Source organism: Copadichromis virginalis, linkage group LG3 (assembly GCF_057382275.1).
Source record: "Copadichromis virginalis isolate Kocher_CV1m ecotype Utaka linkage group LG3, C_Virginalis_male_GT1.1, whole genome shotgun sequence".
Taxonomy (NCBI): domain Eukaryota; kingdom Metazoa; phylum Chordata; class Actinopteri; order Cichliformes; family Cichlidae; genus Copadichromis; species Copadichromis virginalis.
The window spans coordinates 32,064,588-32,293,982 of NC_140620.1; the positions used below are offsets into that span (position 1 = coordinate 32,064,588).

Here is a 229,395-nt window from a genome sequence, read left to right on the forward strand (position 1 = left end):
TCTGCGCCAGCTTCAGATTGCTGGTCCTCAGGTGAGAGAAAACAATCTCAAGACGTCTTAGGGCCTCCTCTTCTGAAGGCGCAAACACCAGCAGGTCATCAAGATAACACAGGAGGCTGGAAAAGTTCAAATCACCAAAGATGCTGAGCATCATCCGCATGAAAGATGCTGGGCTGTTGCATAGACCCTGGGGAAGTCTGTTGTACTCATACAGGCCAAGAGGTGTAGTGAAAGCAGTGTACCGTCTGTCAGACTCATGGAGGGGAACGTTGTAGAACCCAGATGTGAGGTCCATGGTGCTGAAGAAAGCATTCCCACCAAGGGCAGCAAGACAGTCAGCCTGATGGGGCAGTGGGTGAGCATCCTTAATGGTTTTGGCATTGAGCCAGCGGAAGTCAGTGCATATCCTCAAGTCACCTGACTTCTTCCAAACCATTACCAGTGGCGAGGCGTATTCGCTGGTGGACTTACTGATGATGCCTTTCATCTCCATGTCTGACAGCACCTCTCGCAACTTGTGATAGTGAGCCGGGGGTACTCTGCGATAGGGAAGCCTGAAAGGGCGGTCGTCAGTGAGGTGGATACGATGGACAAAGTCTTTCACCTCACCACAGTCCAGTTTGTCTCTAGAGAACACATCTTGGTAAGTCAACACAAGCTCCACCAATTTCCTCTTCCACCCATCTGACACTTCACAGCCCTCAATATCAATGTCAGCCAACCCAGCATCTTTGAGTAGCTGTGCAGAGTCAGGCACAGAGTCTGATGAGGGGGGAAAACTGGTATGCTGGTCAGTCAGAGTCTCGCAGAGACCTTGAGTGATGGGCAGGTCCTCCACAGCAATACAAGGAAAGACATCCGCAATCTTAGCATTGCGACGAAGTGTCACAGGGCTCTCTGTTGGGTTAAGGACTTTCATAGGGACCCAACGATCTCCCCACATGGGTGTTATAATGCGCCCCACCATTATGTTCTTTGGAGTGGAACGGGCTGACGTGGGTTCCACAACGACAGTACTTCCTGGAGACACGAGGGCAGAAGGTGGCAGCTTTCCCCAAACTACATATTCTTTTTGTGGCAGGAGAGTGACATTCTTCCGCAACCTGACTGTACCTACTTTATCTGGCAACACAGGAGCAGACCACCGTGAGATACAGCTCAGCAACTGCAGGAAGTCTTCACAATCAGTGCCAGTGTAATTGGAGTTAATAAGCTCCCAGTACTTTGTATCAGCCTTCATCTTCTGAATGATGGTCCGGATCACATTGCTCCCCACGATGAGCTCATCTTTTTGCCCAGGAACCACAAATGTTGGTACAAGAAACCTAGTCCCATATACTTCAATGTCCAAATCATAGATGCATTTCGGTTGTGTGAGAAGGCCACCGCAACCAACCAGCACCACATTTTCAGGGATATGCTGCGGAATCAGAGCAACACCAGCGGCTCTTAGCTTGCTATCAGCCTCTTCACTTAGTGTGCATGACATACTTCCTGAATCAAGCATGCTTGTCAGGGAACACCGGCCACTGACCGACACTGGAGTGTAAAACAACTCACTAGCCCTGCCAACTCTTTGTGAACCCATAATAACAGTCTTCTCATCAGAGAGGCTACTACAGCAGTTAACATATATGGCTTCTGGGTCTGTTGCATTTCTGAGGGTTTCATCAACACTGCCCATGCTACCCCTCTCGTTACATGGGCTGGCTAGTTTAAAGCAGCATCGGTGGGAGGAGGGACTGAAACGCTTGGTTTCTGGTGCAACTGTGGGCATTCACGCCTCATGTGTCCAGGGTCAAAGCAGCTGTGGCATAGCTTGTACAGCCTACAATGCACATGGGTTGTGTGTTCATGTGAGCCACACACTCTGCACGAAGCACGATGAGCATTGCGGTGCCCATGGGAATGACCTGTGGGTTGTGGGCACCTAGGACCAGTGGCTAGTGATGCAGTGCACATGGACAGAACCTTGTCAAACAGTGCTACCATCTGTTGAACACCTGGCTCAGCTGGAGGAGGGCCAGAAACTGGCAAAGATGGGGGCATGACATGTAGAGTCAAAGGAGGACAAGCAGAGGGCTGCTGCACACTTACCATGCCATCAGAAGAGAGAGGCTGACATGTGGCTGCAGAGGGAACAGAGGGCATAGGATACGAGGCTGGCTCATGTGTTACTGGGACTGCTTGAGCACCGCTGGAGTGGGGCTGGCTGTTAACAGCGACAGGGCTCTGATGCGGGATGGACAGACTTGCTGTATTATGAGACAAAACACTAGACTGTCTCATTTTCCTCACATAGTTGTCCAGACGGCTCTGAACCTCAGCTGCAGTCCACTCCTCAGGGGCCTTCAGTTGAAAAGACAACGTAAGACTGTGGTCAGGACAGTGATTAATGAACATCGAAACAACCTCACTACTGGGGTCCTCTACCATCTTGCCGCGCCTGCGGAGACACTCATCAGCAGCATCAATAGACTTGTTCAACCGGATCCAGTAATCCATGGCGTTCTCACCTGGACGTGGCACAGTACTGTAGAAATCTTTCATGGGCAGGCTGGAATATGTCAAGTCGCTGAAGTCAGACCTCAGTATGTCAAACACAGCAGTAATAGGATCATTCCGATTCAACTCAGGGCGGCAACGAAGTGACACCTTGACCACATCTCTGGCTTTGCCAGTTAATCTAGACATTAATATGGCAAACATTTCTTCATCTGTGTCACAGCTGATTCTGTGCAGATAACATCTCATCATGTCCTCCCATTCACCGATGGGAAATAGATCTGTGTTGTCACCCTTGAAGTATGGTGGAGCTTTGGTGTCTGACTGAACAACAACCTTCAGCTGGGACTGGTCATTGCAGCTCGAGGGCACATTCTGGGGAGACTGTGGCTGGGTGGGGGCTGGCTGGTGCATAGAGTCAAGAGAGGATGTGATATTTTCCCCAATTTGCTTTGCTAAGTCAGTGATCAAGCTGCTCAACATGTCACTAGTGACAGCCTGGGTGTGTGTTTGGCGTTCGCAAGCAGCTGGTGTGGAGCTAGCTGCTGGCATTAATGGTGAGTGCATCACTGGCTGGTCTACAGTGTGGGCACCAATACCCGGGACTACTGGCCTACCCCTCCCAAAAAACTTTGGAGCAATCTGATGACCCCTCCCCAAACCAAAGGTCATATTACTCCCCGCAGAGAACAGATCAGGCAAAGCGCTATCCACAGTTTCCTCACTTAACATGTTGGCCCAAGTGAGATATCACTGTTCAACAGCAAAAAAAAAACGAGCCTAACCCCCACACACAATTATGCAAAACTTCACAAAACAATGAAATGTGGGGAGAAGAAAAAAAACATCAAAGAATCAAAACACCATAGAAAATAAAATGTTGTTTTCTCCTCTCAATTAAAACAGGCTGTAAAAGCCAATATCAATAGAGAAAAAAAAATTACAATCCGTGCCTGTATAATTTGAGGCAACAATATGAAACAGTGACAGAAATGATCACCTACGTATTTGCCCTTTAAGTTCACACGTGACAGAGATGCCTGCAAGCCAAATTACGGGGCATCGATCACACACGCTATATAAAAACCTGTGAGTCAAAGCGCAGGGCACAGGATTCTGGCACACAGCTGCAGAGAGGAGGCGGGAAAACAGCGGCAGCAGAAGGAGGAGGGGTGGATCGCGGATTGGCGATGTGACGGGTCAGCGGCACCAAGTGTAACCGGTGTGATTCTGCGTTGTGTCTGATAAAAAAGGTAAAAGAAAGAAAGACCTCCAAGTAAATAATTTGCCCACTCCAGCTCCTCTCCCACAGGGGAATTGTAGAAAAAGGGGAGAGGCAAAAGGGGTACACTGTATTTATAGTATTGCACCAAAGAAGAAGAAAAGAATGAGGAGGGGCTCTAACTGATAATGAACACAACTACAGGCTTGGAGGTCCTAAAAGTCAGGTATAAAAGGAGAAGTTTGGGGGTTTAGAACACATTTTGTGTAATTATAACAATGTTATTTATGACTCTGTTACATGTGTAAGGTCGGGTTCATTCCACTGCAGGGCAACCTGCCACTGCATATGGTGAATAAAATTTGAACTTGCAGGGCTGTGTGCTATATTCACACTCAAACTAAAACCAGAATGTCAAAACAAAACTACTTCCCTTTAAATCATTTTTACCAAACATGTAGCCTACACTTTACCACATTATGTAACGGAAAAAAGCGGTGACACATTTATGTACTGATATTAGTTGAAGTCAAACACATCACAGCCTGGTTTTAACAGTCTTAGCCTTAATTTGACAGGATATTCTCTTTTCTAACAGGGCACATCCAGGGGAGGGTCTATATGTCACTAAAAAACAGGACAATAAACAGCCATGGGTGAGAGTGTGACATTGTCCATCTTTCTTCCTCAGTGAAACTGTTATTGTTCTGTGTGTCTCAAAGCTCTTCAACAACAGTGGGTACAGGGTAACTGAACATTTGCAAATGAGTGTGAGCAAAAAGGTGGGTACAAATGACTGTACACTCAATGTGTACAATCACTGAATGAAAGTACGGCTTATACCTGAAAAAGCTTCCAGTAAGGCTTGATTTGCGGTCTTCCAACAATTTACGGTACAAACAAGAATCTCAAGTGTTTGATTTTCTTTGTAACATCTTTCTTACCGTCACCCAGATCATTAAAATGCTGAATCATCAAAGATCAGTAACAGCTGAAGGTTTTCCCCCCATTGGTGAGAGCAAGTTCTGTATGTATATTCATTTACAGCGAGTACTAATCCTGCCTGTTTCTACAGATTTGCAGTCTTTCCTGTTTTCTTTGCGCTTTGTAAAAAGCTCAGGTTAGCTGCTGTGTGCCAATAAAGTTTTGAGTTGGTAACAAAGTGACGCTTTAACCTGATGCAGATTACAGTCACGATTTTATTCATTTTGCACATTAAATGACTTCAAATGTTTGATGGAATAAACACTGAAAACCTTTAACAAAAGCACATTAAGATAAAATGAATATACAACAAAGTAAGAAGCATTAATCTGCTGCCATAATCCCAGTTAAACCTGAAGCTTCATCTAAACTCAGTCCAGGTGTTTCTCTGCAGTCGGCTCTGTTATCCTGACAAAACTGTTTCCCGTCAGAAAGGCTGCAGGTATTTGTGTGAAAGAAAGACAGCGAGGGAAAAATTCACACCAAAGACATTTGAATAAATAACAAGTGAGAGAAAACAATGAAAAGATACAAAACATCAGCAATATACAGCTTGTAACAGAGCAAACAGGGATGACATGACAAGTGTGAGGAAGAGGAAATGAGTCTATCAATGAGTCGAGGTGTTAGGCCACACATGAAGTCTCTGAGTCACCGCCCTCTCTCGTTAATCACCTAAAAATATTTATAATATTTTTTAAATTGCGTCGCTTTACTAACAGGATCATATGATGTTGTTAAGACCACAATAAAAAAGGATCAAATGTGGGCAACAAAGAAACAAAACTCTGGGTTTTTGTTCTATACACAAAGCTGAACGCAGACCTTCATTCATTTATTTTACTGCCTCTTCTGCACCCTTCTTCCCAGCCTTTACTCAGTGCACCAGCTCCAGCTGGCTGGTGGAGAAAGGCAGGACCCCACTGACGTAGTAGGCAATGCCCAGGGAGAGGAGGGCGATGACCACCAGCAGCAGCAGGACCCTCCAAAAGCCCAGGTCCTCCACAAACTCCTGCCAGGTGGTCCTGAAGCTGGACAGGACGCCCTCGGTGCTCTGCAGGTTCGGGTTCAGTAAGGAGTGGCTCTCCATCGCACTGAGACACACACACACACAGAAGTTTGTTATCGCTCACATGTAACTCTGTTCTTGTTCCTTTCTTCTGTGGTAAAGCTAAGAAAACCCACAATCAGTGTAGGAGCTAAAATGAAGATAGACCCTTCCAGAATCTCATTTTAAGTCTAATTTAAAGCAGGCACAGAACAGTTCTCTGGGTCAGTATTATTGCTCTTAAAGCTGTGTGAAGTCTTGCTTGAAACTCTACCTGCTTTGCAGGAGAGAGCCAATCAGGACAGATCATGCTTTGGCTGCATGATCTGTCCCGATTGGCTCTCCACCCTCTCTCCTTCCAGCTCTGCTCACCTCTCACTGTCAGCCATCTGCATGGTCTCCAGTTTGGAGTGGGCTCCTCTGTTGAAGCCTTTCACCTCCTGCTCCTCCAGCCCCTCCAGCAGACGAATAGCATCCTTGTTGACTCCGCGTCTCTTCGCCAGCACCAGAGGAGTCGATCCGTTGTGGTTACTGCAGTAAGAACAAAAGAAATCTATTATTTCTTTTATCCAACACACGAGTTTTGTATTAACTTGAACCAGGAAACCTCCATGATGTGAATATGCTGTTCCACAACTGTGCATACATAACTACAGTCACACATGTAGCCTGCAGATAAAAACCAATATGATTAGTCTGCACAGTAGAATTAAAAGCTAATGTTTTAGTTAAGTTCAGCTGAAAACTGAAAGCACTGAATCCTTTTTAGTAATCCCAGCAAACAATGAGTCAGGTGGCCTTGGTACTGGCTTTGTCGCGGGTATGGGTGATTTATGTAACATCAACTCATAGCAGTAAGTGATGACCTCATTTAGTGAATTAAAACAATTTCACAACTCCCAAATATTCCCTGAAAAACCAGAACGTATCTAAGTGTTTGTGTCATATTTCAGCAGCTTCATCAGGGGCATCTTTCAGACAAGTCTAACAGTCTAAAAAGAGGGTAATCAGTACAGCAGCAGCATGAGGTCATCTCTTGTGTTTGCCATGGGGTGACTGAGATCTGTTAGCTTATCCGTATCCATTCATCTTGTAAGCATTTGAACACACACAGCAAAATGTGTACTATGTCTGACACTTTCAGACACTGGTTTAGATTTACATGCATGAAGAGTTCAGAGACTTCCTGTTGTGTTCATGCTCACGTGATCATTTTTGTGTCTGCTGGGGAGCGATATCACAGTACCAGCAAAAACACAAAGTCTGGTTTATTGCACTCTTCAGTTACAGGATTATTTATCAGAGCTTTAAAGTCTCCCAGAGAAACATCAGATATTCAGCTTTAGTTTGTTCACAACTTACTTGATAACCCAAAAGTTGGTAAAGGTGAAATGCTACTCATGGTGCCCAAGATGATAGTAAATGGTTGTGAAGGTTGAAGACGATCCATACAAAAGAAAAATGTGCGTGATCTAAAGGTTTTAACAATTTTCACATCTGGTGCAACCTTGACCCGATTTTCCCTCAAAATGAAATCAGCTCGAACTCTTATTGGTGTTTACCATCACACACGATTTGAACACAATAGTTTGAAAACTGCAAACAAACAGAACCAAATACTCCTCTCGTCTCCTCTGAGGGGAGCAACAGTGCACTCCCCCCGAGGGGACAGGAAGTCATTCGATTTGCTCTGCTGAGAGGTGAAAGGTGAATTCCACCAGTGGGATTTTAGCAGCAGTTACATAGAAAAGACTTATCTTTTAGTTATATTTCTTTCATTCATGAAATTTACGATACTTTGATTCAAATTCCCCAACTAACTTTATATATTTAAGATGCTCAATAAGCAGTTACAAAGAAAAAACAACCCAAATAACATTAAATGAATACTCTGACAGAATTAACACCAACCTCCGACTGAAGATTCAGAGTACTGCTGTCTGCTCAATTTTAAATTTGTTTCTTTTTGCTTCTTTTCTGTTGTCAGTTCTTTGTGGATTCAGATCATCTCTAGAGCAGCTTTGCTCATTGCAGTTTAATTTGAGTTTAGTGCTTTTTTCATTCATTCAGAAATCTCTAAAGGGCAGATTTAAGTTGTTTAGAGAGGGTATTACAACCCAAACAGTCTCAGTACACCACATGGCTTTTAGCTTCTACCATATCAACATGAATCATGCATGACTACATGATTCTGAATAGTTGATATACATGAAATTAAAAGTGGAGTTAAAATGAGAGAACATTAAGTTGCTCAGGGTGGAAACAGCTCACTGTCATCACCTGAACTCTGAATTCTTACCAGATGTCGATCTTCAGCCCGTTGGACACCAGGAACTGTATCGTATCCACGTGGCCGCACAGGTGCAGCGCCGTATTCCCCTGATAATCCGTCGCCAGCAGATCGGCCCCAAACTTGTGCAAGAGGCGGCATATTTCCACGTTCCCTCTGGCGGCGGCTAGGTGGAGGCCGGTGCGGCCCCGGTTGTCACGGATGTTGGGGTCGCATCCGGTCTCTAGCAGCCTCTTGGCGAAGGGTAGGTCTCCATCGATGCACGACTGCAGCAGAGGCACGCTGGTCTGCGACGAGTCGTTGATGAAGACATAGGACATGTTCGAGTGGGTGTCCGAAAATTCCAGCGTACCTGAGACGGTGAACAAAGTGGCAAAATGTGGAGATGTTTTCTAAATGCTGAACTAAGATGCATACTGAGCTCCCTCTGGAAGCACTCCCACCCCACTCCACTCCACCTACCTGCATCTGTCTCCCCTGTTAGAAAGAAGGGTGGTGTAAATTGAGCAGCAAGTGTTGAAAGAGGCTCAGTTCTTAAACTTGTTTCCTCACTTTCTCTGATTTCTCTGCTTTTTTAAAGAAAAGAAGTCAAGTTTCAGACTGGAAATACTGCTCCCTCTCCTCGGATTTCCATCACAATCCAAATCATCCTTTTTTTTCTTGCCTCATCTGAGAGTTAAAGTCACTGCACCTCATCTTTCTCTCGTCTAACTGGCATGACAGTTATTTAAAGTGAACCTGATTACTCGGCTGGCCTTTTGAAATTAAGCGTCAGGGATCAATGAGGTTGAGTCCATCTGCCAACTCTTAGGCACATTTATCAAACACATTTAAACTCCCTGTTTTCTGTGTTTGCATCTTTAACCACACTTTTTGATGAATCCTCCTCTCCTGCTTTCTCTTCACCATCTCTGAAACCTGCACTCGAGACTTGCTGAGTGATTTCTCATTTCTCCTTTCTTACATTAGCTCTTTCCCCTCTCTCACTTTCAGACAGCGAGTACTGCCACCTAGTGGCAAAGAATCACATAGCTCATAAGTTTTTTCTTTTTTTTCTTTAATTATGAAAGGTTTTATTCTGCATAGTTTTTACTGGAAGTTTAAAAAAAAAAAGAAAACAGCAACAACAGTGTCGTCCAAAATTACAAATTTGTGTATTTTCCTCTTTTTAAAAAAAAAAAAATTATTCAAATAAATTAAGATATATTGAAGTCAAGGAGTATAACACCAGCAGTATTTATGGGGTACTTATTTAAATTTCAAGTCAAAGTCTGTGTCTAACAACTATTTACACTCACTGGCCACTTCGTTAGGTACACCTTGCTGCGAGTGCCAGATTAGTTATTTTGAATGTGGTTTTTGTAATGAATTTCTGTGTGTTTTCATTTGTACAGTCAGCCAGTAAGATCACTCTGACTTGGCGCAGTAGGAGTGCAGATTAAAGCCTTTCTCATGGGGTCTACCAGGCACTGTGTGTTTTCTGGGGGGCTGGAAAAAGTAGCAGCAAGAAGTGGTGATTTTGGGACCTCAGGTCATACTAAGTCCACATGTAGTGAATCTCACGTTGGACCGATCAACACTGCTCCAGCACCGTAAGTACACTAGCTAGATGATCTAGTTGACTTGGCTTTGCATCGTTTCTGTTGTTGAACTTCTGACTAGGGCTGGGCTGTATCATACCATTCACGGTAATACTGGTGTAATTTTGGGCAACGATAAGAAAATGAAATATCGCCATAGAATATGGGTAAAATGCGCAGTGAGTTTGTTTACATACGCACATGGCGGCGACGCAGAATGAGAAGAGCGAAAGCGGATCGTTGAATGAAACAGATGAACCAGAATTGGTTTGTAAAAATGCAACTTCACTGGTGTGGAACTGGTTTAGCTTTCGTCCGTCAGACACACAACAAAGCACTATTTTTGGTAGAGCATGCTAGCGGGCCGTCGTTATTACCGTGTTTTTTGGAAAATACGGCACACTTAAACTCAATCCTTTGATTTTTCTGAAAATCGACAGTGCCCCTTATAATCCTGTGTGCCTTATGTATGAACTCTGGTTGTGTTTACTGACCTCGAAACGATTTTATGTTGTACACGGCGCTCGAAAATCTGTCAAATGTTTTAGTGCGACTTTGCTAAGCTACGAACCCCCACAGCTTGATGGATTGTCGGAGCATTACGGCTATCGTAGGCAGGAGCCTCGCGGAGTGATACGTACTGTGCTTCAACATAATATTACCGTATTGTGTGTGTATAACCTTTTTTAAGTTTTGTGGATATTATACATTGTTATGCTCAGGATATGTCGGCCAATTTCCACTGGAAATGCCTTTTGGTTAAACTGTCAGCAAGGAATTTGCATTTGCACTGTAAAATTTTTATATAACTTTAATGCACATAAAAAACAGCTGCTTGTTTAAGTGAAAATACATTATTAGTGCAAAAAACCCATCAAAGTTGTGGAGTTGTAAAGTATTTTGTCTAGTGTCAATTATATCGTCAGTTATATCGTTATCGCAAATTTTCAAATGTATATCGTGATAAATATTTTTGGTCATATCGCCCTGCTCTACTTCTGACTTCTTTGCTTGTTCACCCTTCATGGATTAACTGAAAACCCGAAGCTGAGTATTATTCGTCCAATTAACTAGACTGGAATGGACAAGTTATTCCCAAAACATGGAGTGGACTACCTTCTTTTTTTTCCTTTTTGAATGAGCAGAGTCGACTAATTCTTGACAGGCAGACAAAAGAGCATCATCCTTTGAAGCAGATGGGCTACAGCAGCAGAAGACCAGATTGGATGCAACTCCTGAGGGTACAACTCACACTGGCTCACCAACTGAACATTTTTAACACCTTGCTGACTCTATGTTAAGTAGAGTTAAAGTAGTTCTGATGGCAGCCAGAGTAAAAATCGGTGAGAAATCAAACAGTGGATCTTGTTGCTGTTCACTTCCAACTTTTTAATTTACCTTTTATACTTTTAAGCATTACAGCTACAGACACATGCTTTAACCAGGTATTAACAGATCAAATCATGGTCCCCACCACTGTGGGTGTTTGCTTTTCTTTTTTAAATCCATCCTCCTGAATGAGTCACACTGGCTCTACTCTGCCTGTATGCTGACCTCACACACACTATTTCAACTTCACACACACCTATGGTCACTTATTGTTACTCAGCACTGTTTATTTATACCTAATGTTTGCCTTTATCACTCTGCCATCAAAGCATAAATTCCTTTGTGCTCTTATGCAAGATTATCTCCACTTGGCCTCTGTCAACAGTAATAACAGTTGATTCAAACATCGACTTTTAGCCCAGGTCAAACACAATTGTTTGGACAACGGACTCGACCTCAGTCAGAGCAGTAAGTTAAAGAATAGAAAAATACAAATGCTGCTTAGAAAAGGCACAGATTTAACAAGATGCTGGAACCATTCTGGTCCACATTTGCATGATCAGCACCCCTAACCCCATCACACTGTATGGGGTGGCTGTTGCTCAGGCGGTAGACTAGATCATCTACTGACTGGAAGGTTGGCCAGTCTGCGTGTATCCTTGGGCAAGATACCAAGCTGTTCTTCGATGCATCCATTTGAGTATGAATGTGTATGAATGTTAGATAGAAAGCATTTCAAAGCATAGAGCAAGTGCTTGTATGAATGAGGCGTGTTGTATAATGGCTTTGAGTGTCAGTCCAGATTTGTCAGCTGCACATTCATAATGAGAATCTGTCGCTCGACCACATCCCAAAGATGCTTGTTGAACTGGGATCTGTTGACTGTGGAGCTCACCAACCATTTGAAGGTTGAACCCTTAATAACGAGACAAGTCAGTATGCAATAAACCTCCTCAGATCTTAAAAAAAGACAACTGGTGTAACCGTGGTAAATCTTGCGTGTATCTCTAGGCCTCTGTGGTTCAAGAAATATGAGTTTTAGTAAAGAAACCTGACACACAAAACATCTTGACGTCTAACCTTCTGAGTATCTGGACCCATCCGTGCACACCGCTCGTTACCACAAGTATCAATGACGCCTGTATCCGAGTATACGTTGTAATTAACAGGATACAACGAGCAGAATACAAAAAGCTCTCGAGAAATCAGCTTTCATGAATGTGTAGTCATTTTTTCTGGCTGTCGACTAACTATTTCACCAAGGAGGACAAATCCAACAGCACTGCATCCTCATCATCACACCTTAATCTTCATCCTGTACGAGAACTCTTTGCATGCAGTGACTTCTGCACACAACCACTAAATAAAACGTTAGGAGCTAGCGTTAGCCTGAGAGCTAACGTTGTGCACATAGCTGAAACGGCTCACAAATGTGCGATTCTCCGACCGTACAAGCACACAGGGCAACAGACTGCACATTCACACTCTCTGACGGCCCTCGGTTATTACACTCACCTGTTAATGGGACCCAAATAAGAAGAAAAAAGTCTCCTCGCTTTTTTGCGAGCTAATGCTGCTAACAATGTTGTTGTTGTGCTACGAGTTCCGCTTCTTCTTCTTCTTTTGAAAAGGTGAACTACCGCCACCTACTGGACTGGAGCGAAGGTTCTATCTATCTATCTATCTATCTATCTATCTATCTATCTATCTATCTATCTATCTATCTATCTATCTATCTATCTATCTATCTATCTATCTATCTATCTATCTATCTATCTATCTGTGTTTTATTATTCCAATTTTAAATAGAAACATATAAAAATTATTAATGTGAATAAAAACTAAGAGGCAGAAACAGAATTTGTGATCTATCTCTTCTGCAATTTTCATTTCTGATATTGTTTTGGCCTTTTCCTTTTTGTAATAGTTGTTCTTAATTATTTTTATTTAATCACTTTCGCGCATCTTACATCATCATGGTCACATGGCATGGTAACTTTGGCCTTTTAATAAATTCTTTGAACTGTTTTCTTTCCAGGGTGTAGTGATTGATTAAAGCACACATCTGTAATGACTAAAAAAAAGGTATTCAGATGCACAAGTTTAATTTTAATTTGGATTTTCTCTAATCCACACATGGTCAAAAGTAGATTCCTCCACTAAGCTTTGGGTTAATGTCCTTTGCTAAGATGCTTTTGGTAGCAATAAACAAGCGCATACTTCCAGCTGGACTGACCACTATTCTTGGCAGCATGGCAGAGTTAATTAAAGGTTGTTGGTTTTCTGAGATGGACCATGGAGCCATTGGAAAGGCCTATCCCTTCTGTAAATGTCAGCCTGCTTTATCTATTCTAAAAACAGTTTTGATGTGTGTTTGGAGTCGTTGTCCTATCAGAACACCCAAATGTGCTCATGTTTCAACCGTCTGGCTGTATCTTCTATTTCTCTATTACATCCACTTTGTGAAATGAACCAGTACCACTGGCAGCAACATTTGGTTTTACAGATTTTATATTTAAATTCACTTCACTTCCTCATGTTGAGCTAAAAACAAAAAACATGCATTTGTTAAGTAGTTTTGAGACTTTATTTCAAAGTGTGTGAGCACAGAAACACACGTTACAGGAACAGACATGTTACGTTGCCACTTTTGATTTGTTATGGATCCTCTTTGAGGAAAACTGCATTTCTTTTCTGTCACTCAGGGATCTTAAAGCATGTTTCTCCATTTGGCTCTGAACGAGCGGTGAAGTCCAAACTGGCAATAAAGTGTGCTGTTAGCATCCTAAATCATCAGCGGTGAACATAGCTCCCATATAAAAACACAGGCATGTTTTCCTTTCCATAAAATTTAATGTACACATCATTACCTTCCCATTCCCTCACTTCTCAGTAAATAAAACCAGGGGCTAGTGTCACGACTCAATAATTACAAATCTAGATTACAAAAAAAACAATACAGACACAAATGTACTATGTGGCACAGCGTTAAAGTCAGGGCTACCAGCAGAGAGAGACGTGCTAGAGGTCGTAGTGGTTACAAGTCATGCTGTAGCTTCCACTGTCCAAGCACAGATGAACCTGTTTGACTCAGAGGAAAACCAAATTTAATGCAAAAACAGATACAATTTCAAATTTTTTGTGTGTTTTTGTATTTGTTTTTGAAAAATCTATATTTAAAGGCACAGAATTGTCCTTTTGCCATCTTCTTACCTGTCCGAGGACACAAAAAGAAAAGAAAATAACCGAGTAACAACATCATAGACCTTTGCGCTAACATGATTTGCTGAAAAATACAGTAAGCACTATGTACAGCAATAATTCATCTATCAGAGAGCGTGTGTTTTGTGTCTTTTTGCAAAATGCAAGCGAATGGCAGCCTTAAAAAGTGTGATATAATCAAAAGAAATACTTGTTTGTTCGCAGCATAGAGAAAACCTGTGAGAGTGGAGGTGGAGATATGTATGCCCCTTTGATGTTCTGAACCATCTGTGTCCACATCAGTGCAATAACAACAGCTCTCTATTGTCATTTCAGCTGTTGCACAGAAAAATCTGACTTGACCTTTAAAGTCATACTAACGGTAACGTAGCAGCAACCTGAGAGTCCCACTGTGAAATGTACACAGGCTTACGTGAAGCTTACGCTGGGACTTTGACATGTTTAGGAATACTTTAGATTGTTTCTAAGTTCCTTCTGTTCCCCAAACAGATGATGCTTCTCACCTTCTATATGAAAACCAGCACTTAAAGAAATGAAACTTGCTTTGTTTATGTTTTTTTGTTGGAGTCCAATAAAAAAAATACTTCTAGTCTTTTTTTGTTTATGCAAAAAATAATTTGCTAATGAGTTATAGTTTTCCACAGATTTTTTTAATCTTTACATGAAGCTAAAACTCCTTTAATTCACACGTCCGATTGTAAGGCACCAAAAAATAATCCAAATATCACAAAAACTTAAAAACAAAGGATAGCTTCAACGCCATTTTTACCTCAAGCAAGTCACATGTCTTGGCAAGTTGATTTTCAAACCAATAATGAAGTGGCCGACATCAAATATACTGCAGGTATTGATGCAACACATGAAAAAAATCCCCAGTGTGTTTACAGTGGGCACCTTCGTGATGCTAAACTGCCGTAGAATAAAAAGTTTATGAAGAAAACAGGTTTCATCTTCCCAAAGATGGGATTTCAGTGAAGCTTTATATCTGCTTTGCTCAGATCAGCCCAATAAGATAATGCAAACTCGCTTTAAAACCTTAAAATCAACCAGCAATCTGTAATTTTACTCTCATCTCACATTAAGCTCTTATGTACCCACTTCGAACGTGATCAGCCCATTGAAAAGCATTTGTAGGCTTGTCTGTCCCATAGATATGACAGTCAGACGTCAGAGTTGGTGTAGAGACTTTCTGCCTGCTGTCAGTATCTATGGGAGCGACAAGAACCAATAACGACCAACTTCCTGAGCTGATAACCTTTAAATTGGGTGCTTAACGTGTGTGCGGGGCAGTTGTTTGCTAAACGGGGGTGGGGGCACTCTCCGAGGTAGCCGAGAATGATTCTCGCTGACATCTGTCACAAGAAAGCTGACACGTAATAAACACATACATAAACAATAGCACCATTATCAGTGATAATCTCGAGAAGATCGCTCACACTGGGACTCTTCTCTTTCCTCCTCCTACCTCCAGCTTCTTCTTCTTTTTTTAAAAGCCGTTCATTCCTACAGGGGATTAAAAAACTCTCAAAATGGGGCCGATGTTGCTCGACTCGATTCTGAAACCATCACAGCACAGGAGAAAGGTCCATTCAGTCAGTCACGTGTTCTTTTTTAAATCCATCTCATCCTCCATCATAAATTCTTGAAATGTTAGTGAATCCCCTCCTGATGTTTCCCCGCCTCACTCCTCCATCTTTCACCTTTGCCTACTACAAGATCTTGCTGCACACTTGGCAGCGGCTGACTCTGGAGCGCTCCTGGCCTCCCTTCAGCGTCTCCTTGGCTGGCGAGAAGGTAAACTCATTTTCTGGATCCACGGTTGTCAGCCAGAAGCTGTATTTATTGGCAAAGTAGTGGCAGGTGCCCCTGGCGCCGTTGCACTCGATGAACGGAGTCGCCCGGAAGTCCTCCAGACAGGAACCAGGAGACACCAAGGACTGACCGCCGCCCTCTGCACCAGCTGCTGTGTGCTGTGTCAGAAATGAAAGGACATTTTTTTTAAATATGACATCTCTGAAGACAATTTGGCAGTATGCAGAACCATGGGGAGAAATAACCTCTTCATCTAATTGCTGGTCTAAATCTGTTTGGTAGAAGCTGCCATTAACTACGTACCATTAGGAAGGAGTATCCTATCCAGAGACTCCTCCAGCCGATAGGACAGTTGGGGATTGTCATATCCTGACTGTGGACCGCCACTGCCTGAGATGGAGCCTCACATACTGAACACCTGTGTTATTCATATAATCAGATGAAAGCTTCATTAATTGTATGCACATGTATATGACAGGCAGCTTGACTAAAGTAACACAGTGTACAATACCTGCTGATGTAAGGTCTTATCTCCTCCTTTTCCACGGGCATCATGGGTATGGATGCGGTCGTGGAGAGCCAGTAGGATTTATCATTGCGGCTAGCGTAGTAGCAAATCTCGCTGGGCGAGCAGTAGAGGAAGGGGATCGTGTTGAACCTGGGGAGACACGACCCCGGCTGACCTGAAGAGACAAAGGGAGGTTTTAAACCTTTAATTTTGCCCCACAAAGACTGCTATAACTAGTATTTATGGTTCATAAGAGCCTGACAGTGTTTTCATACCGAGGTCTTGGTTGTGTGCCTTCTCCTGTCCCTCTACATACAGCAGACTGTAGCCCTCCCACAGTTTGGCCATGCCTTGAGGACACATGGGAACCTGGGAGCTCTGGCTGTGCTTAACCAGAGTGTAGCCGATGCTGTGGCTGCGGCCGACGCTGCCGGGAATGCCGCGAGGGCCAATTGTACCAGGAAACCCTGAAGAAGACGGGGGAATGAATAAGAACATGCTAGAAGTGATAAGCTATTAAAAAGTCGAAGATAAACAAAAATCCTGACCTTGTGCTCCTGGGGATCCAGGAAAACCAGGAGGTCCGGGATCCCCAAGAGGTCCTTGAAAACCAGGAACTCCAGTCCTGCCCAGTCTACCCGATGGACCAGGGTTCCCCACAGTACCTGCAGCAGGAGAATATTTTACACTGCTTATCATTCATTTTTCATCTTCTCACTTTATTATTGTTTTTTCTCTCTCTGTACATTAAAACATGCCAGATTAGCTGCATATTATTTATACTGATGTTGGGGGAAAGTAGATTTTAAAACTCTATGTTAAAAACATTTGCCTTCTTTCACTTTGTTTGCATTTGAATGGAAGCAAACTAGCTTACCCTAAGCTGAACAAACAGCTCCTGTTTCCTGCAGGATATGAAGGATAACGCTCCTCCAATGCTATCTTATTGTGATGGAGGGATTTGTGTGTCGTAGAAGCTATGTTGTTGGTGGCAATTAACCTCTGGTATGTTCTCCCAAAGCAACTTATTCTGGGTGAAAAGGGTAAACTAAGTTTGAATCACGCAAACCATTTGGATCATTGTTCCTTGGCTGGGCTGGAACTAAAAAGGCCCCATACTTGAGCCAAGCCTAGAGGAGAACATTGTCAGCAAGTGAATGGTGGTCAGGGTTTAGCCCATGAGGCCACCCTTCCTGTGGACACATTACTTGCAGGAGGAGTCTGATGCAGAGTGGATTAGGCAGTGGTTGAAAGTCTGTGGTTGGTGGTCTGATCCCGAGTTGCTAAAACTGACTTTGGGTACATGAAATGTCACTAGCCTGAGCTAGTGCTTAAGGCCAAGAGATACCGGCTTGATATAGTGGAACTTGCCTCAATGCACAGGTTGGGTTCATAAACAGTTTCATGCAGAGTTGTTGTACTTTGCTCCACTCTGCAGCTGCCCTTGGTGAGAGCTGTTGAGTATACTTGCAATCCCTTGGCTGGGTACATGCACATTGGGAGTTTTCTCTAAAGGACGACAGGCTCGGGGACCTGACTGTCGTTTGTGCTTATGTGTCAAATAATAGTTCAGAGTACACAGCCTTCTTGGGTTCCCTGAGTGGGGTGTGGAAAAATACCCCACTTTGTGACTTCATTGTCCTTCTGGGGGACAATGACAGTGTGACCTTGGGTATAGTGTGACTGGGAGAAACAGTCTGTCTGAACCCGAAAGGTGTTCTGTCATTGGACATCTGCTCTAACGACAGCTTACCCTTACTGAGCGCCATCTTCGAATATATGGGAGTCCATTAGTGGACCTGGCACTGGGACTTCCTGGGCCGAAGGTCAATGATCAACTTTGTAATTGCATAATCAGATATGTCAGATATGCCGCTGTATGTTCTGGAGACTCGGGTGAAGAGAGGAGTAGAGCTGTCGTTAGAACGAGCTGGACCAGGTGGCAGGTTGGAATTTTAGACAGGACAGGCACACACAAACAGACAGCGAGGGTGTGCTGGAAACATTCGGCAGAGCCCCGGGTCCCCTTCAAATCCCACCTGGGGCAGTTTATGGCAAAAGGAGACATGGAGAGATGAGAATTAACACCTCAAAGTTCAAGGCCATGGTCCTCAGTTGGAAAAGCGTAGAGTGCCTCTTTGGGGTAGGGGACAAGTAACTTCCCTCTTATATCTCTGGGTCTTGTTCACAAGTGAGGGGAGAGAGGAGCAGGTGGCTGACAGATGGATTCAGGCTGCATCTGCAGTGATGTGAATGCTGCATTGGTCCATCATGATAAAGAGAGAGCTGATTTACTGGTCAATCTACATTCCTACTCTTACTCATGAATAAGGCCTGGTCAAGAGCTCTGGGTAGTGACTGAAAGAATCAGATCGCAGATACGAGAGGTGGAAATGAGCTTTCTCTCAAGAGTTGTTGGGTTCAGCTTTAGAGACAGGATGAGGAGCTCAGCCACTTGGAAGACACTTGGAGAAGTCCCTTATTACTCCTTGACATTGAAAGAAGCCAGTTGAGGTAGTTCAGGCATCTGACTAAGGTCCGTCCCAGGTGCTTCGTAGGTGAGGTGTTCTCAGTGAGGGCCCTGAGGCAGATTGAGGACATGCTGGAGAGATTACGTATGTTGGCTGGCTTGGGAAAACCTTGATGGACTCACCCAAAAGAGCTGGAAGAAATGACTGAGGAGAAGGAAGTCTGGATGTCTCTGTTATAATGGTGCCCCCGTAACTCTGTTCAGGTTAAGTGGATGCAGATACACACTTTGTTTGTGCCTTCAACTCACCTTTACGCCCAGGAAAACCAGACTGACCAGGCTCTCCAGGGTTACCAGGGCTTCCTCTTTCACCAGGGAAACCTGGATCACCTTGTGGATATGGCCCATTTGGCAGTGAAGCTGGAAATATGACTCCAGGCAAACCTTTTGGACCTGGAAACCCTGGAAGGGAAAGGGTGGAGAAAAAGAGGGATGGAGGAAAGATAAAGGGTAGAAGAAAATTAAGAAGAAATTGTGGGGAAAAGAGTGGGGGAAACTAAAGACTTATGCTGTCCTACCTCTAATTCCTGCCATTCCTTTGCTTCCAGGAAAACCAGAGTCACCTCTAAAACCCTGGACACCAGGAATTCCAGCAAAACCACCATCACCCTTTTGTCCTGAATGGCAAATACGTAATGTTTCAGTTTATCTTTTTTTAAATATGAATTCCTTCATGTAGACAGGATCAACAAGAAAGGAGGTGGGGTGGCACTTTACATTGATAAAAACCTAAAGTACAAAAGAATGGGAAGAATGACAACTGTTATTGATGGAGTGATGGAATGTTTATCAGTGGAAATAATTATAGAAAAAAGGAAAAACCTAATTGTCAGTTGTATATATAGAACACCAGGATCTAAGATTGAGATATTTAAGGATAATATGGAGGACTTATTTACAAATATAAATCAGAAAAGAATGTTTATTTGTGGGGACTTTAATATTGACTTATTGAATCCAAATCATAATAAGAGTACAGAAGAATTTATTGATTCCATGTACAGCATAGGTTTATTTCCACTGATAACAAGACCGACCAGAATAACATCTCATTGTGCAACTCTATTAGATAATATATTTACAAATATAATAGAAGGAAAGATAAAAAGTGGGCTGTTAATCAATGATATAAGTGACCATTTACCAGTCTTTGCATCGTATAATTGCCATTATAAAGTGAACAACGATGGACATAAGATTATTTACAAAAGAATAAGAACAGAGAAGACCTTAAATTGTCTTAGAAATGAACTTTTAAAGCAAGATTGGAATATTGTATATGAACAAACAGAAGTTAATAAAGCTTACGAAGGATTTTTAAGAACATTTAACACATTACTTGATAAAAACTGCCCAGTAATTGAAATCAATAGGAAACACAACTATGCAGGAAGACCATGGATGACAAAAGGACTACAAAATGCCAGCAAAAAAAAGAATACCTTATATCGAGAATTCATAAAAAAGAGAACAATAGAAACTGAAATGAAGTATAAAACTTACAAAAATAAATTAACTAATATAATGAGATCCTGTAAAAGAGAGTATTACATTAAAAGGTTAGAACACAATAAAGATAACACAAGAGATATATGGAATGTATTAAACAGAATAATCAAAAATGAATCAAGGAATAATGATTACCCTGGGTACTTTATAGAAGGGACAAGAAGTATTAATAACATGGAGGAGATAGTAAATGGCTTTAATGAATTCTTCGTAAACATAGGGCCAAAACTGGCAGAAGAAATAAAGGTTGATGGAATAGAAAGGGACACTGGTGAAAATATTGAAAGGAATAGTAGCTCAATGTTTTTAAGAGCAGTGGAATTGAAAGAGATTTATGACATGGTTAGAGGACTTAAGAACAAAACCAGTACAGACTGGAATGATATTGATATGGTAACGGTAAAGACAGTTATTGATGGTATCGTAAAACCATTAAAATATATATTCAACTTGTCGTTTCAAAAAGGAGTTTTTCCACAAAAAATGAAAGTTGCTAAAGTTATTCCCATTTACAAAACCAGTGAAAGACATCATTTTACAAACTATAGACCAGTGTCAATACTCTCCCAGTTCTCTAAGATACTGGAAAAACTCTTCATAAAAAGATTTGACAGTTTTGTGGAAAAATATGAATTAATGACAGATAGTCAGTATGGGTTCAGAAACAACAGATCAACAGCTTTGGCACTGATAGATTTAATGGAAAAGATAACGGAATGTATGGATAATAAGAGGTATGCGCTCGGAGTTTTCTTAGATCTAAAGAAGGCGTTTGATACTGTTAATCATGAAATTCTATTAAAAAAACTGGAAAAGTACGGGTTTAGGGGAGTGGTTTTGGAATGGTTAAAAAGCTATGTAGGGAATAGGCAACAATATGTACAAATAAATGAATATAAATCTAATTTGATGGATATAGCTTGTGGAGTACCTCAAGGTTCAGTACTGGGTCCAAAAATGTTTATTATGTACTTAAATGATATCTGCAGAGTATCGGAGATTTTAAAGTTTTTAATATTTGCAGATGACACAAATATACTGTGTGCAGGTGGGGAATTGCCACAGGTTTTGGAAATGATCACACAGGAATTAACGATATTAAAGAAGTGGTTTGATATAAATAAATTATCATTGAATCTAGATAAAACCAAATTTATGTTGTTTGGAAACCAAAAGAAAAACATCGAAGTAGAAATATGTGTTGACAATGTATATTTAGAAAGAGTAAATGAAATAAAATTTCTTGGGGTGATCATTGACCACAAGCTCTGTTGGAAGCCACACATTACTTATGTTCGGGGGAAATTGGCACGGGGCATTGCCGTCCTGGGGAAAGCAAAGCATATGTTGGATCAGAAAGCACTGCACATTTTATACTGTGCTTTACTACTGCCATATATGAGCTACTGTGTAGAGGTCTGGGGAAACACATACAAAAGTAACACACAAACAATAACTATAATACAGAAAAGGGCCATTAGATTAATAAATAATGTAGGGTACAGGGACCATACAAATGCACTCTTTGTCAAAATGCAAGCTATTAAATTCCAAGACTTGGTGAAGCTTAAAACAGCGCAAATAATGTATAAAGTCAGAAATAAATTGCTTCCCAAAGAAATCTGTAAATTGTTCATAGAAAGAGAAGGTGGGTATAACTTAAGAGGGAAATGGAATTTAAAAATACAAAGTGCTAGAACAACTTTAAGAACTATGTCAATCTCAATTGCAGGAGTTAAATTATGGAACAGTCTAACAGAAGAAATAAAAGACAGTCAAAACATAAAACAGTTTAAAGTAAAATATAAAAACCTAATTTTAAATAAGTATAAGAATGAAGAAAACGGGGTTAACCCAGGACGGTAATGTTGCTGGTAATGGTGTTGCGGTTCTTTTTTGTTTTTTTTGTTTTGTTTTGGTTTGTTGTTTTTCCATAACTTGTGTATCTGCAAATATACACATTCTGTATTTTTCATATGAAAGAAACTATACTGTGGTGGGGCTTGCTAATTTCTTGTTTTTGATTTATGTATGTTATGTTTTGTTTTACTTCATATGTTTATATGTTTCATATGTTGTTTGTTTAATTTAAGACAAAAAAAAATTAAATGAATGAGAGGTAAAACTTGAGGGGGTAGGGACAAATAAGTAAATACTTCAGCCTACTCCTTTTCAAACAAATAATGGAATGATATTTTGTAATGATTGTGAAGGCACATGTTTGAAATGTTTGAAATAAAAATGAACTGAACTGAACTGAAAAAATTGAAAACATATAGGAGCAAACATAGAAAAGAAGAAGCAGCATTTTTAGTTCATGCCATGTATTTTAGCCATACTCCACCTTTTAAACCAGGTCTGCCAGGGAATGCAGGACCTCCAGGTAATCCTGGTTCACCCTTTGTACCAGGGTTCCCTGGGAAGCCTGGCAGACCAGGGTCACCTCTGTCTCCCTGAGCTGTGCCTGGACCAGGTGGGCCGGGAAGACCTGGAGGACCTTGGACACCTGTAAGAAAGAAAAAAGGAGAGGAAGAGAGAAATTCAATTCAAGGAAGGTTGAATAAATTAACGTTAAAGGGAAAAGAAAGAAAAACTAAGCATAGAAAAGTATAGGAGAATATAAAGGGAAAAAATAAAAAAATGTGAAAAAAGAAGAGAATGGAAAACAAAATCATCCAAGTTGATTAAGGAAATGTATTTACCATACTGTCCATCCAGTCCAGGGAGACCTGCATCTCCTGTAGGTCCAGGAAAGCTTTCTATTGATCTGGGTCCAGGAGGTCCAGGGATACCCGGGCTCCCTTTCAATCCAAAAGGACCTGATATACAGAAAGTAAAAAAATCTATTGCTATATATATTATTGCACATTGAATCTGCACATTTTTGATTTCATTGAAGTCTATTTCACCTGGTTCTCCTCTTTGTCCTTTTTGGCCGGGATACCCTGGAACACCGGGTTGGGAAACACCTCTTTCTCCCTTCAACCCTGGACTACCAGAAAGGCCAGGGCTACCTCCCAGAATTGCACCTAGATTAAAAAACATAAAGTTGTTAAATCTTTCATCTTTGCAAGCCTAAAACAATCAGACGTATGTTGACCCTGATGAAGAGGGCGAAAAGGTTGAGCTTTGCCAAAGCAGTATGCCTCACAGCTTTGAATAATGAACTTTTCTGCAGACACACAAAGGGCCAAAATGCAAAACTGCTCATCTTTCCTCAGTTATCGAGCCATAACTACTTGATACATTCATCTATTCTTACTGGATCATGCTAAGATTAGCTTTAGCTTTGGATTATCTGGCTTATTGTACATCTCATTTTGGTTTACTGAGTACTGAGTGAGTAGTGAGCTGTGAAATAAAGCAAGAAATATAGAATCAGCTGGTGCGTGAAATGTGATTCTTGCCTGGGTTTCCAGGCAGGCCTTTAGGTCCTGCTAGGCCATTAAGGCCATCCAAACCAGGTGGTCCGGGAAAACCTAAAATAACAAAAATAAAACAAACAAACAAAACATTAAAAACACTGGAAAGAGCATTTTTTTAACCTCATTTGGAAAAATCATTGTAAGATTAGTGTATGAATGTAGTGGATTTTCTTTTTTCCTTTCACCTTTAAACCCACGATTTCCAAGGAATCCAGGCCGACCAGGAAGCCCATCAGGCCCCCTTCCTATTCCTTGCAATCCAGGCTGACCTTTTGGTCCAGGGAAACCAGGAGAGCCTGCAGAGAAGAAAAACGACATCTCAACACTTTCTGTAAATACAAATCTCTACGACGTCATGAAGGAATTACTGCAACAGGACTTTGTTTTCTTAGGAGTTACTCACCCATTATTCCATACCGTCCCTGTTCACCAGGAATCCCCTTCTGTCCGAGGAAACCTGGATTTCCTGAAAATCCATTATTGCCAGGTTCACCAACTTTCCCTTGGTCGCCTGTCGACATATTTAAAATGTTATAAAACTTCTGAAGAAATCAGAGATTGGAGACCAACTCTGATCTCCCAAAAAGCTTGTCCCACAGTACTAAGAATTTCTTCACCTGCACTAAATATATTTATTTTACTAAAAATAAAACATAAAGGAAATGTAAATTCTGATCCATGTCAACAAGTTTATAAAATATGACAACAACAACACTACAAGTGATGTGATGCTGGATGCTTTTCTTTATTTACAGAGATGTGAAAAGGGAAAGACCATCTCTGAATCGAGGAGGGGGCCTAAGGGTACATCTTTCACCATCCTACAATGCTGTGATTGCAGCCGTTCCCCAACTCTCTGTGAATGGTACTCATGGCCATTGATCAGTGGTTGCTGATCAATGGCCATGACAAATAAAGTTTCACCGTAACCGAGTAAGGTGAGTCTTACCTGGGATCCCTGAATCTCCTTGTCGGCCTTTAAGTCCTGGTGCTCCAGGATAACCAAAAGTTTCTCCAGGTAGTCCTAAGAGAAAAAAGCATTTAAGTCAATGGATGTTTGATTTGATTATGAACAGATGTAAAGAAGATGTTTATCACTGATGGTAGACTTCATATGTACTAGTGCTGTGCGATATGAACAAAATCTCATATCCTGATATAACACATTTATCGTCCCGACAACGATATAAATCACAAAAATGTAACATTTTCTGTAAATTCTGTGAATCTCGGGCCACTTGCGTGAAGCTGGGTGTCGTGTACCTTATTTGAGGTATTTTCATTAATGCATACTCCAAAATTTGACGTTTGAGAATACTGTATATTATCATCGCGTCAGTTTATTTTGAAAAGTTGGAACAGGATCTTCAGCTTTATTGTGACACTTTTATGTGGAAAATAAACAAGCGGATGGCGGAGCCACATGCTGCAAACAACAACGCATGAAAACAGTCGCTTGCCCATGCATAGTGCGTTTTTTTTAAATAGAAGAGAACGTGAGAACTATTAGAAATTAATATAGCCACTACAATATTGCCGTAAACAGTTTATTTTGGGACACAACGAAACAAATGATAGTGTAATACAGATGTTTTCATATCATCATCCGATGCATATCGTTATATCCAACAGCACTAATATGTACTCTTACCTTTGGCACCAGGCCGACCAACTTCTCCAGGCCTTCCAGATAAACCTGGAAAGCCATTATTGCCCTAAAAACAAACAAACAAACATCCGAATTTTAATCTCTGCCTGGCAAAATTTGCTACATGTATATGCATCTTTTCTTACTTTTGGTCCCACAGTGCCGGGGAATCCCATAATTCCAGATTCTCCTTTTTGTCCAGAGAAGCCTGGAAGTCCTGTTTCCCCAGAAAGGCCAGGTTCTCCCGGCAGCCCTTTACTCAGATCAGGGAAACCAGGAGCTCCAGGTCGTCCTGGACGACCTGGAGCTCCTGGCTGACCCTTGTCACCTGTTAACCCAGAGAAAGATCAGAGTTTGTAACACAAGGTGATGGATGTTCACAGCAGCAAAAAGCAGTTAAATTCTTCATTAGAGAGCCTACATTTTGCAGAAGTGCGAACAGCTGCAGTTCCTCTAGTGGGAACTTGGGGCTGGCTCTGAAGGTCAGTATCTGGAGACTCCCGTATCAAAGTGCTAAACTTTACAGCATGTTTTCAGCATGTAACAAAATGCTGTTTTAGGGGTTTACTGATAATTTCCCCCTTCTTTAAGAGCACAGTACAGATATTTTGTTTGTTTGTTAAGCTGAGAGGTATCCCAACACAGGCAACCGTAGATGCTCTCTGTCTGCGAGGCAGTATTTCCACTAATCTGAGTCACTGCCCCGGCCCTCTTTATTGTGTTGGTCCTCTCAGCTTCATCCACCAATTCAGTGTTGAAGTCCTCATCTATGAAAAAATTTCTTATTTTACAAAATATGTAACAAATATGAATCTCTTCTCTAAACGATTTAAAATTCACCAGAAGATCCTAATAAAGTCTGCAGTTAATTTATGCCCTTCAGATTAGCCGGTGACGTTCTGAAAGAAACAAAGCACCATGTTACCTCTGGGTCCAGTAAAGCCGGAAAGGCCGGTTATTCCAGGGTCTCCGATGTCTCCTTTCTCTACAAGCTGAGATGAAAAAGGTCTACCAGGAAATCCGGGTGGACCAGGTAATCCTCTGTCACCTGCCAAAGTAAAAACAGAGGAATGTTGGTGCAAAGCCAAAGTTCATGCAACTTGATTGATAAATTCTTGGCCCTGAAAGATAACCAAAATGTTGATGACGTGGTTCCAAAACAGGGGTCCCCATCATGAGAGACGGTTGTTGTGGTGGTTCAACCAAACACAGTCTTTGAAAAACTTCTCATGGTGCCCAAAATTTAGGATGAGCATCTAATGGTGTGAGCCCTGCAGAAACCTACCAACCAATGGGAATGCCTTAGGACAAATGGAATTCAAATGTACAAAACTAAATATCTGGGATGCCATTAAAAGTCTAACTTGTTCATGTGAGATTGTTTGCAGCAAGTGCCCTTTAGATGCTGTTGTGACAGAGCCAAGTATTAGGCGGGAACAAAACAAACAGTGGGGGAATTGTAGCCATGCTTAGCCATGTCACACAGTTTGCCTCATGATAACCTCAAGGAGTAGCATTAGCATTGCTAATTCATTCTTTTATTGGCCCAGGATCAGTACACTTATTCCTGTGGGGGATATTTTACCTTTAGTTCCAAAGAATCCAGGCGACCCAGGGCGTCCATTTGCTCCAGGCACTCCAGGCTGTCCTTTCACTCCGGGAAATCCTGAACTGCCAGGAGGTCCTGCAAATCCAGGGAAGCCCATCATTCCTTGGATGCCTCTGTCACCTGTGGAAATTAGCGTAGTTAGTCACTATTATGATATCTGTAACAAAGCAGAATGGCAGTGACAATGTCAGTAATACTGGACAGGTAACTGAAACATATGAAGCAGAGAAAAAAAGTGAAACGTTTGCCCGTCATTGGTTGGCTCTATTGCGCTAATAAGAATTAAAATGAACTGAGAGGTCGTGCTTCCCTTAGGCAGCATCATTCAAGGGTACAGCACACATTTTCTTTGTTATTCAGATGGCACTCAGGTTTATCTATCCTCAAAGCCTGACGACACAAACCTGCAAAAGTGTGCGTTAAACGGCAGGAATGTCTTACAGACATACAGACTTGATGACCTCTAACTTCTGATGAAACTGAGGTCATTGAACTTGGCCCTAAAAATCATGCAAACATATTGTCTAACCTAATTATCTGGGCTTCTACTAACACTGTGAGATATCTTGGAATTGTTTGACCAGAATTTGTAATTCATTGTTATCAGGCTGTCTTAAAAACTCCGTGAACAATCTTAAAAAAGTAATCTTGTTCACCACCACACCATGATCAGTACATTGCAGCACTGACCGTATTACTGATGTTCGTACAATGGTGATATGAATTCCCCAACCATGCCTTTATAATGTGGGAGTCAACCAGTAGGATCACTCTGTCCATCATCATAGTCAGTAAAGTCATGATCAACATCTAACACGACACTACTAAAAATGACAAATGTGGCCTTGGAAAAAAACAAAAAAACTACTTCTGCAGACCCTTTCTTCCTGGCGTTCCTGGAATTCCATCTATAGTCCCTGGTCCTGGTAAACCGGGGCGTCCCCTTGTTCCTGGTAACCCAGTAGCACCAGGTCGTCCGGGAGTTCCTTTCATCCCAGCAGGCCCTGGGAAACCTGGTTCTCCTCTTTCTCCTTTCCGACCAGGGAAACCTGCCAATAATGGAAGGAGAGACAGTGAGAAAAACAAAACACTGACAACAATCTGACATTCATACAGACACATGGAAAAAGGGCTGCTGGCTAATTATCTGGAAAAGCATGCAGTCTTCGGTTGCTTACCAGATTTTAAAATTACACAAATACAACCTCAAATGAACAACAACACATTTCATAATGTAGTCCAAAAGTCAATAGTAGTTAGCATCACCTTTAGCAACAATAACTTGATAATGTTCTGCATGATTTTATCAGTCACATCATTTTCTAATAATCTTGGCTCAGTATTCTTGACAGCGTTACTTCAGTTCATGAAGGTTTACAGAAATTAATTTATGCACAGCTGAACAGAGCATTTAAGTCATTGGTTCTGTTTCCATGTCTCCCCTGTGTCGATGCTCCATCACGCATGCTAACTTCTGTCTCCATGTTTATTCATCTGTTTCCCAGTCGTGTCTCTCGCTGCCTTGGTTCCCTGTGTTCAGTTAGTCCATGCTTTAGTGTGTGTGTCTCATGCTTCCTGTTTTATTTTGATAGTCTGTTGTCCTGTCAGTTTTGCTTCCTCCCTGTCTGTTATGTCTGATTAGTTCCAGCTGTGTTTCCCTCTGTTTCCCATCATCTCGTTATCCTCCGTGTAATTAGTCTGCTGCCTGTTTTTTCGTTACTTAGTAACGCAGTAACACAGTGAGCGTACGGTAAAGTAACAGTAATCTAATTACTTTTTGTAGTAGTAATCCCTGACTTTTCTCTCTACTTGAAAAAGTAATTGGATTACATCACTTTTAACGCATTACTGCCCATCTCTGCTAATGACCTTTAACATTTAACATGACAACTGAGCCCTGTAGAGTCTGAGACGTACCTCTTGCACATTTTCACTGAGCATTGCAGGACTGATTGAAGGCGAATTTGCTGGTAGGACCGCTCCTACACTTTTTACGCAATGCTTCTTCTTTTTGCTTTTGTTTTTGTTTATTAAATACACAATGCAACATGTTTTGTAGTTCATCTGAGGCTGTGTTTGCCTAATTTTAAGACCTGCTAAGGACCAGACTATCTGTATTATGTTCTTATAGGTACAACCTTAGAATTTAAGAGGCTAATCTTTCTTTTTGACCATAACTGTATCATAATATAATAATATGTATTATTATCTTTTGTATGAGGAATACACTTACCTCCGAACAATCAGGTTTTAAGCTAGTTTTTCTATCTTTTAACACACATATTAAAGCAGCCTTGCAAACAGCAACAACAATGCCATCACACATTTCTTTACAATACTTCATTGCTGCGATTGGTCTGTAATTGCACCCAGATTGCAGATTTTGTTGCAGAGACATGAAAGCTCAGTGTGGCTAATTTTGATACTCACATTACAGGAGAACCAGCCGATTGGTAATCATACCGTTTCTGAGTGCAATTCCAGACTAGCAAGGTTAAGCCATCTAAAGCACACTAACTGCTACTGTTTACATTCTTAAAAAATGAACCCATTTTCAGCACATCTGTGCTGCAAAGTTGCAGCTTATCACTTTTTGATCAATGCAAGGATGCGCTGAAAATAAGAAGTCCCTTCAAGAGTGTAAAATAAAAAGCTTCTAGCTTTGAGTTAAACAGCATTTGCCCCCAAATCTTCAATTTTCACACAAACCTGTTACAGTTAATTCATCAAACACATCTGGAACTGATTAGACAGAAACACTTAGTTCACAATGAGGTTAGTCGTTTCTGCAAGTAAGAACAGCAAACAGTGGTTTTCACATTTCCTGCGGAAATGCTTTGTTTACAGAACTGTTACAAAATATCCATCTGGTTCAGTCTTTCTGTGGGGTGTGATGATGTCATTTCCTCTAGCATCATAGTTTTATGTACTTTAAAATAGTTATTGATGCAAACACAGTCAAATGGCACGATTATGATGAAGCACCTCATCAAACATAGGCAAAAGTCATCGTCTCTTAGATAATGAGGTAACACTATATTTGGAGGAGGTAAGCTGCTCCACCCCCTCCCAAAAGACAAAAATAAATAAAGAACAAAAAAAAAATTACATAAATAAATTAATATGCCATTCAATTAATCAAAAATAATTTGAAAATAATAAATAATATAGGCGTTAATGTTTTACTTTGCCTCTGTATTCATTCACCTTCATATTAATTACTTTCCTTTACCATCTTTTTTTTCCAGAGACGTGGTGTTACACCCCATACGAGACTCCACGACTGCACTGTGGAGATGGACATTTGTGTGCAGCGCAGATGAGAAATGAAGGCAGCAGTTCAAGTGTTTGTTCTAATACACCAACAGCAAGAGGATGGAGGAAATGCAAGCCAAGGGTGGCGCGGCTGGGAGGGAGGAGAGATGGACAATGGGACGAGGGAAAGAGTGTCTCACCTGGGCAGCCTATAACGAGTGACCCAACACCAACAAAAAAAGGATGGAGGGATGAGAGGATGGATGGAGATGATGATGGTGGTGGTGGTGTTGGGAAAAAAGATGAAAGTGACAAGGAGGAAGAACAGAGACATGGAAAAATACAACAATACAAAAACAAAGAGGGAGAAGACATTCTCGTGGGTGATGCAGTGTTTGATAAACAACACGATTCAAACGGGCAACTGTGATGATGGATGACTGTGAAAGAACGATGTGAACAAAAGAGGAATGAACCAGAGCTGGTGCAGGGATGAGAGGTGAAGGATTTCAGTAGAGATCACAACAAAGTCATATTTCACCTTCTTTTGCAATAATTCACACTAAGAATCTCTCAAAGGTACAAATTCGAGTGTAAAATGTGCAAAAAATATAACAAAACCCCCAAATCATTTCTTTCTCTCACCTGGTGGTCCTCTCAGACCCTTACTACCATCAGGGCCAGGTGGACCAGGAATGCGACCATCTGGGTCACCTGGAAGCCCAGGAAGGCCAGGATTACCAGGAAAACCGTTAACTCCGCGTTCTCCTTTCCGACCAGGAGCACCAGGACGTCCATCAAACCCTTCAAGAACAGACTTTGTTTACAAAGTGTTGCTTGCAGAAGCATTTAAATGCTAAGTCAGCTGGCATTTGTTATTTCAGGACACCCATCGAATACTATGTTTTTATTTGTTTTTATTAAAATAAGTAACTGACTTAAATCCTGCTACCCACCAGGCATTCCAGGTCCTCCAGGTGTTCCCGGCTGGCCCTTGTCTCCAGGAATTCCTGGTAAACCGTTCTGACCAGGAAATCCAGGTGTAGCTCCTAGCACCTCTCCAGGCTGGCCCTTGGCTCCAGGACGGCCTGGGAGACCATCCTTACCCCTGGGCCCATCAAAACTCTGCCCTGGGATACCTGGAATACCAGGGTCCCCTCTGGGTCCAGTGAAACCTGCAGGGAATGACATCCCGAGCAACGCATTAAAATGCACAATAGTGAAGTTGGAAGCACCCTCTCTATCACTCTCTCTGTGACAGGAAGTTGTAACCAACCAAAGTTAAGGACAGGAAACCACCAAAGATCAAGGTTAAAGATTAAATATCGATAGACTGAATGTGGGGGAAATTCAGAATTTTTGATTTCAGATGAAGTTCTGCGTGCACTCTGAATGTAAGCAGTTTATGTGAACAGATTTTTTGACAATTTGTCCCAGGTAATCAGTCTGCTATCACAAACAGATTGCATGTAATTACCACTTGATCCTATTTAATCACAAAGTGATAGCAGACTGACTGTCTTTTTGCCATTTTAACGCCATCTTGAAACACCAAGGTTGCTTTGAAGACATCACCTGCCCATGCGCATGGTTGTAGACGTGGCCCCTGCAACGCGAACATTTCAAGATCTCCATGTTTATTGACATGTTTTAAACATGTCATTTTGTTTACGGCACAGCCTCCAGTAACTGCCTAATCATAAATGCAGCACTAGAAGCAAAAGAAAAAGCTGTCAGGGGCTGGGTCTGTGACCCGGTGTTTTGGGTTTATTTTGTATTTGTGATTTTATTATGTTAAGATTGAGATAATATTAAGTTCTGGTGTTATTATTTAGTTGGGGTTTAGTTGAGTTTTATTCTAGTTTTTGTTCCATCAGTGTCTCCTGATTTACGAGTCGTTTCCTGTCCTCTGTGTAGTCGGTCTCGTCCTCTGTGTTTTCACTTTCATTTATGCCAGTGCATTAGTCTCTCCCTTCTGATCCATGTTCTAATTGTCACCCTTGTGCTGTCGTGTCTATGCTCCATTATGTTTCCTGCTTGATTTTGTAAGTCTTGTTTCCATGTTCAGTGTGTTTAGTTTTGCTTCCCCTGTGGCGTCATGTTTATTTGTTTCAGCTGTGTTTCCCCAGCTGTTTCCACTTCCAGCATTACCCTTCTGTGTGTTTAAGTCGCCCATCTTCCTCTGTTGAGTGTCGGGCTGTTTGGTTGTCTTCATGTCAAAGTTTCCAACTGTCCGGGTTCATGTTCATGCTCATACTCATTTTCATGTTTTGATTATTTCACAGTTACATTTTTGCATGTTCGCATTCAGTTTCATGTCCTTGCCTCGTTCTTCTATTTCTTTTGTATCTTGTGTCTGCTTTTGGGTCCAATTCATAAACACACCAGCTATCCCTGCCATGTAATTGCATTATAAGAAGGCCTAAATCAGAGATTAGAGGATAATTAAATTAATTACACAATTCAATTCACATTACAATAAAAAAAACTTTGAGTTTCATTTGTAATTATTTGACTTTTGCATGTTATGTCTTATTGCAGTCTGGTACAGAGAAACCCCACCACGCAATTTTACCTTCAGGTCCACGCACGCCTCCGGTGCCGGGGTCTCCTCTTTCTCCTTTGGGGCCATCAAACCCTGGACGTCCAGAGGGCCCTTGCAGCCCTGGTTTACCTTTAAGACCTGGCAAAGAGGCACAATCATTCTGATGATTTGTTTCCCCAGTTTGTAAGCAATAGTCACAACAACATTACAAGCAGTAATACAGACAAAGTTGTTTCATAAAATTATTAATGAACATATTCATCTTATTTCTGTAAACACTGATTGAGAATCTTAATAGATCAACTACAAAACCTAGAGCCACAAAGTAAAATCATGCAATTTGCACCTGTATCTACAAATGAACAATGTGAAAGTGCATGCAAAGAGGACCTATTATGCTTTTCTCCATTTCCTGTTGTTCCATTGGTAGATTGGTGCATTAAACATGGGCAACGTTTGAAATGTTGAGGTCATCTTGTGTAAAATTAAACTACTACAATTTATTCTTGGATCCGTGATGTCATAGAGAGGGATAGGCAGCCAATCAGAGAACATATGGTGTAAAGGTGTGTGTGTGTGTGTTTGTGCCTAACTGTGATCATCATAGAGTTTAAGGCTTTAAGGCTGTAAAATCACCATAAGACATCTGTTAAATCGTACCTGGTTGTCCAAGGAAACCGGAATCGCCTGGGTCTCCTGCCTCACCCGTAAATACGCAAGCCAGAGTTTGTCCTGGTAGCAGTCATACACAGGTTAGCATTCAGACCTCAAGCACTTGAATACACATTTAGAGTGAACACTTGGACACATAATAGCACATCTACAAATGTATACCTATTTATATATATACACAGTTTTAGAGTTGTGTATTCTTTTCAACTAATCAAATCAGGGCAAAGAGTTGAAGTAGCGCAATGTAGCACAGGTCAAAATCACATGTTAAATACAAACAAAGACTTCAGTATAGTGAAACATCAACTTTAACACCATTGTAGACATATGTGATAATGTATTATTATAAATAACTGCAAGATAAACACAGTGACACAGTAAAATGTTGGATAATTATATTCAGTGAATGTTTTGTTGAGGTGCTGATTGTCTATCGCCTCCACTCACGCCAACAGAGACTTTTTGTGCAGGGAGTTAGAAGCAAATTCTTTATATTAAGAAGATAATGGGAATTAGAAATCCAGTGCAGGTTTTGTGTTTCATTTCATTCATTAATTAAAAGCATTTAGCAGAGGTTTGGCTTGAAAACATGCGCAAGATTTCAGCAGCTTTGATTGGAAGCCGAGCGCGTATAAACAGCCCTGAAGCTCGACAGTCAATCATTGACTGACTGGGCCTGAGTGGAAACCCTGAAGATGCAGGGAGCGAGAAGCTTCCATCGGCCTCGTCATGAACAAATGATTGACAGTTAGCCAGTAGTTTCCAGAGTGCACTATGTTTCCCATGATTAAAGGAGGCTGGGGCTTTTTCTGAAAAGACTTCCCTTATGAAACATTTATAAGCTGTAATAAGACCTCAAACAATAGTCTGGGCTCCCAGACTGTGAAAAATATCTTTGACACAATGCTTTTTGACAGAGCTGCAGAAACACTGGAGTTTCTTAGGTGTTTACCAAGGGTCTACTAATATTACAAGGGCAGAATGATAAAAAGGATAAACATGGGCTATTTAGGAAAATGCAGAACCTGGCAACCCAAAGCTAATGAATGGCTTACATCCAGGCTATCACATCATTAACCCTCTGAGATCTAAGTCATCATCTGTGCCAAACCTAAGCTTAACTATAACCCCAAGCAATCAGAATCATTCTTTCTTTTTATGCCCAAATCTTGGCAATTAGGGAACGAAGACAACAACTTTTGTTTAACCAGATTATAGGCTTAGGTTTGGATTATGATCACAAGTTATTTTGTCTCCCTAAATATACTGAGTAATTTTTCCCTTTTCTATCTTCGAGGTCCTACAGGCTTGACTAAAGCAAAACCCATGGTTATATTTTTAATGGTCATCATTGATACCATGTCTTCTTTTCTCTCTGTTTTAGTTTCATGAATTATGACATTTACAGTTCTTTACACACTATTGCAATAACTTTGGACCCAACTGTTTGTGGGAGGTTTACTGGCCTAAAAAGTTTCTCTAGTTTCTGAAAGTCATATAATTGAAGCATCATTCATTGAATGTGGAATGCTCGTTTTTTGAAACCCATCAGACAGACCAAACAGGTTGCTTCCATTGTAAACAGCAGCAGCATATTCATCCACCAGCTGCTCGTCTGCCTGCAACTAACTCTAGAGGTTCTGTCAAAGGCTCACTAGCCTGGCTGGTGGATAAAAGAATCAGTTACCCACCCTGTCCCTCCTCGGCGTCATTAAGCCCTTCACAGATGCTTTCACCTGGATAGATACACATGCACAAAGGAGGTCAGAGAGACGAGGGGATGGATGGATGGGGGAGATAAAGACAGGTAGAGAGAGAAGGAGAGGCAGAAGGTGGCAGCATACAAAGCCACTTAGGTTGATTTGCATGCCCCAATAAAGCCATTGAGTTGGGTTTTCATCACAACAGGTATCAGCAAATCAGCAATAAGTTCATTCAGTTCAGGCAAAAACAGGTTATTGCCGTCAACATGAGAGGAGAGAGAGGAAGGAGGGGCATCTGTGCGCCAGCGATGCATCCAAACACTTCGTTCTCTCTTAACTCCTGCCAGCGACAATAACCTTCATATTAAAAGCAAAAATTAATCAGTCGTCATGGTATGAAAGCACACATTCATACTAAAGATGAGTGGCCAGCTGCTGCCGAAAGGCTTGTGTCATTTAGTCTCAGGAAGATGCGGGCGTCTGCTGCCGCCATCATTTTATATTCATTGTGGCTGTAGCAAAAAACTGAAAAGTGTAGCTAGAAGCTGACTGTTGATAAGCTAAAAAAAAAAAAAAAGATTTGCAAAGGAAAAAACACACATAAACTATCTTTTGGTTTGGTTATGTAAATTTAGTTTAGCAGCAGATTTTTGGGTAAAAAGCCAGACATGGCAAACATCAAACTTCTCACCTGTTCTGAGACTAAACAAGCACAGTCGTTTTAGCTTAATCAGCAAATACATCATCATCATTAAGCATCAATCATTCCATTAAGGAAGCAGTTTATAGATTGTTGGCTGCAGGTGAAGTGTGTAAGTACATTAATGGAGACCGTTAATCATTTCGTTAATCGTTTGCTGCTGCAGCCGAGGAAACACGGAGAGCAGGAAGCTGCTTTGGAAGAGGAAATCTAACAAGAGCCACAAGCTCTGTCCAAGTCCTGGACAGGCTGCCTCACAGAGGTCTTATAATGATCTAGCATGTGAGGACGATAACTGTTGTGTGCTGAGGATGGACAGTGATGGGATGAGGTGGTGTGGATATCGCCCTGTGGAAGAAGACTGTATGACACACATTCACATATTTTCTGTCATTCTCTGTCTCACGGACACACACTCAAAACACCATTATTTACCTTTCTCTCCAGGTGAACCCGGTATACCTGGAGAACCAGGTATACCGGGTTCTCCAGGGTCTCCACGCAAGCCGGGTGCTCCATCATAGCCAATGCCCGGCTCACCAGGGCCTCCAGGACGTCCCTTAGAACCTGGAAACCCTTGAAATCCTTTTTCTCCCCTTGAGCCGATGCCTGCATCACCCTAGAGAGGAGAGGAGAGAAGAGGAAAGGAAAGGAAAGGAAAGAAGGCAAAGGAAAGGAAAGAAAAGGAAAGAAAAGAAAAGAAAAGAAAAGAAAGAAAGGTGAGAAATGGAAGAGGGAATGGAAAATAAGGAAACAGGAAAGAGGATAGGCCATTAAAGGAAAGAGAAAACCAAGAAGAAGGAGAAAAGGAAAGTTAGAGGAAATATAAGAAAAAGAAAGTAAAGAAAGCAAAAAAGGGAAAGCAAAGAAGGTGAGTGGTAGAAAATATGAGTAAAACAAAAGAAGGATAATGAAAAGGTGGGAGAGAGAACAGAAGACAAAAGAAAATAAAAGGAAGGAAAAGAGAAAAAGGAAGGAAAGAGATGATAATATACAAAATAAAAGGGGAAGAACAGAAAGGCACAGAAATTATACAGGAGAAGAAATGAAATAAGGGAATGAGATGAAAAGACAGCAAAGAAGCGAGAGACGAAAAACAAAAGAAGAAGAAAGGGGAAAACACGAAATGAAAGGACAGAAAATATATGAGAGGAAAGAGGAAACAATGATCCTCATTTGGACGTCTTTTTAAAAACGTATTAAATGAAAATCTTTCTGAAGATGAACTAATATGTAAACTGTGTTTCGAAGGACTCACTGGGGGTCCAGGAAATCCAGGGAAGCCAGGCAGCCCGTCTCTTCCAGGATTTCCTGTTTCACCTGTAGGTCCTCTGGGTCCAGGATCTCCTATGACTCCCTTCAACCCCAGATTTAGGGTGGGGTAATATGGAGCCCCCTTCTCTCCCTTACGCCCGGGGAAGCCCCGCTGACCAGGAGGACCCTGCAAAGTTACAGAAATGTGAAACTTCAGAAACTGGTATGCATGCATTTAAATTACTTATCATTATGATTAATACGATGATGATGATGATGATGATTATTAATAATTCCCATTCAAGTCATATCAAGGGCAGAGTTTTGCTTACACTAGGTCCTGGACGACCACTGAAGCCTAGTGAACCGGGGTCTCCAAGAAAACCCTTCACCCCAGGCAGGCCAGGACTGCCATTGGTTCCTGGACGTCCAGGTGGTCCATCTAACCCCGAGAAGTCTCCTCCAGAACATCTGCAGTCACCAGGGTCGCCTGCAGGACGGCGGGATTAAGAATTGTAGATTGTCGCACTTTTTCTTCCATTTCCAGTTGTGTTTTAGTTTCCTTGGATACCAATGCTTCGTATTTGTATTTTGCTGCTTGCTTTTCATTTATTACTGTGTGGGTAAACTCCTCACTCACCTCTTCACTTCTCGACAACAATTTTGACTCATTTTGAAATACGCGATGATTTAAATATATTTTTTGCGAGAAACAAATCATTTCATTTCATGAAGTCTGCATATCTGCGTGTACCTCTAAACCCTTTGGCACCAATGTTTCCTGGAAATCCTGTGGGACCAGGCGGCCCGGGGCCTCCAGGGGGAGCAGTTGGTAGACCTTCAGAGTCACCTGCACAAACACACACGCAAAGCTACACCCATTAGAGGTTACACTGACCGCAAAGTAGTTTTAAAAGTCACAAATTGTTACTTTAAGATTTTACACAAACACTTTATACTTGTTTAAGTTTCTTGAACTGATTTATTGCTTCTGCTTTTGAAACCAAGCTTTCAATAACCGGAAAAGGAATTACTCAAGCCAGCAGAGCGGAAGTGCGGCTCGAAGCCACAGTTTAAAATCAGGTTAGTTTGCTTTGTTTGGTTTCCAGATTCGACAAAAGATTTAAGCTGCTGTTGCAAGATGAGAGGCTTATTTTTTGCCATCTTAAAATGTAAAACAACATGAACCCCTTCAGTGATTTTACATCGACCGTCATGGTTAAGAGCTACTCACCAGAAGCAGCATGCACAGCCTGTTGCAGTTCGGAGCCTTACCCCGGCAAAGAAAATACCCAAACACAGTCATCTTCCATGCCAGTGAAATCATCTTTTGTTTTTCCAATGATTTCCTTCCAGTATGTTACACAGACTGTTTCTTCCTGTGTTTCCATGTGTGTGTTTTACAAATAAACAGTCATTAAAGAAATCTTTTGCTAGCAAGCGTTAATGTCCACATGAGATCTGTGAATTACGTTCACAGCAGGCGACACCTTGTCACCAGAGATGAGAGAAGCAGCTTGGATCAGTAGAGAGAGCCTCTCATATCCAAGACTGAAGCTGGCTACACTCTATACTAACAACCGCTCCCTCCACAGCACAGAAGTGATCAAATAAAGCATTGTGGCAGCTAGATGCTGGCTGTGAAAGTTGAGTCTGTGGTTTTGAATTTCACTTTGGCAGCGTGATTGTTGCTGGCGAGTTTCAAAGAAATATGGCTGCCTTTGGGATACCTGTAGGACTGACCTGTATCAGGATAGATGTAGCAGGGCTCAGCGTTTGTGCCTTGAAGGACAGCAAAGTCAGTCAGCTGTTATATTTGAAAGTGTTTCTATGTCTTGTCTTTCACTTCTACCGAGTAGTTGAATTTTATTGTGTTTAAAATGTAAAAACCTATTTTTTATATACTGAAAAATATTTTGCTTGAATCCCCGTAACCCCAACAGTAACAGAAACTGAGCACAACTTACACAACAGTCAAAGCTCAAACATGTATAAGAAAATTTGGAGGAAATAAAAATAAAGCTGTACTTTCAAATATTCGGTTTCTACTTCTGCTTGCCTGAGAGGGAAGGACCACAGAGCTTTATCTGCTGTTTTTGTGTAAATGTACCTGGAGGGCCTTGAGGTCCAGGAAGGCCACTGGGACCTGGGGGCCCAGGGAGTCCTGGGAAACCTTCAAAACCAGTGGGCCGTGAGCCGGGGTCACCCACTTCTCCTTTTACACCTTTGGGCCCAGGAGGACCTCGAAGACCTGTGTGCACAGACAGCTTCTGTTGTCTAAAGATCATTACTGATGGTGGTTAATCCTCCGTGATCAGTGTGAATTTGTGTGTATTACCTGGACCAAAACGATCAGGTCCTGGTTGGCCGGGAGGTCCTGGAAAGCCTTGAGGTCCCTGGTCACCCCGGGGTCCTGGAAAGCCACGTAAACCCGAGTCCCCTGGAGGTCCTGCAACCAATCACAGAAGAGGTGGTTAAAGGGCCGGTGGTTCACAGGAACACATGTGTAAAAAAACCTCAAGGTGTTACCTTGAATAGCATAACCCCCATTAACAAAAGAGCTAGGTCCTGGGGGTCCGGGGTCTCCCTGGTCTCCCTACAAGATGTACCCAAAAAACAGGTTAGAGCAGAAATATTGATGGTATCATCTCTCTAAACCAACATATAGATAAGTAACCATTTTCAGTTAGCTAACCATAAAACCCAGAGGGTGTATCTGAAAATGTGTCATTGTGGCAGAGTGATATTAACATTTTGTGCTTTCAGTGATGCTCGTTTGCTCTTCTGGCTGTAATGAGCGGTTGTTGAGTTACTGCCTTCTTCTCAGCTCAGAGTAGTCAAGCCGCTCTCCTTTGATATTAACAAGGCATCTTCACCCACCTTGCTTCCTCATTCTTTGCTCTGTTTGAACCTCAGCAGGTCATCTTGACCATGTCAACATGTCCAAATACGACTGCTGCCATATTATCAGCTGATTAGATATATGTTACCAAGAAGTCAAAAGGGTTTAATGAAATGTCCTGTAACTGCTAAGCTAGGGTAGTGTCTATAAATGAAGATCCGTGATTAGGCAATTTAATTATTATTAATGTTTTATATTAAAAAATATCCGCTTTTACAAGTCGTCATTACCTCTGTAACAAGAGTAGTATATGTGACAGATAGAGCAATAAAAATTGCTACCATCAGTGTGAGCACAGTAGCCCCATCTGCTGGTGAAATAGCAGAGAAGCTTTATACAAACTTTGCCCTTTCAGCTGCTGCCTTTATGCCTACGGCGTGTGGATCTGATATATTGTGGTGTTATAAATTCACAGGTTCACTACAAATGATATAAAACTTCTTTTTAGTAAGAAATGTTGATGTCTCTTTATAATTATTAGGATATAGGAAAACACAGCTGTAAGAAAATACCCCTGACTTGTACCATACATCTGCTTTAGAGGAACAGTGATTCTACCTTGAATCCTGGGTAGCCCGATGAGCCTGGGGTGCCTGGACGTCCTTTGGGTCCCTGGGTGGAAGAAGAAAAATTAATCTAAATTGAACATACTGTACAGGTTTAAAGACTAATGGCTATCATGCCGTGCAGCAGGGGTGTCTGTGTTGACAATAATATATATATTTTGTCATGAGTTAGGAAATAAGAGGATGCAGTAACTCCTGAGTTTCCTATAGATATTATGAGGTTATCTGAAGTGTACTTCGAAGTATGTACTGTATTTTTTCTTGGTTTTTGTGGGACTTTTTGGTTGTGAATGCACATGAATATGATTCTTAACATGGAGTAAGGGCAACAAATGTGTTGCTCTTTTTTTCTATGATTTAAGACCATCAACTACATTTTTACATGAAACCCCAATTCACTAAATAAAGGTAAAATTATATTTGATCCATATAGTAGATCCATCTACTACAACAGTAGATGGATCTCCTCTTCTATGTAGGAAAGACCATGTGTCTAATATAAGAGGATAACTGTGGGGATGAAGGCAAAGAAACAATTACTTTCACCTGTAAGCCAGCTGAGTATTTTCTGTGGCTCATAATTAATGTGAGAACTATTACTCTGTGCTTACAGTCTTACAAACCCTACCTGCAGTCCTAGAACACCGGGCGGTCCGTTAAACCCTGGAGCCCCCTGCTTGGCAGAAACACAAACAACACCCACCACAGAAGAAGAGGAAATGGTGAGGTTCCCCTCACAAAGGGAAATAAGGAAGGAATTTCAAACAGTAATGTCACTAAATGCACTTTAACTGAAGCCAAAAAGCGCAGAGTCTTACTCTGCTCCCGGGGTATCCAGGAATGCCCTTTTCTCCATATTCTCCAGGATAGCCAAAGGGTCCCTGTGATTCAGCGACAAAAAGGAAGGTCTCCTGAATCACAATTTCTCCTAAAATGCATCTTGCATGGTGGGCATGAAATAAAAAATAAACAAGCAAACTGTTTGAATACTTACAGGTAGGCCGGGTATTCCAGGGTATCCTTTAGTTCCCTTTGGACCGGGGTCACCCTTTGAGAGAGGCAACGAGAGAGCAAAGTAAACAACAGCAAAAAATCCATCCTTGTTACGCACTCCATCCCCATTTGTTTTTCATCCATTGCCTTTAATAAATCATGGATCCTGTTCACGTGTGGTTTCTTCTTTGCGCGGTAGAGCTTTAACTGGCATTTTGTGGATGAATTTGTAGAAGTGTTCCTGAGCCCATGGAATGATTTCCACGAGTGAATCATTCCTGTTTTTAATGCCGCGCCGTCTGAGCACCCAGAGATCACAGACAACCAATAGGAATCTTTGGATTCCCCCAGATTCTCCAAATCTTTTGATATTATGCGCTGTAGATGACGACATATTTTAAGTATTAATAATTTGATATTGAAGCACATTATTCTGAAATTATTCGACAATTTGCAAATTGTTGAACCTCTGCCCTGCATTACTTCTGAGAGGCTCTTTTTATATCCAGTCATGTGACTCACCTTTGGCCAGTTAACCATTTTTCTTAACATTACGCATTTTCTCAGCTATTCATAAAATATTTGCAAATCATTGCATTCAGTTCTTATCTAGAGCACATTTAAAGCGTCACAATTTGGGGGATAAGTGGGTTTTGTATTTAATTGTGCTAAAATCAGGATCGTCTGCGACAGTCATAGTTTGCTGGACAGTCAAGTAGACGTACTCCCCTTGTTGAAATGCATGCAGCACTGTTGTGCCTCAAGTCTGTTGCATGTAATTTAATAACAGTGACTGTTAGTCCCTCCCTAATTTACAGTTTTGATGAAGTGGAATTAAAGACGTCATTTTTCCACATCTTTTCCTTCCATTTGTCTCTTATTCACGTAGCCTGAGGTTTATTATTTGACCTTCCAGCTGTGAAACCTTTACTGACTCAGGCATGCAAAAGGTCTTATAAAAGTCTGGAGATCACTGAGGTCTCGGAGCAAGAGCTACCAAAAGAAAGGGTTGTCATTATCGTGACGTATGTGGCGTTTTTCCATCGCTGTGCGGCTGTGATCTGATTTAATCCTGCTTCAGTCTGATAAAAACAACACCTTGCTAAGAAAACGGTCTCATGCAGCTCGTCATTTAACAGCTTAATGTGGCTGCTGCTGTCTGCTTAGACCCTAAAGCGCTAACATGGGGTGATTTCACCCACGCGGTGAGTAAATATCACTCAGTGGTATTTCCCAGGGGAATTCATATGCTCAAAAGGTATATAGTCAGCTGGTCACCTTCACCCTTCCAATTTTTTGTTCTTGTTGTTCATCTATCCTACTGTTTTCAGTGATGCAGGGAGTCTGTCACCTCCCTGGAAAAGGATCACATTTCCCAGGAAAAAGTTTCCATTTTTCTTTTATTTTTGTAGATTTTTTTCTCTTTGATACCTTTTTTTGTAGAGGGGAAATAAAAGAAGAGTCCTTTTTGCCGTGCATTTTTCTACTTTAATACGTTTTGGGAAGCATGTTTTAACTGATTTATTATATCAGGGGAAATGTTCCCTGACATTAGCGATAGCGTTACAAAACTAGATGTTAGTGTTGTGAATGCGTTCAATATAAAGCTGCAGCATTAGCATAGTGTTGGTTTTTAACTTTCTGAGTGGCCATAGGCTCAGAAACTATTCTGCTCGCCTCTACAAACAGAAGGTAGATGCATTCGCACAAAGTCTTGGTAAAGGACAGGAAGCTTTTTGCTTGTGTTTATATTGATCAGCCACGCTGGAGCGTGCTTTGGTTGCATGAAGCAAAAACAATATGTGTTGGGCAAATAGAGAGCTCGCTTTTCAAGAAATCTGCTAGATGACCATCGCTGTCATGTGGCAATAATTAAAAATCTACTTTTCCCAGTGACACATGGACATAACAGGAAGTCTTGGTTTGGATGTGTCGGTTACACCAAAGAAAAATGTCCGTTTCTCTCATTCATAAAGCAGTGAACTTGGGAGAAAAGTATGTAAGTAAGTGAAGCATACAAGTTTACCAACACATGATGGTGTCGATCACTTTCAGGCTGTTGCCACCATTAAAATGACTTTTTTATGTTTGAAACTGATTTTTTTGTGACAGTGAAATAAAACGCTAATTATGACTCGTGTTTCCCAACAAACCTGCATTCCTTTGTCTCCTTTGGGAAAACCCACAAACTCCACAACGCCATTGATCATTGGCTGGCCGGGGTCACCAGGCAAGCCCATGTCGCCCTGGATGCGGTGACCAAGGAAGAAAGAGCTGTTTACGCTGACGAAGCGCGGGAAAAAACAACCCCAGCTTTTGGAACGTTTAGGGGAAGAGAGGGCAGACTGTGGACTGGAGGATGGACGGCATGAGGCCGCGCAGGAAGCGGCTGAAGAGAGCGCAGGCCGAGGAGAGGAGCGAGGAGCTTTATGGATGAGGATGAAGAGAGGCTGGTGTTTGTTGTTTCTTTACAACTTTAATCCTACTTACAGAAACTTTGAAGGAGGTTCAGACAGTAATAGTCAGATTCAATTTTAAGTTTTTTTTAACTAATTATAAACAGATTTGATTTCTTTTGGCAGATCTCCTCATGTTTCCAAAATTGTCTGTACTCAAGATGTGTCAGTCTGTGTCATGTGTTTGAAAGCTACCAAAAAATTTAGGATCAATAGTTTGAACTTGAAAGCTCAGACATGCTGAGTTTATAACAGTTTATAAAAGTTTATAACAGAAACTTTTCACTAGGGTCCACTTTGCCGTCTTCACTAGACTGCAGTTTAATGCATAAACGTTATAAGCCTCAAACACATTGCACAATGACAACACATCCCAAGGAAGAAAAACTATTTAATCCAAACACCTTTCACAATAAAAGCTTCCTAGTTTTGGTGCAGAGCAATTTTTACTGAACCTAAACTCAGTGGTTTTCCAGCAGTTAATGATTCAGCACCTTTAATGCCATAGTTTGTCTCTCACACTCACAGTCTGCAGCATCTGTGTTGCTTTCATTACTTTTATTACAGCTGTAAAACAAATATGGGATAAATACTGTATTTCTTAAATGATCTTAATAAAAAAAATCAGGTTGGCTGAAAAATGTAAATGATTTTTTCTCCAAATTCTGATTAAAGATGCACGACTGCTGCTCTCTGTGAGTCTGGACAGTGATGACCGACCTCTCCTCCACCTCTCCCCGTGTCTCCTCACGTCCTCCCTCAGCTCCTTGTTTCCTCCCTCCAGCACGTCCTCCTCTCTGAGGTTTGTAAGGTTTGCTGCAATCACTGCTCCTCTTCTTTATTAGACCTTTGGCCTGCCTACTGCTGCATCGTTGCACTTCTTTCTTTTGGTTACTTTCTGCAGTGAAACCCCCACCACATCCTTGCGTGTGTTTTTGTGTGTCTGTTGTGTTAGCTCAAAAACCTTCGCTCCTTCCCTTCCTTTGCTGTGTTACCTTATCTCCTTTGTAGATAGTGAGTGTTTTTGGGCCGCTTAGCGACGTGTCGCCGGGACTACCCCTGGGTCCGGGAAGACCCACGTCACCCTAGAGTCCGAAATACACACGAAACACACTGTTAGCCAATCAGGAGACGCAAAGAGCAGAGGAGGGGAATGAAGGAAGGAAGGAGAGAAGGGGAGAGGAAAAGGAGAGAATGGGAGGATTATTTTACTGAAGCAAAGGTGAGAAAATAGCATCAGCACCTTGAAAAATCACATTAAATTATATTCACTGAACAGAGCAGATCTGGACTCTCAGTACAGTGTGAAGCAGAGTAGCATCAGATGCAACTAATGTTAATCAAAGTTAATCTAACCTGCTGTTATGCATATAAATGTGCACACAGTCGATAAGGGACATCAGTCCTTATATTGGAAGTAGATCTTTTTAAAGCTTCTTTAGGCGAGAAGGTGACACCTGCACACTCTGTACGCTGTACAACATGAGGTGTATCACTCCTCTGGTTTTCCACCTGGAGACAGCGTTTACACTACAGTCTGCCTTTGGTGGCAGCTGTGACATTTAGCTGTCGCCTCATTGCTCTGACACACAAAATAATTGTCTAATTTTATCCATTCTGGACTTTCACAATGAAAACCTTAACGTCTTCAGCTCGACCTCCTGTTCTTTTGTCTTCGAACCATACACCATTTCAGGTCTCACTAACATATTTTAAATCTTCTCTTTCCCACTTGCGGTTATCCTTCTGTCACAAATCACCTCTGACACTCGGCTCCACCCACTCCCACTTGACTGCACTCTCTTTTCTACCTCTCTTGTGCACTGCTCCTTGATTGAATGCTTGACCTCAGGTACCTTGACCACCTTTGCTTCTTGCATGTTCACCTTTCCACCTGTCTCCCTCTTATTCACAGACATGTATTCTGTCCTGCTTATACTGACTTGCCCTTTTCTCCCCAGAGCAGACCTCCACCTCTCCAGGGTCCCCTCCACCTGCTCCCAACTCTCACTGCAGATCACAGTGTCATCTGCAAACATTGTAGTCCGCAGAAACTGCTGCCTTACAGTTGGACTCTTTTCTGTCATATAAATTTACTGCATTTTAGAAAAAGAAAAAGGAGGCAAAAAAAGAGGGTAAAATATAAATATAAGGCTCAAAAACAGATTAGAGAAGGTAAAGGAATAATAGCCGTGATAGATAAAAAAGAAGAAAGCTTAGTGACACTTTATATATTATAGTCAGTGTATAAAAATTCAAGGCCAGAATTAAAGAGAAATACACATGCTGCACATTTGTTTACTGAAAAAAGGTGTAATCCAATCCTAAAAGTGCATTTCACCAGGCTGGAGAAGATCCAGCTGTTTCCACATTCACTTCATCCCTGTTTTTATCCTTGCTCAGTCGCTACGGGTTTTGGTTGATCACAGCATGCATGCAGTGTGTGAGGAAGATGAATGTTAGTAGCACCTGTGCCATTTGTTCAATCGGTATGGGCGGGTGTGTGGATTGATGAGCGGGTGGTGAATAAGAAGTCAAGGAGTGGGAGAATGACCTACAAGTCTCAGCAATCATCACCAGAGGCCTGATGTGGTCAAGATGGGTAAATAAAATCATACAGGAAGCAGGAGCGAGTGGTTGCAGCACCCAGTTACAGCCCACAGGTTACAGTCCTCCAGAGTGACAACTCAGAAATTTCAACTGGTAAAAGTCCAGGGTGGGATAGACTCACATAAAGTCAGCTGGGATTAGTTCCAGCCCACTCGCAAATCTGAACTGGAGAGGTGTTTTTAAAACTGGATGGATGGGACGAATTTTGGGTGAATTATGGTGAGAAATCTCTGAGCTGTCATTCAACAATAAAGAAATCAGTCCGTGAAGCCACTGGACATCGGACAAACTCCCCGATCTAAAGAAAAGAAAAGAAATTGCCAAAATAATTGAACTTGGAGTTGAGCTGGTCAGGATTAAGCTGAGCGATCTGTCTCAGGGAGTCTGCGTTTGTCTCAGCGGCAGCACGGATCACATGAAGAACAAACCAGACCGAAACAAGCAGAGGCTCATGTGATTGTTTTTATCATTCAGGAAACAGATGCAAAAATCAGTCCAACACATGTGTCAAGAAGAGGATGGAGAGAGGAGGAAGGTGGAGGGATGCAGGAACGGGTGGGGTTAAAAGGAGAAGGAGGGAGGGATGCAATGGACGGAAGAAGAGCAGGCTGTGCCACCACCAAAATGTTAACATGCACGGCATTAAATCAATGAACTTTAGTGTCATTCGAGCCGACACACACACACACACACACACACACACACACACACACACACACACACACACACACACACACACACACACACACACACACACACACACAGCTGGAGCACTTAAAGCCTGCTGTTGTCATTAGTGGTTGTAGAGCAGTGATTGCCAAAGTGTCAGTTGGGGCCCCCTGGTGGACTTTGCAGGTACTGCAGGCATGCCACAGTAACACTGTGTACTAATTCTATCATGAATATGAAATTATCACTTATGAACAAAGTGAATTAAAGCAGAATTTTCTGGCTTTAAGGGGGCCACAGCACTTTTCCCTTTGGGAATGGCTGCTTTACAATATAGAATCCATAACATTTTACTACAAAACAACGTGAAACAGTGGTTAAAGAATGTTTTTCACCAACATAATGACTTAAATCTGAGCTCTGCTTTAATAGCAGTTTATTATTAGCATTTGGGTCCCCGTGAGGTTAAAAACAAGTTTTTGCTCCAACAAATAGAAAGATTTTTTCTTTCTTTGGAAAGAAACTGGGGGCAGACATTTATATACATCTTATAGTGATTCTTCCATCAACAAATAAATGTAACTTGGTATAAATTCTAAAAGGAGACAAAGCTATTTCCTGCATGCCCTCACTGCTGATTTCCTGTTTCTCCTTTCTGTGACACGAGACTACATCCTAATCTTAAACACAGACTGTACAGAAAAGATGAGTCACAGGCTTATTTTCCTGCAGTCAAATGTGTTTAGCGAGCAGTGGACGTTTTGCTGACTTGTCAATCACAAGGCTTTCATACCTTAAAGCCCACCCTTCTTTATACTGTGCTGTTAATCTTTTTTTCTTTTCAAATGTTCCCTTTATCCCTCCATCCTCCTCTGTCACACCAAACATCTGCATGCCCACCTTCACTAGAGCCACACATCTTCCCTGAAGTCTTCCTCTTGTCCTCCTGACCGGCAGCTCCATCTTCACTGTTCTTCCCTCCTCTGCACATATCCAAACCATCTCAGCCTTGCCTCTCTTTAACCGTCTTCAAGCTGCTCAGCCTGAGCTGTTCCTCTGATGCACTCATTTCTAACTCTGTCCAATCTGCTCACGCTTCTGTTTTACTCTGAGTAGGAATCTAACTTATAAAACATGCTTTTGCAGATAAAACCATTAAAAATGAACACATAGATAGTTACACTGACTGTGGCAAACTTTAGACGCAGAACACTTTGCTTCCATATTTGTAGCATAAAGGGAGCACAACCATGGTTCCTGTTTGCGGTCTTTTTCACGCGTGTGCGATGAATGAATCACTGCCACGAGCAGCATCAGCAGTGCTGCTTGTGTACGTGTGACTTAAATTGATGAATCTGTTGTGAGCTCTGTGGTTTACAGCGTACCTTGTCTCCTTTCTCTCCTTGAGATGCGTCACTACGGCTCCCCTAAAAACAAAAAAAGGTTCATATGTACTTCTGGACAACAATGAGAGAATAAGAGAGGCTACCAAAAGGCAGCCATTTGTCTAAATTCAAAGAAATGATATGTCCCTTCAGTGTACCATTATACTTACCATTGGCCCTGGGGGACCGGGAGGACCTGGTGGGCCCTATAAACAGGACAAAGAGTCAGACTAAGCTCAATAAGTTAAAGATAAATAAACCTACATTCTGGCTGTAATGTGACTGGAACTAACTTATCACAGGGTTTGCAGGTTATACCACTTTTAAGCTAAAAAAATGTGCTACTAATATCTCTAAGTTTTAAACACGCTGTTACATAGAACCTAAATGCCTTCTTGCATAGAACTTTTATGAATGTACGATATTTAATAAAGCAATATTAAAGCAATCGTGTAGATTGCTTTAATATTGGTAAATGTAGATGCAGGGATCGGTCTGAGGAAGAGGAAACAGATAAATGAGTTTACATACTGGGTATCCTTCAGGTCCTTCGGGACCAGGAAAACCGACTGGACCATAAAGACCTTGTAAACCCTGCAGACATAAAACAAATGAAAACAAACCCACGTTACACAGCGGTGCTGTTTTCACTGTGGTGTAACATTATTTTAGACCACACATTGCTAACATCCAGTGCATATTTCACAGAGCTCAGTCGTACTACTTTGAATTAAATTTTTATGCTGTTGGGTGAAATAGTGAAAGAAACTCTTACAGGTGGGCCAGGGGGTCCTGGGTCACCCGAGGGACCCTGTATGGCCTAGATGAGGGCAATAAAGAGAAGAGCAAACAATAAATAAGATGCACCAACACCTCTGCACACATGGCAGAACACGGTCGTCTTCATTTGTGGCAAACATTGGGATTTTTATTCATGGTTATCAGCAGGAGTCAAAGTGGGCCAAATGCCACTCCAGCAGCTTCGGTAAATCAGAACTTAAATCTGTTAGCAGCTTTCAATAAACTGTATCAGGCTGGCAGTCGATCCAGCTGATGCCATCGAGTAACGTCGTCCTGCTGCACGCAAACGTTCTGTCTGTTCACTCATGTCATGTGTTCATGCTGCAAATGTCAATAAAGTTGTGTAATTTGCAGTTCAATGTGTCAAAGAGATCAACAAATATCACCTAAATTAAAAACTCTTTCAGTGCAGGTTTATGTTTGTTTGTTTTTAGGTTGTTGGACTTTTTCCTCAATAAAGATGTTGCTGAACTTGTGGTTGTTAGTTTCAGTTTGTGTTAGAGTTTATTGACAAATTGAGATGCTTAGAAAATGCAAAGAAAACACATACAACAACATTTACTAACCACACATCTGTGTCTCGTTACCTTCCATTACCCTGATTACCCTTTTATGTACAAATAGTGTTGTCATTTCCTCAGGCTCTGTCGTCATCACTCTGTGTTCCTAGCCTCTTTATAAAGTAGCACAGGCTTAATTTACCTCTTTATTTCATGAACTCTGACACGTTTCGTTTACATCTGCCTGCCTGTGACTCGACATTTGGATCGCTTTGATCAACAACCACTCATCAATGACCGCTGGAGGAAATCTGAACTATCAATTGTGGGAGAATTATCTTTGTGAAAATATTAGTAACCTTTGCTTCACTTTTCCACACCTTCAGTTGTCCTACTGACTACTGAAATAAAGTTTATTTAGATAACCAATCAAAACTCAAATATTAAGTGGTTTTACTGCTAGAGAGGACTTCCTTTTCTTTCTAATCCATAGCTTCCCTATATGGAGATTGTGATTGTATGTGTAAGGATGATGGGATGGGGGATTAAGGAGGAAAAGATGCAGGAACTAAAAGATTTGTCCAACTTAATAAAAAATTAGAGTAATGGAAGTGGAAAAGTAAAGTTTTTGCAATATTTTGATACTGCAAACAGCTGAACTGCCTTGGTAAAGAGATCAGCCTGTGAGCAGCATCAGTGTGCATGAGTGGGAGCTTACAGCATTCTCCGAGATGAATACAGGCTCTCCTTTCTGACCCTTGGGCCCACTCAGCCCCTGTTGGAGGCAAACACAACATCAGTATCTCTGTCTCTGTATGTAAATATAATATTCGAAGTATTGCTATACGTGAGATTAAAATATGTGAGGTGAATGAAACAGGATGTCTTTCCGTACAGGAAATCCACTGGTGCCAGGGTATCCCCTCCCAAAGCCGGGATCTCCAGGATCTCCTCTGGTCCCGTTACAGCCGTCCAGTCCCGGTGGTCCTCTGCTGCCCGGCTGACCAGGGTGACCCTGCACAGCGAAGGATAATAAGGACATGATGACAAATTATAATTTGACCTCTCATTAGAATATTTACATTTCCATGATCATTTTTTTCTATATTCCTGCACTTTTTACGCAATATGATCTGGAATTTTTAATGTGAAGGACGAGGAAGAGAAAAAAATCTGAAAAAAACTTGATGTTATCTTTAATGACAAGAAACCTCATTAAGGAAATTAATGGATACCGTTTGCATCTGTCTACTTACAGGCACACCATCACTTCCTTGGAATCCAGGCACTCCCATTGGTCCCTGCAAAGATAATAAATACTTTAAATATACAATAACTTTAAATGGAGACACCTTGTGGGAAAAACATGCAACTGCGTGCTTGGTGTAGAAAATCTGAATGTACAATGTTTGCATGAAGCATTATATTTAGCAAACTGCGATATTATTAAAAAAATGTATTTGCTAATTAGTTATACACAGTATGTGCATACATCATGGATCTTTTCATTAGGTACGCCTTGCTGATACTGGACTGGGCCATATTTTGCCTTCAGAACAGCTTTAATTCTTCATGGCACAGATTCAATAAGGTGTCGCAAACACTGCTCAGAGATTTTGTTCTCAGATTATTCTGTAAACTCCAGAGATGCTTTTGTGGTCACTGAGATCACATTTCTTACATATTCTGAAGCCCAGTTTGAACATGTCTACATGCCACGTGGAGTTGTGATTAGCTCATTAAATCTTTGCATTAACTTAGATATTTTGTAGTAGATGTATTTTACCCTCTATAGCCAGACCCGATGCTGGCATCAGACAGGTGTCTTGCTAATGTTTTTAAAAACACCTGTAACTCCAGTAACTGCTGAATGTTTTGCTAAATTAAAAGAATTCCAACGGTTCTTGAAAGCAGCGACTCTGCACGTGTCAGGGATATTAGGGTCATTACGGTAATCCTGAGAAGAAGGTTGGTTGAGAGAAGAGAAAGTGAGTGAGTGAGAAGCAGCTCTACAGAAAACAAACATTTGAATGTGGGTTTATTTTACTTTGTTTTTTTTATTATTTTGTTTTTTCTGCTTTCTGTGATATTCGTTGAGATTTGGATGTGCAGCCCTACCAGGGATTACCATAATGACATCACAGGAAAAGAACAGAAATGATGCTTTCAGGAACTGCTGATATTTTTTGTGCTAATGTTTCCTTTGATCTAAAAGTTTGACCTAAAACCAGCACTCCCATTGGTTTTAATGGGTTAACAAGGTGGCCACTGAGTGAACGAATCACATTTAATGGGAAAAACAAATTACAACCAACGTAAAGATCTGAAGCACCTACTTTGTCTCCCTTTGGACCCGACGGTCCTTTCAGCCCAAGGTGGCCCTTCTCTCCTTTTGGCCCAGAAGGCCCAAGGACCCCACGTGGCCCGTCCTGTCCAGACGGTCCAACTTCACCGAGAGTTCCTGGACGACCCTGAGAGCAAAGAGAAGACATGATCACTGTTCACCAAACTGCAAGCAGAAAAACCTAGACTGCACACCCACGGGGAGAGTTAACATGTGAGTGTGGCTCACGTGTAGTCCATGTAATAACACAAGTAGTGATATGTGGTCCTAGTAGAGGCACAGCTACTGTAGGTTCACATTCAGTTAGAGAATACAAAGAAATTACAGTAAAATTAATGAAAAATACATTTTAGTCTTGAAAGAGCCAAAAATTCATGTTGTCTAAATGACTCACACAGCTCACAGGTGCACCGCTCAGTCGTGACCACAGGAGGGCAGCATAAACACAACAAACACTAACAGGTGGCTCTACTTCAGGCAAACGCACACACACTCACACAGCACCCAGATGTACTGACAGCCTCCCATTAGCTCAAACTGCTTCTGCAGTTTGGCCTAATTTTTGCTACATAAACAAGAACACAGTGTAACACATTGTGGGCTGTTCTTCACTTCAGGTTGTATTTACTCAATTTTGGACCAGATGTTATTTTATTATGTGTGAAACCTTGGAATTCAAGGTGGGTGTACTTGCCTTCTCGTGTTTAATGGCAACTTTTTCAACTTTAATGACAGTAATTAAATAACTCACATTAATATCAGTGCGTTTTTAATGTGTGGCAGTGAAACACCTGCTAGCAGAATTTTGCTGTAAGTTTACAGGTAAAAACAAATTTACAGGGTTTTCACTTAAACACTGTAAATGTGTTTGTCTTTGTAAAGTGACAGTGATGCCAGACTGGTCTTTGTCACACTGTCTTACCTGAGCTCTCAGCTCTTTTTCCAGCCTCAGGGCAGGCAGGTAGTGCTTAATGACAGGGCTGTGCCAGCCTGCCTGAGTTGTCTGGCCCATAGTTCACACTCACACCTGGTTTCACCCAGGGAAAATATGCAGGGATCCCATAGGAAGCTGCTTTCTTTCACGCCTTTCCTTTCATCCCTCATTCCTCCATCACTCCTTATTGAAACAACTGCTATACATCATTTCTTCTCCCTCTTTCTTTTTGGTTCTCCTTTCCTCTTCACCTTCCACCAACTTCCTACTGCTTAATCTCTGACCTGTCTTCCTCCCAGCTGTCATCACAGTTTAAGCAACATACACCTATAAATGTCTTAGCAGACCTCCAACCACTGGGTTAAGTATCTCTTTGTTTATTTAAAACTCAGCAGGTCATGGGGTCACCTTGTCCAAAGGCTGCACTGTCTTTTTAGTTTCTATTTTCAGGTCATGGGTCACTTTCAAAGCGTCTGTCTGGCCTTACATAAAAGGTGAGAGGTGAAGAGTTGGTTAAGGTGAAAAGACGATCTGGTGTCAGTTAGTGAACAGTGTTTTTTCTGCCTCAACCAAAAAAAGATGTTTACAAGCTTGTAAAATAACCAACAAATGCTAAAAATGGCTTCAAAACCGAAATCTCTGAAAGTCTGAGCTGTTTATTGTCCCTGACTCTTTGAGGGAGGTTCTGAGGGTTTAAGGCATCTGTGTATTCCCTAACATGGTATGGTTTTAAAAAACTGAGAGAGGAGGGGGAAGAGAAGAGATGAAACAAGAAGGTGGGTGAAACCGCCATAAAAACAGTTACATGTAGTTTTAAATAACATCCAGGCAGTTTAATTTGCCATAAATTTAAAGCTGCTCTAAAATTCACCAGGGGGATTAGAACGAGTCTTTTCAACTCAACTTTATTTATATTGCAAAGTAAAAATCCTACAATAATAGAGGGAAAACCACAACAATTAGAAAACCCCCTATGAGCCAGCAGTTGGTGACGGTTGGAAGGAAAAACTTCCTTTCAGCAGGAAGAAACCTCTGGCAGACCCAGGCTCAGGGAGGGGCATCCATCTGCCGTCACTGGTTAGGGGTGAGGGGACGAAGACAGGAAAATAGACACTCTAATTTAAAAGTAGAGTGGGTGTCCGTCTCCTAAATCCAAACTGGGAGCTGGTTCCATAAAAGAGGGGCCTGAAAGTTGAAGGCTCTGTCTCCCATTCTACTTTTAAATATCCTAGGAGCCACAAATAAGCCTCCAGTCTGAGACCAAAGTGCTCTTGTGATCAAGTATGTGACCTTGTATGTGAGGAGCGGGAAATTCAATTCTGGATTCAAAAAAGAACCAATGAGGGGGGAAAACCAATATGGAAGAAATCTACTCTCCCAATCAATGACTGTTCAAACAACTGTCCGGTCTTGCTTCTACAAGGACTTTGGTGCTAGACTGTACAGTGGGTTCAATGAAGGAGAACAGACCTCACAAGATCACAGTTTTATTTATCTTCAAAAACAGCTTCTTGATGCATCTGGAAACAGAGCTCAAAGCTGGAGATGAATCAGCTAGAGCAATGGAAGTAAATTAACAAGCCATCCATGCACTGAGTGTTTCTTCTTTCCTCGCCTTATTTCACTCTCTAAGTGTTTAAACAGCACTCTGCATTTAATTATTAGTTATCTTTAATCTCTGGCTCTCTTCTTGCCTGACTTTGCTGTCTGATTGTTGGGGTCTTCTCTGTTTTACCTCACAAAATAAATCGAGGACTGTTGTTGTGATTTGGAGCTATATAGGTAAGATTGAATTAAGTAGTTAAATGGCCTTTAATTAAGTATATGTCTAGCTCTGCTTTTTGTAGACAAGGAGACAAATTTTATCGTTGATCTTTCCCCCTGCCAGCATCTCCCTGAGTCCCGACACCGTCTCATTTGCCAGTTGGCATCCCTGTTTGTTTTCATGCCATCCCGTCGGGTCTCCGCCCGGCTCTTCCAGACCTTCCATCCTCATCACCTTCCAGCAGACTAGTCAGTTTGTAGGCCCAAATCCCTACCAGCATAATGGGCACAATGGACCCTATTCTGGCCCACTAAGCTCTCTGGACTTGCTGCTCCCATCGAGCATACCTCACTTCCTGATAGAGGAGAGTGCTTGGACAGACAGATTCTAGCCAACATTCGTGTGATAACCAGTGTGTGTGTATGTGTGCTGTTTATGAACACACACGCATGCAAACGCGAACACACGCCCTCGGGCCCTTGGAGGGTTTATCCGCACACATTGTTCTGTGAGCCGGTTGTGCTATGGGGAAGATTTTAGCTGTCACACCGCATGCTCACTTGGGTTTGATGATGGGCTGAAGATGAGGCAAGGGGTGGGCAAATGATAGGTCTTTGGGTGCAAGTTTAATCAGCAAACCAGTCTGATAACCCAATTATGGTTGGAGCCAAATGAATCGGCAGAACCTCAAACGCCTTTGCCAAAAAGGCAGAGTGAAAATACGGGCTGAAAGGACGGGACTCTTGATGCCGTTAAAGGTGAAACAAGGTGCAAGTCTTCAGCTCCCACACTCCGTCCATTTAAAATTACAGACAAAAGAGAAAGAAGGAAATCCTCCTTAGATGGGAATGTTTGGGTTAGGTCTATTCACTAATGGTCCGACTGCAAACCTAAACATCTCGTTTATCCCAGGCATGTTTGTCCTGCTCCAGATGACTGAGGATAAACCAACCACAGACAGAAAGTGAAAGTAAAGCCTCAATTTTTTTAAGCAAATTTAAGACTAATCACATGGTTTCTTTTCCCAGAAAACAGTTCAGTGGCCTGGTATTTATGTATGTATGGCTGTGAAAGTTGTCACTCCATAAACATAAAAAAATGACCCAGCTGACCTGGACAAGCACTTGAAAACTTTTAACACTTTGAATTAACTGCTGAAAAACATCCAAACATTTTCAGCTGCTCCACAACTCATCCCGAGTAGCTCCAAGCCTCTGCGCGGCTTCCAGATTTTTTTCTTTGTGTGATATCGGACCAAACATTCAAGAGTTTAATTTCAAATCAATACAGCATATAAGCTCATGATACATTTCTTTTTATTGCTGACATAAATAAAGCAACAAAGCTTAAAAATTGTGAGATATTTCTTTAGCTTCTCCTTCATTAACTGTCTGGCTGAAATAATTTACTGTTTTGTCAATTTGCTCTACTTTCCAAAACCCTGAAGATTTTTAGTTCACAAGTGAAAACAGCACAGCCGAGAGGCTGGTCAGTGAGCCCCAACAACCTCCGATCACTTGGAAAAGATGTATATTTCCTAATTGGTTGATTGCTGGCTGTCACTGGGTATAACTGGTTGCAAAGAGATACACTTCACAAATACAGATAGATGGTGTTCTACACACAACCTCCTTTTGATTGTACTGATTGCTGCCAGGCTCCTGCAATTTCTCAAAATTTGCATGGAAAACTCGGCTGCCTGCAAACACTTGCCAGCTACTCACCGAGTGGTACTGTAACATGAAACATTGCTGCAGAAACAGCCGATGCCTTCAGTGTAAAAGTAGTACCTTACCGCTGTAACCAACTTGGTTCAAAGGTTGTACATTGCTTTCGGTTTCCACTCTCCTTCTGTTAGTTTTACTGCTGCTTAGCAAGTAGTTGGCAAGTGTTTGGAAACAGGTTGGCAACTTGCATGCAAACTATGGGTGACTGTAGCTAGCGACCAAAGTATATGCAGGAAGCCTTTGGTGCAGTACTGTATCCCTCTTTGTGACCATTCTTATTGTTAGCAAGCTCTAACAATCAGTCACTAATATAGAACATGCACCAGTGTGTAAGCCTATATGACTGTAGCTCACATCATCTAGCGATGGTTTCCTAATGCTTGAAAAAGCAACAGTAGCTTGATTAACTAAATCCTAATGCTCTGATGATAAGACCTGTGTATTACCATTTGATGCACATGTATGGGCATATCATATAATATCACTTCACTTCAATAAACACAACTGAAACTGTTTTCTATTTTTCTATTTCATGCCACTTCATTTTACAGACTTGCTTTTCTTTCTTTGATTTCAGTGCATCTTTGATTCTTTTGGTTTTTATACCTGAAACAAGTTTCTTTGCAAACTTACATTTTTATTTTGGGTAAAGAAACAAAGTGTTTTCAGATATTTTATCAGTTTCCCTTGTGATATAAACATAAAACAGCTTCTTTCGCTATTCATACTTTAGGTATAAAATATTACAGCCAAACTATCATTGAATGTAAGTTAATTAAATGGTAGCCAAAGTTTACTGATTCTGGTTTGCAGTGAAGCTCGCTGCATCAAACTTTCTAATATTTCCTGGTGGAGCTGGATTGTTAGTTTTCAACACACTGTATGGTTTTCATACTCCATAAGACAGATTCCTACAGCTCCGCTCTACAATTGACTCCTCTGGGTTTGGTGATGGCTGCCATTACACACAAACTGTTCTCTGTTTTCACCCAGGTGCTTACCCCACCAGTAAATACCCTATTACTGGTCAGCAGACGATGCCATAAATTTGTGGAGTTTCCTCAGCTGTTGTCCAGGAAGTGAGCAACTTCCTATTTGTTATTTAAATGCAAACTACTATGAATCTCTACAAGAAAGACTAAAACATGAGGTAAAAGTTTCAGAATAGGTTTTTACAGCTGTATATATGGTTTACAGCCTTTTATCCCCTGGTCTTAGAAACTTTAATTAAGTGGTATAACTGGAGCTAAAGCAACATTACACTCCCATGCGTCCACCCTGAAAGTTAGCCCACAATGATGCCAACTGCTCAGAGCAAACAGCACATGTAATTGGCATGCACAACTCATCTAAACCTTTAAAACCTCTAAACCACTGCGCAAGTATTGTAGATAATCAGGTTTGGCTTAAAAACTAATTACAGTAATCAGTGTTGAATTATCTGGTAGGTCGAGACAAATGGAAAATGAAAGAAGAGGAATTTTGTGCTTAAATACTTCAGTTCACTGCAGTATTGCAGTTGCAATAAGCTAAAGTGGATAACAGTAATCCTGTTCTGAGAAAATAGTCTCAACTACACCCCTTTCTCATGATACCATCTTATTTTGACCTTTGTGCTACATTACATTTTAAAGATAAATTATCACAGTGGCGTGTCGGCATCAGTTAACCCCTTAACGTTGTGTGTCATATTTAATGCATACAGCTTTTTTGCCAGTTTTTGGGACTTCGACATCATCGGTGTGAATTTTCCCCCTGAAAAACCAAAATAAATTGCACAATACATTTTTAAGCAATTGGAAGAAAAAAAAACAAATATAGAAATATAGCAAATATAATACAAATTAAATGTCATATATGAAAATTGAAATGTGATTTATTTTTAAACAATAAAAAAAATAAAGTTAAATATACACTATTTTAAAAAACCAAACAAATTTTCTGGCAATTATTTCATGATTCAGGCTTTAAAGGGTTAAAAAAGAGTAAAAAGAAAAGGTTAAAGGTTAAAAAGCATTCAAAGATAAAAAACATGGGTGAAAATCATACAAACTGTAAGCAACAAATGAATCCTGTTGTATCAGCAAAAACAAGACAAGTTATACCAATCAAACATCCCAAAACTAAAGGTGGATTAGCTACGAGTGGAAAAAATGTCAGCTTTCCTGTTTTATTTAGGAGAGTGTTTCATGAATTTGACCATTTTAACAAGTTTCTGTTTAAATTATAAGTAAATTTGCAGAATTGTTTTTTTTTTTAGTAATAAATGTGTTTTCCACACTGCTGTGTTAAGTGAACATGAGGAGTTTAGGTTGCAAACACCTAACTGCGTTAATATTGAGTATCAGTTCAAACAAATGAATGTTGATTTTTTTCTTAATCTCATTGTTGGCATCACAAAGGAAATGCTGTCCCGTCGCGGCAGATGGCCCCGCCCCTCCCTGGGCCAGGTTCTGTTGGAGGTTTCTTCCTGTTTAAAGGGAGTTTTTCCTTCCCACTGTCACCAGGTGCCCTTGCTCAAAGGGAGTTGTCTTAATGTTGGGATTTTCTCTCTATTACTGTAGGCTTTTTACCTTACAATATAAAGTGCCTTGAGGTGACTTTTGTTGTGATGTGGTGCTACATAAATGAACTTTAATTGAATTGAACTGAATTTAAGAGAAGGCAAAAACTTTTGAGCTGAGGTCCATTAAAGTAGGGACCTCAGCTTAAACGTGCTTAAACGTGCTGACTTCAGATGCAAACATTGCGCCTATAGAAGTAATCTAGTATTCACTTCTGTTCTTTGAATCTGGTTTCATAACATTTTTGCTGAATTGTGTCATAGAAACTGTCACTAAAGCTTCTGAAAGTCTGGATTGCAGACCAACCTAAAGGTCCAACCACCTCATCCAAATCATATCTGCTCTAATGACGGCTGAGATATCCAAGAATGCACTTTTTTCCGCTCTCTTTGGGATGCCAAACAAGTCTAAAGCTTGATCAAAACAAGACATCACTCCAAATCTGGCCTCAGCGCTGTCCACTTGGTCATATCGAATGATCCAAAACGCTAGAAACAGCCAGACTTTTACTTTGAAGGAATTTTCAATTCCCCTTTACAGAGGCTCTTAATTACGTGAATAAGAAGTTGAGGAATTAAGTGAGTCCTCATGGTTTAGATTCCTTCTTTCCTTACAACATACCAGAAAGTTGCAGAAGAAGGGAACGAGAATGTTTTACACTTGGAGATAAAAGCAAACAACTCAAATCCAGTCAAGCCTGTCACACGTCTCCACATGGATTATAAAAAACCTTATTTTCCTTAACTTCAAACACATAATATGTCCATATGTCTACGCTGCTCTTCCAGGGAGTGCAGGAGCTTCCTCCCCTCCCTCCCTGTTTCTCAGCAGCATCTACCCTTACTGCACAAAGAGATCACTTCTGATTGGATCAGTTCCAAACTGCCTTTCTGTACAATTAATTCATTAATTCTAATTAAATGTCACATTTTCATCTCGTTTTGAATCGTTGACTAGTGTCAGTACATTTCATCATAGTTTTCGTGACGTGGGTTGCCACTGGCGGGGCAGCTCTAGTAGGTGTGATGCGTCGGTGGTCGAGCGTGTTCGTCCATAGGCCGTTTGCTGTTCTTTGTTTGGTTAAGCTTTTGAATTGTTCGGCTTGCCTCAGATTAAAAGTGTGCATGACAAAAAGCTGAGGCGCATCCTTGTGCGAAGACGAGCTTCATCCAGCTGTGTTTAGTTAGGCTGGGATTGAGATTCCTGCAGAGCTCTCTGCTAATGTGCATATTTTCTATATCAGAGCGTATCTGTGTGTGTCTCCATCAGCAGTGTGGGACATATCTCCTCCACGTATCTCCTCTCTGCTCCTTCAAAACAAGAGCCCTAAGAGGAGAAACAACAGCAGAGGCCCCTCTACTCCCATGCGATACCATCTGACGCCCACCCAAAGTGCAGCGAGGAGTCAGCGAGGTCTAAATCAAAGCAGCAAGAGCAACATATTTGCTTTTAATCGTGCTTATTTTAAAGCAGTACTCAATGTATGAGACACGCAGTGCGAGCGGATTAAGAAATACCACACACATGCTCAGACATAATTGCATGTTCTGTATTTCTGGGTGACATATTTCGTCTTGCCCTTTAAATTGATGAGCTTCTGCATGTTTAACAGGGTCTCACTGAGTTTATGCTTAACAAGAAGGGCACGGCAGCTCTGAGAATAAAATGTCATAAATGACAGTTTGCATTTATGTGGAATTGTCATAAAACAACTTTGCTGTCATCACTTTAAATCACAAGAGCCTATAAAATCAGTAATAATCAGGTTTGCACATTCCTGCACGTGTTGACCTTTGTTTGAGTGTGTTTGTGTGCTTAGACTTAGATCGCCCAGGTATTTAATTCCTACTTTGTACAGAAAAGGGAGCAGTGAGGATAAACTACAGAGATCTGGCCTCTGGATCTTTTACTCAACACTTATTTTTTATTCAGTTTAATTCTTTAATTTTGTTTGAGTTAAATAAATAGGATTGCAGCTAGTATTAGACATATAAAATGAAAGTTTAATGTCTAAAAACTAGAAAAAAATGTAACTTTTTGGGACTAAGAAGTATATGTATCCAATGAGACACATTAGAAGTAATGTACGAATAATTTTGCACTTTAGTCGTGTTGTGATGATTATTTCAGGTTTGCTGTTTAGATTGTGATTCGTCCATATAAGTAACGTGGTTCCCAGTGTTTGGGTAAAGATTTGCCTTATAGCAGACTGCAACTGAGACTCCTGTAGCTTCGGTCAGTGTTCAGGTTAAGAGTTTATCTCCTGCTATCACAGTGCTCCTGTGACTGTGCGACTAATGGGGCACAAAAACACAACACATTATTTTGTCTAATAAATAATGTTAATATTGAGTAGAAGTGTTGTTAACACTCAGGGCAGTCTTCTGTTTTTGCTTTTGTAATACATTTTGATAAAATAAAGTTGTATTAAGTTGGTGTAAAATGTATTAAAAATGACGTATGACTCCTTTACTTTCAGGGGCGATCGTTTTTGCACACATAAGCAACTTAATAAAACTCAACTCTTCATTCGGCATTACTTCATTTAAAACCAGCTTCTGTAACTTTAAGCTCGACCAAACACAACTTATGTACACACAATATAACTCTGCTGCACTTGATTTTCTAATCAACACTAATGTGAATGTCGTTAAACTTCATACGATACTGGAACACATGAACGTTTTCCATCTGGAAGGCTGTATATTTTGCAGAACTAGCAAGTGTAACAATCTTAAGTTTTGGTTAAAAATACTTTGCCTTGCTGCTTCTTTATTACTTTAGCTGTATACACATTCTGCTATCAGGACCAGTGACAGGTGCACCGCCTTGCACACGAACACTTCAGTATACCCACTCTTACACCTGTCATAACTCAGCTTTAACAGGAAGCAGAATTAAATACACATACACACAAAATAAGTCTTAGATAAAATGATATAAAACAATTTTTAAAAAAAGCATCAGTTATCGTGTGTTTAGTAGAAAATGCCAAAACTGTATCACCACATGTTATCAGATGAGCCCTTCTGAACTAAACAAACTCCCTTTTCCGAGGAAAATCCCCCACACACTAAATGTAGACTTGTTGTAAATTTCACTTCCTGAACATGCCATATGAGGGCAGTAGAGTGCACTGAGATAATGCACTTTGATAAAGAAGGTCTTTAAACCTTGTGTCCAAGTCTGTCTTTAAGATTTAACACGAAACAACAATAATAAAATATTCAAAGTCTGAAGAAGATGAGAAGATGAAGAAGGAGTGACAGAAAACAGGCTGCAGAGGTCAGGGAAGTAACTTTTCTGAACACACACATGAAAACACACACACACACGCACGCACACTTGTCTCTTTGTGTCTGTGAGTCTGTGATCCTGGTGCCCCTGACCTTCTGCTCTTTTCTAGTCTTTGTGGTGGCTATGACCTTTGACCTTTTTTAGAGTAAAGGCTGCCTCTTCTTGGGGAGTGGAGGGGCTATGAGTGTCAGGTGTTCGTGTGTTTGAATAAAGTGATTCAAGGCGAGACGCAGGTTCAAAGCTCTCATTTCAACTCCGACTGACAGACGAGTAAGGCGGGGTTTTGTACGTTGAGATATTCTTGACAATGGGAGCCAAAATGGCCCCTTTACCACTATTTTACAAGTGTGTGTGTGTGTGTGTGTGTGTGTGTGTGTAAGATGAAGCCTAAACAAAACCCACCAGCATGCTTTAACTGGTGGACTTCCTGAAGGGGGAACCTGATAAAATATCAGACTGGGGCCCAGGAGCATGTGTGTGTGGGAAGATGTTTGTATGACAGGCCACTGCTGATAAGTTGGTCCTGAACATCACCATATATGTCGCACACACACATAGCAATACCTGAGATTTAAGCACGCGTGCACCACTATTAGCTACACTTGTTCACAAGCCCTCAGTCAGGGACGTGCACGCAAACTTAATAATCTCCAGATTGAACGATAAGGAACAGAAAAGCGAGAGATCAAAGTTATCGAAAGGAAACAAAAATCTCAAGTTGCTGAGATCTTTGTATCCTCTCTTTATCAAACAGTGAACTTCAGTGCACACTCTCTCAAGTATTTTACTTCTCTTTCCTTTTCCAGTGGTTTGAAACAAAATCAACACCACTGTCGTTACCCTTTCTTTTTTAACCTCTGATGACACCATCTCTCTGTGGCAGTGACAGAAAACTTAATCCATTTTGAAACTGTTATTTCTCTGCCAATTCCTCCTCCTTTGTTTAGGGATTACGAACAAACAGTCTGAGCAGTGTGTCCTTATCTTTTCTGAAGGTAAAGGCCTCAGGGAGCCTTTCATCGAGCGGCCTCATAGGGGATTCATCCTACCGTGACACACATCTACTATCCCTATGCCTTCATCTCACTTTAGCCGAGGTAGACGCTCTACCTTCCTCTACATTCATCCTTTATCCCTGCCCCCTTTTTGTTGTCTGTCTCCATGCGAGACAGAGAGTGTGTCTGTTTCTTTTCTCCTGAACAGAGTTTCAAATTTGGCGCAGTCTGTCAGGACTGACAGACACTGAAAGACAAATTCATTTGAACCAACTTGAAGAAAAAAAATTTGCATGTTAGAGGCTTCAAATAAGCACCTTTGCCAGCCTTGGCAAGCCAACAGCATAAAAAAACAAATACATCCATCATTTAAAGTTGCACCATGCCCATCCTTAAAACTGATAACTGGAATCAGCTGTTAATAACCGCAGATAAAAGGATAACGATTGAGAAACAATAACGTATCTGCCAACCTTTTCTAGGCCATCAATTGAAGGGCTTATCAAGCAAGTGTGCAGCCCTTACGATCAGCTTACACTACCGTTAGTAACATTTACAAGATGCTCACAGGAAAATATCCAAAATAGGAGCATCTGCACTGGGAAGGTACTTCTTGAGAACCTCTAACACTATGCAATAGTTGCTACATGTACAACCAATTCACTTAAAGACCAAGACCGAACTAACCAGCATGATTATGGCACAAGTCAAACACATATGTACTTGAGTCAATGCTGAGGTCTCACCTCATTAGGTTAGATCGTGTCAAACGCGAGGCGGTTTCATATGTCAGTTACTAACAGTCTGTCGGTATGTGGGAGTCGAATCTTCTCAAAATTGTCCAGGCCTTAAACCTCATGTGTGTTCTCACTAGTCGTAGTAAATCCATAAAAATAAGGATTTATGGAAATACTGAATAAGAACTTGCTTCCTTGAAATAGACTACATTTACAGTTCAGAATTTAATATTACATAAAATAAACTATATACAAAGTGTCTTCAAGCTTCTTGCTTGAAACCATTCATACTACACAGAGTAATTAAGCAATAAACAATTAAACTGAAATGTTTTTCATGGTTTTCTCTTTCTACTATAGAAATGTCGTTTTTTTAAAACAGTTACAGTTAAAAAACTGGACAGTCTGGGCAATGAGCTACCAGAACCTTCTCTGTCATCTTAAATATTCATGTCTTTTTATTTATTGATTCCCTGTTGTGGGTATGAAACCTCAAAGAATGATAAGTTTGTTTAGCTTTAGGGGGGGGGGGGGGGGGGGGTATGTTAGTAAAGTCACCTCATCTCATGCTGTCATGCTGATGCAAGAATGAATATCTCAGCTTGTGCTGCATCACTTCTGAGCATCAGCCTCTTTGCAAGACTCCTCATTTAAGCTAAATAACCCAATCACCCGGCTGCAGGTAGGAGGTGGCTGGACCTGACTGTAGCACCAGTGAGACGCCTTCAATAGCATCAGCCTCTGCAGTCTTTCTCTTGAGTGAGCCACTCACATATTGCAGCTGACAGTGTGAAGAGCTTCACTCCAGCACGACACAGAAAATGTTGAGCTGACCCCTCTGGACCCTCGGCAAAATCAGGAAGTCTTTTCCCCTCTGTCTCTGTTTCTGATCAGCACAGATAAAGGCCTGACAAAATTAAATAAAACACATGCTTCCTGATCTTTCTTTAATTTGAAAAGCCCAACCAAACCATCCTGTCGTCCCCAGGGCTGCCCTTTGACCCTCGAGGTTCACCCAGTTGGAGAGGATGTTTTTGGACTTAATAGATCCATGTTAAATCCACCGAACAAAAAACATCACGGAAACATGTGAACACAAGATTTCAAACACTTCTGCTCTGTATCCTCTCAGAGCCTCAGGACTTTTTAAGTGGAAGAAAAACTGAAGCCGTCGCGCAAATCTAATGAAACTAAAAACTAAAACATCAGTGTGTTATGTAATGCCACATATAAAAGCCTCTTTATCCTTTCTAAGTTTGCGAAGCTGACAGGGAAGACATATTTGGTTGGTTTTTTTGTACTTGTTTTTCTTTATTACCAGATGTCTGCTACATGCCACATTTATTTGCTGGTGATTATTCTATTGATATTTTTACGCCCAGGCATGCTGGCTCTGCCCACCGTTCCAGGTAAAGTGCCCTCAAGTGCTGTTCGCACAGATGTGGGTAGGTATGAGCCAAAAAAATTGTCATGGGAAAACACGAACAACAAATGCAAGTATCACAAATATTTATAAGGTCAACGACTGATATACACCCAACACATTTTTTTAATGAGACGCTGTACATCACACGTTCTAAAACGAGTGATTTACTGAATGAGGGGAACTTCCAAAGACTTACAGAAAGAAAAAAGGGATAACCAAACTAATTTTATTAATAAAGTCAGTGTAAAGTTTTTGTCTTTCTGGATGTTTGGAGGGAGAAATTGGGGAAAGTGCAGGAATAATAACCTCATATTAAAGCAGTTCGATCATTTAGTCTTCATCGTTTGTGTAAAATAAGAAGCCATTCATGTTGTCATAGTTTAGATGCCATGGCTCTAAAGCCATCAAAACTTGGCCAAACTTACATGTAGCTAGGTAACATGATTAGCACTGGGGTGACTGAATCCCAAATATAATAACAGTCGGCGTTTTAATAATAATTTGCTGCTGCAAATCTGGAACTTCCCACACTGCAGACTACATTTAAGTGGGGCTTACTTAGTCAAGAAGATAGTTACACTTAATCAAAAATAAGCAGTTTCACCTCTACTGAACAACAGGTGAAAACATAAAAGAAACTCAACAATAACAAGCTAAGGAAAATTTAAAAAAAGATTGCTCTACTTCATCTGTTTCACCACTTTGAGCACTTATGCTACCACTGAACAGAGCCACGCTAAACCTATGCATTTCCCTCATTTCCACCAGCTCTTCTTAGCTGTAGCTTCACATATATTATAAGAGATTCTACTGGTCTCTATATTCAACTCCCAACATGTGCCACAGCACAGAAAAAAACCACCAAAGAATTGCAGTAGTGCTGCGCTCTGGTGTTTCTAATCACTGTCTGCATATCTGTGTTCAAACTGTAGTTTTTTGAATAGTTTCTCATAGATAAAATGCAAATAAAACCTCATCTAGCAAACCTCTCAGTTATAAGGTGATGCTGGCAACTTTTCCATTTTCTCGTGTTAATTTCAAAGTTTTAGGAATCATAAAAAAATGTAATGAAACTGAAAACTTGTCCTTTTGGCCTGGTTTTCATATGCTGTGTCACATATGTCACACTTTAAAATACAATGGGTTAGAGGATGTAATTTAACCGCTGTCATGTTTCTGCTTGTTAGTAATATAAACACTGTACGGTATGTTTACAGTCCATTTATTAGCACAAGTATAACTGTATTGTAATGAATTGTATCTAGTTTGCACAAATGCAACTCAGTCCAACCCAGTATCACGGCACAGCGTGTAATAGACGCTGGTCCACCACCGTGTAGATGTCAAGCTTTGCCTCTCCAAAGCGTGAAACGGACATGCATGCTCAAGTTACAGTATCAGCAGGGGGAGGTAATACAAAGAAGGTATGAAGTACCTCCCAGGCTCCTTCTACGCTGGAAACAATTAAGCTTGGTGACTGATATGTATTTACATGTAAATGTGTTTTTGATGTCTCTTTAAATGTTTTCCCATGATTCTTCTCATGTTGGCTTCAAATAAAATATCCTCCTCTGGTGGTCGATCGGCCGATGTGTCTATTACCGCACGTCTAGTCTCTTCCGAAATCTTTTTCTTTTTTAAGTAACTGACCAAGAGTTATTAACTCCAGTCCAACATAAACAGCTCAGCTCTGCTCGTGAAGGCGGATCAATGTAGCGACACCAGCAGTAACATTGCAAACGTGGACATCACTATGCCGCTATGGTGTAGGTGGGATGTATGTGGATTCAATGAGGTGCTGTGAGCTAACACTACATCAGATGCAGCGTGCTGATGTGCAGCAGCTGTGGGCAAACTAAGGCAGCTTAAAGAGCAACTGATAAGAGATCGATGCATGGAAGAGTGATGGTTCGTGGTATGTTGTGCTTTTTCTCCACTATCAAAGTATCTGATAAATAGAGAGTGCTGCTTTTTCTTTGTGAGATGAACTCCTGATAAACCCCCTCATTTGTTCCGGTTCTTAGACGTCCTTGTGTGCAGATAGGAAATTTAAGAAAAACATAAAAGTTCCCCTTAAGGGTTCAAGAGCACATCTGCACAAAACATACGCGACAACATTTAAACGTTGTCAGTTACCCTCAACTATCTTTGATTCATATCAGCACATCCATTTTTTTACTATGTTAATAAAAGCTGACAAAGTTTCCAGCAGAAACAGCTCCGGGATGATAAACGCAATTCACGTCCGGCTGAAATCCTGACAGCGCCGGCTGACTGTTTCTCGTCCAAAGCAAACTTATCAAGAGGAAATCAGAGGAAGATATTTGACAGACTGTAGAAACATCTCACTGCTGTGTGTCTGGAGAGGCAGGGCTGTGACAGGAACTCGGGGAGAAGCCATTAAAGTGGGATTTACAAGGTAAAGAGCATTAGAGATGTCTTCAGGAGGATTTAGGGGGGCCTGCGAGGCTGCAGATGCAAGATAGCAGAACTTCCACTCGTCTTTAATATCGGGAAAGATCTTAAAACCCAATTAAAGATAATGATCTGTGAAATATTTAATATCTTTTTACTTGTCTGAATGTTTACATCATGTATGAGCGTGACGACGATCGATGCTGGGATACTGTTTTTAGAGTCCCACTGAGGCGGGAGTGTACTTAAACTCAAAACTGAGTCACAGTTCTGTGCAAAAGTCTTGAGCCAGCCCTCATTTCTTTATATTTTATTGGTCTAATGTGAACTTTAAAAACAACTTACTGATCACCAATAATTAAGTAATCCAGTTTATCTATTTTTCTGTTGTACTTGACTTTCAACATTCAACAGTATTTTTTGTTGTTTTTATTTTTCTGGACCATTAATGAAACCTGAAGGAATTCATCTGTCATTTCTAACCCAACGGCTCCCAAACTTTTTGTGCTTTAATTGAATTTAAACAATTCGTGGCTACAATAATAATAATTATATTTTACATTAAAAACACAATTTTAATTGTGGATGTTGCACATATTCCTCGATTAACCATTACAGAAACATTCAAAATCGATTACTAGTACAGTTAATTTAGGGCAGCTGTCACATAAACATTGCGTTTAGTTAGTGGTCTAATCATTTGTTAGACACTGTATACATGTACATACATAAATAACATTCACTGAAGGCAAAAACATAAATATGCTCCCTTAATTCCTTTATAGAGAAACAACCTTGAAAGCAAACAGCTAATGTTTAGGTCTGTGAGCACTGGTTTGCTTTAAGTTTAGAAACAGAGATTTAAAAACTTTCCTTTGTGGCATAACTCGAGTCTCCTTTAAACCTCGCTTTGTGTTCAACGCTTCAGCTGACAGAACCCAGTCGGGCGTCCGTTAACGGCCGTTATCGGGAGCATGCCTGAGCTCTCTGAGCTCTAACTACAAAAGTAAAACTGAAAAGAGACAAATGAGCACCTTCCCGCTCAAACGGCTCCCAACAGTAACAGTTAAAGACACAGCGGCTGTGTCATTTAGGCTTATCAGAGGGGCTGAGCAGAGGTAGGTGGCATTACCTGAGCTGTATCATTTACCTACATTTACCTACGGGTAAGGCGACACTCGTCACCATGTTATTTACCTAAAGTGGTGTACAGTTAGCAGGCAGTAAGTGTAGGGCTGCTGTGTCAGACAGTAATTGCTGTTTGGATAAAGGCTGAAAGAGACCGAGCTCACAGTTAGTCTGGCTTTAGTCAGGACGTCTAAGCAGGGATTTAATTTTGGAAATGATCTAATAATAATTTGCTGTTTTATTGAAGAGCACGATTCACTGATTTACATAAGAAAAACAGGGCTATTTTAGATAAGCAGCAACAACCAAATCCTGTTTATTTATACTAAAAGGATTTTTGCTGCGTTTCACTATTTAATATTTGGATTATGCTCACTGATTTGCACTCACACTCACACCTGTGGACAATTTAGACTCACCGATTAACCCAACACGACTACATCTATGTCTTTGGGCTGTGGGAGGAAGCAAGAGTACCTGGAGACGACCTCTGCAGAAGAGGATGGATGGATGGATTTATGGATTTTTGGATGGATAGATCGACTGTTTTTTTCATGCTTCATTTAAAGGGTAATACCGGTGGCCTCACCCATCAACAACCCAGTTTGTAGCCCGAGAGGGAAAAATCCAAGGATAAATAGGATTTTTCTGAGGAATAAAAAAAAGTTTAAAAGAATGACACTTTCACTTCGTTCTAGTGCACTTTCAGTTACTGATTTGGAACAAAGTAAAGCTCAAAGAGCAGTGACAAGAGTGTAAGATTTAAAAAGCAGGGTAAAATAGTGTGTAATCCTCAAACAGCGCTCATAGGCGTGGTTCTGCTGTTTTCTAAGCAGTTCATTTCAATGTTAACCACAAAAAAAACCCAAAAAAAAACAATTGGCAGAAAACTGTCGCAAACATGAGTAAATCAGTTTGTGCTCTTCATTTAAATATTCCCTGTTTCATAAAATGAGAACTCTCAGAAATATATATGTAACAGGCTCCCATTTCTTACATTAATCTTATGACTTCGCTCTCTTTGTGTACTGTTTTTTTTTTTTTTAACGCCGGCACTCGGTCGATTCTGACTCAAAAGCAACATTTAAAACTATGGCTGATGTTTTATTGCTGTAGCAACTGTGATTTACTCATTTTTAAATCTTGCTAATAAAGCAGCAGTTTGTATTGGAAGCATTAATATCGCCACCTTCTGTTGTTTTAGAGAGTTTGTGTTTGTTTGCAGCACTCGCCCGTCTGGCCCGATGATGCTGAAGCTGTTTTAAAACCTCGTACAGTAATTTATTAGAGACCAGCAGGATCACACTGACATTTAAAAGTTTCCTCTTAAATTCCAGCCATAAATCAGAGGAGTCAGCCGCTCTTTTGCTCGATACTGAAGTGCAAACAGATGACGGGTGATATATACTGTGCGTATGTGTCATCACCACTAATCAGTGAGCTGATTCCATCATATTCTGCCAGCCTTTGTTTGGATGTTATTGTTAATTTCATGGTAGCGGTGATGAGAAAATAAGTTCCTCGCCCGGAGCCACATGCTGTTTTGTGTTTACTCGTTGATTCGTCTTCTGGAGAAACCACATTTACAGCTATTGATGAGAACTGTCGGAGCTTGCATTACACAGTCTGATACAGGCGTCGCTTTGATACGTGTCAAATAGCGATAATGTTTCTGGGTGTTAATGTATGTAGCTGTACGATGGAGAGAGATAAGGCCTGGAACTGAAGCCTCGAGGTAATTATTCCTTAATTAAATGAAGGTAATGTACTTGTTTCCTCAGAGTAAAAACCATAATTAACTGAAACTTCAAAGAGGATCAGTGCAGTTATCAGTACAATAAACTCCTCTGTGTGACTGTAAAGCTGCCAGATAACAAAATTAAGATTAAGTAAGATAACGACGATGACTCTAGATGAATAAAGGAGTGTTTAATAGTTCCTAACATCGAGTGAACAACTGTGAAACTTGAAGTTGTTTTTTTCTTTTTGTAAAACTGTGCCAGAGTCTGCAGCCAGCCCTCATTTTGGATGCATAAACATATAGAAATGCAGTAGAGAAAAGGGAAAAAACACAGGCTCTACAATTTTAACAAGCTTGAAAGACAATATTTGGTGTGACCACCTTTATTCTTTAACACAGTCTGAGCTGTCTTAGGCATCTTATAATTTCTGATGATACTTTGATGTGTTCGTATTCCACCGATTTTAGAAAGACATACATCTTTCTCTAGAAGGAAAGTACAGAGAAATGTACATGTACATGAGCAACTTTAAAACTACTTTGTTGCAGGTTTTTAATAATAAAATTTTAAATATCTACTAATAAGAGTTTAGCTGAACTAAGAACTTCTTAGATCCATCAACTATCTGAGAAACTGGGTTCAACACAGACTTTGCTACCAAGTTGAAGACTTTCAAACATCCCTAAAAACCAAGCGATAAGTTTCTCAGGTGTTGTTATTGGACTTAAACAAGTGAAGAGGACATGAAATGGAAAGCATTTCCCCAAACTCCAGAGGAGAGTACACAGTTGAAAACTTGTGAAATACTCACCCTGCTTCCTTTCTCTGGAAAGCACCTGCACCCTCTGCTGCAGTCCAAGCCGTCACATGGTTCATCAAACTTGCCACCCTGAAGAAATAAAAAGGTGACAAATTAGAAAGAAATTCTGGGAAATGCATGAGATATGCGATAGCTGTTCCAGATCAAACTTTCAGGTGTTTATCCAAAGTGGGCGAGACATCCTCTCCCTCCTTTTAGTGGAACTGTGGGATATAAAAGTATGACACTGAACACGCTGCTGCAAGAGCACCACTTCAAACACCTTGATAAAAATATGGCAACAATCAAACACAGCAACGCAATGAGTAAACAACGCAATGAGTCACACCGACAATATCTGCTGCTGCTGCAGCTGCCAGACACTGACAAATTTGATGTAATTTTAAAAAGGTCAAAAGTTGTTAAGGTGGATTTAGAGAAGGCAGAGGTGCTTATTGATGAAGTGCAGGAATTTCTTTTATGTATTCTCCAAACACAATGTGTGCCATCACGTTCTGTATGGTGTTTATTATCCAGTTGCACTGTTGCACTTGTGACAAGTCCAAAACTGAACCAAGACTGCAGAACCAGTGATGGGGAAACCCTTCACCCTGCAGGGCGCCATCATAATGTCATTGTGACCGGTTTGCTTTCTCAGCCAGAGACGAGGCTTCATATTTGGCAAATAAGAGAGTCTGTATTAGTGAATAAATGAAAGCTTTATGGATGAATCTAATCGTAATCCAACTTTGTTATTCGCTTAAATAACAAAACGTACCAATCGGCATGTTAAAGGCTTGGCTCATAAAGCTTCCTGAATTTATGCTGAATTGGGAGGATTCAAAGGTTCTCACAACATGAAATGCAAAGTGTGGTCGATGTTTTTAAAGAAGCGCGGCTCTGCATTTATCAGTTTTGCATGACTAATTATACTCCATAACTAACAGCCCATCATAATCAGAGTGGACTGCTTTTTCAAAGCATGACAAGGACACTGTGTGATACAGCTTCACACAACCTTTTTCTGATGGCCACCGAGCATTAAAGAAGGCCAGACTGTACTCTCTGTGACCTCAAACCTGAAAGTAACCCAACGTGACCGCAACTGTAATACAAACCAGCTTTAACCTCTTAAGCCCCGACGTCTAACCCATCTCCTGCCTTTTGCCCCCGTATCTGGAGGCGTTGGGGGTTAAGAGATTAAACCAGCATTCAAGTTACAATCTGAGATCTGATCTAATGTCAGCGTACAAATAAGCCTGAAACACTTTCAGTGAGAGAAACTTCCGATTCAACAGTTATTATTACTATTATTGCGCCATGTGACGGCACGCTAGGGTTGTGCTGATTCTCGGGATTGAGGATGGGAGGAGTTTGCCGATTTTTTATAACATTTGTTGGGTATTTTTCATTATTATTATGATTATTTTTTATCATGTGTATTAGGTAGTGATGGTATCAGTTGAGAGCTCACATGGTCAGGTTAAGTAGAAGAACTATCATACAACTAGCATGCAACTAAAAGTGCTGTTCATGGTTCTGAAACAGCAGCAGAGAGAAGCACATGTCAGCATAACTCAGCCAGTAAGAGAAGCAGCATGCTCACACAGAGTTCATACAGTAATGATGTCTGATGTGTGTGCATTGACTTCTTCCAAATGACTTTTGTGTTTTCTCATTTATCTGCACTCAACACAGGTTCAGTGTGCGTGACATTCGGCTACTGAAGCTCTAAAACACTCCTCTGGTGATCTGCATTTACAGGATCTGCATTTCTATATGAGATTCGGTCCTTATGGAAATTTTTTTTTAATTATAATAGATAAAGTTTCATTTTAATGTTCAAGCAGCGGCCTCAACAAGCAATCTCACTTTAAAGTAGACCTTTTGTGTAAATTTCTAAATGACATATTTTTATTCTTGGAGTGCCCTAGAGTAGCTTTGCATGATTCACAGTTCAAACTGATCCCTCTTTATCTTATCTCGGTGCCTCGATGCAGTCCATTTTCTCTCTGAAACAAGCTGTTTTAGCTCCTGTCTCCTGAGACAACTTTCCTCTGATTGGCTGATGGTGTAGCTGGTGTGCCTAAGATGTCTTAAAGCTGTCTGAAACTGATCATTCAGAGCAGTCTAAAGCCTTTCAGGTCACAGGGATTACTTGTAATATGTAATATGAACATCCACTACTGGAACGGATTTCAAGCTCAAGAATATGAATCCTACATGAACTTACAAAAACTGAAACAAAGATCATGCAATACGAAACGCTGATAAACATCTTTTACTGCTTATAAATACTGAAGGAAAAGACGTTCAGATGCAGATTTACCTTCTAGAAAGGTGTAACTTCAACTCTTCAGTCATACACTTTGATTTTATTATATCTGTTACATATTAATGGTAAAAAATGAATTTGGTTTATATGTTGTAGTATCTGGAGAAATTTGCAGAAAAGCTCATAAAGTTTTATTCTTGACTTTAACTGTCTGACTTTTTGGGTCATCATCAGTCAAGACCCCAACCTTAACTCTTACTCTAATCCCATCCAATAAGAATATGTCACTTTCTATTTCTAGATTGCCTTGTCAAGGAACACAGATAACTTTTGCTCATGAAAAACTGTTCAGTTTTCCCAAAAAAGTCCAGTTTGCCTTTCTTCAAAATAAAGGGTTAGGGTTTTCAGTTGTAATGATGTGGACCTCAGAGGCAAGTTTATTTTTTATTCAGAGGGCCAAAAACTAAAAAAATCTTCACTACATGTCAGTTTGTTGGCACTGAACAACAATGCATCAGATGATAGAGACTCCCCGGTCATCACAGGCCTGAACATGTCTATTTTGCAGCTTATAAACTCCAAGTGAACTGCAGATTAACCTTTTGGGTTCCATTCCTGAGATATCTATGGAACATCACACGGCTCTTTTGGAGTTTATAGGCCACCCAGAGAGAGACAGCGAGAGAGAGAGAGAACCTTTATAAGCTGACCCATGAGTCTTAAACTACACGAGGCTCTGTAAACTTCAAAAAACCCAAACACATCCATCCGTGCTTATGGATCCGATGATGAGATAGACGAAATCTGCGAGTGCTCGTATGGATCTCTGAATTTATTGATGATGCCTGAAATTTTGTCACCTGCTCAAATAAAGTGTTGCAGTCTTGATTGTTTCTGTGTGAACCCAAGAAAAAATGCTCTATATGAAACAGCTGTTTGAACCTCTCTCCAGGGTCAAACTCGAGGGTCTTGGCTGACATTTCACTGACTGCTCATGAAGAGGAGAGACGGCTAGAAAGACGTCAGTTGACATCTGACGAAGATGAAGAGGACAGATGTGGATGAGGATATGTTGTGATGAGGTTTGAAAGTTTGCAGGGTGGAGCTTATGTGTTTTCTGTATTAGATCATATGACCCCAGACTGTGAGAGCAATAATCAAGGTTGAGGTTCGCTCAAAAGTTCCAATCCAAATGGCTTTAAAATTTCTTTGAGTATAAAACTAGAGAGATTCCTGGAATTAGGCATTTTTTTCTAGAAGACAAAGTTTATAAATATTTTTAGCAAAGAATATTAATAGAGAAGGACAGACCAAAGAATACTATTGGCAACTTCACCTGCTACAAGTACTACAACTGCTGCTGCTGCATTGTGTGATTGTAGAGAAAAAAAGTAGAGGAAATTTTACAACAATGAGAAAGTGAGCTTGGCACAGAGTAGGGAGAGAGAAAGAGAGAAGGAGGGGAAAGGTCATTGGTGCTGGTCATGCTTTTATTCCCTCTGATCTCCTCTATTGGTCTAATCACAATGACAGAAGGAGGGCAACAGAGAGGGAAACAAGAGAGGGAGAAAAAAGGGAGAAAGAGAAAGTAGGAATGGGGGGAGACCAAAAAAAAAAAAAAAATAGGGAGGGTGCTCAGATTGAACCTTTGGCAAAGAGGCTAAAGAGACAAGAAGCTAAAAATAGAAGCACAGCAAGTGATTTGGAGCATTTTTCCTAATCACAATGAAATCTTTAAAATATAAAGGAAAAGAGGCAAGGATGATGGGAAATCTATGGAATTAGAAAATAATAGCAAAAGAAAGAAAAGCAAAGGAGAGACTTCAGATTTGATGCTGATTAATAGTCTGTGCATCTCAGTTCTCAGATTTCAACTTTTGATTTGGGTCTGTTATCCTTCTTTTGTTAAACCACAAATTCTTCCTGGTGTATTGTCGAATGAGAGAGCACTGATTCAGATTCTCTTTGTCCCCGGGATCCTCACTTCTGGGCTCTAATCCAGGTTCCACCTGAGCAGGGCGGAGATGTGCTTGGGCACTGGTGCTTGTTCACTTCCCTCTGTCCACACCCAGACTTTAAAGATGAGGGATGATATGTGCAAACAGATGCTAAGCTGCAGATCAGCGGGGGAAAAAACTCAAGAGTAGAAGCCGAGTGATGTAACGGTGAACGCGGAGAGACAAAACATAGTCACGTGCACGCGGCAAAGAACTACTGTTAACAGGAACACGTGAGTACATTTGGACAAGCAGACACAGGTATTACACTGTACTGCTAATCCCAACACCCTAAAGCTCAAACATAAATGTCAAAGGAGACCTTTAAACATGACAGAACAGTCAAATTTTCCTCTCTATGAAACTCAGCACACACACACTTACAGAGCTACAGACAGCTAAGATTATCTCATAGAAAAGGTGAAGATATCAGGACAATGAGCTTCACAATGTGAATGCTACTTGATCATCTCTTGTGTTCTCTCGTGTGTTTAAGGCGTGCTGAGCACTTTCTGCTGCTGGACAACATAAAAGCAAAAAATACTTCATTGCTGGAGTGAAGACAGAAGCAAGCTTTCTTGTGTTACAGGGTTAAAATTAACTCTCAAGTAACTCAAACATTTCTCACAGACTTAGACTTTTCGACAAATGAGAGCATGTTTCACAGTGAGTCTGTAGAGAATGAACTCTAACTTCAGCATCTTGGTCCATATGTTGCAGTTCCTGGTAAGAACAACTTCTTAACTCAAAAATCTCCGGGACAGTCCAGGAAGGTAAACTTAGACTACATCCAACTGTAGGGGAAACAAATTGGTAACAAGGACACTGATACAAAGGCAGCTAGGCAAGTAAAACAGAAAGAAGGGAAACATAACATGAGAAGCTGGTGTGTTTAAAAACTACTGGCCCACCTACACAGTCCTCCTACAGGAGCTGCAGGGCTATGAAAACTCAGTCCCTGAATCTCCCAGAGGGCGGTTTTTGTGCTACTGTTAATCCCAGGGGAGATTTGGACATTACATAGTCTGTGACTTTGTGTTGGACTTGCTTGAATCGTCCATTAGTGGAAAACATGTACTCCCAGTAATCAGGTTTCATTAGGGATGGGTATCGAAACCCGGTTCTTGTTGAGAACAGGTTCCCACTGTTTCAATTCCTTGGAATTGTTTGTCTTTTTTGCAAATATTCCCTTATCAATTCCAGTCGCCCCGAATGATGTCACCACGTTGCGGAGCGTCATTTACCTGGCAGGAAACACGGCGCCTAAGCGGCTCAAACGCTCAAAAGTTTGGTTTTACTTTACGAGAACGGATGACAACAGGGCAACTTGCAATACTTGCAAAGTAGATGTTTCATTTAAGGGAGGAAACACTACGAATATGCAAAAGCATTTGCTCACAAAACACGCGATGACCTTAAATGAATGTCGTGTTTTTAATTCCGCTCCGGACTCGTGAATCTCAACCCAGCAGCAGCGGTAACGTTTGCACGTCCTCTCCCGTTAATGCGGCAAGTAAATAATCAACTAACAGTGCATATTATGTTAGCGCGATCTGCCTTATTACAAAACCTGCTATTACTGTGCATTTAGGTGACCATGATGAGAGAGACAGAGTCTGGATCAGATGCTGGCAGTTCTCGCTGCAGTCTACCGGTAGCGTCTCCTTTCAGGCCAGGATAGACGAATGTCACCGAGCAGTGACTAAGTTTGTGGTCAAAGGCTTGCACCCATTTGCCACAGCAGATGTCCCGATTTTCAGTAAGTGAATGTGTTTAATTGTAGGCAGGACATTACTGGATATTCTTGTGTAATTGCTACAGAATAATTTATGTTACCCTTTGTTATTGCTACAGAAGAATATTTATTTTATTATTTTACATTTACAATGTTTTTTCCTGGGGACCCTGTGACACCCCATTGAAGAACCGTAGGCTGTGGATCTCTTAAGATCTCACTGTTGGTTTGTAAGGCCATGTTACTCCTAAATTTCTATCTTGTTCAAAGAGAAGATATAAAACAAAGTTCTAAGCTAATCGACCTTAGTGTTCTCCTTTTTTAAAAAGAATCGATAAGGGAATCGATAAAGAATCGAACCTTTAAACAGAATCGAAAATGGAATCGGAATCGTGAAAATCTTATCAATACCCATCCCTAGGTTTCATTGTAATCGTATAGAGTATATGAGCTCTCTAAATTCTTTTCAGCATCAAGTAAATGTGCAACATGTGCTCACTGTATATTAAACAAAGTTTAAGTTGTTTGGCATGCTATGCGCCCAATTAAATACATGGCTGCCTTCATTTTTCTGACCCAGGTGCAGCAGAAGTGCATCCTTGAAAGTAGGCTTACTAGTGGTCAAGTGTCAGGTCTAGAACCCCTCCAACGGTCGAGTGTCAGATCCAACATCTGCCACGATACACAACAAGCTCACTCCAGACAAAAGCCTGAAACTTTCAATTTGCAAATGTTTACTCGCAAAAGACTGTTAAACATGTTTATTCATGATCATCTACGTGGATCCAACACTGTGTGTTTACTTCTACTCTGACTTATATTCACTTAATAATCTTGAGTGTTTACCCACAGTATACTTTCCAAACACGTTTAATGTATGTGTATGTCTGACAGGGGTCTTTACTTTCATACTCTTCATAGACCTGAGAGGCACATCTCGTGGGTAGGGGCTGATGTCTGGACTTGCCTTTTCATTCCTATAGAATCTGCTGATGTTATCCAGAAGAAAGTTGAGTCTAGGGTTACCCTTAAGATCATATACATTGCCTCTTCTAAAGCTATAGAAGTAAGACAACAATGCATGATAAAACAAGGTAGCAGTTTTGTTTTTTTTTGTCTTTTAAAAAAAGGGGGAGATAGACCTTTGTTTGCTTTGTATGTTATATAATTCCTTCCTTCTAACATGATGGGGTGGTTTGATTGTCAACTGGAATGCGTGAGCACTTAAACAGTTCATATTAAGGTAATAGTCTGCATATGAGCAAAAAAAAAAGTAAAATGATAACCTTCTAAAACACTATAAAAGTGAAAGTGTTTAACCATTTGAACCATGGGAAGTGGCAGTTTCACAGGTATGTCAGAGGCACAAGGTGTATACTGGTCTCTGTGCAATGATGGACCTAGTGACTTGTGGCTTGTAGAGGCCCCCGTGTTGTCACTTTAAAGCATATTTGGTTAGTTCCTTTTTTTAATATATTTGGTCAATTTTGTAAGCCATATTTCAAACCAAACCACTGTTTTGTTTTTTCAAATGCTAATCAAGTGGTTTTTGGTGCCATAATAAAACATCCATCCATCCATTTTCTACAACTTATACCCACATAGCAAAATTGGTATGGTCTGGATCTGGCTCACACAATGTGCTTACACATGGCCCACATACCACAAAGAATGACGACCCTTTGGTGGGGCAGATGTGGTTTGCCAAAGGTGGCCCACACATGGGCCAGCACAAGGCCAGTTGCAGACACACTGGTATTCCTGTGCTGGCCCATGTGTGGATTACCTGATCTGCGCCACCAAAGGGCCGTCATTCTTTGCAGTATGTGTGCAATGTGTAAGTTGTGTGCAGCCACGGGCCAGTTGCAGACACACTGCTGGCCCTGTGCTGGCCCAGAACAGTTTCAGCTTTGGCCCCAGATGTCAGCCTAATGTGTACCTTAATCAAGCCATGCAATAACAACATGTGCCAGAACATAATAGTGCAAAAGTAACTCTGTTCAGACAGTGAATGGACTGATTCTTTTACAGTACTTTTCTACTCTCCCGGATTACTCAAAGTGCTCTATACAGCATGCCACATTCACCCAATCACACACTTTCTCTAAACTGAGTGCTTCCTAACTACATTTATAGACATTAACACTCTTGACATGCAGACTGGAGGAGCCAGGGATCGAACCACTAACCTTCCGATCAGTAGGTGACCTGATCTACAGCCACACATGCATAAACCCTCTCTAGGTTTTGGATAAAGCGTACACTCACAAACCTTTCAAACCTGCATTTGAAACGTTGGCTACCATAGCAGTATAGTTCTTCTTCAGCTCTCAGCGAAGGCGGTCGCACTTTTCTCCTCTCCTCCTCACCCTTATCTTCCCTGCTTAGCCTCTATGTCCTTGTCTTGTCTTGTGTGCATTACTTTCCCTGGAATAGCCTCCCACTGTCGTTCTCTAAAACCTAAAAGAGAATTATGGATTTGATCAACTGAACTGGTCTCTGAATGCTATTGGCAACCTTTTCTCAACGAGAAATCTGGGCTCGGGAGAGCCTGAGTGCCCTGGAGGGACTTTCCCTGCCGGATACACGATGGACGGATGGCAGAACTGGAGGATCATGTGCCTGGCGGGACTGTCGATCGAGGACGCTGAAGATATCTATCTATTCAGAACCGTGATAACAGGGTTCATGCTGATCGGAGTTGGCTTAGCCCTGGTTTATCGGAGAAATAAGAGAGCGGAACCGGCTGTTCAAACCCCCGCAAGGCTGCCCGCTGGAATCGAAACGAGGCGCAATCTCTCACAACAAACGTAATATGGTCAACACCTTGGAGATGCTTGCAGCTGCTGTGAAGGCTCAAAACAACACCATTGAGCGTATGGGGGGAAACATCAGAGAGAGGCCTGCTCAAAATGAGACCCTTGAGCGACAGTTGGAAAACATCGCGGAACGGATCACTGCAGTTGTGAGGTCTCAGAATCAAAAGAATGATAACACCATGGAACAGAAGTTTGATACCATCATGGGGAGGCTCGCGACTCTCCAACGGGAGATCGAGAGACCAGCGTCGGAGTGTTAAAGAGGAGCCTGAAAATTCTCCTGGGCTGCTCGCATGGAAATTAACAAAATCAACATAAACATTGCGGATCCCCATCACGGCGCCAGCTGCAGGCCCAAGGCTGGAGCCGAACAATCACTCCCTGATAATGACTGTGTTACGGCTATTCTTCCCATCCCATGCAAGGACACCTGAATTGGCTGGAGGACTGTTTACTTAGCCTGATAGGCCGAAGGACACTGTCTCAGCTGAACTATGGACACGCACACACATACACTTACACTGATAGGCACTCACTCATCCCCCCTCCCTTTCCAACGCCTTCAATGCTTGTTTCCTGCGAGGGAACACGGCGGGTCTCTGTGCCGCGCTGGAATGGTAGCGCTGTGCAGGGCGGCTGCTGTGTTCGCTTCGGATTACTCCTCACCCCCACCCACCCCTGTGGCTTGTCATGTTGTGCTGTAGACATTTATGTGCTTTTTTGTGCAGAGGAGTTTTTTTGTTTCCTGTTCTCATGCTGTCCTACCATGGAAGCACAGCATGAGTAGGGGTCTCTTTTTTTCCTCTTGTACTTTCCCCATTGTAGTGTACATTTCAATGTTTTTTTCTCTGATTCTACCAATCTCCGACCTGTATCCCCATGTAATGTTTGTGCTATATGTGTAAGGTTGGGGGGGTCCCATTTCACTGCAGGGCAACCTGCATGTGACGAATACAGTTTTGATTGATTGATAGTATTGCAACATGGCATTTGGGTCTTCTAACTAAAATAGGAAAATAGGAACATAAATAGTACCATCATTGCCAGACCTGACCCACATCTGGTTGATATACACCCTGCCATGACACCAGTCAGTCAGAAGTGCCAGCTTGATGCCAGATCTGGGCAAGACCTGTTTTCTATGAGCCTGGCCCACATAAACCAAACCAAAATCAGGCCAGATGTGGCATGCCATCACATAAACAGTGCCATATATGCCAGGCGTGGCCCGTATCTGGATGACATACCACTTACCATGCCAGAAGTCAGGCAGCAGTGCCAGCTTGACACCAGATCCGACCAGACCTGTCTGCTATGTGGCTATGGGGCCAACAGCAGCAAGCCTAGACCTGACCATCCATCTACTCCATCTCAGCCAGAGGAACACCAAGGCGTTTCCAGGCATGCTGGAAGGCATGAGCAACATCATTTCTTAATGTTCAGAATTTCCACAGCCTGTGCGCCAAGGCACCAACACCAAAGGACCCCTTGTGGTTATATGTACCACTGTGAAATCACCAGAAAACAATGCTATTAAACAGAAGAAAGCAGCATGGAGCCCAGTGACCTTCTTCAAACTTAACAAGCTGAACAATTTTTGATTGCTGTTTAACCAAAGACCAACCAAACATGTGTGATGTTGAAATTACAAGTCAAGGTGACCTGTGCAGTTTTTATTATATCTAGTGTGAAAGAAGCCTTTACAACACTTTACATGAATACAATTTTAATTGGCAGTGATCTCTTTCTTTATGTTGCAACCATCCAGTTTATGCATGCAATGTGCTAACCAAGCTAGCTAGCATTAGCTGATAACGTCATACTTAATATTTTTTTAGAAATATAGAAATAAATCACCTCTGCCAAAGATGATTATGCCAAAATGTTAAAATCCAGACCCTATAATGAACCTCTTGCTGATGTTAAAGCCCATCTATGCCCATCTTTTATATACAGCCTGTGTACAGCTTAAAGAAGTTAAAATGCTGAGCGGCGTGGAAAGCTGAGGAATGATTTTACTGGAAAAACAAGAAGAATCAGAAGCTGCTCCAAAAACAAAGAAAGGCAAAGTGGTAAAAAAAAAAATAAAGAAAAGAAAAGGCAGATGGAGGAGGATAAACTTTTTCTTTTCTCTCTTTATCAGCACATCTCTCAGGTTTTACTCCACCTCTCCCTTCATCATCTCATCCTCCCTTTGCCTCTTTCCATCGCCATCTGTGACCCTGACATGCACCACAGGAGACCGGCCAGCTGTGTTTGGGCCTCCAGCGTTCCCTGTTTGCAACTGTTTATTTCCACGCTGCATGTGTCATGGTGTGTGCGTTCGTGTCATGTCTAAGCGTGACAGACTGTATATAAGCACTCGAGCACGAGGATATATGTACAGAAGGCAAACACGCATGTAACCGTGCGTATGTGCTCTGCATGCGCGTGTGGGGTGATCTCAGATCTATGGATGTATTTGTATGGTTAAACATGTTTAGAGCTTTGTGTACTTGTCCACAAGCTCACGTGTATTACTGTATGTGTGTGTTCCCCTCCACTGGGCCACCCAGTTCGAGACAGGTCACCGATAACAACCAGCGGAAATTTGTGACACTATGACAGATCGAAACCGGACATCTGCTGCAAATAAAGTAAACCGCTTAACCTCCAAACGAGGGAGAAGACGTTTTACTCTGACAGCACGCTCACCCATTCAGGATGTTTTAAAAGTGCCAGATTTTTCCAAACCACGAAAGCAAACGTGTAATTATTCATTTTCATCTAATATGTGAAATTATAGGAGAATGAAAAAGTTATGCTAATGATGCATTTATGAATCCATATATTTACCTAAATTATCTATTAGATTTTTTTCTGTGCCGTTTTTAACATTTTAACTCAAAAATATGTTGATAGATTCTTCACATGCAGCTTCTGCAGATTGTAGATTTTTCAGCTCTACACATTATTGTCTCCCCCAAATTACTGCCATTGTCTTTTGTCAGCTTTAGTTTTCCAACAACTTTTATGTTTTGTGTGCTTTTTGCACCATTTTTTTAATTTGCTGGTCTTTGCTACCATAAAATTAACAGAAAACAACAAAGAAAAAAGCAGAGCACATGCAGTTTGGTGCTAAAGGGTTAAAACCTACAGAAATCCCCCAGATATGGTTCTTTAACAAACAGTTGACTTTTAGTATAATCAGGAGCTTTTCCTTTACTGATTTCATCTAAACAACATAATCATCATAATGGGGATACTCCCCCCTTTTCATTTCTCAATCAGTAATCCTGTTAGGACTGTGTTAATGTTGTGAAACAATTTAATGTTAACCTCTGAATGCAGCTGTGGTTTGCTTGATTCAGTCAAAAGTAAACTAAGCTCCTACAAACTGCCACGTCTCTCCATTTCCTTGAGGATGACCGACAGAAAGTCCTTCAAAAAACCAAGTCAGCGAGAAACTGGGTGGGATATTTTATCTGACAAATGTCCTGAAAATACCCTGCCTACCACAGTCACCTTAATGACATAATAGAGAAAAGACAGGCAGCAACATTTAACGTGAGCAACTGAGCCATAAAAATATGAAGCTTGCAGGGAGAAAATATTTTCATAGAACTGTGGAGGAGGAGGAGGAGGAGGAGTGGTGGGGTAGGGTGGAGACAACTCTTCCACTGTCACGGAAACATTTGACATTTAAATCTCCACGATGTCCACATCATCAATCATGTTGCATTGAGTTTGGAAACCTTCCAAATATGAAACCCTACACGCAGGTGAGCATTCACTCCTGACATCTGCATCATGAAGACGAGCGTCAGGTATAAACTGAAACACCTCAGATACCAGCATGAAGCAAAAAAAACAAAACAAAACATCTGTCTCACTGACAGCTCAAATACAGTGCATGCAATTTGACATTTATTTTATTGTTATTTATGTATCTGAAAATGCGCCAGACAGTACAGCTACATCATTCGGCAGGTGATCAGAGCCAGTTGAGGTATCTGACTAGGACTCCTCTGGGATGGAGGACAGGCAGTTTGTGGGCAGCATCAAGCTGTCAGTCTGCCTACAGACAGCTTCTGTTGTCAGATGGGGACAGCATCCAAAAGAAGTGTGGAGTAATCGGTGTGTGGGGCATTCTTGCTCGTGCTGTTGTTGGTCAGTCAACCAGCCGGCCAGTGGTGACAACTGTCACTCCCTTCCCTGTTCTTGTCAACTCGTAAACTATTCAGCACTTAAACAATGCAATGGTCATCTGCATCGAGCATCGTCCACTTGAAAGTTTGCAGGACTGCAAGGGAGCACATTTGCAGTGGGTTAAGCCACCTCTCCGTAGGCTCTCTGTAGGCAGATGCCTGCAGTACTGTAGCATAAATTAACTAAATGAGGGTGCCCCAGGGTAGATCCAGGACATGATGGAAAGATTATGTCTCTCAACCACCTTGGGAATGCCTCGGTGTTTCCCCTTGGTTGAAATACAGTATAGGACTTTGCTTATAGTGCTGCCTGGTAACCTGGACCCAGATAAGAGACATGGCTGGCTGGATGGATAGATAGATGAACGGGTGGATGGATAGATACAGGGTAGGAATAGGAATGGCAAAGATATGCATGCTATCAGCAAGCAGACCTTTTCCCTTTTTGTGCAATATATTGTTTATTTGAAAAAAAACAAACAAACAAACAAAAAAATGTAGGTAATTGTTTTCCTACACTGTGTCCCAAAACGCTTTCAGGCTTTCATTTATAAATGCTGATATAGCCTTGGTGACTCTTGTGCACAGTAAAAGAAAAAGAAAAACACAAGAAAATTTTAAGAAGGGGGAAAAGTGAGCAAAATCACTGAGATGTTGATTCAGTGATTGTTGAATTTACAAGATGGGGATGTGTCAGGTTCACTCGAGCTGCTGTAATAATACCAGCCCTGTGCAAACGGGGCTTAAGTATTATATATCTTATCGGAGCATATAATTTTGCATTAGCATATAATGCTATAACTGCTGGATAGTTTAATCTAGGAGAGGCATTTAGACTTGTGTAAAGCTTTTTATTGTGAAGTGCACACCAGCAGTAAAGTAAACAACACTGCGCAGTACTCGATTAACGTTTTCACCACTGGCTGCACACACACACACACACACACACACACGCATGTATCCCTCTCTCTCTGTTACTGCCATGATAAGTAGAAGCGTTGCTATTAGACAGGATTAGCACTCTACCTGTATGGCCTTGCTGGCTCTCTGTCTCACGTGCTGCCCTGCTGTTTTCTTTTGTCTTTTTTCCCCTCCCTCTATAAGCACAATTAAAGCAGGATGTTTTTTTAAGAACAAAATTAACTGGGGCGAGAATGGACACGCAGACAGGAGCTAAACAATGTGTCCCTCCAACACCGCTCACTGGGATGTGGGCTGTGGATCCTCGGGCGCTGTGCTGGGTTATTAAGTATTTTTCTCTTATCAGACCATCACAAAATCAGGGGTGTAGCCGGTCACAGTGTGACAGCAGGGAATATAATCTGCCACAATCTTGTAAGATCATTTAGTAGGTGTCACACATTAGTAGAGTTTAGCCCTTTATCTCCAAAAACTAAGAGCCCGTTCTCACAACATGGAGCACAAACACCAAATCCAATTACTGCATTTCCCACATGGATAGAAATACTGCTGTGCTGACACCGACACCAGTGTGACCTCAGAGGAGGGGGATTTTGAGGTCACATGATCTCCTCCCTCCTGCTATTTATGCTTCAAGTTTAGACACCCATCCTGACCGCCCCCTTCCCCACTGGTATTTCAGACCCCATGTCCAAGACACTGTCTACATCGTCAGAATATGAGCTTCCGGTCCAGGTCTGCTTTCTCTCTCTCCTGCTCCACGGCCCATCCTTAAATCCACTCTGATAGCAAGACTGCGCATAAAAATAGACCCAAACCAACTAAGTGTAGAGTCACTTTTCAAATTCAAATTTTATTTGTCACATACACAGTCATACACAGTACGATATGCAGTGAAATGCTTAGACAACTGCTCGTGACCTAAAGAAAAAAAAAGGCTATGAATAAGATAGGAAATAAATATGAAAATTAAAAAGGGTAAATTTAACTAGGAAGGAATAAAATAAAATATAAAAATTAAAGTTAAACATGAAATAACTGTACAACACAAATTAGAAAGAAGGGTAAATTTAACTGGGAAAGAATAAGATAAAATATATATATTAAAGTTGGAAATAAAATAACTGTACAACAAAATACACAATACACAGTATAGAAATATATAAGAATATATGAAGAAATATAAATATATATATACAATAACAGCAGCTGTACACGTATTAAATGGAAATGAAGAAATATACTGTCCAGTGTTGTGCAATCCACATTTGTAAGTGTCTTGTGCAGTGCGAATATGCTTAAAGTGATTTATTGATGAAGTGATTCGATTAGATGACCACGCATCTAATCGAATTAGTGTAAACAAAGTCCAGAATGTCCAGTGTGTGTGTAAGAACTATATGTGTGGGTCAGTACTGTGTGGTGGTGTGATTGAGAGACCGTATCGCCTGCGGGAGAAGCTCCTCCTCAGTCTCTCTGTGTTGGTCTTCAGGGAGCGAATCGCTTTCCTGACACCTCAACAGAGAGAACAGTCTGTTGTTGGGATGGCTGAGGTCCTTCACGATCTTCCTGGCCTTGGTCCAGCACCGCCTGCTGTAGATTGAGTGCAGGTCAGGGAGCTCGGAGCGGATGGTAGCAGATAAAGAGATGTTGAATATCTCAGTGAACACAGGAGCTAGCTGGTATGCGCAGTCTCTGAGGATACAACCTGAGACGCTGCCTGGTCCTGCTGCTTATCCTGGTGTTCACTCTCTTGATCTTGGCTCAAGGAAAATGATTAGTCATCATTTTTTATGAGCAGTCATGTAGAAATACTGATAGTGAGTCTGATTTACATCTGCATTCTTGCAGACACACTTTGAACTACTTGAACTCTCGCCTCAGCGACAATTGGCAGCCCGCATGCGAAGCCAACACAAACAAGCAGAAATGGGCTGCTTCTCGCCAGCTTCAGTGGGATGTCACAAGAAGAGACTCAATCTGCGAGATGGTGTCCGAACAATAGTGCAGACAAAGAGGGATGCTGGACACGTTGTGATCGATGAAGTAGGCGAAGAGGGTTTTACTCAGATTTTGGTGAATTGTCGTGTTTTGATTTGTGAGACGTGACTGGCCAAGGCAGATAAGATCATAGTGAAAACAAAGGAGCTCTGATTTAGTTCCTGAACACCTGAACTTGTGCTTTTAGTGTGATGATTAACAGGTAGGTGATGAGACTTAATGCAGGCTCTACAGCATCTGGAAATCCTGCTTAGCTGCCTAGTCCAGCCTAAAGGAAGACCATGCAAGTCTGGATTCTACATTAAAGATGGACATGGTCTCCCACTGGTTTTGGACTCAATGTTATCATTTTTTTGCCTTTAATGTCTTAGTTTGCTTGGAGCTCGAAGTGTGCACATTTTATCAAGAGACGATAGAGTGTTATCAATGAAGGTTAGCAAATTAGCTTAGCAAGATGACTCTAGAATCCATTGATCCATCCATCTATCCATCCATTGGTCCATCTATCCATTGATCCATCTATTTATTGATCCATCCATCCATTGTTCCATCCATCCATTGATCCATCCATCCATTGATCCATTGTTCCATCCATCTATTGATCCATCCATCCATCCATCCATCCATTGGTCCATCCATCCATCCATTGATCCATCATCCATCCATCCATCCATCCATCCATTGTTCCATCCATCCATTGATCCATTGTTCCATCCATTTATTGATCCATCCATCCATTGATTGATTGATCCATCCATTGTTCCATCCATCCATTGATCCATTGTTCCATCCATTAGTCCATCCATCCATCCATTGATCCATCCATCTATTGATCCATCCATCCATCCATTGATTGATCCATCCATCCATTGATCCATTGTTCCATCCATCTATTGATCCATCCAGCCATCCATTGATTGATCCATCCATCCATTGTTCCATCCATCCATTGATCCATCCATCCATCCATCCATCCATCCGTCCATCCATCCATCCATCCATCCATCCATCCATCCATCCATCCATCCATCCATCCAGCCACTGAGCTTCAAGCTCAGGGTACGTTATTTACACTTTCCAGTCAAACTAACCACATCCCTATATCCAATCACCCGATCTATACCTGCCTTGAAAGCGGGAAAGTATTCAAATCAATGTCCAAACGTGCTTTATAACAGTTCTAAAAAATATATGTTTTAACACACCATTCTGATTTTTGGAGACAGCCTCAAGTGGCCGCTTGTGGAACTGCAGTTTTTGACACTTTTGTGTTCTGTCTCCTTGAAAAGAAATTTATTTTTTAAATTAACTATTTCTCCTCATTATGCTGAAGTAGCGGTTGAGTATGGCTAGTTTACAGTTTCAATAAATATGTTAAACTATTAGAACAAAAGGTGGTGTATTTGTAAGCAGCTGGACTTGTGAACTAGATTTCTGTTCTGCATTTGGCTTTGGTTACATCCTGCTGCTCTTCCCCTCGTGTTTGCTCAGCTGAAGGGGATCTTTCACTGACAGATCACCTCCTCTTTTCAAGTGTTTTATACAAGAGAGTTCACCAGAACATGCTTACACAGTTTGTCAAACCAAATAGTTACAGACTGGAAGCTGTGGTCTCATATTAGACTCTAAAGAGTGTCAATAAAACATGATGTTTACTACACATATCCAGATTAAAATATCAGAGGATACCGTAATGTTAACAAAGGCTGATGAGCATGAAGGACTGCAGCGGAGTGTGTCACAGACAAATGCGGTTAAATCGATCCTCACATCATTGCAGTAAACATTAGCTTAGCATACACAAGCATTCATCCCACATGGAGGCAGGTAGACTGCTTTGTCTACCTGCCTCATCGGTCCCACAAAACTGGCTCACTGTGTTATACACACCCAAAATTCCTGAGCTACTTTGATGTAATCTTAAAAGGCGATGTCTTTAATCGTAACGCTCCTTTTTTTTCTGGGTGGTGGGGGGTGCCACTTTTAGGGCTTGAGACTGGGAACTGTTCCCAAAGCTGCACTGTTTAATGTAGACTTTTGCAACATTTTTTTAAACTACCTGGTCTACGTTAAACAAACAACTTTTAAATCTAACATACCCAAACATGCATCTGTACACGTTCTCACTGACTCTGCATAAGAATCCCCCACCTTGAAAAAAACTGATAATCACCCACTTTGAAGTACACTAAACACTCCATGCCTGGAGGAGGCGAAGCGAATGGAGAGGGGTAGATAATGACGATAAAGGAGGAGAGAGTGTTAATGTTGTAATGGCCTCCAGCAGGCAAACATGCAAGCAGCTGGTGATAAACCCGACTCTAATGGCGGGCAGGTGAGACCGGTGGGGTGAAAATAATCTACAGAGAAAGGTGGAACCCCCACTGAAGGTGGGGGGACAGGCAAAAGTACTCCTGAACAAGGTCTGGTTTCACCGGTGGGATCTTTTGCTTTTCACCTCGGAGCAAAACCGAGCAGGGGAGGGACTAAGTATGAGAGCATGTGCATGTGTGTGTGTTGTCTGTACATCACAATAGCACAGCAATTACAGCTCATATATGTTAGAAATCTGAGATGTACACCAAATGTGCCGCAAAGGGGCAGCGAAACTTGTCACACAGCTCTACTGTGTGTAAAATGAACACACACACAGACACAGAAAGGGCTTCATCTGTATAGTTTAGGGTTACAACTAAACAACGTGTGTAAACCGATCAGTTGGTCCCTATGGATTGTAAAAGAATACATGCCGGCAAAAGAAAGAAAGAAAGAAAGAAAGAAAGGTGTGAGTATGTGTCTTTGTAAGGCAGAGGCTGTGACAGGATGAAGGTCTTGGACAGATCACTTAGGATGATCCTCATGTCCACCACAGTCGCTTCATAGTAGCATTTTTGGCCCACAGGGCAGCTTAACCCTCTCAAGGCAGGCGTTGCAGATTTGCAACAGTTAAAAGCTAACAACCTGATTACCCCACATACATATTTTATGAGGTTTTTTTACTCAGAAGTACCACTGCAGGTATTCTTTTGTGCATTAGCAACAAAAACTTAATTTGAGCCTAAGAGGGTTAACATCTTGTTGAACTGTTTAATACAACTCAACAAAATAGCACCTCAGAGAGCAACAGATGAAACTAAGATGACACCAAAATGACCAAAGCATGTATTTTATGTTTAATAAACATTAGTTCATTTATAATTTCATTTACTTCTGCAAATCTGACATTGATTTTTGGAATTATATGATGATAACCTTGTAGATTTAGCTTTAGATTTAGCGGGTTGATATGACTGCGGTAAAATCACCTCACTGTATTTTCCCACTATATATAAAACACTGACAAATGGACCTATTTTTAGCAGCGGATGTTTGGAGAGATATGTGAGTTCTACCCCCCCTTCTTGTCAGGGAGGTGTGAATAGATGGCTGGTTGTAATTCAGGCCCTCATTTCTCATCAGTGTGTTTTTATGAGTGTGTAATCAAAAGCATGACAGCTAGCAGGTATGTATCGCCGCATGGACTGATGTATTTCAGGGTGTGTATTCATGTAATGAACATGGATCTATACTTACACTAATCTCTCTCTCTTTGTGTGTGTGTGTGTGTACTGTTGAATTCTACAAGTGCAGGCTGCAAGTAAACACAGCTCTGGCACTGGAGCCACAGAACATGCTCTGCCTCTCTTTTATCCATCAAAGTAGGCCATACGTCACTACTACTACGTAGCTACTGTCTGTATTTTCTAAACAATTTGTGATAACCTCCAGAACAGAAAAGTGACAAACCATCACTGAACTCCTCTCTGCCATGTTTATCCATTTAGTGCCTTCTGACAATTAATAATCGCTGTGAGATACAGAGACGGTGAAATTCTAGGATTTTTATCAGTCTGTTTCTTCGCTGCCTTGGTAATGTAGAGTTACCAGAGGAAAATATGTATTCCCCAACCAGCTGGCAAGTGGTTGCTAGAGGTTTCTGATCATCATTAGGTGAAATCGACCACAAAGAGGGTGCTTCAGCAAAATGCTTGCAATTGCTTCAGCTGCTAGCAGATTGCTCAGATCACCAATAGTTTGCATGGAATTTGCCAACATTTGCAGTTTCACTGCTGCTCAGCAGAGCAGTTGGCAAGTGTTTGCAGTGATCTTCCATGCAAACTTTGGGTACCTGCTTGGAACTAAACCAATTACAAAGCATATGCATCCCTGCATATCCTTTATACAAGTTTCACCTAGCAACTGCCAGCAATCTCGGGCAACCAGTCACCAAGATATACACACTTTTTTAGTGACCTACAGTTGACGTATACTAGGCCATGCTTGGGTCTGTAGTAATCAATTTCCTATCCAGCAACCACAAGCAGTTTTCCGCAGTGACCGTTGGTTGATGTAGACTTGTAGTCAAGACCGCCTAATCCGAGACCAAGACAAGACCAAGACCAGAGGGTATCGAGACCAAGACCGAGACCAAGACCAGAGGGTATCGAGACCAAGACCAAGACCAAGTTGAGACGAGACCAAGACCGAGACAAAAAAGTCTTTAAACTGCAGCCAGATGCTATTCTATATACATATGCAGGACACCTTAAACTAGTTTTTTAATTAAGCAGCAAGGCAGAACAAAGTCGGGCCTGTATCGAGACACGAGGACTAAACCCCAATTCAACCAGACCCAGAACTGATCCGGAATTAAAACAGGACTACAACAGTAACTAAGACAGAACCAGAATCAGAACTAGATGATAGTAGCACTAAAAATCATCATAGACCTGCACTACACTTATTTTTTAATTCTACCAAAGTACAATATTTAGATTGAGAAAAGTTTATATAATTATTTAGCCTTGTTGTGCAAACAAGCCTGCATAACTTAATAAATATAGAATTTGAAAAGGAACAAATGGTATCTAAAAAGAAACACTAGGTACATGTTCTGATGAGTTTTGGCAAACAACCATTTGACTAACATGTGTGTCTCACCTGCTCTTGTTCATCTCTGTTCTGTCCTCATTCTCTCTCTCCCTCTCTGTTCCTCTCTCTCCCTCTCTGTTCCTCTCTCTCCCTCTCTGTTCCTCTCTCTCCCTCTCTGCTCCTCTCTCTCTCCCTCCCTCTCTCTCTCCCTCCCTCTCTCTCCCTCTTTGTGCTGACAATCAAGCCAAACACCAACATCATCAAATATACAGTTGAAACCAGATATTTACAAACTCTTCAGATAAAAACACAAACACTTTTTAATTGTAACATCAAATCAGACTAAATGTTTATTTTTTTAGATTGATAAATATAAAAAACATATTTGTTAACTTTGAGAGTAAAGAGAGAAACTATCTGTATTTCTTAATAGCAAATGGCACCAAATTGTATTCAAAATTGAGCCACACTTATGGAGCTCCACAATTCTTTTCCTGGTGTTTTGGTTGACATCTCTTGATGTTCCCATGTCACAGAAACAGGCTCTGTGTTTTGCCTTATATGCATCCACAGGTGTGCCACCAGTTTACTCACATGGACTCTACTAACCTATCAGAAGCTTCTTCAGCTCAGAATCGAATCGTCTGGAGTTTCTTATTAATTAACAATAAACTTAGTGTATATGTACTCCTAAATTTGATGAAAGTGATTAAAATAGACAGCTCCCTCTTTTTATTCTGACATTTAACTAATTCAAAAGATATTTCAACATTTATTTATCTAAAACAAAAGTTTACTCTAAATTGATGTTTAACAGTAAAAAAAAGTTTATGTTTTCTCCATAAAGTGTATGTAAATATCTGGTTTCAGCTGTGAATATACTGCTGTGTATTGAAATTCCTCTTGTTTTGCATAGATATACTGAACAACATCCAAAGCATAATATATAAAATAACATCTACCTGAGTTTTTTCTTTGAAAGAAGCTCCTTATGTCCATTGTTGTGTACATCAGTACACAATTGAAACCGATTTAGAGAGTTTGTTTAGCCGTGGAGGGTAACAACTGAAAATATGAAATGTAAGCTAAGACTCTAAAAAATCAGCATTGCTGTTCGGCTTTTTATTTATCCATTTGTTGATTCACTCGAAGAGCAAGTAACGCAACCAAGTGATCAGTTTGATATCAATCTTTTGTGATACACCGTCATATTTACATTATTAGTTCAGTACGAATGATTTGCTTTGGTACCTGGTCAAACTTAAGCTCTCCTCTGTCTGCAGCAAACTCGCAGGCAGCAGCTTCTCCCCCCTCGCTCACATGGGTGCTGTGCTCAGTCGCCTAGTGCCTGAGCTCGGATCATACCAAAATTAGGGGGAATTTATGACGGTGCGCTATGTGCTTCGTGTGTTGTTTTTGTTTTATACAGTTGTCAGTCAGGCATCTAACTAAAAGATTACACTCCAAAAGACCCCATGCTTCTGAAAAAATGACCCGGGCTCAAGCCCAGTAAGCCACCCCCCCCCCCCCCCCCCCCCGCTCCGCTGATGGTTGACTCCAAATCTCCCGAACACTATGTCGATTTGAGAACGCAGGACCGAAACAGCGAGACCAAGACCGAGACCAAGACAAAAGTCCGTCCGACTTCAAGCAGACTCATTGGATCGCCAACTATCCCTGTCTGTGTATAACCGAGCTCTCACCTGCTGACTTCAAACTTCACACTCTCTACCAAATATAGTAATTTCTGGCTCAGTAAAACCAACATGATGGAGGCCAAAATGCTAATGTTGAAACTTCAAAATGCCATGTTTCATGTTCATAACTCATTCTTTGCCAACTTATTCTTTTCAGACCATCTTCGGTGAGGCTAAGTTGCCAAAATCAAAAGTATTGTTGTTTTTTATGTAATGTCGAAGTGCCAGAGGGGGTGGTGGATTTCATAACTTTGAGTTTCATGTTGTACACATTGTAAATTACTTGAGGCAGTGTCTAGATGTCTCGTCTAGCCGGAGGATTGGTTCCCCTCTTATATCGGTCTATTAAATTTGAGAAGCATAATTCCAAAAACAGACTTTAAAGCAGCATCAAATAGAACCTCCTTCACCTAATTCTTCAGAAATTCTTCTAAAACATATCTAATGTTTCTCCTCCATCTTCCAACTGCTCCGTCTATCCCTTAATTTCCTCTGATCTCACTTTATTTCATTCTTGAGTGAGTCAAGTCTTGTTGGCAAAACAAAGGCAACCACAAGCCTGATTAACTTTTAGTTGTGACTGAAGTCCACCTATCCCACCAGGCACGTCCCAAGCTATCATTAAGGATTCTTTCTTTGCCTTTGAAACTATTTAATCAGTTCAAATTTGGGATGTACGAGACGGTGAAGCCCGCAGACAAAAATTCCCTCTGCTGACTCATTTAGCCAGTTCGTCCATCAGCTGTGTATACTTCTCATGTCAGAATCAGAATCAGAATCAGAATGGGTTTATTGCCAGATGTTGAGGTTTACAACATTAGGAAATTGCTGTAGTCTGGCTTTTGCTGATTGAAGATGACTGACTGTGCAAACACTTTTATCCACATGAATGAAAGCAGGTATTTCACAGTCACCGCAGTCTGGCTACTGTGCAGTCAGACACACTGAACCACAAAAGCTACATTAGGAAAAAAATACACTCAGATTCATCATCCATCATCCTTCATCATTCGTGTGAGCACCAGAAAGGAAAAAGGGGTTTGTGTTGAACGTTATCAGGCAAAACACTGAATCTCTGTCAGCTTCACTGTTTACCAAAATGACCAACTGACAGTATAAATTCCTATTTTGTCCAAAGGGGGCGATGTGACGAGGGATAAGTAAGACAAGTGTGTCAAAAGGGGGGAAATCCAACTCACTGACCCCCAAACAAACACCTGGAGAGCCTGCAGCAACACCACATGAATACTTCAGTCACTTTTGATTTCACTTTTATCCTTCTGGCTAACCAACACCAGCAGCTTTAGTCAGTTAAACATCACTGGTGACTAACTTACTTGGCTGCAGGGTGCAAGGTGTAGGTACTGTTATAACCTGAATACATGGGTGGAGACAGTTTAAGGTGCTGAGTAATGATGTTCATATTATATGATTTCAGAATGGAAGGTCTTTACCTTTGCCTTCCACTCGCTTCCTTCAAAAAGTCAGGGTCAAGGATTTAACTTTAATTGATAGGACACAATCTAAAAAAACTGAAAGACAAAAATATTGGATCTCGATTGCATGCAGTAGTGAAACTGTAAAACTTGTGAAAAAGTGAGGCACAAACCAGAAACGGAGACCATTCACCTTCAAAGTAAAAGCTGTGACTTTTTAAATAGTGTTGGTTACAGCCTAACAACTTTTACTTTTAAGGTGAAGGTTTACCATTTCTGTTTTTAGTCTCATTTACTCATTTTCACTAGTACTCTGCAAAGTCAGTGTCTTGCATGCAAACTCCAGATGACTGCTGCAATCTGCTAGCAACCAAAGCAATCGTAGGGAGGTTTTTAGTGTAGCAGCCTAAAATAACAAAACTGCCAAAAATATGTAATCACCATTTAAGCATTACATATTTTTTCATAGATACCAATGGTTGCAGTGAGTTACCAACCAGTCTCTAGGTCTGTGTGATATCTTACAGTGTGCTTTCTCGCTTGCATTAAAAAAGCTGTAATAATGAAGCATGTCTGCATTTTCTACTGCCCAGATGATCGTGTTTTAGTGGCTTAGGTTACCATCTCTCAATAAATCCGTCTCACATTGGCGCTTTCAATCTAAAATAATTCAGAACAGACAATTAAATGTAGTTAAAGCTGCCTTTTAATAAGAATATGATTTTGCAGCTGCTGTATATACATTTCTACAAACTTCTGTCCTATGAGCTCTCCTATCAAGGCTCCAGTGAATCCCCTGATGTGATGAGAGGTGTAGGGTTAACATGCCTAAAGCACTGTGAAAATGCCCTTAAATGGGAAAGTGAATGTGGCACACTGTGTACAAACTTTTTGAGGTTTCTACTTTGTACATATCCATTCGCCAGCAATTATACAAAACAAGTTTCATGGCTGATTTGGAGAAATGTCCATAAATGGTACAGCATTCCTGGGAGTCAGGGTCAGGGCTTGATAGAAATGCTGTAGAGAGAATCAAGCTGGTTTCATTCAGCATTTTAATTTGACCGATGCTCTAAAAGAAAAAAAGAAACCCTTGTCCTTGATATTCCTCTCCATCTGACTTTCTTACGCTTCGCCTAGAAAATGCCTCTTCTTTAGGGGTTCAGTGCCTAAATAGACATCCAATAGTAATTTGTGTTCCTTTTGATTTCAATTAGAGTAACCTGTTCTAATAATAATAATGATAAAACTATAAATGTCACCAAATCAGAGAATATGTAAATGAATTGCATCTGTAGCCACTAAGTGGTTAGCCTAGCCTAGCATAAAACCTGGAAGAGGAGCAAAACAATAAGCATGGCTCATTTCCAAACAAAAACCCCACATCCAAATCTTTAAACTTCACTAAATAGCGTGCAGCTTTACTCCTTCTACAACCAAAAGCAAACCAAATGTCTGCTAGCATCAGATTTTAGACTTTTATGCCCAGCTAAGCTAGTAGCATACCAGTTTTACCTGTGTAGCTTGAAATGACCTTCTGATGTTATTGTCAGGAAGAAAGCATATATAATTACAAAATCATTTCCATTTATGTCTTTAAAAGGACGAAACTGTACATGATATTGTGTGTAAACGAAGCTCAACATACTGTATTTCAGGTGGATATAAAGAGATACAGTGGGGTTCTTTTCAGTTACATAAATGAATCTTTTTGAAAAAGAAAACTCACCGTTAAAGACTGAAAATAAGAAAGAATGAACACATGGGAAGGTCTGTGTGGGACTCTTTAGAAAACACTAAAATAAATGCAGGCACATTTTGCCTACAGGAAGAATGAAGCTATGGTATACACACCCATACCACCTCCTCCATCAGCTAATCCTGAAGCGAGATGGAAGGGTTAAAATATCACTCTGACACTCCTTGTTTCTCCTTCACCCTATAGCTGTGAATGTGTGTGTGTGTGTGTGTGTGTGTGTGTGTGTGTGTGTGTGTGTGTGTGTGTGTGTAAAACAAGTAGAAAGAGGAGAGGCCAGGGTTGGTGGGAAAACAAAAGTTACCTACAGCCCATTAGACTTTGATGGAAAGCAGTAAAATGCAGCCTGAAGCATGAATGGGACAGATGGAGAGGAGGCAGGAGGAGGGAACTGTACTTGTGTAGCCCAAGGACAAACCAGAAAGATACAAACAGTTTTTAATAATAACATATTATATTTACATTCCTGCTCAACATTTGGTGAATTTAAGCTTGGTTTTATATGACCACCAACCATATGGCATATACATCTATTTAGATATCCATCTAAAAACCCAAGAGCTGCATCTCAGGCCTCATTTAGCATGGTATAAATGTTGAAGTTCATGATGGTACAAAATGACTGAATGAGTATGGCTCATTTTGGCTTGTTTGAAGAGTTTTCAGAAAACATGGTTTAGGTTTGCAAAGCTGCATCCGAACAAACAACAAGACTTCTGGATCAATGAACGTCAGACAGAGAACAAAGTGGAGATGTCTGGTCGTAATGCACAGCACCACCTTTGAAGAAAACCAAACACAGCACATCAGCACAAACACCTCACAGCAACTGTCAAGCACGGTGGTGGAGGCATGATGACCTAGGCTTGTTGTGCAGCCATAGGACCTGAGCACCTTGTAGCCATCGAGTTGACCGCAAACTCCTCTGTATGCCAAATTATTCTAGAGCTTAATTTGAGGCTGTCTGACAGCTAAAGACCAAACATGCAACAGCACAATGATCCAACAAATCTACAACAGAAGGGCTTAAATAGAAAAGAATCGAGGTGTCACACTGGCCCAGTCAAAGTCTAGACCTCAATATGATTGAAAGAGAGCGGCGCATAACGCCGGCAAACCTCAATGAACTGAAGCAATGCTGTAAAGAAGGGTGGACCAAAACTGCTCCACAACAATATGAAAGAGATTGATAAGTTATTGGTTCAGGAGGCAGTTCTACAACCTGTTAAACTGGTGGTGTACTGTCATTTTTCACAGGACTGCATATACAGGGTGGGCCATTTATATGGATACACCGTAATAAAATGGGAATGGTTGGTGATATTAAAGTCCTGTTTGTGGCACATTAGTATATGTGAGGGGACAAACTCCTCAAGATGGGTGGTGACCATGGTGGCCATTTAGAAGTCGGCCATCTTGGATACAACTTTTGTTTTTTCAATAGGAAGAGGGCCATGTGACACATCAAACTTATTGGTAATGTCACAAGAAAAACAATGGTGTGCTTGGTTTCAACGTAACTTTATTCTTTCATGAGTTATTTACAAGTTTATCTTTTTTCACAGCCATTGATATGTCGAAGAGGTTAACACGTGAGGAGTGGATCGAAATTGTGTTGATATCTGGTGAACGCAGTAACCGGGTCATTGCAGCAGATTTCAATGCAAGACACCCTACGAGACCACCCATCTCCCATGCTACAGTTAGCAAACTGCTTGCTAAGTTTCGTGAAACTGGTTCAGTGTTGGATTTGCCAAAATGTGGACGCAAGAAAACTGAAATCTGCTGCAATGACCCAGTTACTGCGTTCACCAGATATCAACACAATTTCGATCCGCTCCTCACAGGATTTTAATATCACCAACCATTCCCATGTTATTACGGTGTATCCATATAAATGGCCCACCCTGTATTTGTTTGGCTTTTCTTTCTTTTCTTTTTTTTTTTTTTTTTTTTTACATTGCTTCTTTGTCTTAAGGTTGGAAAATTAGCTGTTCCCTCAACATGTCTTCCTTTTACTATCTACCTAACAAAGCCACTCAAAATCACAAGTATCCTTAAATCTTTTAAGTTGATACTGAATTCCGCCCAGTGTATTGCCAATTTCACATTTTCTCCACTTTACATCAATTTTTATTCTAATTGAATTGTTTTGACAATGTTAAATTGCCCTGCACATGTGAGGCATGAAAACTAGAAAGTAGAAAGCAGCAGGTTTCACATGATGGACAGTTAGAGGAGGAGCTGAAATTAGCTTTTTTTTCTCTACTTTCCACTCGACAGAATCACAAAGTTGTAGACACCCACACATACACACACACGAGAAGCCTCAAAGTAATGAGAAAGAGAGTTAAAATGCCTGTCTTTGGTGTTGGGGGTCCTCGGGCGATGTATGTATTTATGTGTGCTTCTGGGCGGGAAGCAGCTCTACAGGTAAATCTCATCGGAAGCTGCGGTTGTGGTTAGCAATGATGAAAGTAAAGAAGCATAGGTGACACGGTGCAGGGTGGTATTAACAGCTCCTTCCTGTGGTGAGACTGATAAGAGGGAAGAGGAAGTGATGGACCAGCTAACTAACGCAAAGAAAGGCCGGCTTAAACAAACATCTGTCACTGCTGTGCTCACCCCTCATAGGTGAGAAGTTTGTGGTTGGGAACTGAGACACTCATGACTCACTCAAAGTTTTCCCTTCACGTGTCCTATTTCAGGACAAAACTCTACTTGCACATTGTATTTTGGAAACAAACTTGTCCAAACTGGACGACTTTCCATCTTTTGCCCAGAGGTAATATTTCTTTGTGTTCCTGATTCAAGAGCAAAATCATTCCTTTCTAAAAGGTTTTTCACACATCATATTTTGAAATGAAGCTGCAACAAACTTCTTTGCATGTCTCAGTTCAAAGTGAAACAACTCTATTTATCCAATCAGCTTTCTGTACATATTTTTTTAAGATAAACTCTTAAGATATTCATCATAAAACAGCTGTTGTGAGCCACATCAAAAAGGTTTTGTCCACCCGTGTTCTACAGTGACTTACATTGAAATAAACTCTTTATCGTCCCTAATGTTGGCACAAAAAACGTTTTAAATTTCTTGTTTCAGTGCAAAACTCTTCTTTGCTTTTCTGATTTCTGTATTCAACTTCCAAATTCATCCAAACTCTCGCAAAACACAAACATCTCACCCACAAATACATGTCAGCATCCTAAAACAAACTCAGATTGGTAATATTATTTGATGTTTTGATTGCTAAAGATTCTTTACACATCAGTGGATTATGCTCACAGGAAGCACTGCCACTTCGAAGTGACTTTGTACAAGATAAAACAAAGTCAGGTCATGTGTCTGTTTAATCTCAGCAACATGAAAAAAGAAAGAAATGCAGACACTGATTTTTGCATGCATGTTTTAGCTTGCACGGCTGGAGTAAAATCAACAGCATCGTGCACAGCGAGAAGATGGCGACAACAGAGAAATGTCAGTGATTGCTGAAGGCAAAGCAGTGTTGACATATTTTTATTATTAAAAAAATAACCTAAATCTGGATACCGTAGACAGAGATGATAATAATAATCCTAGCCTAGTTTGGACCTGGGGGCAGAATTTTTTTTTTACCGACGGGTTGTTAGGTTTGGCATGTTGAAGCAAAACAAGTGTTTGATACTTTCTTATGCGAGCAATGACTGCCTGCACGCAACAAAAGGCAAATGACAGAACTAAAGCAATTTCCTTCAATAAGACTTGCTGTCTGTGAAAATAAATACATGGATTCTTAAAGCCGGTAAGTCCATGTTGAGGGTTAAAGAATGCATGTTTGAATGCAAGAATAAATGTACTCAAGCCGTCTGGTTTTCCTTTACATGCCCAAGATTTACCATGCCTCCTAGTTTTGTATCTAGGTGCACAGCAATGCAAGCAGAGCCCAAATGTCCCACTAAACATCGCGCCACATACCAAGACTCACGCTGCAGTATCCATGTGAAGAGCATGTGCTGTCGGGACCAAATCAGCTCCTAATGCATTATATGTCTGGGGTCACTACAAAGAATTGAAGCCAGATTTTTAATGTCTACATGACAAGCTCGGCATACAAATGTGACCCACCGAACATTGTTTTAAAAGTTAAATTCTTCCTGAATCTGTAATTAGCTGTTGTTAACAGATTTACAAATGCAACTGTTATAATTACAGAGACAGGCTCCTTGCTCTGTGGCATTACTGATGAAAGATGACGGTGAAGAAAAAGCAAAGGACCAGAAAAGAAACAGAATGCCTTCATTATTCCAGGTCAGTGTCTTCAGGTTTGGGGGAGAATCACTTATGTCTTTGTAGACTCACTGCCATGTTCTGCTGTGACGGTCGGAGCATATTTGTTATCAGAATAATCCAAGAAGTTTAAGAAAATAAGTTAATTTCCAGATCATTTCCCAATTGTTACCTCAACAATCAGACTTCCCCCTATGAGGAAGTACTTGGTGACAGTGGGAAGGAAAACCCCACTTTTAACAGGAAGAAACCTCAGACAGAAGCAGGTTCAAAAAGAGCCACAAAGAGACTGCAACTGGGTGGGATGGTCACCCAGATCTATTTTTCAAGTTGAGTTTTTTTATCTTATCATTTAACCAAGAGTGCTATTAGAAAATCCCTTGGCTCTTATCTTAAGAGTTCAGTCGCTGCTAACCAGTTATGTTTGACCCTTCCCCTCTAGTGTTTAATTTATGGACAGTCTGGTCAGGTGTCTATTCAGGCAGTATGGAGTATCTATCTGTAGTAGCTATCTCCTAAAAGCATTCATTTTAATAACACAGCATAATACCAGCTCTTGAAGTAGGCCAAAGTGTTTCGGAAAGCCGTGCCAGTTTGGAGCAGTTGGTACACCAGTTGTACATCCAGTAACCAAGGTAGATCGGAGATTGACACACACAGAAGCTTGCAGCTGCTGTATGCCACACTGCAAAAGAAGGCTGCTATTTTTTATGGAGACTGCCCTGCAATAGCTGGGCATGTCTGCACCACTGAAGCTATCTGTGTCGAGGTAGACTTGCAGGTAGTTAAGTCATTCGCAACAACATTGTATTGGGTAACTTGATTGTAGGGTCATTCGGCTGTCTTGAGTCTTGAACCACAGCTGGTGATGGTGGAGAGCTGAATGATGTTGGTGCTCTACCCACACCGAGGCCACAGAGGAGAACAAGTCCATTCACGGGATGATGAACTGACCTTCCACAAAGTCGTTTATGCTTATGCTTACTACAGATCACATCTGTGTCGCTGTGAGGGTCTTTACCTTCTAATGAAATCACATCCCACAACTGATACCAACCATAGCAAACTTGGTCCAAAATGATATGAAGACAAGCAGCAGGAGGACGACACCACACAAGCCTGGCAATGTGACATGTTGCCCCAACTGCCAGACCAACAAAGTACATCTAACCCAGCAGCAGGTGTCAGACACTGTATGTCTTTTTAAGATGCTGATAAACACTACTTTGGGAAAATCCCGCTTTATTTTGACCTTCACACGTTCCACTTTAACTGTTCACTGTAGATTAGGAGTCAGTTTGGATCTGAGGATAAAGATCACGAGGGATCTAAAAAGATCAGAGACACAGTTATAGGCCTGCCAGATATGAGCTTTGAAGGTTTTTTGGTGTGGTTCCTACAAAAATCTAAAAGTGAATTCTTCCCTTTTAAAGCCTCATTTCCTTACTCTTAGAAAGCTATTTTCATTCTTTGCAAAACATCAAACTCAAGAACAACATTGTGTTGTTACAGCGGAAACTGTGCCAGAGTATTCAGAGATTATTGAGCAAACATCTTACATCTAAATATAGATGAGTTTCTGAGCCTGACACATATCCAACAGCAGTCTACAGGGAGTGCAGAATTATTAGGCAAATGAGTATTTTGTCCACATCATCCTCTTCATGCATGTTGTCTTACTCCAAGCTGTATAGGCTCGAAAGCCTACTACCAATTAAGCATATTAGGTGATGTGCAACTCTGTAATGAGAAGGGGTGTGGTCTAATGACATCAACACCCTATATCAGGTGTGCATAATTATTAGGCAACGTCCTTTCCTTTGGCAAAATGGGTCAAAAGAAGGACTTGACAGGCTCAGAAAAGTCAAAAATAGTGAGATATCTTGCAGAGGGATGCAGCAGTCTCAAAATTGCAAAGCTTCTGAAGCGTGATCATCGAACAATCAAGCGTTTCATTCAAAATAGTCAACAGGGTCGCAAGAAGCGTGTGGAAAAACCAAGGCGCAAAATAACTGCCCATGAACTGAGAAAAGTCAAGCGTGCAGCTGCCAAGATGCCACTTGCCACCAGTTTGGCCATATTTCAGAGCTGCAACATCACTGGAGTGCCCAAAAGCACAAGGTGTGCAATACTCAGAGACATGGCCAAGGTAAGAAAGGCTGAAAGACGACCACCACTGAACAAGACACACAAGCTGAAATGTCAAGACTGGGCCAAGAAATATCTCAAGACTGGTTTTTCTAAGGTTTTATGGACTGATGAAATGAGAGTGAGTCTTGATGGGCCAGATGGATGGGCCCGTGGCTGGATGGTAAAGGGCAGAGAGCTCCAGTCCGACTCAGACGCCAGCAAGGTGGAGGTGGAGTACTGGTTTGGGCTGGTATCATCAAACATGAGCTTGTGGGGCCTTTTCGGGTTGAGGATGAAGTCAAGCTCAACTCCCAGTCCTACTGCCAGTTTCTGGAAGACACCTTCTTCAAGCAGTGGTACAGGAAGAAGTCTGCATCCTTCAAGAAAAACATGATTTTCATGCAGGACAATGCTCCATCACACGCGTCCAAGTACTCCACAGCGTGGCTGGCAAGAAAGGTATAAAAGAAGAAAAACTAATGACATGGCCTCCTTGTTCACCTGATCTGAACCCCATTGAGAACCTGTGGTCCATCATCAAATGTGAGATTTACAAGGAGGGAAAACAGTACACCTCTCTGAACAGTGTCTGGGAGGCTGTGGTTGCTGCTGCACGCAATGTTGATGGTGAACAGATCAAAACACTGACAGAATCCATGGATGGCAGGCTTTTGAGTGTCCTTGCAAAGAAAGGTGGCTATATTGGTCGCTGATTTGTTTTTGTTTTGTTTTTGAATGTCAGAAATGTATATTTGTGAATGTGGAGATGTTATATTGGTTTCACTGGTAAAAATAAATAATTGAAATGGGGCAGCACGGTGGCACGGTGGTTAGCACTGTTGCCGCACAGCAAGAAGGTCCTGAGTTCAATTCCACCATCAGGCCGGGGTCTTTCTGTGTGGAGTTTGCATGTTCTCCCCGTGTTTGCGTGGGTTCTCTCCGGGTACTCCGGCTTCCTCCCACCGTCCAAAGACATGCAGCTTGTGGGGATAGGTTAACTGAATAATCCAAATTGCCACTAGGTGTGAATGTGCGAGTGAATGTGAGTGTGAATGGTTGTTTGTCCCTATGTGTTAGCCCTGCGACAGACTGGCGACCTGTCCAGGGTGTACCCCGCCTCTCGCCCTATGACAGCTGGGATAGGCTCCAGCGCCCCCCGCTACCCTGAAAAGGATAAGCGGAAGCGAATGGATGGATGGAAATGGGTATATATTTGTTTTTTGTTAAGTTGCCTAATAATTATGCACAGTAATAGTCACCTGCACACACAGATATCCCCCTAAAATAGCTAAAACTAAAAACAAACTAAAAACTACTTCAAAAAACATTCAGCTTTGATATTAATGAGTTTTTTGGGTTCATTGAGAACATGGTTGTTGTTCAATAATAAAATTATTCCTCAAAAATACAACTTGCCTAATAATTCTGCACTCCCTGTAATAATCACACAAATTCTCCTGCTTAGAAAGTCTTTTAACACCAAAGTCTAACACAGCTCCTTCATTTGTTTTTGTTGGTTACGTGTCTTAGATCAAGACACAGCACTCAAGGAATCCCTCTATCTGATGAGCGATATGATATCTGATTTCACTGTCGGTGTGCATCAAACAGCAAATATCTGCCAGCCTTTTCATGTCCTTTTTTTAAACAGCTAAATTATATCATGATATTTTACATATTTTGAGTAATATTAGTGACATTGGTTTTGCAAGCATTCAGAGCATATTTGGATATACACACAAGCCGATACAGCATGAAATCTAGCTGTCGCACCTGTCTTACTTTTGCACTGCAAGTCTACACTGAAGAAAGAAAGAAAAGGCTGTAGGCTATTAGCCTAGCATTGCTGTTATGTACAAATGCAAATAAGTCAACAACTTCTCAATTTAGCAGAAATATCAACAGGTACAATTATATGTAGAAGGAATTGGGTGGACTTGTAATCAGAGGCAAATTAATTCGTTCCAATGTATAAAGTTATTGGCAAACTAATGGCAAATAACTATGCATGAAAAGAAGCAACAACAGAACTGATGTTTTGGTTTGAAGGTCTGTAATCTTGGTTCTAATAGACTTCGAATAGACTTTACAAAAGCTCAAAAAACTTTAAGAAACTAGCAAACCAGAATGCTTGGACTTGTATTTCATCCTGACAATCCACAAAAGACTCATAAAAGTGTCAGTGTTACGCAAATTTCCTAGACTAGTGGTTTCCCTTTAACCTCATTTCCAACCCACAAATCTCCATATGTCCAGGTTCTCATAGATTTAAATAAGTTGATGTTTGTGCTGTGGGTGGAGCTCTGCTTAGCTGGAAAAATAGCAATTTGAAAATATTTTTTAAAAAATGAAAAAATGGAGGCAAGTGTAAGGTTAATCAGGTTATTAGCTAAAAGTTGCTGTAGGAAACTTCCTAATGCCAGCACACTGGCCCTAGCTTCTTTTCTAAATCCCAAAACCAAAACCATTGAATCATCAGACTCTCGACCAGATGTTTCTTCCCCTGAAGCACTTCAAGGTGACGGCTGATGTGACCCAGGAAGTGAAGAGCAACTCCAAACCAGGTGTGTAAGTCTGCACCCCTCAGGTACTCCACTCCTACACTGTGTTTAAATAAATGATCTACGTGATCGTCAAGGGCCCAGACACAATAATCTTTCTGCTTTTTTATCAACCACTTTATCCTGTCTGAACATGGACAGAACTAAAGTTATGTCAGGGTTGTGATGACTCAGGCAAATATGGTGTATAAGGGAGGCACTTCAACCAGTGGAGAAACTAATGGGACCATAAAGCAGCCCATAAACACTGATGGGGAAGTTAGGGAGGAAAAAAACAGAGGAGGGTGTTGATGAATTAATGCACTACAACATTGTTGGAAACCTCAAAATAAGTTTATAGCTGTCAGCTTGAAATGATAATTAATAAACTGTTCAATTACCGTGTTACAATGTCTATTATATAGAGCTATGTCGTACATAAAACCAGCCATCCATGACACCAAAGTCAAGATGTCAATCTCACCTCTCTGGCTGCCAAGTACAGACTGAGTGTGTGTCTGTGTGTGTGTACTTTGCATGTCTTCTTTATCTTCTCAAGAGCGACAGGATGTGACAAGAGACAGACATAGCTGTCCTTCATCACCATACGAGTGTGCAGAAAGGGTGTGTGCAGTCGAGTGTGTGTGATGGTGGTGGGGGGGCTTGTATCAGGTATGTAGCAAAAGGTCTCTCTTCAGATCTGCTTTCCTTTTGAACCTAATCACACAGATTGCCGGCAAACATGGCTGAAACCCTGGCGGTATCGCCCCCAGGTCAAAACGACAAAGAGGGAATCCTAGACGCGCAGATGCCGATGTTGTTTCCGTGTAAGAGACGTCTAGTCAGGCCTTACAAAGTGAGAACTAGAGATCCGGTTATTGAAATGAAGGATTAAATGCATCTGTCTTTGTTTTTCTTTTCTTTAAATAAGGATGACTATGATTATGAACAGACAACCAGACAGTCTCTTCCCCACCTGCACTAACGTTATGATGACCCTTGTGTAGCCGCTACATTATTTTAGAAAACTCAAAAACTCAGTTATCACCAGACGAACTGAATCCCTCCTTTGAGTTTATAGTTCATCCTTTCTTCCAACTCCCTGACCATGAAGTAGAGGAAGGACCTCAGGAGGAAGGGGGAACAAGGGCACGGGAGAAGTGGGTCTCCAGTGACGTGAATCGGAGAGATCAGGAATGTCGTGTTCTCAACTGCAGTGGCGGGTGGTCATGATCAGTGGGCTTAATAGTTTGGAGAGATGTCACATTTCTCAACATTTTCCAATACGTTCCCAGTTTAAATGTATTAAACAAGCAAATGTTTCCCGCAAAGGAATGAACTCCTTGGAGCATCTTTAGTTGTAAATAACATGTCGATGTGCCCAACACAAACGACTGGTCAACTGTGAGAATTTCATGCTCTGTAGAAAGTATGTTGGAAGCATCGCCTTGGGCTTTGGAAATGTTAATAGCACCTGTCTATTTTGTAGTATTTTCAAACATTCCCTCAATTACACAGTTGATGACAGGCCTTTAGTGCAGCTGAAGTAAAAACAGGCTGCCTGACTATCCTTTATCAGTCACAAACAACAACCCAGAATAACAGTTAAGAAAATGACTCGACACAAGACCATACAAGCACCATGTGACCTTTTGTCCTGCCAACAATTTTTGAGAAAGTCTACTTTGGCACTAAGAGTCTTTTGTTTTTGATCTCCGCTGCAGTGGGTGTTTGCTTGTTCCCGGAAGACTGAAAATCTATTATTAGCGGGAGGGGTTCCTCTGAATGAGTTGCTCGTTTGAATTTTTCATGCACGCTAGCATCCTGATTCGAAGCCAAACACCGCAGGGGTCAAGACGGAGCGTGGACAGACGAGGAGGGTCACATCCTGTCTGGATGCTCACCTGGACTAGGTTTTTGTGCAGATGTATTGTGTGTTTGTTTTAGACATACACTGGTATAAAAAGGGGGACTTAAGAAATGTTTACAGTAAATTTCCCGTCTGCAACTGCCTGTAATTCACATGTTTGTCTATCAAAGTAGGAATGTAAAGCACATGTCTTTAAAATTTCCTGCCTGTTCAAACCTTTCACCCAGTTTGCTCTTTGTATCCACTCATAGGCATCGTTCTGTCACAGCTTACGTACATGTGTGCTAACTTTGGGTCAGGCAACGTCTGCAGAACACCTCTCCTTGGCGTTCATCTTGGCAACTCAAATCAAGTCGAGCCAACTTCATTTATAAAATAGCACCTGCTGACTAATAATAATATAAAACCATTAATAACAAAAAATAATAATAATGATAATACTAATAGGAGAAAAAAATCACACCAAGAAATGACACGTCCACTTGGCAAGGTTTTGGATTACTGAAAACCCAACTGGCCCAATCATGGAAATGCAGACGGGCCCTTAAAACAAACACAAGGTGATATTTGATGGCACTCTTCTCGACCTCAGTGCAGTTCATTCCAAATCATCACAGATGGGAGCGCTGAATGGACATGCCCGCATTTGACAGAGAAGCTGCCTGACTCTGTTTGCCCCCAATGCCCCTATGCACAGTTCTACACCATTGCAACTCAACAATGTCACCAAAGTGTGTAAATGTGCGTGCATATTTTAGGTTGGAAATGCATGAGCTTGTCCTTATCTGTTTATTGTCCCAGTATGTTAAGGTTCTTTAACCATGTGCTGCCATGCATTCACGCAATGAATGTGCACAGAGAAATAAACACTTATGCAGAAGCACTTTGGAGTCACCAGCTAATTTCTTGCATTTATTACGGACTCTGCTTTTATTTACATTTGTTCTCTGCGTGCCCTAATATGTCAAGCTGTCCTGCTCTCATGTCCGGGTCACAAAACACTGCTGTATTATGACAGGAGTGGTACAAAATTCTGTCTCCCACACAAGGATGCTCATGAAGAACAAGTTTAAGCGCAGTGGGTAGGCATAATTTTTTCAGTGTTCGGGGATCATGTGTCAAAGCCACAAAATTGTCTTGAATCTAACTCAGGAATTCCTGGTGCCTAAACCTAATAATCAAGTGAAAAAAAGCTCAGTGATGAGTTAAAATACAGTGGAAAAAATATCCAGAACAGGACGTGTAGGTTCTCGGTCAACCAGGCCATGACTTCTTTAAGCCAGTAGACAACTGAAAAAAGTCCTGTTGCTTTTCTTTCCAAGCCCATTAGATGTTCAGAACATGCTCTAAATGTCGTTTTGGTCATGTTTTATGGAGCAGCTTGTACTTTCAAAACAAGCTCCTGAAAGGAAGAAAGTCTGACAACAAAACTGACCCAGGACCAAAGAGTTCTGCTTTTTGGGGGACAAATTGGTGCAGTTATTTCCTGCTTATGAGGATTTTTTTTTTATTATCCTGTTGAAATCATTCAGTATATAAACGATGGCTCATAGTCCACCCACTGGTTTGTGGACTGCTGTTGTGAGGTCTCCGCTTGATGATTTGGGTTGCGTTGGTTAACTGAACCCATATGACACGAGCAAAAGGTTGAGCTGACCGGGAAACTGAGAACACTGTATGCTCACACATTGGTGAAATTCTGTGAAATCACTGCTTATTTTACAACAACAGGAGGCTTAATATACAAAATAAACACTGTTGAAGAAAACTTGAAACTAGCAACTGACACCATGAACTAAACTGAGAAGAGCTAAAAGAAGAGGAGGAAGTTTTTTTTAGGATAAATTTCATCTGAAAGTGACAGACAGCTCTTTAATATTATAACAACCCAGATTTAGCAACATTAAATGGCAGTAGCTTGACATAACAAATGAGTCCCAATATCACTGGTCATGCCATGGACATATTTATATATACATACGTAATGCACCACATCCAATGAAGCACCATTTTTAAGAAAATGTGAAAAAAAAGAAACTCCTGAGCTTCAACAGCAAAGAAATACATATTAAAAACTCCTCTGAGTTCTCTGTTAGCAAGAAAATCTGATGATTTTACGTGTGTATCTTTAAGAATATCATTCATAAAAATCATGCACTAAACTAAATACAGTATTACTGAACCTAATGTGTGCATGCTGGTATTTTAGCCCACAGCTAACACATCACTTTCATGTGTTCATGAACACATATGGGATAAACAACACCTCTGCAACACATGAACACACACACACACAAAGTCTGTCTTTATCTAGAAATACCTCTGTAATTACACTCCAATTGAAGACATCTGCTGAAATTATCTTAATTACCTGGAACAGGTGATAGGACATGTGCAGGTCTGTGAACACACACACACACACACCACCACACATGCACACACACACATCCTGGAAGCTCTGTGACCAGGTCAGTTTCGTGTTTTTAAATGTTATATGTGTTCGGCACATCGGTACATCTGCACGGCCTGCAGGCCTAAAAGTTAGAAGACATAGTTGTGGAGAGGAATGTAGTGAGGAATGAAGGATAAAGGAACGGCGGTTGGGCATTATTGGATATCTTTGCCTGGGGAACTGAAAAAAAAACTGTTGGCAAGGAGGCGAATTTTTGCTTTTCTTCATATATGTCACTGTGAACTGAACACCTGGGGGTGGACAAAGTTTATCATCTCTTTGGGCTGTGAGAAACGGGAATTTAAACTTGTCACTACATGGCTTTTTTCACTGCAAGAACAAAGAATTCAGTAGTGTGTTTTCATTTAAGCACTCGCCAACAGATCATGTTTGGAGCTGCTTTAGGAATGAATACAGTGACAACGTGAAAATTAGCTGTGAGAGGTTTTTTGGTTTTTATTTAAAGTAACTTATTCATAAAAAAAACAGATATTTGCTGTGAGCGTTATACACAGCTACAACACAACATTATTACGCTCTGATGTGAAATTCCTCTGCTGCCTCCTCCCCGTTGCTTGCTGGTCACTTTAATTTTGTCTCTTTCATCCTCCTGTCAGAGCCTTCTGCCCCAGTGCCCTCTGAATAAGCCTCCACACAGACTCATGAAGAAAGAAAGATAGAGGCGGGGCTGGGGGGTTACAGATGGACAGCGGGGGAGGAAAGAGTGACGGACAGAGGGGGAAATAAAGGAGGCTGGGAAGCTGATCAGCATCACTCCGGTAATTTATGGCTTTCATAGTGATGCAAAAGAGTCAATAAATTGTCCTGATGTGAAGCTATTGACCCGTTCGCCAATGAATGCAAACACACACACACACATGCACGCACACAAGCAATGTACCTTTTTTATTAGTTCTGCAAGTATGTGTCTGTGAATCAGTCCATGACCTTTGCAGAATAAAGACAGCGAGCAGCCCTGACACAATGTTGATCTACAGCTCATTTTATATGTTTTTTTGTGTTCTTGGGATGCAACTCAGTATTCTTCTTCCTCCAAACACGACGAGTTGAGTTTATACCAAAAAGTTCTACATTGGTTTCACCTGACCACATGACATTCTCCCAATCCTCTGCTGTATCATCCATGTGCTCTCTGGCAAACTTCAGACGGGCCTGGACATGCACTGGCTTCAGCAGCGGAACACGTCTGGCACTGCGGGATTTGATTCCCTGCCGTTGTAGTGTGTTACTGATGGTGACCTTTGTTACTTTGGTCCCAGCTCTCTGCAGGTCATTCACCAGGTCCCCCCGTGTGGTTCTGGGATCTTTGCTCACCGTTCTCGTGATCATTTTGACCCCACGGGATGAGATCTTGCGTGGAGCCCCAGATCGAGGGAGATTATCAGTGGTCTTGTATGTCTTCCATTTTCTGATGATTGCTCCCACAGTTGATTTTTTCACACCAAGCTGCTTGCCTATTGTAGATTCACGCTTCCCAGTCTGGTGCAGGTCTACAATACTTTTCCTGGTGTCCTTCCAAAGCTCTTTGGTCTTGGCCATGGCGGAGTTTGGAGTCTGACTGTTTGAGGCTGTGGACAGGTGTCTTTTATACAGATGATGAGTTCAAACAGGTGCCATTCATACAGGTAACGAGTGGGGGACAGAAGAGCTTCTTACAGAAGACGTTACAGGTCTGTGAGAGCCAGAGATTTTCCTTGTTTGAGGTGACCAAATACTTATTTTCCACCCTGATTTACGAATAAATTCTTTACAAATCCTACCATGTGGATTCATGGATTTTTTTTTTCACATTCTGTCTCTCACAGTTGAAGTGTACCTCTGGTGCAAATTACTGACCTCTGTCATCATTTTAAGTGGGGGAACTTGCACAATCGGTGGCTGACTAAACACTTTTTTGCCCCACTGTAAACTATCCATCAAAAAAAAAACCAATGCACTTTTTATGCCAATCGCCAATTAGCCCAACTCCATAACTGCATGCCTAACTGCACATGTTAGGACTCTGGGAGGAAGCTGGAGCACCTAGAGAGAACCCACGCAAGTTTAGGGAGATCATGCAAACTCCACACAGGAAGTTGGCCAGTGGATTCAAACCCAGGACTCTCTTCCTATGAGGGAACAGTGCTAACCACTGGACCACTGTGATTCTCCCATACAAGCTATATATAAGCTGTATACTTGTAAAGACTAAAACACACTAATGACCTAAAAACTGAGTTTAAGTTGGATTAATAAACAACCTTTTTATGTTTTAGACAACTTTCAATGATCTAAATAAAAATTAGGTAACGCACGAACACACACACACACACACACACACACACACACACACACACACACACACACACACACACACACACACACACACACACTAAAAGTAGCTCGAAACAGAGCAGCACTTAAAGGTTCTCCAAGCACAACAGAAGGCCTTTTGGATGGTAATGCTATTCTCTCCTTAGCTACGGTAAAAACAGCACATCACAATGCACTGCTCATCTTCTCCACCGGTCTACTCTGCAGGGGGTCTTAACCCACCCACAGACACACACTCATGTATGGGACCGATGAGTTTCTAGCTACCTCTTTAGCAGACTTTAACCTGTTGCTGATTTCTATTTGATAGCAGACCACACACACACATCCAACACATTGTTTTTCATGCCCACGCACGCACACACACATACAGTTAAGGTGGTACCCTTTGAGGTTTTAAACAGAATGGGCCCCAGGCACCACTCTGCTTCATGTGAAGGGCTTAAGGGGCCCCTGTGGAGACAATTAAAAACCTGGTGACTTTGTAGGTCAGAGGCATACTTCTGGCTCAAGAGGGAGGACACTGCTCCACTTAAATAGTCCTTTTTTTAAAAAAAACAGAGGTAAATGAGATCAGGGCGGGGCAGGTGTTTAAAGCTGAGAGCTAATGGATTTAGTTTGATAAGAGCATGGCATTTCTAATACACCTCTCCCTTTTATCACAGGACATTAAGAAGGCTACGACACAAACAAGCGTTAAAAAGATGGGGATGACTATAATTTTTCAGCCTTTTCATTCGTTTGTGTGGGAGGGGGAAGTTACAAGTAAAAATGTAGGGCCCAGTGGAAGGAACAATCCAGACCTAGCAATCCCAATGATGTTCATTAATCATCTTTTAGGCAATTTTGTATTTACTTTTAGTTGCAAAAAAACATAAATTTAGGTTATCAAGTCAGCTTTTGGACATGGATGGTTTGAAAGCTGGATCAATAACTTGTCAATGATCAATGACATGTTTATTAAGCTATTGTGGCAGGTTGCACTGTCCTGTTGGAGGAGGCTGCTGCCAAGTGCTCTTGGTCTGAATGCGGCCACCTGACAGTGGTTTTAATGTTAGAATCAGAACTAGCATGCAGATAAATTTGTGGCTGTATGTCATATATTCTCTAGAAATTTATCCCCTGTAAACTTTTATTGATACATTTGTGTTTGTCTAATCTATGACGTAAAATAATGCATTCTGATTTTTAGACACCTAAATGTAATGTTTCAAATTTTAAAACAAAAGATTTTATCCAATAAAGTTCAACAGCATTATAAACTGTAGTCTGCCCCAACTGCATCTTATCATCTTCATCCAAGATGGATTTATTGAAATTCAATATTAAGTGTGCCTAATTAAAAAAAAGACTGGCTTTGTGTAACCCAAAGTCTAAGGAAAACAGAGACTCTAATCTTTCAGGTATTCCTCTCATCTCCTTTTTGTACTCCAAATCTTCTAAAAGCTAAACGGACACAAGAAGCTCAAATTGCACATGTTTATTAGCTTAGCTTCAACATTAGCTTAACACATCAGTAAATGTATTAGCAAGACAGGTTGGGTTTCACGTATACGTTAGCTTAACATTGGGTTGCAGCTTGTGGCATTGTAGCCATAGATGAGAACCTGTGACTTGTCAGGTGTCAGGTTGCTTTAAATCTTTGCATTTTTTTTAAATCCACCCCCTTCTAAAGAGGCTTGTAGGCCTTGCTTCATGAATCTGAAACACTCCTGTAAGTAGGTCATGGTTCAAATTTGTATACCAATCCAAAGCATGGACCAAATGTAGCACCCTAACTAAACTAAACTAAACCCCAACTAATACTCAAATGTAACTACAAGCTATTTTCTAGATGAATTTGCTAATTCTTTTTTGTTCAAGGTTGAGGTTGCCCGACTCACATGCAGGGACAAAATAAAGCAAGTATTTGAGTGATTTACAAAAGTGTACAAGTAAAGGTGTGTATCTGAGAGTGTGAATGTGCGTGTATATTTGATCTCTTAACAGCTAGGCTCCCGAGGTGAATACACCAAGGCCACCCACAAGGAAAAGAAGATGGGTGACAGATTGCATGTGCATGTATGTGTGTGTTTGTTAGTGTGTGTTATCTAGAAGTCATTAATCTTGCTGGTGGGAAACCCATCACTGCAATTACACAGCATGTTTTTTGTTATCTCATCAATAATTTCCATGCATTTAACTCATGCCCAAACACGTGCAAGCCCCACAATACAAACATTCACAAATAATGGAAATTATGGAATATTAAGTCATGATTTCAGAATTTGCTCAATATTAACCTAGGGTGAAAAAATTATTAGGGATGAAGAATCAATGTCTGAATTCAACCGTTAAATTTAGGTTAAACTATGAATATGTGTATTCCAATAAAAATGTCACTCTGCCAGAAATGTAAACACAAACCACATCCATTATCTTCTGCAGACCAACACAGATTGAGATTTGTACAGCCAGATTAGAGGCAGCTGCCAGGACTTTAAAACTAAGGGTCAACTGTAGTTTTAAAGTCCTGGCAGCTGTCTCTAACCTGGCTACACTTCAAGTTCATGTCAAGTTTTATGTCAAGCTAATGAGAAGATAGCTTGAAAGAAAAACATGTTTTTATAGTTTGTACTGATATTCTAACAATTTCTTATCACCATGTTTCTAATTACCGCATGGAGTCCTGAGCATCCCAACTTCCTCCCCCAGATATGAATGGTAAGTTAAGCGGTGATTATCAATTTGGCTGTATGTGCAAATGCAAGCATTGAACCACCGTGCCTCTAAAATATAGTCATATGATCCAGCTGGAGACTGAACAGCAGCTCTTAGGCATGTTCTGAGGAGGCCATAATCAGTGATAAGAGCTGGCAGTTTCTTTATTAGAAGGGGTTACAAGCCACAAAGGTTAGGATCTACTGCTCGAGTCTGAGTGACAGACCAAAGGTTTGGTCATCCGACTTGTAATCCTGTGGGTCCATAGCAAAGCCAGTTACAGAGGTGTATGTGAAAAAGAAAGGCTTGCATGTGTGTTTGAATGTTTGTATGTACATACGTCTACAAATGGGGTAATGGTAATGTGCAGTTAACCATCAAATGTTCATGCGACTGATCATCTTGTTCTTCAAGGCCAGAGAAAGGACTCCACAGCGCTACAGTGCATGTTTCCATCACTTATCAGTAAAAGGAAGAGCTTCCCTCTTGAGAACCACAAACTTCTGTACCATCTGTCAAATATCCTAACAAATATTAGAAGGGTGCAATCAGTCAATGTGCACCAAGGCTGAATCCTCCTTGCTTTCTCCCCTTTTCTTCAACGACCACCATAAAGCTGTCATTTTTATCTTTTAGGAAAATGTCTCCACAGCTATTGGATGGGTTGATCTAGCAGTACCACCATCTCTACTATGTATTTATACACAAGCTGGACTGCACCAGACACTTTTATCAGATTTGAATCACATTTAACTTCCCCCTAAACCTTTCCAGACATTACACCCGGGACCGCAGGAGAAAGTCGGTGTTGTTCGATTAGGTTAGGGGCAAATTTAAAGAAAGTGATGTTGTGTGTGCTCACTCCCGCATGATCTATCCAGCCAGCTCCTTGGCTTTAGTATTTCCAATATTTCCAGTTGACGAAATAATGATTCCAGGTAAGAGTTACATATGAGAGTTTTTCCCCGTTTTTATTCCCTTGATATCCCCTGTTTTTTCTGAAGAAACCTCTTGCATGAAAGGTGAAAAATCTTCAAAAATGTAAAGAAGTCAAGTCGCCTCCTTCTTTCAAGTTCTCGAGACCCTGTGGTTTTTCCTTTACTAGCATCAAGCTGATATTTGTGCTGAATACTGTTTGATGGATTGCGATTCAATTTCTTCCCTTCGTTCAAAATCAACCATCAGCCTTAAATGCAGTTTGAGACTTTTAGTTGATCGGTTCATCTTGTTTGGTTTTCTGTACACTGTCTGTACATCCAACAAGCCAGAACGGAAAGAGACAGCAGCACATAAGGGAAAGGCATGCACACAGGCTGCTGTCATGGAGTCGAATGAGTCCCCTCCTAGTATTTGGACACCTTTTGGAAAACATGCCAATCTTGTGGTGCTCTTTTGATTGAGCACAGATGAGAACTATCTGTCAGCAAATTTCTGCAGAAATTTCTCTCTCTAGCTTTTAAGATGTGCCTTCATTAGGAATGGATTGTAACCTATACAGAAGTTAAACATGACCTCCGACTTCGCTACTTTAACACTTAAGAAAAGATGGAGATTAACTACTACTGGCAACATTTTTAAAATGATGGAGTTACAAAGACCACCAGCAAAATGGGTGGGTGTGTGTTTAGCTTTGGAGACAGATGAGTCTCTCTCGCAAAGCAAAAATGTGTTGGGTTGGCATGTTGGCAAAAAAGCGAGGCTTGCCATGAACACTTGGGTTCCATGTAGCTGTGAATATTTTTGTCCGTTTGGACATGGATAGATTTCAGGAGAGTCCACAAAACGCATTAACTGCATTCTCACAGGTTTCCTCAACAATGTGTGAGAAGTGCCACCCACACAAAACAGGTCATCCAAAAGAGATTGTGAGCTGCTTGTGTAAATCGGACACACCTTAACACTGCAGCGAAATATCACTTGGCTTCCTACAAAAATTCACCAAAGACAGATGTCACAGTCTAGCTGGAGAGAGGTTTTTGTTATGTGACTAATCAGCTCCTACAGAAATAAATGCAGAAAGAAATAAAAGATTTAAGAAATTTGGTGTCTTAATAAAGCTTTCCATCTGTTGGCATAATCCTCAAAAGCTTGTGAAATACATGCTTGCACACAGACACACGGACAGACACACATCTCACTACTCCTTTTATACAGTGAATTTCTTTATAGCATCTAAGGGAAATGATTGGAGCCGTGGTCCCGCTCTTTAATTTCTGACACATCCTCCAAATGAAAAGGACCAGTCTTCACCAGCCCATCAGCTCATTATCTCAGTATTTCCTGACATTACATACTAATTGCTCGCCTGCCTGACCACTGGACTCCTCCTCTCTTCCACTACATACTTCTCCTCCTCTGCACCATCCACTGTGACAATAAAAAGCCAGCTGATAGGTAGATGCTCCGCTCTCAGAATGCATCTCCTTCTACTACTTCTTTTTCTTTTTATCAGCTGGGTGTCTGGTAAACTGATCCAGGCCACTATAGGAGACAATGTTAGATTTCACCTCATAGAAGAGTGTAAGACGGGAAAATGTACACTCCGCCACCAGTTGATGGGTGGCACCACATGGCTCACAGCTCCGACTCTCTGATATTAAAGAGAGCAGATTTCAACGATCACGGCTATTACCCGTTTACCTGCAACTACAAACAGAGGGGGGAGCTGGAAGAGTTGCACGTTTTTCTACCCTATAAAGTTGTCGCACTCCGGGGAGAGGATGCCACGCTGCCATGTCACTCCGTTACAGTTGGACAGGCTGTGAAATCTGTGCGCTGGAGGAGAGACGGAGAGCTGGTGCTGGAGCTGAATCCTTGGTCTAAGCAAATCACCTACGGGGACGGCTATGATGAAAGGCCAGTGTCCATACCATCAGACTGGAACCAGCGAGGAGACCTGTCCCTCACCGTGAAGCGAGCTCAGCTCCGAGACGACGGAGTGTATTACTGTGACGTGGAGAAGACAGAGAGACACCGCTCTGCTGTCCACCTGCACGTCTCCACACCATCACCACCACCACCGGGCAGCACCTCACAGCCTACAACCACACCCACGGTAAGTACACTAACCACATTTAAATAGTTTTACACTTCATTGTAAAACTTAATTGTTTACTCAGGTATTCTTCCACATTCAGAGTTCACAGTTTAAACGAGTATCACTGTAGACTGAGTGAAAGACTTTAAATGGACTGAAACTGTCAGGAAATGGCTGTGTGCAGACAGGGGGGGACCAAAACGCATGACTCACGAGACACGGGGAGTAAAAGAGTAAAGTAAAAGAAGGCTTTTTATTCATGGAGATACAAAACTAAACTGGGCTAAGCTAACCTCACAGAGGAACACAGGCAAGCACACACAACACTGAGGGACGATGCGACATGGGACAGAGGGAGACTGACATAAATACACAGGTAATGAGGGAAGCTGAAGCACACGGGGAACAAAGCTGAGGACAATTACCCTTGACAGGATGGGGAGGACACAAAACTGAAAACGCTGACACCAAGATGTGGACCTTAAAAGTAACACAGGAAGTACACAGAGACAGCCTGGGGAGAGAGAGAGAGGGAACATGAAGAAATACATGAAGGGATGAGGAGAACAGGGAACACAAGGAGTGGGAACATGGCACCAGAACTAACACCACAATATAAGCACAGACACAAGGAGACAGAGGGCAGAGGGAATCCAAATAAACTAAACAGAACAATCCTAGGAACATAAAGAAGTAACAAAATCCAAAACCACAGGAAAGCTAAGAATGCTGGTTCAAAATGACCCAGGACCATGACAGACACCGAGACTGTATTTAAAGATCTCATCTTCATGTTGAGCTGTACAGTGTAAAATCTTTGATTTTCACTTTCACTGAAAGCATTAAAAGACGGTTAAAACTGCAATGACTAATATTTATGTTCTGTCTTCTTGTTCTCTGCAGACATCAGAAAAATGTCATGCTGAAAAATGTCAGGAACGGTGATGGATATCTCTGCAACGCCAAAGAGGAGGCGGGGCTGAAGAAGACAGAGAATCAGACTTTGACCAACAAAACATGCTAAAGTTAAATGGGAACCCTGACTTTATCCTCCTAAGAACTTGTTCATGGCATGCATTTTCGATTTCACTTTGGTATTTGGGCTCATTGGATCCTGATGAATGTGAAAAAAAATAATTACGAGATTTTTTTTTTATCTGATTTTTGTTTCTGAGAAAGATGACATCCACATATGAGGATATTCTTTTTAAATTTCAATGTGACAGTATAATGTCCTCATAAGTGGATGTCAGGCCCTTGTAGAGCAAAATTTAGCATTTTGGTCTACACAACCCAAAATGTGATGTCCACATATGTGGACGCTGGGTCCTGGGAGGTTAAAAAGGATGGGCAAAAAAATAAAGAAACAACTAAAACCTTAAAGTTTAGAAGAAGCCTCTTGGATGAGACATGAAGGTCCAGTCACTCTTCGTTCTTCAGAACCTTTTTATTGCACTTATTATTATTAATTTAAGTGATTTTATTCATTTTGCACATTAAATGTCTTCAAATGTTTGATGCAATAAATACTGTACTGAAAACCTTTAACAAAAGCACATTAATATACAACAAAGTAAGAAGTGGATTGCATCATGCTACTGTGGACGCACTTTCTCTGGAAACTCTGCCCTGTCTAACATCCTTCTCCTGTACTGCCGATTTGCCATTTCTTCCAGGTTCATGTCTATGCTTTCTCACTTTAGTTACCAGTGCTTTCCATAGGTCATTTAAATAGTTTCCTGATTGAATAAAGTGATTTCAACTACTTCTTGTCTTTTCCTGTTTTGCCCGGATCTCCCACTTGACTCCTAAAAGAACCGCAGTTTGTTAAATCTGACAAGGAGCCAAATCTGATGATAAAATATTTTCTCTGGTAGTCAAGTTTCCTCCCACAGTCCAAAGACATGCACGCATCTCATAGGGGAGCTGTCATGGATGCATCTTACTCTCTGACAGCCCCATGACCCTGAAGAAAATGAAGGGGCAGCTGGATATAAAGGTTAGAGTCACAAAATCTTTTGATTTTGCTTCATAATGCAAATTAGAACTGAAACAAGGACTATGTGTCCCTTTAAAGAATTAATCTCTCTTTCACTTTTTCTTGAGCAGATGAAATTAAATTAAATCAAGTGAAATTTTTAAACTGGCACTAAAAGTGCACCCTTAAACTATAATATTTAGCATCTGCACTTGCACGAGACGGCACATTTCAAGGGTGTTCATAGATGACTGCAGAATTCACACGTGCAGCCACACATGCACACGGTGACCAAGCAGGAGCATGCTACCCACTCAACCTGTTACTGACATGTTCCTAGATCATAAATCGTACATAATGAAACTCTGCTGCTCGTGCTCGCTCTGTTGTACACCTGAGCATAAATCAGTACATCTGTAGTCAAACCTAGCAATAAAGCATGGCAGTTTTCAAAATCATAACCTTAATATACAACAAAATAGAAGCAAATGGAAGGAAAGGTGGAGAAAAAAAGAGTATGTGAGGAAAAGGTAGATTGCAAGGTGATTGCAATCTCTCTTTGTGGTGTTGTAGGACTTGTATAAACCTGTGGGTGACAGTGCCGAGTGAAAGGTATTGACAAGTAAAAACTTCTATTTGTTTGTGTGAGATTGTGTGTTACACATGTCAAAGTGTAGCTAAAGGCAACACAATGTATAGAAATTCCTGTTGAAGCCTGTCTTTATGTATCTGGAGGCTAACCCTGTACAGAATTTTAATCACAAATCAGGTTTCTAGGAATGAAGGGAACATGCAGCAGAAGGAAGCAAGGAGAGAGAGGGGAAAGGTTTGGGTGGCAGAGAAGATTAATTTAGAGAAATATTTGAAAAATGTGTGTTTTTCGTTACTGATTTAATTGCTGTCCATCTTTAACACCATCTTTAATACTATTATTGCCACGTGACATTCATCTCTGGGGTTTCTACCTGGCCAAGAGTCTGACTTGTGGCTTTGCCAAGTGGAAACAGCTGGGACCGAAAAGAAAACAATACAATCTACAAATAAAAATAAACATCTTTCCAGCCTGATAAGAAGTGGTTTAAATATTTTTACATAACACACAACTTCCAATTTAATATTAAAGTTAGTTAATAGTAAAGTTAATCATGAAGTTGTGCATTATTACTTTGGGAGTAGGACGTGTGGGATGAAACTAAAATGGCTAGGCTTCCCTTCAGATAGTTTAAAGTAAATGAACTGGATCTTTGGTCGCAACAGACAAGAACTTTTTCCTCACATTGGCTAAGGGGTAAGGCAAGTCCTCTATCCGCTCTTTCCACCAGTACCTACTCTGGTCGACTTGGCAGGGCTCGACTCATTTTTTTTTAAATATTATTTTGGGGGTTTTGGACAGGAAATTGCCTGCTCACACACAAAGCCAAGGGTGCTCACAAACCAGCACCCTCAACTTGGATTTACAAGTCTTCCATTTGGTGGTACAGTAATACCTGGTACCAGATGCTTTTTTAGTACCTACTCGCTCAGGGATCCAAGCGATCTGAGGCGATCAGAGGCTTCAACTGACTGGGTAGTTAGTGGTGTCACTTGATGAGCCCTTTTTGAAACCCGACAATGAGGGAAATGGCCACACACAACAAAAAACAACACCACGGTGTCCCAATCTGACAAAAAGCCATAAAACGAAGAGCAGGTATCCCATCACCTCAACATCCTCCTTTGCTGTGGCATTTATATTGCCACATTGCTATGCCAGAGGAAGTTTGGGACTTTGCATTTAATAAGTCAGCAGAGTGTTGGCATGCACCACTGTGTGCTTCATGGCTAAGTTGCTATGGGGAAGGAAGAAATTTGACTTGGCAGAAGGCTTACTCTGTGTAATGGTGGCATCCTATTTCAGGTCCACATTTAACTTTATTTCTATTTATTTAACTTTTCTTTTGCAAATGTTTGTAAAGGTTGACTGCATGGACAGGAACTTGATTTTATACACCTGTGGCAATGGGCCTGGCAGCACATAAAGTCAAAGCTGTGTATTTGACGAGTCCAAGCTAGTTAAATTAGTTTACCATGGTGTACACCAAGTAATCCCTGGGCAGGGATAGCTCAGTAGGTAGAGTGGTGGCCCCATGATCGGAAGGTCGGGGGTTCGACTCCACTGAATGGCTACCCTGAGGTACCCCTGAGCAAGGACCGTCCCTACACACTGCTCCCTGGGCGCTACACTGGTGGCTGCCACTAACACGCACACTTTACGCTTTTTTTTTTTAAAAGCAAAAGCTTACAGCATGTATAAAGTTAGGGAAAGAAGAACAGACATCTAGACAGTGACAAAACAGTGGAGGCAGTTGCTCCACCTTCCCAAACCCTCCATCACTTCCAGCTCTTCTTGCACCACTGGTCAAACAGGCACACCTTCCTGACGGGAATTCAACAATCCCTGCTGTCTGATCGCAATCTATCACTCAGCTGCATGTTGGCTGACAGGCAGTTTGCAAACCATTCAACCTGTCAATTGCAATCTATCATACCGGCTTGGAAGTGTTAGACTGCATCCCAGAGGGATGTGGGTATTCAAACAAACACTGGCAGACAAGTGGCAGCTCTGAATGAACATTAGATTATCATCTATGACAACTAACAAGGAATCCTCTGAGAAGCAGCTTGAGGCTAAAAGGGAATTAAAGAGCATTAGATCAGAGTTGGACCGATGCTTTATCAAAGAAAAGAATTCTCTAATTTTATTTAACATACAGAAGGAAAAAAATCTAATTCGTCAAAAACAAAATATTTTCCATCTGGAGTGGTGATCACGTTCAGTGGTATGGCTCAGTTCTGTGCCTCTATGCCTTTCAATATACTGGGGTTGAAATGGGACTGTGAACAGCCTACAACAGCTTAAATATACAATCTGCATCAGAAGAGCATTAGTTAAACTAATGAGATTAGCTAGGTGAGGTTAAATTTGTGACCCTCAATAAGCATGTCACATTGGAGATGAATGCCTTAGTACTCTCATTTCTGGATTCTGTATTAAACGTGACTTTTCTCATGTTCACCCTGCTCTTCACAAAGAGAGAGAGCAAAGAGAAAAACCAATGACTCAAAAATGAAACTTCTATTGCAAAGGTTAAAAAAATGACTTTTTCTTAGTTATTGTGCAACACACCCTTTGGTGCTTTTCCATACATGACTCCAATCTAACCTCTACAGCTGGCTGAGACAAATCATGAGTCTCAATAATACATAGCTGCTTTGGTTCTATGTCAAGTTCAAAAGGAAGATAAAAGACAGGCTAAGAATGTATATACCAAATTTAAATCCAAGGTTCCTTCAGTACATGTGGGTGACAAAAGGACATAACTGTAAAAACACCTTTGAAGGCCATGACCATGAGGAATCATGTGATTTAAGATTAGACACAACTTCAAAAACTTCAGAAACAAGCCTTCTGTGAGAGAGGTTTGCTTTTACGGTAACACTTTTTGTGAGCAAATCACCTCTTTCCCAGTTTAGTTCCCTAATTTTCTAGTTTAGTTTTTTCCTGTATTCAGTGTTGAGTTTTCCCAGAAAAGAAGCTGCTATTTTAAGTATAATTTTCCGTGTTCCAAGCCCTGCGTTTGGGTCCTCATCCTGCCTGCCACACAGCGAAACATGGACACTGTGTCACTGTTACACTGTGTCCAGTAGCGACAAAGAACAACATTTTGGTTGTTTATCCCACTCTTTTATCTCTTTGTTCTTGAGTTCTAAGGGTTTATGCTTTATCAAAGTATGACGTTTGCAACCCTCCATGGATAGACAACAATAGGTGTCCAGAGAGACGCGTGCAATAAATGTTTTGTAGCACTGGTGTGTGTGTTCCTGCACACCAACAGAGAGGTATGCGACACATTGTACTGGCATGCTGTGCAGACAATTATCAGCTTAGCTTCCTGGTCTAAATACCCATCTACAGGCCTAATGGGTGTGGGGTGATGGAGCACCTCTTCAACCTGAGCCTGAGGTTGGGAAGAGTCCCACAGCTCTGGAAAACCTCCTGTGTTGTACCAGTGCCAAAGACTTCACGCCCCAAGGACCTCAACAGCTACAGGCCGGTGGCTCTGACATCCCACCTGATGAAGACCCTGGAGCGGTTGGTCCTGGCTCAGCTTCGGCGCCTAATAAGCTCATCACTGGACCCACTTCAGTTTGCCTACCAGCCTGGCATTGGAGCGGATGATGCCGTCATTCACCTCCTACATCGTTCCCTCGCTCACCTGGAGACCGCTGGAAGCACTGTGAGAATCATGTTCTTTGATTTCTCCAGTGCCTTCAACACCATTCTTCCCTTGGTTCTAAAGGACAAGCTGGTGAACTCTGGAGTGGACCATCACCTCACTACCTGGATCCTGGACTACCTCACCGACCGACCACAGTATGTGAGGACTCAGGGCTGTGTGTCGGACAGGGTCGTCTGCAGTACGGGGGCCCCACAGGGAACGGTTCTGGCTCCGTTCCTCTTCACCATCTACACTGCAGACTTCTCCCACAATTCCACCCAGTGCTTCCTGCAGAAGTTCTCTGATGACTCTGCAATAGTCGGCCTCATCACTGATGGGGACGACAAGGAGTACAGAGGTCTGACCCAAGACTTTGTGGACTGGTGCCAGCTGAACTACCTCCAGATCAACGCCAGTAAAACCAAGGAACTGGTGGTAGACTTCCGCAGGCACAAGCATTCTCCACTGCAACCACTGAACATCCAAGGTATGGACATTGAGGCTGTGGACAGCTACAGGTACCTTGGTGTTCATCTGAACAATAGACTGGACTGGACTCATAACTCAGACGCCCTCTACAGGAAAGGGCAGAGCAGGCTGTACCTGCTGCGGAGACTCAGGTCGTTTGGAGTGGAGGGCCCACTCCTGAAGACCTTCTATGACTCTGTTGTGGCTTCTGCTATCTTTTATGGCGTGGTCTGCTGGGGCGGCAGCATCTCTGCTGGGGACAGGAAGAGACTGAACAGGGTGATCCGAAGGGCCAGCTCTGTTCTAGGATGCCCTCTGGACCCAGTGGAGGTGGTGAGTGACAGGAGAACGGCGGCTAAGCTGTCATCCCTGATGGACAACATCTCCCACCCCATGCAGCAGACTGTGACAGCACTGAGCAGCTCCTTCAGTGGGAGACTGCGGCACCCATGGTGTGGGACGGAGAGATTTCGCAGGTCTTTCCTCCCCACTGCTGTCAGACTCCACAACAAAGACTTTAACTGAACAAACACACACATCCATACATATGCAATAATACTAAGTGCAATAATCCTTCTGTCATCGTTGTATTTTTACTCAGTTGTATATAGTATTTGTATTTGTATTCTATTTTTATCTTATTGTATATTTATTTTATTTTATTCTACTGTATATAGTATTTTATTTTATTCTATTCTGTACAGTTGTGTACTGTATTTATTCTTATTGTATTCTAATTTTTGCCTCATAACTTTTGCACTGTCCACTTCCTGCTGTGACAAAACAAATTTCCCACGTGTGGGACTAATAAAGGTTATCTTATCTTATCTTATCTTATCTTATCTTATCTTATCTTAATGTGCATATATAGGGTGTGTGGATGTGTGTCCCGTTTAATGTAACTGCCCTTTCAGCAACTTCATATTTCTATGGATCCCGCAGGAGCTCACATTATTTAGCTGCCCTTTTTTTATCTGTCTGACTTCATTTGGATTCTTTCAAACATTAAAAAGGACTTGAAACCTCATCACAGAGAGAAGTCTTCCAGATTAACAAGAAAACTTCATTCTGATTGGCTGGCCCTCACTAACGCTACACAAAACTAGAATTTCATGCTATCATGTCAATATTTATCAGTTTAGGGGAAACAGTGAAAAGGAAGGCTTGCAAGATGTTAGTGATAGTTGCTGTGATTTACGTCATAGCAGTGGCATTGACACAGACAGGAGGCTGAGATGGAGGTGGCAGAGTTAAAGATGCAAAGCTTTTTGTCAGTGTTATCCAGAATGGACAAGATTGGAAATGAGTACCCACATCATTATCCACCTACCTCATTGAGTTTGGTGCTATTGCCATTTTATTGAGCATATTCCAGTCTTTTTTCATATTTAAATAGAAGTTATTTCAGTGTCACACACAGCCAGACTGAGATTAAATCTGTAGTGTCTGGATAAAAAAAACCTTCAAGCTTCAAAGCTTCAGTCAAAGATCTCTGATTCGATGAAGACACTCATCTGTCATGGTGTCTTTTTAGTATTCTCTTGATCGAAGAAGGTTTAAGGTGAATTATCAGGCTTAAACTAAGTACTGTGCAGCCGTATTACAATCTGTCACAAGCGTATACTTGTTCAGCACAAGCCCAGTTTCTGCTTCCAGGTCATCTCAAAACCCCAAATAGAATTGAAAAATGATCTAAAACATGTGACGCAAAAAAATCAACCCAAAGCAAACAAAAACAGTACATTAGTTTGGATTATTGACACCATATTCACAGAACAGGGTCCAGGTGATGCACTGAAATAGCATCCATCAGGAGACAACAAGTGACAGGCGCTGAAAGGATCAGGCATGTAGATTATTTAGATCCAATAAACACACGAACTTAAGGAAGTACTATTTTAATGGTTACCAAGACCACCCTTTGTGTAATTGCTGCTCTCAGTTCAAAATAACCAGGACGGAATGACGGTCGGCTCCAGAGAGAGAGGAGTGTCAGATTATCAACCTATCTGTCTGAGTGACCCAGAGTCAGGGGCGCAGCACAGACGGGGTGGGGGTGCAAAAATATTCAGGTGCCTCTGTTCACGGGAGGCAGTGTGGTGCAACAATCAGAGACAGAAATGCAAGCAATTGCAAATTGTTTGCAAAGCTTACACAATGATACACACTAATACATTAAATATAGTGTGCTTTTAAAAATCCCTATTTAATAGAGCTGTCTGTTTCTTAAACTACAGCATGGCTTACCAGAGTCATGAGGCTCCTTCTGCCTCTGCTCCTGCATGACAAGATGAGCAAAATATGTCCTACGACTGTGTTTGTCCGACAAAGGTCTAATGAACTATGGGCAGAAATATGTACAGATGTTAAACAGATGTTACTTCTGAATACATCACATTGGGATTTAATTTTCTTTAACTTCAAGCTTAAAAAGGGCGATTCATTTTTATTGATTTTAAAGACAGGAACTCTACAAACCCTCACACCAGACAAGCTTGATGCTGATGCTTAATGTTTTCAGAACTCAATTTTATTTGCAAGAGGCTGGCAACCTGTCCAGGGTGCATCCCACCACTCACCACAATCAGTGTGATTTGGATATGTAGAAAAAGATGGACAAAATTGGAATTTCTAGAGACTTTCTAGGAGGAAACCAAGTAAACTCCGGATCTCATCTCTGCTATTTGCAGATGATGTGGTTCCACTGACTTTGTGAGGTGGTGGCCTTCAGCTCACACTGGGGCTTTGGTTGGTTGGCTTCAATTTAGTTCAAGTCAACTCAGTTTTATTTACATAGAGCCAAATCACAGCAGCTGCCTCAAGGTGCTTTATTATGTAAGGTAAGGATCGCCGGTCAGATATCCTATTTGTTTTGGTACATTTTACTGATAAGATAAAGGGCAGCCATTACGATCATTTCTAGATTCACATTTTCATTCTTAGGCTTTACTAGAATTGCTTTACATCAACAAGCCAGATGTTTCGGTCTTTATCTTCTACTGGCCCTTCATGCAAGCTCTCAAGCTCTGTCTGAAACAAGGTGTTTTAGCTTCTCTTATCACTCCATCACCTCTCTTACAGATGATCAGTTTTAACCTCTGTTACCTCGTTGTTTGCTTGAACTACCTCATTCAATTTTTTGTCTGTACCTTCCACCCCTCTTCTCCTTGTTCATTCTTCCCAGAAATTCCTGTCTCGGATGGAAGCCTTTGACTAGCATCACAGAGAACTGTAAAAACAGCGTGTTTATCTCTGAAAGGAAGGGGTGAAATTCATCTAACATCTTTTGTTGTCAGGAAAAAAGCATGGCTAAACTTCAGGACAATCACTAGGTTAGGGCATGGATGAACAGGCATGTGTGTTTGAAAGCTAAGGAATGCAACCAGTGTGTTTGCAGTGTACAGGGCATATCAATCCACAACTTGTCTTGTGGTTCAAAATGATTGGGATGCATAGAGAGGAGTGGGGTGGGTGGGGGTGGAAGTGAAAGGAGGTATGACAAGGAATTGTGGGAGAAAAGAGGGAGCACATCCCAAATGCACATTGCTCTACTTTCTACACAGCCCCCTTCCCTACCTCCCCATCAGCGTCCTCTTTACTTTTGTCCTCTGCACATTCCTCCAATCGCAAGTCAGTACAGCTGTCAATTTGCAGCCCCAGGTGAGGACAAGGATGGAAACCCACACTCCTCTGTGCTACTGTGAAAAACGGAGACTGAAGAGAGGTGCACGACTGAGAGGATTCGGAAGAAACAAGTAAGTTGTAATTGAAAGAGAAGAAAAGCATCAACTACATGACCACAAATGTGTAAGTTCAGAAAAAGGCAGTTGCACAAATCAAAGGAGAGAATGACACAAACTTAAGAAATTTAACTATTTGTGTTCAGAAACTGACATCCTCGAGCATGAAAATAAACGCTGCTGCAAAACACCTGCTGGAAGAAAAATGGCCTCCCTCAGTCCTCCAGATGGCTTCAGTGCAGCTATGTTTGTACACTTCTGTTTACAAGCCATCCATCAGCACATACATAAAGGCATTCCACAGACACAAAACTTCACAACACTGCAAATCTCAGGTAAACTATCACCATATTACAACTCATTCCATCTTTGCCTCTCCATCCATTTGCCTCTCTCGCGGGTTTGTATAATCTTTAAACAACTCTGTGTGACCACAGCAGTCTTTTTCACGTAGAGCCTCCATATCAACATAAAGCAAATATGTCTGTGAGGAAGACTGGACCACCAACATCAGCTGACATGAACCATAAACACCTGTGTTTATACGTCTCTGACATGTACTCTGAGCAGCGTGCTTAGATTTAATTTAATGTACATGTGCTGTTTCAAAATAAGCGTAGGTAAGTAACACAAGAGTGTGATGAGCTCAGTCAGCACTTATTTCTATATACATTGACACACACAAATCTTGTAAAACCAACATATCCTAGGAAATAAAAGCTTCCCAACTAGAACAGGTTGCAGAGATGATGATAGATGTATTTGACTTCATTATTATGCCCACTTCTACAGGTTTACATGGTTTACAGCTCAAAATAATCTGTATTTATCTCAAAATGAGCTTCTGCGCAGTTCATCCTCTGACTGAATACCATTAGTGCCATTCAACTTTTTTTCTGATTGGTCGCATCTTGCACCTCTAGAGCAGCCAGCTGAGGTGGACTAAGATGCCTCCTGGATGAGGTGTTCCAGGCATGTCCTAACAGGAGGAGAACGACATGTAGACCCCAGGACAAAGGATACTGCTGTTTGACATATGACAGGGTGACAAATAAATCACTGAGTTACCTAGACAACCTGGAATGTCCACCATCATCCTCAGCTTCAAAGTGTGGACGCCCCTTAACACTGATAATCACAGGCAGATGTGATTAATCACTAAAAGTCTAAGTATTGATCAATACATATATATTGTTTTTGTCCACAACAATCACTGCATTTACAGCATGTGACACACTCATTTGCATTCACAAAGAAAAGATAACTGGCCAAAAATTATGTTTACTGCATTTTGTTACACTGTTTGGGAGGATATTCTCGTAATCATATAAAATATCTGTGCCATAGGTTTTTGTTTGTCAACTTTTTAGCATTCTTGATGCTTCTTCCCCGATTTTGTTTCAGCGAACTCAGTGGATTCTTGTTCATCTTACTCTGTGGCACAGTCACTGAGCTATGTGCTGTGGAAGCTGGCCGCAGAGTGCGAAGGCGGGACATGAAAAGCCACAGCAATGTCACAGCAGCTTGTCAAGGAAGAGGCCGAGTGACACGGAGACACTGGCGGAGAAGGCAGTAGGTGTCCTTCACTGAATGAATGCATGCATTGCAGCGTGTGAGTGTGCACGTCAGGCAGCTGCTGGGAATCTCTCTATCAAACTTCAGCTCTGCTTTTTCACCTTGAGCTGGGCACTCATAACAACCGCGTACATAAAGGTAGGGTGACGTTTGGCTAACATAACCTCGCAGAGAGGTCAGATTTACTGAAAGTGAAACGGAGACCACAAGTTCCCTGGGTGACTGCGCGGAAGAATGACCGAACTGAAAATGACAGTTTAAGATTTGCTTAAAGCTGGCAAAAAAAGTGTCGCTATTCTTCGGTAGCTTAAACTTTGACACTGTGAATATTTATTGTTTTTGTCACATAAGCTCTGATTTCACCAGTTGTTGCAAACTTCCTCATAATTCAACAAACAGAGCCCTTTTTGTTCAGATCTGTCCCCAAACACACAATACAGACACTCCTTTTTTTCAGCGCTGTGGATGCCCTCACACAAGCACACGCTGTGCCAAGAAGCCATCAGACAGGTATGCACTACAGGCCTAATTCCTGGGCCAAAAGGTATTAAAACAGGAGCAAATCAGACAGATGATACACAGCACACACACTCAAACACACAACTAACAGATCGGCTACGGAGTACCCCTGTGTTGTGATCCATTTAATCCACAGAGATATTTCTCATTTGTCTCACTGAGTTAGATATAGACCACCAAATAATCCATGACATGAGGGGGCTGCTGCAGCATGAAGAAAAAGCAATTTTCTTTCCATTAAACAGAGCAAAAATATGTTACTAGAAAGCATAAAAACCCCTCACAGGTGTGACATTGGCATGAACAAGAACGTTTATTCTGATGACTTCATTAATGGACTGCTGCAAATGTAAAAGCAGGTCTCTGTATCTGTATCTGGTAATTAAGTCTGGCATTGCAAACGTTTTTTAACACTTCAGGTGTGTAAACACAGGAAGTGACTTGCACCTCAAGCATCACTTTGTCACTAATAGTAAGTCCCTATTGGACATTCAGTTGGTCCAGTTGCCTAGGTAACTCTATTAATGTATTTGCCACCCAGTCACATGTCAGTCAACGACACTCTTCACTCTTATTAGTAATCAGACCTGGACTCTGGACCCATCAACTTCGCATTGCCAGTTGTCATTGATTTTCTACGGTTTCTTGTCACCACTTTGTGACAAATCACTTCCTGTGTGGAAGTGGATGCCCCTTAAAGATGTACCAGTCAAACAAATCCATCCATACCTGAACATTTACCATGCACAGAATTACCATGTCCCTCTTTGTAAAAATGAAAACTACTACCCAGGTCTGCCAGTTCACAGGCACTGTCCTTCAATGGACATGTTGGAATGTCAACTGAGACAGCCCAACACTGCAGAGCTTTTAGCATCTCAGGGAGAATCTCATCAACTTTGGACTCAGCAGCTCCTCTATATATTTGCCTAGCTATGTCTTTATTAGATATCTCTATTTACAGAATTTTGAGTACACAAAGAACAATTAAAACCACATTCACCCATTTATGCTAAACTCTTTATTCTGTGGGCTTACTTTTGTCTACAATGGACAAACTCATGCATCAATGGTTATTTTCCGGTTTAGTATCTTAGTATATTACTTAGCAATACGTAGTAATTACTCAAGTTTCAAGTATGGACGTGCTCCCTTTTTTCTCCCTTGATTCCTTGTCACCCCTGCTTTCACTACAATGCCCCCTCCATCTATCCCAGTGCTTTTGAACCAAGGGACAAGTTGCGAATTGATCTGCAAACACACTGGTTGTATTCTTCAGCTTTTCAAACACACACACACACACACACACACACACACACACACACACACACACACACACACACACACGTTTCTCTATGCCTTAAGCTAATTTTTCTAGACCATAGCCATGCCTTTTTTCTGTCAACAAAACATTTAACGAATTTCACCCCTCTAAATATGCTGTTTTTACAGTCGCCTGCACCTACAGTCAAAGACCATCAATGGCCAGTTTACAAGTATCATAGTAAAGTCTAACAACAAGAATGTAATTCTAGAAATCACCATAATAGCAACCCTTTGACTTCTCAGTGAAATATACCAACCAAACTGTATGTTTGACAAAAACAAGTTAATAGGTTATTGTGGTAAAATATGCTTAGTTGGTGGATTTTCTAAATCCACATCCTCATGGCTGTGATATCAAAAGGTTAATTTTAGATGATGGTATCAACTGTTCAACCCACAGGATAACACAACAATATATAACTTCCATTCATTCACGGAGCTTCCAACATTTTTTAAACTTTACACAATCTGTTAATGATTACTCAAACAACATCATGGTTGTGGTCATGCTGTTGGGTTATAGGAAGGTTACACTTTAACAAGTCCACTGTATTATGTCTAAAGACTGACATACCATCCATAGGACTCTGTCCAATCTTCTGAAAAACTACATATATCCTTACTGGCTTCATAAGAATTAAGAGGGTAAGTCACAGGCAGGTGCTGCAAATCGACTGCACTGATCAGCACTGAGTGTGAACACCTGTATAAAAGCGCAAGTGTTGGACATTTTCCAGTCTGTAATATTCCCAGGTATGGATGTGAAAACCTGCTATTTCAACATGACTGTACATCTTGCTTTTCATAACTGCGATGTCCCATGTAAAGAACTGTATGATAAAACCACATAAATATGCTAAAAACATTTCAAATAGTTTAAGAAAAATGTGATTGCGCTTGATGATGAAAGTCAGGGAAAACATCAGTATCAGTATGGAGAAGAAAGTGACGCGGAGTATAATGATGAGTCACTCAACCACAGAAGATGAGCCACTATCTTTAAGAGATGTCTGACGAAGTGAAGATTTTATCTTACACAATCAAATATAACATCCACAGAAGAAACTGTTGTAAATATGCTGATATGGCTGTCATCCAGATCTAACAATGAACTGAAACAGAGATTGAAAAAACTATATATATAAAAAAACAACTGATAGTTTACTACCATTGCTCTCAAGTCAACACTTCCAGTGAAAATCAACATAACATAAGGATGATTGAGAGCTCACAAAGAGAACTTAAGTTAGAGTGCTTTAAAACTAAGGCAAGTCAAAAATGACAGGGATTTAGAGATTGCCTGCCTTTGTCTCTAAGACAAAACAAGAGATATTTAAAAAGCATCATCAAAAAATAAATAAATTTAAAAAATAAAATTTTATTTAGCACCTTTCTAGACAGAATCACAAAGTGCTGCACATAAGATAACAAATAATAAAAGGGTAAAACAGACAATATAAAACAGGCAGAAATTTAACCAAAAACAGTTTTAAAAAGGTGAGTTTTGAGTTGTTTTTTAAAGACAACTACAGAGTCCACAGTTCTTAATGTATGAGGGAGAGAGCTCCACAGTCTCGGGGCCACAGTGGCAAAAGCTCTGTCACCCTTAGTTCTAATCTTAGTCTGTTTTATAGCAAGTAAGCCCTGATCAGACGACCTCAGGGACCTGCTAGGGACATAGGGCTGTAGCAGATCAAATATGTAGGCTGGTGCCAGTCCATGCAGGGCTCTAAATGTCAAGACCAGGATCTTAAAGTGCACCTTAAATTCAACAGGAAGCCAGTGTAGCTGAAAAAGCAATGGTGTCACATGTGAATACTTGGAGGATTTTGTCAACAACCTAGCTGCAGCGTTTTGCACAACCCTCCCTTAAGCAACACTGATTCAGTTCTGCTTCAAAGTGCGTTAATTTGTCTTCTCTCAAAGGAAAATCAGAGGCCAGAGTCAAACAAAGCATAGCAGACGAACTCCTAGAACACACTACACATTCCTTAAGGACACTGAGCTACCTGAGCACTCAGCTTCTGCTCGCGCAGACATGCTAAACCAGGAATGAAGTGCGTGTGAGCTGCAATACTTTTGGTGGTCTTTAATAAACATGTGCATTCTCACACTGCAGCAGAGTTTAGTGAAATGCTAAAAGTTTAAAGCAGTTTCTGAAAGGCAGGAAGTGACAGTGTGTATCTTTACAGACTTACAGCGCCAGCTTAATGGTTTGTATGTAAACAGATAGTTGTAATGGAAATATCAGGGGCAGAATGTACGGTATGAGGATGGTAAACATATGGCAGTCATGAGTAAAGAGTACAACTAGAAAACAAGAGGGAACAGAAGAGCCAAAAGACGCACATGTCAGTGTAACAGGTACAAACACATGGTGTGGAGCTTCTGCTAAAAATACTTTCTGTTTCCTGGTGAAACAGAAAAAGTTACATCACACATTGGGCTTTACAGCCACAGTTTTAGTTATAGAGCCTCATTTTTGAAGACAGAAGTGACCATGTTTAGACAGCGGGATGCTACGTTTTTTGCTAACAGTAGCAAGTTTGGTTAGCAAGCTGCGTATTCAAACTGTGTGGATGCATTCTAAAGACAAAGATACCTGCTTTAGTGTTAAAAATACAAATAAAATACTAGATTTTCATTCATTAAAAAACGCAGCACAGAGCTGTAAGGCTGGCAGGAAATCTAGCTTACAGGTACCAGCTACTTGCGGCAACATATGCTAGTCAGCAACAGCCCCCTTAGGAAAGCAAACTTAAGCACAACTGAAATAGGTGAGTTATAAAAACGTTCACACTTTGTATAGTTGTTTTTAAATTAGGGATTTTAACATGGGAGTTTATGTGTGCCAACAGTAGCCAGCTTCTTTCCATTGTAAGTGTGAATAAAATTTTTTAATGCGATTAGTCACTAATGCAAAATACAGTATGTTTAAGATATAAACAGTGAGTGCTGCTCTAATACTGTAAAATCTTAGTACTCCTAAACTCCTCGAAACCTTTCTTTTTCCTTTATATCTTTTTCATTTTTTTGTGCATGTGTATATGCACACATTGCACATACTATAAATATTGGATCACCTCCCTGCATTGAAGGGCACCCAACCGTGGCTATAGTACCTCAGGTGTTTGGAAATGCTCTTTATCTATAATTTAATTGGAAGACCACTGTGTATACAACTGTATCCAACTTCCTGCAAACCCACTTGTTTAAACAATCTCCTGAAAAGTACATTATTACATAGATTCAGCACCAGGAGCTGGGTGGAGTGATGTGCTTCAAAAACAAGAAATCATCACTTTCTTTAAGAACGTTCTTGAAACAAGTGACACTGCAGCGAACATTAAAAAAGATGGGTGAATGATGGACACTGCTTTGTGAAATGAAAGCCATTCTTTAAAAGCAGTGCAGGGACTTAGCTGAGCTTTACACACCTGGCTGGCATCACAGGTTCGCACACTACAGAAGTCCTGCCTGAACAAGCTGCCTGCTGTCAGCCTCTCTACTTCATTTTTACACAAGTAAGACACCACTCTTCTAATGAATACAAGGGTATTGAGGGAGAGTCAAAAACAACAAAGGCAATAGAAAGCGTAATTTTGGATCAAACCACGCTAAAATGATATAATCATTGATATAAGAAATGATGTAAGAAAGTTAGCCATACTTAAATAAAAAAGTATAGGCTGATGATCAAGGTGGATGTATGAGAAGCTGTTTGATCCTGCTGAGTATAGAAAATGAAGACAAAAACTTTTTTACAGGTTTGGTTACAGACTACATGATATCAAAGCAATTATGGCCCAATTGAGAAACCTAGCTACAGTTTGGGCATGAAAACCCAGTCTGTAGCCGTGTTGTGCAAATTTTTTGCCATAATGGGCGAAAACTGATGACTCATCTGTGAAAACCCCCCACTCACCTGCGTACAGTCACAGAGTGCATAGGCTGTACACCTACTGGTTAGCTAATTCCTGCTGTGAGGCTTCGAATGAAGCACTTTCACTGTTGCCATCTTGCTGTTTGGAGACGTGAGATGTGACAAGCAAGGCATGGATCCAACTAGGAAGTCAAGGGGCATTGGAAACCTGCTGGTTAGTAACTTAGCAGTCACACATGCCCTACATTGCAGTTTCTCTGGTCACTAATAGAGACATAATTTAAAGATTACCTCATAGCATCACCAAGAAAGTGTTTATTTGGTCAAAGATAAAAGAAACAGATCCAGAAAAACAGAACGTTTTCCTATAAAAAAAAATCTTTACAATTGGAAGTGTTTTGTGCTCGCCATTAAAAAAAAGGGTCACAAATATGAATGATTTGGAAGGCAGCACACAGTCTGATATGTCTGTAAGTCACAAAAAGACAAGACTTTGCGATATTGTGAAGCCTGAGCCGACATAAATGTGTTTCTGGAATACAGTCTGTGCTGATCAGACCGAAATCATGATCATGATGCAGTCACTAAGGCATCAACCTGTTTGGCTTAACGGCCAATTAAGCAATCCCTGAGGAATTCCCAAAAAGAAAAACATCCTTCCCTCCTCCTCCCCCTTTCTATCTCTCTGCAGTTTTTTATTTTCTTTTTGCCTCCCTCGCCCTTACCCAGCGACATACAGAGGAACCTGCCAACTAACACAACAGTCAGGGATAATAAAGGACACTCATTGCAAACCACCAACACCCCTCCACTCCCCTCTCTTCTTCTGCTTGACCTCTGACCTTATCTGTGGAGTGGCTGAGACGAGTGGAGGGAATGGAATTCTCGGTGTCCGTTTGACATCAGCTCAATAAAGGGAGGAATAGTCCGGGCAGGTAAATGTACAACTACGGCTCTGTGCATCTCGCATACCAATCTGCTCCGCCGAAGGATAAACTCTGGTCAAAGTTAATGCTTCCAACACCGCTGAATTCAAACTACCGTGTATCAAATTGCTTTGCGTGTTTAACATGTTATTCATCAAAGAAAGAATCAACACTAGAGGGGGCATTTTCCCTATCTATAAACAAACATAAACACAGTTTTGGATTAATATCTAACATGGATTAACATGTACCAGTAAGAGGTTCCATATAAGGGACAGACAGTTCAGCATCAAAACCAAAAACATAACATGACAACTCTCTTAACCACCTTTTTAATAGGGGTGGGGGGAAAAATCGATACTGTGTAGTATCGTGATATTTTGTTTGCTAATAATGTATCGATACAGAGACAGCACAAATCGATATTTTGTTACAAAAAAAGTTTTTGTGGACTGGAACTCTGACTTCAGAGCATGTTGATCAGCTCCTTTTTCTGAACAAGAATCCTGACATTCCTTCACTGTCCAAATGTGTTTAACTTGTTTTTTGGCAGCAATAAACATGACAGTTTACTTTTTTAAATTTAAGACATGTTTTATTTTAATTAAGTTTAAAACTTTTTTATTTAATGTAAAATTATATTTTGTTTTAATTTACTGTCAAATTCTTCAGTTGCTGAAGGGGCTGCATAGTTTTCATAAATTGCATAGTTCAGAATAGCTATAATTGTACCAGATGGTTGCATTCAGTTAAGTTGGACTAGACTGTAATACAAACCGTTCAGTTTGTCAACAATAAAACTGACTGAAATGAGAGAGACTGCGTGTGAGACTTTGATATTAGATAAAATGAATATTGATAAAGTTTACCTTTATGTACAGAATCTGAATATCGCAAAATATTTTTAAAAATGGCAATAATATCGTATCGTGCGTTAAGTATCGTGATAATATCGTATCGTGGGATATATGGTGATTCCCACCTCTACTTTTTAATGCCTTGTACCACAGCTTATGTGCTTCAAAGAAAACCAAACTCTTTCCTGTGCAAAGATTTGTCCATTTTTACGGTTTGGCTCTCCAAAATTAACTTTCCAACAGCAAAGTTTAAAAAAAACAAAAAAAAAAAACACGGGTTGCCCTGTTACCATTAACCAATGTCCTTCTATAACAGGGGTAATCAATTAATTATCCCAAGGGACCACATGAGAAACTGGGACTGCTGTTTAGTCTAGTCGAATTGGCTTATAAAGGGAAAAGACTAATATTAAGCACAACTTAGTTCAGCTTATTGGAGAGATCCTCCACAACGGTGTCAATTTCAGCTCTGACCTGGTCTTACATATATATTTGAGCCCAGTTTTAAACTAAACTAAACTGTGTAAACTTTTTCATATAGTTACAAATAAGAGAATCTTGTGATCCAAACAGTATTTTAAGTCCTTGAATGATAGCAGATTCAACATAAACAGGGAAACCAAATGCCCATACTAATGGTTAAACACTGAGAGTGCACAGCTAAAGTTATTGCTGACGCATAAACAATGACCTACATGGTAAGAAAAAGAGTGGTGGGAAGGCTTGTTAAGGTAAGGGGAGACGTAGCATTGGTTTACTTTGAGTTAGAAAGTAACTCAAGTAAGTATTTTTTTTGCCTTTTATTTTCCTTCATCTCTTGAAGTTGTACCAGCTGACTTCACCTTTTTACATACCTCCTGTGTTTTTGAGAATCCATCTTTGTCACATAAAATCTTAGCTTTTGGGCAAAGTCTAAGATGGATGTAACCTGGAATGGATTCCAGTTAACACATAAAGATCAGACAAAGTTCATCTTAAACAGCAACTTGGTGGCTCATCAGAATAAGGCTGATTTAAAAGGTATTTTCAGACCAATACCATCAAAAGACCAACAGTTTCACCCCCAAAGCCATTTCTTCTTAGATTGTGAGTCAGCTGCCCAGAAAGATGATTCGACTTTGAGAGCCTTGACTGACCTCATCAATTCCAAAGACTCATTACTCTTATGATTGACTGACATTATCTCCATATCACCAGCTGAGGTCTACATCAGTCCATCAGTATTTCTCAAAATTGTAGGAGAGGTCAGGCTTAAACAGACCCTCTTAGTAGTGACATGTCTTGGCCTCATTTTTCCCTCTGTTTTGAGGTCATCCAACTTTTCTTCAGTCATTTGAGGCATTTATTATCTTGCATTATCTTTACTTTTATTTTTGGTGTAATCTTTCTCAGGCCATGGCTTGAGCAAAAGCGGCTGGGCAAGAATTATCCCATTCCAAAATTAAAGTTCAACCATAGTTTAAAAATAATGAGGGGGGACCTGTTTTGTCTTTTCTCTTCTACTCTCTCATGTAGATACCATCACAATGGTGGATGCTCAAGTGGACCTTCATAGTCACCAACTGAACTGGGTAGCATTACAGTTAGGATACATTATAGCTACATGCTAAATAACCATAGTTTATGGTGAAACTTCCAACTGCTGGACTGATAAATCCAAATGCCTTCTCCTCCTGGATTCAGCTAGAAAATCTCTAGTTTGTCTCTCACCTGTCCGGACAGCAGGTGAATCTGTGGTCACATCCTGCTGCACCGAGCTGACTAACCTGCAAATCCATCAGTCATCTCTCCTCTTATCAGCTACAACCCAGAGAAAACACACTTCCAAGTCAGTAAACAGATTAAACTTTAAGGTCACTGAAGGTCACCAAAAGAGGCTGTTTACCTTTATCACATAGCGTGATGATGATCCCACTTGTGCTCTTGACTCTCCTCTCCTGCTAGCTAATTCCTCAATGTAACATTATGACTTCTGCCCTTTTAACAGTGACCCTTGTGCAGTATTACCACACAGTGTGCCTGCTGGCACTCAGTCACCTCTTACCTCCAGCAGCCCCCATGACCCCTCACAGCTTTTCGGAGTGATCCAAGAATTAGGTTTCTCCAATGGACTGATTTATAGGTATTGTAGTCTTTTGGAAAGAATTAACCTGTGTATTTGTGACCACCTTCTCACAGGAAAAAAATACACAAAGCCTAATGAAACACTGGACTATCCCAGACGCAACATGATGAATGAAAGAATCTTTGATCATGGCCAAATCAACCAAAAAACTAACTAACCAAAGCCAAACACATGGAGATAAACCATGCCAAACAAAACTAGACTTTTAGTATTTCAACAAACAACCAAATATCTAATCAAGATGAAGTAGCAGAAGCTTGTTTGCATCAGGCTCATCACAGGAGAGGAAGTAGCGTGGAAACAACAGTCTGCTCAGAGTTATAGATGATGAAGCAGACTACATGGAAAAGGATAGAAATAAAGATGAACAAACTTTGGGCTGTCCCAGGCAAAAGACGACCAACTTGATGGAATCGTGGTGATATCTTTGGTCGTGAAACCAAAATGGTGGTTCCATTCTGCTATCACCTACATCTACATCAACAACACCTCACATCGGGAAAAAACATAAACAGACTAGATGGAAGTTCAACAAGCAAAATATAAAGTTGATTTAAGTGGCAGCAGAAACCTTTTTGTGCTGTGCAGAGAATAATGCAAAATGAAAGCTCTAACTGTGGACTGTGGCTTAAGCTTTAACTGTTGTCACACGACAGTCTGCATATATTATTTTACTTAAACTGTCAAACACAGCTGGAATGTGACTTAAAGGTTTTGTGACTCATGTGTGATTTTACAAGTGTTTTTTCTGTTTGAAGGAGATCCTCGTGAGACAAAACAACTTTCAGACTAAACAAATAGAGAGACCTCTGGCACACGACAGCTTTAAAAGATGGATGAGTTCCCACTAACTATGACTACATATATGGGGTTAAATTTTAAATGATAGCTATGAGTCACTGTTCTTCTAGAAGAAACTCCATAAGCCAAGCAGGCTCAAAGTGAACGTGTCATCCTCTCTTTTCAAGTACATTTTTGGCACGATACACCAAAGTTGCTTTGAAGATGAGAGCTGACTGAGTTTTAAGCATGTTGTATTAACATCCTTAACACATTTTATAATATACTTGTTTTATGATATCACTAATATATTGTTGGAGCTATTCTATCTGTACACATCAGGTCTCTGCATGATCAAATTTGATTGAAAATTATAATAAAACCAAAAATTCTCACCGGTTAAAACTAAATTAAGATTTAATTGATGAGTTTCTTTTGTTTTGCTTGCTTTTGAGTTGCTTTTGGAGGCTGAACAAATAGTGGTGGACTATAGGTTTGGCAGCTAGGATACCACATTTCATGTCCTGTAATGGCTCAGTCACACTAGAATAAAAATAAGACGGCAAACTTCTTGCAACTAGGTAAAACTGGTGGTTGCCCACTGACTGCATTCAATTTTTTTGCTGCTGAAAACCGAAACCCAATAGCTGTGGTGACCAACAAAAATATTTGGTATTTTTGACAAAGTTTGCCATATCATTATAAACACATTGCATCTCATTGCCAACTTGAGTCCATTCAGTCACAAACTGATAGAAGACTGACTCCGCCTTATTGCCATCTTGACGCACCAAAGTTGCTTTGAAGATGGTAACTGCGAGTGGTGACAGACCTGGTTACTATCCTGTCACAATAATTTTGGTTTTGAAGCAGTAGCCAATGAATCTTTTACCTTGTCTGACTATAGTGTTAGGGAGTTTCATTCACTGGATGATTCCGTTTAAAAACTACTTGGCTAGATTTAGGCAATAATAGTAGCAGTACACAGCAAAATCTCCAGTGTTAAATTAACACTAGAGAGTGTCTATATGGGTCCACACCTCTGAGTGTTAAATACAACACTGTTGAGTGTTAAATTAACACTTTTGACAGTGTTATATGTTTAAAAGTAACCTAGTCAGTTTTGAAGATTAACAATGGCTAACACTGAGCAGTGCTGATTTTCTAACACTGGAAAATAACTCAAAATGTTAGAAATATTCCAGTGTTAGAAAAACAGCACTGCTCAGTGTTAGCCATTGTTAATCTTCAAAACTGACTAGGTTACTTTTAAACATATAACACTGTCAAAAGTGTTAATTTAACACTCAACAGTGTTGTATTTAACACTCAGAGGTGTGGACCCATATAGACACTCTCTAGTGTTAATTTAACACTGGAGATTTTGCTGTGTAGTATTTCAACTGAGAGTTGTAAGGATATGTATATGTTCTAGTATAAAACAGGTGATTGTGGCAAAAATATTGTGCTTATTCTAACCTTCTGCTCTCCAAAAGTTACAGGATTACTTTTATTGTTCCATCATTCAGACCTTGGTTGGTCGCTCTTATTCAGGTTAAACTGTCCAAAGTATGGGAAAAAAAAGAAAAAAATATAGGAGAGAGAATGTGAGATGAGGGGAGAAGAGAAGAAGAAGTTGAAGTAGAAGAAAGACGAGGTGCAGACAGGTGTGTGACCTCTTCGAGGGGCTGTAGGGCAGCAGGAGTGGGAGGTATAGGCTGAAACGGAGGGGTGAGGGGTGGTAGTAGCTATGGCGATGACATGGAATGCGCATGTTGCCCATGGCAATGGTTCATTAGCTATTAGGTCTCACAGACTGACGAGTCCCAAGCCCAGACCTGTCCCCGCTGTGTGTCACAATGGACTAAAAGTTATCTGGTGAGATGCACTGATGAACGAAAACATGTGAGACTCTCTTACACCAACCTGTTGGTAGTCATTCAGTTACATTTTATCACCCTCGATTATTTAAGGAAAGTATGTGCTTGTCATAATTTCAAAAAGACAAGAGCTGCAATAATTAATCGATGCACTGCTTGGTCTATAAAACGTTTAATAACCCTCGTTGAAAAAGCAACAGTGGGAAGGAAAAACTCCCTTTTAACAGGAAGAAACACTGTGGAAGAGAGCCAGTGATTCAAGCAACATTACTAAATGATCTAAATGAATATATTGTTGAGATTTTTTTTTAAAGCGTCAGTTCATTCTTAACCAAGCTGAGCAAGGACACGTTCACAAGGTCAGTGTGTACACGAGGAGCTTTTTTAGCTTAGGCAGAGGTTGTTTTGAAGTACACAGCTAATAAGCTTATACTGTGTACAAAATATTTCAAATACCTCGTCATTCCACTTGCACAGGCTGGAAGGTTACTCTATGTACATTATTGGTGCCACTGTTTGAAAGAGCTCCTGTCGTGAATAAGACAAATATGAAGACAAAGACGTGAACAGAAACAGGAATCTGCAAACCTTCAGTTCACCTCAAGTATACAAAAGGACTGAAATTTACACTCGATAAGGTTTTTTCGAGCCCGGGCTGTAAAATCTGGGTCCTTACAGGCTTTTCCCCCCCATGCTAACCTCACTCCTCACACTCATGCTGCTACAGGCCTGTAAAATTAACAGAAGACTTATGTCAGTCAAATTTTGTATCACTTCATCTTCTGCCCTACGGAAACAAAGAAAGGCACCATTTCTTTTAAGTGTGTTTGCACCTGCAGGTTCGGGTATGGCTTATCGAACTGGTGTGTCGACCTCAATATCACTTCAAGACCTTTATGTTCAAACGGCAGGCTGCAAGTCATAAACCTTTAAGCGATGTCAAACAGCTAATTCGGCTGGAAAGATTTAAAACAGGCTCTGCTTGGAGAGTCGATGAGATCATGGAAGGCAGAAAGTGTATTAACTAATAGATGAAGCATGTATGGTGTGCTACTGAGTGGAAGTGATGTTATCTTCCTTCCCTGCTATAATCTTTGATCATGGTAGTAATGCAAATATATAGGGAGTAGATAAAGCTTTGTGAACTGTCCAAATCAATATCAATCATATGTTCATGGAAATATGCTGAAGCAAATTATTACATGTTGTTGCTGTTTGAAGTGTACATATACACAGCATGCTGTGCAGCACGTTACTGTTGGCTCACAGAATATAACCACAGAGGATGTTCGCGCAGGTGGTTTTATCAGATATATTTACAGTGTTAAAGTTGAGTAAATGGACTGGTACTTGGACGACAGCGAGTTAGTCCCATTTGAGGCCCAAACATTTGTAACTTATTAACCAAAGTGACCTGATGGCTGTTTTACACCAGATTTTTTGCTGACTTTGCTATATTTTGGACAAAAACAGAGCATGAGTCAGAAACTGTTGTTGCTTTAATAGAGTCAATCATGACTGATTTAAGTCAAATTAATTCACTGTCTGATGAAGTCATGGTCGACAGATTTTTAGCCATTTGTTTCATATTTGTAGACCAACGTGCAACACCTTTATAACAGAAACAGAACTTGTACGAGTTAATAGTGTCTTTGTGTCCCCTCTGTCACATGCGCCCACTCACTTTCTCACTCACCGCTCAGAAATAATGAACTCCTCGCTCACGCCCTTTCACTGGGCACACACACGGACACGCAGATGAAGCTAGGCCAGTGAGTGAGTTGCTATTTTAGGAACAAGCCGGCTAAATAAATATGAGTGGCAACTGCGCTGTGTTGACAAACACACCCCAGCTTTAGGAAGCTTACGACCACCTCAGCGCCACAGACGAGGGATATTTTAAAATGTTCAAATGTAAATTGAGATCATAAATGATCACAGTTATCAGCTGTTGTCTCCCCCCGACCCCTTACCTCCCCTCATTAGTGACTGTTTGGGGCCATAGCGGGTAACAGGGAACTGAGCCAGAGGACTAGCGGAGGCCCATCACCCCATAATAAGTGCAGTTAAAGCTAATAGTTTAAAACTCAGGGTTGAAGCCAAAGCCAACAGTGCCAGTCAGCGCCCACTTGTGTGAAAGTCCTGAAAATCTTCATTAAATGGATAAACTGATGTTTTTAGGTAAGAAAGACACACGAGGAGCAGCTTTGCAAAACTAGGTTTGGTTTAAGGCTATTTATTACTGCAATAAAATGTATTTTATTAGTCATGTTGTCACAATAGTACACTATAATTTTTGTTTATGTTGTCAGTAGAAATTCTTTGAACTAGAAACAGAAACTAGGTCCTTTGTTGCATGCGACTTTCAGCTTTACACCTGCCAAAAGCTGTCTTACACTTCCTCACAGTCATGCAGTCAGGTATGAGTAAGCACATGAGAAACTGGGTCGGGGTTTGCAAGTGTAGACGGAGTCCTTGCCGACAGTAGGTCAGGTTTTGGGGCGCGTGCCAGAGAACGCAGTGACCCAGTCCCTGAAAATATCCTCTCCAAGGACTTCAACCGCAGCAGAGACTGGCTTGTAAACAACTCTAGAAGATACGCTCATGAAAAACCTGAACCATGATGAGGTCTCTGAATTTTCATGCATTGCTAGAAAACGTTAAAGGCTGACAGTAGATGAAGACTGATAAACTGAAAGAATTTACAAGACAAGTTACTTGATATAGCTCATATTTCAAGAAAACCACACTTAGCTGCAAAAAAGTAAAGAGGGGTTGCTGCACAGATGATGAACAGTGCTGATTGGGTTCAACTGCCGGGCATGGATGGTAACTTCATTTTCATCTACAAAGCACAGTAAATTACACCTGAGTCATGTGGTATTTCCCCCTCTGGATAGGCCTAAGAGACAAATTGGGAAGTCTTTCTAATTTATGGTGGCTCACAAAACCCCGCTGGTTGACAAAGGTTACTGAGTGAGGCCATCCTTCACTTCTTTTCACCACCACGCTAGGACCTTAAACCCCACAGAGTGCCGATTGATGTGACATTTAATAGAAAAAAACACGTAAAAATTAATTACAGATGCAGTTAAGTAAGAATTACAAGACATTTCACTGTTTGATTGCAGTAAAGCAGTGGCTGACAGATTTAAGCTGTGATTTTAAGGTGTGCTTAGTGTAACTGTCATAATGTTGATGCTCCATGTAGTCATTTCCTGTTTTATTTTGAAATTTCTGCATCTTACTCCTTAAGTTCATTGGATTTCAAGCCTCTGTTCTGTTTCCCGTGTTTGAGTTAAGCATGTGACCTGGGTAATAAACTGCTAATCTATCCTATAATTAAACCACTTACTTTCATTTTCCTGGCCTACATCAAACAAAAATGGGAGTAATGTTTGTTATGTAGCAAGTTCAAAGAGAAAAGCACAGATAGCGTTTTAGCAGAGTTACAAATGTAGGGAACTGTGAGAGCAAATCATGTCTAGGGAAAGAGAGCAATGCATGATCTCTAAAAGTGAGTTCACTAGTCAATTTATTCTGCAGGCAACATGACAGAGCAGGAACTGTGGTCAGACATGAAGTCAGCTCCATAAAACAAGTATTATATCTGCAAGTTACTGCCTTCATTGAAGTGTCTGACTGACATACAGCAATAAGCTGTGGCACTTCCCTGCCTGCAGGCGGTGTTTTCCTCAAAGCAAAGCAGTGGCATCATTAACTTTGGAAGCTGCCTCCAGTGAAGTCATAACAAAAGAGGGAACCAAGAGAAAGGGAGACAGGGAAGCGTAACGGGTGAAATTAAAAAAAAGGAAGAAGAAAGACAAAGGTCGGGGCAGTCCACCAAAGTTGTGACATTCATAGGAAGTAGAGGAAAAGAAGAAAGGCGGGAGCAGAAGCGGGTGGGGCTGAGGTGGTTACCTGGATGCCTGGATTACCTGGCTGGCACAAAGGAGGGAGTGAAGGATGAGTGTGAGACAAAGAGGTGGAAGAACAAGAGCGGAAGTATTTGTAATTACAGGGACAGCCTGAGTCTGAGGCGGTAATAGCACACAATGCGTGACACATCTGACGTGCGAATGATAGTGTTCCTGTCATAGTGGGGCTGTCGCCAGGTTTACCTCGCCGCAGTTACAGTAACCAAGGAGTATACAAGGGATAGGAAGGGAAAAATTCTGGAATTGATTCTGGAAGGAAAAAACGTTGTTTTCATTCATGAACTTCATGCATCTTCACAATAAATTAACAAAAATATGAAGAATTTATGAGATATGACACTAAAGTTTAGAATAAAAATAGAGTATTTTATAGTGAAAAACTTCCTGGTCATAGTGTAAATGTGTCTTTTATTTACCATAATGTTTGTGTTCCTATAATAAAGAATTTATTTCAGCTTCACAAACGCACATTTGTTGCTTTAAGGGGTTGCTTTCTCCATCTGTGATAAAAACGCTTCAAAAGCTGCAAAACAACAAGAAAACAATGACTGAAAATGCTGTCTGCATTTATAATTCCTCCTTTTAGCGATTTGATAAACTTCATTTGAGCTGGCAAATTAACTTAAAGCAAAGAAAGACAAACAGGACTGCTTCAGTTGAGCTTTCCCTCTTTAAACCAGCAGTTAACACCAACCTGCTAAAGGTAAAGTTAAACAGGATATTAGAGCTGTGCACACATTTGTTTTGGTTCAGTTTACATTAGCTGCCAGCCAGATACATCACCCTAAACAAAACCAGCAACCTGCACCATTACTACTCACAACAGCAGCATTACTGTGGACTCCAGTGGGTAAATAATGAGTCGATTAAAGAACATTAGCAGTAATGACAAAGCCTCTCTTCACACACACACACACACACACACACACACACACACACACACACACACACACACACACACACACACACACACCTTGTCTCCACAGGGGCATTTTCCAGACCACCACCACAGTATACTGACAAACAAAAGAAGATGTGTTTCTCCTGCACAGGCATGCATCAGTATGCCAAAGTAAAGGTGTCGTGGGGGGAAAAACTGAGCATCAAGGTAAAGGAAACTGAAAGTCTACAGAGGATGGGAGGTTAAATTGCTATAGTTTCTGCTTTACAGTTTTTTACAGACGCTAGGACACATTTCTCAATACTTAGGTCACGTTTGCAAAACTCCTCACACAGTGAGCACAACAGAAGTCTATGTGGGCTAAACTGAGGACCAGTTATCATTGTTTTGGCACAAAATGCATTCAATGACTACATCTCTCAAATTTCATGAATTATCTTCTCACTCAGACACAACAACTGCCAAAAATCTTTGTATGTACAGGACATTTTGCATGTGCTTACATACTGTTTTCAAAACTGTTAAACTTATGGCCAAAACAATAACACAATGCAAAACTTAAAAAGACAGCAAAATGCAACAGCAATATTTTATTGAAACATATTTTAAATCTAAAAATGCAGTTTAACCAGCCACAGCTTATTCTCATTGTAGATGAACATCTACACAGGTGTTGCTCCTTCAATTTTTCAACTCCTTCAATTCTGGCATGCCAGAAGATTCTTTCCTAGGTGTATTGCCCTAGATGACATAAGATGTGATGTGGATGAGAACCTGTGGCCAAATGGAGGAGACGGAGTAGAATAGCATTACTATTGTATGTGTATCAGTGGATGGTGTGTATACAAATTCTTGTATTTTGGGATTACTTAGTGCAAAAAAATAAAAATACATAAACAAATATTAACAAATTCTGCATGATGTCTGATTCATTCCAGTAACATATATTGAAATTATAAACAGAGATGTGTCCTTGTTTTACACAAGAAAACACTGTGTAATGCTACATGTTGTTAGTGTTTTTTAGGTCATTGTTTTGTGGGTGACAAAGTGTGTTTGTCGGCTGTCAACCTTTGCTAGTGTTCTGGAAGAATGAGTTTATTTGAGACCTGAATAAAGTGTTTTGGTAGTTGTAGTGCATTTTGAATGTGAAATGAACTGCTTTGCCAAGCTGACGGTCAGTTAGGAGGGTTGTGTGAAGTGTTTTGCAGAAGTGACCTAAGTATTGGGAAATGTGTCCTAGCGTCTGTAAAAAACTGTAAAATCAATAAAAAGGAAGCCACAAAACAAAAAAGTGGAAAGTATCGGCCACAGTTTTAGCTATGTCTATGATACAAATGCGGTATAGTCCACAATAAAGAGGTGAAATGTCAGCCAGTACAACATGCAAGGTTTAAGGGTTTCCTTCACTAATATGATGATTTTATATAGAAAGTTGCTTATAGTTTGGCCTATAAGCAACTCATAGATCATTATGAGATCATTATGTCTTAATGTTGGTCATTCTTTTTAACAACAGGGGTGAACATTTGGTCACGATTTGATCATAATTTAAAAAATAAACTACTATTGTGATGCATTTTAGTTCACTCTTAGCTCTTTAAATATTACAGCTGTCAACAGAGTAGCATTCTTTAAATAGCCTGACAGCAGTTGTAGATTAGAAAAAGAAATGCTAGACTAAGTTTTTTTTAATTGGAATTTAAGCTTCTTACGGCTAAAATGCTAACAATGTCGCCTCTATTTACACATCCTGAATTCTTGGAGTATTATTAGCATTTATTTGCAATAGATATATCAAGTATTTACTCCTCTTTTAGCTCGGAGACTCCTCCGACTCCTTAAAGAAATGCGTGGTTCATTTACCTGCTAAATCATTCATTTTACCTGTTAGCTGTTATCTTTTTATGCTAAATGAAGAGGTTTTGCCAAGCTAATCTTAAAGCTAATGCTAGCTTGAAGAGGGATGACAAGACTGGTGTGAGGAAACTACAAGATTAAGACAGTAAAAGGCTCAGATATACAAAGCGAGGTGATGAAGCTCTTAGTTTTCCTCCATCACTTTATCCATCCATCCATCCATCGTTTTTTGGTTGTTTTTTTGTTTTTTTGCTTGCTACTATTCAGCGTCGGGGTTCCAAGAATAGAGGTCCAGTTCTCCCTCTTCCCAGCCACCTCCTTCAGCTCATTCATCAGGATACTGAGGTTTTCCCAAGCCCAACGTAAGAGACATTCTGCCTCAGGGTTTCCTCTCGGTAGGACCCAAACTACCTCAACTGGCTCTTTTCCATGTGGACAAGTAGTAGCTCTACTCTGAGACTTTCCCAAATGGCCAGGTTCTTTACCCTGTGCTCCTGTTTGAAGCAACCGTTCAAATTAAGCTAATTTAAGACACTTCTATCTGCAGCCTCGTTCTTTTGGTCACCAGAGCTAGTGGCCGTAGACATGGACAGGAACATAGACTGGCAGGTAAATTGAAAGCTCCACTTTCATGCTCAGCTCTCTTTTCAGCATATTGGTATAGCATTCGGATTGGTGCGTCACTGTCGTAGTCGCACCAATCCGTTTGCCAATCTACCCATAATCATGAACGAGACCTCAGATACTTATACTCCTCCACTTGGGACATCAACTTGTCTGGCATCAACTGGAGAGGGCACTCAGCCAATTTCTGCCAGAGAACCACAATTTATTAAAAATAATGAAATACCACAAACTAACATAGGTGGGGGAATATGTTGTTTCAGGATAAAAGAAGATACCATCAAACAAGCTAAGACATCATCACACACCCCACACCCCTTTCCTTCCCCACTCCTTTCTTTTCTTTATATCACTATATGCTCTAGCTGTATCTGCAGTGAATTTGCTCATCTTCCTTTCATGAAAGGCAAAAAACCAAAGGACAAAGTGCAATAAACAAATCTGGAGAGAGTGGGCGGAGGAATGTTAAGCTGTCGCTGCAGCCACAAACCCCCGCTGCCTTTGTTGTGCTCAGACGAACTCTGACCTCTGAGTTTACCGCGGCCAATCGTGGGACAACCTGACAGCATGCGCTTGATCAAAAGAAAATGAGGCAGACCTGATATGTGAAAGTAGCTGTGCCAAGAATTGGCAAATGGAGGGGAATGTTGCCATAACTGCCATAACATGAGTTCAACCGTGACGCTAAAACCAACAGTTGACAGACAAAAACACAGTCGTTCCAGTTTGCGCCAGTAGTGAACGGGTTCAATATTGGCAAATCCCAGCTGCAGGTCTGATAACGATCTTCACACCTTCTGTAACACATTAAAGACAAACTTTCAATCATCCTGAACACGATCCGCACCCAATAAAAGATGTTTCATGGCTTCTAACCATAGCTTTTAAACTGTTTTAAGAAAACATAATATTCACAATGTTCACTTTCACAGCAATGAAATCAAACATGGATCAATGCAAAAACATGACAATCAGGGCTTTTAGCTGGATTGCATAACAGAAACAGTGTTACAAAATCTCTGTTAAATAAGGATTCAAAGAAGAAAAAGACCTGGTGTCTGACAGTGTTGACATTATTTCCAGCAAAAAAAAACTTCTTCCAACTCAAGTTTCTATTAATTTTCAATTAATCCATCCAACTGAACCATTTATTTTTCTGCATAGATGCAAGTGGATCTATGCTGGGTCCCTCACTGTAGACTTCCAAGTAAAATAAAGTATCTTATTGTACCTTTAGGGAAACAACAGCTTGTCAGCGGGCCTGTACACTCAAGGGTAATGTTACTGCACCCTTGAGAGGTATTACTTCTTTGTAGTCCAGTGTGGTTTGTACCTTCATTCTTGAACTCTCAATGACATGACTATACGCTTATGTATAAGTACATTTTACTCATTATACTATGTCATTACGTTTGGATTATACTTTTTGCCTCAGCAAGTCCGCTTTGATTCAAAGTCCATCATCAGACGGTTAGTGCAGATGTCTTCACGCTTGCCTGTTATTGGTAATTACTTGGTCTTTTGCACCTACAGAAACCAGAGCAATGATAGGTTCAGATCCTGAAGTTTGAACAGTGCTAACGTCTCCAGCATATTTGCCCATAACCACCACTACTGAAGCCGAAACAGAACGTATTAAAACCTTAAAATCTACAAGTTAAATCAAGAGATTTTGCTGTATATAGACTGTCTCGTGATAATTTACCATTCCATAATATTTTCTGTACAGGAGTAACACAAACATAGTTCCCCAAAGATGAAACATGCTTCTTGTTTCATTATGTGCCATTATTAGGAATCAACATAACCAGTTCCTGGCAGAAACTTTCCAGTTCAGTGTTTCTGAATTATAACATAATAAGGCGAAGGCGATGAGAGAAGAAAATGAAGAAGATCAATCAAACCTATAAATTATACAGCTTTTCATCTGATTGATTTGATCAGGCCAATATAACTGAAGGTAATCTGAAGGTAAACCAACTTAGACGTAGAGAATGCAATGGACAGTTTCTCAGCATATACATTACCACTGTGCTCTGCTACCACTCAGCGCAATTATTTTATGTGAAGTTTCATTCAGACCTTCTCTGTCTGGTTTTTGACTCTTGGCTCTCCCATCACATGAGATTAGAAATGTGTGTACATGGTACCTGTAACATCATGAGAAGCCAGCATTTCCTTTTACATAATTAGATGAGGGTATTTCCCGGTAACAAAAAAAAAAAGGCTCAGGGTGTCTTTCATCCCACCTGCAGTGGACCTAAGCGGATGTGAATGATTTTATGGGGAAACATGCACCAGTGCTTGCAAGCACCACACAGGTAGTAGAGTCTTATCAGTGGGTGTGGGAGAGGAATGGTCTAGGCTTTTCTACAACATATTAAAGCTGCTATGTTTGGTTTAGTGTTCCTAAGGTACTTAGTTACCTATTTTAAGTAAACCTGAGGGGGGGGGGGGGGGGATTCCAGCTTTGAAGTCATAAGCAGAAACCAGAAAAATCGCACGAGTGAGTAAAAACTGATTTAACAAAAAAAGGAATGGCAGGCCGTCATGAAGAAGATGAGAGAGTTAAAATAGCAGAGACAGAAGAGGCGTCTGCCTGAGAGAACTGAGAGAGCGCAGCACGACCCGGTCACATCAAACGTCACGCTCCAGATTGACCAGGTGGCTCTTTATCACATTTCAAAACAACAACAGAACTTTTTCATAAACTTGACTAATCTCATCCTGTCCCAAGCCTTCTTCCCATGAGGAAACTACACTATGGTCTCGATCGTTCCCACTGCCACTTGTGGCACGTATAAACTAAAACCCATATGCAACCCCTGAAGTATTTCAACCTGAGGAAAAGTCCTAAATCATTTTAATTAGATCGAACAGCTTTCATTTCACTACATTTTCCCAGTATGGCTGTATGCCACCATCTTTGTTTTCTGTCTTAAATACAGCAACGTTTTTAACAGGTTCCCCTTAATTATGATTTGTCGACATAAGGCTGATTTAAGAATTTACTGTATGAGGAAAATCTGTCATAATCTGCACCCTGTCCTCTTTCTTACATAATTCACATAGGTTATACAACAGGTCCTTGAAAAGTGAGAATTATACAGTATGACCTCACCGTGACATTGAACTCGACAAAAAAATTCTTGCTTAAGCCCTGAAGGCACATTTTTAAAACCTTCTAACTGAATAAATTATCAGGGAAGAAAGTGTGGACGTTTCTGTAACATATAGCCATAACTCCTGTTAACCCAAACAGATGACTCATTAATCAATTAATTGCTTGATCCTAAAGTATAAGAAAATGGTGAAAAATTGCCATTTACATTTCTCTGAGCAAAATGTTGTATCTCCTTTATTTGAGCAAGAGCCAAAAACTCAGAAGAATCTTCATACTTTTAATTTGAAATTGACTAAATTTATCCGCCAATTATCATAATAACTGTTTTGATAAACTGAACAACCTAAATGTTAGTAATCAATCACACTTTAGCTTTTTTTAAAGAAAGAATGAAAAAAGGCAAAGGTTGTGGGGAACTACTATTCACACCACAAATCAACTGGTAATGGATTGCTTGACTTATGGAAACAGAGAGGGCAAAAAGTGATAGGAAAACTGGGTGTGGAGAGGGGTAATGATTGGGTGAAGAAAGGCGAGGAGGAGGGCAGGAGGGAAAGAAAAAAGGAGGTGGGGGGGAGGACTGTTGTGTTGTGTAGGGTCTAGAACCCACAAATCAAGCAGTGATTGGTCCCTTCACTCAGCGTCTCTGGAATGTTCCACTCTAGCACCTGCAGGGAGCGGGAGACAAGTCCTGCCAAGCACTGCAGGAATTCAAGGGGGGAGGGAGGGAGGGTAGAGGAGGTGGCTATTTTCTGCATCAGCTGGTAATCAGATTAAAATTAATTATGAAATATGGAAAGTAAATATCTGATAAAATAGGGCAAACTATCTGATTAGACTAAATAATACGGCGACACTGAGTACTCGTAGATGTAAGAGTGAGTGGTCAAGTGGCAGGCAAAGATTCTTTGGGTTTATTTGACAGAAGTCAGTGAATTTTCCTGTTATTCCAGATCATTTCATGAGCACAAACCTTATACTTCTGCAACTGCAACCAGAACTCACAAAAGTTATTAACAAATCCTAATTTATCGACATTATAAATTGGAACCTATGGAACTGGATTCGACCAAATGACAAAAACGTTGTTTAATTTTTCGTGTGTGGGTGTCGGCGTTGGGTTTTTGTTTGAGAATGATGAGCTTTTTTCGGAGAAAAAAAATCTGAATTCTGAGTTTGAATCGGAATATGATTTAAGTTAAAAATTTAGAAACAAAAGTCGTAATTCTGAGAGAAAACACTGTAATTTTCAAGTTTTCGTCCAGAATTCTGAAATTTAAATAAAAATTCTGGAGGACAGTAAGAACAATGAGGAGTCAGACTTCTGACTTTTCTCAAAATTCAGAAAAAAAACTTCACGACCCAAAAATGCTTTTACTCAGAATTCTTCAGTAAGTAAAACGTTTTCTTTCAAGCATGACTCAGATCACCAAAGTCAAAAATGTTCTTTATGCCAGAATAAATACATAAAATTGTAAATTTAACAACACCTAAGAGTTTCATCATCTCATCTGTCAGCAGGCTGAGACTCAGTGGTCCATACAAATGTGCTCAGCTGGGTCAAAACAAATCTAAAGAGTTGATTTCTCGATGATTTCCAAATCACTTGCTCTAGTTTTTCTGGACTCCCTGCTTTCAGTCCCATCATAACGCCTCCCCTCTCCTCACCATTCTTCCTCACTCATGTGGGATGTTTCCCTTGTGCCAACAGTAGCGTCAGTTCTTACAAACCAGAAACCATGCAGAAGCTCCAACAGAAGGTCCTTCTCTCTCTATGTGTTCACTAAGTGGTAAAATAATTTATAAATACACCAACCAGTCTACTTAAACTACATAAGCTAGCAAACCAAAACCAATGTTACAACTCAAGCCGCTACCAGACGTACTTCTTTTGACTGACAGCATAACGGACAGGTGTAGACACCGTGACCAATCACCCATCGGTTAGTGAAGTGTCCTTTTGAAGCCTCGAGCTGAGTGTGCCTCAAAAACATGTCAGAATGTGTGACAACAGCTAAAATCCCCCTTAAGTTTAACTTTAGGTGGCTAAAGCATAATTATGGTTAACATCGGCCGTGCCTGAAATAATTCACTCATGACTTCATTTACAAAATATTTAAAATTTCAGACAGGATTCATTTTCTTGGCACTGTTGGTTTTATCATTGCAGACACACAGTGATAAGTCAGATAAGTAAATGAATGCCGACATGAACTTTTGTCATAAATACTATACCAAGTTAACGACACCTTTAAGTGCACTATAGGTTAAAGCAACACTTGCTAAAAGTTTGGACAGCACTTCAAAATGGCCAACTCACTATATGGTGAGTAGGATCACACAGAAGCTGTAGCCTTGTTTGTATTCTACCTTGATGCGAATCTTGTGTTGCATCAAATCCTTTGCACTTGTTATTTTTCCTTTCAGAATATCTACTGCTACTATATTATACAACTACAACATGCTAACTTATACTAGTACTACATATGCCCAGATAAGATTCCAAATAACTAAGAGTTGGGCTTCTGCAAGTAATGCATTCACCCTAAACTTGGGCTATCTTCTCGCTCTGTGCCATTGAGAGATAAACAAGTGTTTGCTTTTATCTGATGACGCTGACATCACCTGACAAACACCTTCCTGCACTCAGTGGTGCAGAGACAGGAATGAACTTCATATTTTAATTCATCCCAAAACAAACTTTAGCACGCACTACCACAGCGGTAGACTTAGCTACCATGGTTATGAAAGGCAAGACCACCCAATGAAGTCATCTGTCACTCACTCAGTCACCAACTCACACACACACACATACACAACACAAAACAACAGGGAGGCGGGAAGTGGGTGGAGGAGTCAATTCAAAGTCAGTGCAGCTCCATCAGCTGATTCCTGTTGGGATACAGGAGGCTTTCTGCCGCTGAATCACTTTAATGTCAGTCGGTCTTTGCTGAAGCACAACCTGAGCGGCATTTCCTGCGACTCCCTCAGCTGGGAGAGCTCAAGATCAAACTGCATGTAATTACTGCGTTATAGCACTTTTTTCCTTTTTTACTTCGTCCTTCTACTAAAGACAGTGAGCAAACCTTTAGAGGCCAGCCTGATCCTCTCCAGCATGACAAAGTCAAACACATTTTAAATGCTCCTGCCCAGCGATATCTACACAATGATCTGATATTTTGTCAGTTGTGGAGACTATGTGCTGTATTTTCAATGGCTTCCCCAGAGAAAAGACCAATTTTGACCTCTGACATCATCAAACAACGCCGCTGCTCTTTCTTATTCTAATTTTTATTGTAATGGTTTCGGCGCTTCATTCACAGCTTAATCAGCTTCTTTACAGATGACTGGTGTGAACCTGAGTAAACTATCATTTCCACTTCTGTTCATTTGATTGTTTGCTTTTCCACCAATGTCAAGAAGATGGAATTAAGGAATGCAAGACCCCAACTTCTCATTTACTCCTGTAGGACATACAGCCCTGTATCCAGCTTTAGACCAACGAATTTCTAAGGATTTCCAACTGGTTTTTAACAGGTTTATGCAGCTGTGAGATAAGAAAATTATCTCACCTTATGAAGGATACCACTTCTTCCCACATTTCCTCCATTTATAAGAAGTTCTAAATGTTTAATATCTAGTTGTTTAAGCAATATGATGCAACTGGAAGGTTATTATGGTTTTTATCTGTGTTGATATCACTTCATGTGTTACAAAAATGCAAAACACATCTGTAAAACTGCTGATAAATCATAGAGATACACTGATTGTTAAATGTTTACATATCTTGATATTTAAAGCAGCATTGTGTTGTTTTATTTTGCTGTTAATCCTGTTTGGTACAGTATGTGTTCCTTTCTGTAGCAAGAGGACAACAACGAAACAGCTATTTTGACGTCTATAAGCTCTTCACCTGTCTTTGAACTTTTAGCCCCCACAACATTTCCACCACACACCAGATAAACATCACTGTATGGATAAGTGCACACCATAATCTAATTTTAAAACAGTAAACGAACGCAGTAGAGATGCAGTCCTAAATACTGCACAATACTGAACACAAAAATAATTATACTAGAAGTATTTTTAAGACGTTTGTAACTTTAGGTATTTTACAGGAGATACAAATCAAATTTTAAATAGTGCATAACTTAGTAGAGTAACAAAAAAACCTTTACATCGTACGTTGTAGGTATGCTGTAGTTTTAGGGGTGCGGGCCATATCATGTAGTGGATTAACCTTGGGTTTGTTTTTTTTTACACTTTTATTATGCATTAAATAGGTGTGCATCATGGATGTTTGACAGGGCGTGGAACGATGTGTTATAAGATCACTTGGGCCCAAAGCCTGCAGTTTTTGCTGTTTAATTTTTCTTGTAAGCAGAAGAGAGAGAGAGCTGTCCTCATCACATTTTTATATTTAATATAAGAGGACAACTGAATAGTAAAGCATTAATGATGCACAGAAATTTAATGCATAAGTAAATGTAAAAAGGCAAGGTTAAAAGATTAGAAAATACCCCCCCACACACACACACACACACTGCAGTTTCAGATAAAATGCACTTCAGCTATTTATTTGTACTATTTGTATTTATATGTTATATTTCTATTGTATACATTAACCGGCATCTGTTGGTGGACAGCAAAGAAAGAATTTCATTGCACAAAGAAAAGCCTTTTCTCTTGTGACACGTGACAATAAACACTTTGAATCTTTGAATCTTGAATATAATTTTCCATTCTCCTCTAGAGGAATTGCACCCTATTTTGCGAACCTTATTATAAAGTGCAACTGAAATGATTAATAAACAGAAACAAAGTGGGCCTGAAGTACCAAAGCCCTCCACTATTTTCAATCCCCTCTGCAGAACCTCATCAAGTGAGCAGAAAGGTGTGGCTTGGAAAGGCACGCAGGGCTGATATCCTCCTAATTCTTAATATTCATCAGCGGGGCGGGCTTTGAATTGCAAATAACTGCGAGCGGGCCCACTCAAATATGAACTGGGGGTTTTTTTTCGATGCAAAAATGTGGACTCCAGCTCAAAGCTTAAAAAAGGGACCCACATACCGTGCAGTGTCTGGCACAAACGGTGCAACAAGCTCGTCTGCAAATGTTATTTACTTTAAATGACAATAACAAATAGCACTGAAAGACTGATTCTATTTAATAAATACAGTTTTTTAGAGAAAATGTAATAGAAATGTATAAAAGTATCACCATATGCCTCAGGCAGAGGCCATGCACAGCATTGATGACCTGCGTGTCGGCGATGTATGACAGTAACTTTGTAACACTGTAAGTCAAGCAGCTATCACACTTGTTTGTAACGAGACACCAAGCTCCCCATTTTGGTCACAGCTCAGCTGCTCTTTCACGAAACACAGCTCCATCTAAATCGGGTGTTTAAGAGTTTCATCTGCGCTAAATAAACCAAGCGGGGATCCTCTCCACCTGAGGAAGTGTCACAGTAAACGAAAGGGACTTACTCCGAGTGCAGACCTCGCCGCGAAGGTCAGCGCGATCACACAAATCCTGCAAAACAAAAATAAGTCTTTTAGTTATTTCCCTCCGAACTTATTAGTCGACAGGTACAGCAGCGGCAGAGGCAGCCTGCAAAGCCGAAAATTAACTTTGCAGAAATACGTTTACAGAGCCGTTTTAAAAAGAAATCAAAAAATAAACCCTTACAGGACTTTCATATTGATCCGACTGGCGGAAGGCGGGGACCACAGGTAGAGCTCGATCCCCTTATCTTCACCAAAAAGGCACCGCTTCAAACGCGCTCATCGACAGCTCCAAAAACCCCTGTCATCTACCCGGAGACAGAGAGAGAGAAGCAGTCCTACTGACCCCGATTTTAACACATAAAGCTCCAAGCATTAACAGCCAGCCAGCGTTGAAATCACACGTTTTGTTGGCGATTTCTTTCATAAAAATCAGAGCTTGTCCAACTCACCCAAGTTTCAGCGGTGCAGTCGCTGCTGCGCACTTCGTACTGGTGCGCTCAACTCAGCAGCCTCAGCGAAGAGGAGGGGCCAGCACATGCCTCCATGCCTCTGACTGCCACCGAGGTACCCCCACATACCAAGTACGGTTCGGACCAGCAAAGGAGGCACAGCGGTGTAAAGCAAGTCTGCAGTCCAGGTTTTAATCAGTGAAAAAGCAACAACATACAGAAGTTCTTTCAGAGACTACAAAGACTTTTATTCCACATAAAAACAAAACCCCACCGTTGTTAGCGCTCAGGTGGTTACTGAAGTTTAAAATGACCTTAGGACACTTGATGCAAAATTAGTCCCCAAAGAATCAACATGATGGATCTTAAAATTCATAACTGTGTTTTCATACCATTCACCCAAACACCCTCCTTATGATACATTTAAAAACTTTAACCGCAGATCAGTGTTAGGGATCACGTGTACTTTGCCCTGATCTCTGCTAATGCATAAAACTTCTTGAATTAAGCAGAGTACTCTTTAAGCTTTGCAACACCGTGTTCTCCCTAGAGGGGCTATAAAATCCTTTATTACAGTGCATTATCTTAAATTTTTGTGTCTTGTGTTTCTGGCATAGACTTTTCTGCAGCTTGTTTAGCACCACAGGATCCTAACTAGGTCCTCTTCAGTTTTGGACTTGCTATATAGTTTTTATTCATATGTTTATTTTCTACAGTCTCAATTTCAATCCTAACCATAAACCCAGTAGAGCTTTCAAAGTTTTTAGAAAGTTACACAACGTATTTCATGTTTTAAGATGAGAAAATGTTAAGTCCAACTTGTGATTAGATGACTTTTAAATAATACAAAAATGCAAGAATCACTTCAACTGTGATGCTTTAAAAATTCACAATAAAATCCTCCCAAAAAGTGCACCTTTAAATTATTCCACTGCAGGTCTTGATTCTGGTTTCTTTCACTCCAGTGATTGTAACATAGATAGTGTAATATTGCAAAGGTTGGATGCTGAGATGGTTGCTTACTGTGATTATGTGTGCTTATCAGTCCCAGTGTGTGCACATACAGTTTGATCACACAGTAACTTCAGCAGCATGTGTTCATATAAGTTCATGCAACAGTCTTTATGCTTCACACCACATTTAGAGGAAGGCGCGTGTGAAACGAGACAACAGGTACGTTTTTATAGGACGGAGGTTTTATTCTGTACTATTCTACTAGCAGCTTTCCTTCGTTGGGAGAAAGTGACCTGTAATAAAGTGGCAGGAATGTAACGTGCCGGGGCCTAAGGAAAAGAAAAGAAAAGGTTTAAAGTCAAACTCACAGCCTCGAGCGGTGGTCTGGAGTCAGGAGAAAGAATATCCATCCGCGAGGTTCAAACATAATGATTATTTACAGCATACTTTAACACGCGATACACTTTTGGGCATTTGGACCTTCGTGGCTCACACTTACGACCAGATCTTGTTTCGCAAATCACCCCAGATTTATTTTTAATTAATTATCTGTCTTGGGGAAGGTGCACATCCCTGATATCACTGCGCACCGCTTGTGGAAAGTAGATCCGGTGGGCAGGTTTACGAGTTCAGAAAAAGTGAGAGAGAGGGAACTGCAGAGACGCACGGTGCCAGAGCCAGGACCACTGGGAGTCTCTGCAAGCGCAACAACCGCCGACACGCCGAGAAGAAGAACGAGTTTCTTTATTTCTTTTCCACAGTGTGCGTGGGGGGAGCAGGGCTATGACACGCGTATAAAGAGCCCCAAAGTACAGTGCTAACGCAGGCGGATCTTTGTTTTATTCTCCCCAAAAGATGAGTAAAGACTCAAAGTGCCTGCGACAGCTCGGTGCGACTCTGCTACTAGTCCTGTTCGCCGGGGTGCAGCGATCCGACTCTGCGGTAAGTACGCTTCCAGTTCCTTGCACTGATCTTTCCCCCGCTGCAGGAGAACCTGCAGAGACCCACCGGCTCCCTCAGCGAGCGAGTAAAGTTTCTAAAATAGAGTCTGCTTTATAACAAGTGCTTCTGCTCTAATAATAATGATCCCGGTTGCCGTTTCCGTTTTACTTGCAAATAAAAACCATGTAATTACACCAATGATACACCTCCGCGCTCAGCTTTCATGGCTTTTTGACTGCTAGGATCACCTTCGCAGGACCTGCAGATTTTCTTGGTGGGAGATCGGACGAAGTTTCTGTCCTGCCCCCTTCGTGCGCATCTTCGCGTTTCGCGTACCTGCGGTTATTTTTTTCCGCCCTGTGTCTGTATTTTATTCCTATTCTCGCGTCAAGAACTCGGACGGATTCTAAACTCGGCGTGTGGAGGGAAAGCGGCGCGCCGATGCTTCCCTTAAGAGCCCGCTTGTGTTCGGATTGAACCTCGAACAGCGGGGCTGCTGTTCAGTCTTTTGTGCGTAATTTTGTTTTGGTGTCCTGAAAGAGGGAACTGTGCGTTTTTCTCTCCAGGTGTGTGCAGGTGTGCTTTAAGTTGACAGCAGCTGCTTTCAGACTCACACTGAAGTGTAGAGAAATGAAACCCATATTTAGTGCAGCTGATTAGTCTTTGCATTTGAGAGATGATTCAGAAACAGCAACACAGGTGGGGAAGTGTATGAGCGCGCTCGCACTTTTCCTCTCTTCGCCCTCCACATCTGTTTAAACTAGTGCTTCCTCATCCTCAGCTGTAGATCTCTAACATGTCGGGATGCCGATGCATCACCAAATCAGTGCAAGTGTCTCTCACTCAGGCTCCTCATATAATATTCCATGAATATTCCCTCGTCATTAATTATTAATGAGTCGTGGCTGCACGCCCACCACACACCAGGCGTGTCCAATCAGGTCTGCCAATCAGGTCTGTTTGCCGTTCTGTAAGTCCTCTAACACAGCTATTCGTGGTATGAGTGGGGTTTTTCATGTTTTTCAAATTATGCAGGAGACATTTGTGTGTTTGAAGATTTTATGGATTAGATTCAGTGTTTTGATGGCAACTGGAACACTGAACAGAGTATGAGCATCCTGTGAAATAACAAAAACAGCACAGGATCAGGTCTAAGACTAAAAAATCAGCATTTGAGAGTTGAGAGTTGTCTGCTCAGAGTTTATAAAGTGATTAGAGATGAAGAATAAATCAACAGATAGAAGCTCTTTCCTCTCCTTCAGCTGTAATATGTCAAAACTATGGTTTGACCTCTTCCCTGCTTTGCTTGGAAGTTGTCTCGGTATGACAGAGATTAAGTTTACTGCAATATTTCACCAAGGCCATGAAAGTTTATCAAGAACCTTGAAGTAAACTGTTAAAAGGGTGGAAAAAAGAGAAAATGAACTAAAAAACGTATAACTTTAATTAAGATAGTTACTTGCTATATTAACGGTTTTTTGACATTTAAGCGTAATGATACACAAAAAAGTCACTGAACTTTCACAAATGGTCATTAATGTCTCAATAGATAATAGTAAATTAGCTGTGTATTTTGGAGCATTCCTTTAATTTAGTGTGAAAGAAGACTCTTTAGGGAATCAAAGTTCCCCTTTCTCCATTAAAGCGCTCATTGAGTCCCCCTAGTGGAGACAGTCTGCCCTGATGTCACTGCTAGCACAAGAGATTGAAAGAAATGATCTTTTATGGCATGTCTTTGTCTAAATTTCCAAACTTGCGGGATAAAAAACCCCCCCTAAAATCAAAGACAAAGCAGCTATGTTCCTGTAACTTAAGCTGACATTGTTTTCAGGTTTAAAACAAACAGACTGGTGTATGTGCGGAGAGTTTCTCATTAAGTTTGAAGGAGAGAGCGTCATAAGTCATTTTTATTGCTCTCTCTCTCTCTCTGTGTGTATTAATCCTCACAGATATCAATCTCCATTCAGCCAGGTGAGGGGGTTCAGCGGTAATGTATACCTGGAGGTTTTCCTTTGAACCCGTCATGCAGTGCAAACCACAAACACACACTTAATTTGATGCATGCTTTTTGCGTAGCAAGGGAGGCGCACACCTATATACACCCGCTCGCCCTACACGTGACCCACATCTCAGGTGGAGTCTGTGCAGGGGCGGATCTGTCTGCATGTATGTGTGTGTTTGTGGTGAGAGTTATAGTCAAAACATCCTGACATTGCGGAGATTTGGAGATCGGCAGAGGAGTATCAGCTAACACATCAGAGCTGCAGCTTCCACGATGTCTTCTTCTTCTTTGGTGTTTGGTCTCATTTTTGTCCCCCGATTTGTTTCCTAGGATCTTCTGTCTTTTGTCAACTCTTCTTTAATCGGTCTCCCCCCATCCACTGCACTCGGTCTCGTTCCCTCATGTAGCGCCATGATGATGACGATGACAATAATCAGTCTTGGCAGGAATTTTCCAGATGCAAGATGTACTGATCATTCAATCAATCCTCTGTCTAATAATAATCACATTTATAACCACCATAAATCAGCCTGCGCATCATGCAAGTTCAACGAAACAAATTCGCTCTTGGAACTCCTTCTCACTAGCAGAAATGGTAACGTTCAGAAAAAAATCAAACATGGACAGAACCTGGTCAATTTCTTGCCAAAATTCCCCTGGCTCTGACTTTCATTAAACCCTTTTTTGGTACTAGGCTTCTGGCACCGGCACTCTTCAGTTCTTGAGTGTGTCAGCACCACATTAGTGGAAAAGTTTCACCTGTTTACCTTCTCCTTCTCCTTTCACCTTCTGTATCTGCCTCCCACTGCTCCACCTTTGTGTCTGTCCTTGAATGCAAATTCCATTTTTATCTAGCTTAAGGCTCCATAAGCAAGCAGCAGTGGAGGGAGCAACTCTCCAAAGACTTCCATGGATGGATATATATTTGAATATTAGAATCAACTATACGTGTACCCTGCAGGTTTGTCAAAAGATTCATTTTATTATTCAATTAGCATTTGAATTAATACTCAACAGCATCAACAGTTCCGTCTTTGCCTCCTCTAGTCAATAAACAGCTTCACACAGCAGTGATGCAGTCAGAAAGCCCTTCCCCCTCATTAGCAACTCAAGCAGTTGATGTTCACAACCCTCAACAGTTTGGAGAATTTCAGGAAGTCAGGTTTCAACAATGCTGGAGTATTGTAAAGCTTGTGGGCGTGCACACAGTACTGTCCAAAAGTTTTAGGCAGGTGAGAAAAATGCTGTAAACAAAGAATGCTTTCAAAAGTGGAAGTGTTAATAATTTATTTTCATCAATCACCAAAATGCAGTGAATGAACAAAAAGAGAAATCTAAATCAAATCAATATTTGGTGTGACCACCCTTTGCCTTTAAGGCAGCATAAATTCTTCCAGGAACACTTGAACACAGTTTTTAAAGGCTCTCGCCTGGTTGCTCCAAACATCTTGGAGAACTAACCACAGATCTTCTGTGGACATAAGCTTCCTCATATCCTTCTGTCTCTTCATGTAATCCCAGACACACTCCATGATGCTGAGATCAGGGCTCTGTGGGGGCCATAACGTCACTTCCAGTAATTCTTGTTCTTCTTTATGCTGACAATAGTTCTAAATGACTTTGGCTGTATGTTTGGGGTTGTGGTGTTGTGTCATAATGTGCATCTTGTATAATATCTTTGGCCAATCAAAAATCTCGATCCATCCACAGCTGCAACCCCAGTTGGAAGTAGATTTATCAAAGGGGTGGGTATTTACTCAAGGGGCACATGAGAAGCTGGGATTGTTTTGGATTGCAACACCAATAATCTCATAAAGAGATAAAATTAATACTGAGCAGAACTGAGTTCAGCTTATTGTTGTGGCCCTCCACAACAGCCCCAGTTTCTCATGTGGCCCCTCGGGTAAATGAATTGCCCCCCCCCCCCCCCCCCTCCTTTATCAGATAGTTTCTGTTTAGTTATCATTAAGGTAGCAGCTAGTGGTCATGCCTAATAATAAAACTTTCTGTAACATTATAATAGACTAATTTAAAAGTATAACACAATTATTTGTGTCAAACTCCAACTCTGAAGCTAAGAAAATTCTATCAGCAACCAGGCAAAAATGGCAGCCGCCAACTTCATCAACCCTGTTTGCTCACAGAACTACCTCACATACTTATCGTTGTTTTGTTTGTTTGGCACTACCTAAAATTGTTGTCATACCCTACCCCAACCTTACCCCTCCACTCCCGTGGTATTAAAAATGGTATTCGATATGAAATTCTAGTATCAAGATAGTGTAAATGGTGTGGTACTTATATAATGCTACGTGTTCAATACTTCTATCTAACATTAACATTTCTCTTACTCTTATGAATCTATTCGAGGCACCGTAATGTCACCTAAACATACTTTGACAAACCTCCATTATTCTAATTTGTTGCTAACCTGCTCATCCTTCAGTCTCTGTGTATTTGTGGCAGAACTTACACAGTGGTGTCAATGACCTTCGGATGCCGTTAGGATTAACAGGTGGTCAATGGGAGCAAAACCAAAAGCTAAAAAGCTAATTACCCGGATTGAGTACAGACATTTCTCTTCCCCCGTCCTTTGCTGCTTTGTCATTTATTCTCTTTGCATGAAGAAGCAGACCTGATGTAGAAACCAAAGTGAAAATAGCCAAAGATGCAACAATGACAGATTTAGCTGTAGCCCTATACTACTGGATACCAGTAGTATAGTATAGTAATAGTAGTACTCTAATACAGTGTTTCCCAATCTTTTGGAGCCACGGCACATAGTTAGAAAAATTACATGACACAAAAAGCATTTTGTTCACCTGGTAGACCGGAATTGGCTCAGTTTGTCCCCAGTATACCTTTTTTGCTTTCTTCTGAACACTACTGATGCTAGGGCTAGATTTACTACTTTTTCTTTAAAACATTTTTTTCTATTGCTATCACGCGCTGTGTCCTCTCACAGCATGACTATTATAGCATTTCTTCTTCATCTTCTTCTGTTTTACTGGCAGTTTGCAACCTATTTAATTAGAGCAGGTAGTTGTACTGCCCTCTAGTGGAAGAGAATGCAATTGTTCTGCCCGCGACTCATGCCGATCGCCTAAGAGTACCAATCAGGTGGAACTAAATAATCTTCTACAGCACACCTGATCCTTTCTCGCGGCACATAATGGTTGGGAAACACTGTTCTAATATATCTGCAGTAGTAATAGCAGAGCACTTGCATCAATTGCAAAGCTTCACCTAAACCCACAATTTTCAGTTTCATTCTCCTTGTTGTGGAATTCAAACACCTCCTCAACAATTTGCTAGTCAAGGCTTGCGTTTTTATTTCCATCTGGTAAATAAATTGTTACGTGATAAGAGCAATATGTTGTGACTAATAAGACCCAAACAGGTTGCAGACGTGGGTGTCTGCATCACGATTTTCCACGAGTTTCATTTTCTGCTAATTCAGACTGAAACAGCATCCAGTCATTTCCCTGTTGCCTCCTCTTCATGGGTCTTTAAATGTCAGGCTAGTGTGGACATCAGATTTACATGGACATCTTTGGTGTACTCACAGCTGAAGACATTTTTATTTAGAAAAGCATTTGATTAATTTCTTCTTATGCTGTTTTTATAGTTTTATTGTTTTACATTGTTTTATTTACTGTTATATTGTTTTATATTCCCATTTTCTGTGTTGTAAAGCACTTTGTGATTTTTATCTGTGAAAAGCGCTATATAAATAAATTTTACTTACTTACTTACTTACATTGGTGTAGTAGAAGCAGTAGAAGTAGAGACCACAGTGATGTATGTTGTGTTACCAGGTGTATTCATTTATTTGACATTTTGAAAAAAATTTAATGCAGAGAATAAAAAAAGTACGTATGATACGTCTTAAAAGCCGTCCCTAGTGTATACTAGGAGCAAAACCAGGGAAACTGGCAAAAGGTAAATGACTCTAGTAGACAGAATTTAATAATGCCAAATAATCATACCAGCTTTTTCTGGTGGTGCTTTAAGAGGTGAGAAGTTATGTGTGCAGGGATCAGACTTTGGATAGACTTGGATATTTTAAAGGCTTTTGAAGGTCATACAGAAATGAACAGGAAGCCACTGGAAGGACGTGAGGATGGTTTTCTTGTTGGCTTCAAATAGCTATAAGCAGAAAATCTCACTTCACTGAGCAACCACACTAGAGATAGGTGATAGTAGAGCTGATAAAGTCACAAATAAGGACTTTACCCCCAAAGGATGGCTGATCAGGGAGTTACAGGTGGATGATATCAGTGTCTACTTGAAGTGCACCATCAATTGATGGCTTGTAGGGGCTGTAGTGGCAGTAGTAGCGGGTTTGATTATATTGGCAGTAAAAGATCAACCAGAACAGTAGTAGTTGTAGTTTTAGAAGGAGAAGTTGTACCTGAACTTACATTACAGTAGGTGTAGCAGTAGTAGCAGCTCTAGCATGAGCAACAACAGTAGAAGAACACATGATATTGAAATAAAAGTGATATTTAAATGCTTTTTGTCATTTTTGCAACAGCAGGGTTAGTAGTAGTAGAATCTAACCCTAACCCTGAAATCAGCAAGTAATCATGAAGGCTGCAGCCTAATGTACACAAGTACTTTTCAAAATGGGAATTTTTTTCATCTCTTTAAAAAAAAAATTTATCCACATGAAAATGCGAAATAACCGATCTGAAGCAATGTCAATACCATGCCAAAGCAACAGGTGGTGATATAACCTTAACCGTGAAGAAATGTTGGCCAATCAAAAGCTCAGCTTTGAAGCCGAGTGCTTCAAAATCTCCACCCTGGCAAGAGTGTCTGTAACGCTCCATTTTCAGTAGGGATGGGTATCGTTTAGGTTTTATCCGATACCGGTGCCAAATCGGTACTTTTGAAACGGTGCCGGTGCTCAAACCGGTGCTTAAAGAATGGAGAACACAAAATTGGTCCAAAAACCTCTCATGTTCAGCTGTTTTTTTGTAAAAAGATAACAATGTTAGCCTTTTCTGCAGCTATAGGGGATTTATGGTATCACTCTTGGCTGGAAGCAGCGCTTAATCAATGGAAAAAACACAAACTTTGTCCAAAACCTCTCATGTTTAACTGTTTTCCACTTTTTCTTTGGTCATTTTAGCCTTTTTGGCCAGGGTGAAGGGAGTATCTGCCATCAAACAAGAGGACAGCCGCATGTAGCTATGATGATGTTTGCTAGCTCACCTTACATGCATTAATGTAATAACGTGGTTAGCCTACTCAACGTAAATTACACACGAGCAACATTAAGCTACTCACGCAGAGAAGAACGGCTGCTGCTGCATCATCATCCTCATCATTTCTGCTACACTGGCAGGGCTAGGGGCCAGGACTCTCCTCTTTGGGTTTGTGGGGGATGTTGCTAAATCCGGGTCCGATAACAGGCAACCCACCCGCAGTAGATGCGCTCGGTGTGAGGTCTCGCAGCAAGCTATCAAATACGGCGCATTTCTCAGCTTTAAAAAAAACCCCGCTATGCGTCGCCAGGTGTTTCATCGGATTCAAGGTGTTACCTCCTTTGACAGTATCACAGTATCAGCTTAAAGCACTTGTTGCAGACTTGTTTGCATATTTTGCTGTGAAGTACAGCCAGACTTTTGACCGCTTCGCCTTGGGCATTTTTAATCTGTAGCTCTGCTCTAAAAGAACGTACGTACCTGGACCCGCCTACTATCCTCGGAAACGTAAAATGATTGGCAAGAAGTGTATCACTGCTCAGAAAAAAAAGCACCGAAATAAAGCACCGAAATGTGCGCTGCTTTTCGGTCTGGTTACTACCGTTTATGTCAGAACCGGTGCCTCATGGCACCGGATACCGGTACCCATCCCTAATTTTCAGTGAACCAAAATGTCGTTTACGTGTGGACGAATGTCCAAAAACGCATAGAAAAAGCTAAATTGACCAAAATACATGCATGTAGACGTAACCTAATGCAGCCAACAACAAGCTAATACTGAGAGCTGAATGAATGCTATAACTATTTCATATGGATAAAACCAGCAATGTTACCTATAGAGCAGGGGTGGGCGATATAGCCTCAAAATTACATCGCAATATTTCTTGATCAGAATACGTTGTGATTCTGAAATTTGCGAAAATTATATTGAACAAAAAATACAGATGATTGCAGTTTGCATTTGTTAGTGTAAAGTAAATAAATCCTTATTTTCCAATTAAATACTGCCAGTCATGATAGGGTACTAAGTATAAAATTAACATTTTAAATAAACGATCTGCCACCACATCATTGTTTTAAAGCATCCATCCATTCTCCTCCTCTTTTCCTTATGAGGGCTCAGGGGTGGTGGATGTTTTGTTTTGGTATTGAGGTCTGGTATTGGTACAGACTACTAAATTTCTGGTGTCATTGCATTCCCAGTTCTCACTACTGTAAGATTTCAGTCAGGTTAAAGTTGAGTGTACCTACGTGGAGATGCACGTTACTGCTATAGATGTAAGCTGCCATCATAAGGGCTTCAGTGTCTTATCCATTTCATCTTGTACTTCTAGTCTAGTCATACCTGTTCTTTGATCTGTTCGCACTTCTCAGTATCCTAGCAACATCACTGAAAACATTAAAGTGGGAAGGAGATCTCTCTTTAAATGGAAGGAGGTTGTGCTTTTAAGAGGATTGAAGGTTTGGTGGAGAGATTAAGGTTTCGATCATGTGATGACCTTTTGGTGATGATTCAGACCTGGGATTTGTGTTTTACTGATTTTTTAGTTTTTTTGGCAGCCAGTTATGTTTTGCGCTGATGGAAATTTCAGATATATGTAACAGAACTTGCGATGAAACTGTTTATGTGGGAATCTTGTGGGATTTTTTCCCCCCTGTGTCTGAATGGAGTGTGTGGCTGTGATTCAGCGGGCTACCTGACAAATCCACCTACATGCTGTCCCCCTCAGACCCCTACTTATCTTTTCTTCTTGTTTTGCTGACCTCCTTTTCTGAAAGGACATCATCTTTGTCCTGTGTTGCTCCTTTTCTCCGAATAAAAGGGAATTTTGCCGCCCAGAGGAAGCTCGAACTGCTGCTTAGTGGGGAAAAATAAGTTCGATTTTAAGACGCATGAGAAAAATCTGTTAAAGTGTTTCATATGGAAAGCAAAACAACAATAAACTAAAAAGCACCAATAAAGAGAAGTTACTGGGCAAAAAAGAAGAGAGATGTATGGTTAAAAACATCACGTTTCTCCACTCATTTGTTTTGCATATTTTGTTTGTGAGGAGAATAGAAGCTTGTGAAGTTTAATCTGTCTGTGATCAGTGGCTTCGTTTGATCAGATTTCTACCTTTCCCTTCCCTTTCACTCTTTCAGCTCTGAGCTGAGCACACAACAAACATTTCACTTGAGCAGACTGGCCTCATATTACTAAGCACCTCTTTACTGCCATCTCGTCCTGTCATAACGTCTTGTTTCTTTTGTTGTCATTGTTACTTTGTCAACTGGGCTTTTAAAGTTTGAGACTGAGGTAAAAACTTCCCTCTCTAAACTGCGCTCAGCTTGTTTTCAGCTCTGCTGGCATGTCAGCTTTCTCTTTTTCATGTTTCTTTGTTGTCATTCAACACTGATGATGAACTTTGCTGTAAAACTTTGCACTCAATTAATGAAATTAAAGTCTTCACCAACCCTAACTATTACATGTTCATCAGTTTTATCTATTTATGCTTGTATGTATGGACACTAACAATGATGCAGTGACAGTTAGCACCCAGATATTAGTTTGTTTAGCTCGCAGGACCCAAAGAGGTGGGTGAGCGGCTCAGTACCCATAAAATCACCAAAGAGAAGGGACCGAATGTCCAGAACAGGCTAAACATAGATGCAGAGAAGAAACCAGGACATGACTAAAGCAGTTTTATTGACCAAGAAAGATATTAGGGAGTATCTTAAAGTCTTTAATCCTAACAGTGCTTGAGGAGCTGAGTGGGTAGTCATTACCAGGCTGAGCAAAAAGGGGAGTCAGGAGACCCAGAAAAGTTGGTGGATCAGGGTGGTGTCCAAGTCATGACAAAGAAGTCTTTTAAAGCTAGTGCAGTTCGGAGGGTGGAGGGCCAGGTCGGCCAGAAAGTGGAATGGGAAGGAGGAGAGGCTGTAACTAGACTGACTGACAAGTATATCAGCATAGCCTACAGTCTGGCAACAGCTGAAGGTCATTGGAAGATTAATGTGGGTGACCCTTAGGCACATCTGAAACCACTCCTGAAATCAATTCAATTTCAGATAAAAGGCATTTTAAATTGTAAGGTCTGCAGCCTCGCCTCTCTAACGTTGTCTCCAAAACGATCAACCTGAGCTTTCCCTCTGATGTACTCATTTCTAATCCTGTCCATTCTGGTCACTCCCCTTGAAAATCCTAATGCCTTCAGCTCAGCTTCAAGTCTTTTTGTCAGCGCCCCCGTCTCCAGCCATACATGACATTTTTAAACCTTCCCTTACACTCTTCCTTACCCTGCTTGCCCCTCTTCTTCGCCTCTCTTTTGCACTGTTGCTTTGGATGGTTGAACCTAGGGGTGGGTGATATATCGAATATACTCGCTGTATCATGAATTTTTCCACATACGATGGTTAAAATGGCTTTATTTAGGCTTTCATTGAGTATAAGTTTGCCATGACAATATTAAGCTGTCTGCATGTAATTCACTGTGAGGGTTTTTTCTCCCACACTCTGCGAATGCATCATTAATCCCCCCTCCCAGCCGGAAAAACGTTCTACCTGGCATACAGCGCTGAGCAAGGATTTCACAAGGAGGATGTCGAACAAAACACGGTAATTTGCAAAACATGCTGTAAAACTATTGCTGCAGACGTGAGCAGTTAGCAAAATAAAAAAGGGCAATTTTAAGCACTGAATGGTTAAAACAACATTTGTTTTAGATGTTATTTAAATATATTGTGATATATATATTGTATTGTGATATAGCAAAAACATATTGTGATATTAGCTGTTACTCATATTGCCCACCTCTGGGTGAACCCTTGTATATGCCTCTGCTCCTCGCAGCTTCACTGTTACGCCCGACTGCTTCTCATTCACACGTCCTGTCTCACCTCTCCTCACTTTCACTCCTCTTCACTCCAGATCACACCTTCACCTCTCCGTACTCTCACTACCGATCACACTGTGATCATTATAGTCCAATACACAGGACACTGATTTTGATTCACAGCAGCACTGAACTCTTCACAGCCTTTTCCTAATCTAACCTGATGCACACATCCTGCTTGTAGAGCCACAATAACACAAAGAAGCGTTGCAGCCGTCCACAGCCATTTTCACTATAGAAGAAGAATATTGTTATGCTGATTAACAAAGAGACTCATCACTTTACCATCAACTCGTTTTGTTTTTTATCTCACATGAGTTGCCACAACAACAACAGGACTGCATGAGAGCGAGCAAAGCCAAGGAGTGATAAGACACAGGTATTCACAGTGCTGTAGTATAACAGAGCACACAGCTTAGTGAGTCTGTGCCTGCATAGAAAAATAGTAGCGTGGGATGTGTCTGGTTCTCTCTTCTTCTACTTTTCTCTCCCTCACTATTTCCAGTGCTCTCTCTCTCTCTCTCTCTCTCTCTCCCACACTCCCCAAATATGAGCACCTGTTTCTTTCATCATGCTGCTGTGGAAGAAACAGGGCTTCCCTGACGACCACATAGAGAAAAAAGGGGAGCTAGCAGCCTTTGTGTGTCTGTTTCTTTACATATTTCAGAGTATACAGTTACTTTATTATCTTTTATAAACCCGTCCAGACGGAGCCGTTTTAGGGCAAAGGACAAAATCTAAGAGACCCACTCGTCTGTTTCAGCCCCCGCATGAAATGATTGCGGTTTGTTTAGAAAGTCCTGACGAGGACCTTGTGTGGCTGTGAGAATTACGTCTCTTGTCTCTCATGAGCAGTGTGAGAGGTAGTGTGATGTTATTACAGCTTTAATTTCTTTTAGGAGGTGGTTGCATGCATACATGCTCTGCTTGGATTTTATGCCACTCGGCAACAGCAGAGAAAGCTATAAACATTACATCGAATTATCTTGTGAAATGAGTATACTAGACTTCACTGCTGGAAATTTGGATGATGAGAAGAAAGAAAGTCAAAATACTACAGCTGGAAGTTTTAAATTTAAAACACTTAGCTGAAAGACACCAAAGCAGAACTGCAGAGGTGGTCATTTATAACAGAAAAATATAGGCTGGTGATGCTTTCCTATTCAATGTGACACAATGCAGATGGAGAACGTAACATTGCACTCGTATGAACATCAAGAGAAATTTGAAAATGATAATGACTCACATGTTAAATATACATAACAGTTTGTAAGGTATACTTAAATACAGCGGTTCACCTTTCACCTGTTTCGCAGATTTTTTTTGTGCAATTTTGCAAGCTTTTTATTTTTTATACAACACATTGTGTTCTGCGTTCTAATTGGCTGTAGACCATTGTCAATCAATCTCGTGCCGTGTCTCCTGTACAGTACAGAAAGTGTTAAGCTTGTCAAATTGACCCGCTAACAGTGTGACTCTGAAGTTCAAAGGCAACCGCGGGCACCTTTGGTTTTATTCTGTATATTTTTCTACGAAGGTTTGAACTTTTAGTGTTTAAACAAGAGAGAAAAGTGAGGAAATGTTCATACCTGTCTGAGAAAAGTGTATAAAGTGTGTAGTGAGGGGTTTTACAGACATAAAAAAATCTATAATAATTCAAAAAAAAAACATTTTAGCTACTTTGCGGATTTCACCTATTGCGGATTATTTTTTAGAACATAACTACCGCGATAAAAGAGGGACCACTGTATTACATAAAATAAAGAGCATAAACCTATTAATGAATATACTGTATGTTTTAATTTAACCTCTCTCAATTAAATTACAGTAGGAGGAGCTAAAATGGCTCTTTTGATGTTGAGGGTTGTCGACACCTGGTCTTTGTGAAAGTGATCCTAGTTGAGCTAAAAGAGTTTTTTCTGCCTTTGGCTCTTTATGATGTCATTGAATGGGGATGTCCCCAGTGCGGTCATTGCAGACACAAATCTCTGCCTATGAGTACAGAAACCCACCCACCTGCTGCTTAAACCTGTTTATGAGGGGCAACAAATCAGAAGAAAGTTGTCTGAAAGACTGAGGTGCTAAAATGGCCTGTTTCAACCAGAGAGTGAATGGCAGGGCTGAACAGAGGCCCAGTATAGAAATAAAACAGGATTATTTCTAACTGTGACTCATTCAGAGCTGCTCTAGCAGAGTCCAGAAATGAAAAACTGAAGTCAGCCATGATTTGTTTTTCTCACTCTTTATTGAGACCTTTGAGCTCAAAGCCTACTATACTACTTCTTAGCTAAACTTTGGTGTGGTGGGGAGTTAGCTGACAGCATCGCCACAGTTCAGATTATTTGTATCCAGTCTGGACGCAAAAGATCTCACTCTTTTAATATATCTGTGTTTTTTAACCCGTATTACACTAGAGTCATATAAAATCCTGATAAACACATACTGTTTGTACTTTACACTGAGATGTAGGCTGCTGTGTTTTAGTGTGCGTGTGTTTGGACTTGTAAGAAGTTTAGTACAGTTTGGGGAAACACCTTGTAAAGAGCTGCTTGAAGGTTGAGACTTTGTTATAGTCTTCGTGTTGGGACTAGTTCAGGTTAATGTTTGGTTGTAATCATTCAGTTTAGGGCAGCAGGCTCAGGACAGCCTGTCTTAGTTAATCTCAGTTCAGTGTGCCGGCTGGTATGCAGCTAAGCCTTTAGTAAGCAGTCGCAGGATAATGTTCAACATGTTGCTGTGTCTGAGCATTTTTCACATCGCTGAGTGATATAGCAGAGAGGCAGGGCATAAAATCACAGGATCCACTGCTTAGTAATGCATTCATTAATTTATGCGTATACCCCTCTTCCTCAAATTTCTCTCACTGTTTTAAGGACACAGTGCACACCATGCTGAGATATGGCAAGCCAAGGCTAGTTTATTTATATAGCACAATTCAACAAGGTGATTCAAAGTGCTTTACAGAGACATTAAAAAACAAAAACAATAAAAAGCATGATTTAAAATTGATTAAAAAATACAACAACAACAAAAAAACAGTAGATAAAATCAGAACAGTAGATAAAATCAGTAGTTAAAATATAAGTTTTGAAATTTAAGCTTAAAAGTGTGGATTTGGTGCTTTATTCAAATGCAGCTGAGAATAGGTGAGTCTTCAACCTGGATTTAAATAAACTGAGTGTTTCAGCTGATCTGAGGCTTTCTGGGAGTTTGTTCCAGATATAAGGAGCATAAAAGCTGAATGCAGCTTCTCCGTGTCTGGTTCTGACTCTGGGAACTGATAAAAAACCGGATCCAGATGACCTGAGGGAAGGTTCATACTGGGTCAGTATGCCAAGTTTTCAGCTAATAGTTTTTGGGAATCGGTGGAATTGGTGCAAAAAATGCTATTTTTATGTCATCTCAAATGTTTTTTTGTGACAGTCTGCTAATAACAAAGGGCCTAAAGATAACATTTAAATTTGGTTCTTTGCTAACTTGTCTGGTATGTGTAAACACAACACTGAATTATCTCTTAAGGTTGGTCCCTTTTATGTCTTTGAATGATTTATAGTTGAGTGTTCAGTGGCTTAACAAACTGAAAATGTCAGGCACAAGTGAAAACGAGTGAAAAACCTTTAGACAACCTGGAGAACCGTTGCTTGAGACCACTACAAGGAAGTCTGGCTCCTCAGAAGCAAATGATAAAGAAATTAGGGGAGGTTCAAGGCTAGCAGTATCTGTGTGCATTTTCAGTTCCAGATCTTGGTCATCTTAACTAGACTTCTTTTTTAGGCTCCTGAAGATGTTTCACCGCTCATCCAAAAGGCTTCTTCAGTACTAAAAGATGGGTGCAACTCCTAGGGCGATGTCTGAGGTGATAACCTCACTAGAGTTTAAATGTCTGGGGCTTCCCATCAGAAGCCTTTCACACGAGAGGTGAAACTTCTTAAAGAAGCTGCCTTTAACTCGAGCGCTTAGGACTTCCTCGTCTGGTATAACGATGAAAGTGGCGTGAAGCCCAACAAATCTCCAGGTGTTCAACTGTTTTTTAGCTTTGACTCCTCTAATTTTGTTTAGCAGTCGGTATGTAGTAGAGTAGTAATAACAGAAGGCTGTAATTTAAGATTTCGCTCTCTCACTTATTTTTCCTCCTCCCTTCAGGTTAAATCTGGATTTTTATTCTGTTGATGTAGGAGGACTTTTCCTCCGGCTGGTCTGTTAGGCAATGTTTAGCTCTTGTTTCAGACAGTCCACAGTAACAGACGTGTGTTATTGTGTAAAAGGTGGTGAGACGGATGTTTTTCCACCTTTATTGCCAATATATTGCAACACAGAATGAAATTTGAAGGGAGCATTTTTGTTTTCTGTCTGCAGGAATTTGTCTTTGTGCATATGTTACGCCCCACTTAAGAACGAAGTGTCGACTGGAGCGAGGGGTAACACAAAGTGAAAGGGAACACATGAACTACTGGAGAAATAGATGTCAGTATACAAGATTTATTGCCTAAAACTACTACAGTAAAACAAGCACAGGGAAGCTCTTTTCTTCAGGGTCTCCAAGGCCAAAACAATAAACAAAACACCCCACTTTAGCTAGAAATCAAAACCAAGTACTCACTAACCAAAACAAAATACAATGGCTGAGCTCCCTGTCTAACCAAACCAGGAGAAAACAGTTGAAACAAAAATGGCAGAGAACCCCTACCTGCTTCCACAATGACAAACGAATTAACACAATAAGGGTACACCTTTGCTTACAATAAAAGAAAGAAAAACCAAAGTTCACAGAGGGTAAGTTCTCACACACATACACACTAAGGCCCGCTGCCCAAAACTCTACAGCTCACAGCTCTGGCAAACATGGGGAAAATGGCAGGGGGTGTGGCAGTTTAGGATGGCAGACTATATGCCGTGGCTGACGAGCTGGAACACACCTCAGCTGCGGCTCATGAGGCAGACCTGCAACACAAGAAAAGGAGAAAAACAACTCTTCTACAGAGGGAGAGCCACTAGAGGTCAGCGACCGTAACACCCCCCCACATAAAATATCACATACAGTAAACAGACACCTTTAACAACTGCCACCAGGTCCGTTACTGGGGTTAAGGGGTTAATACTGGGTCCTGGACAGTGCGTCAGCCACCACGTTGTCCACACCTCTCTGATGTCGGATGTCTATGTTATACTCCTGAGCAAGCAACGCCCATCTCATCAATCTTTGGTTATGATTGTACATGTGCTTTAGGAATACCAGAGGGTTATGGTCAGTATAAACCATGACAGGGGTGGTGGTTGACCCCACGTACACGTCGAAATGCTGCAGAGCAAGCAACATGGCCAGGGTTTCCTTCTCAATGGTGGAATAGTTGAGTTGATGAGGCTTGAACTTAGCTAAGAAGTAGGAAACCGGGTGACTGATGCCATCAACTCCATCCTGCAACAGTACTGCTCCAGCGCCCGTAGCGCTTGCATCCACTTCCAGCTTGAAGGCCTTGCTGAAGTCGGGAGCAGCCAGTACAGGGGCACTGCAAAGGAGAGACTTGGCACAGTCAAATGCATGTTGGCACTCAGCAGTCCATATGAAGGGTTCCTTTGGACTGCACAGACGAGTCAGGGGAGCCACCACTGTTGAAAAGTTCCGGCAGAAACATCTGTAGTAGCCCACCAGACCCAAGAAGCGTCTGAGCTCCCGTCTGGTGGTGGGCACCGGGTAGCTCAGTACGGCCTCCACCTTTGCATTCACGGGGCGCACCTGGCCATGTCCCACTTGTTTTCCGAGGTATGTCACTACCGCCTTGGCAAATTCACACTTTGCCAGGTTCAGAGTTAGGGAAGCCTGGGTTAAACGAGCAAAAACATCCCTCAGAGTACTCACGTGATCAGTCCAGCAAGAAGAATATACCACAATGTCATCCAAATACACATTACAACTGTGAATGTCTGCTAACACAAGGTTCATAAGTCGTTGGAAAGTGGCTGGTGCATTCCGCATGCCAAACGCCATCACTGTGTACTGCAAGAAATAGTCTGGAGTAACAAATGCTGAAATATCAGAGGCTCTGCTAGTTAGAGGAACCTGCCAGTACCCTTTTAACAGATCTAGCTTTGTTATGTAGGTGGCGGCTCCAATACTGTCTATGCAGTCTTCCATGCGAGGCAATGGGTATGAGTCAGGGACTGTGACTGCATTTACTCTCCTAAAATCAGTACAAAAACGAGGAGAACCATCTGACTTTGGTGTCAGCAGACATGGAGAGCTCCAAGAGCTATGGCTAGGTATCGCCAAACCATTTCCAAGCAGGTACTGTACCTCGTTTTTCATTAATTCCCTCTTGAGTGGGGGGCACCGGTATGCGTGTTGCTTAATAGGGCACGCATCACCCACGTCAATGTCGTGCTTTAACACTGGGGTTTTAGACGGTACATCCCCAAACAGACTAGGGTGCGCTTGGATCAGATCTTTCACATCGTCTCTCTCGTCATGAGGAAGATAGGAGAGGTACGTGTCTAAGGCACCAAGAACCTCTGAGTTTGCAAGCCTGCCGCTCTGCTGACCTTCACTACCCTTCACCAAACCATCATCATGGTTTATGGGCACAGAAATGAGTGAGATGGAGCCCTCGCGATCGTCTTCCCTAGAGTGAAACAGTTTCAGCATGTTTATATGGCAGAGCCGTGTTTTACGCCTCCTATCCGGAGTGCGAACGATGTAGTCTGTGTCATTGACTTTGCTCTCTACCACATATGGTCCCGCAAATTGGGCTGACAGAGACGGACCAGATGTGGGCACCAACACGAGTACCTGATCACCAGGTTTAAAAGAACGCTGCACTGCCTTCCGGTCATACTGCCGCTTCATTTTCCCTTGGGCTGCTGACAGAGACTTCTTAGCTATTGCACAAGCATGGTACAAACGTTCCCGACACTGCGTGACAAACTCAAGCACATTTGATTGCGGCTGCACATCAGACAAAAACTGTTCTTTCAGGGCTTTTAGAGGCCCTCTCACACTGTGCCCAAAAACTAATTCAGCAGGGCTGAAACCAAGGGACTCCTGTTTTGCTTCACGAGCTGCAAACAGTAGGAATGGCAGTCCCTCATCCCAGTTCTTGTCAGTCACCAGACAATATTTTCGCATCATCAACTTTATGGTCTGGTGCCATCTTTCTAGTGCACCTTGTGACTGGGGATGGTAAGGGCTGGAAGGGATGTGTCTGATACCAAGTGATTGTAATGTCTGCTTGAACAGTTTTGACTGGAAATTGCTGCCTTGGTCGGTCTGAACAATTCTAGGCAGACCAAATGTTGAAAAGAATTTAAGTAGAGCCTTAATCACAGTGGGAGCGGTGATTTTTCGAAGTGGTATGGCTTCAGGAAAACGGGTTGTGGCACACATGATTGTCAAGAGGAACTGATTACCCGTTTTTGTTCTGGGTAGAGGACCCACACAGTCCACTAAAACACGCTCAAAAGGCTCCCCAACTACCGGGATGGGTTTAAGAGGAGCAGGTGGCACCGCCTGATTAGGTTTACCCACAATTTGGCAAACCTGGCATGTTTTGCAGAACTTGGCAACGTCTTTCTTCAGACCTGGCCAGAAAAAGTGCTGAAGAACGCGGTCATAGGTTTTAGTAATACCTAAATGACCTGACCATGGGTGTTCATGCGCAAGCTGCAATATGCCACCCCGGTAATCCCTAGGAATGACTATTTGGCGTACCACCCCCCAACCCTCATCACCTCCTTCCTGCTGTAATGCAGGTCTTGAGACCCATTTTCTTAGCAGTAACCCATCCTCAAGATAAAACCTGTGCCTTTTTATTGTTTGCTAACCCGCTTACCTCTTTAAAACAGTTAGCGAGCGACTCATCCTTTTCCTGAGCCTGGCTCAAACACTCACGTGAGACCGGCAAAGGAAGAACCTCAGACAGAGTAGCCAGACCCTGTTCATCGAGCGCTGGTTTAGAAGGGCTAGCAGCTGGCTCTCTGTCCCCAGTTAGAACAGATCCAAGAACAGTCTCACTCAGGTTCACTTCCTCCAGCTTCCGAGCTTGCGACCTGGTAAGACACTATTTGATAGGTGACACCACCTATCAAATAGTGTCCCTTTTTCCCTTGCGAACTCAAGGAATGTTTGAGCAGCGGAACACCAGTTGACACAACCTAATAGATGTCTCAGCTTCTAGCTCCCGACACTTTAACTTGAACTCAAGCTCATCCTTACGTCCCCTTTCTTTGGCCTCAAGTTCAAGACGAACTAAACGTACCTTTACGCGTGCACTAACACTGGGATTACTAGATTCGACAGAGAAGGGCTCAAACCGTGGAAGAGAGGTTGGTGGCTTTCCCTCACCTGGTTTGACCACCGTAGGTGTCCCCGCCCCCTCCTCAGCACAAACCTGAGGATGACCAGAGGTTTCGAGGAGTGACGCGGCATCCCCCGAGACCACCTCTAAGGGGAACACGCCTTTCCCAACCAACCCACTGACAACAAGAGTCTTTAACTCGCTCTTCTTCATGGACTTGGCCACAAGGATTTCATAATGCGCGGCAACAGCACACAAATCCTCCTTCCGACATGCATCAAGCTGGACCAATGCAGGCCTAGCTATAAAATCACCCAGGCTAAACTGCGCCACAACCCAAATAATCCCGGACGAGCCCCCACTTATGTTACGCCCCACTTAAGAACGAAGTGTCGACTGGAGCGAGGGGTAACACAAAGTGAAAGGGAACACATGAACTACTGGAGAAATAGATGTCAGTATACAAGATTTATTGCCTAAAACTACTACAGTAAAACAAGCACAGGGAAGCTCTTTTCTTCAGGGTCTCCAAGGCCAAAACAATAAACAAAACACCCCACTTTAGCTAGAAATCAAAACCAAGAACTCACTAACCAAAACAAAATACAATGGCTGAGCTCCCTGTCTAACCAAACCAGGAGAAAACAGTTGAAACAAAAATGGCAGAGAACCCCTACCTGCTTCCACAATGACAAACGAATTAACACAATAAGGGTACACCTTTGCTTACAATAAAAGAAAGAAAAACCAAAGTTCACAGAGGGTAAGTTCTCACACACATACACACTAAGGCCCGCTGCCCAAAACTCTACAGCTCACAGCTCTGGCAAACATGGGGAAAATGGCAGGGGGTGTGGCAGTTTAGGATGGCAGACTATATGCCGTGGCTGACGAGCTGGAACACACCTCAGCTGCGGCTCATGAGGCAGACCTGCAACACAAGAAAAGGAGAAAAACAACTCTTCTACAGAGGGAGAGCCACTAGAGGTCAGCGACCGTAACAGCATATCAACATTGAATGCGCAGCATTCTTTGTCTCATCTGGACAAACAGACCCCCTCAGGTCAAAACAACTGAGATATCAGATGTTTATCACAGCACAGACTAGTGATGGGATTTCCGGCTCTTTTTAGAGAACCGGCTCTTTCGGCTCGGCTCACTAAAAAGAGCCGGCTCTTTTACGTGCTTCTGAGTTTTTACGCGAGTCTGAGTTTTTAAATGTTTTGGAGTTTTTACGTGTTTTGAAGTTTGTACGTGCTTTGTCTCTAGGGGCCACCGTAAATATACTTTTATTTATTCACTCCACATAAAATGTAATAAATGAATCATATAATACCAAAACCAACTATTCACATTTCAACTTTTAACTATTTAAATTTTCAGCTTTTTCCTTTTAAACAATTTTTTTTTCCTTTTTCTCCTTTTTAATGTGGCTTAATGCCAACAGGTAGCTGTACAGCTGTGACACTTATGCCTTTTCACTGTCTGCTCTCATTACAAGCCATTTAAAGGGGGTTGGGGTGTATTTAGGAGAAACACGGGCAGGATAGGAACCTGCTGTGACCTGCCTGCACATTTGCTTAAAATCATATCACTCAAGTCTGAAAAGCAAGCGAGAGCATGTTCAGCCAGGTTAGGGGATCTGAACCAAACCGCTGCTAAGCACCACTCTCAGCGCTCACAGTTTAAACGTAACTCGCACACAAACGCCACTAAATCGCAGGCAGCGTGTCTGAATTAGAGCACAGGGTCAAATTTAGCTCATTAAAGGAGCATTTTCTGTTATTATTTGTAGTGTTTATGTGGGGAAATCGTACTGCAGTGGCACATAATCAGTTTGAGTGATACTACAACAAAAAGTGTTACAACTGCCTCACAGTGCACAGCGGGGCATGCCTGTAAGACCAATAAAATCCTTTAAAATGCCAAAAATGGGCCGTTCAGAAAATATGGTAAACCAAATAAACCTAGATGTGCACAAAAACAGGCCTTAAAGAGCAGAAGCATGAAGCAGGTGAATGAGTGCAAAAGGCTCAGCTGCTAATCCCTAATCTTTGCATCATAAACTCTTATCATCTGAAATCCAAAAGGAAAAAAAAGTTTTACAGTATCGTGAACAGAGCACAGCTGTTTGTGTCCCTTCCCTCTGTTTCACATTCTCGCAGATATTAGAACAGACGGTATGATCTTGTTTTGTCTGCAGCAGGAGTTACAGGTTAAATATGAAGCTCTCGCTGTGGCACACAGGAACAGTTTAGCAGTGGTAAACTGATTCCATTTATGTGAGTGTGGAGGAACACTTTCATGCTTTCGTGTAAAATTTGGCTTAGCTTTGAGGTAAATTATAGCTTCTTGTGATTCATTTGGATGAGTGTTTCTGTTAGATTCCTTAATAGCGGAAAAGGAACCAGATATTTGTTAGGTAAAGGTTTTGGGTAGGTCACATTTACTCTTCAGTGCTCTGAACTCTCTTTAGCAGCTTTCTTGTAATTTCTTTTCTAGTTCTCCAGACCTCTTGATGACATCCAGAGCTCTTTGGATGTTAACTGTCTTTGGATAATCTCACATTGCTTCAGTAATGTTGAGGCCTGCGCTCTGGGGAGGCCAATCCATGCCTGGTAGTGTTTCGTTCAGGGTTTTTCAATCCATGTATGCTTTAACTGCACTCGCAGTGTGTTTGGAGTCACCATGATTTACAGATATCTGTAGACACTCCCAGTTGTTCCTCTCTCGTCATCTTTCTTAGACATACTGATGATGATTTAAACCAAATAATTGGATTCATCACTCTATAAAACCTGTTGCCAATGTTTTCCAGTCCAGTCGTCATGTAATTCCTCCATCCTCAGCGTTTCTCCTCGTTTCCCTTTACTAGGAATGGCTCGAGACGTTTGCACAACACTGTACATTTCCTGCAAATTTTGGTCCAAGTGATAGCTGCACTCGTCCAAGGAGGAACGTGACCCATTTTGTTGTACATGCTCCTTGAGGCCGCACATATTTGCAATTTTTGACTTATAAACTAACAGCTTGGAGCCCGCAGCACACAGTTTTGTTTGTTTATAATCAGCCATGCTTGATTTTATTCAAATGTGAAGTGAAATCACAACCTTCCCTCCCTCTGCCAGTTTTCAGTAATCTTACTTAACACTTTATTTCCATCAGACTGTCTCCTGCCATTCCTCCACCCTCTCTTACCTGCCTGCTCTCAGTCTATCCCCGGGCTACACATATCCAGGTATTCAGCTGGCAAGCCGCCGCGCCCCTCTCTAATTTCTCGTTGCCCCTAACTACATCACAACGTGCCAAGTGTTGATGTATGTAGAGCGAGGAGTCGGACATGTCTGAACCTGTTGTATAAAAGGGCCAGTCCCAGCCAGGCCTGGTTGCACTATGGCAGGTTGTCTCCAAGAGGAGAGACTGCAAATCTTTCTGCTTACATGAGGTAATTGAAAGAATTTGATGGCGTAAGTACTGAGAAAAGCTACCAGTTTATTCGTAATGGTGCATATTCCTTTGCCATGTAGATGTGCACCAGTTTTGATAAATATGTAGCGGTAATAAGAGCTTAAAATTCAACTGTTAAATGATCTGTGCTTATATGAGCACACAAATCCATGAAGATGGACAGATAGCATTAGGTACCTTTCATGATTTCTCATTATTTACAACATTTTGTTAGTTATTTGTAACATTTCACACTCCACACTTGTATACTGCATTAAATAGTAATGATGCTTCAGGTATTATGTTAAAACATTTGATGCACTACAGGCAGAACTACATGGGCCACAGTTGGCAATCCACTGTGGGGTACCCACATTCCAAATGGGCAACATTGTTATAGGCTCCACATGGCTTGGCCTGCCTGGGTCTCACATTGGTTTTCAATCTTGATATGCCAATTATTGCTGGAGGACTTATGTTAAACGCAAATGCACTTTGAAGCATTAGCATATTTAGTTAAAGGCTCAGACACCACACAGTTTCTGGCTCATTTTGGCTGTGGGTCTAAACCTAAAGTACTCCCAAACACTTTGTACGCTTCTTTCAGTCGCCATGTTTCACAGCTCGCTGAGCTCACAAATAGATAATGCCCTCTGCTGACACTTAACTACAATACATGACCTCAATATAGCATCTCCTCTTTGAAATTAGTACCAGTGGTGTCCATTATACTCACTCCAATCAACTCACTTCAAACTATGCTCAGTTTGGATTTCAGTTGGACTCATGAATAGTATCAAAAAAGACTGTCAGTGTCTTTTTGACTCAGTCGTTTTTCATTCTTGTCACTATCTGCTGTACATTCAGCATTTCTGCTTATGTGCACTGAGATTTTCCTGATATCAGAGGCCAAAGCAGACATGATTTCAGGACGTCTATGAGAATACGCTCACGTCCTTCTCAGCAGAGTCTGTCTGATTGATACATTAAAAAAAAAACTCCCCTTGTGTGAAAAACCCACTGTGAAGAATAAGGAAATTTTAGTCCGTTTGCTGCAAAACAAAAAACTATTATTAAGTATTACCCGCCTCGCTGGAACGTCTATGATGAACATGCCTAAAACACCTCCTCCATCTGTTTAATCACTGCAGCACCACAACAGTCTTTTTGTTTTGGTTCAGTACAAGTTAAAGACAAAAACCCCATTGCTAGATGAAAGCATGGAGCAGAGGGTGACGTGTGTTTTTACAGATGTAAAGGATAAAGGGTTGTTTCTATGTGTGATCCCAGCAGGCTTCAGTTCTGTAGAAACTACTTTAATTAATGCGTCTCTCAAATGATGCGTAACAGATGTTTAGGGTTACTTAGCAGAGCTTGATACGTTGATCCAATGTTGGTTTATCAGTTCCAAATGTTTGTAGCATGTACTGTGCCAAAAGCACTGAAACAGACTAGCACAGGTTGTCCAGCAGAGGGCGCTAAAGATTCTTTCTTTTCTTCTTATTTTATTTAATTTATTTTTTTTAACAGTAAATCTATTTAGAAATATCTTTTAAGATTTAAAATATCTTTTAAGTCACACATTTTTTTGGGACATAAACTTTATGTCCAAATTTTAACTCTATTTATTTATTAAAACATAGTCTATGGGAAAAGGAAAGCATGTTGATATTGTTGTTTGATTTTCTTTCTCTTCTTTTTCATATTGTTCTTTCGGCTGCTTCCTTTAGGGCTCCCCTCAGCACCTCATCCTCTTCTATTCCCAGCAATGCTCTACATGTCCTACATCACTACAACTATTTGCTGTGTATTTGTCTCCTGAGTTCACTGTTGTTCTCATGTTGGATCCTATTCTGAAAATAAAAGGTTCTACTCAAGGTTCCGTTAAATATATACAATTTGTTCATTGGCTTAATACATTTTAATGTGTTTGTAATGAAACATCACACATGCAGGTAAGATTTAACATCCTCTTGTACTGGATATCCTTTGTAATGTTTAAAGTTTTATTGTTGGATTCAAATGAGGAAAAAACAGATTTCTGACTTGCTCAGCTGCAGAGTGATCAGTTGGAAAACCCGTTTTTATTTGAAACAGGATTTTAGGTGAGGTAATAAGAAAGTATTTGTATCTAAATGTAACACACAGTAAAAGGGTCATACAGTGTGGGTAGGGCTGGACGGATGGTGGTCAGCAGCCCTGAAGGAGCTCTCAGCAGGAGGTCACAGGAGTCAACACTAGTTAGGCCAAATGAAAAGAGAAGAAAGGAACCAAAGTTGTGTTGAGGGGTGGAAAAAGGAGGAATTCCCAGGAATATCAATGGAATTCCAGGACTGGCACTGTGGCACGATGGCGTGTAATGTGTGCGCGAATGAGTTTGACACGCTGCGTTCATCGGTCGGGGAGGTCTTCCTCCTCCTGAGAGCCACTGAGTCAAAGCACACACGTCTGGATTTTTTGTCAAATCCAAAATATTTAGTTTGGTCGTCGCATTTAGGGCATCTTGAAGTAGTCAAAGTCCAACCGTGATGAAAGGGATCAGCGGTTTGGAGCCTGGACTGCCATTCACCGTAAACACACACACACACATGGACTGGGACAGATGTATGCTCAGACACGAAACAGCACCTTCACAATATCGCGGTACCGTTTCATGTTAGATGGTCTGTCCAGTCTCCGTAACAGGATGTGGCTATTTTTTCCGTATTTGGACTATCAGGAAACTATAAAGCCACAGATTTGCTCACATGTGGCAAAAACCTTTAATGTTTGTGGTCATTTATTTACTGCTTATTTGAAATGAACACACGGAAGCATCCACCGTCTTCCTCTCGCTCTATAATCCACTGACCATCAAAGGTGGGCGATGTATCAAAATCTTTCAAATGAGCAGAGGTTTCTAGCACAACTTCAGCTACTTCAAAAGGTGCACAGAAAAGAGGGGAAAGATGTTAAGGCTTCTGCAACACTAATGATGTATTCATGCGTCTCCAACAACCATTGAGTGAGACACTTAAATGATCAGATGACGACATCTTGTAGGATCATTTATCAGGGCCGCTCCAATTTTTCATTGATTGACTTCACTCTTGTTGTGCTTCTGCCTGCACATGTGGTTTCTTACCACGAGTCTCATTCATCCATTCACACAAGCACTTTTAACCTAACTTTCACACACTTGTATAGGGTGCAGCATCTCGCTCCACATGCAGAATGTTAGAACAAGGGCTCAAAACACCTTCTGACTGGTAGTTGACCTGCTTTAGCTCCTGAACGACAGAAGCCTGTAAATGACACCGATACTTGGATGTCATTTATTGTTTTCACAGGCATAAATAAGCTGGTCTTTCTTTACTGCCATTTCAGTGACACATCAATACATGGATGGCATGGATCTTATCTGGGAGGAAGAAGCTGCAGCAACCAGGAGATGAGATTTTCTGACGGACCCCCTTTTTACCCCCTATACCAGCTCTGATATGGTGATTGCGTCTGAGTTGCGATGCCAGTCATTCGAGAGTCGACTGCACCGAGTCCAGTTCACCTCAAGTGCAAACATGAATTGTTAATGGCTATCATGTCAGTCAAAAATCAGCTCAGCTCAGCTCTCTTAAAAAGAAAAGAGGTACCATCTTGTGTCGCTTTGCTGCAGTTGCGTTATTCAAGCTAACTTTTTACAAAGTTCAATTTTCAAGAAGCAAGATAATCAAAAATAATCGGACAGTAAGTTGCTCTTGATGGTTGGTTTAGCTCGGATGGCGACGATTGAACCAGATTAGACACCCACGTCTTTCCAGCGGACCGGAGCGAACACGCTTTGTGCCGTGATCGGTGTAAGAAAACAGGCGTCATTTAACGATGTTCAAAACGAGGACTTGCTCTCTTTCTGTCTGTGCAGCTGTGTGTGCTGTCTATGAGTGTTTGTGTCTGTTTGTCTGCTACATTAACGCATATGTGTGTGCTCATGGCAGGGCAGCGTCTATACGTGTCTAATCGTCACTCTTTTATGAGTGTCGGGGGGAATTCCAGTCTCGCCAGTCTAATCCTCGGGTACGTGCCTTCCTTCCTCCTCCTCCTCTTTCTCCTTGTCAACTCACCCAATCTCACCTGGATCGTGTGTCCATCACTTTGTACACACCTGTGAATGTACTTTTAGAATCGTTGTGTTGTTTATCTTGAAAGGTGACCTACTTTAACTCACTTTTTTACTTTTTGGGAACTTTATGTGCATTTATGTGCAGATTCACATGAAAATAGGCAAATTTAAGCATTAAAGTAGCACACATAGTGCTCCAAAAGAGTAGAGCACAATTCGTTTCATTTATACTGAATTTATGAATACGTAACACAGTTAAAATATGTCGTAAATACTGTTCATAGACCTTTATGTCTCCTTTTAGGAAGAGCTACATTAACTGCAGTCTGGTGCTGTTTCCTGGTAGTCCTGCTTCTCAGTGTCGGAGCTGCACCGCTGCAGTTTTCTGGTCCTATACAGACCTCCAGTGGAGATCACTAGTAGCTTTAGCTCTGCTCAGGCCTGGTTGCTTGGTTGGCGTGAGGGGAAAAATTAAGCTGGGTTAAAAGAGAGTTAAAAGAAAGAAAGACTAGAGCAAATATCTGCAGTTCACTGACCTTTCTAAGTGGATTACACGCCCCCTCAGTGCTGTGGGGGCAAAGAGAGAGGGAGTGAACAGCATGTAAAGGGAGAAGGATCTTTTAACGCTGCGTTTAGTCCGATTTTTTTTTAAGCCACCTGGTTTCTTCTTAGTTCACCCTTTGTTTTTAGCCACATTTGCTGTAAAGTAAACACCTTTATAAGTGGCATCCTCTGTGTGATAAAGTGAAGATTTCTGGCAGCAGAGTGGCAGACGGTGTTCGGACACACCTGTTACTTGAAATCAAACATCATGATCGTGGATGTAGAAGAAGATCTCGGCCACCTTTACAGCTTTTACACTGAGAAAGGCAAATTTCCTTTTCCGGATTAACATTTCAGTTAAATTTGAAATCTGAACATTTTCTGAAGAACATTGAACACTTTATGTGCCAAACTCTGATAAACCCACCAGACTTATTTAAAGCACTTCTTTTCTTTGTCTTTTCTCTGATTCATTTTGATCTTGTCACTGGATACTTTTTGGATCAAATGAGCGATAAATAAATATCAGAAATAAATATCAGAGCTTTTTATTAATTAGTTTTACATTGTTTTTAGTTAAATACTGAATCATAAATGGTAGATGATCATTTCAAAAGTAATTATGAAATTTAAAATGAAAGCATTTTTATTTTTGTAAATGACTGCTCCTGACCCACCTGCTGTACTTTTACAGCCCTGCTGGGGGAAGTGGCCCACTCTTTTAAGGATCACTGCACAAGTGATTGCCAGGCTTGTTTTTATTATTTGCAAATATACATATATATGCAGCCTTGCAGCCTAGCTGGACAGTTTTGTAAATGTTTTTTTTGTATAATGGTGGTCTATGAGAAGAAAAATATTTTTGGTGGCAGGCAATTTCTGTCCATTCGTTGCACACTAGAAGCAACCATTGGGAAAGACAGCAACAAGGCTGAGTAGTGGAAGTATACCCAGATATCTTGATACATGGTTAATTATGTAGTGTGCTCAGTGTGCTTTATATTGTAATGTAAAGACCCTAAAATATAAGAAAGAAGCCTCAACAATCATATGACCCCGTAGAAGCAAGCACTTGGTGACAGTGGGAAAGAAAAACTCCCTTTTATCAGGAAGAAACCTCCAGCAGAACCAGGGAAGGGCAGCCATCAGCCATGACTGTCTGAGGGTGAGGGGAGGAAGGCAAGACAAAAGACATGCTGTGGAACAGAGACAGAGATTAATCATTAATAATTAATTGCAAATTCAGTCTGCACATGAGAAAAGGCTTTATTAGGCAGGACATACAGGTCAAATAACATTTAGTTTGAAAGTTCACTTATAGTTCACTTATACTAGTACTATAAGAACAAACCAAGTCCAAATCAGCTCTGTTGCTGGTTTAAGTGGACATCTCCAGGTTATTCGAGAGTAGCTGAGTGTTTCAGTTATTTTAAGAGCAAGCAAGCTCGGTCATGCTTTTTTGGTTAAATGAGAGTGGAGAAAAGAGGGATGAGTGTGGAGAAAAACAGATGGATGCAGAGAAGGATGGAGCCTGAGCTGCAGGCATGGGCGTGGGAGAACAGACGGCATTGAGCTGAAGCAGACCAGAGGCTAATTTGGAGATTCAAGGCTTGTAAAAACACCCCCACGTACACAGAGACACACACAGATGTATTTAGGCATGTGTGTGTGTGTCTACTGGTGATCCCTCTGTGATCCCAGACAGCACTTTGCACCAGTTGTGAGATAAAATCATGCAAATGCCTTGCTTTGGCCTTCATGCAGCTCAGGATAGTAGGACTGTCTTGATTTTTATATAACCAAGGGCATATTATCTATACACACACACACACACACACACACACACACACACACACACACACACACTGGAAAGCGGCAAATGTAATGTAAACATGTATGCACTGTTTTAAATGTGTACACAGAAATGCAAACGGTAAACTGTGTGAGGTTTAATGTGCCAAAGATTAATTGTGAAATTCAATTTTATAGCCTTGATTTTGGACCCCAGGCCCTTTCACTTTGTGGAAGTGAAAAAGGTCGAGTTAAAAAAGGGGGGAAAGGGTCAGTAACAGACTTGTTTTTTAGTCTTAAAAATAAATCAAAGAGTTGTTCAAAAAAAGAAAAATCAAACCTGTTTAGTTTTTATTGGAGTCTATGAGGAGTCACTCGCATATGGAGTGGATATTAGAGGAGCTGCAGTTCCATGTTGGCTTAATTGTGGGTACTTGATCTTAGAATATTGTATTTCCAGTTGTATTTGATTGCACATATTGGCAGATGCTTTTCTGATCATCATGGCCCACGATACTCTTTGGAAGACCGTGCAATCGCACTGCAGCCAGATCGATATATTGGCAGGGCCGATATTATCGCCCAGCATTAGTTATTTGTCAACCTTTTGGTATCTGAATTTGTAATGGCCAGTAAATGATAATTAAACAAGCTACCAAGTATAATATGGGTTGCATAGCATTCTGTGACTTCCCTGTTGGCAACACATTAGCTGATCCTTATCAGTTTAAAGTAAAAAATGTTACAAATATCACAACCTCATATTGCCTGTTTTTCTTAAGCCAACAATCTAAATCACAGGAATGAAATCAGTTTACAATGACACAAAATCTGCATTATTAAACAGCTAACATGAGTCAAAATGTCAGTGCATTTTTAAGACATTACTTCAGTTCCTTGCAAAGACTAAAACCTACAGGGAAGAAATTCAAATAAGAAGGTTTAAATTAAGAACAATAACAATAAGACAATTTTGCATGTTTACTGCCTTTTATTCCAGAATCTTTCCGATTTCTTAGACTTAATGATAAACTGATGAACCAGGAAATGCACTCAGAGTTTGCTGCGTCCCCTCCGTGTCAGTAAAACGAGAACACCGTGAAAAGCGTCAGCTCAAAGACGGACACGAAAACGTTTTTGCAGACACAGAAGAATGTCCGCCCGTCTGTCCTCTCTCGTGCGCTCTCTGCCTCTCCATCTTTCTCACAGCCTGGCTGCCTGGCATGCGTGCAATTGATGCCCGTCTGGCATTCACTGTGTCAACAGGCATGGGAAAAGTTAATCAGGAGCTTGGCACTCCCACTCCACCCATCCATCCATCCATCCATCCATCCCTCCCTCCCTCCTAGTTTTTCTTAACTCTCTCAGTCTTTAGTCCTTCACAAAAAGTGAATCCAAAGTCTAACGGATGGGAAGAAGTGAGATATTTTGGAAGATAAACGTGCTCTTTGTGAGATAAAAGCTTTATTTGATTTGAGTTTAGAGTACTGTTTGGCCTCGCCGACCTTGCAGCTGCGATCTCATCAGCAAACAAACCTGCAGGTGAATCCGCTGACCTTGCTGTTCCTCTGTGGGAAGACATGTGCTGTAATGTGCAAAGTGTAATTATGCAGCGCCCCCCGGTGGCATGCTGAAGCACTTGCTGAAGTTTACTAAATTTACTGTTTGGTTTTACAATTCTGGAAAGGAGTTTGACTGATTTTACATGGCTGAGGCTGCAGATTTGGCAGGAAATTAGGACAAAAAGGAGACGTGGCAGACACATTTTCAGAACCCAGAAAGCTGCTTTCTAGCTTTTACCTGCTTCCTCCACACGTTTGATTTGGTGGACTCTTACACTGGATGCCCTTCCTGATGCAACCTCCAAAGTATTTGTGTCTGTTCCTGGGAATCTTTCGCTTGTTATGGAATTGGAAAAAGTGACTTTAGAGCCTCTATTTTCAGAACACTGGAATGTAATTGCTAGTTTTATTCATCGTTGGAAATGTCGCTGATTTTTTTTTGGTTAAGTAAAAGTCCAAAGACGCTCATTTGTCTTTCTCTTGTTTTGTTTTTTTAAACAGGCTTGCCATGGATGTGCAGGATCCAAATGTGACTGCAGTGGAGTGAAAGGAGAAAAGGTAAACACAGTGTCACACAATCACACGTGGGGTGTTACTAGTAACCACCGTGTTGAGAATGTGAGGACACCACCAGTGTTGGTCAAGTTACTTGAAAAAAGTAATCAGTAACTAATTACTGATTACTTCCCCCAAAAAGTAATCCCGTTACTTTACTGATTACTTATTTTCAAAAGTAATTAATTACTTAGTTACTTAGTTACTTTTTAAAAACACGATTTACAACCTGAATAGGTGATAAAGCGATAGATCTTTCAGCCCAATTCTACTTTTTCTACATAATCCATCATACAAAATGTAATCAAATGGAAGAGTCTCTTTTTTAACTTGTTTTATCAGTTTTAATCTTTTAACTTTATGCATCAAGCAAAAATGTAATTATATGCAACATTCTCTGACTGGAAGTAATTTGTTTAACATTTAAACCTATTTTCTGCACATTCCAGCACATAAAATAAAATACTTTTTGTGTTCACACTCAGTCTTTCAAATAGATGCAAGTAAAACACAGCAGAAAATAAATAAAGTCAAAGACTCAGGGGTCCTGTTGCTCTATTTTCACCTGTAAAGCAGGAGTACGGCAGGCGCAGGTTCACCCTGGTGCAGGTGTGCCGCGGTCAGTGGAAGAATCCGCGAGTTTCTCTGTGAGTTCCCCATTACGTGGTAGCGCACTCGGTGCTTGCTCGGAAGTTTAGGATTTTTTTTCGCTGTAAAAAGAAGTTTTCTTCCCACGCACGATGGACGCTAATGTTTTTGTCACTTTTATGGAATCAAACTCAAAGTAAGGTCAGTACTTCCACGCTTTAAACGCTGCACGCTCATACTCTCTCACAATCGATATGTGATCCATTGTTGATCTGCACACAGCTGTTGTCACTAACGGCGCACTCGCTTACGTCACTGTCGTGAGACATTCTCGCAAAAAAATCACGGTTTTAGTAACGCAGTAACGTAGCGTTCCTACGGGAAAGTAACGGTAATCTAATTACCGTTTTTGCAATAGTAATCCCTTACTTTACTCGTTACTTGAAAAAAGTAATCAGATTACAGTAATGCGTTACAAGTAACACGTTACTGCCCATCTCTGGACACCACAGCCAGTGGGTGTACCCTGAATACTCCCGTCCAATTAATGAACATATTCACTTTGACCTGAAACTTGCGACTGAGGGCACAGAGTTAGGGAGCAAAGGCCCGATTTCTCATAGATTTCTTACACGTAATTAAAAGCAACACATATTTAAAAAAAACACGCACACAGGGAACAGTTTTTCTTGGGATGACTAATGAAATCTTCTTCTTTTTGTTATTACTCTATAACCAGACAAGTGCCGGTCTTACAGTGAAGTCTGCATTTAAGTTGAGTCAGACTTATCACAGGCTGAAACACTGTTGCCAAAATAATGGACACGGGTCTTTAAATAATAAATAATGTCACAGAATCATAACACACAGAGATGTAGTAAAGTAGCAGAAATATGAATTGTGATTTTTTTGAATTTTGTTTCTGTGGATCTTACATTTTGCTGTTGAAGCTCACACATATTTTAAAAGGCAGCCTGGCTCTATTTCCGGCTTTCACCGTGTTTTGTTGCCTGTGATTGTACGAGCTGGATGACGGGAGGAGCTGATGTTTGACAAGATACCAAGACGGGCAAAGTTTTCACCTCATTTACGCAGAAACACCTCGGCTGTTGGAGAACACACTCACACGTTTAATTCAACTCAGTTCAGTTTTATTCACATAGAGCCAAATTACAACGACTGTCACCTCAAAGTGCAAAGACTCCTCAGTAATCAAGAGAAAGCATTCAAGAACTTTCTCAGTACATTTTAATCTCCTCTCATTTCTATGAATAATAGTCCAATACTGCAGATTTTGGTATGGATCCAAAACCAAGTAAACACAGGCTTGTATTGCAGATTCTAATACAGATACTTTTAACGCATAAAGGAAGCTTATGTAGAGGGGAGAGCAGTGTCATGATTTATTAGATGAATAATCATTCATTTAACTAAATCAAACACATTTTAATGACCACTACATCACTGGGTCCATAATAATTAGTTAATACAACAAAACACACCTTTCAGATTTTGATGCATTTTGTGGTTTTTGGAGACGTGTAATGTAAATATGCATCTCTCTAAACCATCTGTTGTTTAATGTGCTACAGGTAGGGCTGCACGATTTTGCATAAAATGAGAATCACAATTTTTTTGCTTAGAATTGAGATCACGATTCTCTCACGATTCTCTTTTCCAGTATAAATATTTATTGCACTTATTAACTGCACATCAACTTCGTAACAGTTGAGACTGAACATAAAAACAATAAATAAACATAAAACAACAAATGTCTCACGTTTTGTCGTTGCTGCAAAATGTTGTACTGCTTGAAATTCCGTCTCCACCGTTGCTCGACGCTGCGTGTATAGAGCAGGTAGTGCAACAATAGAAAAATAGTTGCGGGACGGCACTGTGTAGCGTTTGTCTAGGGTGTTGATCATTTTCCTAAATCCCTCGTTTTGCACAGTGTTGATGGGAGCCATATCTTTGGTCAGGTGATAAGTGATAGCCTCCGTAATTTCTTTGTGCCTGCGGGAGTTCGACGGGTATAGGGAAGCGCTGTATAAGGTTCCCGTTATTGATGTTTGGGTGGTTGACCGGGACGGATTTTCTCCTGTCACTTTCTCGTCATCCCTGACGTGCTCTCCGTTGTTTTTTCCCTGCTAATTTTAGCATCACACGGCACAGCTTCTGTATCACGTGGTATAAGGCTCCGCCCTTGTCATTTGTTGAGCAGGAAGAGTAAGCGCTTGTTTTCATGCAGAGTACGTCCCGAATCAAAATGCGGTACAATCGTCGTCTTTTTTTTTTTTTTTTAAATCGTTGTCATTTGGAAATGAGATCGCACATAAGTATGAATCGAGATCGCGATTTTCTAACGATTAATCGTGCAGCCCTAGCTACAGGCTATAAATAACTCTGCCTTTCTATTATGACCAGACTGAAATTAAATCTGAAACTTATCTGGTCTTTAAATATGAAACAAATGATTGTTTGACTGTGTCATTGCTTGCAGGGTGAAAGGGGTTTCCCAGGTTTGACAGGACAGCCAGGTGTCCCAGGATTCCCTGGACCAGAAGGACCAATTGGGCCCAGAGGAGAGAAGGTGGGTTTGTAGGGCAAGGAGACGAGAAGAGAAAAGGAACTGATTTGAATTGAAACTCTGAATATATCAATTTTTGAGACGTGGGTTATTTTCTGACTTTGGATGGCGGCAGTGCATATACAAGAACCCCAACATAAGGCTCTGGGTAACTTTTATGATTTTTTTATAAGCTACTGTCGGTCAACAAACTGACTAAATAATTAGGACAATAATGTGAATAATTGCTAAATATTTAGGTAGTTATGTCATTACATGTATAGATGATGTTTTCCTGCATTAAGCATGTTTCCTGCAGTCAAAAGGTTTTCTGCACATCCCCCTGGATAAGTATAAGATACATTTTTGTTTGTCAAAGCATCAAATACAACAGAAAATCCCACAGACTTCGGCGTCTTTGCGCTGTTGAAAGTGATATAATGCTTTTTAACATGCATAAGTGTTAAACTAATGGCTTGCCACTGCCAGGTGGTTGCCATGTAACGTGATAATGTTATAATATACTTGTGTATAATTCAGCTTGGTTAATATGAAATATGATGTTACTGTAAATTTGAAGTAACACAAAGCATTCAGGTGTTGCAGGTCCATAAACACTACAAATAGGTAGTTTTAGGCTTTTGTTAGGTGGTTGCTAGGTAGGATAATATCAGACGTGATAAGAACCTTCAGTCGCCGACGCTGCTCACACGCAGTGGTAATCCCGTAAAGGCTCGATTTGAGTGCTTTTACTTCTAAAGCTTTACACAAATCCTGAGCAGTGTTGAATCGATTTTAGCGTATAATCTGGTTCTGATGGTTAACTTTAAGCACATTTTCATGAGAACATTAGCTTTTATACGTTTAGTTTTTCACAGTAGTCCTGTTTGGATATTTACTTAAGTAAAGGACATGAATAAGTTTTCCATTACTTCTACAGTAATACTACTGTAGATTCATTACTTGGCTGTTACTGGTCTTTGATGCTGCTCACAGTGTAGAGTCAAAGATGATCAGGCTCATCATTAATGCTTTCTTGTTTGTTTGTTTGTTCTTTCTCTCAGGGAAGTGATGGACCTCAAGGACCAGGTGGTCCAAAAGGAATTAGAGTAAGTAATTCCCCCATTTTTCCTAAAGACTTCATAGGGATTTTGAGTCGTTGCCACACTGAGAAACATAAGACATGGCTCCATAATTTTATTGATTTTTTTTTATTGAAGTTTATGGATGTTTATGCTTTTTTAAAAACACAGACACACACATAAAAGGTAGTTACATTTTTTTTAAGTAGGTAAATTTCACCTGTTTTTTTCTTCCCCGTTTAAATAAACAGGATGACTTTTTAGTGCTTTCTCAGCACTGAATAATTTGGGGTTGTAATGCTCTACTTTGGCCAGCAGGTGCCCCCATTTTACCTTATTGTACCTTAACAGTCAGCTAGGTCCTGAAAAAACTCAACACTTGATTCTTTTTTTTCACATTTCAACTTTTAAATGACACATTCTTTTTTTCCCCCTCTCTATCAGGGACCTCCAGGAACACCAGGATTTCCAGGAACACCCGGACTCCCAGTGAGATATTTAAAGAGCTAAGATAATTCTAGCTAACTTAAAATCATGCAGCATTTATGGTTAAACTTCCTGTTTTAATTCCTGTGTATCAGGGTCTACCTGGGCAGGATGGTCCTCCAGGTCCAAGAGGAGTGCCGGGTTGCAATGGGACAAAGGTATCTAATAAAGATGTCTATGATCAATAAAGCAAGTTGTAGAAGAGAAATTTCTTAAAGCCAAAAAAGAATGTTGACACTCAGCGTATCTGTCTTTCAATTTTTTTTTCCTTTTTTAGGGTGACAGGGGTTTCCCAGGAAGTCCAGGAATCCCTGGGCAGCCAGGACTTCAAGTGAGTCATTACACGATGAAGCATCACAGTGATCTGTAAAGTGTGCGTGTTAGTCCCCATAGGGAAATAGTTCCTCTGCATTTAACCCATTCACCCAGTGAAGCAGTGGGCAGCCGCCAGTGCAGCGCCCGGGGAGCAGTGTGTAGGGACGGTACCTTGCTCAGGGGTACCTCAGGGTAGCCGTTCAGTGGAGTCGAACCCCCGACCTTCCGATCATGGGGCCACCACGCTACCTACTGAGCTATCCCTGCCCCTACTGAGCTATCCCCGCCCCTACTGAGCTGTCCCTGCCCTACTGAGCTATCCCTGCTGTCTGGTTTTGCTTTGTTTATACAAACTTTTCTATTTTACTCATTTACAGGGTCCACCTGGTCTGCCAGGACAAAAGGTAAAAATCAGCACACACACATTTTGTGACTTTGTTACTAATGCTCTTAATGTTAAAAATTGATTAAAAAAATATAACTTAATTTTCAAGGTTTGAATTCAATTTTTTAAGTTATGTCCTCCACCAGCTAGAAACAAAAGAAGACCAGATTGTCACTTACTTTCCTATTGTCTCATATTTATAATATAATTTGTATGACAATCAATGAAAATAATTGTTGCATTTAGGTAAAATAATCATTTTAGATCTTAGATCCTTTTAAATCTACTTCTTTGTTATTCTTCTCATTCATTGTTCTGAATTAAAAACATGATATGTCAGCAATTTCTGCACTAATATACAGATTTCTATCTCACTGTAGGCTGATATATCCACAGCTTTACAAGCACCACACAACTCAGACTCTAATTTGAAATGTTGACTTGACTGTGCTTTGAACTTGTTATGGCTGGTAGACCTTAATTTAACTCTTACTTAATGGAGTAAATATAAATTCCCTTCACAACTGGGGAAATGTAGAAAAATACATGTGTGGATGTGTGGTTTTACAAACCACACATCCACGTCCAGGTTTAAAACCACGTCCAGGTTTAAAAGGCCAAAGACGGGGCTTCTAAGGAAAGGACCAGGAAGCCAATTACAAATAAATAAACATTACACATTTTTTTAAAAAGTTCTGTTTTGAAAATGAAACCATGGAAAATAATTTTTAAAAAATCACTATTTTTTATTTATTCATGTAAACAAAAAACACAACACAACAACAAACAAATAAGAGTTTCGCTAATTTATTTGTCAGTGTTTGCTGTGAAACACACAGATGTGAAAGCTCTACTACTGCCTCTCCTTTAGGTTTCTATAAAAATCAATTTCTATCATTTTTCTTTTAACTTTTTTTTTTTTACTGATGTCAAGTTGAGTTTTTGCTGTATTTGTCCACTAGATGGTGCTCTCTACATTGTTTGATATTCAGAAGCAACATTTCCTTCTTTCCCCTCAGGTTCTTTCCCTTTATGAAGACAAATGTACATTTGAGCATCTCTTTCTCTTTTCTTTGCAGGGAGACCCAGGTGATGTTATCTCCGCCAATCGTTTCGGAGAGAAAGGAGCAATGGGTTTACCCGGTTTGCCAGGAGGTCCTGTGAGTGAAATATTCTCCTTTTAGAAACACTGTGCTGCCAAAGCTAATTTACACATTTAATTAAATTCACGTGCAGATTCAAAACTTTTCAAATACGTAAGTCAGAATGATGTGTGTATAAAAAACAAAACAAAATGAATAAATGAACAGAACTTGAGCTTTAGGTGTCAAACCGGTCTGTTTAATAATGCGACAAATGAAAATCTGTTTAATTTTGATCATTTATAAGCTGAAATATGACCAATACTGATATTATAAACATAAAGCCATCACATATCAAGGTGTCTGCTGTATTTATAATTATTGACATTATTTGTTGGTGCTTATGGAAGCATTTTTAGAGCTAGGACTGTAATTTCTCACACACTCACAGAAATGCTCACAGACTCAAACAGAAGCAAAAGGATGAAAATGTTTAGGTTTTTTAAACTGTATGTTTTACCAATTGTCTGTACATCTTTTTCCTTTTATGTCACAGGGCCGACCTGGACCTCCAGGTATACAAGGTCCGGTAGGTCCCCCAGGACCCAGAGGCCTTGAGGTAAAGAGAAGCTGCTACAGCGTAAACCTTTTTTCATCAAAGTTGCACAAATAGCATCAGATTGAAGACCAACTGTTTCTCGGTTTGTTTTTCAGGGTCGTCCAGGTGCTCCTGGTCCACCCGGGCCTAAGGTGAGATCAGACACTTTGTAACTGATCTTTAGTAAATAAAGACAAAATGATAATACATTTTGAACTATTCTTGGTCATGAAATATACTCCACTGAGCCTGAAGTGACAGCCTCCCTCTGTTTTTTCTCAACAGGGGAATATGGGTTTGAATTTCCAAGGACCCAAAGGAGAAAAGGTACCATAATCGTCACTTTTTTTTACTAGAGTTATGTTCAGTCTCTGCCTCAAGCTTGTCTTCTCAGAGCTTTTACTGAATTACTAAACCTGCCACTCTTTCCCTGCCGTGACCATAGGGTGCACCAGGTTTGCAAGGACCTCCTGGTCCTCCAGGACAGGTTGGGGAGCAGACAAAGCCGGCTGAGACTGAAATTCAGAGAGGAGACAAGGTATAACTATTTTAAAGGCATGGAAGTGGTGAAGTATTCCATTCCCCACAGAAATGAGGACTGACGAGACTAAAATTAGATTTTAAATAGAGAGATTTTACAACGTAGGCTGTTTAAACCAAGTTTAAAACTCAGTATCTCTTGCTGACAGGTGGCAGTCACTCGCTTTATTAACAGATTTTCCATATATATGAAAAAGGTCATTCATATTTTCCATAATGCATGTATTTTACATTGTATCAAAATGCCTCATCTTGGCAGTACCTAATCATTGCTCATAAAAATGTATTAAATGTGTGTGAACATATATAAAAACCAGTTTACGCCAGAGTAATAAATCACAGCCACATGATGGCAGCAGAGAGTATCTATGCCTGCCAATTATATTTAGTCATCTCATTCAGTAAAGAAATAAAAAACACCAGGCGGGCATTGTGTAAAATGTAAATAAATTGCGTAAACAACGTACCAGATGTTTAAACTGAGACATTATTATGACACAAATTATTAGTTCATTTTGAATTTGATGGCAGCAACACATTGCAAAAACTATGGGAAGGGGAAACAAAAGGCTGGAAAAGTAAGTGGCATTAAAAAGCAACAGCTGGAGTAACATTTTGCAACTAACTGGACTCACTGATTGACAAGAGGTCAGTAAAATGATGTGGTATAAAAAGAGCCTCTTAGACAGACAGATGGGCGGGTTTATATGCAAAAAAATACATCTGAAACTACATCTGGTGGGCTTATTTCAGAATAAAGCTTTGAATATCTCATTATGTACTGTACATAATATTAAAATGATTCAGAGAATCTGGAGAAATCTCTGTGTGCAAAAGTCAAGGCTGAAAAACACAGAAACACTCACAGAAATCACTATCTGTGAACACATTTCAATTTGCCAGCTGCAAATGCAGGTTGAAGCTCTACTGTGTAAAAAAGAAAAAGAAGCAACCATATTTAACACTATCCACAAACACTGACATCTTCTTTAAGTCAAAGCTCATTTAAATTGGACTGAAGCACAGCCTCCAGACTAAAGAGGGGAGGGACTAAGGCTACGTTCACACAGCAGGCGAAAGCGCATCAAATCCGACTTTTTTGACCCTATGCGACACATATCATGGTATGACAGTGTGAACGGCACAAATCCGATATTTTCAAATCCGATCTGGGTCACATTCGTATGTGGTACTGAATCCGATACATATCCGATGTTTCAGAAAGCGACTGCTGCTTGAACGGTCATGTTGCATTAAATCCGTCTTTTATGTCACTGACACAAGACAGACGGCAATTATCAGCTCTGGAGAAGCGCCCGATAAGACATCGTGAACACTTCCTGGCCATCCAGTGTAGATGTTAGTGAAACTGTTGGGAAGACAACGTTGGAGAAACGTGAGCATTTTATTTGTACTGTATAATCTGCAGATTCTGACAGAAATCTGCAACTATCCTTTGAAGCACCGCTCCTCTAAAACAGCAATAAGGATCATTATTAGGCCAAATATAAATAACAAAATAACTTAAAGCAAAATTGGGAAACGTAAAGTCCGAAACAAGTATTTATATTAAGGGGCATCAGTCAAACAGTACTGTTTGATCTGGGTCTGAGAAGAGCGCGTTGTGTGTGACGTCTGCTTTTGTGCATGCGGGTCACTTTGAGTGTTCACACAGAAGCACGTTTGCTGTCACATTTTAGTTGAAGTGTGAACAAGCAGACAAAAAAATCGGATTTGATCAAAAAATTGGAATTGAGCATTAAGACCTGTAGTGTGAACGTAGCCTAATTGACTTGCCAAATAGATTTGGTTCAAACTCTAAACTCGTTCTGCACTGATTCTGATTTTTTCTCTTTATTCTGCAGGGTGACCAAGGACCTCCTGGCCCTAAAGGTGATCCGGGTTTACCGGGACCTCCTGTAAGTATCTCTGGTCCCCTGAACCAAATTTACCTCCACACATTAAAAGTCCCTCCAGAAAACAGACAAAACATTTAAGTTGCAAGTTGGAAGAAGTGGAGTATCTAGTGCTCTTGATGGTGACTGTGGTGTTTATATGTCTCTTTATCTCACTGTAGGGTCCCTATGGTGGGCAGAAAGGAGAAAAGGGAGAACCAGGAGAGCTGGGAAAACGAGTAAGTACAGCTCTGGAATTTCAAGCAAATCCTTTCACTAAACTTACGTAATCGCCCCTATGCTGCTAAAATATGTCTGTTGCTCAAAGGTAAACTCAATTCTAAAGCCCTCAACATGTGTACAAGTGCAAGAGTGTCTGGAACCTCATCTCTGACATTTGGTTTAGGCAAAGAGGAAAGGTGTTGCCCAACTTTCTCAAACAATCTGACTATTTTACAGGGTTTCTCTCAGCTTTTTTGTGTGAAACTTTCTGCAAAGAGGGAACTCTCAAACATATTTGCCATTATTTCAGTTTGTACATGTCATTCCTTCAAGACTGCTAAGACACAGCAGAGCTTGAATTCCTGGGTTGAAGCAGTAAGAAGAGACCAAAGGGGATCTATGACGCAGGGTTCATTTGACTGTTACCAGATTGTATGTTCAGTATGTATTCGTAGAACATGTTCTCCAAGCCTTTTAAAGACATACTGAAACCTTATCAATAAGCCCAAAACTCCGGGTAAACCTTCAAACAGCTCTTCATAGATGTGAATACGCATACACATTATTCTACTGTGCACACAGTCATGAAGTCCGGTGTAACGTTTTAAAATGATGAACAAGACCTTGCAGACACCTATTGACTCCAGTTGCATGTGTTGGGATGTCAACCTGACCACAGGCCTAACTCAAGTGAATGAGTTAAATATTTATACTTAACAGAGGTATGAATGTAATTTTTATTATTGTAAAACTGGACATTTTAAGAAGGGAGCCAATCTTAGAATTTTTGACTCCCTTTGGGAGTCAGCCCCTAGTGGCCACTGGAGGATGTGCAGTTTTTGCCAATTTTGTAATGCTTCAGTATTCAACTCTGGAGATGTCCCCGTTGGTGCAAAGCCTGATCACCATGTTTTTTCCCCCCTTTTGCAGGGAAAACCAGGCAAAGATGGTGATCCTGGTTCTCCAGGATACCCAGTGAGTTCTGCCAACAAACTGCACAATTTATAATCCTTTTCTAAAATGTCTTATAACCTTTTCCTAACATTCTTGTATTGCTTTTTGTCACATTCAGGGGCCCCCTGGAGAGACAGGCCAGCCTGGTCTTCCAGGGAGGGATGGTGAGACAGTAAGTTTCTTCTGAGTATTTTGAATTCTACGAGTCAAACAGTAATGCCACGAACTGTGTAAATATCACTCTTTCTCATTTCAGGGACAAAAAGGTGATCGTGGATTCCCGGGTCCACCAGGGCAGGTGAATGAGAATTTATATTTCATTATTTGTGGAATATTTGTCTTACACTTGAACTCTTAGCACCATTTCATTGTCTACTTATAAATACAATGCTGTGCAAATATCCCAAGCCATCCTTCATTTCTTTGTAGTTTGCTTCAAAAATATAAAGAAATTAACCATTTTTCCTTGGACATTTGAGGCTTATTCACTTATTTGTAGTTGATTTTGAAAAGTGCCACCAGACTTTGATCCACTGATTCATTGTTAGTGAGCCCAAGCACACTGTCAGTGCAGTAAAAGCATAGCTGTCAGAGTCGGCTGCGTGGCAGGCAAGATAAGGACCCAAACGCATGATCACAGGACACAGGAGTGGAATGGAAAATAGGATGGACGATATGAGGAAAAATCTAATATCACAATATTTTTTGGCTGTATCACTATACATGATATGTCTTGAGCCCCAACGCTCCCAGTATTGGGGGCAAAAGGGATGAGACCTCTGAATTTCACCTGAAGTTCATATAAACCATCTCTACAACCACTAAACACAATGAAAACGACAAAACAATTAAAAGAACAGTTATATAATTTCACAAAATGTGCCTAAACACAAACAAGAATCCATGAGGTCACTCAGCTTGATGTAACCAAACCACGACCAAAATTCAAAAGAGGACCGAAACAGTTGTTTCATGTTCGATAAACAATAACATGGAATCGTGCCGTTTTTCTCTGTTCGTCTTGCTGATAGCTGGTAGCTCGTATCACAGCTGGTTTATTTGAAGTTTTCTTTGGTGTGTTAGGAGACATTTGCATGTGGAGTTTAAGATGGTCTTAATTTTGCAGTGATGACTTTTCAGCTGGTGGAATAAATTCGTAGCACTGCCACCTTTTGGGCAATGGTCTGACGTGTCTGAATCTCCGGGGTTAGTGATGCATTCGCAGCGTGTGGGAGAAAAAAAACTCACAGTGAATTACATGCAGACCGCTTAATATTTCCATGGCAACCTATACTTGATGGTTACTATACAGTAAGGCTGGGTTTTAATTATTGATTTTCCAATTAAAATCGATTTTAGGTTGATCCTGAATTGATTTTTAAATATAAATGTATTTTGCCAGAAACTTAAGAATCTCAGGTTAAAGCTTTCATTTCAACAACCACCAAACAGCTAAAACAGTAAATGAGAGCAGGTAAACGGATTCCACAAAGACGTAAACACAAAGCGCGGACCCGACGCATCAGAATCAGTGAGATGTCGGCTTTCTCACCCAATGACACGCCGTCGGAGCTGAAAGCCGACATCTCACAGATTCTGATGCTGCAGGTTTTGTCACTCTCCAAATTAACTGAGCCAGCAGCAAAGAAGATCAAAAATAAGCTTCACATTTGATAAACATCGTCATGAATTCCCTCTTATGCCGCGCTCACACTGTGCGATTTTGTCAGTCGCGCGATTCAGCTCCTGCTCAAACTGCACGATTGACTCGCAGGGGTTAGAAGTTCATAGGTCACGATGCAGGGTCTCACACTATACGGCCGATGCTCTGATGCGACCTGAGTGCTCACACTGTGCGTCCATAAAATGAAGGTTATAACAGAAAATCTGTCGCTCGCTCTCTCTGTCTTTCACTCAAACACACACACCACCACCATCAACTTTGCTAAATTGCTAATGAAAAACATGATCAGGCAGCTGTGATTGAGCAGCAGTGTAAATCCAACTATTTTCACGGTTGTTGTGGTCGTGATAATTTTGTGAGGCCACATGGAAAAGGCTCGGATGAGCTTTCCAAAGTTCTACAAGTTGTGCCTCCATCGCTTGTGTCCAGATCACACGCTGCACAGCCGTGCTGCGCCGTCTTTTTCGCTGACATTTGTGTTTGCGCGTGCGCAGTGTGAGAAACTGCGGTGACACCCTCACGACGGTCGCTGTTTGAAATCCTCACGACCAAGCGATTGATGATCGGGAGCTCGTCGTGAGGTGTTAATCGCTTCTCGTTACCCCACGTATACTACACGATGCACGACGCACGATGAAGGCCAAAATCGGGCCGATCGGTCAAAACGGTCTCAAATCTCTATTTTCTGCATTATTTGCTTGCTTGTTATGCACCAGTCTACTGTTGTTTACAGTGCTTTCAGCCACTGTTTTTTTTTAATTACCGGCAAAAAGAAACTCTATTTTCAACTGTGCAATACGGAAAACATTTAAACTGTGTGTGTGTGATACGAATTACCCACTCCCAATGGAAAATGAACCATTAAGGATGACTATTCAGTGTACAAAGTCCACTAGTCCTGCTAACCGTGAGAAAACTGTAATTATGAGACTTTTTTTTACATTTTTAAAAACACAGCTTAAAATAAGGAAGAGGAAAGTTTCCATAAGGAGGTAATATTTATCATAGTCTTTGATTTAGGTCCAATAGTCTGTTGTTGTATTTTATATTTATTCTGTTGTAGTTTTTAAAATATTTTTATTTTAAAAATTATATTACAAAAAAAGATTTAAGGATATTTGCAAAGTTTTGTATAGTTTAGTCCATGTGAGTCTTGTGAATTTACTTAATTCTTTTTAACATCCCATCAGGTGATTGGCGGGCCAATAGGGAATCAGGTGGGGCCTAAAGGTGAACCTGGCTTACCTGGAACACCTGGACTCAAAGGAGACAGAGGAGTACAAGGTGAGCTGAAAACACACAGGCACATAACAAGCATACTTATTGTTTGCATTACTTTTAAAGCTAGTTTATACCGGGTACCAAATTTAAGTTCAAAAACAGACATTATAGATGAGATGGTGCAACCTAAATGCACTGGTGTAGGTCTAGAATAACAGATTAAAAATACAATAATACATTTAGGGGAAAGGTTGGGATAAATTGAATAATTTAGGGTTACTGAAAAGGAAATAAAGGGATACAATTATTAATTATGTAAATTAGTTAATGGCCCTTCTTTGCTTTTGGCTGAATAAGACCATTTTTTGAGATTTACTTTTTGATTATCTTTCGCAAAAAAACAAACCAAATAACACTGAAACGTCAACCTCCTTTCTCCAGGTTTGACAGGCCCTCCAGGAGAACCGGGATTCACAGGAACCGGTAGTGGGGGTTTTCCTGGACCTCAAGGTTTCCCAGGAGAGCGAGGTCAGAAGGGAGAGATTGGCCCTCCAGGAAACTTTCTGCCAGGCCCCCCAGGTCGTGCAGGGTCTCCTGGATCCCCTGGTCCGCCAGGGCCCCGTGGACTTCCAGGCACTTCCTCAGGTCAAGACTGCATACCAGGACTTCCTGGGGTTCCTGGTGCACAAGGAGGAAGAGGTTTCCCTGGAGAGATAGGACAGAAAGGTGGGGAAATGTCTAAGATAGAATCAAAATAAATGACTCCTGTCAGATTGCTGAAATATCACCCAATCTCCCAAAGAAGTGCATAAGACGGTCTCCCCCTGCAGCCTTTTGCAGAAAAAAGTGACATTAATGATCTGATCGTGTTTTTAGGTGAGAAAGGTGACACCTGTGTGAACTGCATAGGAAGCGTCAATCCCATCCCTGGACCTCAAGGACCTCCAGGACCTCCTGGATTTCCTGGTAAGACCCCTCCCCCAAAGTTTTGTTTCCGTCAGGTGATATTAACAAACTTTCCTGAATCCACAGTAGCAGATTAAAATTGCTTGGTGGTCCTTCAGTAATGACATTAAATGTGACAATAAAGACACTGAAGTTTAGTAGACCTCAGGACAGATGTTTTTATGGTCCCTCTTGTTTTCTTCATCAGGACCTCCTGGCACCCAAGGTTTCAAGGGAGACAGAGGTTTTCCAGGAACACCTGGCTCTGTCGGCCCCAGCGTGAGTATTCTTACTTTTCCTTTCCAAAAGTGGTGATTATCATTGTGGAACTGATATAATTAATGTGTTGCTCACGATTTTTTTTCATCAGAAAAATAAGATTTCATAAAAAACGCCATTATTTCTTTGGTATTCTTTGATTTAATTTCTCTGTTTGACTTCCCTGTCCCTGGCTCTTGCTTCTTTCCCAAAAAATTGATTCTGTTCACCTGGACGTAGAGTTTTACGTTTTTCCGACTGCAAAGGCTACGTCTGGGTAAACTGAATCAATTTTGGGGGATTTCCTTACCTGGATGATTGAGCATCAAGACATCTTGCTTGTTTCCTTTCCAGGGTCCTCCTGGTGCTCAAGGTCCTCCCGGCCTAAATGGAGAGAAGGGAGATCCAGGTGATCCCATCAGAGTTAATGGTTTGAGTGGAGAGAAGGGTGACACTGGTTTCCCTGGACCACCTGGTCTGCCCGGTCTGGATGGGGCACCTGGTCGTGACGGAGCCCCTGGGCCTCCAGGGCCTAAAGGAGCTCCTGTGAGTGACTTCCACTCAGTCTGTTCATTATTTATCTGAATTAACCCAAACCCCTCTAACCCCAACTAATGTATTTGCAACTGTGACAGGGCTCATTGTTGGTGAAAGGAGAACGAGGCCTCCCCGGTGAGCCAGGTTTCCCTGGTAATCCAGGAGACAGGGGTCCCCCAGGTCTTCCTGGCTTTGGAAATCCAGGACCTCGTGGAGAGAGAGGTATCCAGGGTGTCTCAGGAAGACCGGGACCTGTTGGTGCACCAGGTAAAAAAATCATTTTACGTTTATCCTTATATATATAGATAGATATTCAATGAGAGCTATTGTGATGAAATACAAGTTAGTCATACATAATAAAATAAACAAAATTACCTTATGTGTTGTGCTGTAGCATATCCGGGGAGCGATTATTATAGGCCCCTGTGGGTCTCCCTGCTCAAGAATTTCAACCCATTACAGCACAGTGTGTTACAGGCAGTGATGGGAATAACGGCGTTACAAGTAACGGCGTTACTAACAGCGCTACTTTTTTCAGCAACGAGTAATCTAACTAATTACTATTCGTATCGTTACAACGCCGTTACGGTTACTAACAAGAAAATGCGGTCCGTTACTATGTTTCAACAAACAAACGGTTGAAACTGTGTTCAGCTTACCGCATCTTATATCAGTTGCATGGAAGTAGCTGTAAGTAATCTGGACGCTACAGCTTTAAGCAGCTGCGCAATGAGGCGGCTGCTGTCTCCAGGTAGAAACAGGAGTGATACACCTGCTGCTGTCAGACCTGCAGGTATCAGGCTGTGATGTTCTCCTTTATAGTGGACAGAAATTATTTTTTTGGAGTGGCACAAATAATTTGTGTGGCATCTTATTGAATGCAGAACAGCTGATTGTTCTGTAAATAGTTTGAAATGGTTTTTTTTAAATCAAGGTAAAAGGTAAATGGATGCAAATAACTTTGTTGTTTGCAAAACTTGTGCATAGGATTTTAAAACTGACAATTTATATTTGCATTTAAAAGTTATTAAATATGATTCATTAAACATGTTTGTGGTTGTTACAGTAAAAAATAACTTTTTCTACACTGATTTTATGTTTTTTGTCTGATTTTAGATCAATTGTGTTAATACAGTATGTCAAAATGAAAACATAACTGTAAATTCAGACACGTGAGGTTGTGCTGAAAAGGATGATACCAAACAAGGCAAAGTAGATTGATTGATTGTTAATTCATTTCAACCATGTAAACAATATACAGGTACATTTAGAAAAGAAAATAAGAGAGAAAAAATACTATACAAAAGTCAGTACATTTCAATATTGCTACCATTCTGATTCATTTACACGTTGAAAGGGAGTGGGAAGAAGTAAACACTTATTTAATCCCACCCCTTTGCCATAAGTTATCATATAGTAGTTTTTACCTTTAAAATAGTTTTTAAAGGTAAAATGTGGGGAAAATCAAAAGTAGTTAAAATGGCCAGTTATACCCTGGACCCCAGAGGGTTAAACGTAACGCAATAGTTACTTTTCAAGTAATTAATTACTTTTAGAATATTGTAACTCAGTTACTAACTCAGTTACTTTTTTTGAAGAAGTAACTAGTAACTATAATTAATTACTTTTTCAAAGTAACTTGCCCAACACTGGTTACCAGTGGTGTTTGGTGACTGTGGCCCCAACTGCCTTCAGATCATTAACAAGCTCCTCCTGTCCTGTAATCAATCACCGTTCTTATAATCATCCTTACCCCTTGTATTGAGCTCCAGGCTGAGGTTGATTTCCTCCATTTCCTAATAATCACCAACAATTAATATAACACTTTAGCCCATTCGTCCTTTAATGGTCGTTTCGTTTTGCTCATGGTGATGGAAAGGTCAGAATGGAAAATTTAGATTCTGTGGACAGGTGTGCTTTATACACAAAACTCAGATCAGCTGTATCTTATTTATTGACTGTAATCCGTGTGCACATGGGCACACACCCAACCATAGGAGCCAGAATTCTGTTTGACTTCTAGGAGGATCAAATACTTATCTCCCCCACTGTACCTTACCAAATTAGACCAGTGCTGTGTCTCACAATACAGCAAAGTAAATTATATGTTGATCTAATTTATATTTTCACATTATTTATCTCTGAGGTTCTAGCTATAAAAATTTAAAGCTTAGTATATCGTCAAGCTATAGCCTGAGTTGGAATGTACTGTTCATTGCATCAAAAAGTTTTCTTTCCACAACTTGCCTAAAATCTCCTGCAGAGGTCTTGATACTGAACTTTGAAAATGATTTTACTTAAGTTACCTTAAAGAAAACATAGCAAAATAGAATGGACATAGATGTTTCCCACAGGCTATTTGACATCCATTTCATGTCCAATTTTCCTGCCGTCTGCTCACTGAAAGCGTCCAACCTTTTATCTGTGCATTTTGTCATCATGAAGGAACTAAGGGTGAACCTGGTCAGACAATGACAGAGAAAGGGGCCAAAGGAGAAAGAGGTCGGGATGGCGAGCCTGGGCAGCCTGGTTCACCAGGTACACGAGTCACTATTTTGTTGTAAAATAATATACTTTCCATTCACAGTATCTAAAGTAACATACATGCTGCCTGATTGCCTAATTTGGTCATTTCCCTTTGTTAGGTATACCAGGTCAGCCTGGACAGCCTGGTTTTCCCGGTTTATCGGGAGCGAAGGGTGAACCTGGAATCCCAGGCATTGGACTGCCAGGACCTCCAGGACCAAAAGGCAAAGATAGCGATAAACTGTTCTCTATCTGTCTTCCTTTGCTCTTTCTACCTCTGCTGTTTTGTCTTCCTTTGTCCACTTCTATTTACATTCTCTTCTCTTTAACAACTTCTTCTGAGTACTTCCCTACATACTCTCTGCTTTTTGTGTCATTGTTACCTTCTTCATCTCACACTCACTTCTTTCCTCCTCCAGGATTCCCGGGTGTTGGCGGGCAACCAGGAGCCCCTGGAGGACCAGGAAGACCAGGGATAGATGGACGTCCCGGTGAGCTGGGATTTCCTGGACCAAAGGTGTGTGTGTATATATATGTTTTAATATATTTGGATAGTTGTGTATACCAATTTTACTAACATTATTATCTGTAGAAGGCTAAAATAACAAGGATAAAATAATCCTTACAATTTGAAAATGACAGATTTTTTATATTAAGCAATTTTCTCTAAGCAACACATTTTGTTATGCATTAATAGCTTTCATTAAATGCCTCTTGTTCTGTCCTAAACTGTACTGTTCGTCCCTCCCTGTGTGCCTGACGCTCTTTTTGGTTATATGTGTGACAGGGTGAACCTGGTCTTGGACTTCCTGGTCCTCCTGGTTTAACGGGTGCACCGGGCCCTAAAGGTTCCACTGGGCCTAAGGGAGATCCTGGTTTCCCTGGTAACCCCGGTTTGTCAGGACGGCTTGGAGCTGATGGAGCTCCAGGATTCAAAGGTACTCTTTAGATTGTGTGATTGTTTTAGAACAAAATGACACCAGGCCAGAACTTTGAGCTGATACTTTATTCTCTGTCTGTGCAGGCGAGCCTGGTACACCTGGTACACCTGGATCTCGTGGCCCCCCTGGACCCCCCTCTTTTGGTGGAACGGGCCCACCAGGTCTCCCAGGACCTCCGGGCCCAATGGGACCACCAGGTAAGTCACATAAGGTTTGACTGAAAAGAGAAAACTCAGCATTACAGAATATCCATTCTACCGTCAGCAGTTTAAGATGTTAGACATAATCTGATCTCTAGGCTCTGTCTCTGGGCTCTCCTACTAGTAGGATATGCAGGAGACACCTCATCCAGGTGGATTTTAGTAGTTATCCCAGGCAGATAACAAGAGCAGGAACATTGCTCAACCCTATTTCTATAATTTGACTACTTCACTTTCAGGCTCAGCTCTGACAACCGGACGTCACATTGGTCTATCTGTCAGTCTTTAGCTTAGAGTTTCCTCCACTCTCGAACGTAACCCAGAATTCTTGAACCCCTTTACTTGGAGCAGTAACTCACTGCCAGCCAGAAGTAGCGAATCTACTGTACAGCTGAGGTTCTACATGGCCTCAGACTTGAAAGAAATAATTCTCATCCTAGCCACTATTACAAATCACTCTGGTGCAAGATGGAGTTCACTGATCGGTGGTGTTTCTGAAGCCATAGAATCAGAAACACTCTGCTCCTTGGCTGTGCCCAGAGGATCCAACATTCTCCAGTCTGGAGAACGTTGGACTGTAAGTCTAACTTACAATATGACCCAAACCCTGATTATTAGAACAAAGGGACCGAATAGCTTGTAACATTGGGCGCCAATACTTTATTCTTCCAAAATGCTTCCCACAGGTTAGGGGTGTGGTCATATACCCAAAAGCACACATAGAGCAAACTCTATGTATATAAACCCTGGAGCTGAACCACTCCTTCCTACTTTGCAAATCCAGAAGCACTGTTTCCAATATTGCAGAAGTGGGAACCAGGACAACCCCTCAAAATCTTGACCGCCCAGGGGAGTGGAGAGTAAAAATGTTCAAATTATTGTTAACCTGACAGTTCAAATGTTGTTCCTAAATGAAAAGAGGACAGTCATAATAATCATCTTTACAGGGCTGCCAGGATCAGATGGTCCAAAAGGAGACCCTGGCCCTCCAGGTCTAGACATCCCAGGCCCACCAGGAGACCCAGGAGCTCCAGGTTATCAAGGTCTTCCAGGTACTATTGGAACCCCAGGACCACCTGGAGGACCTGGTCGCGATGGTTTGCCTGGCTTGCCAGGTAAGCTGTCACTCTTCAATCATCGAAATATGGCTGTAAATGAATAACATTAGCTATATTGGTATCTTGAAAAGCAATAAAAAGCATTATATGTCACAAGTTGATAAAGCAAAGGACAAAAAGCTGTCATGATGACTCTATGCAGTCGATCATTTAGAGCATTTACTAACTACAAAAAGACTGGCTGAATGTCTGCATAACTTAGTATAAAGGCAGCTTGTAGGCTAGCTAATTGTTGTTAGCTCACAAAGTTATCAGAAAATCTAAATCAGACCAGCAATTAGAAACAGTTGACTAAATGATAATAGACATTTTTATGTTTCTTGTATGTAATTAAATATTTACTTTGGTTTATTGATTATTCTAACTTTCTCTCCTCTGCAATGCCGGCCTGGCTGCAGGTCAGAAAGGAGACATGGGTCCCAATGGACCTCCAGGACCTTCTGGAGGACCGGGAGCCCCAGGAGGACCTGGTGCTCCTGGATTTAAAGGTACTGACACACTCCATACTTACCACAAAAATCATGCATGATAACACTTATTGTTTTAAATTGACATATGCAGAATGATATTTTTCCTACAGCAAAAAATCTATTAAAAACCTGGAATCTGGTTGCATAAGCTATAAAAAATAATATAAAGAATATGAAGTAATTTATCATTTTCAAGTAACTTGTGACCTCTGTTGTTGGTATAATTGGATTAAAAGTATGCAGCTACTCATGAAAGGGCCTGCCTGATGCATCTACACAGGTGAACCAGGATTTCCAGGTAGAGACGGTGCACCAGGTGGTCCTGGTGCTAAAGGAGAGAGGGGAGACATGGGCCTCCAGGGACCGCCAGGACCCAGTGTTCCATCGCAGCTCTTAAAGGGACAAAAAGGAGATCCTGGACCTTCAGGTAGAGATGAAAACATTTTCACTGCCCTCAAAGAGTAAAAAGTTTGAGTTAAATCTTACATATTGGTTTTCTACAGGTGGAACAGGTTTTCCGGGTCCAAAAGGTGCTACTGGTCTCCCTGGTGACCCTGGGTTTCCAGGAACAGATGGCAGTCCTGGCCGCCCTGGACCTCCAGGTATGAATTCACCCCTAATGCATACATACTAAGTACATACATAAATACAGACAGAAACAGATTTTTAACATGCTATTTCATTTTTTTTGCAGGTTCTAAGGGAGATTCTGGTCGCCCAGGAGGTCCAGGTATTCCTGGGTCTCCAGGACCTAAAGGCCAAATGGGAGACATGGGAATCCCAGGTGCTTTTTATCAAAACTTTGGTCCTTATTGCTGTAGATGTTAGTAATTAAAGGCCAGTGTTGTGTGTTGAAATATGCCTATACAAATTAATATCCTTCAGGTCTACACCTTGTTTATTAAATGTTGTAACTTGCTATAGAGCAACAGACTTAAACCGGCATTCGTTCTAACTGCCAGCCATCGGCCAAACAAGGTGACTTGTTTGGCCGATAAGTTAAATTTAATTGAAGTCTTAATAAAATGTGCTCGCTTATCACTTGATTTAATAACTCAGTAAATATTTCCTACTAAATTTATAATGAAAACTCTTTTTTGATATATCACGATGATCATTTTTATTTGACTTTTCAACTATCATTTCATGTAGAGCACACAAATGACAAATAATGAAACAGGTTATGTTTTTTTTAATATAGTGTTTACATAGTATCCTTGTATTATTAGTCCCATTTTCATACACTCTGGCTTTCAAAGCAAGATGGTGGTGCCCAAAGTTCTGAAAACCTGTATTGGTTGCCCACAAACCAGTGATGCACTGGTGTGTTGGTTAGTGTTACTAAGGAAGAGAATACCTGATTCTGTATCTTAATGACATTCTTTTTTTAAAACATTTGTTAAACTTTATTTGCTACTTATCCCTTTAATGAACACACAGGACCACCAGGGCTGAAAGGTGTTTCAGGAGTGTCGGGTATACCAGGATCCCCAGGACAGCCAGGACCACCTGGTAACCAAGGACCCAAAGGTGAGCCAGGTTCTGCTGGCGTCGGACCACCTGGACTAACCGGACAAAAGGTGCATAATCCAACCACTCAGATTTCCTGGTAAAAAAGGCAAATATTATTATTATAAATAATATTTTGGTGCACATTAAAAGTTTTTGTTACATCCTTTGTAGGGTGATCCAGGCCTGCCAGGGTACCCAGGAAATCCAGGCCTAAAAGGAAACCCGGGATTACCAGGTCCCACAGGTGTGACGGGAAGACCAGGCGATAAAGGTGACCCCGGACTCCCAGGATTCCAAGGTAAGTCTGATCATAACAGATGTAGAAAAGAAGAATGAAAAGCTGAAATAAGTTGCTGATATTAAACTGCAACTGCATTGCATTAGCAAGAGTATAGAACTTGACTGCATGCTGAAGTGTCAAACCCTAACCCGTAAAATGTTCCAAAAGTATTTGGAAACATGTACTTCTAAAAGTACTTTTATTGCACCATGTTCATTCACTCATGAGCTGCTGTAGCATGAATCAAATGGCTGAATTGCCACCTCAGCATGCAGCCAAGTTCTATAAGAGTCTTGCTAATGACCTACTAATTGTATTCAGGTGTGTTGCAGCAGGAACACATGGAAGAGTTTCAGGACACCGGCCCTCGAGGACTGGAGTTTGAGAACCCGGCAGTATTTTATCTATTAAAGATACAATTATAAATTTTTTAAGGCAATAAGAAAAAAAAACAGCATTAAAATACAACACAATTAATGGTTCTGGCTGGTAAATCTGGAGAGGGTGACACGTTTTTGCCTTCACTGGACCAAAACAAATTTAAAAAAAGGAGTCGACTTTGAGAATTCAAGGAATTAGAGAAGGAGTCTGTCACATTACCATTTCAAGCATTTAGAAAAATTAAACCTTGGATGAGAGACGTTGGTCAGGCACATGTATTTTATATCAGAGTGAAAAAGGAATTTTATTGCGATAATTTATTACTAATATTACTTTTTATTTTACCAGGAATTCCCTTTGAGGTGGCAGTATCGTATGTCGATCATGATCAGTTTTTGTGTTAATGGGACTTCTTTTCATTGAAGCAAAGCAAGGGTCGATCTTCTCTTTCTACTCTCCTGTCAGGTCCTCCTGGTATCCCCGGTCCTAAGGGTCTTGACGGTGTGCCCGGTACCCCAGGTAGCTCAGGAGCTCCAGGTAGACCAGGAGAACCTGGTCCACAAGGACAGTCTGGTCCACCAGGAGAGAAAGGTCAGGCAGGTCGCGATGGGATTCCAGGACCAGCTGGAGTCAAAGGAGAAGCAGGTGAGTCACAGGGCATCTACAGGAACTGTAATTTTGCTGTACATTCTAAATTGCTTTCCGTTGTTTTACTCAAAAATAAATATTTTCATTACTTTTCCCTCCAGGAATTCCAGGTTACGGTGGTCCAGGTCCTGCTGGAAGTCCAGGACTGCCAGGTGAATTACCACCACCTGTAGTACATATATATTCATACCTGTGTATTCTTTATTGATTTTTTTGCTGGTTTTGCAGGTTAGTTACATTTTTTTCTCAACATTCTCTAATTTGTGTCTCTGTGTGCTAAGGTATCAAGGGAGACACAGGTCCTCCTGGTGTACCCGGCAACCCTGGTTTTCCCGGCCCTAAAGGAGACCCAGGCTCACCTGGTGGCCCTGGTGAACAAGGTGCCCCTGGCTTTCCTGGGCCTGCTGGGCTGTCTCTGCCAGGCCCTAAAGGTGCCACAGGACCCCCTGGATTACCTGGAAGAGCAGGTAAGGGACATGGACAGTATTTATCACCACATATAGTACTAGAATTTGCTGCCTGGTTTTCAGATGATTATTGTATTAATAATAACTATACTGTGTAATCAGTGACCACAGAGAGGATTCTTCCGTTCCTACCCATAAACCTAATGTTAACTTTGAAAAATCAGCCTCACTGCATTTGACTGCATCACAAGACTTGCAGGAAAATGGCTGTACAACCAATTGCCCCATAGGCATCATGCAGATTACTTGATTCTTTGGATATCTCTGTTGAATAATGCTTCCCTTCAGTGTAAAATGTTTGATTTAAAGGTAAGACGAAGAAATTACTATGAAATCAATCAACCATCCACAAGTCTTGTCACACCAATGGGCCACTTCCTGTAAATAAAAAGCTGTGGGACAAGTACGTTAAAAGAAGAATGTGTTTCGACTTCTTTATATGGGCTTAAATAGCCCAAACACTGATGGATTGCTGGTGAAATGCTACGATGTAGACAAACTAGACAACATGGTTTGGACATACCAGCCTGTGGTTCCCAGTTCAGAACCACTAACCCAATCCTGTAGGGAACCAGAAAACCAGACAGCAAATGGCAGAATCTCCACTTTAAACGTGAACGCTTCCATCTCCTTGATTTGCATGGGAGATTGTTGCACCAATCAAACCACCAGTATGAGAAGCAACACACCTGTCCGATTATTGTCAACACCACCCTCATGAGTAAATGTTAGTGTTCTCCTCCTTCACCTCATCACACACCAATCACTGTTTGCCTCTGGGGTTATGACTACGTCCCAAAAAGTGCATGTGTTTATGCCACATTGTTGTGTCTTCATCATCATCCAAAAATGTTTTTATTCACAAACCAATACGCCCTCATGTCTCCTCACCCCTTGTCCTCTTCTCTTGATCTGGTCATTAGCAAAGCTGTAATCCATTCATCTCTCCACAGCACTGAATTGTGTGTATTTGTGTGTGTTTGTCCTCTAATGTGACCATTGTGATCAGTGTGTGTCTTTGTATGTTTGTGAACCATTCTGAAAAAAAGAGAACTTCAAACAAGTATAGCAGACACAAACCAAAATCTCTGATCCAGTCAAGAATCTGTCATTAAAGATGTTTCGATGACGACAAAAATACTGCTGCTGCAGTAATTCATTTACCCTGTTAGCATAAAGAGCAAAAACCCTTTGATTCTGGATAAGAGCTGTCGTTGGTTTGTTTCTGGCTTTGCTGCCATATTTTGGTTTTGTCTCACCAATCAGCCATCTGCATGGACACTGTTCATCCCGACAAAAGCACACATGCGTGTGTGTGTTTATACACACTGAGAACAAGTCTCATACAGTGCTGGACAGAGTGGACTCTCCTGACAAACCCTTTCAGAAAAACATCCCTGTTTTTAACTATTTCTTCTATTTTTTAAAGATACTTTTTGGTTTAAAAATTCTCAAATTCATGGAAGCATCTGTAATAACAGGCAACCGAAACAAATTTGTAGCATTGTGATCTTTCTTTATGTAAAAAAAAGATAAAAGTAGATGTGCAGGTTTTATTTATACTTATCAGCCGCTTTATTAGGTACACTAATTCAACTAATCAGCCGATGGCGGCAACTCAATGCGTTTAGCATGTAGGCATAGTTGAAAGTTTAAAGTATGCATCAGAATGTGGAAGAAATTTAATTTAAATGACTTTAAATGTGGCACGGTGGTTGGTGCCACACAAGTATTTAAGAAACTGATAAACTTCTGGGGTTTTCCCACACTGCCATCTCCAGGGTTTACAGTTTCTCCTGAAAAAGAAAAATATGGTCTACAGCAGATGGTCTACAGCAGTAGAAGACCATACTGGGTGACTTCTGTCACATAAGAACAGGAAAACCGAGGTTACAGTTCAGATAGATTCACCAATATTGGAAAACAGAAGATCAGAAAAACACTGCTTGGCTCTTGACTCTTGATTTCTGCTGCAGACTTCAGGTGGTAGGGTCAGATTTAAAAAGTACGCAACATGAAACCATGGATTCATCCTGATTTTATCAACAGTTCAGGCAGCTCTGAAGGCTCAAAGGAGTCCAACCCAGTACTAGCAAGGTGTAACTAATAAGCGGCAGTGAGTGTATATTTACTGGAAATCACCCATTATTTAAAAGCCACATCTTTTGAAAGCAATTGTCAGAACCAACTGCTATCCAGCCCTGCATCAGGCTACATGAAAAGGTTTTGGGGGTTGTCAGGGTGACACAATGTTATTACATGTTACTCCTGTTTCCTGTGGTTTGGTCCCACCTGCTTTGGTGTGGCGGACCCTCTTCGCGTGACAACTCGTGCATCTGTGCGTCACAGGCCCTGCAGGTCAGATCAACAGCATCCAGACTTCTCCTGCATGTCTCCTACAGCAGCACTGACCGAGTTTAACGTCTCTCTGATCAGTTTAGGAACAAATTGATGATAAATCACTGCATCTCCTCTGTATTTCCTCCTAACAACTGTCTCTTTTCACTTTCCATGCACTCTGATGGTAGCATAATGCACTTTTTTTTACAAGTAAGCCACTATTAAAGATTTTCTTTTTCTTCAAGTGTGATCGTGATAATCGCAACACAAATCAGCATGTGGATGATCTGGGTCACATGTAGGTGCTGCAGCAAATTCAGAATGTATCAGCACCACAGAATTTAAATACAAAAACACATCATATAACTAACTCACCTTAGTCGTTTTCACATTGTGTATGATTATATTTAAGCATTATGTATTGAGTATATATTGTAGTTTAATGGGGTTTTGTTTTTTATCTTTGAAAGATAAGGCTGTTAGGCTATTAGCTATAGTTTTGTTATTGCCTGCAAAACCTGTTAAAAAGCCCAAAACCAATAACTGGTTGAAGACCTCACTGGTTAAAAAACAGGGCATATGGTAATCCTGCTGTCGCTTATCAAAGAGTTACTTAAACAAGGTTAACAGTGCCAGTTAACATTATCTTAGTTTGTTGTTGGTTCTCATGTTAATGATTGACTATAAAAATTATGTCAAATATGAATACATATCAGTGTCATTTGTAAAAGCTTAACAGCAACTTATTTAAAACCAGACAACTAGCATTTACGCTAACATACCACATCATTGTGCATGAATTAAATCAAGCCGAATAGCCCCCATGGTTTATTCAGTAAAGGAGAAATACCTCTTTCTTTGTCAGGTATGACTGTGTTTCTGTACTGATGCCTACCTCTGTCTAAACCTGCTCTTCTTTGTTGCCCCATTCCTTTATCCCGGCTCCGGTTTGCCTGGCAATTCTGGGAACCCTAGGTCCTCCAGGTTAGACTCCAGTGGTTTGATGGGTTTGATACATGTAACCATATAAACTGAGTTTCATGCTGGGTCGGGGTTAGTTCACATCAATTTCTCTCAGTTCAAAGCATGTAAAAGTGTGAATCCACTTCACTTTTCCTCTGTGCACCACCACAGTGGGTTTTGAATCAGATAATCAATATGTAATCGAAGTGCAGATTTTCAGCTTTAGCTCTATGGGTTTAATTTTTTTATTTATTTATTTTTTTGCAATGACTGCTCAGAAGTCATTTTTATACACAGACCCAAATTTTTCAGAGGCTCAAAAGTAATTGAACAATTGACTGAAAAGCAGTCCAATTGCACCGTGAGGCCTGTTCCCTTCATATATTGTGACAAATACAACATTAAGCCAGGTCAAGAATACTAATATAAGAAGATTAGAGTTTGCCAGAAAACATCTAAAAGTGTCTGCACAGCTCTGGGGGGAAAAATCTTGTACCAGTGTAATGGGAAGAAAAAAGTACATAAGAGAGAAAAAGCTCTTGATCTGAGACCGGATTATAAGGCGCACTGTTGATTTTTGAGAAAATAAAAGGATTTTTAGTGCCCCTTATAGTGCGGAAAATACAGTAGTTGTGTTGTTGTGCAGAGGCAAGAGTACAAAAATGTGTAATAGTCCAAAAACATTGGGACCGAACTGTATGACAAAACTGTTAATGATCTGAAGATGAATTAACCCCGGCCCTAAGCTCTGGATTTGTGTGACGGTTTATGTTATAAATTGAGTGTTCAGTTCATCCTTTCTTTACCCCACAGGACAGTTCACCCAGGACTTATAACCATAAAAACCTACACACAGTCAAGTTGCAAGTTTACTGTTTTTCGGGATTGTTTTTACCTGAAGATCTTCTTAAAATGTTTCTCTACCATGATTTTTAGTTACCAGTAACATACATGTGTGTTTATCCTGTTCTGTCAAATGAGGCAATCATAGTAACCAGTAATCAGTCTCAGGGTTCACCATTACTACACCTGTAACACACAGTCTGAAAATAAAACTCTTCAGTTTGGTGTCTGCAAGGTTTCCCAAAGGATTTAAAGAAAGAACCACGCAAATACTTTCTCACATTTTTCACACTTACATGTTTCAAAGATAATAATAAAGATCGCCTCTGTCAGTGCGCCCCAGGGTGGCTGTGGCTACAACGTAGCTGCCATCACCCGTGTAAATGGTAAATTTACCATTTACCATAATCTTAATAAACACAAAATGCAGTTTTTAAATAATGATTTAATTTTCCAAACATTTCAATCAAGAACTGCAATCAAGTATTTGTGATGTCTGCCAGTGACTCTTTCACATCACTGTGGAGGAACTTTGGCCCACTCTTCTTTGGAGTAAAGTTTTAATTCAGCTACATTGGAGAGTTTACAAAATTTGAACAGCTTATTTGACTTCATGCCAAAGCATCTCAATCTGACTGAAGTCCATCAAGATGTCTTTTTGTAAATGTGTGAGCCTTTTGTTCTTCTTGGTCAGTGGTCTTTTCCTTGAACTCCCTCATGGATGCTATTTTTGCCCAGTTGTTGAATCATGAACTCTGAACTGTGAGGCCTGCAATTCTTTAGATGTTGTTTGGGTTCTTTTGTGACGCCCTGGATGAGTCATTGATGCGCTCTTGGATTAATTTTGATAGGTCGACCACCCCTGGGAAGTCCCAAAGCCTTTGAAATGCCTTTGTAAACCTTTCCAGACTGATTTAAGTAATTTCAGCAGCCTAGGTGTGACTAGTGAAATTGAACGAATCTTTACAAACTGCATTTTGTATTTATTCAGATTATCTTTGTCTGATATTACAATTTGATGTGTCAAAAAAACGTAGAAATCAGGAAGGGGGCAAAGAATTTTTCACATCAGAAGAAGACCCATAAGAAAGCATAAAAGTAAATCAGCCAAAAATGTTTTGTTTAATTGCTTAATTAAAATCCAAATGTGATCAAAACCCTGGTGGGGGAAAAAAAACACATAATCAACAATGTTGTGTTGTTTTTATGTTATCACATCTGACCTTTCATTCTCTGCGTGTGAAGGTTCACCTGGCCTACAAGGTCCTCGTGGACTCCCAGGAACTGGTGGCGTTAAGGGAGAAAAGGGTACTCTTGGCATGCCTGGAATTCCTGGCATCCCCGGACAGAAGGGAGATCCTGGTTTTCCAGGAAATCCGGTAACACCCTGTTTTACATTTACTTCATTATCTTCTCCAAAAGAATGCACATCTGTATTTCTTTGTCCTTCGTTAGCTGAGCTCACAATATCTCTACAACCCTTTCTTCTCAGGGCATACCTGGTCCTACTGGCCCCGCTGGAATAAAGGGAGATTCAGGACAGCCTGGTGTTCCTGGATTCCCTGGTTTGTTCACAATAACATTATTTGTGCTTCTTTTTTTTTTAAACAAAAACATATTTTAGTCTTCAGCATTTATTGTGAACAGAGCCTAAAGATTTGTTTTTATCAGGATTGAAGGGTGATCTTGGATATCCTGGCCCCAGTGGCCCTCCTGGAGATCGTGGATTACCTGGAGAACGGGGTAGGTCAACATGTTATCCTTTTCTTCTAGAGTGAAGAGACGTGAGACTACCTTCAAAAGAAAAATCTGTGCTGCTGCTTTATTTTGTCTCCCTCCGCCTCACCCCCAGACAAGTGCGCTAACAGGAGAATTTTCTCGTGTTAATAGGCACTCCGGGTGATCCCGGTGAAGGTTCGCCTCCCATTGTGCTAAAGGGAGAACGGGGACCCCCAGGTCTTCAGGGCCTACCTGGTTCTCCAGGACCACCTGGTTTGCCTGGCCAACCTGGAGGCTCAGGTAAGTAAATATAGTTTCTATGATGGGAACTGATAAAAATAACATAAAAGACACAGGATCAGGATCAAATGATTATGCTGCTCTTCTCAAAGGGGAAGCACTTCCTACAAAGCTATCTATACTGTACTTTTACAGATATTTATAGTTTTGAGGAAAGAGGTTTTCAATTTTTGCATTTAATACATATTAAATAGGGATTTTGTATTTCCATAAATACTGACAATATGATTTCTCGGAGTAAATTTTGGCCACATCTGTGATCCTAAAATAAGGTTTTGTACTATTATTACTTCTGATAGCGAGGCCGAATATTTTGAACATTTTCCATAATGCTAGGGGACAGATTACACAGTGAATTTTAAAAGTAAAAGCAATACTTTGTAAGTCACACATTTTGTCATGAATTATCTTTGACTCAGAAAGTATACAACCCTTTTCACAGGCTCTTCTCACACAAGTGCTGTACAATATAGAAACCATGACAATTTTATATGCGGGGTAATATAATGTGAACGTGATGAGTAAAATGATCTAAGGTGGAAAAAACTGATGGAGTCATTGCCTCTCCTGCCTCCTGGTCTCAGGCATCAAAGGTGACCCTGGTGGACCTGGGAGCGATGGTCCTCCTGGCTTCAACGGACCTGCCGGCAGGAAGGGAGACGTTGGTCCGGCAGGTCAGCCTGGTAAGTAAGGCAGAGAGTCTCATCACTGACCTACTCTATATGTTATCCCTGGTTAAACAAAGAGTAAACGTTATTAGTAGTGTATGTACTGTCATGGCCAAAAGTTTTATTTATTTGCTGATCAAAGATTTACTGGATATAAAAGGATATACTGGACAAAGGATGAATATGGAGGTTGAAGAAAAAGAGGAGGGCCACAGAGAAGCTTCATGGATGTAGTGAAGAAGAATACACAGAGGGTTGTTGTGACAAAGGACGGTCCAAGAGATAGGCTGGAATTGGAGGCAAATGATCAGCTGTGGTGACTCCTAAAGGGAGCAGCTGGTAAAAGAAGAAGTTTAACCTATTAGGACCCAGGGTTCTTTGTGATGTTACTGCTTGAAAATGTCTACGTATCAAAATAAAGCGAACAAGCTAATAAGGAAATTCGGATGGAACAAAAATACAGAGGATTTGATATGGCCTATTTTGTTCTCTATTACACCTTTGAGAATATGCTGCAGTAGACCAGAAACTCAAGAAAACCATGAATCAACATATGGATGTTATCTGTGGAAGGATAAAACTGCTGGAGTTTACAATTGTACACAGTAGTGAACTTGCATGTAATGTGTTTGTGCATAAATAAGCTAATAAGGTGGAACGTGGTTATTTTTGATGGGAAACTTCTCTCAAAGCACACTTGGAAATGGAGTTATTGAGGAAATGTGCTGTTATCACGATGGATTTAAGTTTTGAGATTAAAGGTTAGACAGAATTCATGGTAATGTTTTTCAAACATTAATGTAATTTTGTTCTTCTTTTGCTGTTGGTTTAGTGACGTTTGGTTGGAACATGATGAGAGTTTGCAGTGTTGGTATCTGAGAGATGTCTGTTTTCAGCAGAGACATTGTTTGTCCATGTACATGCTGTCAGGTGAACGGGGGCATCTCTGCTTTTTGTTTACACCTTTTTGTTTAGCTGCTCTTTTAATTGTTTGTTGTTTTTGCTTTGGAAGTCATAGGAATGGTTATGTGAGCTTTTAGCTGAGATTTTGATGTTTCTGTGGATACTGGTACTGTTGCTGCCCTGAGGCTTCTCATTGCTAATACAGACATTCCCCTTATTACAGGTCAGCCTGGCAACCCTGGTCCCCGTGGTTCGGATGGCCCACAAGGTCCTCCCGGTGTCCCAGGATCAGTTTCTGCTGCTCACGGTTTCCTCATCACCCGCCACAGCCAGACCACCGATGACCCAGAGTGCCCCACTGGAACTAAGTTTATCTATAACGGATACTCTCTGTTGTACGTGCAGGGCAACGAGCGGGCACACGGACAGGACCTTGGTAGGCTTTACCTAGAAGTTGCATTGTATCAGACAGCTGTCAGAAAGCAGTTCATATAACTGACCGTCTTCTTTCAGGCACAGCCGGTAGCTGCCTGCGCAGATTTAGCACCATGCCCTTCATGTTCTGCAATATCAACAACGTCTGCAACTTCGCATCCCGTAACGACTACTCCTACTGGCTGTCAACAGACAGACCCATGCCCGAAAACATGGCCCCCTTCGTGGGAGAGAATATCAGGCCTCATGTCAGCAGGTATGACGGGAGGAGGGAAGGGCAGTACTGTCGAATTCAGGGAAGTGTGTAAATCTTGTGTTTTCCTATGTTTGTGCATCCAGATGTAGAGTCTGTGAAGCTCCCGCCATGGTGATTGCAATTCACAGTCAGACTATCCAGATTCCTTCTTGCCCTGAAAACTGGGAAGTACTGTGGATTGGATACTCCTTTATGATGGTAGGAAATAACACACGCAAAAAAACAAACACACACTCAGACACTTCCATCCCCACCTTGGCTAAAATCTCACACTGGCTGGATCTCCTAGCAGAACCTTGCTTTCCAAAACCCCAAATCCTTTTGCCGATACACAAAAGCTGAGTAGCATAGTGTGTATTTCTGTTTTCAAAATACAGGAGCCTGTACCGGTAAATTACAGTAATTGGTTTTCCTCATCAACTGTCTTTAAAAGATCAAGACAACAATCTTGCTTTTTTTGAGATTGGACATGACAAACGGTGGGTGGATCAGACTGAAAAACTGAGCGTGCTGTACTCTCACATGGCAGTGACTAGTCAGTCAGATGGTTGGCATGTCCTATAACAAACCCTCCTTATTGTCTATTTTAATCATATTTTACAAAGTGAGAGCCACACTGTAATAACACTCAGTTTCAGTTTATTTCCATTTGTGTCGCAAAAGTATCACTGCTGCTCGCTGAGTGGTAGCAGTAGTAGCGTCGTGTTGTGATTTGGCACTATAGAAATAAAACTGAAATTGAGACCATTTTGCTACCAAATGGTCCCTTTTGCACATTTTGAAGTAAAGTTGATTGCCATGATAGGACAACCTTTAGTAAGTGAAAAACGTCTATTCAAATTCTAGGCAACAGCTGCAGTCTGGTAGCAACCCAAACAATTGCATGCAAGTTTATAGTGCAGCACTGTGCACCTCTTTGAGACCAAGCAAGCAATACACATTCCTCCATAGCAACCAGTGGTTGCCAGGAGGTCACTAGGCCTGTGGGACTAAAATCTGTCGACTGCTATGATTTGGGTTGGTGGTAGACACCTCTCTGCAACTACACCAGCACAGCACATGTGACCAGCACCCCCCATCTTCTGCCTTTTCCCCCTTTCAGAAGGAGTTCATTAATTAAGAAAACTAAAAAAACAAATTCTCTACAATTCTAATTCTTCTTTCTCTCCCCACAGCACACCAGTGCGGGTGCAGAGGGCTCCGGTCAGGCGCTCGCCTCCCCCGGCTCCTGCCTGGAGGAGTTCCGCAGCTCCCCTTTCATCGAGTGCCACGGCAGAGGGACATGTAACTTCTATGCCAACTCCTACAGCTTCTGGCTGGCCACCGTGGAAACTTCTGAGATGTTCAGGTGTGGATTCATGTGCAAACGTCTGTAAAGGGGAAAGTTTATTGATGAGAAAATATCCTCACACCATATATCCATGGTTTTATGTTATTTACACCAATTTCTGACCCTAAAATCTGGATAGTGACGCAGAAATTAAGACTCATTAGAACAGGCAGATTTTTTCCAGTCTTCTGTTGAATAATTTGGTGAGCTTATGTGACTTGTAGCTTCAGTTTCCTGTTCTTAGCTGGCTCGAGTGGCATCTGGCTGGTGTGGTCTTCTGCCGTTGGAGCTCATTCAGAGATGTTCTTCTGCAAACTTTGGATGCAATGAGTTGTTATTTGAGTTAACTTTGCCTTATTATCAGCTTAAAACCAGACGGGTTTGAGCTGATAGGAACGCTCAATAGATATTTCCTTTTTCAGAGCATTCTCTGTAAAAACTAGAGTTTTGCAGGAAAATCTCAGTAGTTCACCTGTCTCTAAAACTCTAGAACCAGATCATTTGACTCCAGCAACCATGCTATGTTCAAAGTTGCTTAAATCACATTTCTTCCCCGTTTTGCTCAATTTGAAATTCTTTGCGACTCTTCTTTGCCATGTTTATTTCCCTAATTTTAGTTGCTGTTGAATAAATATTTGCAGTAATGAGCAGCTGAACATATGTACCTAATAATGTGTATAATGAATGTATATATGAATGTGTATAATGCAGTACTTACATGACCCACGTTAAAATCAACCCTCTCTTAACCATCTTAATACTTATGGCTCTTACAGAAAGCCCCAGTCTGAGACCTACAAGGCAGGTAGCCTACGGACACGTGTGAGCCGCTGTGCAGTCTGCATGAAGCGCACGTAACGGCATGCATGCCACCAAGCAAACACACCACTGCCAGGAGGTGGAGAGACGCCCATCGATGACGAGAGACGATTGGACGTACAGTAGACAAGTGTGGCAGCGGGTGGGGGCAGTCACGATGAGTTGGAATTCCAATGGTGCATTGTCTTCCGGAAAAACAAACTACAACTAAAACAATGGTGCTACTGTGCAACACAGCTTAAAAAAAAAAGAAAAAGACAAAAAAAAGAAAAAAACTGACGTAAACAAATCTTACATTTAGTCTTTGTTTGTCTTAAGAAGTACCTCAAAATGAAAGCAGAATATATTCAATTCATGGTGCCACGATGGATGTGTGACAACAAAACTGCATTTTTCTTTCTTTTCCCTTCTTTCCCAGAAGGATCTTTGTTCCCTTTCCCCCTTTTCCCCCCAAAAATTACGTTTGACACGTTGGTGCAGCAAAAATGTGACAGAGTAACTTTTGATTTTATTTTATTTTTGATAAGGAGTTGATGGTTTTCACAGTTACCAAATCGGCACTTTGACTTCGGAACATCCATGATGACAGATGCACTGACGATGAGCTTTCTGTAGTGAGAATGACTGCTTTTTTAAAAAAAAATTACCAATCACCCTTTCTTTCTCGCTCTTATTTTTTCTGTTTTACGTTACATTTCGTAGTGATAACCCTGCTGTCTCCCACTCTTTGCTAACCATATCGCCTTCTTTTGCTTATTTTTTTGTTTTTGTAAGTAATACAATGTGTATATTGTGTAAAACACTTTTGTTTTTAGTGTATTAGCTCGAATCACTACCAGCTGTTTGTTATGCACGGCGATTTTCCAGGTTCTTCTTAGCTCACACATTCACTTAACGCACGTTGACTCAGATATTGTACAAAGTAAGGCTTTTATGAATGAAACAGTATTTTATATATAATAAATATATATTTGAAAAAAGAGGATTAAAAAGTATATAAACTTTATTCGGCTGTGGAGAGCTTGTTTGTTGTTTTTAACCACGAAACGGTCATACATTACATTTCATGAAAAAATTAAGCTTACTACTGAACGCAAACAGACATTTTCATGAAACTATAACAGTCTTATGTGATATTAACAATGCCAATGCTTCAACCTTTTGTATTGTTCCACTGAAATAAAGGGGATTTGCTTTCAGCTAGTTGAATGATTGGAAATTGTTACGAATATCAACACGGGAAACGGAGAAAATAAAGTTCAGATAAATTCTTCTTTATTTGATTAGAAAACAGGGACATTTTTTGTGTTTCTTACATTTCCAGGTGCTGGGAATTTTCTATAAAAAGATCCTGATGTAGTTTGAAGGGGCTGCCTTTGTTCCCAACACTTTCAAATCCACTTTTACTGGCTTGAATTTCTATCCCAAATTGGATAAAGTGTTCAGGCTTCATGGTGTGGTAACACAGGTCTGAGCGTACAGATTCCTGATGTACTGTAAAGCTATGCGAGCTGTTTGGGGGAGGGTGAAATATTTCCCTGTGATTTTTATTGTTTGTTTGTTTTGTGTGTTTTGTTTTTTTTTTCAAATCTGCTTTTATGAATTCTAATTGTGTCAGCCTGGGGTGCGATTAAAAAAAAATGTGCATTTTTTTTTTCTTTTTGTTGTTTTGTTTCCATTTTATGTTATCCGGAAGTTGTTATAAACTTTTAAGACTGAAATAAATACTATGTCCAAAGTGTTGCCTTCATAAATGACTA

The 229,395-nt window shown here is 40.9% G+C and overlaps 3 protein-coding genes and 1 pseudogene across 3 annotated transcripts; 2 read left to right on the top strand and 2 right to left on the bottom strand.

Moving 5' to 3' along the window:
* Positions 1-4,906: 4,906 nt before the first annotated feature.
* Positions 4,907-12,585, bottom strand: ankrd46b (ankyrin repeat domain 46b). The gene is made up of 4 exons (XM_085450703.1): positions 12,474-12,585; positions 8,059-8,401; positions 6,132-6,290; positions 4,907-5,805 (listed from the first exon to the last, which is right to left on the bottom strand). The coding sequence occupies exons 2-4, from the start codon at positions 8,367-8,369 to the stop codon at positions 5,589-5,591; spliced, it is 687 nt and encodes a 228-aa protein (XP_085306829.1). The 5' UTR covers positions 8,370-8,401; positions 12,474-12,585; the 3' UTR covers positions 4,907-5,588.
* Positions 12,586-13,522: 937 nt separating this feature from the next.
* On the bottom strand, positions 13,523-159,942 carry col4a6 (collagen, type IV, alpha 6). The gene is made up of 48 exons (XM_085450705.1): positions 159,894-159,942; positions 159,626-159,749; positions 159,424-159,469; positions 72,118-72,195; positions 52,569-52,703; positions 51,489-51,533; positions 51,128-51,247; positions 50,951-51,007; positions 49,707-49,751; positions 49,463-49,525; positions 49,102-49,137; positions 48,932-48,973; positions 43,965-44,057; positions 41,813-41,866; positions 41,637-41,699; positions 41,447-41,491; positions 40,811-40,864; positions 39,880-39,946; positions 39,689-39,799; positions 39,461-39,601; positions 39,094-39,132; positions 38,105-38,200; positions 37,683-37,840; positions 37,355-37,537; positions 36,532-36,715; positions 33,682-33,753; positions 33,052-33,159; positions 31,433-31,651; positions 31,122-31,280; positions 28,100-28,270; positions 27,198-27,341; positions 26,538-26,660; positions 25,759-25,940; positions 25,616-25,679; positions 24,914-24,988; positions 24,368-24,475; positions 24,150-24,260; positions 23,947-24,018; positions 23,449-23,568; positions 23,242-23,358; positions 22,884-23,045; positions 19,549-19,647; positions 19,280-19,432; positions 17,049-17,165; positions 16,776-16,967; positions 16,504-16,675; positions 16,296-16,410; positions 13,523-16,150 (listed from the first exon to the last, which is right to left on the bottom strand). Exons 2-48 carry the CDS (start codon positions 159,634-159,636, stop codon positions 15,890-15,892), a joined length of 5,082 nt encoding a protein of 1,693 aa, XP_085306831.1. The 5' UTR covers positions 159,637-159,749; positions 159,894-159,942; the 3' UTR covers positions 13,523-15,889.
* On the top strand, positions 118,541-120,194 carry LOC146714114 (uncharacterized; annotated as a pseudogene).
* A 1,559-nt stretch (positions 159,943-161,501) lies between the features above and the next one.
* Positions 161,502-227,931, top strand: col4a5 (collagen, type IV, alpha 5 (Alport syndrome)). The gene is made up of 49 exons (XM_085450704.1): positions 161,502-161,789; positions 193,105-193,161; positions 196,247-196,336; positions 197,377-197,421; positions 197,839-197,883; positions 197,976-198,038; positions 198,158-198,211; positions 198,573-198,599; positions 199,660-199,740; positions 200,219-200,281; positions 200,377-200,412; positions 200,546-200,587; positions 200,706-200,798; positions 202,666-202,719; positions 202,878-202,934; positions 203,848-203,892; positions 203,990-204,043; positions 204,128-204,169; positions 206,746-206,839; positions 207,218-207,502; positions 207,653-207,742; positions 207,930-208,000; positions 208,334-208,525; positions 208,615-208,783; positions 210,962-211,054; positions 211,162-211,266; positions 211,462-211,559; positions 211,830-211,980; positions 212,067-212,180; positions 213,131-213,298; positions 213,700-213,789; positions 214,052-214,198; positions 214,275-214,373; positions 214,466-214,555; positions 215,212-215,351; positions 215,455-215,581; positions 216,410-216,589; positions 216,694-216,744; positions 216,874-217,059; positions 222,451-222,584; positions 222,698-222,770; positions 222,877-222,948; positions 223,096-223,224; positions 223,809-223,907; positions 225,019-225,231; positions 225,309-225,486; positions 225,570-225,684; positions 226,662-226,834; positions 227,593-227,931. The coding sequence occupies exons 1-49, from the start codon at positions 161,703-161,705 to the stop codon at positions 227,672-227,674; spliced, it is 5,043 nt and encodes a 1,680-aa protein (XP_085306830.1). The 5' UTR covers positions 161,502-161,702; the 3' UTR covers positions 227,675-227,931.
* Positions 227,932-229,395: the final 1,464 nt, after the last annotated feature.

What these genes read in the sequence shown, in the direction of transcription:
- col4a6 (XM_085450705.1), bottom strand. An exon ending in CGGGCTACCCAGGATTCAAG is followed by an intron (nt 39,947 to 40,810) that starts GTAGAATCACTG and finishes TACATCTTGTAG; the next exon opens with GGAGACCAGGGAGACCCCGG. An exon ending in GGGTCTGAGAGGACCACCAG is followed by an intron (nt 28,271 to 31,121) that starts GTGAGAGAAAGA and finishes CATTATTGGCAG; the next exon opens with GTTTCCCTGGTCGGAAAGGA.
- col4a5 (XM_085450704.1), top strand. Translation starts at nt 161,703, where the DNA reads ATGAGTAAAGACTCAAAGTGCCTGCGACAGCTCGGTGCGACTCTGCTA. An exon ending in TGCAGCGATCCGACTCTGCG is followed by an intron (nt 161,790 to 193,104) that starts GTAAGTACGCTT and finishes TTTTTTAAACAG; the next exon opens with GCTTGCCATGGATGTGCAGG. An exon ending in GAAACTTCTGAGATGTTCAG is followed by an intron (nt 226,835 to 227,592) that starts GTGTGGATTCAT and finishes TGGCTCTTACAG; the next exon opens with AAAGCCCCAGTCTGAGACCT.
- ankrd46b (XM_085450703.1), bottom strand. Translation starts at nt 8,369, where the DNA reads ATGTCCTATGTCTTCATCAACGACTCGTCGCAGACCAGCGTGCCTCTG. An exon ending in GGGCTGAAGATCGACATCTG is followed by an intron (nt 6,291 to 8,058) that starts GTAAGAATTCAG and finishes TTCTTACTGCAG; the next exon opens with TAACCACAACGGATCGACTC. An exon ending in CAGATGGCTGACAGTGAGAG is followed by an intron (nt 5,806 to 6,131) that starts GTGAGCAGAGCT and finishes TGTGTGTCTCAG; the next exon opens with TGCGATGGAGAGCCACTCCT.